The 205904-nt window shown below is 49.7% G+C and overlaps 62 protein-coding genes and 1 non-coding gene across 63 annotated transcripts; 26 read left to right on the top strand and 37 right to left on the bottom strand.

The window, feature by feature from the left end:
- Positions 1 to 21580: 21580 nt before the first annotated feature.
- On the top strand, positions 21581 to 22108 carry J4E79_007600 (uncharacterized protein; the record flags this gene model as incomplete). The annotated part of the gene is made up of 2 exons (XM_049356464.1): positions 21581 to 21661; positions 21788 to 22108. 2 exons carry the CDS (start codon positions 21581 to 21583, stop codon positions 22106 to 22108), a joined length of 402 nt encoding a protein of 133 aa, XP_049209351.1.
- Positions 22109 to 24007: 1899 nt separating this feature from the next.
- J4E79_007599 (uncharacterized protein) lies at positions 24008 to 25249 on the top strand (the record flags this gene model as incomplete). The annotated part of the gene is made up of 2 exons (XM_049356463.1): positions 24008 to 24172; positions 24221 to 25249. The coding sequence occupies 2 exons, from the start codon at positions 24008 to 24010 to the stop codon at positions 25247 to 25249; spliced, it is 1194 nt and encodes a 397-aa protein (XP_049209350.1).
- A 1058-nt stretch (positions 25250 to 26307) lies between these two features.
- On the bottom strand, positions 26308 to 26858 carry J4E79_007598 (uncharacterized protein; the record flags this gene model as incomplete). The annotated part of the gene is made up of 2 exons (XM_049356462.1): positions 26308 to 26372; positions 26417 to 26858. 2 exons carry the CDS (start codon positions 26856 to 26858, stop codon positions 26308 to 26310), a joined length of 507 nt encoding a protein of 168 aa, XP_049209349.1.
- Positions 26859 to 27330: 472 nt separating this feature from the next.
- On the bottom strand, positions 27331 to 28702 carry J4E79_007597 (uncharacterized protein; the record flags this gene model as incomplete). The annotated part of the gene is made up of 2 exons (XM_049356461.1): positions 27331 to 27452; positions 27709 to 28702. 2 exons carry the CDS (start codon positions 28700 to 28702, stop codon positions 27331 to 27333), a joined length of 1116 nt encoding a protein of 371 aa, XP_049209348.1.
- Positions 28703 to 29666: 964 nt separating this feature from the next.
- On the bottom strand, positions 29667 to 31205 carry J4E79_007596 (uncharacterized protein; the record flags this gene model as incomplete). The annotated part of the gene is made up of 2 exons (XM_049356460.1): positions 29667 to 30101; positions 30150 to 31205. The coding sequence occupies 2 exons, from the start codon at positions 31203 to 31205 to the stop codon at positions 29667 to 29669; spliced, it is 1491 nt and encodes a 496-aa protein (XP_049209347.1).
- Positions 31206 to 31861: 656 nt separating this feature from the next.
- J4E79_007595 (uncharacterized protein) lies at positions 31862 to 33133 on the bottom strand (the record flags this gene model as incomplete). The annotated part of the gene is made up of 2 exons (XM_049356459.1): positions 31862 to 32532; positions 32632 to 33133. 2 exons carry the CDS (start codon positions 33131 to 33133, stop codon positions 31862 to 31864), a joined length of 1173 nt encoding a protein of 390 aa, XP_049209346.1.
- Positions 33134 to 35230: 2097 nt separating this feature from the next.
- On the bottom strand, positions 35231 to 35838 carry J4E79_007594 (uncharacterized protein; the record flags this gene model as incomplete). Its single annotated transcript, XM_049356458.1, has 2 exons — positions 35231 to 35251; positions 35275 to 35838. 2 exons carry the CDS (start codon positions 35836 to 35838, stop codon positions 35231 to 35233), a joined length of 585 nt encoding a protein of 194 aa, XP_049209345.1.
- A 431-nt stretch (positions 35839 to 36269) lies between these two features.
- On the bottom strand, positions 36270 to 37382 carry J4E79_007593 (uncharacterized protein; the record flags this gene model as incomplete). The annotated part of the gene is made up of 2 exons (XM_049356457.1): positions 36270 to 36465; positions 36520 to 37382. The coding sequence occupies 2 exons, from the start codon at positions 37380 to 37382 to the stop codon at positions 36270 to 36272; spliced, it is 1059 nt and encodes a 352-aa protein (XP_049209344.1).
- Positions 37383 to 43227: 5845 nt separating this feature from the next.
- Positions 43228 to 43533, top strand: J4E79_007592 (uncharacterized protein; the record flags this gene model as incomplete). The annotated part of the gene is made up of 2 exons (XM_049356456.1): positions 43228 to 43285; positions 43334 to 43533. The coding sequence occupies 2 exons, from the start codon at positions 43228 to 43230 to the stop codon at positions 43531 to 43533; spliced, it is 258 nt and encodes an 85-aa protein (XP_049209343.1).
- Positions 43534 to 43760: 227 nt separating this feature from the next.
- On the bottom strand, positions 43761 to 44253 carry J4E79_007591 (uncharacterized protein; the record flags this gene model as incomplete). The annotated part of the gene is made up of 2 exons (XM_049356455.1): positions 43761 to 43994; positions 44056 to 44253. 2 exons carry the CDS (start codon positions 44251 to 44253, stop codon positions 43761 to 43763), a joined length of 432 nt encoding a protein of 143 aa, XP_049209342.1.
- A 324-nt stretch (positions 44254 to 44577) lies between these two features.
- Positions 44578 to 45927, top strand: J4E79_007590 (uncharacterized protein; the record flags this gene model as incomplete). The annotated part of the gene is made up of 2 exons (XM_049356454.1): positions 44578 to 44663; positions 44724 to 45927. 2 exons carry the CDS (start codon positions 44578 to 44580, stop codon positions 45925 to 45927), a joined length of 1290 nt encoding a protein of 429 aa, XP_049209341.1.
- Positions 45928 to 46286: 359 nt separating this feature from the next.
- On the bottom strand, positions 46287 to 48218 carry J4E79_007589 (uncharacterized protein; the record flags this gene model as incomplete). The annotated part of the gene is made up of 2 exons (XM_049356453.1): positions 46287 to 47524; positions 47579 to 48218. 2 exons carry the CDS (start codon positions 48216 to 48218, stop codon positions 46287 to 46289), a joined length of 1878 nt encoding a protein of 625 aa, XP_049209340.1.
- An 891-nt stretch (positions 48219 to 49109) lies between these two features.
- LSM7 (Sm-like protein lsm7) lies at positions 49110 to 49606 on the top strand (the record flags this gene model as incomplete). Its single annotated transcript, XM_049356452.1, has 3 exons — positions 49110 to 49305; positions 49358 to 49429; positions 49479 to 49606. 3 exons carry the CDS (start codon positions 49110 to 49112, stop codon positions 49604 to 49606), a joined length of 396 nt encoding a protein of 131 aa, XP_049209339.1.
- Positions 49607 to 50537: 931 nt separating this feature from the next.
- J4E79_007587 (uncharacterized protein) lies at positions 50538 to 51178 on the top strand (the record flags this gene model as incomplete). The annotated part of the gene is made up of 2 exons (XM_049356451.1): positions 50538 to 50627; positions 50759 to 51178. 2 exons carry the CDS (start codon positions 50538 to 50540, stop codon positions 51176 to 51178), a joined length of 510 nt encoding a protein of 169 aa, XP_049209338.1.
- Positions 51179 to 51825: 647 nt separating this feature from the next.
- J4E79_007586 (uncharacterized protein) lies at positions 51826 to 52341 on the bottom strand (the record flags this gene model as incomplete). The annotated part of the gene is made up of 3 exons (XM_049356450.1): positions 51826 to 52009; positions 52061 to 52140; positions 52228 to 52341. 3 exons carry the CDS (start codon positions 52339 to 52341, stop codon positions 51826 to 51828), a joined length of 378 nt encoding a protein of 125 aa, XP_049209337.1.
- A 1613-nt stretch (positions 52342 to 53954) lies between these two features.
- On the bottom strand, positions 53955 to 55209 carry J4E79_007585 (uncharacterized protein; the record flags this gene model as incomplete). Its single annotated transcript, XM_049356449.1, has 3 exons — positions 53955 to 54547; positions 54598 to 54810; positions 54858 to 55209. The coding sequence occupies 3 exons, from the start codon at positions 55207 to 55209 to the stop codon at positions 53955 to 53957; spliced, it is 1158 nt and encodes a 385-aa protein (XP_049209336.1).
- A 5316-nt stretch (positions 55210 to 60525) lies between these two features.
- Positions 60526 to 61086, bottom strand: J4E79_007584 (uncharacterized protein; the record flags this gene model as incomplete). Its single annotated transcript, XM_049356448.1, has 3 exons — positions 60526 to 60599; positions 60649 to 60811; positions 60865 to 61086. The coding sequence occupies 3 exons, from the start codon at positions 61084 to 61086 to the stop codon at positions 60526 to 60528; spliced, it is 459 nt and encodes a 152-aa protein (XP_049209335.1).
- A 1066-nt stretch (positions 61087 to 62152) lies between these two features.
- J4E79_007583 (uncharacterized protein) lies at positions 62153 to 63214 on the top strand (the record flags this gene model as incomplete). The annotated part of the gene is made up of 1 exon (XM_049356447.1): positions 62153 to 63214. The coding sequence occupies one exon, from the start codon at positions 62153 to 62155 to the stop codon at positions 63212 to 63214; it is 1062 nt and encodes a 353-aa protein (XP_049209334.1).
- Positions 63215 to 68084: 4870 nt separating this feature from the next.
- Positions 68085 to 70194, top strand: J4E79_007582 (uncharacterized protein; the record flags this gene model as incomplete). Its single annotated transcript, XM_049356446.1, has 5 exons — positions 68085 to 68441; positions 68491 to 68691; positions 68746 to 69145; positions 69284 to 69717; positions 69769 to 70194. 5 exons carry the CDS (start codon positions 68085 to 68087, stop codon positions 70192 to 70194), a joined length of 1818 nt encoding a protein of 605 aa, XP_049209333.1.
- Positions 70195 to 72720: 2526 nt separating this feature from the next.
- On the bottom strand, positions 72721 to 72990 carry J4E79_007581 (uncharacterized protein; the record flags this gene model as incomplete). The annotated part of the gene is made up of 2 exons (XM_049356445.1): positions 72721 to 72774; positions 72877 to 72990. The coding sequence occupies 2 exons, from the start codon at positions 72988 to 72990 to the stop codon at positions 72721 to 72723; spliced, it is 168 nt and encodes a 55-aa protein (XP_049209332.1).
- Positions 72991 to 73899: 909 nt separating this feature from the next.
- J4E79_007580 (uncharacterized protein) lies at positions 73900 to 74955 on the top strand (the record flags this gene model as incomplete). Its single annotated transcript, XM_049356444.1, has 5 exons — positions 73900 to 73937; positions 74037 to 74349; positions 74406 to 74469; positions 74527 to 74732; positions 74797 to 74955. The coding sequence occupies 5 exons, from the start codon at positions 73900 to 73902 to the stop codon at positions 74953 to 74955; spliced, it is 780 nt and encodes a 259-aa protein (XP_049209331.1).
- Positions 74956 to 75363: 408 nt separating this feature from the next.
- On the bottom strand, positions 75364 to 76112 carry J4E79_007579 (uncharacterized protein; the record flags this gene model as incomplete). Its single annotated transcript, XM_049356443.1, has 2 exons — positions 75364 to 75395; positions 75419 to 76112. 2 exons carry the CDS (start codon positions 76110 to 76112, stop codon positions 75364 to 75366), a joined length of 726 nt encoding a protein of 241 aa, XP_049209330.1.
- A 1982-nt stretch (positions 76113 to 78094) lies between these two features.
- On the bottom strand, positions 78095 to 80588 carry J4E79_007578 (uncharacterized protein; the record flags this gene model as incomplete). Its single annotated transcript, XM_049356442.1, has 3 exons — positions 78095 to 79362; positions 79411 to 79608; positions 79661 to 80588. 3 exons carry the CDS (start codon positions 80586 to 80588, stop codon positions 78095 to 78097), a joined length of 2394 nt encoding a protein of 797 aa, XP_049209329.1.
- A 3334-nt stretch (positions 80589 to 83922) lies between these two features.
- Positions 83923 to 85132, bottom strand: J4E79_007577 (uncharacterized protein; the record flags this gene model as incomplete). Its single annotated transcript, XM_049356441.1, has 4 exons — positions 83923 to 83981; positions 84034 to 84365; positions 84418 to 84837; positions 84957 to 85132. 4 exons carry the CDS (start codon positions 85130 to 85132, stop codon positions 83923 to 83925), a joined length of 987 nt encoding a protein of 328 aa, XP_049209328.1.
- A 444-nt stretch (positions 85133 to 85576) lies between these two features.
- On the bottom strand, positions 85577 to 87211 carry J4E79_007576 (uncharacterized protein; the record flags this gene model as incomplete). Its single annotated transcript, XM_049356440.1, has 2 exons — positions 85577 to 87126; positions 87202 to 87211. 2 exons carry the CDS (start codon positions 87209 to 87211, stop codon positions 85577 to 85579), a joined length of 1560 nt encoding a protein of 519 aa, XP_049209327.1.
- Positions 87212 to 88635: 1424 nt separating this feature from the next.
- On the bottom strand, positions 88636 to 89078 carry J4E79_007575 (uncharacterized protein; the record flags this gene model as incomplete). Its single annotated transcript, XM_049356439.1, is given in 2 exon segments — positions 88636 to 88738; positions 88756 to 89078. 2 exon segments carry the CDS (start codon positions 89076 to 89078, stop codon positions 88636 to 88638), a joined length of 426 nt encoding a protein of 141 aa, XP_049209326.1.
- Positions 89079 to 90131: 1053 nt separating this feature from the next.
- Positions 90132 to 90728, bottom strand: J4E79_007574 (uncharacterized protein; the record flags this gene model as incomplete). Its single annotated transcript, XM_049356438.1, has 2 exons — positions 90132 to 90381; positions 90499 to 90728. 2 exons carry the CDS (start codon positions 90726 to 90728, stop codon positions 90132 to 90134), a joined length of 480 nt encoding a protein of 159 aa, XP_049209325.1.
- A 1905-nt stretch (positions 90729 to 92633) lies between these two features.
- On the bottom strand, positions 92634 to 94563 carry J4E79_007573 (uncharacterized protein; the record flags this gene model as incomplete). The annotated part of the gene is made up of 2 exons (XM_049356437.1): positions 92634 to 93307; positions 93354 to 94563. 2 exons carry the CDS (start codon positions 94561 to 94563, stop codon positions 92634 to 92636), a joined length of 1884 nt encoding a protein of 627 aa, XP_049209324.1.
- A 501-nt stretch (positions 94564 to 95064) lies between these two features.
- Positions 95065 to 98113, top strand: YSH1 (endoribonuclease ysh1; the record flags this gene model as incomplete). Its single annotated transcript, XM_049356436.1, has 5 exons — positions 95065 to 95214; positions 95267 to 95364; positions 95623 to 96754; positions 96811 to 97492; positions 97551 to 98113. 5 exons carry the CDS (start codon positions 95065 to 95067, stop codon positions 98111 to 98113), a joined length of 2625 nt encoding a protein of 874 aa, XP_049209323.1.
- A 550-nt stretch (positions 98114 to 98663) lies between these two features.
- Positions 98664 to 101066, bottom strand: J4E79_007571 (uncharacterized protein; the record flags this gene model as incomplete). The annotated part of the gene is made up of 5 exons (XM_049356435.1): positions 98664 to 98863; positions 98914 to 99352; positions 99405 to 100337; positions 100384 to 100488; positions 100542 to 101066. The coding sequence occupies 5 exons, from the start codon at positions 101064 to 101066 to the stop codon at positions 98664 to 98666; spliced, it is 2202 nt and encodes a 733-aa protein (XP_049209322.1).
- A 1130-nt stretch (positions 101067 to 102196) lies between these two features.
- J4E79_007570 (uncharacterized protein) lies at positions 102197 to 102883 on the bottom strand (the record flags this gene model as incomplete). Its single annotated transcript, XM_049356434.1, has 2 exons — positions 102197 to 102823; positions 102878 to 102883. The coding sequence occupies 2 exons, from the start codon at positions 102881 to 102883 to the stop codon at positions 102197 to 102199; spliced, it is 633 nt and encodes a 210-aa protein (XP_049209321.1).
- Positions 102884 to 104121: 1238 nt separating this feature from the next.
- Positions 104122 to 105404, bottom strand: J4E79_007569 (uncharacterized protein; the record flags this gene model as incomplete). Its single annotated transcript, XM_049356433.1, has 2 exons — positions 104122 to 105159; positions 105303 to 105404. The coding sequence occupies 2 exons, from the start codon at positions 105402 to 105404 to the stop codon at positions 104122 to 104124; spliced, it is 1140 nt and encodes a 379-aa protein (XP_049209320.1).
- Positions 105405 to 105823: 419 nt separating this feature from the next.
- Positions 105824 to 106071, bottom strand: J4E79_007568 (uncharacterized protein; the record flags this gene model as incomplete). The annotated part of the gene is given in 2 exon segments (XM_049356432.1): positions 105824 to 105887; positions 105905 to 106071. 2 exon segments carry the CDS (start codon positions 106069 to 106071, stop codon positions 105824 to 105826), a joined length of 231 nt encoding a protein of 76 aa, XP_049209319.1.
- Positions 106072 to 106826: 755 nt separating this feature from the next.
- Positions 106827 to 108595, bottom strand: J4E79_007567 (uncharacterized protein; the record flags this gene model as incomplete). The annotated part of the gene is made up of 3 exons (XM_049356431.1): positions 106827 to 107248; positions 107301 to 108000; positions 108047 to 108595. The coding sequence occupies 3 exons, from the start codon at positions 108593 to 108595 to the stop codon at positions 106827 to 106829; spliced, it is 1671 nt and encodes a 556-aa protein (XP_049209318.1).
- A 1484-nt stretch (positions 108596 to 110079) lies between these two features.
- On the bottom strand, positions 110080 to 111006 carry J4E79_007566 (uncharacterized protein; the record flags this gene model as incomplete). Its single annotated transcript, XM_049356430.1, has 3 exons — positions 110080 to 110392; positions 110449 to 110678; positions 110734 to 111006. 3 exons carry the CDS (start codon positions 111004 to 111006, stop codon positions 110080 to 110082), a joined length of 816 nt encoding a protein of 271 aa, XP_049209317.1.
- Positions 111007 to 112263: 1257 nt separating this feature from the next.
- J4E79_007565 (uncharacterized protein) lies at positions 112264 to 112830 on the bottom strand (the record flags this gene model as incomplete). Its single annotated transcript, XM_049356429.1, has 1 exon — positions 112264 to 112830. One exon carries the CDS (start codon positions 112828 to 112830, stop codon positions 112264 to 112266), a length of 567 nt encoding a protein of 188 aa, XP_049209316.1.
- Positions 112831 to 115447: 2617 nt separating this feature from the next.
- Positions 115448 to 116556, top strand: J4E79_007564 (uncharacterized protein; the record flags this gene model as incomplete). Its single annotated transcript, XM_049356428.1, has 2 exons — positions 115448 to 115798; positions 115855 to 116556. 2 exons carry the CDS (start codon positions 115448 to 115450, stop codon positions 116554 to 116556), a joined length of 1053 nt encoding a protein of 350 aa, XP_049209315.1.
- Positions 116557 to 119044: 2488 nt separating this feature from the next.
- Positions 119045 to 120192, bottom strand: J4E79_007563 (uncharacterized protein; the record flags this gene model as incomplete). The annotated part of the gene is made up of 2 exons (XM_049356427.1): positions 119045 to 119100; positions 119130 to 120192. 2 exons carry the CDS (start codon positions 120190 to 120192, stop codon positions 119045 to 119047), a joined length of 1119 nt encoding a protein of 372 aa, XP_049209314.1.
- Positions 120193 to 124304: 4112 nt separating this feature from the next.
- Positions 124305 to 126158, top strand: J4E79_007562 (uncharacterized protein; the record flags this gene model as incomplete). Its single annotated transcript, XM_049356426.1, is given in 3 exon segments — positions 124305 to 125117; positions 125141 to 125156; positions 125173 to 126158. 3 exon segments carry the CDS (start codon positions 124305 to 124307, stop codon positions 126156 to 126158), a joined length of 1815 nt encoding a protein of 604 aa, XP_049209313.1.
- A 337-nt stretch (positions 126159 to 126495) lies between these two features.
- On the bottom strand, positions 126496 to 128855 carry J4E79_007561 (uncharacterized protein; the record flags this gene model as incomplete). The annotated part of the gene is made up of 3 exons (XM_049356425.1): positions 126496 to 127464; positions 127517 to 128291; positions 128341 to 128855. 3 exons carry the CDS (start codon positions 128853 to 128855, stop codon positions 126496 to 126498), a joined length of 2259 nt encoding a protein of 752 aa, XP_049209312.1.
- A 348-nt stretch (positions 128856 to 129203) lies between these two features.
- Positions 129204 to 133251, top strand: J4E79_007560 (uncharacterized protein; the record flags this gene model as incomplete). The annotated part of the gene is made up of 3 exons (XM_049356424.1): positions 129204 to 129447; positions 129581 to 131684; positions 131853 to 133251. 3 exons carry the CDS (start codon positions 129204 to 129206, stop codon positions 133249 to 133251), a joined length of 3747 nt encoding a protein of 1248 aa, XP_049209311.1.
- A 2102-nt stretch (positions 133252 to 135353) lies between these two features.
- Positions 135354 to 136487, bottom strand: J4E79_007559 (uncharacterized protein; the record flags this gene model as incomplete). Its single annotated transcript, XM_049356423.1, has 1 exon — positions 135354 to 136487. The coding sequence occupies one exon, from the start codon at positions 136485 to 136487 to the stop codon at positions 135354 to 135356; it is 1134 nt and encodes a 377-aa protein (XP_049209310.1).
- Positions 136488 to 137028: 541 nt separating this feature from the next.
- On the bottom strand, positions 137029 to 138258 carry J4E79_007558 (uncharacterized protein; the record flags this gene model as incomplete). The annotated part of the gene is made up of 1 exon (XM_049356422.1): positions 137029 to 138258. The coding sequence occupies one exon, from the start codon at positions 138256 to 138258 to the stop codon at positions 137029 to 137031; it is 1230 nt and encodes a 409-aa protein (XP_049209309.1).
- A 1620-nt stretch (positions 138259 to 139878) lies between these two features.
- Positions 139879 to 141519, top strand: J4E79_007557 (uncharacterized protein; the record flags this gene model as incomplete). Its single annotated transcript, XM_049356421.1, has 4 exons — positions 139879 to 139930; positions 139978 to 140048; positions 140095 to 140127; positions 140176 to 141519. The coding sequence occupies 4 exons, from the start codon at positions 139879 to 139881 to the stop codon at positions 141517 to 141519; spliced, it is 1500 nt and encodes a 499-aa protein (XP_049209308.1).
- Positions 141520 to 142148: 629 nt separating this feature from the next.
- On the top strand, positions 142149 to 143892 carry J4E79_007556 (uncharacterized protein; the record flags this gene model as incomplete). Its single annotated transcript, XM_049356420.1, has 2 exons — positions 142149 to 142191; positions 142247 to 143892. The coding sequence occupies 2 exons, from the start codon at positions 142149 to 142151 to the stop codon at positions 143890 to 143892; spliced, it is 1689 nt and encodes a 562-aa protein (XP_049209307.1).
- Positions 143893 to 144484: 592 nt separating this feature from the next.
- J4E79_007555 lies at positions 144485 to 144557 on the bottom strand. The gene has a single exon. It is a non-coding gene; the product is annotated as a tRNA-Thr (tRNA).
- A 1122-nt stretch (positions 144558 to 145679) lies between these two features.
- On the top strand, positions 145680 to 147233 carry J4E79_007554 (uncharacterized protein; the record flags this gene model as incomplete). Its single annotated transcript, XM_049356419.1, has 1 exon — positions 145680 to 147233. One exon carries the CDS (start codon positions 145680 to 145682, stop codon positions 147231 to 147233), a length of 1554 nt encoding a protein of 517 aa, XP_049209306.1.
- Positions 147234 to 147912: 679 nt separating this feature from the next.
- J4E79_007553 (uncharacterized protein) lies at positions 147913 to 149083 on the top strand (the record flags this gene model as incomplete). The annotated part of the gene is made up of 2 exons (XM_049356418.1): positions 147913 to 147952; positions 148203 to 149083. The coding sequence occupies 2 exons, from the start codon at positions 147913 to 147915 to the stop codon at positions 149081 to 149083; spliced, it is 921 nt and encodes a 306-aa protein (XP_049209305.1).
- A 982-nt stretch (positions 149084 to 150065) lies between these two features.
- Positions 150066 to 151137, top strand: J4E79_007552 (uncharacterized protein; the record flags this gene model as incomplete). The annotated part of the gene is made up of 4 exons (XM_049356417.1): positions 150066 to 150251; positions 150342 to 150568; positions 150653 to 150932; positions 150994 to 151137. The coding sequence occupies 4 exons, from the start codon at positions 150066 to 150068 to the stop codon at positions 151135 to 151137; spliced, it is 837 nt and encodes a 278-aa protein (XP_049209304.1).
- Positions 151138 to 151673: 536 nt separating this feature from the next.
- J4E79_007551 (uncharacterized protein) lies at positions 151674 to 153499 on the bottom strand (the record flags this gene model as incomplete). The annotated part of the gene is made up of 3 exons (XM_049356416.1): positions 151674 to 152267; positions 152323 to 152960; positions 153016 to 153499. 3 exons carry the CDS (start codon positions 153497 to 153499, stop codon positions 151674 to 151676), a joined length of 1716 nt encoding a protein of 571 aa, XP_049209303.1.
- Positions 153500 to 157109: 3610 nt separating this feature from the next.
- Positions 157110 to 158224, bottom strand: J4E79_007550 (uncharacterized protein; the record flags this gene model as incomplete). The annotated part of the gene is made up of 2 exons (XM_049356415.1): positions 157110 to 157747; positions 157798 to 158224. 2 exons carry the CDS (start codon positions 158222 to 158224, stop codon positions 157110 to 157112), a joined length of 1065 nt encoding a protein of 354 aa, XP_049209302.1.
- Positions 158225 to 159840: 1616 nt separating this feature from the next.
- J4E79_007549 (uncharacterized protein) lies at positions 159841 to 160535 on the top strand (the record flags this gene model as incomplete). The annotated part of the gene is made up of 2 exons (XM_049356414.1): positions 159841 to 159929; positions 159980 to 160535. 2 exons carry the CDS (start codon positions 159841 to 159843, stop codon positions 160533 to 160535), a joined length of 645 nt encoding a protein of 214 aa, XP_049209301.1.
- Positions 160536 to 161231: 696 nt separating this feature from the next.
- Positions 161232 to 164273, top strand: J4E79_007548 (uncharacterized protein; the record flags this gene model as incomplete). The annotated part of the gene is made up of 2 exons (XM_049356413.1): positions 161232 to 163987; positions 164042 to 164273. 2 exons carry the CDS (start codon positions 161232 to 161234, stop codon positions 164271 to 164273), a joined length of 2988 nt encoding a protein of 995 aa, XP_049209300.1.
- Positions 164274 to 164969: 696 nt separating this feature from the next.
- On the top strand, positions 164970 to 167006 carry J4E79_007547 (uncharacterized protein; the record flags this gene model as incomplete). The annotated part of the gene is made up of 1 exon (XM_049356412.1): positions 164970 to 167006. The coding sequence occupies one exon, from the start codon at positions 164970 to 164972 to the stop codon at positions 167004 to 167006; it is 2037 nt and encodes a 678-aa protein (XP_049209299.1).
- Positions 167007 to 167346: 340 nt separating this feature from the next.
- On the bottom strand, positions 167347 to 168535 carry J4E79_007546 (uncharacterized protein; the record flags this gene model as incomplete). The annotated part of the gene is made up of 3 exons (XM_049356411.1): positions 167347 to 167832; positions 167887 to 168385; positions 168474 to 168535. 3 exons carry the CDS (start codon positions 168533 to 168535, stop codon positions 167347 to 167349), a joined length of 1047 nt encoding a protein of 348 aa, XP_049209298.1.
- Positions 168536 to 169263: 728 nt separating this feature from the next.
- Positions 169264 to 172013, bottom strand: J4E79_007545 (uncharacterized protein; the record flags this gene model as incomplete). The annotated part of the gene is made up of 6 exons (XM_049356410.1): positions 169264 to 170759; positions 170805 to 171407; positions 171456 to 171624; positions 171674 to 171800; positions 171848 to 171931; positions 171985 to 172013. 6 exons carry the CDS (start codon positions 172011 to 172013, stop codon positions 169264 to 169266), a joined length of 2508 nt encoding a protein of 835 aa, XP_049209297.1.
- Positions 172014 to 172470: 457 nt separating this feature from the next.
- Positions 172471 to 173468, top strand: J4E79_007544 (uncharacterized protein; the record flags this gene model as incomplete). The annotated part of the gene is made up of 2 exons (XM_049356409.1): positions 172471 to 172797; positions 173046 to 173468. The coding sequence occupies 2 exons, from the start codon at positions 172471 to 172473 to the stop codon at positions 173466 to 173468; spliced, it is 750 nt and encodes a 249-aa protein (XP_049209296.1).
- Positions 173469 to 176195: 2727 nt separating this feature from the next.
- Positions 176196 to 179492, top strand: J4E79_007543 (uncharacterized protein; the record flags this gene model as incomplete). The annotated part of the gene is made up of 1 exon (XM_049356408.1): positions 176196 to 179492. The coding sequence occupies one exon, from the start codon at positions 176196 to 176198 to the stop codon at positions 179490 to 179492; it is 3297 nt and encodes a 1098-aa protein (XP_049209295.1).
- A 1810-nt stretch (positions 179493 to 181302) lies between these two features.
- Positions 181303 to 182831, top strand: J4E79_007542 (uncharacterized protein; the record flags this gene model as incomplete). The annotated part of the gene is made up of 4 exons (XM_049356407.1): positions 181303 to 181390; positions 181435 to 182034; positions 182094 to 182215; positions 182268 to 182831. 4 exons carry the CDS (start codon positions 181303 to 181305, stop codon positions 182829 to 182831), a joined length of 1374 nt encoding a protein of 457 aa, XP_049209294.1.
- A 526-nt stretch (positions 182832 to 183357) lies between these two features.
- On the top strand, positions 183358 to 184608 carry J4E79_007541 (uncharacterized protein; the record flags this gene model as incomplete). Its single annotated transcript, XM_049356406.1, has 2 exons — positions 183358 to 183593; positions 183648 to 184608. 2 exons carry the CDS (start codon positions 183358 to 183360, stop codon positions 184606 to 184608), a joined length of 1197 nt encoding a protein of 398 aa, XP_049209293.1.
- Positions 184609 to 192557: 7949 nt separating this feature from the next.
- J4E79_007540 (uncharacterized protein) lies at positions 192558 to 193847 on the bottom strand (the record flags this gene model as incomplete). Its single annotated transcript, XM_049356405.1, has 3 exons — positions 192558 to 192643; positions 192695 to 192967; positions 193019 to 193847. The coding sequence occupies 3 exons, from the start codon at positions 193845 to 193847 to the stop codon at positions 192558 to 192560; spliced, it is 1188 nt and encodes a 395-aa protein (XP_049209292.1).
- A 3723-nt stretch (positions 193848 to 197570) lies between these two features.
- Positions 197571 to 198678, bottom strand: MRP9 (37S ribosomal protein S9, mitochondrial; the record flags this gene model as incomplete). Its single annotated transcript, XM_049356404.1, has 2 exons — positions 197571 to 197662; positions 197859 to 198678. 2 exons carry the CDS (start codon positions 198676 to 198678, stop codon positions 197571 to 197573), a joined length of 912 nt encoding a protein of 303 aa, XP_049209291.1.
- Positions 198679 to 198998: 320 nt separating this feature from the next.
- Positions 198999 to 203840, top strand: J4E79_007538 (uncharacterized protein; the record flags this gene model as incomplete). Its single annotated transcript, XM_049356403.1, has 5 exons — positions 198999 to 199028; positions 199092 to 199281; positions 199458 to 200195; positions 200246 to 200520; positions 201954 to 203840. 5 exons carry the CDS (start codon positions 198999 to 199001, stop codon positions 203838 to 203840), a joined length of 3120 nt encoding a protein of 1039 aa, XP_049209290.1.
- Positions 203841 to 205904: the final 2064 nt, after the last annotated feature.

The following is a 205904-nucleotide window of genomic DNA, read 5'->3' as shown; positions in this document are numbered from 1 at the left end:
TTAGATTCTTCTAGATCTTCTAAATTACTATTATTAATAGTATTTAAAGTAGTATAAGATTTATAATCTTTACTAATACTAGAAGTAGAACTAATTATAGAGAATATACTAACTCTATCTTTATAATTATAGTAAAGTGTTAATATAGAGTAGAGTAATAAAACGCAGTTAGTAACTCTATATAGTAATCTTATTATAAGTATATTTTCTAAGTACTATATACTTACTATATATAACTATAGAATTTAATAAAACTCTCTTTTTCTAATATTTACTATAAATATAGTACTTTAATAATAATAATAACGTACTTATAAAAAGTAATAGTAATAAAGGCTTCTTTAGTATACTTAGAAATAGACTTAAAAGTAGTAATAAGTAAGCTATAGAGCTATAGAAATATTAAAATATTCTTAAAAGTTAACGTAGAAGCTTTCTAAGAAAAAGCTTTTAGTAGAGACTTTAGTAAAAAGAGTAAAAGTTAAAGTAAAAGTTAGAGTATAGTATAATATAGCCTTTCTTTTAGCTATAAAGCTAAGTAAGTAGAGGTACTATATAAGTAACCTTTAGGTCTAAAGAGTAATATTAAATTATAGTACTATACTACTATAAAATATAAAAAGATATTTACGTAGGTAAACTATAGTATAAAGAATAGTAGCTTATAGAAGAGTATAAAAAGCTTTATATATAGAGAATACTTCTCTTCTTCTTCTTTTTTTTTATTTTAAAGAACTTCTTATATCTCTAAGAGCTTCTTATATTTCTAAGAAATTTAAATCTCTAGCTAAATACTTAGCTAAATATCTAAGTATAACTTCTAAACTTAATACTAATACTAATATTACTTTAAAGATATTAAACGCTTTTCTCTCTATACTTACTACTTAAGTAAGTACTTTTAACTTTTTAGTACTTAGCTTAAGTAATAGTTACCTAGTACTACTAATAGGCTTAGTCTCTTATAAGGTTAGTATTACTAATACTAATATAACTTTTAATATTTTATACCTCTAAGTATAGATATATAAAGATAATCTTAAAAATATTATAGTAATATTTATAGACGTTATTTTACTAAAAGAATTTAACTTAAAAAATAAAGTACTATATACTTATCTTTATATAGACGTGCTTTTTATTATTAAGCTATTTTAAATAAATATACTATTTATGTACTATACTATAAGAAAGAAAAAAGATAAAGCTTTTACTTAGAAGAAATTTAAGTATTAAAAAAAAGTAGACGTAATCTATAATATAATAATAGTACTAGTGTAAGTAGTAGTAAAAAAGTAGATATAGTTAAAAAAACTTTATTTCTAGACTTTACTCTAGAAGTTAGAGATGCTTAGAATTATTAGAAAGATAAAAAATAAGCTATAAGTATAAGTATAGTAGTAATAGAGCTAGTAAGCTAAGAAATAGTAGTTATAAGCGCTCTAGAATAATCTAAGTATTATTATAAAGTTTAAACTATAGCTATAAGAGCTTAGAAGTTATTAGTATAGATAGAGAATAAGTAGGTAGGTAAGTAGGTAAGAGTAAATGTAGATAGTAAGTAGTAGTTACGTAATATAGCTAATATAGCTAAGCTTATAAATAATTACGCATAGAATATAAGTTACTAGTAATTATATAGTATTATATAAGTATTTTAGGTTAGTTTAGAGGCTTTGTGCTAGCGTAGCTAGACTTACTTAGTTTCTTTTTAGTATTATATAATTATATAAAGCTAGTGCTAGTACTAGTTAATAGTTTAGATAGCTATTAGTAAAGTATAATAAATATAAAGTAGTTAGCGCATTGTAATTACGTATAGTAACTATTATATTAGTAGTAAAAGTAGTGTAGTTATAAGTATTATAAGTTATAAATCTAGGCTTACGTTAGAGATTTTTAAGTTTACTATTAAGTCTAATATAGTAACGCGTTATTATGCAATTACGTAATTACGTAATTATATAATTATTTAATTTTAAAAAAAGTACGCTATAGGCTCTATCTCTTAGGTCTAGAGAGAGTCTATCTTTATAATAACCTTTAGATAATAGATTATTATTAGAGTTATATATAAAGTAATTATCTTTATTAAAAAATAAAGAGTAATTTTTCTTAGTTATTAAACTAAAACTTAATAAATTAACTTCTAATTATAGTATATAAAAAACATTAGTTAATTTAACTAGTTTATTAGTACTAGTAAATTTAACTAAGATATCGCCTATACTACTAGCTTTAATATTATTATTAGTATTACTCTACTTAATAGTAGTAATACTAGATTTAATATTAATAAAAAGTTCTTTAATATAGTAGGTATATATAGTAGCACTAGAATCTAAAATAAAGTCTATAGTATTATTACTATTATCTTTATTAACTATAGAAGAAGTTAAGATAGTTTCTTCTTTAGTAGTTTTGCTAATAGATTTATTCTTACTTAAATTAGAATATTTCTTAAAATAATTAGATTCTAGATATTTCTTTTTTTTATAAAAATTACAAGTCCTAATATTATTATTAGACTTATTATTATTTCTCTTAGTAGTAGACATAGACATTTCTATATCTTTATTATTACTACTTTTAATAGAATTTCTTTTATTATTATTATTATTACTAGTATTATTATTATTACTAGCAGAATAATTATAACTAAAAGAATTATTCTTATTATTAGAATTAGAATTAGAGTTTCTATTCTTAATAGAGTTAACTCTTCTACTTTTATCTAATAATTATAATATAATAGTATCTAAATCTATACTATTATAATTAATTCTAATAGTTTATGTAATTATAGCTACTATATATTTATAATCTTTATTAAGATTATTTAATAGTAGATCTTTAAGAAATTTATTAGATAAACTAGATTCTTTAGCTTCTAAGCTATTAGCTAAGCGTTTAAAATTATTAATATATAATTCTAAACTACCTTTATAAGAATTAATAGTAGTATTAATTAGTTTTTTACTAATTAAAAGTTTACTACTAAATTCTTTTACTTTATATAGATTCTTTAGCATTTACTATAATAAATAAGAATTACTAATATATCTAACTTATAATAAAGGTCTATCTTCTAGAGCTAATTTAATAAAGCTAGTAGCTTTAATAGCTTTATTATGTAATAGAACTCTAGTAGCTTTACTTAAACTAGATAAATTATATACTATTACTTCTAGATAGCCTTCTTTAGTTAAAAGAGCTTCTATTTTATTAGACTAAATATTATAATTACTAGATCTCTTTAATTTAAGAATTCTTAATATAGTATCTAATATTTTTTAGTTATTAATTAAATAATAATTAAATAACTAAAGATTTTATTACTTAAAAGTAATAAGATTATTAAACTACTTTAAAAAGTATTTAATATTAATAGATATAGAATAAAGACTATTTATATTTATTAATAATTATAGACTAGTTATTATTATTAATAATATAGCCTAGGTCTATACCTCTTTTTTCTATATTCTTTTAATAAAAAAAAAGAATTAGTATTATAAAAATACTAATTTATTCTTAGAGTAAAATTAATTACTTATTACTTAGAATAATTCTAGAATCTAAGATATAGAAAATAGTAATAAAGCTAAATTTCTAATAGTAACTAAAGTAAATCTTTATTACTATAGATCTTTAATAATAAAGATAAAGTTATTAAAGTAATTATAACTAAGATTACAGACTTTTATTTTTTAGATAATTAATAACTTAAAGAATTCTCTTTTTTTCTTTAAGAGAGATTACAAATACTAGTATATATAAAGTAGAACGCGTTTTTTAGGTATTTTTTTATATATATAATTTTAGTAAAATAGATTCTTTAAGCTTATTAAAGCCTTTAGCTAGTTTACTTTTAAAATAATATATATAAGTAACTAACTACTCTTTAAATAGAGAAAACGTATATAAAACTTTATTATCTTATATTTTTATAAGTAGAGTAAGTAAAGACTAATACTAGTAAAAGTCTTAGCTAATACTATTATTTTATTAATATTAATAAGAAGTACTCTAGTTTTTTTCTTATTAATTATTAATAATAATAACTAAAAGCTTTTTTTCTTATTATTATAAAATAATAATAAGTACTTTTCTTTTTATTATTAATTATAATAGAGGCTAATTAACTACTAAATAAAGATTATAAATCTTTAAATAGCTTAAAGCTAAAAAGGTACTATTATAATAATAGATAAAAAGTATAAGTTAAACTATATAGTTCTAAAATAGATATTTTATTTATTCTAAAGAATAACTCTTTTAGAATAATAAAAATCTTTTTCTTTTAAATATAATAATTACTTAGAATAAGTAATAGTATAAATAAAATATATTCTAACAAAGCTATAAGCGTCTAGCTAGGCTTAGAACTTGTAAAGAATAGATAAGTAATAAGAACTATTCTCTAATAATAGAATATAGCTTTGTTAAAACAAAGTAGTTAAATACTATAATAAATAGTATAACTAATAAAGATTATAATAAAGTAATTATAAAGTAGATAATAGGTAAAAAGTAATAATATTATTACTAGGTAAAGAATAACTATAAAGAATTACTATTTCTTTTATAGAAAATAGCTACTAGAATAATTACGTAAATATCTATCTATTTTTACCTAAAGATAAAGATTTATAATTAAATCTACTTAATTTCTAGATTTATAATCTAAGTTTACTAAATTCTTCTTATCTTCTAGATTTATAATCTAAACTAGTACTAATTATATAAGTCTATGCGTTATATTACATAGACTAATAATTAGTCTATTACTAGATCTTTTAGTAATTATAGAAAAAAAGATAAGAAAGATAAGAGTTATTATTTTATATAATAATTCTAATAATAGCTAGGCTAAGACAAATAAAGGTGTTTTAGAATCTTCTAGTATAGTAGATTAAAGCTAGCTACTAAAATCTTAATTACGTAAGTAATTAGATTTACTAGAAACTTTTCTAATTTATTAAGTAATAATAATAAGTGCAATCTTAATAAAGCTAAATAATAATAAAAAGATAATAATAACTAAGTTATTATAATCTTTACAACATTTAGTAGTATACTATATCTACTTAATATAGCCTTTCTCTAAATATAATATCTTTACTTTAGTCTAATAGTTATTTACTTAATACAAATAATAAAGAATTTCTTTTACTTATTTATTATATACTCTATATAGTATAGCTTAGAAAAGGCTATATTTTATTACTATTAGAGCTACTAGTAGTACTTTTAAACGCCTATTTTATACTTAGTAAAGCTATATATACTATATATTTATAAACTTTTATTTAGTATATAAAAAGCTTAGCTTTAACTTTATAAATAGTTTATAACACTTCTAAGAGAAGTTATTAGAAGTACTAATTATAATATTATTTATTATAAAGAGAGATATCTCTAAAAGAATATTATTATTAGTATTAGAATTAGTTAGAGTAATATGTTAGTATATAGAGTTCTTAGAAATATAAAGAGTTTTTTAAAATAGAAAGTTATTAGATAAAGAAAAAAAGTAAAAAAAGAGAAGTATTCTTTATATATAAAGTATTTTATAATCTTTTCTAAACTACTTCTCTTAATACTATAGTTTATCTATATAAATATTATTTTATATTTTATAAGAGTATAGTACTATAATTAAATATTACTCTAAACCTAACGTTTATTTATAACTTCTACCTATCTACTTCTATAGCTAAGAGAAAGGCGCTATACTTTAACTTCTACTCTTTCTACTAAGATTACTATCTAGATACTAAGAGCTTTCTCTTAGAAAGCTTTTATATTAACTTTTAAGAATTTTTTAATATTTCTATAGCGTTATAGCTTTTTATACTTATTACTACTTTTATATTTACTTCTAAATTTACTAAAAACGCCTTTATTACTATTATACTTTATAAGTATTAAAATAAAAGTTTTATATTATTTTATAGCTATATATAGTAGGTATAAGATATTAATAAAATATACTTATATTAACATTTCTATATAAAGTTACTAACTATATCTTATTACTTTACTTTATACTAAAACTCTACTATAATAAATAGTTTACTTAGAATAAAAAAAATAATAAATATACTAAAGCTACTATTTATTTTCTTTATAATTTTTTATCTTTAAATATAAACTTAGTACTTAAGTTTTCTTTTCTATTTAAAATAAAAAGTATTATTATACTCTTAATAAGAAGAATAGTTTTCTTTTAAATAGTACTTAACCTCTCTAGACCTAAGAGATAGAGCCTATAGTGTACTATTTCTAAGATTACGTAATTACGTAATTACGTAATAACGCGTTACTACGTTAGACTCTAAATTTAAACTTAAAAAATCTCTAACGTAAGCCTAGATTTATAACTTATAATACTTATAACTATACTACTAATATAATAATTACTACGCGCGTAATTATAATACACTAACTACTTTATATTTATAATATAATACTAATAGCTATCTAGATTATTAACTAGTAGTATTAAAGTATACTTTATATAACTACTAACGCTAAAAAGTAACCTAGTAAGCCTAATACTAGCACAAAGCCTCTAAACTAATCTAAGATACTTATATAATACTTATATAATTATCTATATAATTACTAGTAACCTATATTCTATACGTAATTATACCTAAGCCTAGCTATATTAGCTATATTTACTATTACCTACTTACCTATCTACCTATTCTATATCTATACTAATAAGTCTTTAGCTCTTTTATAGTAGGTATTTAAACTTTATAATAATACTTAGATTATTTCTAAAGTTATTTTTCTACTATCTTACTAGCTAGGCTATAGTAGTAACTTATCTTACTTTTAAGTCTATATCTAATACTTTACTTATATATAGTAGTACTACTTACTTTTAGCTAAAAGTCTTAGCGTTTCTTACTTTTTTTAGAAAGTTTCTCTTATAGAAGCTTAGTATATAGCCTTACTATTATAAGTTAGTAAGTAGTGTTTAAAGCTTTCTAAACTAATTAGTTATAATTACGTAAACTTTAAATAGATAGTTACTATAGTATATCTAGCTATAAATATCTACTATAGTTAAGACTATAAGCTTACTATTAATTAAGTTAATTATAGCTATTATAGTAGAATTCTTAGAATTTAAGCTCTGCGCTAGGCTTATATCTTTTACTATATTTAATACTACCTAGATATTTTATAGATTAACTAGTATAAAAAAAAAGCTATTTTAGAAAATCTTCTAATTCTTTACAAAGGCTTATAGCTATACCTACCTCTACTTAAAGGCTAGACACTACATACCTATATTATTAGACGTAATAATAGAGATAAGAGTAACTAATATATTAATAGACTATTATAATATTATTATTATTTTTATTATTATAGTTATAGTTATAGTTATTAAGCTTTTAAGAAGAGTTTTAAAAAGTAGATAAAGATATAAAATAGAGAAAAGAATAAGTTTATAAAAAGTAGATATAGACCTTTTATATAAATACTACGTATAGTAGCCTAGAGAGTAAACTATAGTATTAACCTCTGTAAAGATATTTACCTTAATACTAACTATAGTTATTTACTTACTTCTATAGCTAATAGAGAAGCTTCTACTTAATATTATACTACTTTCTAACTTCTAGCTCTTTTACTAATAAGAGCTGTCTATTATTACTATTAGTATCTACTTAGCTTTAAAAGCTTATCTAAACGTATATTTCTAGACTTTTAATAACTCTATAGCTTTATAGCTTACTTCTAGTACTTCTAAGTTTACTTCTAAGTATACTAGATAGTTTTTTATTACTATTACCTCTATAAGTATATTATTAATGTACTAGATCTATAGCAAATATTACTAAAAGAGTTTTATTAATACTTACTACTATCTTATAGTAAATATAAGATATTTAGAAAATATACTTATATTAAGATTACTATATAGAGTTACTAGACTACGTTTTATTACTCTACTCTACATTAACATTCTACTATAATTAAATAGTACTTAAACTATTCTTATAGTTACTTACTACTATAATTCTTATAGTAAAGGCTATTAAATACTAGATAATACATTACTTCTTAGAGAAGTTATAAGAAGTACTAATAATAAAATTATAAATAATAGAAAAAGATATCTAAGAAATATAGTATTATTAGTATTAAGTTTAGTTAAAGAAGTATTTTAGTATATAAAGTCTTTAGAAATATAAGAAGTTCTTTAAGCTAAAAAGATATTAAATAAAAAAGAGAGAGAAAATTTATATATAAAGCTTTTTAGAACTTTTCTAGACTACTCTTCTCTATACTATAAATTATCTATTTTAATATCTTTATATATTTTATAGTAGTACTATTATTAAATATTACTCTAGATCTAAAGTCTCTATATAACTAAACTTTTCTTTATTTACTTCTCTAGCTAAAAGAAGAACTATATTATACTATACTTTAAATTTTACTTTTTTTACTAAGATTATTATTTAATTACAAAGAGCTTTTTTTTAAAAAAGTATCTATATTAACTTTTAAGAATATTTTAATTCTTTTTTTTAATTTATAGGTTTACTTTACTTATTACTACTTTTAAATTTACTTCTAAGTCTACTAAAGATATATTTTTTACTATTACTTTTATAAGTATATTATTACTTTTTCTATCTATAGTAAATATTAAAAAGTAAGTTCTCTTAATACTTATAGCTATATATAGCCTCTCTAGGCCTAAGAGATAGAGCCTATAGCGTACTTTTTTAGAATTAAGTAATTATATAATTACGTAATTACGTAATAACGCGTTACTATATTAGACCTAATAGTAAACTTAAAAATCTCTAATATAAGCCTAGATTTACGCCTTATAATACTTATACCTATACTATCTCTACCTCTACTACTAATATAATAGTTACTACACGCGTAATTATAATAGACTAACTACTTTATATTTATTATATATTACTAATAGCTATCTAGACTATTAACTAGTACTAGTACTAGCTTTATATAATTGTATAATACTAAAAGAATACTTAGTAAGTCTACTACTAGTATAAAGCCTCTAAACTAGTAACTTATATTTTATATGTAATTACTTATAAGTCTAGCTATATTAGCTATATTACGTAACTACTACTTACTATTTATATTTACTCTTACTTACCTACTTACTTACCTATTCTTTATCTATACTAATAAGTCTTTAGCTCTTACTATAGCTTTCTATACTTTATAATAATACTTAGATTACTCTAGAGTACTTATAACTACTATTTCTTAGCTTACTAGTCTATTTACTACTATACTTATACTAGTAGCTTATCTTTTTTTTTCTAAATAATTCTAAGCGTCTTTAACTTCTAGAGTAAACTCTAGAGATAGAGTTTTTTATATTATATATACCTTTATACTACTATAGGTACTAGCACTATTATAGTATAAGTATATATACTATTTACTATTTTTTAACACTTAAATTTCTTTTAGGTAAAGGCCTTATCTTTTTTCTTTTTTATAGTATAGTATATAAATAGCGTATTTATCTAAAATAGCTTAATAATAAAAAGTATATCTATATAAAAATAATTATATAGTACTAGATTTTCTAGGTTAAACTCTACTAGAATAATAATATTATAAAAAGTTACTACTATATTACTTAAGTTACTATTATATATCTACACTCTAAGCTATAAGATATTAAAAGTTATATTAGTATTAGTAATACTAACCTTATAAGAGACTAAGTTTATTAGTAGTACTAAGTAACTATTACTTAGACTAGGCACTAAAGAGTTAGAAGTACCTACTTAAGTAGTAGGCATAAAGAGAAAAGTAGAGTTTAATATCTTTAAGGTAATATTAGTATTAGTATTAAGCTTAGAAGTTATATCTAGGTATTTAGCTAAGTATTTAGCCTAGGTATTTAAATACCTTAGAGATATAAAAAGTTCTTTAAGATAGAAAGTTATTAGATAAAAAAAGAAAAAGAAAAGAAGTATTTTCTATATATAAAGTTTATATAACTCTCTTTAGGCTACTATTCTCTATACTATAATTTAACTTTATTACTAACTATAGTTTACTTACGTAGCACTATAGTTTAACGCTACCTCTACTATAGTTTTCTATCTACTTTTATAGCTAATAGAAAGGCTCTTATTTAATATTATACTACACTCTACCTTCTATACTTTCTACTAAGACCTTTCTATTATTACTATTAGTATTTACTTTAAAAAGCTTATTTTTACGTTAATTTCTAGAATTAAGAATATTTTAATATTTCTATAGCTATACAGCCTCTAATAGCTTTATAGCTTACCTATTACTACTTCTAAGTCTACTTCTAAGTTTACTAGATAAGCTTATATTACTATTACCTCTTTATAAGTATATTATTACTATTATTTAAGTACTATATTTATAGTAAACGTTATAAAGAGAGTTTTATTAATTATTATAGCTATATATAGTAAGTATAAAGTATTTAGAAAATATATCTATATTAAGATTACTATATAGAGTTACTAACTACGTTTTGTTACCTTACTTTACATTAACACTTTACTATAATAGCTATATATAGTAAGTAGAAAGTAAAAGAAGAATATACTTATATTAAGATTACTATTTAAAGTTTCTAACTATATTTTATTATTTTATTCTTTATTTATACTCTATCTTAATAAATAACTAAAAGTATTAATAAACTTTTTTAAAGTTTTAACTAAATTATGTAAATATAAAATACTACTTTTAAAACTTAGTACTAGAAATTAATAAAGAAATTTAATATTTAAAAACTATAAGCTTTCTAGGTAGCTATATACTTAAAAAAGGTTTTTTAATCTTAGCTAGAATTAATCTAGATTTCTAACTTTTCTAGCTAAAAGCTTTCTTAATAGCTCTACTAGTTATAAGCTATTAAGAATATATAATTATATTATTATTCTCTCTACTATAGATAAATATTAGTATTAATAGAATAGTTACTTTACTAGTTTAAATTTTAGAAGCTTTAACTATACTAGAGATAGTAGTACTAAAAATCTAAGCTTTAGTATACTTAATACTTATACTCTTATAAGAGTTAAGTCTTTTAGAAAAAGAAAATTTATATACTAGTAATAGATCTTACTTTTTATTAACTAGCTTACTAAAGAATAAATAGTTTACTTATAAAAGAGCCTTCTTAGGTATAGTCTATTACTATTTTAGATATTATTAGTTAGTCTTAATTATAGTATATATTAGAATATTATATAAATTAATATAAACTTTATTAATATACAAAATCTTTTAAATTAATCTAGTAAGATCTACTAAATTTATATTAGAATAGTTTTAGTAGATTTAAAAGAAACTAGACTAATATCTTTTTATAGCTTTTAATATCTTTCTATAGTATTAACTTTTAAATCTACTAAACTAAAGTAATAGTGTAAAAACATTAACTATTAGATACTAATATTAATATATAGTTAATATTTAAAATAATATAATTAGATATATATTTCTTAGAAATTTAAATATAATAATATAAAAATAAAGATAAACTTATACTTTACTATTAAACTTTTATAGTTTATATATTTACTCTAGCTTCTATAAGTATTATATTTTACTTAAGATAATCTAATTTAAGTTCTTATTCTTAACAAAGTAGAGTTTTATACTTAAATAACTTAGAATAGAAAAATAAAAGCTAATTAATTAAGTCTATAAAATTTAATTAGCTATTTAAAATAATATAATTATAGAAATTAGTATTTTAGTATAGTAGCGTAAGCTACTAAAAAATATTAAAACTTTAGATAGTTTAGAGAGTTAGCGTTTTAAATAAGCTTACTATAGTAATCTAATATAATATATTATATTAACCTACTATATAGTAGCTATAACTATAAATAGAAGTAAGATTATACGTATATAGTATAAAGTATAATATATTAAAACTTTAGCTTAAAGTAAATAAAACGCGTATAGTATAAGATATAATATAATTACTTATATAAGTAGATATATAGCTAATAAGAGTCTACACTAGCTAGCTAGTAGTGTAGGCCTCTAGAATCTACGCCTAACCTAAGTTTTATAATAAATTTTAGCACTATCTATATATAGAGCTATTTCTAGATTTTATTACTATATTATATAGTAACTTTCTCTATTTCTTATAGTAGCTTATTTATCTTAGCTAAATTATTACATAGCTAGTAGAAATATATATAATAGTTCTAGGCCTAGAGCTCTATTAGTCTAACGTTAGGCTAATACCTTTATAATATATATTTACCTCTAATAGCTTCTTCTAAAGCTCTCTACTATAATAACTTTATTACTTTTATATACTTTAATTATCTAATTTTTATAAAACTATTATATATTATTATAGTTAATACTAAATACTACCTACTAGCGCAACTTAAGAAAGTAGCTCTAGTAACTATTATAGACTCTTTCTAGCGTTCTAATACTCTACTTTTTAGTTTCTTTATCTTTAGTAACTTCTTTATTATATAGAATACTAATTATAATAGCGCGTAGCGCTATAATACTCTAGAGTAAGTCTTAGCTTTATTAACTAATTTATATACTCTAATACTTTATTACTAGTAAAATACTACTACTACTCTTAACTACGCGTGCGTCTTGATTTATAGTAGTAGTAGTAGTAGTAGTAGTATTATAGGTAGAAATACCTAAATCTAGAATTCTAGATAGTTCTTCTATACTATAGAATATTTATATACTACTATCTCTATATTATAACTATTATAAGTATCTAATACTTCTCTCTCTACGTTTGTATAGTGTTCTAGCGCTCTTTTTAGATTACTAGATACTAATAACTTACTTTAAGAGTCTATCTAATATATATCTAGCTATTATATATTATATAGTAATATTAACGTAAATACTAATAGCTTATAGTTTATTAAAGAGTGTTCTCTTAAGCTCTCTAACTTAGAGTTTAGTAAGTCTACTACTATAATTACTTATTATAAAAAGAAGTTTATTATCTTTAGAGATAACTTCTATAATAGCTTTTATAATCTCTACTATCTATCTATAAGCGCTACTTATTAACTTTTCTACTAAACTTATATTAATAAAAACTCTAATCTTAAAAGTGTCTAAACTAGTCTATATTACTCTAAGTTCTATAATCTATTATTTATCTTAGAGCTTAAGCTATCTTAGTAACTATACTATAAGTAATAGCTTTCTAAGTTCTTTATTCTTCTCTATAATAATAATCTTATAGTCTTTAAGATCTAGAAAACTAATATTAATAGTTATACTACTTTTAAAAAAAGTTTAGTAAAGCTTACTAATTTAAAGAATATTAGTAATACTAATAAATATATTATATTTATTAGTAATATTATAGAGTAGTTACGCTCTATAACTTAAGATATTAATAATAAGTACTATTACGCTAACTTCTTTAGTAAGTATTATCTAAAGTACGCTAAGCTAGTAAAGTCTTTATAAAAGTATATATATAAGTCTTAGAATAATACTATAGTGTACTAAAGTAATCTATAGAATACTCTTACTAGTATTACTACTTATTACTAATAATAAGAAGCTACTAACTTTAAGATTATATAACTCTAAGAATAGTTATAGAATATATATAGTACTCTTTACTATAATAACTAGAACTTTTAGTAGATTATATATAAGCTTAAGTAGATAACTTTTAATAAGAAGATATATAAAGCTAAGTACTATAAGAAATTTAATATAGTTATCTTAATTAACTAGACTTTTACTTTCTCTAATACTTAGATCTAAGACTTTAAACTATAACTCTATAAGGCTTAGACTACGTAGAAGGCTAAGAAGATATCTTAAGCCTATATAAGTCTAACTCTACTAGACTACTCTAATTTAGATAATAATACTAGTAATAATAATAATTCTTTCTATAGTAGTTCTATAGATAGCTCTACTAATAGTTTTCTAAGCTATAGCTACTATAAATAGCTCTATAACACTACTAATTATAACTAAAGCTTTTATTATTACTACTCTAAAAAGTCTAAGTCTAATATCTTTTTAGGTATTAATACTAGTAAGTCTAACTATACTAAGTAGAAAATAGATATTATAGACTAGTTTAATAAGTATTAGTATAACTTTACTACTAAGACTTAGAAGCTAAGCTACTTATATTAAAAGACTAAGAATAAAGCCTTTAGTAATATTTAGAATAGTTTCTTTAATAATAATAGTAGCTTTATATATAGTAATAAAGTCTAGACTATTTTTAATACTATATATTATTTACTTAATACTATTATTACTATATAATAGTAGTATAAAAGCTCTAACTTCTATATAAAGTAAAGTAAGTTAATAAGTAAATTTATTATCTACTTTAATATTAGTATATCTATACTATAATAGTCTAATTACCTTAAGCTTTAGTTTATACGTAATTATCTTTCTATCTAGTAGAAAAATATAACTACTTTTAAAATTATTAAGTCTAATCTTATCTATTTAGATTTCTACTATACTTTCTATCTTTTTAAATAGTTTAACTCTTAGCGCTCTTCTACTACTACTTATAGTAGCAGTAACTAAAATAGTAGCTAAAGTAAATAAAATAAAAATACTAGTAGAGAATATAGTAGTAGAGGTAATATTAGTAATAGTAGTAGTAGTAGTAGTACCTCTAGCTTAGGCTTTTAGAGCTACTTTAAGATCTAAATTAAAATTTTATATTACTTAAATTACTACTATAACTATTATAAAAAGAACTATAGCTATAAGACTAAGAATAGCTATTACTTAGATTAAGCTTTTACTTCTTTTAGCTTAGAATAAAAGATTTAGAACGCTTTAGAGAAGACTATTACTAATAATAGTATTCTAGTTAGTAACCTAGTTTATTCTAAGTAGACTTCTAGTACTACTAAAAGTGTTAACACTATTAACTCTTAGAAAACGCTTAGTTTCTAGTAATAGTTACTTCTAGAGACTTCTATAGTATAAGAAAGCTTTAGTACTAGCTAGCTTTTTAATTTTAACTTCTACTTTATTAGTTAAAAATAGTAATAAAGATAAGAATTTATATTCTAGTATTCTTATTAATAATCTTTCTATACTTATCTATTTCTCTATAGAAAATAGTAATATTAATAATAACTCTAAACTAGACTCTACTCTTTAAGTAATTACTAATTACGTTAAGGCTTTAGAGTAATAGAGCCTAGTAAGATCTAGAATTACTATCTTAACTATTACTAATACTACTATATATAGTAATAAGTATTAGTTTTTTATAGATTAGTAATTAGTTTTTAAAGATTTAATTTTATCTAATTATACTACTCTATAATATATTAAAATTATAAGTAATACTAGCTATATCTTTTTTTTTCTTAACTCTTCTTATACTTATATATATAAATATAATTTTATTCTCTTATAGTAAACTACTACTCTTAAGTTAGCTAATAGTTCTACTATTACTAGCGTTACTTATATAGTTTAAGTAGTAGTAATATTTAGTTTATATACTAAGAATATTCTTATATATATTATAAAACTCTTAGATATTTAGATAATTCTAAGTATTCTATAGTTCTAAATCTATAAACTTACTATTAACTAAAAAGATATAACTCTAACCTTCTAGTTAGATTATTATTTTACTTACTATATTTATAATTACTACTTTTACTATATATAAAGTAGTTACTACTATAAATAACTTCTTTTATAGGTTCTAAACTCTTATTATAAGGTAGTCTACTATCTAAAAGCCTTTTCTTCTATTAATATTATCTATATCTCTAGCTAGATAGCTACTACTATAGTCTACTATAATTAAGATATTAGTATTATATTTTATAATAAAATCTACTAGCTTACTAAGATAAGTAATAGTAAGTAGAAGAATATATAGTATTTTTATACTACTAGCGCTAAGATACTTTCTAAAGACTATAAAAAGTTCTATAATAAGATAAAGAGACTTTATATATTAAAATAGAATATACTTAATTACCTTTCTAAGGTACTATACTTTCTTTACTATAGCTTTAATTTAAAAAAAGCTAATAAAATATCTAAGTACTATAATAATTTTAACTATAAAATTAAGCTTAAGTCTAATAAGTTAGATTAACTATCTTAACTATTCTTATAACGTCTAAAGTCTATATCTAGAGATAAAGTCTAAGTAGTTAAGCTATATATTAATAATATAGTTAAAAAAAGATATATTAAGTATAGTATATTTATATAAACTACTTTTCTATTAGTTATATATAAGCTAGAAAGTAGTATTTATATTTATATTAACTATTATAGTCTTAACGTTTATATAGTAAAGAGCTATAATACTCTTTTTTTAATTTATAATATACTTACTAAGCTATTAAGATCTAAGTACTTCTCTAAAATAGATATTATTACTACGTTTAATAAGATCTAAATAAAAGATAAATATAAGTACTTTTTTACTTTTATTACTCTTTATAAACTCTATTAATATACTATTATACTCTTTAGTATATATAATAGCTCTAAAACCTTCTAAGTATATATTAATAATATTTTTTATAAATATCTTAATAAGTTCTATATAGTATACCTAAATAATATTATTATCTTTAGTAAAATACTTTAGTAATATAAGAATTACCTTATATAAGTAGTTATATAGCTAGTATATACTAAATTATCTATAAATATTCTTAAGTCTAAATTTATAAAAACTAAAGTAAGGTTTCTAAAACTTATTATTACTACTAATAGTATTATAATAGACCTAGAGAAGGTTAGTGCTATCTAGAAGTAGAAGCTCTTTTAGTCTTTTAAGAATATATAAACTTTTCTTAGATTTATAAACTTCTATTAATACTTTATTTATAGGTTTTTTAATATTACTAAACTTTTAATAAATTTTATCTATAGTAACTCTAAGTAGTTTAAGATAAACTTAGAAGCTAAAAGATTTTTTACTATATTAAAAGTAGTCTTTTATAGTAATATTATCTTAGTCTACTTTAATTCTAATTTAAAGTATATCTTAGAAATAGATACTTTTAACTATATTTATATAGCTATTCTATTTTAAGTATAAACTAATAGCTCTATATACTCTATTATCTACTTATCTAAGAAAATAACGCTAATAGAGTATAACTATAAAATATATAATAAGAAACTTTTAGCTATTATTAAAGTATTTAAAAAATAGTATTCTAAGCTTATAAAAGTCTCTACTATAGTAGAGATACTTACTAACTATTAAGTACTTAAGTATTTCTATTTTAAATAAATATTTAACTACTACTAAGCTTAATAGGTATAGTTCTTAGAGAAGTTTAACTTTAATATTATATATAAGCTAGATAAATAGAGCACTAAATCTAATAGCTTTATCTATTTTATAAATAATCTACCTAATAAAGTTATAGATAACTAGGTTTAGTATTAGTACTAAACTATACTTAGTAATTACTACTAGTATAGAAGTAGCTACGCTACTATATAACTAGTAGGTTTATATATAAATAATAATCTATATAATCTACTTTCTATTTTTACTCTTTTATAAGAAATAGATAAAGACTTCTTACTATTAGCTACTACTCTATATATTAGGCTTACTAGATTCTTACTTAAGAGTAGTTATAACTTATATAATAATATTAAAAGAGCTAATACTTATCTACTAGAGAAGATTATCTTAAAGCTTTACGTTAGTAACTTTTATTTATAAAATATTAAGTTTACTCTTATAGCTAATAAATATTATATTCTCTATTACTTTATTACTAAAAGTATATAGATAGAGCTTATAGATCTTAAAGTTTCTAATAAAAATAAGCTCTTTATAGATAATAAGCGTTTTATAGTTTTCTTTAGTAAAAGACTTTAAATCTAAATTATATTTTAAATATATAATAGCCTCTCTAGAGACTATAGTAGATATACTACTACTTATTAATAAGTTATTTAGTAGTATTACTAGTAAGATATAACTAATACTATTACTTATTTTATAAATAGTTATTAAACTTATAAATACTCTAAAGTTAACTATACTATAAAGTATAGCTTACTATATTTATTACCTATACTAATATACTACTAAAATAATATCTATATTAACTTTATTACTTCTTTACTTAAGTTAGCTTAGTATAGATATACTTACTAATATATTATAGTTTTTATTAACTAGCTATCTAAGATAAAAAAGTTTATTACTATAAAGAACCTAAAGATTTTTATAGTTATTAATAAGTTTATAGAGTATATCTAGAAGAAGAAAAGCTACTCTAGATTAATTATATCTAATTATAGATACTAGTTTATCTTTTAGTTCTAAAACTAGTTATATAAGTAGGTAAGCACGTATTCTAAGTTATCTACTACTTACTACTTAGAGATAGATAGTTAGACTAAAAATATAAATACTAATCTTAAGTAATACTTATAGTTATATATTAATTACTTATAAAATAACTAAGTATAGTTACTACTATTAGTAGAGTTTAGAGCTAATTTAGTAATAAGCTTTATAATAGGCTTATTTCTATTTCTTACTATAAAGAGCTAGTAGCTAAGATCTAAGCTAGAGCCTATATGTATAATTTACTTTTACTATAATTACTCTACTATTATATAATAGTAGTATAACGCTAACACTCTTACTTTCTAAATTAATATAATTTATATTTTCTTATAATAGTAAATTCTATAAATATAAAATAAGATAAAGAAGTTTATAAATATAAACTAGTACTCTATACTCTAGTTTAGTATTAGTAACTAGATTATATTAAACGCACGCTATATCTATACTAAAAGACTAGTTAAGTTACTAGACTATAAGAATATAAGCTCTTATTAAATTATATATATTATTAATAATATAGCTTATAAATTAAACTTACCTCTATAGCTTAAAGCTATCTTCTTTATTTTCTATTTATAGCTACTTTAAGTTTATAAAGATAATACTCTACTAGATTAGCTTTATACTAGTAATATTATACTACCTAAAGTCTACTTTAATAATAATAGTATTACTAAGTTTATTATTTTCTAAGTTCTTAACTATTATATTTAATAGAATATAGTTAACTCTTATACTAGTAAGTATAGCTTATTATAATATAAAGTAGAATAAGTTAGTAATAATTAGTTAAAGGCGTAGTAAGTCTACTATAACTTAAGAGATTATAAAAAGTTAGTTTAGAACTTCTATAACTATAATTCTAGCTATCTAAAACTATATATTATATTTTATAACTATAATAATAATAAAGAGCTTACTATTACTTTACTCTAGCTACTAGACTTTATATACTTAAAAAGAACTAGCTAGTTATTTATAGACTTACTTAGCTATATTACTTCTAAAGCCTATTAAGTAAATTATAATATATATTTCTATCTAACTTTAGCCTTTATAGCTATTAGTAGCTCTAAGATAGCTTATAGCTACTTTACTTACTACTTATTAGCTTTAGCTAGAATAGCGTTTTTTATAGTACTTTAGTAGATATAAAAGATATCTATTATTATATATAATTATAGTAAAGTAGTAATAGTCTTACTATCTATAAGTATTATAGTTTTCTTATTAAGAAGTACTACTATTTTCTTTCTTTCTTATTTACGTCTAGATAGAACTTTAGACACTTTAGAGAGAAAATATATAATAGTTCTAAACTTAGAGCTTTATTAGTCTAATATTAGACTAACGCTTTTATAATATATATTTACTTCTAATAGCTTCTTCTAAAGCTCTTTACTATAATAACTTTATTATCTTTATATATCTTAATTATCTAATCTTTATAAAACTATTATATATAGATATTCTCTTTAGGTAGACTTTATCTAAGACTTTCTATTGCTACTTATTATATATAGACTAGACTAGACTAAAACCTATAATTACTTATAAATAACTTTATAGCTATCTATAATAAAAACTAATAGAATAACTATAGATATATATATCTCTATACTCTATCTTTATTTAGTTCTACTTAATTTATAAAGTTTACTTAGCTAAGCTACTAGTATTAATTAAATATAGTAGGCTTAGTATTACTTTTTATTACGCTATCTAAAAAAGCTATAGAAAAGCTTTTAAAATATCTTTAGATAATAGCGCTAATTATAGAATCTATAGTAGATTTAAAAGTACTATTTATACTATATATTAAGAGAACTATAAAGATATAGTTCTTACTAATCTAAATAATAGTATAACTACTATAAGTAGTATAGATTTTAACTAATTTTTAAAATAATCTATAGAACTAGCTTCTTAAAAGCTAATAACGCACTTAAGACGTATATACTTAGATAGTATATAATATCTATAAAGTTAAAGTTCTAAGTCTTCTAAGGTAAGATATATATCTTAAAAGTTTATTATTAGACTTATAAAACCTTTAGATAGTATTACTCTTAGCTTAATATATAGATAAGAAATATTAAAAAAATACTCTTTAAGCTTAAAAAGTAATATAGAAAGGCCTAAGAGCTTAGATAAAGTAGTTCTATATAATATATATCTTTTAAGACTATAGCTACTTATACTATCTACTATATAGATAGTTAATTAAGAAGTAAATCTTAATAGAAAATAGCGCTTTACTAATATTATATATATAGTAGTAATAGTAGACTATATTTATATTATAGAAGCTCTTCTAGACGCTAGAGCTTAAGTTAATATTAAAGATAGTTACTTTACCTAATATAGCTCTTAAAGCTACTATCTACTAGAGCTAAAAATAAGTTATTTACCTTCTCTTATAGAGTAGTATAGATACGTATTATAGTAAATCTTCTAATAACCTTAGAAGGCTTTTTATATAGTAGCTAAAGATATTATATATACGCTTATTATAGCTAGTAGTACTATTAATATTAGGTAAGATAAATAGCTACCTCTACTAATATAGAAGATATTCTACCTATAGACGCGCTACTAGAACTAACTAAGAACTAGATATTAGATAGAAGCTAGAGCAGATAAGCACGTTTAGAATTATTAGAACTAATAATACTAGTATTTACTTAAAAGAGAAGGTAGTATATTCTATATAGAGAGATTAGTTAAGTAAGCTATTAAATACTTACTCTAATAACGCTACCTGTCTAGAAATAGAACAACTTAATCTAGTAGGTATAAATAGAATCTACACGTGCTGTTATCTTTGTTACTTAGCTTAGCGCTAAGTCTCTGCTGCAAAACAGGCCGTGTAATTAGTTAATTCTTGTACTAATAATAACTAATGCTAAGTGCATTGCTAACTACTATTGTCGCAATATGTTGTTTGTATACAGGAGCTCCCGGCTTAGAAGTAAGTGCACTTGCACAGTACAATGTCATGTGATCTAGCCAACGTGGGAACAATGTGTATAAGTACGACGTGTTCCTTGTGATCCATGGATGTGAGTACACACTCTTTCCATCGACATCGAGTCATCACAGGTCGACCTGTTCATTCAGTCTAGCACACTTGTCTTCATAGCGAATTGCGTACTGTACAGCAATAAGCTATCCATCATGCGCTTCTTCGCCACTATCAGCGCCGGAACCCTCCTGTTCCAGAGCAGCACCATCATGGCCGCCACGGTCGACCTTCAGGTTAGGCTTGCATGGGCAATTGCGACCCTGTCCACGAAAGCGACTAGCTAACATATCTCGGTTTCCTCCAAGGCACGAGGCTGCTCCGCCTCTAACAGCGGTACACACTGCATCTCCTCCGACCAGTCTAACCAAGACAACGCTCGCGCCGCACTGAAAGACCTCATGGATCAATGCGGCAACGGCAACCTAGCAGGGAACGCCAAACGCGTCTCCAGCAGCGCGTACAACGGTGTTGTCGCTTACGCCTGCAATGGCTTCTGCCGCACTGGCTACATGCCCTGCCAGGACGCTGAGTGGAGCATCAACCGCGTCATCAACAACTGCAACTTTGGCAAGGGCATGGGATGGGACAGCCAGGAGACAAGGGGCACGTGGTATGGCATTGCGCATGATTGGGACAACCCGTGTGGCTATGGCTACACGGGTCGTGGTGCGACATACTAGTAGAGATGAGTTGTGAAAGACCGATATTTTTAGATCCATAGAAACCAGTAGTTGGATGACAAGGTTTCCCAGCCTCGATAGCAGCCTTGCGTCAATCAAGAAATTTGTGCACCACAAATGGCCAGCTCGTAAGATTAGGGATGACCGCGTGCAAGTTGCGACCCAGTGAGACGAGTACATAGGGTCGTACTGCAAGCACATTGCGGTCAATCTAGTCAATGTGGCTTGGGATTGCGTACACGCACTTTGCTAAATCAGGACCACGCGGATATTGTCGTCAGATGCATGGTGAACCTAACACTTCAGAGGATTCTCGACATCCTGATCGGCTTCATTGGCACTAGCCATAAACTCATCAGACTCACAGGCCAGTCTTGTGCGATTCCTTCGGCGTGGTAGACACTGAAGTAGCGGCGGGCCACTGACGACGCTTACGAGTTTGCTAGAAAAGATCAAGCGCATTATCGCTATCAGTATTACCCTCATTATCTTCCTCCTTTGTGGATTTAGCTACGTCTACCTCGTAGCTTGCGTACACATCGTGACTTACCCGCTTTGCCTCCGCGATCCGTTTCTCCCCAAGACTCCATTCGAGCTCGAGATAGGTAAACCTTTTTGCAGGATGTAAGGCAACTGCACATCGGGACGCTGGCATAATATCCGTAAGGGTTTAGTATTCTTCATGCTTGGTGCAGGTAGTATTAATAGCGCATGAATAGTAGTCAAAAACCTCCCCGGGGTGGTTTTCCGCGACTTTTCAGCGTGCTGGAGCTTCTCAAAGAGCATATCAACTTGTCGCTAACAAAAGCTCGGGTAATAGTCGAGAGGTCTGTTCTACATGTAGGCTTGCGAAAAGACCGGCATATCTGCAGTGAAACTATCCTTGAAACATGGGATGTCTCCCTCTTCGAAGGACAAGGAAGTCAGGACATCGCTTTGATTCAGTGTTGGGAAGCTCGCAAATCCATGGAAATTTGCGAGGCATGTCTATGATCACGTCGGTCCTTCGTACGATGGAATGATCGTCAATGTACTGCTTGGTGGCAGACTCTCAGACACCGATCTCAGACGTCGGAGTATTGAACTACTCGTTATGGGAAGACGATGGGGAAGACGATCTTCTGAAAGAGCACACTGGAATTGATACCTCGAAAGTACAGCCGCAACACAACCCCTTTGCAGGAGATACTCGACGAGCGTAAGCAGAAAACGTAGTCTATCTACTTCCATACCATAGATCTTAAGCTAGATAGCTTTGCTTTGTAGAGTGTTTATCTCCTCTAAGAAGAAAAACATATCCAATCTCAGAAACTAACTCATTAAGACCTTGTGACTAGTAAAGTCAACGTGGCTCTTGGTGCTTCAACAGGTGCGGCTCGAAGTGTCTGTTCATGCATCCGCGAAGGATCTAGTGCCAGACCAAGTGGGCCAACGATGGACGGGGCGGCACGGACGGATGCCTGTCTCCGGAAACGTCATGCCGGCAAATGTAACAAGCACGCAGGCAAATATAACAAGCACGCAGGCGATAAGCGTTTGGTAGGCGATGTTCCAAACGTATTGATCCAACACAGCGGGTGTGGGATTCGCGCTGTTGAACACTCCCGAAGTTCACTGGGTCGGACGAGCAAGAGACCGTGAAGAGAATGAGGATATCAGGCCCTTGTATCACAACGCAGCTAATCCAAGATCCAAACATCGCGGAGACGACTAAGCGCTGAGCGACCAGGCGGGAAAATGAGTCATGTGTACTTCGGCGCATGGCGCAATAGGAAGGCAAGAGCCGCACCGAACGACGGCTATCGTGCGAAAGGAACGAAGGATTGCAATAGAAGTCTGCCCCGCGCTTCTTTCTCTATCCTTTGACAAACATTGCAGAACGAACATTCGTCGCCAGACATGCCAACACCTGTACCAGATATCCTCGAGCGTGTTGCGGCCGCTGGCAGAGCTTACGAAGCCGAGCAAATCGGCTCGCGAGAAAGTCTCATCGAGCTTGGTCGAGACCTGGTTGCGGCGCTCGAGATACCCAGTGAATTCCTGCAGAGAAGTTTCTGGGCCGAGGTTCGTGACTGAACCTGCACTGTTACCAGCATACTGATGAATTTGCAGCCGGCATTGTCAGCGCACTGCAAGTTCGCTGTTGAAGTCAAACTCTTCCAGCATCTTAGAGATGCAGGCGATGCCGGAGTTAGTCCGGGCGACCTTGCTCAAAAGACGAGCGTTGACCCCATTCTATTGCAACGGATCATGCGTCACCTAATCGCTATGAAGATCGTTTCTTTCTCGAACGGTAGATTCCTCGGTACCCGTCTGAGCCATGAACTCGCAGCGGACAACTATCAGAAGAGCATTGACTTCTGCTACGACGTGTCACGACCGTCGTTCAATGGCTTCCCGGATTATCTTAAGAAGAGTGATTACAGGCTACCCACGTCGCCTACAGAAGGACCATTGCAAGATGCGCATGGAACAGATTTGCCTTTTTTCCCATGGCTGGTCGCAACGCCTCCTCATCTCGACGAGTTCGACAACTTCATGTCGGTGTATCGCGCAGGCAAGGCGAATTGGTTCGACCCCGGCTTCTATCCGGTCGCAGAACGTCTGATCAATGGCTTTGACTCCAGCTGCAGCGAGGCCCTTCTGGTAGATGTCGGTGGCGGTCGTGGTCACGATGTCCAGCAATTCGTGGCGCAGCACCAGTCTCATCCGGGCAAAGTCATTCTTCAGGATCGAGAGCCAGTCATCGCGGCTATCAAGGACAAGGAAGAGCTTCCTTTTGAGAGTCAGGTCCATGATTTCTATACGCCTCAGCCTATTCAGTCAGCCAGGGCGTACTCACTGCACTCGATTCTCCACGACTGGAATGACGAAGAAGGCGTCAAAATTCTCGAAAGCCTGAAGCCAGCGCTGAAACCCGGCTACTCACGGGTGCTGCTGAACGAAATTGTGCTTTCAGAAGAAAAGCCCACCATCGCCGCCACCTCTATGGATATGATGATGTTAGCACATCTTTCGGTACGCGAGAGAACAGAAGCGGAGTGGAGAGCGATAGTTGAAAAGGCTGGTCTGAAGTTCCTAGCCATCTACAATTACCCCGGGGTTGCTGAGAGTGTTATTGAAGCGGAACTTGGAGAATGAGACGCGGAGCGGCAAATGACAAAGTAAACGAGGTACCAGGTGTCATGTATGTAGGAAAGTAAGAATGAATAGAGTGCGCTTTTGACGCAGACTGCGGTCTGATCCTCATCGGGGCTGATCATTGAGATGAGGAAAGTGTTATGACGCGCAACGTGTATGTTGTGTGGTGATGGCAAGCGGGCAGTGGTTCAGGTCAGCTCATCGCCGGAAGGACCTCGGAGCAGCTAGCGCCGACGGAATGTTTGAACACGGCCCAGTTGGTTAGTTCGTCGCTCCCGTTTCTAGCACGTGTGCGCACCCTGATGAGCACATTGATATAGTACATTCGCATGATTTGAAGTTCCGATTCTGCCTCTATCTTGGTCCCTCTATGGATGCGCACTCCTAACCCGACCTTTGCGCTCTGTATGTTACCCAGGTACCTAGGTACAGAATCACACGCCTACTCACAAAAATAGGCCCCATCGCGGCCATGGTACATCAGCCATCCACCCATAGGCCCCCAGCAGTAAATAGTGCCGTCGGGCCGTTGAATGCCGTCCCCATATTGAGGGTCAACGGGAGGTGAACTCCAAACTGGGAACATGCCGTTGGCATGAGCGAACAGACGCTGGTCATGCTGTACTGCCGCTAGGCGCAGCCGCTCTCCCATGCTGCTGAAGCTTCCACTTACTGGACGCGGTCTCCGCGTCCCACGGGTACCATGAAACGGCTCACGACCCATGTGTCCCGATCTACTCCCAGCGTTCGTGGCAGCAGCGGTGTCATGTTGTCCAGTGCTTGTCATCACTGATTGTACAGCAGCGCGAGCCGTGTCAATGTCCATTTGATTGAGACGACGTAGTCCTCTCAGGCGGCGAATCATGGAGCGAGCTTGCGCAAGGCTATCGAACCGCTGCTCCGATAACCCATGGTCTTCGGTACGAGATTGGTTGTTGAGAGCCGCGTAGATCTCGTCGAGTTGTACATCTAGTGCAACGAGTTCTTCACTGTAGCCGTCGGTGGGCGAGGGCACTTGAGCATCGCGTGGAGGTAATGCCCCATGGCTGAGGATCGCTTCAGCTGAGTTTGCGCGAGAATGCCCAGGCGAGCGCATAATACTTCGAGGAGTCGGTGAGGACGGCTGTGGACTATAGGGACCAGGGATTGCAGGGTCTCGGGAAACACGATCTGTCCGAACCGTCTCTGCAAACCGCACGTTACGTGACGGTGAGTTGACGCCATGCGCTTGTCCCATGGTCAAAGTGTCGAAGTCGTCCGCCAGACGATCGATTGTCTCGCCTCCAGATCGACGCGCGGGAATGCTGCGAGCAGCTGTACCCCTATTCCTGATGGTGTTCAGATTCTCCATGGTACCCTGTAAAGCTTCGACGAAACTGGGAACTTGGCGTCGCTGACTACTCAGTAGAGACGCAACATGTTCCCGGACTTGATCGCGCTCGCTCGGCAATAGCTCTTCGTCCAGCCAGTCAATCGGAATTGGGTGTACGGCATTGATGTTACGATCGCCGTTCAACGGGATGTAATCGGCATTAGCTGCCCTGCTGACAGCCGCTGCAGTACGGTATTGGCCGTAAATGGTGTGAAGTGTGCGACTCCTAGAAGCCATGTTGTTGTTGTCGGAGAGGTTGGGCTTGTAGACCTGCAAGCAGCCTGAGAAGACAATCCGCCCTTGGGACTGGTGTGGAAGGTGGGTTTTGGATAGTTTGACGGCGAGCTGATAACACCGGCGTAACCCTTTGGCAGCTTGTAGATATCGTTCAAAGCTGTAAGTTATACCAGGGTTGAAGTAGGGGTAGACAAATCGCTGACAGCTGTAGATGAGGCGCTCTTATATAGCTATGGCCGAACGCGGTCGCATAGCCATCAGCAGATCGAGTAATGTCACAACTGAGAGCTTTCACCTCTCCTCAGTGGCTGCAGATGAAGGCAGTAGTAGGGAATTTAGTAGGGTTAGTGAAAAGATCGAACGTGTGTGAGCTGTCCAGTCTCTCAAGCGACCCGTTGCAGCCACCTTCACCATGGTCGCGACCCATCGGTCCCGACCTCTTTCGCATCCCTTCCATATTTAATGGGCGGATTCAGTCATCTTGTATCTCGTGTGTGTTGCGGGACCCATCGGTCCCGAATTTGTCAAGAACCGATTTTTTGTCGCCTTCGGTGACCCGATCGCAGAATCTGCCAGTCGACACCAGCCACTTCACTGTTGTTGTAGATTTTGGAAGTTAGTAACCCACTATTTTTGGAGTGATATAGCGAAAAGCCGATACAGGATTGATATTTTATCTCTATTTACTGTGCGTGCTACATACGTGTATGCCCTAGCGAGAATTGCTATTTCCAAACGCCCCTGAACTGACTCGGATCGAGGAACGGAAATGGCGGCAAATCCGACGATGACGAACTTGGCCGCCTGTGAGCATCCGGTGCACCTGCCTGCAGAAATTGATCATACAAACTTTGACCCATTTGACGGCGTCTGTTGTATGCCTCAGCGGCACGGTAGTTAGCAACCTGTTGAAGAACCTCTTGTTGCTGACGCAGAAGCTCCTCGGAGTCCCCGCAATCAAATTGCGAGAAACGATGGACCATCTGATCGAAATCTTCTTCCACTCGCGAAGGCTTTTGGCGCTCGGTCTCGCGCGTTTTTCCACTACTTTTTGCTTGCGTAGGGCCGTCCAGTCGCAATTGCTCTTGCTTGGCTGCATCGAGAACGCGCATAGCTTTCTCATGCCTTGTCCGCGCGATGGCAAGCGTTGCAAATCCGAATTTGCGAATCTTTTCGTCGTCTAGGCCTGAGTAGCGCTCTCCCCTGATGTGAACTTTGTCGAGGCATGCCCGCGCGCGGTCTATGCTTTCGATTACGCCTTCTCGATAGCGTGATTGGGTGATGACCTGGTTCAAAGTCCTCATCGACTCGGAAAGACTGTCGTCGATCTCTTGCAGTTCGCGCTTCAGTGAAACTACTTCCGAGGGAGAGGGAAAGCGGGCCGGCACCAAAGACTCAGGTTCCGATGGTGCAGTAGATATGCTCCGCTGTGTCGGGGAAGAACCGGTTGTCCGCGATGAAGTCTTTGTCGACGAATGAACCGTGGTTGGCGAAGAAACGGTTGATGCTTCTTCCGCATCCGCTTCTGACGTCTCCCACAGATCATCAGCGAGCTCCAGAGCATCCACTACAAGCGCGCGGGAGTCAGACAAGGCGCCCTTGCACTTGCGTTCGAGGACGCGCACCTTCTCGACTGCACTGCGAGCTTTCCGAATAGCGCCGTATAGATTGCGCCGCGCAGCTGAGCTGTTGACGGTCAAAGCAAGCGACTCGAGACTGGCAAGATGCTCTTCTTGAAGCGCCAGTTCGCGGCTTGCAGCGCTGTGCTCCACGACTAAAACGCGTGTCTTCTCGTCGAGCTTTGCGTCCTTGAGGAAGTCGGTGTGCCTGCTAGGCTTGCGCATCTTGCTGGAGCTGGATGATCGTGATTCACTGCCACTCTCAGACTGAAAGATCGAGCTTGGCGTACTGGCGGAAGGCGGTGGGTAGCCAGGAAGTACGGTGCTCTTCCATTTATCTATATTCCGGCTACGATCAAGGGCGCCTGACCTTGAGCCGCTCATGACATTGGTGTCAGCCTCCACGTGCATGCAGGAATGTTTGCCCCGTGACTCCTGATGCTCTCTTGCCGTGTGGTAAGTCCGATTGCTGGTCGTATCCGTGGTCGTTAGGTCCGCAGTGGTCGAGCGATCATGATCCATATCCTGTTGGACCGTCTCCAACAAACTCAGGGTTTCTTCTACCGCTTCAACAAATTCGACGTCTTTGTAGCTGTTACCAAAAAGCTCAGCGGTAATATGTTTGTGGACCGCAGCGCGTTCGCGAGAGTGCAGGTCACGCAGATACGCGGCCGGGACTGGGTGGACGACATTGAATTTGAGCCCGGTCTCTCTCACTGAGATGAACTCTGCGAATGGCGCATCTTCCACAGCTTTGATGCTTTTGTAGCGGCCTCCGATTGTATGGACGGTTCGAGGAGCCATCGTAATATTGTCTTGGGGAGATTGGATGTTAGGGTCTGGCGCGAAATGCTCGCTCGTTGATTGGCAGTAGAGCTATAGGAAGAAGCGCGCACTGTAGAGGTGTGCTGTATAGTGGTCTTTTGTAATGCTGCTGGATATGCGCGCGTATATATATATGCGAAAGGGGTGTCTAGGCACCAGCTCTCCCTTAGTTCTCGTCGTGTTTCTTGGCGCATGGTCAATTCTTCCAGTGCGTCATTGGGAGAAGAGGACCCGCTACGATGAACGATGAGAAGCCGTGCGCACTGCTATAGCAATTCTCGTGTGCCTAGCAAGCGCGCACAGACCCGAAACTTGGTGCCCCTGTTACAATCGAGAATGAGATGAGACATATAGTTTGTCGAGTTTAACCATGATGACCTTCGAAAAGGCGGCCGAGCGGATGAGACCAGGCTCCATCCGGTTCCTCTGCGGTACCGATTCGATCACTCCAATAACCTCCTTTCTTAATACAGGTCTTATCAATACTCAGGCGGGGCGTGAAGGCGCTTGAGGCCTTGACTGTATTTTCCATGTGCTCCCATTCATCATAGTCGTGGAAATCGCCGTTCATATAAAACTCTTCTAAGGACTCTGGGAGAAGGGTCCTTACGTCGAAGTCGACATCAATCTGTTCGTAATCCTCCTTTCGGTAATAGCCTTGTTCTAGCGGCTCGTCATGTTCAGGGTCTTCCTCTTTTGCCATGTCGGGGCGAAGCATGCGCCATTGACAGTGGAGTACACGGAGCTTCTGGAACTCTCGGAGAGAAACAATCGCTGGGCCATCCTCAGGAGGTTCACTCTGTCAACTCATATCAGTTCGGAACATTGACGGGGGTTGGTGACTTACATCCGTGTCCTCCTCGCTGAGCATGAGCTCTTCCAACGAGCGGCCGGCGTGTGTAGCAACTGCTCGGATGACTTTCTTTGGTTCGTACCAGCTCGAATCGGACACCAGAGCATCACCACCGTTGTACGTTAGCTTCTTTAGATGCCGAATGTTCGCGAGTATGGTTGCTAGGCCATCCACATCGAAGACAGAATGTCTGAAGAATAGCTCTTCCACGTTAGAGCACGGAGCAGCACCTGTGGGGAATAAAGTGCGTAGGACGTCCTCGCTAGGCGAACCACCCATTGCTTGCCCTACAAACGTCTTTACCGAAGGGATACTGAGATAAAAACACGCCCAATCAGGAGAGCTGCTTCCTTCGTCCAGAGCGTAACGCACGGCGACCGTCTTGAGATGTTGTAGGGGAAGCTTTGGTGCCATGACCGGGTTCTTGTATCCTAACGCGATCTGCCATAGAACAAGTTCCAGACAGTCCTCCATGCCGACTTCTGAATGTCTGATGGTCGTGAGATAAGGTAGATGGTGCAGAAGGATCGCGACAATGGCGTCCTCGAAGCCTGCGTGAATTCGATCTTCGATAGATCCAATCGTGTCGTACGGGCGAGGTGAAAAGTTGAAGGCATGAGAGTATCGTCTCAGCAGATTCGATTCATCTACGCCAAACCCCGGGTACAGATCTTGCAGCCCCCTTGCTGCCTCAATGAACAAGGCCTTGTCTTCTTCGGATGGCACAACGCCATGCTTTGGGTGGGAATTGCGCAAACTCTCGTTCGCATTCCAATTGTATTGCCGGCTTTCTGGAAGATTGAGTTCCCTGATGTACCACCCTAGTCGAGGGTTTGCTATTACGTCTCTCAAGGTCTCCCAAAGAAGCGTACGAGCATCGGTCGTGTCGATGACCTTCCATTTCGCAAGTAGTCGTGCATGCTGTCTCAACAAGGATTTGAGCAGTGTCGCATGGTCTCTGCAGGTAAGGGCGAAATTGAGAGTTGAGTCCGGGTCCAAGCTGTCAGCTATATTTAGCTTGAGCTCCGGTGGCAGCGTAATGAGAGCCATGCTGGTGTTGAGATGGGATGGCTCTCAAGGGACACGTCGCATGCCATGCTTTATATCGCAACGAGCAGAGCATCTGGGCGGATTGCTAGAGCTGTACAAGCCTAGCGCAAGGCTGCGACGGGATGCCTCGCTGCTTAGGAAGTGCTGTTGCCGGTGACATGCGTAGCCGGCCCGCCGTCCAGCGCGCATCGCTACACTGGGGGCCTGATGCCTGCCTGGAGCTCATGCGCATCTCAGTCGATGCACGAGGCTGCAGGTTCATTTACATACAGAATCTTTTATTGGGCGGTGGCAAATGAAGGGTGAACAAAGAAGATGGATGCGGCGGGGCGGAACAGCCCACCTGGGCAGGCGCGAGACTGGCGCGTCTTTCGGCGCGTTACGCGAACTTCATCTCTACCTACCACTGCGCATCACCAGCGAAAGGACCATCAATACATGCATTCAATGATCCTCCGATGCCCATCTTTTTATCTGGCTTCTCCCCTCGACCGCGAAAATCAACCGCCACTCACCCAGAATCAAAAGCGCACGCAATAAACGTATACTAACAAGACTACGGTTGGTATGCCTACTTGCTTTACAAACTCCAGGTCTAGACAGTTCAATAAGTCACTATTCAACATTCTGTAAAAGTGACATGCGTCGCAGTTATGCTACCCAGCCGTCTTCCGACATTTTCGCGCCTTCTCGTCGTCAACAGCGAATTTGGCAGCTATACCAGCTGCTCCACCAACGTCAGGCTTTGCCTCATTGCCGCACTCAGACCAGCAGGCCCACCTTGTCTGATCCACCTCTTCGTCGCCATAACCATCCTCATCCTCCACATCGTCCGAAATAGAAAGATGCAAATCTAACACCACGTCCCCCTCGCCGATGAGCACTATAAGGGCATCAGCCACGCTGATCATCTCGAGCATCTCCTCCCTCGCCGTTTCCGCCCCTTGCAAGAACTGGTTGGCGAATGCTGAGATCGCTCCAATACCGGGGTGGAGGCTTAGTATACCCTGATAGCGACTAGGTGGTCTGAGAGACGAGTCGTCGACCAAGGCGTCAAATTCAGCCTGGATACAGGTAGCGTATACCTTCAGGTTCAGAAGATCTGCTATGGAAGAAGACGTTCGCGATGTGTCAATCCACTCCATTCCAAGTGGAGCAGCATGCCTGCCAGGTTGGTAATTTTGGCGCTGCGCTGGGTTGCGACAGAAGCAGGCGTTGCTGCGGGTGGTCCAGGTGTTGGTGTCCGGTGTGAAAGTGACGTGTTTCTTCACTCGAGCCTTCGCGACTTTCGCTCGCGCTACATCCAACGACGAGAGCTTTCGCTTCACTGCAGATCTGAAGCTGACATGCGTCAGTACAGCCGGGTATTTCGTTTGCATCTGGGCATTACGTATCGCTTTCGAAGAGCTGTTGGTCGTCCACATACACCCTACGTCGCCTGGATGTTGTTTCTCCCAGGCATCTTCGTACTTTTGCGAGCAGTCCAGAAGCTCCACAAGCTCGACTAATTGAAAGCGCGCCAGGTGCCAACACTGTCTGACTAGAGCGAACTCATTGCGAACGCGCGCTTGCTGCCAAGGGCCGCCACATCTCTGGAATACCTTGCCGAGCGCATCGAGGAACTGGAGACACATTTCCACTTCGCAGACTGGGCAATATCCGCCGGTGATGATATCTGAAGGATGAAGTCCATGTCCGCACATGTTTGCAGGATTTCTGTTACGCGTCCGTGTGTTACCGCGCTTGAGCTTTTTGTTGTCTTCGTAAGTGCGTCGATATGCACGAAACTCGCAATACTCTGTGGCATTTCGAACAATACCAGGCAGCGAGCCTACTCCGTGCTCTTCCTGCCACTTAGTGAAGTGCTGCACATCTTCAGGCGAGAAGAGAATGGCTGCGGGAACGTACTCGGCTATGGAAGAGGGCATGGTGTGGAAGGTTGCGCTGGCGTGAATGAGTGAGTATTGGAGGATCGCAAAACATTGCCAGAAAGCCCGTGATCATTCTCGAGTTTGTTTCCGTCGACTGTTCTGGGAGTGAATGCGCAATAGCGAATGGCAAGTGGAAGATCCACTGAGAAGAAGGTGTTTGCACAGTGCGCAGTCATGGGTTCTTGGGTCATTGCGATGAATCATTCAAGAAGAGTCAGGGCACTAACAATGCATTGTAGGATGAATGCATCAGCTTCAGTTGAGAGCGCTACGTCTACGTCATACCCAACCGGTCGTTGTTCAGATCGATGCGCGTCACATCGTAATCATCCACATGTCCTCGCGTTACAGCTGGCTCAGGAAAACCTCCTGGGGCCCAGATGTTTTTTGATATACAACTGTGGCGTTCAATCTCTCGCGTCTGAGATCCCAACACTCTTGTCGTCTTCCTACCTACGCCCATTGCCTTCCGTCCTAGTCGCACCTCCTGCACATTCGTATGTATTCCAGATCTCATCACGACATTCCTCCGACATGACTTCTAAATGCGATGTCCAACCTCTAATCCCCATCCTACAAACCTCTTCCGCACCATCTCCTGGAAGATTCTCAATATCTCTCGTTGTATACGGTATAACATGCGTAACCTGATCTTTCTCATCAGTCTTCACGAGTAAGTAATCCGCAGTGCTCAGACTTTTCATAAACGTCTCGTTTGGCACCTCGTCTTTTCCATCGTGTATACGCGATATCTTATCCCCGATCTCGGGCCACCGAGGATGCAGTTCTGCAATACCCTCATGGTTGGACAAAGCGATGGCGTCGATGAGCTCGATATTCCAGGGGCAATCAAGCTTCCTGATGATCTTGAGCTGCCGAACGTTGTAGCGGTTGATGCGCATGTTCGAAGTGTTGAGTAGGGTGCTCGACGAGGTTGCTGCGTGTTTCCCCGGTACGTATGCTTTCGTGCTGCGGTGGAAACTTGCACGGGGTCGACTGATTTTGAAGTTTGTGTCGGACGCGAATTGGACACGCTTTGTCTTTGGAACTCTAGCCTTCGGTAAAGAGATGCGATGGTTTGTAGTCGCTCCAGGCAACATTTTTGGAGTGCCGGTGCGGCAGTCTGGATCTGCGATGTCGCCAGTCCTTACTTTCGCGGGATACCTCGACATAGCACGCGCAATGACCACGGCATTGCCTGCCGAGCATGTCTTCCGAGCCGCTTCAGCTTCTTCCGGGTGCTCTTGTTCCCAACGCTCTTCTTTCTCTACGTCGTCTCCGTACCGTATCACTAGCTGTGCGAGCTCAAGTCTTCTTTTGTGCCAGATATGGCAGTAGGCGTCTCGATTTTCAGTACTTTGACCTGTAAGTGGCCTCCAAGGGCCCCCTTTACTATCCCAATCTTTAGTGATGCGTCGAAGTAGATTCAGATAAGCTACGACTCTGCACACTGGGCAGTATTCGTCATCGCAGTCAGTGTCGGGGTGAAGCAAATGTCCACATCTAGCCCCAATGTGACGGCCAATCTTATCGAAGTTGCTAGCTTTTCCGGGAGAATTGTCAAAAGAGAGTGGTGGGTGGCACTCTGCGGCAGACAGTCGCTCTTCGATGTGACTATGGCTTGTATAATCGTCCTGAGTAGGGAAGGCGGACTGGGTTACTTGAAGTTTGTCTTGGAGTAAGCTTGCCAACATGGCATTTACTGCTGGCGATCCAGCCGTCATTGATAGTCACTGTTGTAATTGTGTATGTGTTGACGAACAATGTATGTGGTTATGGAATGGTTGTACACGAAAGTATTCTGGGAACAAAGATTCGCTTTTGAGTTGGCCGCGCTGTCAGCTGCGGGTGAGCGCTGTCGTTCACTGTGACTTTTGCCATCTGTGTACAGCCAACGCAACTGAGCCGGCAGAACGAGCCCTACGTTGAAACGATTGTGGCGCTGGGACTCCATTACAGCGTTGTCAGATCCGGTGAGCAGACGACTGACCTCGTACCCAAAGCTCTAGTCTTTTCACTGTAACATCGTATATTCCTCGAAGGTTCAATTATAATTGCATATTCGCATCTAAACCGCACATCTCAACAAAACAATCATCCCTCCACTTCATCAACCTAGCCATCTTCGGCAAGCCCACATTATTCTTAGGCACAGTCCGCTGTAAATCCAGTATCCACTCGTGAGCTTCTTGATCCTCCTTCATATCATTGACAAACTGGAAAGTCACAGACTTATCCCTCTGATCCTGATAAAGAACCAACACTTTCGCCCTCGTCCAGTCCCCTCCGGTAAGACTGGAAAACGCAACGCCGCCTTCAGTCAGATCCTTGTAGATTTTCAAAACCTCAAAACCAAGCGGATGGTCTCTTAGAAGTGTTTGGGAGCCGGGAAGAAGCGGTAGGCCTGCTCGCATTTGCGCGTGGAAGGAATTGTGTAGGACGTCGATTTCGTCTGCATTGCGGACGTGGAAGATGGCGTGGACTTTGAAGTTGAGAAGCTGTTCCAATTCGTTGCTCATTAAGCTGGTGTCTAGCCAGGCTCCAACATCTGGTGGGCAACTGTACTTCCCAGCTGAGTACGTGGGGCTTTTGCGCTTCCACTGATGTGTAGCCCGGCCAGGCTCAAAGTTGGTTTCTGGGCTGAAGCTCACGGATTTCTTTCGGCGATGCGGCTTGGACGTGGACTGGCTTCCTGCAAACATGGTATTGAGGTCAGGCATTTGCACGGCTGGCGCTGGAGAGAGTGAGAAATTATTTCACCCGATTCTCGAAAAGTGACGGCAATATATAACATCCCGTGACTTCAATACATGTGACATTGTGTATGTGAATGTACAACAAAGGTCAAAGCAATCTAACAGTGTTCTCGAACGTAGGATGATGATGGGAAGCTCAAGATAGCAATACTCGACGAAACACACGTCGACTCAATAGGCATCCAAGGTTTGTATCACTCCTCGTTCCGCATCTCTCAAAATCTAGGTAAGTGTCGCAAGTGCTGACCATGAGCCAAATCCATAACTCCAGCGCCTTGTATGCTCTTTCCTCCTCACCAGGCGTATCCTACAAGCATCTCCTGCATCACTGCATCGCTGCATCACTAGATTCCATCCCAGAATGTTGACATGTTGCTCTACACGGCAGCATAGCCTCCTCTGCTGCCGCCTCCTTGCACAGTCCCCATGACCTTCCTCGCGAAATCTTTCGCAATGTACGGGATGTCGCGGATCGTGTCTCCATGGGGCAGAAGGTCCCAGCCGCGCGCTCCGTACCTGTTATAGTTGAGCCATGACCCGAAGATGAGGTAGGCAGCGATCGCGAGGAAGAGACTGGGTACTTGTTAGAACACTGTAAAAATGTAGAGATAAGGTCATGCAACTCACATGATGAAGAACCAGCCAAAGAAGCCCCAGTGGGAGCCACCGTCCGGCGATGGCGCATCCGCACAAGCGTACTTGGTCCGCCATTGCAGTCGCAGTGTCTGGACTTTGTTGTCTTTCTGTTCCGTCTCCATGTCGTAGCCACAGAAGCGCAGACTGTTGTCGTTGTCCTCACACTTGCTCTTGCCGTTCTCTTCTCTCCTCCTCAGCTTTTCTTCTTTCTTGTCATCGCCCTCCTTCTTGTCATCCCCTTTGTCGCCTCCGTCATCTTCCTTGTCGTCATCCTGGTGCGGGCTCTTGTCCATCTCGTCACCCTCCAGTCCTGTCCTCTCTTTGTCGCAGACGAATTCGATGATCGCACGCTGGTTTATGCCATCCTTCTTGTCGTTGAACGGGAATCTGCCTCCGTTCAGCGTTGCCCTGACACCCTCTAATCCTGCATCATTGTTGCTCTTGGAGTTGCCGAGGTTCTCAAACTTGGCATCGATGTTTCTCCCGTTCTGCATCTGATATGTTCCGGCGATTTCGATGGGAGTAATGGTGGAGTTGTCATCACTGCTCAAATCGATGTTCTCTCTGATCCCACACACCCTGGTCCCGTGATGGCACTCGGTTGCCAGACTACCGCCTTTGTGCCATTTGAGGTTGCTGCAGATGTCGATGGTAAAGTTGTACTTCCACTCGAGCTCTTTGGCGATATCAGACTCCTTGTAATGAACCACGTGCGGGCCGCCAAGCTCTTTGAAGTTGAAGTGCTGGCCATCTGCGAGGATGTCTTTGCAGTCAAAGGCATAGGCTGTGTAGGGAAGGAGGGATGTGAGGGCGAGTATTGAGAGCAGTGGCGCTCGGGACCGCGATGGAGCCATGGTGGCGCTGGTAGGTGATGCGAGTGTCGTGGTGGATGAAAGGACGACGGCGGAGCTTCGGGGACGGATACGCCGTTACGGAGATGATGAGGATCAGGGAGGCAGCCGTGGGCTGTTGTGCGACTATCGCGACGTCGAGCGGGAAGGCACGAGGCGTTCGGTGGATGGATAACACGTGAAAGAGATCACTCCAGGGCTTGATCAGGGCAGCAATGTCGCGATGTCGCGTGAACCGACTCGGAGAGGAAAGATGGCGCGAATGACGCTGCACGACTCAAACGGCCGCTGCTTAGTCAGATCGGCGCATCAATTTCCGCCCACCAGATCGTCCATGATCAACCCTCACCTTCCCAGCCTCCCAGCACCTTTCAGAGCGACATCATCACCAGAGCTCGTGCGCCAAGGCAATCATGCGAATGCTGGGCTGCCGGGCATCTCTACTCCTTCAGCTCGGGGATGAGACGCCGGACTTATCACCGCCTCACATTTGGCAATGGAGGTACCTTCTGCAGCGTGGTATTGGCTCTTCATGCAATCCACATCGCTTAGCTCTCGACTGTCATTTTCGATAGCCAGGTCGTATGTACAGCACGGGTGGCTGTCAGTATCGTATCTTTCAACTTGACCTGAGCCGCCTTTTGGATACGGGCTGCAATACCTGGGCAGACCTAAAAATAGAACGTCGCGAGAAGTAGCTCGTAAGTATCTGGTACATTTTTCGAGCTAAGAGCTATCTAGTGTCTAGTCTACAGATCTATCCCCACACACCGTAACTCCAGAGGATGCAAGAATAGATATCGTGAGGATTCAGAACGTGTTTTACGAGAGTGGCCGAAGTACCTGCCCTGGAAATCTCTCGTATCGAGCCGCGCCCACACAATCGATAGCCAACGCGCTAGTACAAACGCCAACGGCCCGAAAGCAAAGGATGTGTGAAGGCGATCGGATCGCGAAGTGACAGTTACAGTGCAGGAGAAACCGAACGCCACCCATGCGAGCTGGTCCGAACGAGAAGAGCTTTGACAAGCCGTATGAACCCATTCCAAAGCGACCGTGATATGCGAAAAATGAGTGAAAGAAGAGGAAGATTGGCAAACGGCAAATAGAAACACAATGTCGAGCGAGAAATGAGTGTAGAATGCGCCATAGAAAGACTGACATAGAGAATCTAAAGAAGAAGAGGGTATTCCTGACGCCGAAAGTGCGATATTTTCATGCCATGCAATACCGGGGCGAGACTAGGAATCTTGAGACATTGGAAGAAGATTGGCACACAGTGAGCCATTGATCTGCAAAAGGGAATTCGTGTCTGTCAAATCGGTGAAGCCAAAAGATGCCGTCAATGCGATACAGTAGTGTAGCAAGGGCGAGGACATCTATTTGCCTTGGCCCGAGCCCCTGGGGTTGGCAGGCATCGGATACGGGAATGGAGCGTATGGGAGTTGGCCAGATCCGGAGTTGCTGCCGGCAGTTGAGGTACCTGATGGGGAGGATCCAGAGGAAGACATGGTGGTATTGGCTGTGGTAGTTCTGGTTTCAAGTGGTTCTGACTGAGATCGCTGTGGACGTTCGTGAAAGCTAGAAGAGGCTTGAGAACTTGGGGGCTGTGTACTCGAGGTATGTCCTGAGTGATAGCGTAAAGCTAAGGGACGACTTTGTCGAGCACTTGTGTCCGGAGTTGGTGTGCGTGAGGTAGGTGATCCTGTGATGATGATCGTAGGCGTTGAGGAGGGTTGTTCAGTCGTGGTTTGAGGAGTTTCCGTCGAGTCTTGGTTTGACGTAGAAGAGATGGTCGTTTGAGTTGCTTCTGTAGTAGTACAGGTACTGATAGACTTTGGGGAATTTGATGGACTGTGTGTGTCGGATGGGCGATTGCTCATATATCGGAAGAGAAGACAGTTGTGCTTATGCTTAACTCTGACAATTGATATGGTGTGCTTCTGACGTCGTTGCTGACCGAGTGTTGTCACGAATCTGGTGAGAGAGGCGAAAGAGTGTTGGTGGTACTGTTGATTGGAGTGGTGTTGTTGGTAATGAGACTTCAAGTTGAAGGTTTCCAGATCTTATATCTCCAATCCCTCTTCTCTGGCCCCGGGTTTTGAGCTTATGAAGGACCGGCTCTACGATCACCGAAGGTCGAAAATAGCAAGACTGGTGTCTAAACAGAGGAATTATCGAAGGTTTCGAGCCGATCCCGTGGTGCATAACCAGAATGTGGCTTGTTCCTACACGCTTCGGAGTCAAGCGTGTAGTTGCTCCAAGTAGGCTATCCAAGCGTCCGTAGTGTCGGTACTGCAAGCTCGGTATTGTGTCATAAGGTTGTATCCGACCAGTTGGAGAAGGTAGTGACACTGCGGCGGGACCGGTGAGTGGGTATCGAGCGTGCACGGAGGGACCCTTTTTAGACGTGTGGCGCCCGAATTATGTCCTTCTTGAGAAGTTGTGTAGACACCGGTAGCGACTGTGCAGCGGGAATACTGTAGGGCTGCTGTCGTCAGATGCTTATTTGAGCCGCAAGCACAACAACTGGCACGTGTATGTAGAGGAATGTTATGTGTGGTGAGATCAACCCACCTAATGGCATGCGTAAGAGGAAGTCTTTAATACAAAGTGTGACAGATCTGTATTGCGGTATAGCTTAATGGCGCATCGTTCTTCACTTCGCCGAAGATATACACGATCAAGTTTCCTTCTGGTGTCTTCTCGTATCGGGTGGCTCTCCAAGGAACCACCATGTCTTCACTCTGGTAAGCATTGCAAATAGTCAGGTACGGTAAAGAGCCGGCCGAAGGTTTAACGCGGGTCGTATTCGTGACTTGAGGCGCTCACGCGACTTTGCCGTTGCGCATTTGGCGGGACCCCGGTCAGCGACTACCACGCTCGGTATGGCCGATGGACTGTTTCGATTTGTGATGATCATTTTGGCGCATTTCAAAACTCGATTGGAAAAGTAGGTGGTTAGTCCAATAGAATCGATACCTGCGATGTTCGTGTTGAATGCGCCGACGAGTCAGAGGCACTAACGGTCGCTAATATTAGCTGGTAACACGAGGTGTAGTCACTACGGAAGGATGTTACTCAGCTCCCGCCAAGCGGGCACTCTAGGCCGCGCGCCCGCATCCTGCTGTGCAGAAATCTGTGACCCGATCTGTATGCATGAAGTCATCGCCGTCGCATGAAAGGATAGCTGCGAGGTGGTGATGCCCAATGAAGCGTGTGGGCGTGGTGTTCGGAGAGTTTGTCAGCGATAGGGTTGCGCTCGCTTGATGAGTTAGTGGATGACCTTTGGCAGGGGTGCCACTTTGTGGACTGTTCCTTCCTTCCAGAAGATTACCAAAGGCAGATGCAAGGCACGCCATTCAATGCGACCTTCCACGATGGCGGCCATCTGATCTCAGATATCGGGTTGCTACGGGTCTCGAGGATTTTGGACAGCGGTGAGGATGCCGTCATACAGCCACATATACCACAGAGCCCGCCTGTGAATCTGGTGCACTTCAAGGAACGCAGTCGGCACATGCAAATCGCACAAGCCATATGATGTTCCCATATTCATCCTAGCATGTCCATCGGTGACCAGAGCCGAGAGATCTGACCTCAAGTTGACCGACTTCAGCTGTTGCGCAGATGCGTCGGGCTCCGGGTTAGCCAAGAAGGGCCCTTAATTAGCCTTGACTGCAGCAAATCTCTCTTAATTACCGGACCTTGCGATTGCTTCAACTGAGTGCTTAACATATGCTTACACAATCGCGTTTCTCGGTAGGACAGGTTTGGTATTTGTGTTCACCGCGAAACATACCTCCCCTGCTTACACAATGCGTTCATGGCTAAGGTGATCGTCTGCGATAGTCATCGAAAGGTGGCGAGAAGCGATCGCGAATGGGTGAGTCACCGCTCGAAGACGTATGGCATACACAGCGCCGATATACAAGTGAATTGTACACACTACACCGCAGTATTGACCAGACAATGACTTGAACGTACGTCTTCATACTCACAATGTTTACATGTTGGCCGTTGGAATGACTACGACTGCGCTACATGCTGCTCCTCGACACGAGAATACCCGTTGGTTGTAAGAGCTTCCTCGCGCAGCTGAATTATTTCCCGATATTGACAATGAGCGGTGTGGAAGTTTCCAGACAACATTTAGAGACCACGCGTTCGTCATCTCTGATGGAAACAGGTATCGATATGAACGCGAACGCGAGTGTCGATAGGCAACTGCGAACACGGTCTTACCGGCGAGTTGCCGTTCGTGACACAGAAGTTATGGTAAAACTATTGTTTCGAGCGCGAGATACTGGCCTTAGTACGCAACAGTCGTAATCAGCACACTCGTGGTGCATGGGAGATAGATCATCGCGGAACAAGTAGTCGCTGGGCCGCCGATATAGTCGGCAAGGTTCGCCATTTCGGGCCATACCGTCCTTACGAATGGCGATGCGATAATACAAGCCGTGCCAAGGATGGTACTCGAGGCGCAAGAAGGTGTTCTCTTGAAATAAACATGAAGAGATTTTGTCTTGGGACCGAGAGAGATGTGGAGTAACGGCACAATGCTTCCAAGCCTACACGTGTAAGGTTCTGTATCGGGGTTCCGTCCTGCTTGACTGAGAAGGCAGACCATCCATGGGGCCAAACGCATTCCGTTAGCGATACGACAGACGATTCGGGAAGTTGCCTCAAACCAGTCTGCGATGGGAAGTCTGTCGAAAGGCTATTGCGAAGTCGTGAGATTGAAAACGGCGCACGCACGTGACGTAGTCTAGTTGGACTGTACTCTGCCCAGACGATCAGTAAACAGAATGCCATCTTCTCCTGGACACATTCCGCTTGCCCGCATTTCGCGAATCGAGGTGTCACGGCTAAGCCGCAGCTAGTCGGTGTGTGATGAAGTGTCAGCCTGGACGCACAGATGCTGGTCAGAGCTGTGGCATGACGAACACGATGACGGATGAACAAAAGCAATACTGCGCTTGGGGTAACATGCCGCTGTGAGTCAAGAGATCTGTGTAGAAACGGTGAGCATACCAGACGCCATAGGAGGTATTGATCGCGATGGTTGAGCGGTCTGGACGCGAGATTGCTGCATGCAGCAGTCACGCTAGCATCGCGTTCGCGTTGACGCCAGATCACATGCACGCGTCAATGACGTCAACCATGCTATTCAGTCACATCGCTTCTTTGTCCAAAGTGCATTGCGAAGTTCGGAGCGTTGCAGTAAAGTTTCGACTAGTACATCTAGATGCTCTTCCCGTGCCTATGTCGCCATACCTCTGCACACTAATCGGGAACCTGCATGTTAGATCTAAGATCGATCGCCTAGTGAGTGAAGTCTCCAGGAACTAGAGAGATGGCATTTGCTATTGACCATGATGTAGATGGCTGTGTGCCTGAAACTTCCCCATGTTCCGGTCCACTTGGTAGCCACACCTATGGACTGTTCGCCCTGGACTATGACGGATCGAGAGGAGTTCCTGAACGACCCCTTTAACTATGACCTCTTCACTTAACGCAAATGGCTAGTGAAAGCGACAGCGTGCCTGTAGCCTAGACTTCCCAGCCTGCGCGGCAGCGGGTAACGCAGTGAGACGAGGGATCTGCTAACCTCAGGCCTATCCAAGCATGCAGAACCCCGATCGTTGACGTAGCAAACACCATGACATGAAGGCGATCGTAAGATACCTCGCATTGCGTCCTTGGGGGGCATAGGACACACGCTACGTCGAGGCAGCTGGATGTGTATAAGAACACCTAGATTCGCCCTTTCATATTCATCATTCAACTCACCAACTCAGCCATCTTCACAACTTCCACAACACACTTCCAATCAACCATCAACATGTCTGCCAACCCTGGAAACGTCGTCGGAGGCCACAAGGCCAACCTCAACAACCCCAGTACGTTTTCCGCCTCAACTTCTTGAAGTCCAAGACTGACATATTCAGACACTTCCGACGAGTCCAAGCAGCACTCCAAGGAGGTGCTCCAGGACATTGAGAACGGTGGTGACGCCAACGCTGTTTCATCCTCCGGTGGTGACAAGAACCCCAACAACGTCGCTGGTGGCCTCAAGGCTACCCTGAATAACCCCAACACCTCGGACGAGGCCAAGCAGAGCGCTAAGGAGAGGCTCGGCCAGGAGTAAGCAGTTATGAAGTTATGAAAGAGGCCTTGGTGCCTATGGGCGGATCAAAGAGGAGGAAGGCATCAAGCCCAGACTCGCGATCCTGATCGTGTAGCTTTACCAATAAATGATACCATCCACACAATCCTGATCATCTGCATCTTGTCATGACGCCCTCTCATTTGCACACCTTTGCGTCCACTTGTGCACCGCTTCCAAATGTATTATCAATCCAGGGCCGACTCTGCCTACTCTTGCTCCTTCTTAAGCAGCCCCATGACAACCTCGACCACCCTCCTGAAACCCTCCATCTCTTCCTCGACTGTTCCTCCCATACCCGCACTCGCGAAGCTCGAAGAGTTGCCTACGTATACCGGCTTTCCCGTCTTGCGTGCGAGGACCTTGGATAACCGAGTCGCGAAGTCTAGCGTTCCGCCGTGTGTGTAGAGGGGGGTGCTGAGGGTTTCTGCAGGTTTGGCTCTCTGCGAATACGCGTTAGCACATGCACTTGTGAGAGTGGGCACAGTATATGAGACGACGTACATTCGGCATCGCGTATACGAAAGAACCGAGGGGTGCAGAGGACGCGGATTCGGGGGTCGCGGTCGTGAGGAAGAGCAGTAGGTTTGGGCCATTGTTGGTGAGCTGGAGGTGGATGTTCGTGTGTGGCGCTTTTGGGAGCGGGAATGAGACTTCTATAGGCGCGCGCGACGCGTTCGTTTCCGTGGTTGAAGCAGCCATTGCGGGTGTTGACAGGGAGTGTGGAGAGAGAAGGTGCGATGATGGCCGGAGGCAGGTGGGGCAACATCGCGAACCTCACCCGCGAGATTGTCCCCGCGACAAGGTCCCTGCGTGAGAGCAACTTCTATTGTGTCGCACACCACTACAAGTCACTGCCACATGCCCATATTTCGACTCGAATAGGGAATCCGAGTTCTCTCAAGTCTACTGGTAGCAAAGAACATCAACTCAGAAGATTATTCCGTGGTGGAACAGCATCGAAACAGAGAACAAGGCTATAAACTCGAGAAAGAGGGCAGTGCATTGTTTGTCTGATCCGGAAATATGGAAGCCGATATGCAAGAGCCCTACGACCCCTCCAACGACCCAGAGGAACAAAAGCTCATTATCTCAGTTCTAGACTCCTTCCGGTACACACCCACGTGCCGCACCAACACAAGCCAAAAGCAAAAGTACTGATATTGAAACAGATCATACCGCCGCCTCGCTCACTACAACGGAACCCACCTCCGCCGACGGGCCTTCTACTCCCTCCCACAAGCCCACTGGACACTGCTATCCCGGCCACCCTTCTCTATCCTATCAACACTCTCCCAGGTAGACGACTTAATCGACAGCAATGCCGAACTCGCTGAAGCCATCTTTGTAGCAGGCTTCAAAGCCTTCTTAGCACCCACCCTGGATAGTGAATGGGTCGCTTCGATCGTCCCCGAGAAGTACGCACACGACGAGTACAAGATCTTCAACATCGTCATGGACGAGCTAGGCGCAAAGACCAGCCAAGGCGACGCAGATAAAGCGCGAAGTTGCGTCAACCAGTTCTGGCGTGAATGGAGTCAGGAAGGGGCAGTGGAGAGAACCAAGTGCTTCGATCCTGTTGTAGCGGCGCTGGAGCAAGAGTTCACATCACGGACTACAACAGCCTCCGATCCAGATCGCGCGAATCTCAAAGTCTTGGTCCCGGGTGTGGGACTGGGCCGTTTGGTCTTCGATATCTGCAGTGCTGGGTTCAGCGTTGAGGGGAACGAGATCTCGTACCATATGCTCATGGCAAGCGCGTTGGTTCTGAATGAGACTAAGGGAGCTGGACAGTTCAAGATTGCTCCTTGGGCGCTGAATAGCTCGAATCATGTCTCTCGGGAAGATCAATTGAGAACGGTCACAGTGCCGGATGTACATCCAGCGACTGAGCTGGCGAAAGAGGGGGCTTCGAAAGTGCCGGCAAGTGAGCGAATGAGTATGTCAACGGGTGACTTTTGCGTCGTGTATGGCCGAGAGGATTACGCTGGCGAGTTCGATGCGGTAGCCACCGTTTTCTTCATTGACACTGCACCGAACATCATCCGGTACATCGAGGCTGTTCACAACTGTTTAAAGTCTGGTGGTCTATGGATCAACCTTGGTCCTCTGCTGTGGCACGCACCCCCGCGGAGAGACGAAAGTGAAGACGAGGCTGCGGAAGACGAAAGGAGAAGAGCCGATGTTGATGCAGGAATTGGCGACCCAGGTTCAGTGGAACTCACAAACGAGGAGGTGGTGGCACTGGTCGAACACTTTGGTTTTGTCATGGAGAAGCAAGAGCATGGGACGATTGAAACGGGGTATATATCCAACACCCGGAGTATGCTGCAGTCTACATATCGTCCTTCTTTCTGGATAGCAAGGAAGAAGTAATCAAACACTTGCACATGTATATCACAGAAAGCTCCCAGTACTGTTCCGCTAGAGCTTCTCATCATCACGATATCACAGATGTTGATGTCACGTGGGCAGAGAGAGCTTTAGTTGTAGTGATTGTATTGTAAATTGATCGTTCACGAGAAATGGCAAAGTAAAGTATCAAGAAGAGGAGAACCTGCTGCCTAAGCCTCGAAACCAAAGCAAGAGCGAATATGGTATCATGCAACAAATATACAAAGAAATGCAAACGAGAAACCAATTCGTACGGTCAGTTGGAAAAACTTCTGACATGTGTATAATGTGACAGAAGGTCAGAGACTGGCATGACAAGCCTACGAAGGTGGCAACAGAACTCAAGCGACCATGGTGGGACCTTTGCCTTCAGACCCACCCAGCCGAGCATTGGCATGTGCAAGGCTAGACTGTGCAGCTTCTTGGAGCTGCGTCTCTACATTCCTTTCCCGCTCCCGCTCGTGGGGGGTATTGCGGCCCGATGGTACCCTTGCATCGTGTGAACCATCGCGCTGCTGTGGGGGTGGTTGCGAATGCTGGTCTGACGGATGATGCACTTGCTGATGCTGCGGAGTGTGCTGACCGTTACCGTGCGGCATGTGTGATGGCGTAAGCCCATGATGCGAAGGACTCATCATTGCAGCGGGACTCGCCGTGCTCGCGCGGTCGCCACTCTCGTGGTCACTAGTCTCACTCTGGCCATTGCTGGTGGTGCCAGGGGGGTACGTGTATCCGCCACGCAACTCTCCTTCTTTGACCTCTTTCCACGAGCATTTGGCATGTTTCTTCGTACAACCGACACATGCTGTGAGGTTCTTCAGACAGTCCATGTGTAATCTCCGGCAGCGATCACACGGTGGTATTATGCGCTCACCCTTGGCCAACCCCTCCATCCTGTGTACCATCTCAACCTTGAAAGGGCCTCCATCGTCCTTTTCGGGTTGTTGACTGGCGCGTTGACTTGAAGCGGGGAGCAGGTTGGATGGAGTGTTTGGTATCGGCACGGGCGAATTCATCATGGAGTGCAGCTCAGACTCGTTGAGGGGCTGCGATGGTCTTGCAATGTGCTGCAGAGATCCCTGAGGGCCATCCGCGGGCTTGGGAACAGCCCTTGTGGGAATCGCTGCCGGGGTGGAGGGGTGGGAGTTGGTATGGCTGCCTACGGACGGCCTTCGCACATCAGCTGTGCTAGTGGGCGGCTGCGAGGACGAACTCCGGCCATTTGTTGTGTGGAACTTGGCTAGCAATTCATGCCGGGTGGATGATGAAGTGCCATGGCCGCGGCTATGACTGTGGCCGTGACCGTGGCCATTGGATTCATGATGTTGGCGCGCATTGACTGCGACAAAACCACCGCCGCTGCCAGGTGATGTCTGAGAAGCCTGAGTGTGCAGTTGGCCGTGCGCCTGGCCGTACCCTGAGCTCGGGGCGCTCGAGCTGCCACCATTCATAAGGGCGACATTCGAAGGGCTCGTGGGCCGGGGAATGGTAGGAGCTGGGCTCGCGGTCGCTCGGCGGTCGAGGATAGCCTGCTTGCGGCCCTTCAGTCTATGGTTGAGCTGCCGAGTGCGGGCAGCGACTGCGCGATGTTAGCCAATGTCGATGTTGGTTAGTGATAGTCGGTCAGACTCACCCTGATCAGCAAGTGAACATATCTGGCTCAGGTTCTTCTCCAGTATCTCCATTGTGCCCAGCTCCTTCTCCTCGTCTTCGATGATGGGCTGGGGTGGGATCATCTTCTGCGGAATGCCAGATGATATCAAGACGAAATCCTCCTCTGAGATCTGGACCCGACACTGCTTTGTGTAGAACTGGCAGACGCGCACGCCTTCGCTCATCTGATCCAGCTGGAACTGCTCCGGCTTGTTGCGCGCAAACTCGACCACGTCCAGCCAAGTCACAGTGGTCCCATCTTTTCCGTGACTCTTCAGCACGCGCGGTGGTCCGTCGAACAGCCGCTCGAATCGCTTGATCAGGATGGGTCCTAATGGTCTTGCGCCCAGGTTGCAGGCCATGCTCTCATGGCGATCGAGCACGCCCTGGTAGTCGCTGAGGACTGAGAGAATGTTGGGTAGGGTGTCATCATTCGTTATCAGCGGCAGGTCCTTCTCGAGGTGTCGTGCGAGGTAGTTGATCTGGAGGTGGTTGTGGGTCTTAGCGGCTTTGGGGACAGGCGCGGCCGCAGCCAGGTGCATCTCATGCGAAGGACTGCGTTTGCGCTTGAGGTCCGCGGGCAGCGGCGGCGCATGGTGTTGCGGTGGATGCGACGACATGGTGCGCTCAGCCGCAGCGTGCGAGTCGGCGGTGGCCATACCTTGGCTTGGGTGGGAGGGATACCAGGTTGGTGATTGCTGCGAGGGCGGAGTGGACGGATGGCAGAGATTCGAGGGTGGAGCGGAGTGCGCTAGGCGATGAACAGCTCACAGCTCAGCACACTGCAGGCGCTCGCGTCTAGTCGCGAAGGCCCGAATTACAGGACAAGATACATCACGCAGAGAGAATCGCAGCGAGAGATGCGAGGGCGCGGGTGGAAAGCCAAACGGCTGCTCGGTGGCTGAAGTGCTCCGAACGGAAGGCAGAGGGGCGGACAAGGGAAGGCACGCAGCGCACCGGAAATAAGAAAGAGCTTTGCAGCGTACGCCTCCCACCCAATCAATACGCGTCTGCAGCTAGCAGCGGCCCCGGCGCCGACCTGCAATGAATGCGCATCGCTGATGATTCAGATTCTGCCGACCCGACCACGACAGCCACTGAGCGCCCTGCCACGGGCGGACACTCACGACCGCCTATTTGCAGACGCCCGCAAGCCTGTGGCAGAAGTGTGTGAGGTGCCGTCTGAAGAAGAGGCCGGCACCGAGCACCCCGGGCTGGCGTCGTCGTCGTCTGGAGGGATGACGAAAAATGCCGCAGGCCCACGCGTCCTGGGTGAATCTAGCTGCTACGATGCAAGCGCCACAGCACGGCGGAGGTCTGGAAGCATGGCGGAAATCATGTTTCCACCCCTGCGTCGCCTGACACCAAAGCCACGCACGTGACCGGGATGTGGGGTGGGAGGAGCCTTTCCCGGAGCGGCACAGACCACCATCTCTTACTGGGCGCGGCTGCTGCACGTCACCACAAGCTTCAACATCCAAAACGCGTCTCTCCCTCTCCACGCTACTACCATGTCTGAGCGAGGCGCATTCCGGGGTCGAGGCGGAGGTCGGGGCGGCGACCGCGGGGGACGCGGTGGCGGTCGTGGCGGTGCACAAGCGGGCGGTGCGGGCGGACAGACTGAGCGCCCGAAGAAAGAGAACATTCTTGACCTGAGCAAGTACATGGACAAGCAGATCACCGTCAAGTTCAGTGGCGGACGTGAAGGTATGTAGGGCAAGAAAACTAGGAAGGAGCGCTGCAAGCTAACCTCTTGCAGTCATTGGCACGCTCAAAGGCTACGACCAGCTCATGAACCTTGTCCTGGATGAGGTCAAAGAAGCCCTGACTGGTATGTCTCTGATCTTCGTGCTCACACCGACCTATCTGACTTGACCCAGACGAGGACGGCAACATCCGGTATCGCAAGCTTGGTCTGATTGTCGCGCGCGGCACTCTTCTGGTCGTCATCTCGCCCGTCGACGGAAGCGAAGAAATCCCGAACCCGTTCATACAGGAGGAGGAATGAGCAAGAGATGAACAATGAGAATTCTCCAGACCTGGGGCGAATTGCTCTAGGCAGAGCAGCGGCGAGGATCAGGGCCCAGGGACGTTGGACGGGCTTTGATACCCAGTACGATACCCACGAGGCAGATGCAAAGCGCAACTACGACACAAAATTATCGTCGATACTATCACAGCTTGTCAGAGCTTGCATGCTCTTGAAGCCAGCGGCCAAGCAATACACAAAAGTTATGAAGTCTGGTCAAAATCATCACTTGGATTTCTGAGTTCAATCATCTGCTTCAACAGCGCAGCTGCAACAGTCATGCTAGGTCATTATCAGCGGGCTCACTACAGAAGACTGACTTTGGCGTACTTGCGGCTGACACTACCAAGCAGATTATGTCAATCGTCGCCATAGGCGTTGGCTGCATAGTTTCTATCGCCAACAGCTAATGTGTTCTTGTCGCAAACCCCTCTAAATCTGATTCATTACGCGATTCTTACTGCAGCCAAGAGTTTGTTTTGATTCCATCAACGTCATGGTGCTAAATGCGTGTCGGTCGATCTCAACGTCGGAATGTTCGGAATGCTGTTCCGACACTGTTCCTTTCACTCAACACAACCCCCTCACCACGTTCGACCTTTACTCATCGGCGATCACAAAGCAAAGTCTGATCGAATCGCAGGACACCGGACCAAATTGCCGACGTCAGGTACCCGCTCTTCTCAGCAGAGCCCATCACCACATATGGCTGAACTAGCGCAAGTCGGCATGACGTCGAGTTGATGTCAAAGGTGGTGACGCTATCATATGGGATTATAGAAAGCCCATGGTGAAAGTTTACTTCACATAGCACACGACACCCCTCTTCCTACTCAACAACCTTCACATTTATCCATCCACTACATTACATTTCAAATCTCGCGATTTACAACAAATACACATTGCAAACATGAGCCAGAACCAGAACCCCGATGCTGTCAGCGACGGTCGCCAGTTTGCTGGACACGTCGCGCCCAGTGAGCCCCTCATGAAAGGTGGTGTAAGTACATGCAGAACTTTCTCGATTTCGTCACAGATTCCTGCTTGATCGTCTTCTTAACTCATTGGAGCCTCCGTCAACACTACCAAGCCCCAAACATATCATCGTCGACCCCAACTAACAAACCCCAGCACCAACCCGGAAAGCTCGTCGGCAACGACGCCGTCCCCGAGTTCAACGCACAAACGCTCCCCGCCGGCACCGCACCAGCATCCAAGACCTTCCAGCCCAACCCCGACCTAAACAACCAGAAGATGTACCACCAAGCCTCCGACACCCTCCAAGGCGCCACGTCAGGTGACGTTCACACTGGTCTCGGCCAGCCAGTCCAAGGCCAAACATCGCAAGAACTCCACGATGGTTCCAGCAAGGGCCAGGGCCTGGCCGGCCTGGCTAGCGGCGTCAAGGACCAGACAACTGGTGGTGATATCAGGGAACTGAAGGATGACCCTGCACATGCTCATCAGAGGAATCTTGATGATGTGCCTACTGGTCAGAGGGGTAACGTTGGTGGACCTCCTGCTGAGGAGAGGGAGCCTTCGTCTGCTTAGGTATATTTCTTCACGAAGGATGATTGTATGAGTGTGTCACTTGTAGCATGACTGTATCGATCAGTATTGACGAAGGATAAAAGTTGCCTTGGTTGCTACAGTAGCCCGAGGCTAGACATAAGTAATGAAATAACCGACTAAGGATAATACATGACCGTCAACTCCCCTTATGTTGTGATCGAGGGTTTGTCGTATTCACCAAACACAGGCTTCATATCCCATGAGGGAATGCAGTCGAACCCGTCAACACCGTACCACATAGCTCGGGAGTCTTTTGGAAAAACCCCTGAAGCAGTTCAAGCGTGGCGGTTTCACTCCCTGGATACTGTTACCAGACCATTCCGTCGAACAAAGTCATCGATGAACATACCTTGTGGGCTAACTACGCCAATTGCACCTGAAAGGTGCTCTATATTGTCTGTGACTGTCGACTCATACGGATACTCGCCATCTGCAACATGTGAGTAAAGTCTTCGAGAACGCTTTCATAGATCGAGGCTTACAGGGAATGGTGAAGAACGGTAGACCCGCAAGAACAGGTATATGGCTTGGCTTGTAACCAAAACCTTGCTTCTTGCTCGCGCCTACTTCGAGTGATCTCCTGCGCTGGATTAGCTTTTTTTCAGCCTCCTCCGTCACCTACTCGCTTACTTATGATATTCATGTCGGTACATAGGGTCAGTATCCCCACTCGGGAGAATGAGTATCTTGCCCAGACTCTGTCCATCGGATGGTTGTGGTAGTATTGCACTACACATCCAGTCTCTCAAGTTGTTTCGTTCCTTGATGGCTTGCTCATATTGCTCCACCGTGAGGTCCTTGCCAAGTGACCTGACCGAACGATTAGCTCAAGTTTACCTCATCTCCAACATGACGACATACCATTTGTACTTGATATAAGGGTCGGCGAATGCCTTCTTGTGGAACTCCTTCTCGTAGTCTCGCACGAATGTTTGGCAATTCTGGTAGCAGTCATATAGCTGGATATGGGCAACCGTCTGCTATCAACGTCAGCAAGTGTTCGAGAAGATAGAAGTGGAGATACTCACGGTATCTAGATAATTCTTCAGTGAAGTCCCACCAGCCATGCTTTGCCGCCTGAACAGGCCATCTATATCGAGCTTCTTTCGCTTGACCTGTAGGAAATCTTCTAAGTGACGCATGAAACGCCCTGTATGGGATAGATACTTGTTGTGGCATCCAGAGAAGATATCAGTGGGGTACAATAACTCAATGTTGGCCGCGCGCGTTTTCTTGGTGATCTCGCGAGCACACAATGTTCGAGACATCGTGGTAGCCATCTGGATGCTGCGCGTGAAGAAGCCGACAGTATCAAGTTCTCTGTTTGTGCGTCAGTCTCATTTGCAGGTGGGAATAAACTCTTTATGCTTACTTTGACACTGGCACAATACCCTCCGTCGATATGCCACCTAAGGATAGGCGAAGTCCAAACAAGCCGTGATCGGCTGCAGGGCCTACTATACTTCCAAACGCTGCGGACTCGTTAGTTCTGTCGAGGTTCTGAAGGATGGAATGAGCTTACTGTCAGTCCCTATTGAGGCATCTATCCAGTTGTACGCCGACGCTGCTGTGGCGCTGCCAGTGCTACTGCCACTAGGTTCTTGATACCCATCGCCCCTAGGACTAAACGGTGCAGAGTAGTCAATCCAATCTCGGGCGTTTTCTCCAGAGGCAAAATGCACTGTTTTCGTTTTGTCCACGATCACTGCCCCTGCCTCCAAGAGCTTTTCAACGCACGTGGCGTTGCATTCTTTTTCGGGATACAAGGCCTGGTAGGCGCGGCTGCCAGCGCTTGTTCGCACCCCCTTCAGATCGATGTTGTCTTTGATGGCTATTCTCATACCAGATAGAGGTTTGGTTTCGGAGGGCTTGTCATAATAGCAGCGACTGGGGACTGGAATCGCAGCTGTTCCAGGGACGCCAAATCTATGAACAGGTTATTAGCAGAGCCAAGTGTGGAAGAGTCCGCATCATGTTATAGCAAGAAAGTACGCACGTATGCTCTCTATGCTCATCAGGCACTACCGAAAACTGGAAAGCTCCGTTCGTGTCGTCAAACAGGCGCCATGCCTGACGAATGCCAACGTTGGAGGCAAAGTATGGTCCACCGCGGAAGCTAACCAGGTCTCTATTTGAGTTCACCACCACGGTGTGGACGCTTTGGTTCTTCCACTCTTTCGGTATGATCATGGTCAAACTGTCCAGGTAAGATTTGGTGTTTGCGGAAACCAAGAAGTAGACGTGCTGTAGGAAATGCTTGTTGAACACATCGTCTGTTTTGAGCCACGACTTAACGGTCGAACGCAGATTGCGAGGCGAAGCGTCCATCGCGTTCTTAAGAACAAATAATGTGATTGGAACAAGTCCGTCGTTAAGATCAGGCGCGCTGCCAAAGATACACTCGCGGGAATCCGGAGGTATTGACGTTAAGCGTGATGGAATGTAGTACGGAATCGCTCCGACGCGAGTCAGCGTTGCAGTAGGAGTGGCAGACATGATGACGATCGAGGGCTCTTATGTGAGTGACGAGTATGCAGAGGTGTATTCAAGAAGTTATCAAGGCATCAGGAGAAGTCTAAGGAAGGTATGAGTCTTTCGTTTGTACGACATCCGCTGTTGGTCAATGCATCTCGGGCACGCACGTTCACCTGCCTATGTGAAGAATCTAGGAGCTTTGTTTGACCTTGCAAACGGGAAAATGTTTGAGCAAGATGGTGCGGTAAGCGTCTTATTATGATGCTACATAAACATTAAATTATCTCCTGCTACCCTGGGGACCAGACAAGATGCACCCATCAGCACACTCAGGATCCGTGCTGTTGTACGCAATCTGTCCTACACTGCCACCTGGCTCAATGCTAGGATCACGCGGGCTCTGGAACATGCGTCCAGTCTCGGGTGAAAGTAGCGTTTCGATGATATCGCCGAAGGGATTGCGGATATGGGCAATGGGCTGGCCCTTGGTGACTGGCTCATCGACCTGTACAAGCCTCTCAACAAAGCCTCCGTACTGCGACCAGGTGTCGTGGAAAGTGGTGATCATGTATGTGTTGCTGAGATCCGGCTCCACGGTCTCGTTTGTGCCCGTCATCTTAAGGTCGACCATGACGCGGTTCACGTAGTCGACTACGCGGTCGATGAGGCTGTTGTTCCAGACCTTGGCTTGTCCCATTTCCACCGTGAGCGAGGGGATGCCGTAATCGACAAAGGTTGTCTCGATGGAGCCTGGCTCACCAGGGTCGATCTTCAGGGTATCGGGTTGGAGGAGTTTGGCGAGGCGCTCGACGTAGGGGAGGCGAAAGTCGGAGTAGCACCATAGCGAGGTCTCTCCGCCGGAGCTGGGTGTGTCTAAACCATGTTAGCTGAGATTTGATGAGTGTTGGACGTAACGAGCTTACGCAGGTCAATGCCAACGTCGACATTTGACGTGTTGGCCCAGATTTGGTTCCAGATGTTGTACGCCAAGATATCAGGACCACTGCCTCCTTCCATGGCGGAGACGCCCGGGAAGATGCGGTTGACGTTTGTGAGAGAACCACTGGCTCCAGACGTGAAATAGTTTCGCTGGTTGAGGTAGATTCCCATAGGGTTGACTGTCGGAATACCAATGACTGCGTACACTTTAGCAATGATCTACATGAAGGTTCATCGTACATACCTGTGCCATTGAGCGTCGCGACTTGGTCTTGGAGCTGCTCAAACATGCGCTGAACCACGCGAACTGGGTTCAACTCGTCGCCGTGGATTGAAGCTGAAAGCGACAGCTTCTTGCCCGTATGAAGACTCTCCGGGGTTCCGCGCGCAACCATGATGGGGATATGCACGGGATGTCCGCCATTGAGCTCGCCAGCTCGCATGTAGTACTTGGACACGGTTTGCGGCGGCACATCAGCGAGGTCGAGACCGCTGATGACCGGGACGCCGTTCACGACATCGCCCGTGAAGTTTACAGCAGAAACGCTGCCGGCGAGGACTGCCGTGGCTGCGGCTACGCGAGAGATGAGCTGCATGGTCGCGTTAGTTGGCTGAGGCTACGCAGGTACAATTGCCATGCCCGACTCACCAGCTCTGCTTTATAGTGCTGACTTCTCGCGATAAGAGACCAGCCATGGTAGTTCCACGGTCCATACTAGCTCCGCTCTTTGCGCAAAGAGGAAGGTCCACATGGGTTTTGTCCACTCGAGTGACGATGCCCAGAGGCGAGTGCATGCCAATGCTCGGCGCGCCTGTCAGGCCGAACCCAAGTTCGCGGATTGCGGTGGAATCTTCGTGGATTATGGCCGGTGCCTGGCGATCATCATTTTTTCGGATACATGCGGATGGTCGCAAGTTGAGAACACAATGGCTCTGAAAGCAGAGTCGTGTTCGTAGGTTTCGAGCTGAAGTTGTGGAATCCATAGCTCACGCGAGTCATGTAGCGCCGGTATCGATAAGCTCACTGTCAGCACTGGACATTACGGTGACCGTCAGACCCTCAAGCTTTTCACCAATTTCGGCGTATCGGAAGTATTCATTTCATAGCTAGCAAACCTCATCTGTATAGCCGTCGCGATAATTAGTATATATAGCTACTACTTAAGAGCACGTCTTGCAGTCATTCTGTTATCATCTGCCTACTACCTAGAAGCAGCCCTGGAGGTCTTGTAATTTCTGTTATCGTGTTGCTAGTTGCTTGGAAGAATGTCTTGCTATCGTACATTGGTAGAGCACTAGAGAATGGTTACGGTAGGTGCTCAAAAGGAATCGAATACAAAACTTAAGGGGCTGCGCAAAGGTTGCCGATGCCTACCTAGAGAGCAACAGGACTGTGTTTGTTGAACAAGTTACCTTAACCTATGTTGAATTTCTGTACGTCTGATAGTGCTATGTTAAATAAGCCTCCAAAAGTTCCTGGAGCACAGAAAAAGGTCCGCGAATTCAACTAAGAAATACCACAATGACTTGTCTCTAGCCCTTCACATTTGGTTCTTGAATCTGTCAAGAAGATCCCTTAGCTCCTTTATCCAAGAGAAGAAAACAAGAAGGATAGCTAGGGCTAATGCCGCCCATTGGTCCAGCTGATCAAGTGTGGCACTTGAGCGCGGCATGATTTTGTAGGTACCAAGCTCGTTACTGATGAGCCACAGTATGCCAAGTGCACCGGCGATGATAAGCCGCTGATGTCTGATCTCTAATGGAGATTTGACCAGCATCCATAGAGTTGTACCGAACAGCACTACGAATAGATTGACACCAGCTGCAAGGCTATATTTCCGATGCTCTGGGGTCAGACTGGCGATAGGATGGTTGTTCGAGCTGCAGAATGGCACCGCGTTAGCCTTCTAATCATAATTACATATCCAATGTTGGTTGTTAACTGACCTAGTAGATGGTGGTGATGATTGATTGGCGATTGGCAAGACGTGATGTACGAAGATAGAAGCCGTTAGAAGCCCAATTGTCAGCACTCTAGTGAAGCCTTCTGTGACCGTTACAAAAAGATGCATAATACACAAGTCGGCTCCTGCTTCAAGGACCGTTAAGCCGGCGTCCACTTCGGCAAGGTTTCGGCTTCGCGGGACCACACGGACGATTGTGTTGATAGCCGCAAAGATAACATAGATGGTTGAAGTGATGATATCCGGTCGATATATGAGCCGCCAGATCCAGTGATTGAACGGAGCCTCTGGAGAATCAGGTCTCATGACCACCGACAAAGCTGTCAGCCACCATGCCAGATAAGCCCCAATTCCAAAAAAAGACGAGACTTCGCTATGTGCCTCTGCATAGGACGGACGGAGGCCGTAAAGCTCAAGACAGAGGATGCTGGTGTAGGTCACCGTGGCGTAAGTGAGCAGGACTGCAGCAGAGATCCTTTCAGACTTCAGATCCGCCATAGTCAATTTGGTGCGGTGCGCGGAGGAGACGCGGAGTCTGATGTGATTCTCGAGAAGTAAAGCGAACGGAAAGATTAGATAGCAGGTGGAAATAGTTTATTCAAGGAACAATTGTTGACCTTGTAACCGCGAGACGATTAGAGAGGCCTGGCTCGTTCAACTAGAAGGAAAACCACGGGCTAGGCGCGGCACGCATAACCTTAATATAGTGCCATGCAAGCGAGAGACGATCAGAAGGACCTGGCATCTTCTATGGATGGGATAAAAGCTTGAACTGGCCGCAGCACAGGTAAGACTAATGCGGTGCCATGTAAGCAAGGTAAAATTAGAGATACAGTCCCCCCCCTGGTTCGGGTGCCTGGTGTTGTTCGAATTTTCTCTTGTAAAAGACCACCTTGAGGTCCGTACACCCCATAGACGCTAGGCTCCCGAACCAGGGGGGGACTGTAACGTTGTGGTTGGTGTGCCAATCGCCGCCCGATATAGGCGCCACAACCTATTGTGTACTACATTGCTAATTTATCGAGTGAAAAGGGCAGGGTATAGCCCTCTATTGTGTATTATACTGCGTCACTACTACTGCGTTGTGGGATCTGCTCCGGCATCGACTCCATTCATCCATCAGGAATAGGCGCCACAACTGAGCCTAGGCCTCAGCTTCAACGCACCTCGACAGCCACATCCTCAGCTGAGACTGAAGGAACTACCACAACAATGGCAGCCACGCGTTGATAGCATCGACCCCACCATTACGCTCGCCATATTTCATCCCAATGCTCCTGTCTTGCCCTGAAGTCTTGTATCTCTTGGGCTGAAAAGCCACAGCGTTCAATCTCTTTTTCTATCATGGGCTCTCTTAACCTTTTCGAGCGGAAATAGAACAGGGAGGCCACTGACGAGATCGCGCGATTGATGATGTTACGCTTCGCTTTGGGACGTGGAGGGAGGTCTGTTGGGAAAGGAATGAAATAGTAAGCGGGATTTATGTTGTTTGCCATGTCTAGTGGAGTGGGTTGAAGCATTCGCTAGGAGAAGTGTCAAAGGTAGAGCAATTTGAGCCGTAGAGAGGGGGCTGTTGCATCTAGAAGCAGCAAGGCTCTTGCAATGGCGGCTGGAAGTGCCATCGACAATCCACTTCCTCTTTCCCTTTATCTTGACAGATTCACGCTGGGCATTCCCAACTACACTTTTGGAAGGCTTGTTTGGCAGCGCAGCAATTTCGAGAAGCCCAAATACAGCAATCTGCTCTCTGTGTACGTACTCGCAGGTCGCTTTCATGCATTGCCGACCATAAAAACAGGTGGTGCTGTAGGTTGGCATTATAACAGGGATATGATGGCTGTGGTCGTAAACAGGACTATCATGGGTTAGCTCTTGTTACATGGAATGTTCAGCTTGATGTCAGACTTACCGAGTGTGTGACTTCTTCTCTTTGACAGCCGGACGTTTAGCAGGCGGTGCGAGAGCTGTGTCTTCGGCTGAGCGTGGTGTCTAGCGATTGCGCACACGAACAAAGTTGATTCACTCCGCCCTTTTCATTCAGACGTAGCAAACGTTGGTGCCTAGCACTGTGGGTCAGCACGTGAACTCATCGTACTAGCCTCTCCTCTCTGCGTATATAAATCCCCGCATTTCCCCTTCTTCTCCTCACTACAACTTCTGGGGCTTCTCTACCGCTTGCGTTCAACCACGCAAGAGAGGTCTCGTTATTCTCAGCCCTCCTGCCTCCCATCTATGCGCTATTCGATGCGCCCCCTCCGTCCAGTAAGTCGGCATTGTCGCTACTGAGGTCCCGTTGGATTTCGCTCCTCAAAACGTGTGCTGCAAACGAATGTGGGCAATGCGATCGCAAGGTCGACGCACGTTGGAGAAGAACGTGTGCTGCGGGTAACTGCGGGCAAAGCGACCGAGAGGTCGACGCACGTTAGCTAGAGTCACATGTGCTGCGACTTGCAGGTAATACGAACTAAGAAGTTCGACACATGTAGCTCGAAACAAAGACATATGCTGCAGGCGACTGCGGGAAAAGCGATCGAAAGGTCGACGCGTGTCAAAACAAGAACGTGTGCTACAAATGACTGTGGGCAAATCGATCGAGAGATCGACGCACGATCAACAGAGCTATATGTGCTGCAGGGCACTGCAGGTAATGCGAACGGAGAAGCTCGACGCACATAGCTCTGTATGAGGCATGTGCCGCATGTAAATGTGGGCAATGCGGACCGAAAGGTCCGACGCATGTCGATGGTATGTGCTACAGGCAACTGTAGGCAAAGCGGATCGTAAGATTCGACGCATACCGTAAAACCAGACATGTGCTGCAAAAGACTGCAGCAAAGCGGATCGCAAGATCCGACGCATGTTGAAGAACAAACCGTGTGCCGCAGCGGAACTGTGGGTAGAGCGAATTGGAATGTTCGACGCACGGGGGAAGCCGTGGGCCACAAGTTTTAGTTGCGGTAAAGATGGATATGCTTCATCGCACGGCGAGGGATATGCAGCATGCGGGAGTTGGCTGCCAGCATTTCGCTCATATGGTAGACGAAAGCTGATACCATTTCCTTTCTTTATACTGCACGAATGCGTGTCGATCCGCAGTCTCTGAAGACATCTTTTTCGTTGAGTCTTGGCTCTTGCAGCCAGTCTTGAAGAAGGGGATACATGAAGTATGGAGACAAGGACGGGAGGTGTACAGTGATGCAAGAGAATTCATATCGCGCCGTTCAACCTCAGCCGTTGAGACTTGCCATCGCATAGTTTATCCACCGATGAACTCTTCCCTTCTTGCGTCTATCCTGACCCTCTTTCAACTCTTCCTCATGCTTGATATCATCCTTCTTCTTTTCAACTTTGCGCTGTTCCTCCAGTTTCACTTGCTTTTCCACTGTTAGGAGTCAGTGTGAAACTCTGGATCCAGGTCAGAAGGAGTGTCTACACTCTGCTTTGCTGTATATGTTGGCTCCAACTCCTGCACTATCCATGATGACGACTCTGGCAAGCTGCGTTGACGACCGTGAAGAGGTGACGTGTTTTTGAACAAGGACTGTAGATCAACGACGGCTTGCTGTCGTGGATGCGGTGTAGCTTTAAGTGTATGCAGTGGTGATCGAAGGATTCGCTTCGATGCAGATTCGCTTCGATGCAGGTGACGAGGCTGAGCACTGCCTGCACAGTAAGACATGGCACGAACTAGCCGTAATCAGCAACGACAATGCGGAGACACATGCGCCGCTACATAATGAGCCACGAAGGTCAGCATAATCAAGCGATACTTCATAGTCATATTATGATCGGTACTTCTATGTTAGACGACAATCCTAGAGTTCATTGCCTGTGGTATCCACATCATCATGCTCATCGCAAGCCATCGCACAATGCGAAATGGCCACAATGTGTCTTCTACTGCATGAACTTCTCAACATCGGAGAAAGTTAAGCGCCCATTCGAAACCTATTTCTTGGAGGCGACTTTGGCGAGGTCGGCAAGGGCCTCGCGGCGCTTGAACTTGGCATCCTGGATTACGCCTGCGTGTGTCAGTATCATTCGAGTGTAGAGAGAATGAGCTCCACTCACTGGCATCGGCATCGCTACTGAAGTTGCCAGACCATGTGATGAAGGTCTTGCCCTCGTGTGCGCCGGAGGTGACGGGGTATACGCGGATGGTGGACACGACGGAGGAGTAAGAGAGCTCGGGCTTGGAAGTGATGACGGAGTATGTGATGAAGTGGTCGATGGACTGCAATTACGAGTCAGTGGCTGCTGGTGTTGTTTGCACAATGCAGCACTTACCGAGTGCTCCTCCTGCTTGACCTCAAGCTCGGCGCCGTCCTTGAAGGTCCACTTGACGATGTCGGTCTCCTCTGAAGTGCCCTTGACGAACTCGCTCTTGTCGAGCTTGGACCAGAACTTGCTGAAGTCCTGGAGCTTGATCAGGTGCCAGACATCGCTGAAAGACGCGTCGATGACGGCCGACTCGCTGACCGAGGTGGAGGTGGGGATGGATCCAGACATGTTGGTTTGGGTGGTACAATTGGGGTCTTCTTAATTGGTTATGGGGTTTACGGGTGATACAATGAAGATTGGTCGTCAGGGTCGTGGGCAGAAGAGAAGTTTGGTGGGGCGCGCAGTTTGTTGCAGACTAATGGCGTCATAGCGAGCTGCACTTCGGAAAGCTGCAGCTACCCCTCCTCCGCATCGCGACTGCTCGACATCGCCACTAGGCGCCCCCATCCTCATGTATCGTGACATCTGGGTGCATTCTTCGTCTTCAGTACCCTGGTTTAAGAGATACACAGGACAGTAGCCCTTCGCTTGGCCCCCTACCACACATCCGACAAACGTATGTCTACCTACCTGGGTAAGAAATACGAGACCTTGGGCGGCTTCAATCCTGTAGACCACGCAAAGTATCTCTCTCAGATCGCGCTGGATACTGCAATATAGTACAATACTTGTCGACGTTTCGTGGTTTCACGCTTTGTATACGGTGGTCTTGTCACCACTCGCGACACTCGCTACAACCTTGAGCCTCCCGCTCATGTCCATTCGAAATCTTTCCAACACCTTCTCTTTTTGCTTTTGCATGCGGGCAGGTGATACCTCCGTCGGCGTCCATGTCCTATCCCATAAGCCCAGCGTACACCACCGTGCAATGCCTGTGGCCAATCACAATCTTGCCGCCACAGCCACCGCCACATCGGAGGAAATCAAGCCCCGACCTGCCACCCGTCTGAACGCGCAACACCTGTTTGCCTGCTCACCACCCGGCTAAGCGATACTCCAGGCACGCGGCCTGGATGCCTATCGTCGATGGTCCCTCTGGTAACTTCTGTGAGCTTCTCTAGCATTCCCAAAATGACGTGCCATTGGTCTCTGCTCGCAAATGGCGCGATCGGTAACCCGAGAGGCTGCCCATATGGGTGGCAAGTAAGTCAGAGGAGGGGTGCACATACGTACGTTCGCACGTGCGACCTGATGCCTGGAGCCTCTTGCTTTGTATAAGACGCCCAAAAAGGTAGGCTATGATGGTCAATCCAAACACCGCACTTCCTTCTACTTTTCGACACAAGTCATCATCATGCCATCAGTCACATACATGAACAACTCGGCTCCCTTCTGGGACTTCGTCGCTGGCCTCGAGCAGCAAGGCTCGCAACACCCATTCTTTGCACAGAACCGTAACGACGACGGCGGGAACGATCGCGAGATGCCACCCCAAGATGCCCAGGATCCCTTTGCACCGTTCAGATGGGGTCACTTCTTTGGTGGCGAAAGGGGAATGCCTCACCGTGGTGGGCCTCCTCATGGTCGCCCCGAAGATCGTCATGAGAGAGCTACCGGCGAGCCGAACCAAGAACGCAATGAACAACCAGAAGCCGAAAAGGATGCTACTATAAACGCCGAGTACGATAACGGTGAAGGCCCATCGGGCAACTCTGGGTCTGACAACGACGCTTACAACGGTGGCCGACCACATGGTCGCTGGGGTGGAGGACGTCGAGGACGCTGTGGCCAGGGCGGCCCTGGAGGCTCTGGCCCACACCATCACTCTCATCCCTACGGAGGCCCACCTCGTCATGGACCACACCATCGCGGCCACCGCGGAGGTTGGGGGCCATGGGCACGCGGAGGACCCTTCGGAGGCATGGGAGGCGGACCTTTCGGTGCCGGTGATAACGCCTGGAACTCCTTCGACCCCTCCACTCTTGCCGCCCAGCTGTTCAACCAGTTCACTGACAGCCACCCTTCCAATACCGCCAACGCTACCAAGCCCACCGAAGCCGACGACTACACACCCGATGCCGACATCTTTGACACCGAGTCTGCCTACGTCGTTCACGTCTCGCTTCCCGGCGCCAAGAAGGAAGATGTTGGTGTAAACTGGGATGCTGAGAAGAGCGAGCTCAGCATCGCTGGTGTGATATACCGCCCTGGTGACGAAGAGTTCTTGAAGACACTGGCCCTAAACGAGCGTAAGGTTGGAGCTTTCGAGAGGAAGATTCGTCTTGGGACGAGGGCCAACCCTGCCAGTGTTGACGCCGACGGTATCACGGCGAAGCTGGAGGATGGTGTGCTCAGAGTCGAGGTGCCGAAGCTAGACTCTGGGTACGTTGAGATCCGCAAAGTGGATATTGAGTAGGGCGGACGCTGTTATGATTGCAGAGAGGCAGACAGATGACGGGGCTATGGTTTGTCATGGGTAGTTCTCTTTCGGATGCTTGGATTATTAGTATTGCTTTGTAATGAAATGTTTATATCATCACGTCTCATGGGTCTTTGCTCAGTTCCCTGCGCTCTTTCTCCTTCCACGTGCTTGAGCCAGGTCATGGCAAACTATGTAGCTCAGTGAAAGATAAATGACTTCCCCCACTAGCCTCTTTCGGCTTCACCAGCCCGGTGAGCGCAATGTCAGTGAAAGGGTCGGTTCAAAACCAGCGCTCACCTCCGATAAATGGGCCCACTATCCAGGCCCAAGTTTGCGTCACATCAAACACGTCTCGTTACCTTTGACGCTCAACTCTGACCTACACCGCACCAGGAAGTTCAATCATAGCACTTCTCCAAAGACATGGCTTCCACTATCGAGACCACCACACCTACAAATCAACCCCGTCGCTTCCCGACAGTCGAAGACGAGACTCCCACCGGTGAAGTCAGTCAAATAGCAACGACCATGTCGACCTCTGGTTCTTCTGTGGCTACCGAAGGAACCGCCACCTCTTCTACTGTAGCAGCTGTCGAACCACCACCTCATGACATTGCCGACGTCGTTCTCTCATCGCTATCAGAGCACACAAAGCCTCAGCCCATGGACTCCGCTACCGAGAGCGCGGACGGAATAAAGTCTCACTCCAGCTCTGCTAAGCGCAACACTCATCTGCCTGAACCAATTTGCATTCAATCTGGACGAGGCTACATGTATTTCCCACGTGCATCGCTATCAGAGCACACGAAGCCTGAGCCCATGGACATCGTTACCGAAAGCGCAGACGGCGAAAAGTCTCACTCCGGCTCTGCTAAACGCGACACTCATCCGCCTCCACCAATTTGCATTCGATCTGGACACTTGCAATACTACACCTCTTTCCCACGTACATCGCCAGAGCAAGTCTCCTCGATCTTCCCAACTGAGCTTCCGCCACGTCCTCCACAGAAACAGTCCTTCTTGAAGCGGCTTCAAGGTTCATCTGCGCGCCCTGCTCAGACTGACAAACAAGTGTCCCACGACCACACTTATCGGACGCCCGACATCGAGATGGCTGCACCTGGTGAGGTTTCGCACGCTTACGATGCGGGCCGGTCTCGAAGCCTCATGTTCTGGCTCCTGATTATGCTTGGTATCTGTTTGAGCAGTATTATTGGGATTGTCATTCACTGGGCTGTGACTCGTGAGGAGTAGACGACTTGAGGCAGAAAGCGGCTGAGAGGGATGTGTGAATGAAGCACTGCGGTTGGGGAAGCGGAAGTTCTGAAGACAGATGGGGATACTTACGGTCGTATGGCAAAGCCTTCCGAGAGTCTAGTATCGTATGAACATGGATGTCTTGCGAGCGCTCAGGTTTTGGAGGCCACTGGTGCCTTGTGCCTTGTGCGCAGCTGGCGACGTTGCGCGCAAGTATGCACCTCACACAATAAGGAGATTGAATACTCTGGAGCGTACAGTACTACACAAGCTCGCATGTCTTTCATTGTTATCCGTGTTCTAAACTCCTGACGCATATGTTGTAGTTGGACTAGCTGAGACGTCAATGATATCATCTTTGTATACATCCCATGTGCAATTTTCCCAGGCATGGCTGCGGAAAAAACGAGCTTGTCGTAGCCCAGCCTCCCCCAACCTCCCGACCTCCAGGCATCCATGTCCAATTTCACAACACGACGTCTCTTTACTGATCGACCTTGCATGCATCTGTTGAGGCCAGACGTTCGCGCTATGCATGGGCGGCGCCTACCGCTTTGACTGACGCTCTATGTTGCTAAGGGAACAGCGGCCGTTGTCGCGATCTAATGCTAGGTATTCACAAAAGCAGGCTTCATTCCTATACGTCAAATATTTCATGCCTTAGCGAAGAGACGCATAAGGTTTGCGGAAGTTGTAAGTTGTACCTGACAGCTGCACAGCATCGACGACTCCGCAATTGTACCTTTCTGTCGGTGTCTCACATCTATCCGACCAACATGCACAGCACGTTTCTGAGGCGATAGTAGTGACACGGCGTTCGGAAGTTAACGTGGCTAGCAGCACCAACCACTTGATTCACAGCATGTGTTTTGCACGCACGCGAGGTTGTACATCACCGCCATCGTTAATCTCGTTTCGATCATAAGCTACTACGTTCACACACAGAAGACTCGCTGTCTACACAGGTTACACAGTGGCGGATGTAGGCGTTGAGGCGTTATGCATTCGTAATCCATGTAGACGCGCGGTTGTCTGGGTACCCTGTTGCTAATCTTGATGGAAGGACTAGGTATCTTGTCGCCACAGGGACTCCGCGGGATGATCATGATGCAGGAACGGATGGAAGCTATCCTAGAGCCGGGCGCTCGGTCAGCGAGCAGGGAGAAACATACTTTGCTAGTGTTGAGTATTCCCGAGGTTGGTCTGGAGCTACAACAATCTCTATCATGATGAGTTGTCCCTCCCAGAGTGACATCTTTGCTAGAGAAATTTACGGTACGCGGTATTTCAGAAGACCTTGCACCGAAAGCAATGTATGAGCCTAGGCCATGTCGCAATTTTGCGAGCATCCTTTCAGGAACCAGCTTGTTTTGTACTTCCATTGGTATGTGGGCAGTGGTCGGGAGACATGATGGCTGGGCCGTAGCTAACTTGCACAATCCGAATTGCCGGGTAATTTAATGAAGGACGTCATACAGCTTCTGCGAGCCATATAGGTCGGAAGATTGATTCCATGTCGAGGATCATTTTGATTGAGATAGCCGACAAGATTAAACGACTCTGTGCAGACATGGGCCTTGTTTATCCGGCTTGATGGAGAAGCCTGCTCTCGAGACCTCCGCGGCACCCTAGGACGAACTCCGTGACCGGGTTTAACCACGGTTTACGGCATGCAGCCACAAGTGGGGGTTCGGTAGTCCGGGCGTCCCAGTTAGAGGCGGAAGGTCGACACCAGATTTGTTCTTCGGTGCAAATATAGCTCTCTGAACATTGCGCATGCCTTGAAAACGATCGGACGTCGGTCCGCGGGCGATGTATACCAAGGTTCTAGTTGAGCCTCAGAGCACATGTAGTCGTCGCTTGCTACCCATAACGTAATAACACTACTGGCGAACAGACGTAGTTGGCAGACAGGAAATTTGTTTGAGCCAAGCTCGTCTCTGACCGACACTCGGTGAGCATTGCTGTAAGGCTGACTTCTCACCTGAGGAAATGCCACGAAGGATTGCGAGCTGAACGTCAGTCGCTGCACTATGCAGGTAAGCAGACGCACCTCATTCCTTCAATATTGTGGCGTTCTTTGCTGTCAGTGATCAAACCACCAACGCGGAAAGTACTGCACCAAATCTGACACTGGGCCGTAAGCCGTTCGCTTCTGTCAAAACCTTCGTGTTGGTACCGGCAACATGCAGATAGTGGACGATGCACAGGGCTGGCAAGGATGACGTGGGAACGACTCTGTGGTATCTTCGCATCCATGGAGGACACTAGCTTTACCACTGCTGAGCAGTGGTATTATGTTCCTACGCAGATGCCGCGATCTTGAAGAGTGCATGGGCGTATGGTCTTCATCCGGCGATGTTGCCTTCCCTCGGACCACATATGGAAGGATGCATCCGCTTCAGCCGTGTATCCAGAGTGGCAACACTGAGACATCGCGATATCATTCGAGACATGAAGACATCGCCGACACTATGGCGCCTGTGGCTATCCAAAACTGCCGGTGCAGCTGTGGTGCATGTCAATAGTCTAATTGCGGTCCTGAACGTCATGAAAACGGTACGGCACGTTTTGAAGGAGGCGATTACAACCGATTTGGGGCGCCTAACTAAGCGCAAAGTACACATCCCTCCAGGAAAACGTGTTCTCAGTGGCCAGTTTTGCGATGTGGTGATGTTGTGGTCGGTCCATGAGGTCCGGCCCCCCTCACGAACTCCGACACAGCATGGCAGGCTAGTCCGTGCACAGCGTAGCGTTAGCGGCAATTAGTTCAGATCGTCTCGACATGTTGGCTCGCTTGCGCTTCTGGGATCGTTCTTCCTCTCGCTTCACGACTATCAAGCTTTACAAGCACCGGAGACGGCTCTCAACCCCACGGTTAGCTCGGGCGATTGTTCTGCACACTACCCATAGCGGCATCCGCTCCCTGTATCTACATGTCAATCGATGCCTCGCATGCCCCACTTTCTGCGCGACCCAAGGCACATCACCGCTTGCTGCTGCATCACAGCCTGCTGAGGCTGCCGCCGCCATGTACGACTCAGCACTTGCTGCAGCTCTACCAAATATCCAGGCCGCTCTCTTAGTCCATCTGCCGCCGAGGCTCGGTAGGTCTAGCTGCATTCAGTCGTGTAACACGAGCTATGCCGACATTTGAGACGAAAGCGACCACTTAAAATTCTCCGTTCATCTACTTAGGGCTGAAATGTAGCCGTCTCTTATGCTCACAGCTCTGGGCAGGCCCTCATACTAAGCCCACGCCCTTACCGTTCATGGGCCGTAGACCGCGCTCATGGCGATCTTGGACGCTTCTTGCGGCAACAGTCTCTACATGGAGTGATCATACCATTGACTAGTGGTGGGAACTCTCCACTGCTGGCATCGGTAGTCTTTCGGCCGATCAATCGGTCCACTAGAGAGGCAGGGCAATGTTGCCATGCTGGGGATATAATCTATCGTACCACCCTTTGTTAATCAAACCAGCCAGCCTTCGCTTTTCGTTTACAGCTTGATCTGCGCCTATCTGCACTCGTTGGTCCCGTGCGTAAAGGGTCTGGCAGCTGTCGTTTACATCTACGTTCTTTCATTCCTCCTTCCATCATCCACAATGGGTGTTTCAATCTTCAGATTGGCCACCGCCCTAGGGCTTTTCCTTCCGTCAGTGACTTCGTTCGCTGTGCCATCCGTCGAGCACCTCACACCTAGGCTACCTGAAGTCCCATGGAAGAAGAGTGGTCTTTGGAGCGGGCGCGAAAGACGAGACGGCTACAAGACCAATTGTAACCATGGCCCACAGTCGAGAGGGTGCTGGAATGGCGACTTCAGCATCGACACAGATATGGACCTTCATTGGCCAAACACTGGAAAGACTGTCAAGTATCATTTGACCATCTCGAACGCCACTGGAGCCCCGGATGGGTTTGAGAGGCCAATCCTACTGATCAATGGTCAAACGCCAGGACCTGTAAGTGGAACACTTTGAGTCATCTCTTTTCCCTGCTAATATATTACAGACCATCTTAGCGGACTGGGGCGATGATCTTGAGATCACCGTAACTAACAACCTCCAAAGCAACGGTACTGGGCTGCACTGGCATGGTCTCAGGCAACTTGGTTCAAACGAGCAAGACGGAGTGAACGGTATCACCGAATGCCCAATCGCGCCTGGTGACTCCAAGGTCTACAAGTTCAAGGCCACGCAGTACGGCACAACCGTAAGTTAATTTCCGTTGCGCATTACATGAGTGGAACTTGGCTGACTGTTATAGTGGTATCATTCGCATTACTCTGTACAGTACGGCGATGGCCTCGTGGGCCCTTTGGTCATCCGAGGACCAGCAACAGCGAACTACGACATTGACCTTGGTGCGCTTCCAATGACAGATTGGTTCCACGCGACCACTTTCACAGTGAATGCTGCAGCTGTCCACGCCAACGGTCCTCCTGTTGCGGACAATGTTCTCATCAACGGTACGATGACATCAGCCGCCGGAGGAAGTTACGCAGAGACAATTCTTACCCCAGGAAAGGCGCATTTGCTGCGCCTAGTCAACACCGGCATCAACAACTACCTCCATGTCGGTCTCGATGGGCATAAGTTCAAGGTCATTTCTGCCGATTTTACACCCATTGAACCATTCGAGACCGACAACCTCGTTCTCTCGGTCGGTAAGTTGACCCGAATCATCTCATATCTGTCCGTTCGTGGCGATGCTCACAACGTCTGTTCGTGCAACACGCCCCCACCCACGAGAATGCGCCCACGATAACTATCGTTGGGGAACGTTTCACTGACATGGTCACCAGGTCAACGTTATGAGGTCATTATCAACGCAACCGAGCCTATTGGCAATTACTGGTGGCGAGTAGGTACTGGTGGTCGCTGTGATGGCCCCAACGCGAATGCGGCAAACATCAGGAGCATTTTCCGATATGCCGGCGCTCCAACTATGCAGCCCAACTCGACCGGCAATGTTCTACCGGTGGGCTGCTACGACGAGGCTAATATCGTTCCGTACGCCAAGACGACCGTTCCCCAGGAGATGCCCGAATCTTTGACATTCGGCTTCAACGACAATTACACTAGCGATGTGACGCAAAACCAAGGGCTGGTGCAGTGGCTTGTCAACGGCAACCCTATGGCAATTGACCTCGATCGACCCACCCTACAGCACGTGCTGGACGGCAACGTCACGTACGGTAACAACCGACACGTGTTTGAAGTCGATGAGAAGCACAAGGTAAGTCTCCTTCGTTTAACGCGTTGTTATCGCGACTAACGAATTTTGTAGTGGCAGTACTGGGTCATCCAGCAGGACACCACCAACAACACTGCGCCACCACTGCCTCATCCTATCCATCTCCACGGCCACGACTTCTACGTTCTGGATCAACAAGAGAACGCAGTCTGGAATGGCGACATCTCCCGCCTCAAGACCAACAACCCCATCCGCCGTGACACAGCCAACCTCCCCGCCAGAGGCTACCTTGTTCTCGCCTTCGAGTCCGATAATCCCGGAGCGTGGCTTATGCACTGCCACATCCCCTTCCATGTGGCTGCCGGTCTTGGTGTACAATTCCTTGAGCGCTCGTCCGAGATCGAGGCCAAGGATGGTTTCGCAGAGATGAAGAGAACATGCAAGAACTGGCAAACATACCACAGGGAATTCCACCCCAACGGCATCCTATTCCCTGGAGACTCTGGGCTACGGAGGTAGTCTTCCATCGATTGCTACGACGCGTTTTCCATTCACTGTATCCTTTCTTATTCTTCATTTACTTAAAACACGACATTCCGTTGTGTATGCCTGGGCAAGACGGCGTTTCGTTTTCGCATCATAGATATGCGCTGCCTATCCGCGAAACCTTACCTATGGTAATAATGATAATTCTGAAAAGACCAACAAGTTCCATCAAGCTCCTCTTCGCCACCTTGAGACCAATGACATGTGCGAGCCAACTAATACAACTCCAGGTCGTCATGTCCACGGCCCTGCATTCCTAGGGAGGAACGCGTCAGGTACCCGAAGTCCCTTATCGCATCCCCAGCCTCCTCCCCTCGGAGATCAGCAACCGACCACCTCATTTTCCATGTCCGGAGCAACTATCCCGAGGTTGCGATGCAAATCCGATGTTCCGCCCGCTACCCGTTGCTTTTCCTTGGTACAGCCTCGGCCTCTGGGGCGGTACCGCGTGCATGACACAGAACGTGGTACAATAGTCAGCACCTAATAACGCGCAGCATTAGTTCAGGTCGCGATGTGTTGGACCCGGGCTCCCGGGAAAAGGAAGGCCAAAATCATAAGCTAGGTGCGATGGGCGAGAGTTGGCGGCATTGCGCGGTTTTGTACTAGAGGGCCGGGGGGCTGGGGGTGTTGTTGTTTTCTCCAACCTCTTCGTGGAGAGAGTTTGGGAGGGGAAATGTACCTGACGTCTTTTCTCGGGGTGGTGCGTGTTCTCGCATTGGTGAAGTCGTTGCGTTGGGAGAACTACAGTTGATGACGAGAGAATTAAGCACTTCCAAATGAACAGTGCGTTTTTCTTTGTTGATTTGTTACATCAATACCTATGCGCTGATGCAGAAAAGGTAACGAACGGATACGCAGTATACATTTTCCAATACAGCATGGCGCAGGATGTCGGGCATCACCAAGTATTCGCGCGATGAGCACTGGATTGCAAGAGAAGCACATAAGTGAAAGCTTTGTCTCTTAGTCGTCAAAGCGCCTGCCGTCTACATACCCTCCGACAAGGAAAAAACTGAACAGGTCCGCAGATTGCATCACGATAGAAACGTGCAAAGTAGCTCACTCCCTAATACTAAAGAGTTGACCGGGTGACGTGATTTGGTACGCACGTCTTCAAGCAACGACTATCCGCTTCCTTCCGGTTTCCTTGTACGAACTCGCCTTCTGCCGTCATTTCTTCTTGCAACCCCCCGATAGATTCATCGTCAGGCAACCTCTCTGACCTTCGAAGATATGTATCTTTTCGACGAGCCTGCCGCTGGGTCCAACGAACCAGCTACAGTTGACTTTGTCGACAGTAGAAAAAGTGGCCTGGCCATTGCCCTGGTTTCTGAGACCCGCAAGGACAAATACAGGAAACCCATGTCCCCATGTCCTCACTTTCAACTCCAGAATGCCAACAAGGTCGTTGCGAGTGAGCAATAAGATCCAGTGTTTGCTTCGATATCGCAAGAGCTGCTCTAACGACTCAACATTAGTGTCTGGATCGTTGTTGAAAGTAACCTTGATGTCCATTGGATGATTGACGAGGAGTCGCAAGAGTGGTATCAGGTCGGTGGTTTCAAATTCGTCGTAACTTCCTTGTCCAACACCGAGATGTAGATCTGTCTTGAGCAGGAACTTATCGTGACGATCGACGTCGACCTTCGTGGTAATGAGAAACGTCTCGATGTAGTGACATGCTTCGTCGATGTTCACGATGTGCTGGGATAACAGCAATGGCCGAAATTCGCTCCGAATCTGTGCGCACATGTTTGCAAACTGGATAAGTGGCATATGACCCCTGCTGACTGGATGTGGTGTACCTGCTAGGTAGCCGTAGATTATGTTCCGTATTTCTAAAGAAGTTCAGCAAACTACCAACAGTGTCACTCATCAGTCTACGATATCTTACCACCTGGAAGTTTCAGCAATGGCGAGATGTCCTTCGATAGATGTACGGTAGCGACATGTTGCGCATTGTCGGAGGATTGATCTTGTTGGCAATTCGTCATGGTAAATGCTGATAATGTGCCTATTAACAGCGGCTCTGACCACAGTTTATAGCGTTGGTGTTTGTACAAGGGAAGTATCTGGAAAGTAGAACTCATCATGAGACCTTTCTTCTTCTTCTTTGCGCAAACAACAATTGTGTCGCTGCCCACTTAGCCATGGATTAGGACATAGCCCTTCGTGTTGATTTACCGATGCGGCAATGTGGCAGAGATACAGTCTGTCGAGCGAAGGACGATGGATGTTTGTGATATCGGTAATCGTCAGGGCAGTTGAGAAATACTATATCAGTCAAGTAACACATATTTGATTGCCTCCTGGGGCCACGGAGAGCCCAACGTTTCCGGAGTCTCTTTGTTAGGTATGCAGCAACTGACCCGTGCTTCGCTCGGTTTTCGTTCATATAAAAGCGACAGAGAAGACTGTAAGACTTTTGTGATGCCATGATATTCTCCATATGTACACAGCGCGTCTCCTCGCTCGTTTGGATTCCGATACCAATGCCTAGAACTCGGAGATCATGTCGCCCCTCCGCTTGCCGCGCATGTCCCACTTGCCCTGGAAATATTATGTCAGCATGCGTCCGTCTGGCTTTACATATACGCAGCGTCTCGAGAGCCGCTTCATCCACCACCCAAATGCGTGCTTGTCCAAACTCACCTCGGTCATGTATCCTGCCGTACCCAGCATAGCGGGCACCATGACGACGTAGGCGAATGTGAGCCAAGCTGTGCGCTTCGTCCAGCGGAAGTACTTGTGGCGGTTGACGGTCATGTCTGTTCCTCGTCAGTACCGCGTATTACGCATCACCCTCCTCCATTGCCCATATCACGACTCTTGCGCCTTTGAGGCCATTCTTTCTTTTCAACACGCCGGTTCTCGGGGTACCATAGAGGTCTTCAGGATGCGGGGTCGGTGGTGAACGTACTGGCCCATTTGATAATGGCGGGATCCGCGTGGATCACTGCGTACAGTTAGCGATTGCGCCCTCAATGGTCCTCCTGGCGATAATACGCACTGCCGTGGTTGTGGCCCGCCATGCGGCGGAAAGTTGGCTGCATGTTTGCGGACTCTTGCGCGTGTCGATGAGTTGCGCGGTTGGTGAGCTTGCGGTTGACGAGGTGCGCGCGATGAGGTCGGCGGAGGTGCGGCAAGTGCCGCCAGGTCTTGGCGCTTCAGCGTGGCATCATGAGAAGTCACCACGCAACAACATGCTATATGAAATGTTCTCTCGAGATATGGATTAAGCTTTGCGTGCTGTCGGAGTAGTTTCATGTTCTCCAAAGTCGCCGTATCTTACGCTCAGGTCTCTGCAACGGCATGTTCTATCCACGCGACAACCCTTGACAAGATCTCAACCGACTCGCCCCGTCTTACACACCATCAGTAACTACAAAACTACTACATACAGTAATCCTCGATGCCTCGTTCCTGCTTCTCATCGATGCTGCGGAGAGTCGGCCAAACCGACACTAGATACATGGATGCCCGAGTGCCCGAGCCCTGGAGCGGGCAGCCAACCACCGATTAGGGCGCTGAACGCCGAAGCTTGTGACGGCATCAGATAAATTCGTCTGGCAACCTCGGTGATATTCAAAGCTCCATCTCGTCGTTACTTCTACTACTCAAAATCTGCTGTCCTCGCACATACCGAATTCCACATCGCTAAGGACCGTCGCAAACATGTCAAACCAGCAGGGAGCAAAGATCACCGTTCATTGGTAAGTTACCAAGTCTGTCACATGCCTGTCATTCCCGCGCGGTCCCACCCACAGCATTGCGCCATCGCCATCAGCAACCACGACTAATCAGCCAAATAGGTTGAACAAATCCCGTGGCCAGCGCGTGGTCTGGCTACTCGAAGAGCTTGGCCTTGAGTACGACATCGCGGTGCACAAGCGCGATGAGAACAAGCGCGCGGGTCCCGAGCTAAAGGCCATCCACCCTTTGGGAAAGTCACCATGTGTTACCATCAGGCCTGCGAACTCCGAGAAGGACATCGTCATCGCTGAGAGCGAGACGATTATGGAGTACATTTGCGACCATTTTGGCAAGGAGTTGGTGCCCAAGCGGTACCCTGAGGGGCAGGAGGGTGTGCTTGGCGCTGAGACTGAGGAGTGGATGAGGTACAAGGTGAGATCGATTTGGAGATCGACTATCAACTGGCCAAACAGCTAACATGTATCCAGTTCCTGATGGACTACACCGAGGGTAGTCTCTTCACCATCCTGATCCTTGCGCTAGTCACCGGAAGTAGGTGTATTCATGCTAATATGTCAACGCCATTTCACTAACGGTGGCACTACCTAGACATAAAAAATGCCCCCGTCCCCTTCTTCCTCAAGCCCATCACCAACGGCGTCGCCGGCAAGATCGATTCCGGCTTCGTCGACCCAGAGCTGAAGACCCACTTCGACTTCCTCGAAGACTATCTCGTCAACTCTCCTAGCAAAGGCGAGTTCTTCTGCAGCGACAAGCTCACCGCTGCGGATATCATGATCCATTTTGGACTTGAAGTAAGTTCTGGCTGTACGAAGTGCATGTGAGACATATACTGACTTCGTACCCCTACCTCTGCAGGGCGCGACGCAGAGACTGCCGTTGAGCGAGACTAGTTACCCCAAGTTGTACGAGTACATGAGGAGGCTGCAGAAGAGGGATGGGTATGTGAGTGCTGCGAAGAGGGTGGAGGAGGCGAGTGGAGAGAAATACGTTCCGTTTAGTGACGCGAAGTTGTAGATGATACTGGCGCGGTGCAAGACATCTGAATTTGACGTCGTAATCATCACAGTACTGCAAGGTCAATCTGGCTACCTGGCACGAGGAGGTCGAGTCTATAATCTATAACAAAATAATCTAGCGAGCGTCTATATACAAAAGAAAGCGCGATCTAACCCCAAACGCCATCGTCTACTCGCAAACGAACGATCACCTTCACCTATCCCTTATGAGATCCTACCTCCGATCTCACTTCACACCAAACCACCAACCTCGCAATTCACCCACCCCTAGTACCCACCCGTAGACATCGGATACCCACTCGTAGCACTAGGATAACCACTCACCGTCGACGAAGCCTCACCACCCCCAGCAGCCTTATAAGGAATCCCACACTTCTTCGCGCAACTCTCCACAATAGCCGTAAAATCACTCGTCAACTGCGGCCTCAACCCCGCAATCTGTTCCGGCGTCAAAAACTCACTGTAACCCGCACTCGCCTCAAGCACCTCATCCGGAGTACCAGAGAAGAAACCTCTCGCAGCTTCCACACGCCCAGGGTCATTGACATCGAAGCCCGCGACAAAGACAGCGGGCTCGCACTCTGGGTTGAATTGCCAGTGGATGAGGCCCCTGGGGAAGAGCATGCCCGTGTAGTTGGACAGCGTAGTCTCGATTTGCTTGTAAGGTCCGCGGACGGGCGGTGCACCGCCCACCACATTTCCGAAACCGCTGTCGTTTTCGAGGAGGAGGGCGCCGATTAATGTTCCCTGAGTCACGGTGAGGAACTCGTTGGAGCGGGGGTGCCAGTGCGGCGTGTTGAGGCCACAGGGATTCACGAAACCCACGGCAGCTGCGAGACCCGTGGAGCCTAGTGCCGGGAAGTTGTTGATGGTAGACAGGAAGATGGAGCCGGCGGTGGGGGGTGTTACGGTGTTGTTGATGAATTGGAAGGTGTCGTTTGCGGCGTTGGGGGGGTTGGGGAAGAGGATGGCTTCGCGGGCGGTTTCGGATTGGGCGAGGAGGAGGGCGTTGCGTTGGGTGGTTAGTTCGGCGGCGGTGAGGGCGTTGACGGTGTTGGGGTTTATGGCTCGTTTGGAGTGGTAAGGGGGCCCGGGGGCGATTGGGTTGGCTACTGCGAGGGTAGCCAGGAGGGTGGTGATGAGGATGGAGTGCATATTGCTGGTTGTATTGTTATGAATGAGGTTGATAGAGAAGATGAGAGTCTGGTGAGGACCTTCTGGCAGGATGCTGGGCTTCCTTATATGCCTTTCAGAAACCTTCTTGGCCGGCAACCTTCCTTCTCGTTCTCACTTCAGCTTGTTGTCAAGGCGTTGTGTACGCCCGGTCTATTCCAGCCACGTCTGATCATACACACTCTAAATCCAACAATTTCAATCCGTGTGACACTAGAAATAATTCCGGATGCAGCGATCATCACCACTTATTGGACGTGCTTGTTCTCATGGCTATGAACTTCACATCAGCAGATTGACTATGAATGCCTAAACGTGTGCAAAATAGACGAGATATGATGTAGGTGGTGGTGGTGATGGTACGAGGACGGACGCCTACATGACTGTGAGAATCAATAAGCATTGGATGCCTTGGTGAGCTTGAGTCCAAGGCCACCGCGGGAGCTTGTTCTCACTAATGACTTCTAGAGCTTTGATCTTGATTGTTCAAGATGAAGAGTTTACTGCGTAGTTCACCCATCAATTTCGAGTACACCGATGGAGAGCTCCTAGGACTACGCTGTCGCCGTAAAGCACTCGGCTTTTGTCACCCCAAGTTGGTTGTGCTCACGATAAAATTACCATTGTCCAAAACTCGTAAACATGACTCTTCTCTTGCGCACTTTTCGAGTGCACACGCGTTTGTGGACAAGAGATGGCGTTATCATGACATTTTCTCGGTGAAGAGCTTGCTCCTGACTACAATTTTGTTAGTGCCCAATGCGGTGAAGCAACTCTTCAGAACACGCAGCCCATATTGAAGTGGATGACAGACCGGGCTCAAGTTTCAAACCAATAGAAGCGTTACACGTGACCTCCAATACGAAAGGGTGTTGTTGAGTGAGCAGATGCCAACACTGTCGTCGGCACCTTCCGCTCGAGCACCAATATCACACGTCTTCTCATGGGTATGAGTCAGTCCGAGATTGAGATGAGTACTGTACTCGTGACCAAGTTCGTCTCCACGAAGCCCAAAATCACTGTAAGCAAGCCGTATGTCTTGGCCGTGACCTTAAGCTTACGCCACTTCGCCCTAAACCGTTCACTTACGTATCAAAGCCACCTGTCGAAGCCTCCTTCGGGCAATATCCTCCAATTGCAAGTGCTGATTCCTGTGGCGGTGTTGGAGTCTCGCTTTCGCAATGACTGTGCGCAGTCGCGGTCTGGGCGTTAGAGCTTGTTTTCGATTATTAACTCAGCATAGACCGGATTGCTTATGCTACTCGGCCGATATATGTGTCGCTTTACGTCACCAAGCGGCTCGTGTGGGGATGCAGTGGTGTTGTGTGTGAGCTGCCGTGCGTGAGAATCGAAACATTATGACTAGTTAGATAACCTGTGTATGTTTGGTAAGCAAAATGACTGTCCCATAACCCCATTTGAACGAATCAACAGAGTCGATGATTGTGAGCTATAGTGAGAATGATGAGAAAGTCCGGATGTATCTTGTGTTTAGTATCCAAGCTGCAGAACAGCGTATGCGTCTTGGGGGTCTAGGCAGAGGGACTTGACAACCTATTCCCACGCTATCTAAGAAAAAACCTGAACAGGTCTGCAGCCTACATTTACATAGAAGCATACAAAACAGATAACCTAGCGTTGATGTAGGCTCCAAACCTATAGAGTTTTCCTTGTATGAGGTGTTCCCATAATGTCGGCGCAAGTTCGCTAGTTCAAAATTGACGCTAGTGGGGCAAAAAAATAAGTCAAAAACATACAACAGCTGGGATTCGCGTCTGGTCACCCACGATGCTACTAGCCAGCCGGTAACAAGCTTGAGTATCGCTGAGCGAACGGGAAGCGCTATTGACTTGTTCCTATGGTCGTATGTGGAAGAATTGGTTGGAAAATATCGATATATTGACAAGTCGACTGCGCATTTGCGAGAGAATCTGCGTCAGCCCTGGGCCGATCGACCCACTATACTAGCGACCACCTAGGAACTTCCTCGAAGAATTGCGTGGCCGTTGTTTGGTAAAAGCTTCAAGCCTCACCGCGCACAAGATGACTTGCATCCTCTTTCCCTCGGTGTCGCCCTTAACAGGTTCGACGCGGATGCGCCAGTGCGCGCGTCTGACTGTCCATTGTTCGTCTTTGTCGTCGTGGAAGGATGGGCCTCCATCATCAGCCCAAAACCATTTGTCATTGTGGTTTATGCTGCGAATGCCGTCGTGGTGGTATTCGTCGACTGCGAGCTCCGCTGGCGATCCGTCGACTTCGAGAGCGGTGTCTCGATCGAGCCGTACACGCACGCGACGTTCGCTGACGCCTGAATTGGCCGGGCTGACAGGCTGGGCGGCGACTCCGGCACCGGATTGTAACAACATCAGTCCTAACGGTTGTGTAGCAGGTAAACCCATCTTGGAAGCTATGACGGAGAAGAGGGAGGTCATTCGTGCGAGAGTGGAATCATGGAACGTTGCACGAAGTTCAATTCCATAGTCGCCAGATTCAGCCTCGAAAGTGTCGATATTGTTCCTTGGAAGATATAGCGTTGTTGCCTCCGTTGACGCAACTTCAACGACGAGGATGTTGCTTTGCGCATGGTCGTCCGTATATGGTCGAGCGTACGACACATATCCCGCCTTCAAAACCGCACTGCTGCTTGCCGTTGATGAGGCGGGGCTTGCAACACTGTTGACGAGTAGAGGGTTTGGTGGGACGATTCTTGACTGCGCACCAGATGCGGTTTCAGAACCCGACTCACTTCCTGAACCCGACTCGCCGAGGTCTTTATCAGGAGTGAAGGAGATACCCGATTGTCGAATGTCTTCAATACGGATCAGGATCTCAGACTCTTGCCGTTTTAGGTTATAAGATATGTCGCAGGGTATGAGCTTTTGCTCTAGGCCCTTGAGATGGAAGTATCGCGCATCCCTCAGTAGGCGAGAGCGATGTGCATCGTTTCGAATCTCGACATTGTAGCCTTGCAGTAATTGTATCAGCTCGCGAAAGACCTCGCCGTCTCTACTCGGCACTGAAGGAGGCTTGATAGACGGCGGTCGAAGCAAGGCATCGCGGTCCAGTCCCGGGAATGCCTCATTTGGCGTCGAGAAGAAATGCGCAAAGCCTAGAGAGAAATAGTTCGGGCTGTCTCCGGGGGCAGAGAAGAGATCGCGTTGGATCTGGAACGGTGTTCCTCCGATGCGCACGAAGATGTCGGTGCTGAACAGCTGTTTGGTGAGACGAGGCACTGCTATTGTTAGCATCTGTTCCTTTCACGACATCTGGCTGAGCTTACGCGAGTAGAACTGCGCATCTGCATACAGCTTGACGAAATGTTCGCCATCTCTCGGTGTGATGTGGTAGCCCTGGAGGTGGAGCGCGATATCGCGAAACGTATCCGGGTCGCGGTCGATGTACAGCGTCCTCACGTCACCAGCACGACCGCCATTATCATGCAGTTGCTGGCCGAAGAAATGCGAAAAGTGTGAGGGTGCTCTAATAGTCTTAGTTGCTGTTCCGTTTTGATCTCTTCAGCGTATACTCACCATCTGACGAAATCGACGCTCCTGATAGTCTAAACAGCTCCGACCCAATCTGTATTGGGAACACCTTGCCGGCAGGAAGGATGTCGAGTGCGCCGGGCGACCCAGGCACTCTACGTGGTGTCGAGACATCGATGACCCTTCCCTGTGGCCCCGTACCTTTACTTTGCTCCTTCCGTCGCTCTGTATTTGTGTTCTCCCGTGACACTTGTCGGGGTGTGGCTTCGGAGGTAGCAGCGGTGCGCGTCATGGTCGGCGTTTGGGCGTCAGCCGGGGCTGTGACGGCTAGCGAAGCAGCTGAGGCGTCGGATGGTTGTCGCGACACGTTCTGGCGCTTCGGGGGGTTCTCCGCTGCGGCACTATCTTGCTGTGCGGCTGAAGGAGATTCTGTGTCGGCCTTCCTCTTCGTACCTGCTTGAACAGTCGGTCGTTGTTGCTGTTGTGCTGGAGCTGGTGGCAGCGGCGGCGACAGTTGGTTCTGGCTTTGCGCGACATTTGGCGCTGGAGTGACGCTCTGGCTCTGTGAGAATGGCTGGTACGGCGCTTCGCCTGCCGAGACAGGAAGCGGGATGTTGAAGTTGTTTATGGCATCTGCCTGGCTTGGGTATTCTTGAACAAGCTCTCCCTGCGGCTCGTACTGGTCGGTGAAGTCGGTGAAGTCGAGCGCGTCCCAGCCTGTAGGCACAGAGGAGCCAAAGCCCAAGCCTGCGAAGTGACCTGCCATCACTGGGTGCTGTGCCGCAGTGTAGTCGTGATACCCCGCGGTGAAGTCATGGCTATGCGCCTGGCTCGCGGCCTCGGTCGTGTTTGCGTCGTGCTCGGCATGATAGGCACCGTAGAAGTGCTGCGGGTGCTGTTGCGGAGCTCCACCTGCTTGGTCATAGGTTTGAAATGCAAAATCGCGAGATGATGCGCCCGGGCGGTCGGACATTGGCTAGCTACACCGGAAATCCTTCGCATTAAGCGACGAAGAACCTCAATGCAGAAGCAAGTTGCGACTTGCACAGAAGGAGGAATGCCAGCCCTGCGTTGCTGATGAGAAGCTGACCAACAGCTCTGTCATGGGTAGCTTGCGGCTTCGTTACTCGATGCGGTTGGCGGCACCCGGGAAGGCTCTGGAGGAACTCGAAAGAACGTGGGGGATAGCGAAGCCTTGCAGCAACGTCGCTGAGTTAGCGAAATGGCCCAGCTGGACAGTGTCCAGTATATAAGAAGACATTGCGAGCTACTGATGATGAGGCTGAGAGTGCCCAGGAAAGGCTGACATACTGTAGCTGTGCAGGTGCAGGTGGAAGCTGGCAGTCGCGAAGCGACGCGGCTTCACCGACAGCAAGCGGGGCTGACGTGAGAAGCCCCCAGGTGCCCATCACACCAACATCGCCCCGTTACGCTCACTGAGCGTCTTCAAACCTGCATCCTATAGGGAGACATATCGCTCAATGGTCTTTCGCTGCAAATGCCGTGACAGCAAGTCGGCTCCCGGATCCATTGTTCGATATCAGAACATCACTCTCAAGCTCGGTGAGAACCTCCCGGGCCCACCAAGTCGCCCGTGATTTTCGTATCTGGATGCCATGTATACCTCTAAAGTCGCACCAACATCGCCCCGTTGCGCCCACTGAGCGGTATGCAAACCAGGACCTCAGATACCTGAGACACGTCCTGAATCCAGGCGGCTATTCCAACGACGTGTCAATTCCCAAATGCCTCGAAAACAAATGTTCCACGTATCAACGCACCGAGTTCGCAGCCCGTGGCATACCTAGGTATCGTCACGTCTGGGCGGATACAAAACGTACTTCTTCAACATCGCGACTTGTACCACACCTTTGGTTCTAGACCACAATATAGCAGTTGTAGATCTAACATCTTCGAGTAATACGATGCCGCCCAAGTGCCGGCCCCGTGGCACTAGTGAAGGCATTAGCACGTTGTGAGGTACATCTGACACCGTCATGACGTTAAGTCATGTAGTCCAGTAGCTCTTAAGACCGTCGAATTCCCCTGCCTGCCTATCTTGCACTACTTCTCTTCCCTCGATTCTCCCCAAAAGTCGACAATATGATACAGAGCACTTCGAGAGAAATTTCTCCGCGTGTTTGCAGTCCGAGATGCAACATTTCCGCCAACAACACTAGCACGATACGACGTAGTGTGGACACCGTCTAGACATCCATCTTCAAAAGCTCTCTTCAGACCCGCGACTATCTTCTCATTCTCTTGCATGTGCACTATTTTACAGATCGACACGTCTAGAACAATACACGAAGAGATTCAGAGCGAGGTCGATCACAATTGAGAGTTCATTACATCTGCATAGATGTGTTGATCGAGTCTAAACTACACCAGAGGCCTCTCCTTCAGCCACAACACACCGCTGTAACCGTACTAAGGAGTGCAGTGCACTCATAGACGACCCTTGCTCCAAGTGCGCCGGTGTGAATCTCAAGGGCGTACGCCATTGAAGCCGGTGCATCCATGGTCAGCCAAGTACTTCCTCTGTACCTTTCCAATCTCCCAGTGTTCAGGCACCTCGATGTCCTTCACCGCAGCCACCGTCTGAGCGACAAAGAAGAGATGATTTGGTAGTTGGGGATACGATCCATCCTTGGGAAACGCGAAGTGTACGGTGCGTTCTGATAGTCCCGTCCCTTTGGACAGTGACCGAAGCCCCCGGAAGTCACGCCAAAGAGATGGGAACACGAGGTGAACCCGTGTCATGCCGGGAAGAAGCTGTATCGCAGGATGACGACGGTGATAATCATATAACTTGTTACTTCGGCGGCTGTGCCGTGAATCCGCGGATTGGCCGCTTCGCTCGAGACGGTCCGGACTTCATCGATGAGCAAGACAGGACAGTCCACTTGTGGTCGGCCCACGGGATCACTGGCTCCAAGGCTCCAGTCGCAGAAATGTGTCGGATCTGTGACCAATGGCTAGTCAACCCCGCCGAGGCCATCTCTCACGCAGTCACGCATCTAGATACGGTGCAAACCATGATCATGATGCACGGATACTGTGGAGTAAAGATGGGACGCGATCTGATACCAAAACTATGCCCCTTCTGTGCTCATAACGAGTCTCTTCCAGCCCACGAACGCATCGCGACATTCACCCGCGAGGGCCACCCAAAGCATATCCGCGGCCACCTCAAATCTGTTGGCGACTCGCTCGTCACCTGCCCATGCTTTCCGTTGACTTGTACGAAAGAGGAGGAAATGGACGATCTCCAACTTGGAGCTCATCTCCAGATCACCCATGGATGTCTGATACCAGCCCGCATTAAGCGTCGTTCAGACGCCGTCACCCCAGGAACGGCCGGGTCGCAGCGGGTAACTAAGAAGGTCAGCAAGGGTACGAAATGAGCTGTAGAACAACTCAGTGGAAGCAGAGAAGGTGTCAACGGAGGGTCATATCTCGTGGACATCAATTGTTGTGGGATTTAAGGCCATGTTATCGATCTTACCACATGTAAAATGCTTCCAATATCAGTCACATAGCTAGAGACATAATCTATATTCATCATTTGTTTGTTATGTCTCCCCGTTGCATTATTGGAAAGGTTGCTCTATTTTATCAACTTGCTTCCCTGGTCGTCCTGGCACTCATAGACATATGTCGCGTCTCCTAGAAATAGCTTTTTGTCTTTTTTGTCTTCGCAATCGACGTTGTTAATGTTTAATATCCTAGTAGATAGGTTAGGTCTAACTAGGTTTATTTAGGTACTGTGTCTAGTCTTGCATAATGGCCTAGAGTTCTCAGCAAATCGTAAGTATGTAACTTAACATTTACGTAGGCTCTAGATTGTCTAGTTCTTCTCTTGAATAAGGTGCTGCCGTCTTGTTTGTACGGCTATAATGTTTTAATTGTACGACTTACTCCGGGACCTCAGATCTCCTATAGGACATGAAGTCCTCGATGATAAGATTATCATCAGCATTGTCAAATGCCCTGTTTCTAATGCCGTTCGATCTCACTTGAATGCAATGCTTGGACATTATGAGTTGGGTCTATTGTGCAGTATGTTTCCTACTCGATCGTACTGTTACATAAAATCGCCGTCTAAGCGAAGCAAGATCTAACTTGAATGACTGCAAATAAACGCAAAACACATAGAAGAAATGTGATATCGAACAAACCCATGCCAGCCATTATGCAAGAAAAGACAGACTTTTTGTGTGACAAGTCCACCTCGAGACCCGCTGTCCTGGCTGTCTTGGTATCATCTCCTCCGTCACTCTCTCCGCATCGCACAAGACGAAAACTTAGTTAGTCTTAGCAATTTCTACGCCCCCTGTAGCACCAAGTGCCTTCTTAATGTCGCCTACTGGGTGTTAGAAAGAGCTTTAGGGAGTTCGGGGATGTTTGGAACTTACCGTAGATGGCGAACTGACCGGCGGTCAGGGTACCGACCATGAAAAGACGAGCACCGATACCACCGAAAGAGCCACGGAGACCGAGCTCCTTGGCGATCTTGATCAAACGGGAGGTGGTTCCCTCTCCGGGAAGACCCTTGGTCTTGTTAATCCTGGAGAGCATGGTGTCGGCGGGCTGGGAGATGATGGCGGCGGCGAAACCGGCAATGATACCAGAGCCCAAGTTGTAGACGGTCTGCATGCCGTTGGAGGTTTGGCTCTTGTCGACGACGGAGTAGACGGCCTCGTTGACCTTCTCGAAGACGGCGAACTTGGCCATGGTGTAGGGGACCCTGATGGATGATTAGCCAAAAATCAACTCCCAACCAGAGGAATTGTACATACTGCTTGAACAGGATGGGTCCGAAACCAGAGTAGAAGGCACCGACACCCTCGGTCTTCAGGATCTTGGAGAATCCACCAACGAGACCGTTGGCGAAGGTTGGGTCACCGACGAGACGGATACGGGTAGCCTCGAGAGGGCAGAGGGCGACATCGGCGAAGAACTCAGCGACAGCGGCAGAGGCGAGGTAGACGGCAGTGCGGTTGTTGGCGGCAGTCTCGTAGCCGACAAGGTTGATGGACTGCTGCTTGAAGAACTCGTAACCTCCGAACTTGAAGGCACCCTGGAGGAAGTAACCGGCAGCGGTAGGACCGAAACCGGTCCAGACAGCGCCCATACCCTCATTGGCGATGGTCTTGCGGAAGCCACCGATCAGACCGGTGTTGTAGGTGGCGGGGTCAAGTTGTATCCTGGTCTTGACGCTGTTGCACATGTCAGCTTGGCATTCTGTCGTCATTTTCGATACCTGTCAACTGTCGCAAAGCGTGTGCGATGCAGCCATTGGCATCATCCCGAGCCATTGGGGGGCGACACAACGTACACATCGACGGGTGTGAGGGCTCCGTGGGTGACGGAGCAGCAGACGGCACCGGCGAAAGCGAATCGCGAGTACAGGGCCAGGCCAGTGGGCGCGGTAGGGTCAGCGGCCGCAAGCTTAGCCTTTGCGGCATCGACCTTGCTGGAGCCGGTGGCGGTGGGGGGAGGAGAGGTGGCCATTTCGCTGGTATGGATGGTAGAAGCGAAGGAAGTGGAGTGGAGAGGTTTGGTGGTGGTGAAGATGGACAGGCGGAGATTAGAAAGCCGCGATAGTTGATGAGAAGTTTTGTGCTTGGCGCTGGACCCGTTCTTTCCCGACTGCAATCCGGATATCCGCCCTGCAGCACACCCTCCATTCACATTACCGCGCCTTAGTGCGTGCCACCGGTGTCAATTAATCCCGCACCCGAATTCCGATGCGCAGGGCAGGTTGGTGCTATAGCAGTACTAACATTGCGCATTATTCTACATCGCTCAAGCCAGGCACCGCTGGCGTTCAGCCTTACCAGACGCAAAATTTGACATACATGAAGCGACGTACTGAGATCGATCGGAATCAGAAACCTCAACAACCGGAAATAAGGGCGTTATCTCCGCCAGCATCGCCAACTTCCTTTCGCCCTCTTACTCCTCCTCTTGGATCTCGTTGCTGCTATTCGGACTTTCCTCGCGATTGATCAGGCGTGTCAGTTCAGCCAGATCGTCGCGTTTCGCCGTTACAGCTTCCAGCAATTCACGCATGGGTTGCCCTATCAACCCAAGCTGCTCGAGCATCTGCTTCGCTGCACGACGTGTGTCCGTCACGCCCTTTAGTGTCTCCTCGATTACCGTCGCCGTAACGGGGTCGTTGAGGCGCGCCGTCATAACCTTTTTCCTCTCATCCTTATCGAGACCCTTCAGATCAGCACCAGCGAGCTTCACCATTCGGAACAAAACCGTGTCGTGAACTGTTTTCATGTCTTGCGCATTGTTTACAGTCACTTCCAGCTTAGTCTCCAGATGCGGAAAGTGCTCTGCGAACTCATGGTTGAGATTGCCATAGTCGTCTGCTTGGGCGCACTTGTCCAATATCTCCTCCAACGACGGAGTGTAGACACCCGGATGAGTTTCTCTGGAGGCTCGTGGCTGTGCTGATCGAAGTACAGCCAGATCCAGCAGCTCGTCGATCTCGGCTTTTCTCAATTCGTTCCGCGCGCACTGGATCTTGGCCATTAGTCCTTGTCGCGCTCTTTCTGCCAGCTTCCTGTTATAGGCTCTCCATTTCGTCTCGCATCGTTTTACTTCCTCCCTGTTATCATCTTCCTCTGCATTCTTTTTGTTCCTTTGGTACGCACGTCTCTTCTTCTCACGGTCGAATCGGTGCTCCAGTTGTTCTTGTCCGCTCAACACCTTGCAAGCAAGGTATATGCCATCGTCCTTATTGGCAAGCTCAAACTCCTTCTGCCGGATATGCGCTAACATAACGATGAGCATATTAAACGGATCCTGAGTCTTGAAACCTTGGGTTTCTGGCCGGTATGCGTGGATGGCTTTCAGTAATTGACGTTGAGAAGGTTCCAGGATGCCATTCTGTCCAGTCTCATTGTCCTGGTTGCTATTTCTGTTGTCACTGACAATCGCCAAAATCTTGTCGACAACCTTCACTCTTTCCCTGAGAGCAGCAACAAAAGCCTGGCGCTCGGTCGAGTCCCTATTACGCTCATCGGCAATGCGCTTGTTCCATGTGAGTATTACGTCTAACATCTGTTCTTCTGACTCCTCGGTTCCCAATTGTTGTGGCTCCGAACGCAACGGAGCAAGTAAGTCGTCGAATACTTCGTCACTTGGTTCGTCTGCGTTTCTGATTCGCTCCAGGATTGAGGTATCCATGCCTGGCTCATCAGCTCTTAACGCCGCTGCCACATCCCGGTACTGCTTTCCGTCCGCCACTTCTTCATCGATGTCAAGACGTGTCAGGCTTGACCTATGTTCTTCCCGGCATAGGTCGTCGAGCATGGCTTTGACATCCTCGAGATTGACGTCCGACGCCGCATATTCCTCATCGTATCGAGTTGACGAGGGTACTGTTCCGCTTTTTTCGAAAGTAAAGCGCTCATCAAAATCTTCCTGTTCGCAGTCATCGGCGTTGTTCGGATTGGCCTGACGCAACCGTTCGCGCATCCGCGCTAGGGCTTCTGACCCACGTAAACTCCTCGCACTGATTTGTGGTACATCAGTACCATACATTAAAGCATCGTAAGCTGACTGACGTTCTAACATTTTATTGGGGATAGTACTGGTGCAGGTCTTGCTCGCACAAGATCATGGTTCTGGAATACATATGAATACTCCAGTCGTCACTGCCTTCACAATCAATGCTACACGATGAGCGTGGGATGCGAAATTCATACCTGCGCGGCGATTTCTACGTATCGAAATAATCACAGCACGACTTCTTCCTGCTCGTTCTATCTATGCTAATCACATGGCTGAGATGCGTCGAATGGGCCAATCCACGCCAGTGTGATTTTCGACACAACCATGGATCGCTCATATCTACACTAAATAGTACATCACGTCCACGGTTCACCGAATATATCAGAGTATATAAACAGAGGCCGCCGTGACTATTTCAAAATTCCACATTCAACTCTTCACAAAACTCTTTCACACACAAGTCTTTCACAAAAGTCACAAGGCCCTTCCAAAAGCACTCTTCACACAACGCTTTTCATCCACCACCACCCGAAACCAGCCAAGGTTCCAGTCATGCTGCTCTCACAGCTCGTCAACGCGCACTTGAGTACCATCAAGCCAAAATCTCAAGAACCAAAACACGCCGAAGACTACGAGCTCGACGTCATGCCATCTGAGCCGCATTCTTCGCCGTCTCCGTTCCCGTCAGCCCATCCTTCAAGGGCTTCTTCGCAGACATCATCGCGGACATCATCACGAACTTCTTCACGGACATCGTCACGAACTTCATCGCGGACATCGTCTTCAAAATCTTCACTGTATTCGGTATCAACATATTCAACCATGTCGACTACGTCCCTCGACACCGCGTCCTCTGACGCACCAACATCAGAGTCGCAACAATCAGGCTTCTCTTCACGCGCAAACAGCCCAGAGATCGACATGACGGAATGGGAAGATATCGACCTCACAGACCGCTCCACCTTGGGACGCGCTTCACACTCCAAGCTGTTGTTGAGGGTGATTCAATACCTGCGATCACGTACTGCGCCGCGTATGCCCGCGACGCCGGTGCTGCGACCCGCGCATGATGAGGAGGCTATGGCTGAGGTTCCGGATTGGCATTTGGAGGGATAGGATTGGTTTGTCTGTCTTTAGAGCAAGACTTGGCCGACTCAACGAGATGGAAGCGCAGTCACAAAGACCGCCAACGGTAATTGTGTTTGGATTGTGTCAGCACTTCGACTGGACTAGATACCCTAGACCACAGATTTTTTCTCGCTTGCGAGAGAACTCGTTCTTATACAACAATGAAGATTCACCATCCCTTTCGCCTTGCTTCTGTGAATGCAAATATGAGGCAAAAGTGATATTTATACTAAGCTATATGTAGCGGACCTGCCGCTTACAGTTCCAGCCGTACAGTAATGATTGACAGTATCTTCATGCACACGTCTGCATATGAAGGTACGGAATTCGTACACTTGGGGAGTCCAACAACAAAACAACTATACCGATAGGGAAGAAAAGAAACCCAGGGGGGCCGCCCCACTGATGCACTTCATGCTGCACTCTAGCCAAGCTTGTCCTTCGCCTGATCCGCCATCGAATCTATGAATCTTTCGTACTCTGCCCATAAGTCCTCAGCGGCTGTGTTGAACTTCTCTGTGGCCAGTTTTGCATGTGCCTTGTGCTTTGCACGATAGGCCACCAAAGCTTCAGCTGTGGCCTCATTGTTAATCTGGAGAACAGCGTTGAGTTCCTTTGATTGCTCGTTGTAATGGCCGCTGTCGACGCGAAAGCCCCATTCCTCGTTCTTTTTTGGTGTGTTGGGAGGAAAGATCCGGGTACCAGGTGCTGGGGGATCCGCTAGGGCAGCCTTGATTAACTTTTCGGGTCCATCTTTGAGTGCCTTTGCCAACTGTTTCCATTCATTGACGGCCTTGGACATTGTGATCGTGTGCGTAAGAGGTCTTTGTACAGAGATAGATAGTAGTTAAGGCTTGGAATTGAAGATGCTTGCGAATGAGAGGCTGAATGTGTGATACTCGGCATCTTGTGAGAAGCCATCGTTCTTATACTATCATTTCGATGACTGTAGTTCTTCTTGCCAGTGAGTACGTACTCGTCACGGAGGTTGCTTTGAGTCTTGCATGCTCATGAGTGTGAGTTGCCATGAATACGGGGAAGTCAACACGGAAGATGACCCAAGACTTGAGGTAGACCTGAGACCTTGGAGTCAGGTCGTATCCAGTCGCACTATCATGATGTTCTGAGTGGTGTATATATGTCTATGCGCACGAGAAGAAGCAGTCACGACGAGTCGGCCCGAAAACGTGTGTTGGATAAGTGTTGTAGCTGAAAGAACTGACGGCTCATGCGCGGGCCTTTGCTCTAGCTTGCGCGTACAAATACACGTTATGACTAGAGTTCCTGTCGTTGTTGGAGTATCCAGCCTCTATGCGATCATGAGCTTCCAAGCTGTGTGGTCATCACGAGGAAATTGGGGTCACCAACCTTGGACACGTTCAACTCTGAGGATTGCGATCTCTCTCATTTGATGAGGAGTACCTTTGCGTATGTGGTGGCTATGTAATTCGGGAATCATGAGTGGTTCAAAACTGAACGTTGACGCAGTTTACACTTTGACTGGAAACTGAGCGTGCAATATGCGCACGGATAGGTATTCAATGATGTGATGCCGGTACACGGATTATTCTAGACGTACGAAACGTAGTAGCTCAGTCTCAGCCTTTCGCTTCATCGGTTATCGTCAGTCACACCATCCGTTGTAATGTCATAGCACATTCCTTACAGAGACGAAAGGTTTTATCACACGTTCTGAAGAGAGAGCAAAGATTATTGAAGTGATTCTTATATACCATGTGAGCACTGGGTGATTCAATTTCAGTATTAGCTCCTAACATCATTTGTAGGACCCCTTATCATGCCTTCTTCCCCTACAATGCTGCATATCGTGATCGACCAGTGCTATTTGCATCGCTTAGTCCTCCAGATCAAAAAGCCAAAAATCCCTAATCTCAGCCTCCACATTCTCAGACCCTTCCGCACCTCGACTATCCTCTACTATCGTAGCAAACAACTCCTTGTTCGCCTGCTTCAATGCCTCAAACTCTTCTGGAGGCACCCACCCATCAAGCCCCACGTTTAGCATACCTGCGAGGAACTTCTTGGCCTTGTAATCCCGCTCAAACTTTTTGAAGCTTTCAAAATGTACGGCGCACTCTTCAGGGCTGGGTAGAGGATAAGGACAGTCTCCTTCGAAACCTAGCTCCTTCCATCGCCGTGCTGTCTGTATTAATTCTATTCGAAAGGCAGCAGCGCCATGTACCCAGGTGCGATGACCATACATAAAAGGCCGAAAGTAGGCCTCGTCTATTTCCAGAGGCGCTAACACTGCGGGTGGAAGGAGCGAGCGAACCAGTAAACTGAAGGCTTTGGTGCGCCTCTCGCTCTCGGGCTCGAATTTGTCTTCATCGGAAGGATCGGGGATTTTGCGGGCAAAATCAGGTGTCTCGTGCATGTACCAGAATGCTGGCTTTATGCTCGATGACTGCCAGTCGATTATCGCTGTAAGCATAGTCGGGTCTTCCTCTGAAACGAATATATTTCTCATGTTCAAGTCGGGGTGAAATAGGGTGGGCTGTGCCATCATACTTATGGAAGGATCCTGAATCATCTTCTGTATCACTGCGCGACAGTATTCCAACAAGGCTTTGTGGTCTTCAACGGACCCATGATAGTGTGGTCGCTTCGAGCCAACCGTATCTGGCGGAAGTCTCGAAATCCCTGCGTCGATTAGACCATCGCAATACGCGGATTGATCGGGCCCTATATATCTCATGAGTCTTTTGGTAACTTGCTTACATGAACCGTAACTTACAAGGTCCTTGATTTCGGTTGACGGCGTGGTAGTGCCTCGGCTCTGTGGGCTCACAATCCCAATACATGGTTTCGCAATTAGGACCGATACAGAAATTTGGTTCCAGGGGTATCGCAGAGTCTTTGATATGTGGAGTGTTGGCTAGGTAGAGACTGCCATATGCAGGAAATTCAAGATTGGCAGCCTCTTTCAGTTTTTGGTAAATGGGTTTCATGACCATGGCTCGCTGAACCTCTGTCATGTCTGGCCATTTCAAAGCCAAGCAGACGCCTGGTGCGTGTTCCATGATGATGTATTCGCTTCCAATAGTGTTGGAAGCGTCATCGCTCCAGTCCAGTATTTTGGGAATAGGGATACTGGTTTTGGTTTGCACTAATTGCAGGTAAGGTCAGCCAATCTCATTGTCATGCTTCTTCTGTTGCTATCTGTTGTGAAGGAACGTACGATACTTTATAGTCGCGACCTCTGAACCCGTTGTATACCTCGACGGGCCTGCCTGAGAAAATGGCAGTCTTGCAACGAGGCATTTCGCATTATCAGTGTGGAATATGAAGACGCGATTGTTTCCGCCTTCCTTCTTCTCATATGAGGTGATTGATCTGGCACCTGGACATAGTGCTACAACTCTACGACACAGAGCGTCGAAGTGGAATTGTATAATGCGCGACTTTCGCTCCAGTTCGTCATGACGGAGCCATCGTCCACTCGTATAATTGTAAGGGTCAGGGCCTACGTTCAAGTAAACATCGGCGCCGTGCAACGGATGTCAAACATGCGGACTCCGCCTACCTTCACTGAAAGTGTGCATTGTTCTTGTGGGACTGAGTAATTTTGTAGAAATGGAAAATGATCGCCGCGATACAAGGCGAATGCCCGTATTGAGAGGCGATTCAAGCAGATGTAGAGGTCTTGCGGTCAGTAGTACGAACGTGCGATGCGCTCGAGCAGTGGACATTGCACGCGAGGATGCCTGTCTCATGATATGGTTGATAGCGTAGTGGGGAAAGCTTGGGTCATTGAGCAGTTCTGCCAATGCTTTGTGATTCATCGTTGATGGCGCGCCACGCTGTACATGTTGGTGTAACGGTGCCCACTCACGGAGAGTGCTCTCTTGTGGGCGGTGCATCTAGCCTAGGAAGGAGCAGGCAGCAGCCCCGGAGTGGTCCCAGCGAATCACTGTTACGAGCGCGCTTGGCGCCAGTCAAATCATCAATCCTCGTTGGCATGATACAACAAAGAAAATCCGTGAGCGCCATATGATGAATCTAGTATTCTTGCTAATGGCCGTGGTAGTAGATTTCGAAGATCATCGGCCATGTTGACTACCACCAAGGTCAACAACGATATGGTTACGTGCCACACTTTGAGACATGAAGCGAAACGATGATACACAACAAGTGCTCTTAATATTGGTATTGGGGATCTGTCAGCTACATGCTTTGGCGCAAGCCAGCCCAAAGGATCCGACGGTTCATCATCCGTCACTGAAAGTTTTACCCCAGCCCTTGGGGATATAATGCAAATAATGTGTCACAAGTTCTGCCCCTTCACTTGACATCCTTCCGTTTAACGCCAACGCTGATAATGCAAATAATATAGAGCCTAAGCTCTTAGACCTGGGCCAGGTACAGCAGGCGCTGACTTGTTGACCTCCGGCTTAGTATCCTTTTCTGTGTTCTTGAGACGCGCCAGGATGACTGTGAGCGTCTTCTTCTCTCTTCCGTCGTTGTCCAGCACATGAATCAGATCACGGAGCTGGATACCGGCGCCTGTTTCGGTCTGCTCAATGGTGTCGCCGAACTTGCGCTTCTTGCCCATGAGAGCCTTTTCGGGCGCTTGGACCGCAGGTGTAGCGGCGCCACTGCCACCTGTTGCTGCAGCCGGTCGTGGTGTAGAGGCACCCGATGCTGGTCCACCACCTCCGCCCGTCATCCACGAGTATTTCTTCTTCTTGCCACCAAGCGCCATACTGGCGGTCTCGTTGGCTTTGCCAAACACGACAACGTCTGACTGACTTTGCTTCTTGGCAAATGCCAAAGCCTTCTTTGTCACAGGTTCCGGCATGGGTATTGGTGCAGCTGGCGCATCTGCTGAGGAAGCCGAGGCGCCTGCTTGACGCTTTGCGCGCTTGCGAAGGCGCTCCTGCTCCCACTTGTAGTCATCATTTACACGCTTCGTAAGCGCAATGGCAACGTGGTTGACGTTTTGGTATGTTCGCTGAGGAGTCGGGGGTGCTTCGCTTGGAGGCGTTGGTAATCGTCCCGCATTGGGGACGCCTAAGTCGATTAGCAATAGATTGGAAAATATTCAAAACAAACATACCCTTGCTGGCTGTCGCTGTAGGGCTGACAGCACTGTCTGTTGCCTCCCACGGCGTCTTCAAGATGTTGACTGGCGGAGCCATCTTCTCTGATGCGCCCTCATCCACCACAGCAAGATCAAGCATCTGTGGGGGAATGATGCCATGAGAAGTATTTTGACGACCTTGGCATAAAGCAAAAGAATCCTCAACTATGGTCCGGACACGCTCCTCGGCAGCCAGCGATATCAGCGTCAGAATCTCCACAAGTGGAGCGTTCTGGTTCAGTAGACTGGCAGCCTCCAAGCCTACGATTTGTTCGCCGTTGGCACCAGCTGCTGTGGTACGTGCGATCTCTTGCTGTCCCTTGTCTGGGATCTTGTCAAACAAGCCATCAACGTTGATCTGGATACCGTGTTCATAGCCACGTTTCGCGATGCGATGTCTTAGGACACTTGCGGACAGGAACGGGTCATTCAGCGGCTGCTGGGCTGACTCGTTCAGGATCCTGGCGGCTTGCTCGTGCTTCCTGATGAACTCGGCTTCATGCTGCTCCTTGGTCATTTCTTGGCTAAGTGCGCCGGTCCCTTGGAATGCGCCGTGACCCGACTGCTGGCTCCAGTTATTGAAGCTAGCATGTGGTGATGCTGTGGAGCCCGATGCTTGCGAGTTGAAGCTCCTGTAGTTGTGCAGCAGGTTGTCCTCCTCGGCGCGCAGATCGATACCAGATCCTGTGAGCACATCGCTAATGTTGTTGACGTCCAGGTCGCGCGCATTTGCCTTTTCTAATTCCGAACTATCGCCAGTCTTGCTATAAGGGACCTTGGGTGGCGGCATAGAGCCCTGGGGCGCTGGCGGCTGTCCATTCGGGTGCTGATACGGCTGGGGCTGGTGGAAGGGCGGAGGCTGCATCGCGGCGGGCGAGGTGGGCAGCGAGTGGTAGCCAGGCGTCTGAGGGGAAGCGGTATACGGCGAGGGAGGGTATTGGGGCGCGCCAGGCATGCCAAAAGGCGACTGGTACGGCGCAGGCGATGGCGGGTTTGGCGACAGGCGCTGTCGCTTATTCGGAGGGATGCCGCTGCCCATGGTCGGAGACAGGGCGGTCGGCGACTGCTGGTAATTCTGCGGTGAGAAGGCGCGCGGCTGTTGCTGGTGGCCGAGATTCTGTGTTTGCACGGGCGGCGGGGGCTGCTGGCCCGGCGGCGGATACTGGTAGTTGTTCGGGTAGGCCATGGTGGGCAGCTCGTCCCTTTCGGGGAGTCGCGCTGGCAGAGGGTTTCTATCGGCGCGTCATCCGGCGGCAGTATGTTCGGGGCTCGATAGCGCTTGCGATGGGACGTGTTCGGTGGGCAGGCGCGGTCGGTGGAGTTGGCAGGCGCGTCGGGGTTGGTGATGCGCGGTTGGTAGAGCGGACGATGAATCTGGGAATGACGAGCACGGACAAAGTCTTGGCAGTCGCGCGCCAGACAAAGAGAGCCGCAACGGTCAACCAACTGCCACTCCGCTCTCACTCGACGCTGCCACGACTTCTCTCTCACCCTTGGGCGTTTCCATTGAGGCGTTGAATATCCCTGCGACACCAATTCACGATTAATGAGCTAGGTCCAGGCGCGGTTCATAGATATCTTACGCGTTCTTCTTCGGCTACCACCTGGGCATCCACCAACCCCGTAGCCTCACCTCCGTCGCCCGTATACCACCTAGTAACACATCCACATCGCAACCCACACAACTATGGCGTCGAAGAGAAAGGCGACGGCGATGGCGCCCGAGGATGAAGACCCAATAGATCCCTCCGACGAGCTCATGTTCCTGTGCTTAGGAGGCGGTAATGAGGTCGGCCGCTCGTGTCACATCATCCAGTACAAGGGCAAGACCGTCATGGTGCGCATTCAGGACTCGCATATTCTACGGCAACCATACTAACGAGGGACAGCTTGATGCCGGTATGCATCCCGCACACGAAGGCTTGTCCGCCATGCCATTCTACGATGATTTCGATCTTAGCACCGTAGACGTGCTACTAATTTCACAGTATGTATACGCGCGTCTTGCTTGCCATGGTAGTTGGGGTTCGGCGCATCACTGGAGTCGGACCATGAGCGCGCAAAGGGCACTCGCAATACAGCGACTTGTATATCACTATGAATGGAATATAATTTGCTTCCTCCCGCTCGACTTCGATGATGTGCCCCTCCCTGGTTCCCACCAATGTATCTACAACTTTGGGCGCTTCTTCCGGGCTCACCCTGAGTCCTCCAGTCGTCCTCCAGCATGCTGACATCAGGCTAGTTTCCACGTCGACCATGCTGCCTCTCTACCCTATGTACTTGCGAAGACCAACTTCAAGGGCCGCGTATTCATGACACATCCGACCAAGGCCATCTACAAATGGCTCATCCAAGACTCTGTCCGTGTCGGTAATATGTCGAGCAATTCCGAGACCAAGATCCAAATGTACACCGAGGCGGACCATCTCAACACCTATCCTATGATTGAGTCAATCGACTTTTACACCACCCACACCGTATCCGGTGTGCGGATAACACCTTACCCAGCTGGTCACGTACTTGGAGCGGCCATGTTCCTTATGGAGATTGCAGGCCTAAAGATACTCTTCACTGGCGACTACTCGCGAGAAGACGACCGACATTTGGTATCAGCATCGGTACCTCCGGGCGTAAAGATCGATGTGCTCATCACCGAGTCGACATTCGGTATCTCGATGCACACGCCACGTGTCGAGCGAGAGGCACAGCTCATGAAGGCCATTACCGATGTTCTCAACCGCGGTGGCCGAGCCCTCCTCCCAGTCTTCGCCCTGGGTAGAGCCCAGGAACTTCTTCTCATTCTCGACGAATATTGGAGCAAGCACCCAGAAGTTCAGAAGATACCCATATACTACAACTCAAGCTTAGCTCGTAAGTGTATGCAGGTCTACCAAACGTATGTCTCCGCCATGAACGACAATATCAAACGTCTCTTCGCCGAGCGCATGGCCGAAGCCGAAGCTGCAGGAGATACTGGCCGTCGTGGAGCTTGGGATTTCAAGTTTGTCCGTTCACTCAAGAGTCTGGAGCGTTTCGACGATCTAGGTGGATGCGTCATGCTTGCCTCGCCGGGTATGATGCAATCCGGCACATCGCGCGAGCTGCTTGAGCGATGGGCGCCCGACCCAAGGAACGGTGTCATCATCACCGGTTACTCTGTCGAAGGCACCATGGCAAAACAAATCGTTCACGAACCGGACCAGATCCCAGCAATCATGTCCCGCGCTAGTAACGCAGCACGCCGGCCAGGTCAGAGGGAGAATGAACAAGCCATGATTCCCCGACGGTGCACAGTCCAGGAGTACAGTTTCGCGGCGCACGTTGATGGAAAAGAGAACATGGAGTTTGTGCAAGAAGTCGCTGCTCCTGTCGTTGTAAGTCTTGCTCATTTCACGTTGACGCTGAAAACCACGTACTAACTAAATCTCAGATTCTTGTTCACGGCGAAAAGGGTAATATGACACGCCTGAAGTCTAAACTACTTTCCTTCAACGCCCAGAAAGCCGTCCCCACGAAGATTTACTCGCCCGCCAACTGCGAGGAACTCCGCATTCCTTTCAAGACCGACAAGATTGCCAAGGTGGTTGGAAAATTGGCCTCTATTGCTCCGCCTTTACCTCGTTCCATGTCATCCAATGATGAAGGTGAAACTGCTGAAGACCAAGAAGGGGAGAAGGTGGATATGATCAGCGGAGTTCTCATCCAGAACGACTTCAAGATTTCTCTCATGGCGCCCGAGGATCTCAAGGAATATGCCGGTCTAACCACAACGACCATTATGTGCCGTCAGCACCTTACCCTATCAGCTGCTGGCATCGATCTCATACGATGGGCGCTCGAAGGAACCTTTGGCGCTATCAAAGAGAGCAATCTCACGGATGCTGCCGTTGACGGCAAGATGAACGGCAACGGCACAAGTCACAAGGAAGAAGCAGACGAAGAAGTCAGCCGAACAGAGACCAAGTTCACAATAATGGACTGCGTAAACGTCCTGATCAAAAACGGAGGAAGAGTAGAAGTAGAATGGGAAGGCAACGTAATCAACGACGGTATCGCCGACGCCGTCCTCGCCGTCCTCTTCACAGTCGAGTCCTCACCAGCAGCTGTCCGACGTAAGTCTTCCCTCCCCTCCCAGCCCCAATCAACCCTCATACTAACACCACCCTCCAGAATCCTCAAAACAGCACTCCCACAGCCACGCGCCCCAACCAGAAGCCGAAGACGACATAACCACCACAAAACTAACCCACCGCTTCAAAAAGCCACACCCCCACCGCACCACCGACCCCTCCACACGCCTCGCCCGCCTCTTCCTCTTCCTCGAAGCCCAATTCGGCGAAGAAGCCGTCCGCCCCATCACCCTCCCCCGCAACAGCACCACAACCGCCACCACAAACGGGACTCCCGCCGCCGCCGCCGCCGCCGCCCACCCAGATTCCATGGACACCTCCACCTCCACCCCCGACTCCTCCACGGAGCCTGTCTCCAACATCACCGCGTTCCCCCCTCCCATCGCGCCAGACGACCAGTTGAGCGCGGAGGACAAGACGGAGTTGAAGCGACTGCATAATCTGGGTATACCTGTTCCGGGGGTGGAGATCAAGTTTGACAAGTTTGTGGCCAAGGTCTGGTTGGAGGATTTGGAGGTCGAGTGCGCGAATAATGCGTTGAGGGCGAGGGTTAAGGCTGTGGTTGAGAGGGGTGTGGAGACGGTTAGTGGGTTGTGGCGTTGAGGTGAGGACAGGACAGGACATGAGCTTCATGGAGCGGAAGGATAGGAAAGAATGGTGGCTGAGTGGGAGGGAATTTCGAATTTGTGTTTCTGGGCCTAAGCCTGCTCTTTCTTGACATCTTCTTCATGCATTTCTTTCCAAGAGGTAGTGTGCGTTGTGTAGAGGAATTCATTCGAAGCAGAATATTGCAATCTTCACTGACACTCATATTTTCATCTTTACGTCTATCGAAAATGCACCAATTGAAACAATGATAAAGATTTTGCTATTTCAAACGTTTGAAGAGGGGGTATGCTTATATAACATCATCAATCGCCCTGGACCAGATCGTCAGGAGAAAAAAATGGTCCACAAAAAAGACAGATAAAAGAGGACGCGCGCAGAAGAGACAGTCGCAATCATGGTCCTCGTCTACCCATACATCGTGCCCAGTATCCCGGTAGTAAAATGTCCAAAAGTATGTTTGCTCTCCCGCAGATTAACAACTTTTTCGAAAAAAACAGTCGTGCGTAGTTTGCTCGGTATTATCAAGATGCGAATTGTCATGTTTTTATCTGAAGCGAGCAGTGCAGCGGCCCATGACCTCGCCCTGGCAGACAAGCTCGGCGTTGAATTCGGATCCGTCGAGTGTGAGGTAAATGTCAAAGTAGACGCGGTAGAAAGTACCTTGAGGGGTATCCATGCGTTCGAAGTCCTTTTCGAGGTTCTTCCGTGAGAGGTCAGAAGTGAGGGTGACGACTTCCTTGATACCTAGTTCGCTGTTAGTACATACATTTCGTTCAGATATATTTTTCACTTACGAGGATCTTTGGTGTACTCCGGGCAAACATCGTCGTCGCATGCGTAGAGTATATCCTCATACATGAGCGTCGCACCAGGCGCGACCTGTCTGAAGAACGAGACCTTGACTGGCTCGCCAATCTTGACTCTTTGGCCCTTTTGCACGAAAATCTGGCGCGTGTACTTGCAGCGATCTTTGCCGTCGAGAGACGGAACACGGTACTGCTCGGGATGGTGGCCCTCCTTGAATGGCTGGAGAGTGGCCATGAGGTAATGTCTACGCGCAACACGGTGTGTGACAATTCGCTCTGTGATACCGGCTGTAACGGCTCCTTTGACGATGGCGGCGACGGAGTCCATGGGACGGACGACCTTTGACTGAAATTGGGGCGGGACGTGGAGTTTGATTTGTTGGAAGAGATATTCGGAGGCACCGAAACCACCGACCACCAAGACGTTCTACTATAATCAGCACTGAGAGTGACTTGTTTCGACATCTGTGACTGCTTACCTGCAATGACCTGTTCTGTGCCTGAATAGCAATAATCTGGTTCCTGACAAGCTCGAGAATGCGGTTAACCACAGGCTCAAAGCACTGTAGAATCTCCTCGTTGGTGAAGGTCATGTACCCCTCCTCAATGCCAGCCTCAGGGAATTCAGCCTCAATACCGACGTCGACAGCCCACTTTTGACCATTGTTTCGGAAATCGGCTTTTATCCTGTTCTCGAAGTCCATGATGCATTTGGCGTACACTTTACCGGCTGTCTTGGAGCCATCTGGGAGTTTCATTTTCCTAATCTTGGCTCGCAGGATGTTGCTGAAGTTGCGGTTGAGAGCGGTGGAACCACACGAGTCTCCGGATCCAGCTGTGCACTCGGCGACGGAGAAGGGCTGCTCTTCTTCGACTTCGTAGGCGATCAAATCGACGGTACCACCACCGCAATCGACGATGAGGACGGCGTCGTGTATCTTGAGGTTGAGCAGACCGGTCTTTGAGCAGAACATGGCGGCGGCTTCGGGTTCGGTGATGAGGGTCAGTCTGTTGTCGTTTTCGTCCCGCAAGAAACCAGCCTGAATGGCAGCCGCACGCGTTGCAGCCTTTCCAGCGTCGTTCCAGATGGCGGGTACTGTCAGGTAGTATCTGATGTTGCGCTCCTCGCGATTGAACACCTCACCAAGTGTCTTCTGCAGCTGGTTCCGCATCGCCTGGCGCAGGTGGAAGAGGTAATCGGCGGCGACATCGATCTCAGACTTGCCCGGGGGTAGCGGCGGGAGGTTGATGGGGTCGATGTATGTGTTTCCGGACAGCATGAGCTGCAGCTTGAACCACTCGACCTTTTGCACACCAGGCTTGGGGTAGCCCGTGGGGGCCAGAGCATCGGCGATGTCAGGGCCCCATCCGACTACCTTCTGGTACTGGTCGTAGTAGAGGACGGTAGGAATCTGGGAAGGGTTAACGGGTGCATGTGGGAGTGTCGGTCTAGCGCACCTTCTGCTTTGTCTGGTTACCCGCGCCCGGCCATTCGGTGATGATGTCTTCCTTGGCCTCGGTGTTGGTCGCAAAGGCGAATGCGACGCCGGAGAAGGTGGTGCCCTGTGTGGCATGATTAGCTGCTGCTGCGTCCGGTGGTGTCTGAGGCTACTCACAAAGTCGATGCCCACAATGAGCTGGGCCTTGGAGCGACCTTCGCCCGCTACCTCTGCCATGCCCGAGGGCCTGTTGTATGTTGTGGGGGGACCATGAGGGGCAGGAGCGCCCGGCGGTGGAGCGCCGTAGCCCTGGCCGTACTGTCCAGCTCCCGGCGGGCCCTGGGGAGGATAGCCAGGCGGGCCAGCCTGCGGCGGGTAGCCCATGGGGGTCTGCTGGGGCGGGTAGCCAGGCGCGCCCGTGTTGATGGGCGGCAGAGGGCTCGCGGGCCGGCCGTGCTGTTGTTGCGGCGCACCGAGGCCGCCGGGCGGGGCATAGGTGTACGAGGGCGGGCGGCCCAGGGGGTTCTGCTGGTTCATGGGGAGCGAGGTGCTGCTGGAATTCGAAGCCTGGGGCGATAGCGACGTCGGTCGTTGCGCTCCCGTGGGGGCGGGATTGCCTTGGGGCGTGGGCGAGGGATTGTGAGAGGAACTCTTGCGTTTCGAACCCACTAGGTTCTTGAAACGGGCGTTCATGGAACTCATGAGAGAGGAGGGAGGAGGGAGGTCAGGCGGGAGGGGTGCGGTGCAGGATATCTGGGAGCGGTGCTGCGGCTGACAGCAAGCTGGGCGCGGTCCAAACGGCGCAAGCTGCAAGGCTGTGTGAAGGAAAGCCCGCCAACGCGGTGCGGCGCAGTCCCGGAATTGGCTGGGGCAGCTGGAGGACAGGCAAAGTATCCTCGAGCTTGACACGGCAGATGCAGCGCGCGCACACCCAACACTTCAAGTCCCTGGCCACGGCGCTTGCTGGCGAAATTGACGCGGCGGGGTGAATTGTACACAAAGAGCGGGTCTCTCTCCGCCGGTCAGCATCCTGGGCATCCTACGCCACATACTAAGGATATCGCTCACAACCAGCCACGTCGAGCCGCTGTCAAACACGCCTGTTCTGTCCAGTTCCCAGCGGTACCCCAGCGACATGCAACGACTATTCCCGGCCGAACACCACGTGCTGAGCAGGGCCGAATCTGGAGAGGACAAGATAGTTCCCTCAAGCAGTTGACTCTGGCGGCCTGACCAATCCATCATTGATGCATCCGTCTTACAAGCCCGAGCTGGGTGGGTCCGCTGCTCACTGCTCACCTCAGCACTCTAGATGCCTGAGGTTGCACGTTGCGGATGCCTTGCCCTATGCGAGCAATGGGTTCGAATTGCAAAGGTACAAGCTTGACATCTCTGTGCAGTTTGCGAGTTCGTCCTATCTTCGCGTTTCTTTGTTCCGATGCCCATCGATGCCATGCTACGGACCCACTAAACTCTCCACACCAGGGTCCGTAAGGCTGGTGTCTAAACTTGGAACCGGGCCTGTTCGGTCACGGTATGCTAGCGTCGAATTGTGCAGCACGTTAACCAGTAGATCTTGACTTCCATGCGTATGTTTGAGACTCGATCAGAATTTCCAATGGCAATGTCTTGATGCTATGCGAAGTATGTGCTAAAATGATTTCAAAATGCGACCATCCAACGTTCCAATATACCCAGTGTATCCCATGTGTCCAACGTATCCAATGTATCCGATGTATCCGACGTAAACGCCAACAAGTATCCCACCGCCCTATCCAAAAGCCGTGTAGAATGCTCGCCTGTGTACCATAAATCACAATGCTGTATCCCAATCATCCCACCAGCCCACTCCCAAACGCCAACCAAGCCAGCACCCCCGACACAACCAACAACATTATCGCAACAACAAACATCGCAACAATATTCTCAACCGAATACCTCACATCATCCGGCCTGACCACATCCACACCAACCTGGCTCTCCTCGTCTTCCTCGCGACCCCCGTGCTGGCCGCGCGGTACATACTGCACGAGCGTGTCGCGATACGACTGTCGGACTGCGATTGCGTATGGTGGTGGTGCGTCGGCTGGATAGAAAGCATCGTTGGTCTGGTGAGATATTTCCGTCGACTGCGTGTACGCGTGGGAGACGAGGTGGGCGAGGGGGACGTCGTCGGCGTCTGGGGTGTGGGGTGGTGAGTCTGTGTATGGTTGGTAGGGTGGACTGCGTTGTGACTGCCGTTGGTGGGTCGGTGAAGCGGTTTGACGCGTCGAGGGTGCTGTTTCTGTTGGTGTTTGGGGGTCGTCGCGGTAGGGCTCTTCGTCTGCGTAGGGAGGAGGCGTTGCGGACAGCGGTTTTATGGTTGCGGACGAGTCTGAGGAGCTGGGTGATGTTTGGTGGGTAGGCGATGTTCTCCGGTCTCGTGCCGGAGAGTCGCGGTATGGTTCTGTAGTAGTGTTCTGCGCAATGGTTAGCTGACGTGACTCGAAAAGCGAAGATAAGCTGATGCATACCTCCATGATGAGCTTCCAAAGCCAGGTACAATGCGTTCTCTCTCAAATAAACCTCCAACACTGCCAAAGGAGCGTCCAATTCCCTCAAGCACTGCCTAAGGAGCTGCTGTAAGCTATGTCACCAAGATGCTGTTGAGCGCGATCAGTAGAGGCTGCGGCACGTTACACAGCACAGGAGGTTAGCAGTCGCGTAGTCACAGGCACATATCAAAGTTGGAGAGCACAAGGCAGCTGCGATAGGCGTCCAAGGCCTTCCGCAGCAGCGGCGCAGTAGTCCATGGCTGCCCCCATCGGATGGCTGGGGGGTAGCTGTCGGCCATGGATCCGCCCACTCGGACACATCCATGCGCTGTGACGATTGTGGCTATAGCGGGGGACGAGTGGGTTTAGCGCTGAGGCGCCATTCCTGGCTACGCCGCTGCCGGGCCGGCAAGGCAGACATTATGACATCGGCATCCCGTTGGCCCCCATCGATCATCGCGATGAAATACATACCAACATCCTACATGCTGAACAAGTCCTCTGCATAGCAGATTCCATCCAGTTCTCCAATATCTCAACAAGTTTTGCAGCTAACATCAGTGCTTCCCAAGTTCCGAAGAGGAAGGACCATCGCACCGCCACAGTTCCGAAACTCTGACCCGCGACGCGACATTGCCTGACATTTCAGGAACGCGTTTCAGGATGAAAATAGGAAGAGCGGACGAGACTAGAAGCGCTCGCATAATGAACCAGTTCATCTAGAGGTGACAAATGTCGCGCCTCATCTGCATTGTCGGCAAGGGGGGACGCGAGCCTGCTGCAGCGCACCTTGAAGCTTCAGCGTGCACGCGCTGTGTACATCACCAAAACATCGACGCAAATACACCAAAGACATAGTAAGCATTCTTTCATTAAACTGATCACTTCTCTAATGGCACGTCCAATCTTACTTCCCAAAATCTCCGAACGCAATGTTTCCTTCAATACCTCTGCGTCTCCGCACTGTTCATAGCAGTAAACGTTCAGATCCTCTGTCGATCTACCCACGGTATTCTTCCTCACCGCCAGAACTTCATACCAAAATTTACAGTCATTGACTCGTCAAAGGGTTGCGTATCTCTGGATTCAGTTTCTTATTTACTTCCCTGAAGTTTTTCTGGTGGCATTCTTCCTACCTCATCCTACAGTCCCCTTCTCACGTGTGGTTCACGTTGAATTGACTGGATGCGAATATAAGACCGGTCGCAGACAGACACGACTTACTACGCTCTTCTAGTTCTACTCCGACCCCGTTGCGGAAGTTCGTCATCGGATTCGCTCTCACTCGGGCAGTCATCGTTCTCGGTCCCGGCGCCATCTTGAGGCGAGGTCTGGTTCGCGACCCTCAACACCCTTCCGCTACTCGAATTATTCCTGGAGGAGTTCTCCGGTGAGGTGCCGTTGGTAAGCGAAGGGGCGCCCGTAAAGTCTCCGTCGAAGTCTGCGAACTGCGATTGATCGATCGATCCGGTGTCGTTCTCTGGATGTGGTTCTTCGTAGAGTCCTTCGTAGAAAGCCATGTCGTCATCTGCAAGGTTTCCCTCTGAAGTCTCGTCGCTGTCTTGTGTGTAATACCAGTCGGTCGGAGCGCTCGCCGGGACAGAGCCTTCTGATGATAGCGATACTGCTGCATTACGCACTCTCAGTGGCCCCTGACGTACGTAGTACGGGAAAGACTGATTAGTTTCTTCATCTTCTTCGTCATCAGCGTCTGCCGAGCTGTTGTCATCGACGTGGGGCGTATTGGTAGCCCACCAACGCTCAACCCCAAGGTCTGCGGAACCGCCGTTCGAAACCGAGGACGAGGGGAAAAGAGGTTCAGCTGGCCCTGCCTCTTCAAACGACCCCTCATCGAGAGAGAACCGTCTAACGGCCGGTACTGCCTCTGTTGCGTCGTCTGAAACTTCATTTAATCCGCCATCGCCAACACATTTCCGCTCATTCCCACAATCCCCAAGCTCACCATCCTCGGACGAGCAAAGCGAAAAACGAGATTTCGCCGGAACAGCCTCTTCGACTGACCATTCATCCAGGAAGAAACGCCGAGCTGCTCGGAATGCTTCTGATATACCATCAGAAACATCATCTGTTCTATCGACGTGATATTCCGGGTAATCTGGCCATGACGATGTTGATGAGACTGAGACGTCGTCTGGGATATCAACATCAGTCCGGTAGCACAGTGATGCTGAAGCTGCGAGCTGTGCGCGGAAGTTCGTGTCCTCGTTAGCGAAGGAACCTTCGCTTGATGATAGCGACGACTGTGGAGAAGAATCTATAGTAGTGCGATTCGTGACACGCAAACGCGGACGGCATCCATCCTCTACCATATCGGCGTATGAACGATACTGCGGACTGCCTACCTGAGGCAGCGCGTAGCATTCAACATGGGAGTATGTCATACCTTTGACGTTCGCACCTTCCCATTGCTGTGATTTGGTGTGAGCAAAGTCCGGGGGTACTGAATGTGAATGGCGTCCAGGTCCCCCGTTTCCATATCCGACATCTTGCAAGAAATACTCATCTGCCTCACCACCAGGGTGATAACAAAGCATATCATCTTGTTGATCCCGCGACTGCGGGCGCGGACGATTCCGATACCTCACAGCGTTGGAACGTTGGAGATATACTGCAGCCGGAGGAGGCGGTCGCGGCATATTCAGCTTTTCCGTTTTAGGCCAGTAAGCGAGTACACAAAAAGGCTCTTCGTCGCTAATAGAATCACCAATCGATGATGGCGACCGCGAAGGCGACCTAGAACGCAGTCTAACAACCCCCACAGCGCTCTTGATGAGATTGGACACACTGGAGACGACTTCCTTGACCTGGGGCACACAAGCCTGGCGATCATCTCGCCTATGCTCCTGTACAGTGGTCTCACGCACCATAGCCATACTTTCCATCAAGCGTCGCGGTTGCTCTTGCTCAGCAGAGTTCTTCGGAGCCGTCATATCCAAGCTGAGTCTTTCCCGGAACCTGGAGGAGCCGGCTGGACGGTTAGCATACCGGGGTGGTGCTGAGGAAGGGTAGACACGTACGAAGTTTTGTTGGGTTTCCGGGACTTTGGGGTTTTCGGAAGGTGTGGTGGTGGTGAGGGTTTCGGTTGGTCGTCTGGTCGGTTTGGTCTTGCGCATCTTCAAGAATGCTAGGATCTGAGTCGCGCCGAAAGTCATGCTGGTAAATGCGTATGTGTGATAGACTTCGAGATTATCGTTGAGTATGTGATGGCACCGTAAATCCCGAATCGGTATCTCAGTGTCTTTCCAATATGTCTTAGCTTAACAGTTCACTAAGCTTCAGACTTTCACGGTGGTGTTTGCTTTGGGACTATTCGGGAATAGTTCAGGTCACTGTTTTATACAGGGCATTGCTTCTAGCGATGTCTGCGAACATCTCCGATTTACTTCTTGTGCAAGAACGCGGATGGCCAAGATGAGTCATGCCACGCTGACATTGTGAGTATAGAGCGGGTGGATATCTGATGTTGAGCGGTTCGATTCGGTGAGAGTGGTCGGTTTCATATCAATGGGAATTTGTGGTGTCAAGTGAAGACACAGCATATCGATTGTAGTGAAAGTCAGATGAGCACTTGGTGGCTGTAATTATGTCGGTGTATTGATCATATTCTACTGAAGGTTATCTGACGTTTCGTAGTCCCCGTGCAATGTGAGTCTTGACCCTGCTACAAATTGAGAGCTAACCCATTGTACATCATTCTGCCGCGACTTCGTGATCGCATAGCTATTATACAACAAGGATATCCAGTTCATGCTCATGAAGTGATGTGCAGAACATAAACAGAGTCGTGGCCAATTTATGAATGTTTCAAGACTCGGGTATATTGCGTGAAAAGATCAATACCTTCAATGACGCGTCCGAACCCGTCATGTAGGATAGTTGGGGTATCATGGACTTCGTGACTGGAAGCTTACGCGGTGAGGTTCTCAAGGTTATCAGCCTTACTGAGTCGCCTGACGCCCTCCGCCTTCCTGTCTTCCGCAAGAAGAGATGCAAATTTACTAGCCTTTCTGATCTGGGGTCCTTTCCAGTAGAAGACGTAGATTGGTGCCACAACCAAACAGGACAGGCATGCCAGTAGGGTAGTGGCGTACTCGGACTTCTGGGGGCTTGACGATGCAAGGTTGTTGTACATGGGTGTGGCGTACATGGCGGAGATACCAGCGAGGAAATCACGAGCGAACGCGTTTCCTCCGGTGGCCGAAGCCGAGTATGGTCCGTAGGCGGCGATCATGTAATCGACGGAGGAGTAGTAGATGGCGAAGTTTGCCAGTCCGACGAGGAAGGAGAAGATCATCGGTGCGATCCAATGCGTTTGCGGTGGTCCCATACCTGTGTCACCATTAGCTGAAGTTCAATTGATGGTGTTCAGAAATCAACTTACAAGTCCAGGCAAATCCGAACAGCCCGATAGGCTCGAACAGCGCAAGCAGAAGAAGCGGCTTTAATCGTCGCTCTGGTGTCATCCAGTCGGGGCCGTTCTTCTTGCGCAGGTGATCATCGCGCCAGAACCAGGGCCAGTACAGGAAGTAGGTGAAGAAGTACGCAGCGTTGATAGGAATGAAAGCCCATGCGACTTGAAGTGTGCCGAAACCGAAGTTGTTCGGGAATGTGACGTTGAATGCTTCCAGGAACGTGAAGATCAGAGCGTCGGAGAAACCGGAGAGTAGCGACAGGCACAAGACGATTGGTTCCCGAACGAACATCTCAAACGGACGGAGCCAGATCTTCCCGGCTTCCTTGAGCGAAATTCGTGGCGATTTGAGTTCATTCGGTCCGTAGATGTTGGGATCTTCGCCAGTCTTGCGACGTCTCTTGGCCTCGCGATCGATGAGAATGGTAGCTCGGCTCTCAGGCATGAAGAAGTGTACCGCTTGCACAGCAACGCCGAAGATCAACTGGATCCAAAAGTTCCATTGCCAAGAAAGGTATTTTTCGATAGGGCCGCCAATGACACCACCGATAGAGGTTCCGATCGTAGACGACAAGACGATAAAGCACAGCGGCCAGTGCTGCGTCTCCGGCTCGTACATGTCCGCGATGAGACCAAGAGTCACACTGCCTCCTGCTGTGGAGAGACCACCCTGACACTCATCAGCATTGGAAGTACTAAGTACGGAGGAGACTTACAAGAGCTCTGCAGACTATAATGGTGGCGAAGTTCGGTGCGACGGAGCATGGAATTTCCCAGATGTTGATAAGAAACATGCTGAGCTGCAGAATTGGCCATCTACCAAACTCCTCACTCCATGGCGCCCATAGCTCGCAGCCAAAGGAATAGAAGACCAAATAGATCATCTGTCCAACGCGCGCTGCCTGTGCGCTAATCCCGAAGTGCTCGGAGATGGGGTTGACGGCGCTAGGATAGACCGACGTGTTGAAGTTCATGGAGATTTGGATTCCAGCAATGGAAGCCAGATACATGGCCTTCTTCCACTTGGGCCATGAGTATGCGAGCTTATCCCAGCACTCCCATTCTCTCAGCTCGCGCTTCCCGTCTGCACGGATCATCGACGGGTGGTGGTTTCCTTGAGGGTCGACAGGGACATCGACATGCCACTTCTCCTCCTCGCTAGTCTCGGCTGGGATGCTTGGGCGTCGCGAGGTATCATCCTTCTCAGAAATTGGGCCTGACCCAGCTCGGGCGGGCGAAGGGTGCCTGGACTCGCGTTCCGTCATCGTAAGGTGGGCTGGACGAAGAAGCTGGAGATGAGAGTCGGGGTGCGGGTTGGGGTATTAAGGCCCTCTTGAACCCAACAAAAGTCCACATTTGGCATCCACCTCCAGAATGACGTCTGAGGAGAAAGCCCGTTGCGAAGAACGACTCTCCACTCAGAGAGGGGCCTGTCACAATGGGATCCATTGTTGCGAACCCATTTCGTACAAAATCGGCCTAAAATTTGACGTTGAGATCGGGGTGATAGATGCCATCGACGACATCGACGACCTGGGCGATGAAGTGTGTCTCAGGGTGGGCCTAGCCTGGCCATGTCGGGGTGCTCTTTGGCGGTTGTGTCTTGTGGACCCAACTATGTGACGGTAAGCTTCGTCCATGCAGCGAAAAACTAGTAGATATGTGCTTAATCCACTTCTTGCCGACGTGCGCTCACCTCCCGACAGGCCAAACGTCCGTAGATCTGCATGCGGCTCAAGCAAAGAATGGGCCAAGTGGGTCGAAAACCCACAAGTTCTCAAGCAGCTAAGGTGGTCACCCGATAATGCTTGACTTATTTGGCTTCCTTGTGTCCGTTACAAACACAGGTACGCTCGCAAGAGAGTTGCCTCGCTCTAATCGCGTTGCGACGTTGACGAAATCTTTCAGACTGTCGCGTCTGAGTGGGTCAGTGGCACCTCAGGCCGGCAGCAAGAAAGAGCCTTTATCGGCTCCAGCCGCGGTATGTAAGAATGCGGTCTGGCAATTGATCATCATGCCGTAGTCGTCCGATTGGGGTATAGATGGCAAGAGGCTCTGCGGGCAACGGATGCAGGTGCAGGGTGAAAACTTTTAGCTCGGTTGCATGACATCATGGTGCATGAACGCGAGATCCGCCGCGGCAGCAACACCAGAGCCAATCCTCACGATGCTTTCAGGTCGGTCTCGACCGGACGTTGCACATACTCCTTGGAGTAATCTACCCGGGCTCTTTTGTGCACAGTGTTGTGAGTCGTGTTGCACGTTTTCCCCACCCGCATATCTCCACCGCTTGACCTATACGCATCCACTGTTCTACGCACGTGTTCCCCGCTGACGTTGATTGGTAAGAGGGTGCATGCTAGCCATCTTAGGCCTCTTCGAGTCTCGTCGTAGAAGTTGAGAAAACTTGAAGTCGCAAAGTAAGAATGTTTATCAAGTGGTAGACAGAGCCTGAAGATAACAAGGCCAATTCGAGCATGCTCATTCACCAAATAGTCCGAAGAAAGTTTATACGAGCAATCAATATTCGTCTCTATTATTTTCTACCAATTTCTCAAAGCAAAAGCGCCAATGACCGCAGATCCAAGTGCAAAGCCCAGCTCAGATCAATGCTAGCCATGCAAATAACGTGGTATCACATAAACTGAAATAATGCCATTCTTGCATACAACCTCCAACCGTCCATCTTCACAACGATAGATGAACTCCCCATAATCACACCAGAAAAAGAAGTTTCGAATCATGCACCTTACAAGGCAGCGACAGCAGCAAGGACAGCAGCCGCCGCAGCCCCAATGAAGCTCTGGGCGCTGAAACCAGCGGCCGCAGTGTTGGCAGTCTGCTGGGCGGGAGCACCGCTGGCAGTACCGCTAGCATCGCCACCTGCAGCGCCACCGGATGTGCCATCAGTGCCAGAGTTTGCGCCACCGCCAGCTGAAGGCGAGGTAGGTGTGTTTCCAGATGCGCCACCAGAGCCAGCAGCCTGGCCGGGGGAGAGGTTCTCAGTAGCCTGAGCGGCGAGGGCGACGAAGGCTTCCATTGTCTTGTTGCCGGATGCGGGACTGTTGGGCATAGTGTTAGTGTATTGATGTGGGTTATACAAGAGAGTGTGGCTTACGCGTTGATGGCGCCGACCATACCAGCCTGGCAATGCTTTCCCTGGGAGCAGTAGAACCAGACGGGCTTCTCGTCTGCAACGCGGATGGTGTAGGTGAGGACTTGGCTTGTGGCGGTCAGGGAGGCGTTGGTGGGCATGAAGCCGGAGAAGAAGGCGTCGGTCTTGTTGGACATGATGTTTTGGATGGGGGTGCATGGGTTGTCGAAGGTGGATTGGACGACGGAGTGGTTCTGTTGGAGTATTGTTAGTTGGAGAGATAGAAGTAGGGAGTGTGATAGCACGTACCTTGGGGTGGAATTGGAACTGGACAAGATCTCCGGGCTGTGCCTTGATGTTGGAGGGAGAGAAGGTCAGGCTTCCGTTGGGTCCTCCGACTTGGACTACGTGCGTCATGACCATTCCTGCCATGGCGGCCGGTGTGGAAGTCGAGACGCTACCGAGTACTGCTGAGGAGAGAGTTGGCTCAGTAGCAGAGCCCATGGACATGGACATGGAAGACTCCTGTGCGCACGCGAGGCCGAAGATGGCGGAGACGATGGTTGCTCTTGAGAAGTACATGTTGACTAGTGTATGTGGTGTTCGTTTGCGTAAGGGCGAAATTGGTATTAAGTATGCGATTCGTATTGCGATGCTCGTCTCGTCAAGAGAGTGGATGGGCGACTAGCGCTTTGGGTCGTGAAAAGTAGCAAGCTGGACTAGCCAGTTGTATATTAAAGATTGTGAAGAGGTAAGTAAAGAAAGATAGATGCAAAGGAAAATGCAACACAAAGTGACAAGAAACGTGGGATGCAGAGATGAAGAAAAGAGAGCCTGAGGTGACGGCTATAGGGCCATCTTAAGGCATGAAAGATTTGCATGCGTGGCTAGGGCGGTTACTAGCTATTCCGATACATGGGGTTGGTGTTGCGACACGTTAGAGGCGAGAACTGCTTCAGCCTCCTGGTTCGGCTGAGGACCCTGTAAATGAGGCTTAAAACGGGTATATTTGTCTGTAGCTAGCAGCGCGAACATCGTCGCTGTGAGATGACTGCAACATTTGAAAAGCACGCAAGAGATAGTCGACGATAACGCAGTGCAGTGCGGTGCAAAGCAAAAAACGTATGCTTTTTCTAGTGTCGCGTTGACGATATCGCAATATTGGTGTTCGTCGAGATGCAGCTAGGTGTTGAGGGTGCGACGCGCTCCACGTTCCGGGTGTGTTTGAGCCGAACCCCATGATGCTTCAGACCACGCGCGGCAACGGCAATCTCAAGGCCGATCAAGCCAGGCAACCGGAAGATCTGTTTGCGAGATTGTGCATTACATGTCGGTCAGGCTGTGCAGTAGGAGTAGCAGTCACCGACAAGATCTTGGAAGCCAGGCGTCATGTGGTCATGTTTCAAACATGCCAGGCCGACGTGTCCTTCATTTGTTCATAGGTGTTTTCGGCCTGACTTCTGAAGAGTAGTTCGTTCTGAAAACGACAGATGAGTACATGTCCATGTTTCGGCCTTTTGACATCTCCACCTCTTACTGCCACGAGCCTTGGCCGTGGGCCGAACACCCGTCTTCGCTCGCAATGACTTGTGGTGTTCCAAAAATACCCTTACAGTTCTGTCATCCAAGGATAGGCTGCGAGGAGCGCGTGTATGGTGCGGCGCAGTCCACAAGACCAGCGCTATAGTCTGTGTGAAGCTCCCCGTTGGTTGTCGCCTGGAGCTACATGCTAACCCCATATCCAAATAAGCCTGCATATATCCAGATAATAGCTAGTTGTCCTTCTCATCTCGTCGCTGGTTTGCGCTGGATCGTCGTGTCTTCGTGTGTACAGCACTCTCAGAAGTCGAGCACAAGTTGGGGTGCCAGCTTCTCCAGATCTTCCACCTGGAGGAAACCATCGATGCTACCGCCATCCTTTGCCGCTGCCTTCATCTCGTCCTGGCTTCTGAGGAAAGCTTCCGTGACAAAGATGTCAATGTACTTGCCCACCAGCTTCATCGCACCTGTTTGTATTTGTATGTTCGGGTCTTCGAAGTTCTCTAGAAGTAGGCGTGCGAGGAGCGCTCGGGAAATAGCGGGTTCGTCGAGGGCGGCGGCTGCTGGCAGTGGATTGGCAGTGGGTGCATCGTCCATGATGTCGTCAAAGTCGGAGATGTTAAGATCCTCCGCTAGCTCTTCGTCCTGATCGTCGTCGGATAGATCGATTACTTCAGCGGCTGGTGTGAAGGCCGTCTTCGAGGGCCCCGCGTTGCTCTTCTTTGCGGCACCTGTCGCGCGGGATGCCGCCGCTGGGGCGCGTTTCGTCGCGGTGGATGCTTGGGAAGGCGCACCCACGGGTCTTGGTGGGTTAAAAGACGGGCCTTTCCGGCGCGCGGCATTCGCTGTCGCGTTTTTAGGTGGCATTGCGAGCTTAGATGGAGTCTGAGTTGAGGTGCGGGTGATCAGTGGAGGTCACGAAATGTGGAGTGAGGCAGCGCTTGATGTTGGTGATGGTGCCCGCGCGATCCACAACACGCTGCGCGCTTTCACGTGTACGTCATAAAATACAACAACGACATTCTGATACCGAGGTCGGTAGCATTTGTTCGCTTCCATGACCCCAAAAGGCTTCTAAATTCATCCTCAGGCCATAAATCAAGGCGCCCCATCTCATATGTGGCCATTCGTTCGGTATCGCGCATCGTCCTCGGTGCTGCACAGCCTCTGGAATGGGCGCCTTATGTTGGTTCATCACATCTCCCAATTTTCCGCTATGCTACACCGCCACGGGTATGTACACTGTCACAACCGTATTCGTTCCGGAGACTGTCTCTGATTGCCAAGCCAAACTACATCAACCGACCGTTGAGCAGGTGTAAGAAACAACGTTATACGATGACGGAGAACACAGACCATCCTTCCTTCGTTTACGCGCCACAAGCCCACCTCAAAAGCTTGACATTTCATCGCAAGCCAGGAGACGGGCCGCACGGTGGCGCCGTTCATTTCGTATTGTTAATTACGGTTACTTGTGTAGTGTCCGCATTGGATCGAACCCTCACTATGGGGTATGTAGACTAATGAAGTCGGTGTAATCGTGACTTGGTAATGGCGCGAGGAGGCGGTTTCAGTGAGACAAAGAGAGAGGCCAGCCGTTGGACTAGTTATTTAGTCGGGAGGCTGAGAGCCAATTGTGGGGAAATGAGATCGAGGTGGTACTATGCGACCGGTAGGGTACGTCGTTACACGGCGTTGGCAGCAGACATTTCGAAAGGGTCTTGACGTGCAGAGCGCCTGACACATAGTACATATATGGAGCTGTGCCACGAACAAAGAGGATTTTTTAAAGCCAGGGGGTTTCTGCGCACTGCGTTCCGATTGGTGCTGGTTCACCGTGGATTGGGAGAGTCATTTCGGGAGAAGTCGAGGCGCAGTGAACATGGTACAGTAGGAGTCAAGTTGGGCGGTTGGCTATCTCCCAACTCCTTACGCAGACGTGGCAGAGAAGGAGCAATAGCTTGAGTCGTTATCGAGGTACGGTCCATTGAATATAAGTGGAGATTGCTAGGTCCCGTCGCTTTGGGGTCGAGACTGGGACAAACAAGAACTAGTACCTGCATCAGCTGTTTATCTCCCGCTCCTTTGCACACAAATTATTTGGGTACCCATGATGCGTGGAAGTGATTGAAGGATGAATGCCGGTGGCTGTCTCAGTGATTGGGTTGTGACGCGTGCAGTGTCGTGCCTTTCTGCATCTGGAAGGCATATGCACATCAGTGACCATGTCGGCGTTGGTGTCTGGTGTGGTTTTGCTCGGCAGCGCGCCGAACTGCGGAGATGGAATGTGGCCACGACATGTGCCAGTGACCGCCGATGCTGTGCGAGCAAGGCGGCTCCAGGTAGAGTAGCGGATGCTGCTTCTTCCCGCCCGCGTACCTCCTGACGAAAGAGTGCAGGCAGACCAGAGACATGGCACGAGAGGCGCGGCCGTCGAACAGAGGTCGAGACTCCGGAGCGAGCTCCAAGAAGAGCGGCTCCAGGCTAGGCTGCGTTTGGCGGGGTAGGAGGAGTGGCCGGCGACGGGGTTAGTGCGCGGGCTAGGAGCCAGCGTCAAACCTCGATTGAGTGGACCAGAGTGGTGTTGCGTTGTCGCTGAGATTGAGGCCAACGTCCTGGACCAGGGGGGACGGGGTTGCCCTTTCCCTTGTGGGCGATGCTATTTTCAACTGGCAGTCGCAGCGAGGGTGAGGAAAGCGCGGTCGGCACAGCTGGCAGGTGCGGGTGGTGGCGCGCCTGGAGCAGCAAACATGGCTTTCCTGAGAGCTGAGGGCTCGCTGGAGTCGCCGACACTTGACGCATCGCCAGATAAGGATGCAGCGCACAGCCGTCTTCAGCCAGGCCTCATGTCAGATACCCAGTCCGATCGTGTGCAGGCGCCCAAAACTGCATGGCGGGCGGCTGGCCCGTGTGCAGGTGATGCTGCAACTTGAGGCCGCACCCCTGTCGCTCTACCCGAGATGCTTGAGGCTTGGTGCTGCTTGGTGCTCAAGTGCACTGGCATGCGGCGACTATGGGAATATATCATACAGTGGTTCGCCGTGCTCTGCCCAGGGCCCATCTCCTGCATCTCTCCGACCAGCGCCTTCCTTTTGCAACTGCGGGGTGTTTGCTCAGTCGTCATCCATTCCTCAACCCTGGACTGCTACCGCCCATCACTTGCATCCTGCCGCACCATCTTCCACCACACCGTCAATCGATACACGGACTCCCCACGGACTCTCTCCCAGTTTCCGTTTCCTCCAGGCCGCTGATAACCAAACGCCACCGCGTCTCATTCCGGACCTCGTCTCACACTGCAAGATAGAGAAGCGCGCCGGGATCTGCGCTCTTGCATGTGCACCAACGCCTTTATCCATATCTAGGCAAATCCCATACCAGACAGATAACCCTGGTCGTTACTCTTATATCCTCAATTCCCCATCGTTTTCTCTCCCCCGGTATGCCCCATTCAGTTAACAACTCTACCTCGACCCAAGCCAAGATGTCACGTCCATCGTCCACCTCGACCTACTCCGGCAACAATGCATTTCCCCAACAGGCAGGCACCACCCTCCTCTCGCCGGAGAAAGCCAATGGACAGCTCTCACCCGCGCACTCACAGTTCTCTTTTGCATCGTCGCCCCAGTCGGTCCAGGACATCGAGCACGACTCCCGGAACCGCGCTCCGAGTGCCGCCGCGGATGAAGTAGGTCCCCTGCGGCCCATGACTTCGCGCTCGCGTGCACAGTTCTACGAGGATCAATTCTCCTACAAGGACGGCATGGCCTCGTCGGCTCGCGACCGTGTGACCAAGGATGCCCCCATTGTAGCCGAGCTGCGGACAAACGTTATCGTAAGTTGTTATTCTGCCGAGCTCCACTCTTTTGGCAAATCACTAACCTGGCGTAGATCAAAGACGAATACACCCTGGTCACCGACCTCTCGCACCACCTCTCGACGCGCTATCAGAGGCCAGAAGCCTCCATCATGATAACGGTCAACCACTCAGCGTGTCTGCTCCTCGGGGGTTCATTTGAACCCACCTACATGCTCACCATTAACGCTCTGCCTGTGCAACTGCAACCCACGACCAACAAACGCAATGCCGCCCTGATTCAGACGTTCATGGCTGAGTCAATCGGCGTTGCGCCGGAGCGTGGCGTAGTCAAATTCGTACCCATCCCCGAAGAGAGCCTTGCCATGAACGGCATGACTATCCTCGGCGAAATTGAGCGCTTGGAGCGACAGCAAGCCGAGGAGACTGGTAGCAACATCAAGCGTGCCATGACCAAGAGCTCGCGCAGATCTGGTGTCTTCAAAGCAAAGAGTACCATGCAGCTGTCTCGTGGTCTATCCAAGGCTGACCATGGCGCAAGACCAGTCGTCACCACTGAGGTCTCTCACGACGCATCCCGCGATTCCGGAGTAGCTGTCAACGAGAAGATCGACGACAGCAGAATCGTCAACAAGAAGTCTGAACCCATACTCTCAAAGTTCGGCAAGAGGTCCGCGTCTGCCGCGCACCCAGCGCCGCCTCCTATTCCTGCCGACAGGCCTATGACTTCAGGAATGACCAAACGCAAGAGCTTCATGAGCGTCTTCCGCAAATGATCATCTACGAGCATCCGCTACATCGACAGCATTATCTAGCAGTCATTCCCTAATCAGCAAACGAAGACCTAGCATTCACCACATCGATTTTCAACGGCGTTTCACAAGGCACATGGAATCACTCTCTAGAATGAGGCGGCAACACAGACTCACCTGCTGTACGCCACCATCACGGCATCTGTCAGATTCTGCATACGGCGCTACACATGGGCATGGTCGAGTCGCCGAGTGCGACAAAATTGCATTACCAGGCGTTTGGGTTGCAACACATCACATGCTGTTCATACGAATATACCCTTTTGCATTTCCTTTGTCGCAAAGCTCCAGTGAGCATTTGGGCTACATAGAATCATTAATGACACATCACTGCCTCAGTACATCGAAACGTCTTCTCAATTTCCTACACATGCTGCTGATCTGCACTTCGCCGAGGAAGCACCTGCGCTTCACTCACCGCAATGGTGCCGTCTCCCGTGCCGTGAGCGCAATCATAGACCCACGAGCCTGGATGCACGCTCGACTACGCCATTGAGATCTTCATTCAATCCAGATCCTCACAGATCTTTGCCATTTTAGAATTGTCTCGGGTACGCAAGCCCCCATCTCAGATCGACAAACTTGCCGGGCGGTCACTAACAGAGAGAAGGGCCGGACGTTCACCTGCCGCGTGGCTAGACCAGAGACTACCAGACCGCCCGTGCTTGTCGAACGAAATCCAAGCCGGCGACGACTTCACGCACTCGGTTCAAACCTCAGTCTTACGGCGTAGCCCGATGTCCGTTTCCGCACTTCAACGCACCCATGTCTCAGCCCAGCGTCAGCAAACAAAGCCCACGTAGAAGCCCATTAATGCTGCCAGCCTATCAATCAGATATGTATGCCTCCATCAGCCAGATAAGCGAACACCACCAGCGCCCATCGCTGTCACCGACTAAGCATGACTGACCCGAAAACACTGGACATGCGCAAAACATTCACGTTAGCCGCCTGCCGCCCATTCTGCATTCTGCATTTTACTTTTTTCAGCTCTCCACGATTTACTAGCAAGTGGATCTAGATGCGCCACAGCAATCGCTGGTGTCGGAGAGATGTAGCGTGGCGACTAGCGCGGTGCGGGAAGACTAACGTGTAGCTTCGGGCGGATAGAATGGTTATGGCCTTGTCACGATTGTTTCTTCAGCTGGGGGGAAATGTGGCGCTGGTCCAGCCCTACGATGTCGGTAGAAGGTTTTGCTTTCGTAGGGCTAAGAGCGGTAGTCTGATATTCCATGGGGGTGGTGGAGTGGAGATGGTGGTGTTGTGCCACGTCTTCATGGACTGGACTGGACCAGTTTCCATGCGAGGGCTATGGCGTGTATGCGAGACTGATTGTGCATGTCTGGAAAAGAAGGGTCTGACCGGTTGAAACTCGTGCGGAGATACGCTATGGTAGACATGGACATGGGAACCAAGAAGCGAGAAAGTCTGCGGACAGTAAGCATGATGCTGGATACGAAGTTTGCTATCTGGCGCCTTGACAAGTGAAGATCCTCGCAAGGTTTTGGGCGATCAGTGATCAGCAAACTGCGCAACTCTGCGCATCGCATTGGTATCTCGCCCAACACCCACGTTGATCCTAGATCCGCATGTATTCGTCGTCTTTATTTTCATTTACTTGCAACATCGTCCTTGTTGGCTAAGGACATGGATGTAGAGTTTCTTAATTTGAAAGATGATTTACCCGCATCCTGCACGAATGGAATTGTTGACTTTACAGCCAATCAGCATCCCGGCGCCTTCTTTGAGTCTCCCCTCCATCGACGTCGGAAGTTTGCGCTGCTGTAGCTTGGCATCGCATGCATTGTGCACATCACCCAAGCGAGAGCTTGATTGAAGTTGGAGCATGCGCGACGGAATGATGCAGATAAGACGAAAGGGATCAGCAGTGAATTGCGTAGGCCAAGAGCACACTGGTGTGTATACGATAGTTCATCAAGGTCGCGGAACGGCCGTAGAGTTCGCCGGGAAATTATTGGAACGGCGTAGTGAGCTGCGCACGATGGATCCAAGATTCATGCCCGGGTTCGTGACCCGAGGACGATCTTACTTCGGAGTTTGGGGTGTGACGTCATAGGTCGTGGTGAAGCTTGTACGAGCTATCTTTGTTGCTTTTGATCGTCAACCACGATTACGAGGTGGAGTCTAATAACCGCGAGCCTTTGGAGATGAGATCCGGAGGTGAGGGGAGGTACTGCGAGGATGGAGATGCCGAAGTGGTGAGAACCTCGGGAAGGTTGAAACTACGGCATTTGGTCAGTTTGCAAAGGTCTTCATAGTAACAGTCTCATTTTCGCATCCGTCTATCGAGTTGTGAGTTCATTTCCATCCTCTATTAACACATCTCCATCAGTCCACCCACGACCACCTCCCGGAAAACCCCCCAACAAGCTCATTCGTAAACTCCGGAATAGTCCCCAGCAGCAAACTCCCCCTCCTCTCACAATCCTCATCAACCGCCCGCTTCATCCCACACAAAGCCCCATGCGCCAACTTCATCCCCTTCGCCTGCAGTAACTCCACAACCGCCGCCTTACTCTCCTCCATCCGCATCTTAGCCACCGCCTCCAACTTCTTCAGTAAGAAATTCTTGGTCTTGTAGCGCTCACGGGCCGTCGCGCCTTGCATGAGGCGGCGGTATAGTACGAGCCATCTGTGCAACGGTAGCCAGGGCTCTAGGTTGTTGGAGGTGTTGTCGATGGCGGAGATGAGGGTGCTGACTTCTTTTTGCCAGTCTGAGGGGCTGGAGTGGTACCAGCGGTATTTCACTTTGAGGAGACGGATTGAGCGTGCGTATTCTGTGGAGAAGTGGGCGAGGATGTCGGTTTCTGGTGTGGGGATGGGAATGGGGCAGCGGATTAGATCGGCTTTGCAGATTTCGGGGTTGAAGGGGTCGACGGCGTATGTGAAGGGTTCGCCGGGAGTGGGGGTGGTGTGAGTGTCTTCTTCGGCTGCGCCGTTGTGTGTTTTGTTCCAGGCGTCGACTTCTTTCAGCATCTCTGCCCATCTTTCGTCGGAGGGGTCATTCAGATCATCGAAGGGGAAATCTGGGAAGTCCGATGGGAGAAGCTCGCTGAAGTCAATGTCAAAATCCTCGAGCTCTAGAGAGTCGGCATCGTCTGCGTACTCCTCGGGCTGTGCGGTCTGCTCGTCATCCGCGAAACCTGTAGCCGTCAAGGAGTCGCTGTGAGCTGATCCGTCCGAAGCATGAAGACTTTCGGGTTGTTGTTCGTTTAGCTCCGCTGAGACCGAATTGGCTTCCGAATCAGCTTCTACGCCCATGTTCGTCCACTGGCTCTCCGGGGAAGGAGTGCTTACCTCCAGGCCCTCCAGTTGCATAGCTGTTAGCATGTCTGCCATGATAACATCTTCACCGGCTTGTCGCTCCTCTAGGGAAGGGACAGGCAGCTCGTCTTCTGAATAGAGGCCTGCAGATACACAGTCAGATTGTATGGACGTGGGGGCTTCAAGAGGCGTAGTATCGACGGGCCCGTGCATCATCGCAGGCGCTGCGTTTCCGACTTCATTTTCCTCGTTCTTGTTTCTTCCGTGACAGCACGGGTGAGTCTGGTCTGTTGCATAATTATTGGGAATGGACATCTTGTACAGTTGTGCGTCTTGGGATGTCGTTCGGCTGTGTTGTACGGTTTCTCTCTGCTGTTCATTACAGCCCATCACAGGCAGATTCTGGTGTAACTGGTGTGAGGTCTACATAGTGAAGGGAGTGTGAATCGATAGAGTTTCATAGTGCAAAAACGCTGCTAAATAAGGGCGCATGGCGATGACGATAGTTAATCACACCAGAAATACAGTGCCGTGTGTTGATAGATGCTGCAGCTTCGCCGCGAAGCTTCATGGAAAGTCGAAATAGTGGATTAGGTCTGCAGTCATGACTTTGACTAGATTATAGATATGCTTCGCCAGCCTCCTTGTTTCTCTCTCTCTTCCTGTGCCCGCTCCGTAATCCAGATGTCATCTCCGAGATCCTCGCGCCCGTATGTCGCAGCTGATACCAGTATGTAGCCATACTTGTCTTGGGGACGTAATATTAGCGGTGATCTGCAGCCCCTCAAAACCCATATCTCATCGTCTTTTTTAGAGTCATGGGAGCAAGCACCGCCAAAGCCGTTGTAAGATGTATACAAGTGCTCGTCGTGAATCGTTCTTCTTGAATCTTTAATTAATCCGTCAATTAAGACACCATCAACTTGCAAGGCCTGCGAAGTTCCACGAGCCGTTTCAACAGTGCGAACCGAAGCATTTGCTTCGGTATTCTTCAGTACATGGGAGTGGGTGTATGACTTATTCGGAGTGCAAGGGGATTCCTTGCACGTCCAATCAACCACCCACGATGGCAGACTGTTGGTATGATGTGTCTGAGAAGCTGCGGCGTGCCACAGAATGTCTAAATTATTCTCTGTCTCTATGATCCTGGTAGTTGTATGGATCATAACTTGATCGATGGAATGAGAATAGTTCGGTTCAATGCGGTAGGCTGGATCGATCAGACCGATGTAGGCAAATACTTTGTCTCTGGGATCTGAAGTATGGCGATTGCGGGAATGCGACAGGAGTTCCTTCAAGTCCTGGTTCTGACGCGAGTGGGCTTTACAATCTATTGTGAATATCGCTTCAGTCATGCCTACTCTTAAATCACCTTGCCTGGTGTCCACAATGAGTCGATTCGGGTTGCGTCGTTCCGGAAAACCAGAAAACCAGCTCCTCGGGGGGCCCGACATGAGACCGATTGCCTGGTGAATTCTGAAATTGAAGGTGGAGTAAATTGCTCTCCACACTGGAAGAACAGTTCGCCAGGATGCAAAGACTCCACTATACATGAAGTACACGTTTGCTGCGACAACGAATTCTTGGAGGACCCAGGCTCTCGTAAACCAAGGAGCTCCAATGATCTCATAGGAAGCAAACCACCCTTCTATCAAGTCCACGCTCCATGTATTTTCGATAACATGGTCTGCGATCAAGCGTTGGTGATCGTCATCAACTATATCGGCGCGTTGCTTGTCATCCAGGTCATCATGAGAGTCACTGGTCACAGTCCTGCGTTCCCCTTTGGGAATCTCATCGAACCCACGGGGGCGAACGTCTCTCGCGACCTTTATAGACCAATTCATTCCTTTCGGGTCGGCCTTCTCAGTCGACAGACAGACAAGGACTTGTTCTGCGTACTCGTAGATTTCGCGCATGAACCGAACCTGGTGTGATCTCTCGTTGATGTCGTACTGATTTATCGAGATTTGATCGATCCACAATAGACACTCCCTTGCGCCGTATGTAGCTTTCCAGAAGTTACGGACTTCCTTCAGAGCATGTGCCAGATTTGCGAACACATTGAAAGACATATCGTTGAGGACGATAGATTCAGTATTCTTTGCAGAGCCAGCGCAGTAGGATGGAGCCGTATACAGTCCTTTCAGATCGAGCAAAGGCCTACACGGGAGTAGTGTGCATTCGATGACATCGTCTTCGGTGCCAGGCCAGAGTTTGACAAGGCGGATCTCTTGCTGCGCAACATCCAGTTCTGAGTACAGGCTACTCGCAGGAACCGCGTCATTTTGGGGTGTGCAAAAGATGTCGTGGCCAGGCTGGAGCCCGTCGGACAGTGAAGCTGATGTCGGCTCTTCCGCCATAAGCCAGTACCGTTTGATGCTTGAGCTAGTCTGGAGCGGTGGGTGGAGAATGGAGGAGATTGCGACGACGCCTCGCCCGCCTAAGTGGGAGCCACCGTTCACCCCACATCCCCGCTTCCTTCGCTGCTTCCTCCCACGCCAACTTCCACGTGCAAACTCCCAGCGAACCACGACTGCGTGCGACACACCATTCGACTTCTAGCTCTCTAACAAGTCACGACAGGGCTTACGGCAGAATGTCACAGATGATGCGAGACGGGATGATTCGCGTCGCCTCAAAATCGCGGCAGGGCTTGAGTCCTTGGGCTTCAATCCCAAACACGTTCTGTCGCACCGTCGATGACGTCCCCGAACTTTTGGAATCGATTCAGTTTGCGTTTGGAGGATAGGGATATCTGCGTAAAAGCTGTGCGGGATCGCTATGAAGACTGTGAAGTGGAAGAGTTTAGGGAACAGGGTTATTGCAGCTACACCCTTCTGGTCACGCCACCAAAAGTCGCTTTTGCGAGGGAAATCATCCGGCATCAGGCTACCGCTGAGGTGAAATGTGAGGATGAGCCTGCTCTCATCGTCCAGCTTCGGCCGCCTCAGCACGCCCTCGACCTCAACATTGTACGCGCTGCTAGCACAGCGCACCCAGCACTAGCCCCCACCATCGAGGATCTCGATTTATCACTACCCAGAGGCATACGCGCATATGAGATGAGGAAGGTTGATGGCACGCCGCTGAGCCGATTACAGCAGCATGGACACTCACTCGATGACAGCGCAGGAAAGCGACTAGAGCGCCTCATCGCAAGTTTCGCGGATCTTATCGCGCACAGCTGGCACTCACCACAGAAAGTACACTATATCGCCCGAACGGTACGGGCAGATTCACCCATGGATGAGCGTCCATCGATGCTCGCGCAGTGCTGCGGCAAGGTCGGCTCAACGATCATGTCTAGACTTGAGCGGCTGGCTAGTGAACTACCGGATGCATATCTACGCAAAAGAGCGCGAGAGACCATGCGCGCGATACAGCGAATGGAGGACTACCCAGTAGTACTCAATCATGGAGACCTAATCCCATCCAACATCCTGGTTGACCAGAACACCTGGCAGATTACAGGCCTGGTAGATTGGGCGGAGGCGGAGTACTTACCCTTCGGGACCTGCCTGTACGGACTCGAGCATCTCCTTGGAAACATGACAATATCTCTCCCTGGATCTGCGCTCACGTGGACCTACCTTAACGGTGCGACGCAACTTCGTGAGCTGTTTTGGTCGCGCTTGATCGACGCCGTACCGGAGCTGGAAGCTCGAATGGGCGACATGAGAGTGATGAGAGATGTGGGTGTGCTGCTTTGGCATGGCATCGCTTGGGATGATGGTGCTATCGATCGCGTCGTCAATGATTTGGATGATGTGGAAGAGTTGGTTAAACTTTGCGCGTTTCTGACCGTAGGATGAGAGCTGCCCCGCGTAGCACCAACGGCGAGCGCATGAGGTATCAGTGTCTTTCCTTTCCGTCTCGTCGTTCATTTCATTTGTTTTCGTTTGCGATGTGTCATGCTGAAATTCCGTTCTTGCTGTTGATCGCGGTGCGTCGCGCCTTCCTTTCAAACAGCGGATGTCACTTCCCACACATAGTGCACCTTCTACATACATGTAGGCAACATCATAAGTTTGTTTGGACTCATCACTTCGCTCTCCATTCTCGGCTGCGCCGCTATCGTCGTCTGCACCTCGCGGACGCAAGAAGAGCGTCGCCAGTAATCACGTTCTCATCTTCACCACCCTAATCCGGCACAGCGCTGTACCATTTCGGCGACGTGATAGTTAGGAACTGGTGAGGAGAATTTGAAATCAACTGAGCGGTGAAGGTCTGACGAACCAGGACAAACATTGAACATCATGGTGTCCACTCGGCGAGGCACTGCAAACGCAGAGCCAGACACGGCTGGCATTGGACGGCCCAGACCGCTCCGACAGGCGAGCGACACCATACATATCATTGTTCCCAGCGTCAAAAAGGTCGTGAAAGCTCCGGACGATCGAAGAGTGCCAGACACTCCTCCCAGAATGGCGCTCTCCGGCAACATTAGTGAGCATGATCTCAGTCTCACATCCCCGAGTACCGGCGAATCTCCAGTGGTACTCACCATCACGACGCCGAAGAAACGACAAGGCTCAACTGATCCCACCGATCGAACAGTCTCCTCCGCCCTGCGAAGGCTCGCACCTAAGCCTTTCGCAAACATGAGCGGCAGCAGCCACAACCCCATCATCGTCAACGAGGATCCATCACCTCCACGGCGAGCAACGCGAGCCCCGAAGCGCAGACAGAAACACAAAAAGCTGTCAGAGCCGCATCAGTTCATCGGCAACGGATATAGAGAACTGTACAGCTACGGTGTCTCCAGACCGGCATTGGCAGCCATGCCTGCGAACGGCAGCACATTTACCGGGCACCAGAGTCATGATATCTATCGCATGATGAGCGCAAAGATCACTGCCGCGCCTGAGGTTAGCCCAAACGCAGCATGGGGTCGACACACGCTCAATGTACCTTTTGAAGTACAGTATCCACTCTCCGCGCCGGTTCTTGCGCAACACGCGCCACAACACCAACCATCATATGCGCAGCACTATCATGTCCAAGTTCCTTCTAACACATACGTTCTGCCAATGGTCCCCTCTCAGAACGAGAACTCACTCCGTAGGAGAGCTGTCCATCATATCCAAGAGTACTCACGACCTTCGCCACAGAAGAGGAAGCTCGCTGATGCTGAGGTTGCTGAGGCTGACGACGATGAAGCCGGAGAACATCAGCGGCATGCTCGACCGCAATCGAGTCGTCCAACTACTCGACCAAATGCTACACCTTTATCCAGGGTACGCAACATTGACCAACATAGGAATCACACGCCAACGGTACATCGAGACCCAGATCCCAACCTCCTCGTCAGTCACCTCATTGAGCACACCTCACTTATCACATCCTTGCTACAAGCCTATCCTCACTCCACAGACAAGAAAGGTCTACAAAACGATATATCGATGATGGTTCAGATCCAGAATCAGTATATGAGTGCTTGGATGGAGGCTGAATCACAGAGCTCGCGCAAGAGAACGAAGAATAATGGTGACGGTGCTGTCAGTCTGGCGACCCACCCACAGCCTACCATCACTCCTGCGATGAAGGCTCAGAATGAGAATGACCATACAGTGCGTCAGGCTCTTTCTGCTGATGCCGACATGTGGCAAGATGGTACAGGGCATGGTGTTGCGGACGCGTTCGCGGTCGCACCTCAATCGTTGCCGGTGGCGAGCACCTCTAATGAAAGGATAGCCGATCCCACGAGTATACTTCCGAGTGCAACGACGTCTCGTCATCCCATCCAGGGCAAAGCGGGCGCAGACAACGCTGTCGTCAAAACCCCACCACAGTCGATCTCGGACCCGGGAGCAACGTCAACGAGGCACAAGGGTATTCTCATCACACCTATTCGCCGCGGTGCACCCCAGACACTTGAACAGATGTCGAAGGCGACCGATGACAACCCAAGGGCTATGACCTACATGAGTCACCCGTTCACTCCTTCCAAAGTCCAGAGAACTCCCACCAAACTACCTCCCCGCTCTGCCAGTTCTCCAGTCACACCAACTACCAAGGATGACGCTTCGTCTCAACACCGAAATGGCGAGCCTTCTTCTTCCCGCAGCAAGCGCAGCGCCCCTATACGACCTATCCCCAGCTCCGAGCACGGCAAACTCCAGGTCCTGGGTACCAAGAACGCTTCAAGCAGCTTCCACAGTGAGAGCTCGAGCGACTTTGGTACCCGAAGGCCGGTGTTTCGTTTCGAACGACGCGTTGCTGTCGATGGTGGAGAAGTAGAGACAGGAAATGTCCCGGCACAGACTGTGGAGGAGTAAGGGTGATGGGTTAATGTGGATGCTGGTGCTATACAGCGAGAGAACGCACATGTATGTTCGATGTATGGAGGACAGCATTCCCTTCTATGGTTACCATGGGCAAGTGGCGAATGGAAGGCTGGCTGGGCGTTCAAGGTGCGATTTCAAATATCAGGCCTGGTCCTAGGACCACTCAAGAACGGGATAACTCATGTTTCATGATCCATATTCTATCTGGGTATCAAGTTACTTTTCCCTTTTTCCATTCGTCTGCCGTGAAAGAACATGCCATTTTCGGTCCATCCCATACAAGTAACAATACTCAAAATAAATGCCATCAACGTATGCCTGACCGCACTTAATTTCCCTTATTCCCCCTCTTACCACCCCTCTTCTTCCTCTCAACATGCCCCTGCATCGTCCTCTTAACATCCCCCAAACTACGTTTATTCTTAAACCTCGCCTTACCCAGCGTCATAAGGAAATTCTTCTTCCTTGCCTTCTCCTTGTTCGTCGTACTCTTGCCCTCTTCCACCTTCTTGGCCTGGTGCTTCGCCGCCTTGGAAGTGTGGTTCGTTTCGCGGTCAGCCCTGGCGAGAGCAATCTTCTCTTCCTTGGTGTTCTTCTTGCCGATTTTGGCGGCGAGCTCGATGGTCTCGGCGGTGATGGCTTCGTCGGCGTGGCGGGCGGCGAGGAGCTGGGCGCGCTTGGAGGAGCCGGCGAGGGTGGAGGTTATGGTGCTGGAGGCGCGGAGGGCTTGGAGTTGTTTGAGGTCGGCGGGGGTGAGGATGGTGGTTGTGAGGAGTTTGGAGAGGGACTTGGTTTCTGGTTCGGCGCTCTTGGAGTTCTCCTTGTCGTCTGTTGATGGGCCGGGGGTGGCGCTGTCGAGCTTGGCTTTCTTTGCGGGGCGTTCCTTCTTGTCCTTTTCGTCTTCGGAGTCGCTGATTTGGATGTCTTCGCCGTCGCTTTCGACGTTGATCCAGCCGCCTGAGTCGTCGCTGTCGCCTTCACTCTCCACGTCCCACTTCTTCCAGTCGTCTTCGCCGTCGAGGTCCACGTCGCCGTTGTCTGCGTCAGGGTCCAGACCAGCTTCTATGAGCTTCTTCCGGCGCTCCTCTTCCTTCCATTTCTCGAGCAACTCGATGCCCTCAACCTCTCCAATAGCTTCTTCACCATAGCGACGCTCTTTGATAGTACCAGCGCGGATACCCATTGTCGCGTCCTTGCCACGATCGCGTTTCTTGAGGAGGTCGGCGCCGACTTCGCGGTAGAGGGAGAGGAGACCTTTGGCGGCCATCATTGTACCCTTGTCTTTCGATTTACGGTACTAATAAGCGTTAGTATAGAGTATGGCATCGGGTTCTAAGGAGCAAACTCACCATGACCAAATCTTGGAGCAGAGTATCTGTCATGGCCAATGGCTGACGTGCGCAAATCTCACGAATGGAATTCAGACCTGCTGCCGCGACCTCAGAGGCTGAGGCTTCTGACACGAACTCGTTCGCGATCTTCTGCACAAGCGGCTCAAGCACGTCTGGCGGTACATACGAATGTGTCGCTTGCGCTAAGCACGCCAAGTAAGTGGTGACTGAGGCTTGCCGAGGAGTGAGATGCTTCAGGAAGTATGAGTATAGCGGAAGGACTGTGAGCTGATGTAATCCAACGAGGCGAGTGACTAGCTGCAGTGCCAGTAGCCTTGTCTCGAGGGCAAGCTTGTTCTTGGTGTTCTGGATGTGCTTCGAGAAGACGGTTTCGGCGAAGCCTTGAGGGTCGTGGAGAAGGTGTAGCGCACTGAAGTTGAGGGGGTGGGGTGCGTTCTTCTTCTTGGCCTTCTTCTTGAGACTGACAGCTGCGGATTTGATGTCGCGCGCCTTCTTCTTGCTCTTCTTGTTGATGCCGGCAGCATGCTTCAGCTTTCCAATGTCCACATCGTTGTCGTCATCGCTGCTCTCTTCTGCGGCGGCTTCTCGCTCCTGGTCACCACCGAGGAAGAACCTGAGGCCGCCCGAGATGGTCTTCTCGTTGTCGCTGAGTGCTGCTAGTCGCATGACCTCGACGGCGCGCGTATCTGTCCATATCTGTCGTTTCCACAGCTCTCTGGTAATCTTGACGGCCCAGAGACCCTTCGGCGAGGAGGTGTCGGATTCTAGGAGACTTGGAACGGTTAGTCGGGAACACCAGACATTGTGAAGATACTGCGTACTTGTAAAGTGCCGTTTGCATAGACTTGTTGAGCTTGTGGTTCACAGTCTTCGCGTTGGACGAACGTAGATCTGAGATAATCTTGGTGTAGAGCAGTTGTCGCAGACTCTTGCTGTTCGTCGCTACAAGGAGTGGGAACAGGGTGTTGAGAAGTTTGACTGAGTCTATGACTTCTTTCCGCTTGAGCAAGCAGTATGCGCCGACGATCTTGTCCCTCAGGTCGTACTCAAGCACCTCATGGTGGGTGAGCAGAAGCTCGAGATCCCTGGGGAACTCTGACGCGACATCGGGATAGAGGTCCGAAGTGTGCGAGACGAACTCAATGAGATCCTTCAGCGCAACCAGACCGCTGTCCGAGGTGCTCGGGTCGGCAAGGAACAGGTCGAGGAGGGTTCGGTATTGCTGGTACTGCTGCTCGAAGTCGTCTCGGTACGATTGGGGGTCTCGCTTCAGCTTGAATCGGAGTGCCGCATGGTCCGACTCGAGCTTCTCTAGGGCGCCGACTTTGCGCTTCATGTTGTATATACGTGTCGTGACTGTATCAGTTATCGAGAGCGTCGTCTGTATGCGCCTTCGAGGACTTTGCGACATGAAATTTTAGTGGGGCGCATCCCACCAATTGGCCAGGGCGGACCGACACTAGGCCGAGAAGCTCTGGCCTCTTCGCGCGTAAATCTTTCTCACGAGCCTCGACAACTTGCGCCCGCAACTCTTCCGCCGCGCTGCCTGACACCGGCGCGCCCTACACTCTGCAAGCCCGAGCATTACTTTCGATTGTCGCGACTTAATTTTGAACTTTTCCCACACGCGCTCAAGACCTCGACGCGACGAGAGTAACTGGGCCAGCGCCCACCGCCGCCCGTCATGACGAGCTTCTCCTCCATGTCCCTGTACGCCTTGACGGTGAAGCAGCCGACAGCCACTCAGGACGCCATCTCCGGCGACTTTCTCGGAAACGGAAAGCAGCAAATCCTCACAGCGAGCGGCTCACGGCTAGCTATCCTGGAGGTCTCGCGGCGGCAGAAGGGCTTCCAAGAGCTCTACTCGCAGGATGTCTTTGGCATCATTCGCCGCATCGCCAAGTTCAGGATCGCGGGCGGAACCAAAGGTATGTCAGTCCTACTTCCCCGCTACAAGCAGTATAGTGATTTTCAAAGCACACGACACCTCCGAGCTCCCAGCTCACTGAGCCCGCGGTGGAATGGATTGCAATTAACAAGAACCTCTGCTGACTCTGTCAGACCATATCGTCATAACCACCGATTCAGGACGGTTAGTCACGTATGAGTACATGCCAGATGAGCACACCTTCAAGACGGTCCACTTCGAGACGTTCGGCAAGTCTGGAATACGACGCGTCGTGCCGGGCGAGTATCTGGCAGCCGACCCGAAAGGGCGCGCTATCATGATCGCCTCGACGGAGAAGAACAAGCTTGTCTACATTCTCACCCGCAGTGGCCAGACGGACATCGCCATCTCCTCACCGCTAGAGGCACACAAGCCACAGACGCTAGTGTACTGCCTCATCGGGCTTGATGTCGGATACGACAACCCCATGTTCGCTACTCTCGAGGTGGACTACTCCAACTCCGAGACCGATCCTACCGGCGAAGCGTACGACGAGATCAAGAAGGAGCTGGTATACTACGAGCTGGACCTTGGTCTGAACCACATCGTCCGGAAATGGTCAGAGCCAGTTGATCGGACCGCCAATACCCTCTTCCGGGTCCCTGGTGGTCCAAATGCTCCAAGCGGTGTTCTGTGCTGTGGAGAAGACAGCATCACTTACCGCCGTATCTTCAACAACAAATCGAGCGTCCACCGACTGGCCATTCCACGTCGTGAGGGAGCTACCGAAGACCCCAACCGTAAGCGCATGATCGTTGCTGGTACCCTGTACTCTCTGAAGGGCGGCGATTTCTTCTACCTCCTACAAACAGAGGATGGCGACGTCTTCAAGCTTACCGTGGAAGCAACAAATGGCACAGTCGACAAGATCAAGATCAAGTACTTTGATACTATCCCTGTCGTCACCAGCATCTGTATTCTGAGGGCAGGTTTCGTGTATGCTGCCTGCGAATCTGGGGACCGCATCCTGTACGAGCTCGAGTCGTTGGGAGACGAGACAGAGGACCCCGTGTTCGAGAGCGACCAGTTCCCTGTCGATCCGGAGACTGCTTTCGCGCCTCCTTTCTTCAAGCCTCGAGCCCTGGTCAACCTCACGGCGGTAGAGTCGATGGCCAGTCTGAATCCGATCATGGGTATGGAGGTTGCCAACCCTGCCCTCGAAGACGCGCCACAGGTTTACACGATCAATGGTACAGGAGGCCGAAGTTCGTTCCGCACCACCAGGAATGCTCTGGAGGTTCTGGACCTCATCGAGTCGCCTTTGCCGCAAAACGCGTCAGATGTCTGGACTACAAAGCTCACCAGCGAAGACGAGACCGACACCCTCATTGTGATGTGCCTTCACAGCAGAACATTAGTTCTGAAAATCGGCGATGATGTCGAGGAAGCCTCTAACACTGGCTTCCTCCCAGATACAAACACGCTTGGTGTGCAACAATTTGGTGAGGACTGCATCATCCAGATCCATCCCAAGGGTATCCGCCACATTCAGGGTATTCAATTTCCCAACGAAGATGCGAGCGCGACACATGCAAGTTTGACTGATTGGCAACCTCCAGCCCATCGTACCATTGTAGCCTGCGCCACAAACAACCGACAGGTTGCCATCGCGCTGAGTTCAGGCCAGATCTTGTACTTTGAGTGCGACTCCGATGGTTCACTTGCTATGGCTGAGGAGGAGATTGCCCTGGACAGCACCATCAACTGCCTGGCGATGCCCGATGTCCCAGAGGGTAGCGTGCGAGCTTTCTTCTTGGCTGTTGGCTGCAGCGACCAGACCGTCCGGATATTCAATCTGAGTCCTGACATGGAAGGCAATATCCTACGAAGCATCTCTGTTCAAGCTCTTACATCACCGCCGAGCGACCTGACCATCAACCTCATGACAGACAAGTCGCCCCGTGGATACAGCCAGTTCTTGCACATTGGTCTGCGAAGCGGTGTATACATTCGATCAGTACTGGATGAGATGACTGGAGACATCGGTGACACCCGGAGGCGCTTCCTTGGCCCCGAGCCTATCAAGTTTGCGAAGGTGACTGTTGCCGGCGAACCTGCTATCCTCGCAATGACCTCAAGGCCATGGCTAGGCTACACCCATCCCCGGACCGGCGTATTGCAGCTGACACCCTTGAACTACATCCCTTTCAAGTCCGCTTGGAACTTTGATGGTTCTCAATTCAAGGGAATCATCTGTGTCAGCGCTAATGAGTTACGGTAAGCACCCCCTATTTCTTTCGCTCCAACTGCAATGATGAAAATATGTTTCCTACCGTCGAATCAAGATGAGGCTGAAACAAAATTTCCAATTGTTCCTACTGAAAGCAGTTATCAACTCATTTTTGTCATAACAACAAAACAAATGTACAGTTGCTAACGAAATAGAATCTTTACCTTCAACGACTTGACGGACAACACGACCTACGAGAACATCCCACTCAAGTACACCCCCAGGAAGATGGTCGGATGGCACGACCAGGGTGTCTTCTACGTGATCGAGAGCGATAACAATACTATCAGCGCCGATAGACGCCAGCAGCTGATAGCACACGCTGGTGTAAAGAAGGAAGAGACCGACGGCACCAACGGCCCCATGAAGATTGAGGAAGCCGATGGCGATGCTGTAAACGGCACAACCGATGGCGACGAACTTCCCGCGATCGACTTTGGATACCCAAGGGCTCAAGGCAGCTGGGCCTCTTGCATCCAAGTGGTCGACCCTGTGAGCGAGAAGACCGTCACCCACACAGTGGAGCTCAACGGCAACCAGTCACTTGTCAGTGCTGCTCTGGTCTTCTTTGAGAGCCGCGGTGACGAGGCATTCCTAGCTGTCGGTACTGCTAAAGACTTGAGCTTCAATCCCTTCAAATACACATCTGCTTCTATACAGGTATACAAGATTAACCCCACTGGTCGCGAGTTGGAGTTCTTCCACGAGACCGAGGTCAGCGATCCACCTCTAGCGCTACTGGCCTTCAAGGGAAAGCTTATCGCTGGTGTTGGTCGTCACCTGTGTCTTTACGACTGTGGTATGAAGTCGGTCCTCCGTAAAGCTCAGGCTCCGAACTGCGTAGCGACACGTATTACCGATCTCAAGACCCAAGGCAGTCGACTTGTCGTTTCCGACCAGGCGCAATCCGTCACCTACGTTGTACACAAGGACCAAGTCCACCCCAACCGTCTCATTCCTTTTGTGGATGACACCATCGCCCGTCACACTTCCGCATCAGAAATGCTGGACTACGACACTACAGTCGGTGGTGACAAGTTCGGCAATATCTGGCTTGTGCGCTGCCCCCAGAAGGTTTCCGAGTCTTCAGACGAATCGCCCGACGGCTCCGACCTACTAGTAGACAAAGGCTACCTGGGCGGTACACCGAACCGTCTTGACCTCATCGCACACTACTTCACAAACGACATTCCTGTCTCGATACAAAAGACGGTTCTCCTGTCTGGTGGTGAGCGCATCATCTTCTGGGCCGGTCTCCAAGGCACTCTTGGTGCACTCATTCCCTTCAACTCCCGCCGACAACACAAGATGTTCCAGCAACTGGAGCTTCAACTTCGGTCGGACGATAAGCCGTTGTCTGGTCGGGATCATCTCGCCTTCCGCAGCTACTTTGCGCCGGTCAAGAGCGTGATTGATGGTGATCTCATCGAGCGCTTCTTAGTACTGTCACGCGACAAGCGGGAGAGTATTGCTGGGCAGATGACGGGCGCCGAATGGACTCCCAGCATGATTGATGAAGCGATCTGGAACATGCGGGGTCTCTATGCCTTCTAGTAGAAGCATGTTTTGTGCACATTACGGCGTTTGGAAATACGGGCCATGAAAAGCGGTTGGTACTTCTAACCCGCGCTTCTAGCGTCTTTGATGAATGGGGAGCAGTAATTGTATTTGTACATAGGAACGTAGGTCACAATAGACCCAAATGATACCCGAGAGTCCTCTTCAGCTGTGTTCGAAAATGAGATAAGTCTAAACCGGTGTTGCTTCCTACTGTGTCACTGTCAGCTACCGGTTTACCTCCATCTTCCTTTCTCAAAACCCGATACCCCCAACCACAAGTCCCCCTATCATGACAGCCACCGAAATCGCCATCAACCCCCCACTTCGTACCCGCTGCGCAACGCTCTTGGCCTCCTCCCCACCCAACCTATACCCATTCGACCCCGCAATCTCAACGTTAAAGTCCCACTCCGTATACCCCGTATTCGTCGCTCCTTTCTCCTCCACCCCCTCGCCCCACAGTGCACATTTTATTATCGTCCGGCTGGCTGCGTCTCTGCAGTTCGAGCCGAGGTGGATGGAAGGTGAGCGCTCGAAGTAGAGGTTGAAGCCGTTGCAGGTTTGGGGGTGGGGGGATGGTGGTGGGGATGGTGTAGGTGTTGGTGATGGTGTTGGAAGAGCAAACGAAGAGAGAATGGAAGTGGAGGATCCTGCGAAAACCTCCCTCTGTCCATCACTCCCATCACTCCCCCATCCATCGCACCTCCTCGCACATTCCCCCGCATCATACGCCCGCAATTCGTAATGTCCCAGATACGTTACTCCGACATACGAAGCGTTTGCGTCGCGGAAAGAAAGCGTGTAGCGCGATGGTGTGAGGGCGGAGAGAGCGGGTTGCCGGATTTGGGGCCAGGTGGAGAAGGAATAGGGGGTGTATTCGACTGGGGGGAGGGGACCGTAGGAGGGGGGGAGGGGGGAGCAGGTGAGGTTGGTGGGTGAAGAGATGGGTGGAAAGGTGGGTGGGAAGGGGAGGAGGGGTGTAGTTGAGGTTGAGGGTGATGGAGGTGGTGCGTATTGAGATATGGATATAGACATGGTCGTTGGAAAGGATATGCTGGTTGTGGTTGCGAAGGATATATTCGTGAGGTTCGATTTCGGGTGTTCTGTCAGCCAGGGGGCGGATGTTGCTGCTGTTATGCTGAGGGAACTGGAAGGGATTGCGTACGCCATCTTTTTTTTGTTTATGTGAGATGCGGTGTCTGAAGAGTGTTCAATCTGGGTTTTTTTGCGCGAGGAAATGGTTTTTTTCGTACTCCACTGTTGCGGACGTTGTGTGGTAGCGATTTGGGATTCGCACCACTGAGGCGGCTTGTGATACGAAGCCACCTCGCTACCTGTAGAAATCGGATACAGCGATGAGGTTTCGTATTTGAGTTGTGTGATTGGTTTGGAATGTACGTCGTCTCTAGGATAGCTTACATAGTCACCCGTCCTCATACGACTACCGCTAGTGCGATATCATACTCACCAGCATATTGCCTCAAGCTCCAAACGACGCCCACCTTATCCGCCTCAGCCTCAGCCTTTAATCTCTCCCATCACCGACACCCTACTATAAACCGTTACATCGTCTCTAAACGCTTTCTGATCTATCCACAAATTCGTTAGCCCACTCTATTTGGCAGCAATGCCAACTCAGGAGAACTAACCTTTCAAACACCGTTCCACAACCCCAATCCACAAATCCCTCCCTTTCACCCTCGCCTCCTCCTCTCCCCACTGCCCGATCTCCCTCAAGAACGCCTCTTTCTCCCTCATCGTCATCCTATCTTTCATCTCACTTAGCGTCTCGGTGCTTGTCCGCGTCGTCACAATGACAGCACCTGATTTGGGCAAACGCGCATACATCTGCGTTTCTGTACGCACGAGCAGTTCAGTTGGCTGCAGATCAGCTATGTGGCCAGCGAAAAAGTCCATGGGGCGAGGGATGTGGAGGGTTGATGCTAGAGTGGCGCGGAGGGGCCGGGTTTGGATGAAGGTTTGCGTGTGGGATAGGGGGCCGGTGGAGGAGTAGGGGGAGAGGGTTGGGAGGGTGAGTTTGAGGATGGATTGGAGGTCTGTGAGATGTTTGTTAGCTTGAGTTCCACAACTATCTTTCAAGGGAGGAGGGCAAAGAAATACATACCAGACCAAGGCACCATACCCGGTTTCCCTATCCCCTCCCCACCCACCACCATATCAACCGTCTTCCCCATATACGGACTTACAACATACCCGCTCGGAAACAGCGTCGTAGCAGCCTGTAAATACCAATTCAACGTACTCTCACTCCGCCCCCAAACCATGAAATCCTCCGCACACAACCTAGCAACTACTTCCAACGGATGACATTCCAACCCATGCTCTATTTCGAAATCCTCTCTTGTGAGCTCATTCAGCACGTGCTTCCTGCGCGTCTTCGTCAGAAAACGGAATTGGTGCGGATACATGTCCACGAGGAAAGACGTGACTTCCTGTAGTAGTTCGCGACATGCTCGTTCGCCCTCGGGGGTGACGTGGATGCAGGAGGAGCGGTTGCGCAAGAGGAGGTGGGTGCGCGCGGCGTGGTATTCGATGTATTGGGGGGAGATGGTGAGCCAGTTGCTGCGGGGTGTGGGTGTGAGACCTAGATGGGAGGCAGTAAGGGTGTTGGAATGGAGGGACGTGGATTCGATGGGCCGGTTTGTAAGGGGTATGTCTGGGAAGTAGTCTCCTGTTCCGCAGTCGTCGGCGTCGAAGGCGGGCATGCGCGAGATGCGGCGTTCTTCGGCTAGGTAGGCTCGCGTTTGCGGGTTTGTGAAGGAGCTTAGGTCTGAGATGTCTGAGATGTCTTGGAGGTTGACTGTTGTTGTAGCGGTGGAGAGGTTTCGGGGGGAGAACGCGGTGCTGTGTGCTATAGTCTCTGTTGGCGCTGATAACGAGTCGTGGGTGAAGACGGTCATGCGCCGCTTCCTTAGGGTTTCAGCACTTGTTCCATGCTCGTTGTGTTTGCTGTGAATCGGCGCCGTATTATGGCCGTCTTCTTGAGTTTCGTTCCTGATCACGATGAACCTCTCTGGGGCGGGGCCGAGGGCGCCTTTGTAGAACCAGAGACGTACTGCGGCGGTGCCTATGAAGAAGAAGTAGCAGCAGATGCCGACTACGAGAACAAGAAGGACGTATAGAGGTATCGGTCCGGGCTGCTGCAGGTGTAGTGGGCCTGCTGCCATGTCGAGCAGCTGGATGTATACGAGGGTAGTCTGTCTGTACATGACGGTGGTCTCACTGTAGACTTTAGGCGGCGAAATTGTGTACAAGTTCAGATCGCCATCGTCGAGGTTGCAGGTGCGGTGACATGTTGTCAAGTCTTCAGTATTGTGACAGTGTGAATGATGTTACATATGACTTACCCAGCATTCAAATAGAATGTTCCGATGTCGTGGTGCATTCGTTTGCCGACACCAGCCACGCTGATGAGATGGGCAAGAACGAACAACAATCTCCCTTTCCGATCACCGATGTCGGTGTCAGCATGTGCCATATGGAGTAGGGATACACGTGAAAGAGAACAAGATTGAGGGGAAAGCTGGAGACAAAACAAAAAGTTGGGTATCGTGTTGCTTGGCTATGTAAAGTAAACGATCAAGGATACGCCGTACTCCAGTATGTCCCTTCGTGTGCCGAAATTGACCCATTGGCATGCCTTCGCGTAAAATAAACAGTATCAAAGAAGCATTAGCCACATCATCCCAAGCGCTCCAAATGAGCTCCTTCATGATCCACAGTCTTTCATAAACTAGAAACGTCCAACTCTTACTCAATCTTAGGCAAAGCATCAATCTTCGCATACAGCTCCTGCGCATCCTCAAATATGTACCAGATATCTTTCGGTACACCCTTGAACGCCTTCTCGAATCGCTCCGGGTCGTTCTTCCTGCCCTCGTCCATCTCCGCTACGCCCGTGACTTTCCTGATGTAAATGGCGCCGATCCAGTTCTTGCCGAACTTCCGGTAGGCTTCACCATAAGATTCAGGGTCTGTTTGCGTTGAATCGCCGATGAGGATGAACTTGCGTTTGGGGAACCATCCGTGCACCTTCTCGATGCGATCAACCTTGTAGGCCTCAGTGCCCTGAGTCAAGTTTGCGAGGAAGCCAGCAAGATTCATCCAGCTAGCATCACGCAGGATCATGGTGCCGTTGGGGTAGTATTGCTCGCGGAATTTGCGCAGGAATGGGTAGAGGTTGTATGGTGACGCTGAGAGATACCAGAAGGGCGGGTTGTCGAGTTTTTGTACAATGTGCCTGTACAGTTCTGGCATACCCTTGATGGGCTCTGGCTCTTCGGCGAAGGTGGTGGTCAGGATACCGACGGGTGACGAAGTTAGCGTCTTCTTGATCGTGTCGTCAACGTCGGAAAGGATGGCCCAGCCCTTGGGTTTCGCGAAAGTGATGTTGAACGGCGTTGCATCGGCGTTGACGGCCTTGAATTTGTTGACTTGGCCTTCCTTGTAGTCGTTTCCTGGGATAGCCAAGACATCGGAGCTGATGCCGTCACGTCCGCTGGGACCCAGTCTGGTGTTGATGCCCAGAAGGTCAATTTGGACGGCATGTGCGGGGAGAATCTGGTCTGCAAATGGCTGGAGCCTCTGTGCGACAGTTGCCCTGGCTTGCTCGTCGTCCGCTAGACCGATCTTCTCGCTGACCCATGCGACGATCTTGGAGAGATCCTTGCCACTGTTCTTGACGAAATAGGCAGCGACAAACTCGGCATTCCACCTTCCTAGGCGATTCTGGTATGCCGTAGTATCCAGGATCCACACATAGTCGGTCTCTGGATTGACGTTGTTGTAGAAAGGGTTCTTGCGACCAAAATATGATGAAAGGTTGTCCTTGAGAGAGAAGCTGAATCGGCTGGTGAGTTTCGGCATGTCTGCTTCAAATGCGGCGAAGCCTGAGTTTTCTCTGGTGATGCGGTCTTGTTCGGTTTCTTCGGTGCGCATTCGAGCACGGCCAGCCATGGCGGAAGCGGATTCGGGAGCCATTTTGTATGATGGTACTGTTAGACAAAGGCGCGGGTGCCTGGTGGGTTGGTGAGGTCAGGAGGTGGGTGTATCGCACGGGACAAAGGGAGGCGAGGGCCATGGTCGAGGTCATATACTTTGTGCCTGGCACTTGACCAGGACTTGACGAGTGGCTGTTGCGGTGTCTCAGGAATGGGCCCAGTGTGCATGAGGGATGACGTTTAGCCAAGCCATGGCTCCGCATCCTGTAGGAATGATCGCTTGCCGAGCGCGCCGATCCTTGAACTTTGTCGGCGTATCGCCTCGAGTTAGGAGTGACAACTCAGCAGCTGAGCGAGATGATGAATCGCAAGCTGTTTGTGACTTCACAGTAAACGTTGCCTTCTACCTGGACCTCTTCTCGAAATTGCGCCCTTAGGGTAAAGGTAGTCATTTGTATTACGAGTCTTCCAGAATGGGTACTGTTGTACCTGGGGTATGCTCCAAAGTACAAATGGACCCAAACGAGCTTCTTCGTCTTTCAGCTGGTGTTGCAAGTGCAGGTAGCCACACTGCAGGCGGAGAATAATGCGAGGGTCTAGCAAGACGCCAACGCCAGACAAAGCTAAGCACTTCGCGACACTTCTGAGGTAGTCGCAGCCTCCAACACTAACAGCGGAGTAGTGCAGTCGCAGCAGGCTGCTGCAAATGGGTGCGTCTCGTCGTGCCAATGCTAGCGGAGTGACGTAACCAAGGTCAAGCTATCTTGGGTCAGTTCACAGGTGTGAGTCTTGATATCTGCAGGTACGCGTGACGGTCAATACCCTTGCGCTCAGATGGGGTATCGCTGACAGTGTCGGTTGATGAGAGCCATGCTTGGCTGTGCCAGACTTTGTCGAGGACGAGGTGGAATCGGGTGCTACTGAAGAGTCATGCTGCGACGTGAGGTTGACGTATCTTGCAGCATACAGTCGCGTCGGAACGGCTATATCGGTACTGCGCTCAAACTCGTCACCGTCATACCTCGCTCGGCGACAAAGGAAATTATTGTCATCGCTGCCCTGGTTTGGTTCTGTGTTCTACCGCCTTTGGCCTCCTCATCTTGGTGTCGCCCGTCGAATAGGCGCGACATGGTATCACGCGGCGGTGCCACAGGCTAGGGACCCGGTCATGTGCTACTGTGTCGACGTATTCTGCGATGGCCCCAAGGTGGATGAACGGAAAGGGTCCGATTAACGCAGACTACGGGCCAGTGGGGTCTGCAGGTAAAGGCCGATGGCAGGTCTTGGCACAGCCTACGCCATCCAGGACGCGTAGATGTGCCGAAGGAGAGGAGCAGATTTGAGAGCAGCACAGAGATGGGTGCAGCGTCGCCACACGTTATACGCGGCTGTTTACGTCGGCCGTCGTGCTTCGCGAGTCTGTCATGGCTTGGCGACAAGAGGCGCAGCCCTACCTAGGTAACCGTCCGTCCGCGCGAGGAAGGCGCGTTGGAGGCCTCGATCAACACCTCGATAGTACCGCATCTGCCTCCCTTACGCTTACGCCCCCGCCTCGCGACTCTGGCCTCTTTGCGCTCCTGTGCTTTCTTTTTGCACAGCTGCCCTCAAATACCCTTGCGACCGTTTTACGTGGCGGAACGGCCCCGCTACCAAGGCAGATATGGACCTCAAGAAGCGCCTCAAGTTGGGCAGTTTGATGCGCAAACGATCCTGTGCGTCGCATCTCCTTCGTTTACTTATTTCACCCTAACACTGACAGCGCACGCAGCCCAGGATGTCAATATCGACACAAACGCCGATACGCCCGAGGCCAATGCTACCAAGGGAGTGGTAGGTCATACCGCTTCGTCGCATCCACCAAGCTGACAGCGAGTAGATGCTCTTCTGCGAGTCTGGTGCCGCCAACTCGGTATGTTCGGTACCCCATGACATCCACACGCCATACTAACATGCCCAGGGTGAAGAGGTCCTCCACTTGCCTACCATCGTCGAGTCCGCCGTCGCAAGCCCCAGCGCAGCCGCAGCCGCCGCAAGACAGATCCGCATCTTCCTCTCCAAAGAGAACTTCAACCGCCCTCATGTCCAATACAATTCTGTCATGCTCATTAGGATCCTGGCCGACAACCCAGGACCCTCCTTCACCAAGAACCTCGACAAGCAATTCGCCGATACAGTCAAACACCTACTTCGCCATGGGCAAGACCCGAGTGTCGCGCAAATCGTCAAGGAGACGCTGGATTCAATGGAGCGCGAGAAGGCATACGACACCAACCTGAACACGCTCTTCGCCATGTACAGGAAGGAGAAGGGCCTCATGGCAGCCGCGGCAAAGCAGTTTGGCCCCCGAAAGCTCAATGCGCCAGGCTGGTCGGGGTCACAGAACATCCACGGCGGCTTCGGTTCAGGCGGACACAAGTCGTCTTCCAAGTCGTTGCCGCCACCCGTGGAGCTCGCGGGGCGCATCGAGGAAGCGCGTACATCGGCCAAGCTACTCCTCCAGCTCGTACAGTCTACACCAGCGAATGAACTGCTCGGCAACGACTTGGTCAAGGAGTTCGCTGAGCGCTGCACGGCCGCCCAGCGCAGTATACATGGTTACATCGCCTGCGACAATCCGGCGCCTGACGATGACACTATGCTCACTCTCATCGAAACCAACGAGCAGCTGTCCCTCGCTGCCTCCAAGCACCAGCGCGCCATCCTTCAAGCTCGTAAATTCATGGGTGCCTCACCTTCCCCACCAGTACAGAACGGTGCCTACGCGCCACCACCCAACGGCACCAGTAGTCCAGCTGGTGTGCCTGCGCAGTCTCCCGGGCTGGCAAATCTCCCATCGCACAACGACGCGCCTTCGCTGGCCCCTATGGATTTCGGAACGACACAACCCAGCGCATCGGCTACCAACCACGGCAATGACAACAGCTCTCTTCCCCCGTCACTGCAAGCTGCACCAGGCCGCACACAATCGAGCGCGCAAGAAGAGAACCCCTTCGCTGACCACTACACGACAACCTACACACCTCCAGCGTCGTACCAAAACTCTACGTCGACGAACAATTACGGTGGCTCACCAGACCCTTACCATCCAGGCTTCCAGTCTACTCCATCATATCTGGGCCGGCAAGAGAGCTCTGCCAATAATTTGACCATGCACGGTGCGCAACCGACGATTCAAGAAGAGGATGACCACATGCGCCCGCGGGCCGAACGACCTCGGACTCCCGATCTCAACGTGCCTCAGCAACAGGCCCCTGACGTTTCGCCCGTCGCAGAGCGTAATACCGTCACGTACAGATACTAGGGAACCATGGGTCGTCTCGCGGACTAGACGCGGACGTGAGATGTGGGGTAGCGTTTGGCAGGACCGATTTCACTCTTGGATCCCACGGGTAATCCCGGTGCTTTGAAATCGATAGTCACAAGATCGATAATCACAAAGTGCACGCTCTTTTTCTTGCGCAGAGTTTTGCAACTCGTAGTTTACAGGGCGGTTTGGAGCGCGACAGTTAGGACGAGATACCATAGTTGACTTTCATCTGGATTTAGAGTTTAATGCTATCTACCTTGCCTGCCCCGCACTTGCAAGCGCACCCCCACGGCCATGCAGTGACCTCGTGCGTCTCACGCGTCGCTCTCGTGCAGCGATCACGCAATCCATCGATTCCACACTGCGCCTGAATCCTGAATCGTCACCATGATACGGCACTTTCACCCATGCACCAGCTTGGTCAGCGACGGCTCGCAACCGACCCCTCCAATCTGGAAGGCGAGACCCGACGTCCCCCACTGCGGTCCCTGTTCCGCCGCTTCTAGCGCCGAAGAAAATAAGAAGCCGTCATGTTGAAGACATACACTATTGACAGCCCCATCCGCCCTTCCCTTCGCCCTTGCCGGTCTTGACTTCCTCATGGCCTTCTGCTGCAACAGTCCATGGCTCGTTCGCTTCCGAAATGCGTCGACACGTTGATCATTGGTACGCCCTGGGAATAACACGCGCTCCGAGGCGACATGCTGATTACAAATTCCAGGCAATGGGCCGTCCGCGCTCATCCTCTCGTACATCCTACACGGCCATATCCCCTACTACATTGGCGGCCATCATGACGCGATTCTCGACGCGAAACTGCAGAAATCGCCCAACCTGCTGCATCTGACGCCAGACCTCTACGCGCATTTCCTGTCCTCGTTGCGCTACTCGACCCAAGCGCTGCCCGTCAACACGCTACTCGATACCCTCGTTCGCCCGAATGCCGATACCGAGTTGAATCCTACGTCCTGCATTGAGTGGCGATACGAGCCCGACAAGGCGATACCCCATGTCGCGATTGGAGACACGGCGCATGCAGGCGGACAGTGGGCGGAGAACCCGGTCTCTGCGAGCGCGGACATTGGGACGCTGAGCTATGCGGAACAGCTGAGCCTCCCGGGCTATTCGTACGCGGATCACTTGGCTAAGAGCGGAAGGGAGGATGAAGCCGAATTCGTGCGACCATCGAGGGTGGAGGTTGCTGACTATCTGAGGACATACCCGGAAGCTGTGGGTATCGCCGATAGCATCTACACTGGGTTGAAGGTGGAACATGTACATCGAACGGTTCGCGGGTTCTCCATTGGCAGTCTAGGGATCCGGTGCAAGCATCTTGTGCTTGCCTCTGGTATCTTCACGGTCAACATCCCGCCGCCTCAGTACCTCGCGCCCGTTGCGCAGATGGAGTCGCCAGAGGCGCCTCTGCTTGTCATTGGATCCGGATTCTCCGCTGCCGATGTCATCATATCAGCGCCTCCAACTCGCAGGATCATTCACATCTACCAGTGGGCTCCCGAGAAGAGGCCGTCTCCACTACGAGGCTGCCACCACACCGCATACCCGGAGTATGCGACGGTCTATCGGCAAATGAAGCTTGCAGCAGTCGCATCGAAGAAGAAGACCGCAAAGTCCCCTTCTGTGCGACGGAAATCAAATCCATTCCAACAGCGCGACTGGTCCCTCTACGAAGGCCTGACCAACGCCGAAGTCATGCGCGCATCCACCTCTGGGAAAACAGCAACCGTCACCCTCCGCCTCCCATCAGGAGAAACCATAACACGCGAAGTAGGCGGCCTAGCCTACGTCGTCGGCCGCCGCGGAACCCTAGACTTCCTCTCCCCCAACCTCATTGCCGAGATCCTCAACACACCCGAGCACACTACTCCTCCCGACACGCCTTCCATCCACCTAATCTCCGGCCGCACCCTCCGCGCAAAAGCCGAAGCCACGTCCCTCGAAGTCGCCCGCGACGTCTTCATCATCGGCAGTTTAACCGGCGACTCCCTAATCCGGCACGCAATCGGCGGCTGCGTCTTCGCTGCTGGCCGCATTCTAGGCGCTATACCGACATCGTACTCTCCGTACAGTTCCCCCTCGCCTACGTCTTCGACACCGCGGTCTGTGTCGCCGGTGTCGACGTCTGATACTGAGGTTGCGGCTGAAGATGGACTTGTCGGTGATGGACTTGCTGGGTTGAGGAAGGAAAGGAGTGGCAGGCGCACGCCTGGTGAGGCGACGAATGGGCATGCGGATTTGCATGTTGATCGCAGGAAGCTGGTTAGGGCGGTGGAGACGGCGCAGGTGGAGAATAGGTATTGGGTTGATTCGGGGTGGTGGGCTGGGGGGTTGGGGCCGGGGAGGCGGTGATCGTGGAGATGGATGAGAGAGTTGCTGGCGTTGGGGGGAGTTTGTACATACCCATTTTCATGCGAATATATATCTACCTTTACACATCTCGGGCCTCTATGCACATATACGCTCTGTAGCTCAAGACAATGCGTGGTCAAGAAAGAACTGTTCTGAGGGGAATCACCGTACTAGCTGTTCTCTACAACATCTGAAGCTCCAGTGGCTTGTCGGCACACAGCAAATGTATGGAGCTTTAGCACTGAGAAGCTTTGACATATTAAACATACTTGTTGAGGTGTGTACAGCAACAAGTAGCCACTACACAAGCTCTTCAAGATATTCCCATCCTGGGGTTATCACAAACTAGAACGTGGAAGCTTGTTCGTTGTAGAGTCTCTAAGTTAATCTCTGTTTAACGCCGACAAAAAGCAGGAGTAAGCGGTTCAACGCCTTTTAACCCACTCGTACGGCGTTCTTAGTAAGGAGACGGAATCGTGCCTCGAGAGAGTTCGTACATAAGTGCTGCAGGTCGAGTGCCCCCCAAAAAAAGATGCGAGAAGATGGCTGAACAAGAATTCCAAACCTCAAACAAAAAAGAGACCGTGAACTATGCCCACTACCCGAATCGAACGAGTGATCTTCGCATTACAAGTGCGACGCCTTACCGCTTGCTGGATGTATGTTAGATGATGTTGGTGGTGGAGGTGTTGTATGGAGATGAACTTACGCCAAGCGGGCAATTACTGGTAATTGATGGCAAAAAGTGGCAACTGTAGATTTATGTACTTATGAAATGCAAGAGCATCCAAAAGATTCGTTTAGTGGGCAGAGCGAGAAAACGCAAAGCCCCGCAGTGGCTGCGGGGCTGGATTAAATTCGCTTGGGCACCTACAAACTTCAGCACAGCGGTAACGTTGCTTAGTGGGGCCTGCTCTGTACTAGCTCCTGTTGGGTCGGTTTCACTTTGTCACTGATGGTAAGGGTGTTATGATATTATTAAGACACTGGAAAGAAGTGAAGCGATTAGTCTATCAATTTTGCTATCTAGATAGGCTCTTGCGGTGTTTGAGGCCAATTCTGTGTAGCTGAGGTTACTGAATTGCGACGACCGGAACCACTGGCATATTCAAAGTCTCTTGGACTGGAGAACCTCTGAAGGAATGCATGATGCTTGAGTAGAGTGTTGACGGAATTGGGAGCTGTTATTTCATCATATGCATCCCAATCATCACTGACTAGGATATGCTCGGGCTTAACTACACAACAGATGTTTCGAAAATATAACGGAAAACTTGAGATACGGTTGCCAAAAGTTTGCAATCCCATTCCCAACTTTGGAATCGTTGTCGTGCGCCCTCGATTGTGTTGAATGACACCTGCAGCAGCAAATGTGACTCGGCGCGCAAAGTTGGCAAGGGGGTTCAGCGCATCCATGGATGGTCTGGAGATTCGATGTGTAGCCTCAACAATATTAGGCGGCAGCATTCACCACAACCATCCTGTGGTAAACGGGAGAGTAATCGCAACTATGCTGATTCACCAACTACCCCGTGGGTTATTAGTGTTCCGTGGCAAAGGCCGATCATTCAAGGTTAGCCTCACCTTTGTCCCGTAGTTCGAGCGTAAGCTCCGACCACCGCTACATCATCGCCGCTGTAAAGGCAACACGTAGACCAAGACTTTCACCCTACACCATATTTCCACACTACAGTCCTTTCCGATATAAACCTCTGTCGCAGAATCTGGCATCCGATCACACACAACTCAAAACCTCAATCCAGAATCAGACCAGCTGAACACCTAGGATGGCGGACAGCGGCGTGGACATCGCATCCCTCACAGCCGACCAGCAAGCCGCGCTCCAGCAATACACCGCCGTTACCGACCAAGCAACATCCGACGCGATACCAATTCTCCAACGCGCGCAATGGAATGTCAACATAGCAGTAACCCGCTTCTTCGACGGCGAACCGACCGAAGACCCAGTCGCTGCCGCCGCCGCACAATTACCACCACCCCAAGACATCCGCCGACAAGAGACACTGTTGAATGGTTTTGCTTCACCGCGATCTTCAACAGGTAGTGGGAGGAGAGTCAGGATAGAGCCTGCGCCAAGGGTGGTCCCGCAGCCAGAAAGCCAAGTCACCACACAAGTTCCGCTGGTGCTTGCGATATTCTTTGCGCCATTCTCGCTCGTGTACTCGTTATTCGCAAAGTCTTTCCGACTATTAGGCTGGCTATTCCCCTTCCTACCCCGCGCATGGGGGAGGGTGACGGCTAGCAACATCAACACACCCGCCTCTCAACGCAGCGCAAGCGGACGCCGACCTTTGAACCCACGAGATACCGCGGCGCGATTCATCCGCGAGTTTGAGGAGGAATATGGCAGCCACAACCTCCCGTTCTTTGAGAGCGGTTACGCACAAGCCTTCGATCTGGCTAAGAAGAACCTTCAGTTCTTGATGGTCGTGCTAGTCAGTCCCGAGCACGATGAGACGTCTTCCTTTATAAAGGACACACTGCTAGCACCAGAAGTCGTGGAGTTTGTACGAAACCCCGAGAACAACATCATACTTTGGGCGGGCAATGTGCAAGATTCGGAGGCATACCAGGTTTCTGCCGCGCTATCGTGCACAAAGTTCCCTTTTACCGGCCTGATCGTACACACACCTCAAGTGTCATCGACAGCCATGGGAATCGCGGCGCGCGTAGCCGGCCCTACAACCCCGCAGCAGTACATCGCAAAGCTAAGACAGGCGATGCAGCAACACACAGAGCCGCTGAATCGCGTACGCAGTCAGCGCGCTGAACAGCAAGCAACAAGGAATATCCGAGAACAACAGAACAGCGCATATGAACGCTCACTTGCAGCGGACCGAGAGAAGGCGCGCAAGAAGAAGGAGGAAGCGGAGCGGAAAGCCCGAGAAGAAAAGGAAGCACTTGAGCGAGAACAAGCCATTGAACGATACGCACAAAACCTTGCCCAATGGCGCAAATGGCGTGCCGCATCTATTCGCTCTGAGCCCAGTCCCGATGAAAAGGACATCGTACGCATCAGTCTTCGCATGCCTAATGCCGAACGTGTGGTCCGCAAATTCGCCGCGGATGCTCACATCGAGGAACTCTACGCGTTCGTTGAATGCTACGATATCCGGCAGTCTGAAGAAAGCTCACAGGAGAAAGTCGAAGAGCCGAAGGACTTCGAGCATGAGTACAAGTTCCAACTGGTCAGCCCTATGCCGCGCGAGGTGTACGAGCTCAAGACTGGTGGCACGATCAAGGAGCGCATTGGACGAAGTGGTAATTTGATCGTTGAGCGGACGGATCTTGAGGATGAAGAAGACGAGGAGGAGGAGTAATCGCATGAATATAGTCATTGCGCTGGCGTTACGCATTTCTGCTCGACTTAGCGTGGGACGTGGTGGACATCCACTGAGGTTTTTGATATGATAGATACGTTGGTTACGAATGTGAAGATGTATGTACGGCCAATCACGTACATCTCTACCATATGCAGTGCTATTTTTGTCCTTTTGAGCCCGATTGCCTCATAAGTAATTGCAAGACGATGAACACAGCCACAACTGTGCTTCGAGTGCTTGTATCGGGTAGGCTACGGCTGTCTCGGGTGCACGGGCCATATCTTAGTGCCGCTCCCGGTTTCGTCGACGGGTGACGCATCACAAGCGTAGATCGTCCAATCTGCCCATCGCGTTCCTCCAGACAAGCCTCCGATATGATCGCATCAACAACATAACATGGACAGAGCGAAGACTCGCAAGCCTCATAAGAAGTCGCGAAACGGCTGCTTACCGTGCAAAGGCCGACATGTCAAAGTGCGCCTTCCCATTCGAGTTACGAATTCTACTTGCGACTAACAAACTTCGAAGTGCGATGAACAGAGGCCCAACTGCGCAAACTGCGTGAAGCAAGGCACGGTGTGTGAATACAGACCCTCCACCAACCGCGAGAGTCGTGAGGCGTCCCATGTATCGCCTTTGCCGGTCGGAACACCAGCTTTTACGCCGTCATCCACAGATGGTCATGCCAATGCTCTTGATCAGCAACCATTACCAGAGTTTGGAACCATCGATCTCAATGGCGCATCTAGCCGGCCTGATCTGACGCTGAATATACCGCAACTACGGTTGCTCCAGTACGTCCTTCCAATTCGATCTTGACGCTCTGAGAGTGTCTCACTCTACCTCCAAGACCGGTCATAACTTTCGGTCACTAGAACATATTCACTGCTTACGGAAAATATCAAGAAGTTTGAACTGACTCCGTGCGCAGTCACTATACTAATGTCACCGCCAAAACCCTCGCAGCGAATAATACTGAGGCTGAGGATGTGTGCTCGACCTTTCTGATACAGACAGCTTTCGATCATCCCTACCTCCTTCAGGCAGCTCTTGCTCTCAGCGCGCTACATCTGAGCCGAACTTCAGCTCCAGAAGAGGCTCCGCAATACTCGTACCAGGCCGAGAAGTACCATGACGCAGCTCTACTTAGTTTCCAAACATCGGTTCGCGACATCGATCATTCGAACTTCAAAGCGGTTCTTCTGTTTGCCGGAGTCCTATTCCCACACGCATGTGTAGCTTCAGTTGCAGCTCACTCGGATATGGAGCACGCGTTCGACAGCGTGCTTTCTAATCTGGTTTTGACCCGGAGGATACGGCCCATGGTGACTGGCTTTTACACGGAAATGAAGGCGAGCGAGTTGGGCCGCATGATTCCGGACGACGTCAAAGATATTGATTGGATGACAGAAGAACAACCACCCAATACTGAACTTGTGCAACTGCGTAAGTTCTCGGAGGTCGTCCATCATGTCTATCCTCCCGATATCGTGGATGCATATGGCTTTGCCTGCCATATCCTCGAACTGGTCTTCCAGGTCGCGGAAAAGTCTGATAAGCCGCCTTCCGACGCGTTGCTGAAGATTTGGATCCACCTCATCTCAAATCGCTATATCGAGCTTCTATCGGAGAAGCAGCCGGGATCTCTAATCATCTTTGCACATTACGCGGTCATGATGCACAGAGCGGCAGCGAGTTATTGGTATCTGGAGGGGCTCGCAGAGCAGATACTCAAGATCGCGGATCACATGGTCCCTAGCGAGTGGAAGCAGTGGCTTCAGTGGCCCAAGGAGCAGATACGAGGTGGCTCTGTTCCGCCGACACCATATTCTGGACATGCGACATGAAGCCTTGGAACTTTTCTTGGCATTCGACATTTTTATCATTGTGCGCCGAGCTGTGTACGCTCCCGACCTGCTGCAAAAGGCGAGATGTTCCTCCATGGAACAAATCCTCCGACGCAGGCTATGCTGCCCGTTGCGGAGACGCGGAGGTTGCAAACATGCTTGATTACCGCCAGCTTGCGCACAACTATTGCATCGAAACAACATCCCTACGCCAAATCAGTATTGATTATTCCTTCCACCAGACTGCTTTGGGATATGCTTGCGAAGAATGTGTGGCTGGCTTGACGAAGTCTTGTGTCGTAAGTGGAATCAGGCTAGGCTCGAGTATCCGCATGTTGACTGATCAGGTAGACTACCTTTACAGGACTTGGCTGGTCAGCGTAGAACACGACCATTCGAAGCGATGATAGTTATCAGGGGGAGGCTGTGCGAAACGTGCGAAGCAGCCGACTTATCTACTTGCACGCACCACGTCAAGATTTACGACGTATTCTGGAAGCGACATTGAAGACTTCCTCCTGCTACCCCGTGTTTGACACCACTGTACGCGAGGAACTAATGTAGGATGTTCGAGGAAAGAACAAAAAGAGTGGAGCTCAGTATTCTGGCAACAATGCGATTGGAGTGTCGTATCTGGATGCGCTAGTCGTATGCACAGACCCTTCTCCTTCTCTATCCGGGATGTGTACGCATCCCAACTGAAGGCGGGAACGTTGCTCGGACAATCTATGTACGGGTCCAGGGAATCTAGATACGGGATACGCTAGGTAGGCTGTGCCCCGCGGCTTCTCATTATTACTTCTATACATAAAGACGTTGCTATACTCTTCTCCATCAGCCAGCCTCAGTCCACATACCAACAGTCCAACAGTGTACTACCACAGACACTTCTCAATCTCTCGAATACATTGCCACAACTTTTCAATCTGATTCCGTGGTACCACAAAGGCTCTTGCCTCAAACCCCCTTCCTCCCACCCAAGATGTCGACACCGGGACCAGTAGACGACTCAAACGCGATACCAGAGTACGTACTCTGGCCGTACACACCTACCATCGCAGCCGGTGCCATCACCGCCGTGATCATGTTCATACTGTTCTTCATCCACACATACCGCCTTGTCAAGAACAGAACATGGTTCTGCATACCCTTCGTCATCGGAGCTCTGGTATGTATCCAATCCCCCCTTCCAACCCTCCAGTTTCTGGTTACAAAAGCTGCTTAGCCCAAGAAAACACATTGCTAACACCCACTCCAGTGCGAAGCCATAGGCTACTCCGCCCGAGCCGCAGCCCACAACGACACCGAGAACAAAACCCCCTACATCATCCAATCCACACTCATCCTCCTCGCACCCATCCTCTTCGCCGCTTCCATCTACATGATCCTCGGTCGTCTCATTCGCCGTACAGACTCTGCTGAGTACTCGTTGATCAGAGTGAACTGGTTGACCAAGCTCTTCGTTGGCGGTGATATTCTCTGCTTGTACGTCTCCACAAAACAAAACAAAACAACACAACACAACACAACTCCCAAGAAGCCATCCATCATGCTAACACGGTATCCCAGTATGATCCAAGGCGGTGGCGCCGGCATGCTCGTATCCGCCTCCGACGCCTCTGGCTTCAAACGCGGCGAAAACATCATCCTCGGCGGCCTCATTCTCCAAATCCTCATCTTCGGCTTCTTCGTCGTCGTAGCGGGTATCTGGCACGTTAGACTCCAAAAGGGACCTACAGCTGCATCGGCAGATATTCCGTGGACGAAGTTGATTTGGTTCTTGTATGCGGCTAGTGTGTGCATTACTATTCGTAACCTTTGTAGGGTTATTGAGTATGCGATGGGCAAGGTATGTTTTGTCCTATCTTTTCGATTGCTGGTTGAGTGACACTGCTAATGGATGGAACTAGGATGGTTATCTGCTGTCTCACGAGTGGCCGATATATGTATACGATTTTTTGCCTATGATGATTACGCTTATTGTGTGTGTTTGGTGGTACGACCCCAACATTAAGCCGGCTCGCAAGGGAGATATCGAGTTCGCTCGTCGGTAGATAGGCTTGGAATTTGTTCTTGTTAACGGCAGCGTATTACAGCTTGAGGTTGGGAGGGCATGGTTCTACCAGGTTTATCAATTCGACGATGAGAGCGGGACCTTTATTACTGGCAAGCCGCATGTTGTTTTCTTTGTGTAGCGTTCATGTTGATGCTTTGGAGTTTCGTAGGAAAGAGCGCTTAGCGACATGGGTTCATGGGGAATCCCTTTGGATTTAAGTATAGATACCTAGCATAGCACATACAGGCCTTGTTTGTCTGACTCTACAACCAGTCCATAGCTCATATTATTGACTCTGTATTAAGTACGTATCTCTCTGAGATCGTTATTTCACCTCATGCACGGAAAGGTTGAACAGGTCTGCAGCCTACATAAAGACAAAAACATGTAAAGTAGGCGACCCAACGTCAAGGTAGGCTTCATGTTGTTCACTTTCGCTTTTATTATGGACTTGAAACCACACATGTCCCACGTCTACTTCTGAACCTCCCTCTCCCTCTTTCCCCCTCTCTAAACTAAAGCTCTCAAACCAGACTACTCCTGTCTCTCCCTGGCATCATCAATCGCCTTATCCCAATTGTAAAACTTCATATAAATCCCCTCGGATATCGTAATGCAGGCCGAACCCACCGCACACCCCGTCCAAAGCCCCACCAACTTCATATCCTGCTTGAAACAAAGGAAAAGCGCCAACGGCACCGCAATAACATAGTACACAAAGAGATTGCACCAGCCGCCGATATTCTGTTTTCCCAGTCCACGGAGTAAAGCGTTTACGAGCGCGGTCGTGGAATCCGCGAATTGGAACGCAGCGAGTAGGGGCAGTACGGTGGCGACTATGCTGACGACTTCCGGGTCGCTGGTGAAGGCTTTGGGGAGGACGTTTCGACAGGCGGTTAGGAAGGCGAAGTCGATGAGGCCGATGGCGAGGAAGGTTAGGATGTACGTTTTTGTGGCGGTGCGGGCGGCGGAGAGGGAGCCGGCGCCGATTAAGTTGCCCAGGCGGGTGGAGACGGCTACGCCGACGGAGAAGGGGACGTGGTAGATGGCTACTGCTAGTGTCATGACGATTGACTGTGCTGCTAAGTGAGCTGTGGAAAGATAGCTTGTGGAGAAGGTAAGAATGTCCTACTAGAGGATTAGCATGTGCTCCATGTCCGAGCATGCAGTGCGTGAAACTTACGAAAGCTAGCCACTCGGTCTCAACCATGACGATACCTGGAATCGCGAGTTTTGCCATTGGCCCCCAATGGGTGAACGCATCCTTCGTGAAGCCGCCCCAGCATTCCAGCGAAGACGGGTTAACGAAGTATACGTAAATCCAAAGCAGCAGCGGTAGGAGGTTGTTGGAGACGACAGTCGCGAGAGCGGCACCCGTGAGATCCCAATCCAGAACGAAGACGAAAATATAGTTCAAAGCTATATTGATAGGCGTCGCAATGAGCAAGACAAAGAGCGAAGCGTTGAACAGGCCTTGGGCTTGCGTGAATCGCTTGCCAGCCTCGAAGATGGCGTATCCTGGTGCTCCAGCGAGGAGTAACGAGAGGTAGTATCCAGCGAGATGCGCAATCGCCTTCTCGGGAACCAGGGCGGCCAAAATCCAACCTGAACATAGCCAGATAGCTCCGATGGGGATGGACACAGCTAACATGAAGAGGATCATGCGTTGGAGGTGGAGACCTACCATGGTCTTCTTTCCAGAGCCGTAGGCTTGCGCGCAGAGAGTGTCTAGTGATGTGGCCAGTCCTTCGTAGATTGCTAGTCCGGTGATGTTGGCTGTCATTGTGGCTAGCGAAACCGCACCAAGCTCATCCGTTCCGACTATACACAATAAGAATCAGCTTGTGTCCAATGACTTTTGCGATGTCAAACGTACTATGCCCTACGACAAATATCGTCACCAAACTGAATGAGTACTGCAGCAAGTATGTCCCCATCAACGGAACGCTGTACTTCAGCAGCAACTTGGCTTCCTGTCCCGCCGTGGTCCCCAGCTCTTCTGTCGTCCCATCTCCGCCCAGCAGACTCTCAATCTCAGAGGGATCCGGAATTGCGCCATATTGATTCTGCTTCGCCGCGTTTTCGTGCGCCCTGAGTAAGCCGACGCGCTCAGCCGTGCTCGTCGAGAACCTGCGCGCCTCGGGAGCGTCCATTGTGTTATAGGTAACGCCGCCACCAGATGTAAAAGGGAACGGAACAAAACCCAGCGCTAAAGACGAGATGTCATAGTCGTTCTCCAAGTGCGTGACCTCGATGTGCTGGACTTTGTCCTGGTGTTTCGCTCTCACAGTCGTCGGCTCGGGCAGCCAAAGTGGGGCTAGGAGCTGGGCCTCTGCCGTCAATGGCGCATCTCGGCGCATGGCGATATCGGGCAGCTTGCAGCGAAGCAGTAAAGCGTCGGACGACTAACGAGGGGCGGGCATAGTCCTGCCTGTGCCGTGTGGAGTTTGCGTGCGACAGGTGCCCGGATGCGGGAATGTTTGTCCAGAGTCTGCAGCTTTTCACGAGGTAAATGTGGTGCAAGATGGGCACTGTCGTGGGCTCATTTCCCGCGCTGGGCTGGCACCAGGGTCTCCGCTGCTCTCGTTGCCATGTTTACTGCGAGCTGTGCCTGCACCGACCATTCGCAACGGCGGGCCGCGAGACATAGTCTGGTAAGAGCGAGGCGTTGGGGTGCGTGGCGATGATCGTACCATCGTAACGCGCTTCGGAAGGAATCCCATTGGCGCGCACTGGTTCGTGATTCAATCATCTCCGAACCTCCCGGTTCGCGCTACTGTCGAGCACGTATGCTGGATTACCTCACCGAGCATTTCCATTCAAGCGCAAACTGTACTGAAGACGGGGAGGACGATTCGACTAGATGCTGTCTATCGCAGCGGGAGCATGCGCGAGGCGAGAATTGCGAAGTTTGGCTGATCTGCGTGTAGCTTTTCATCATCTCAGAAGAGAACTATCCTCAGTCAGCATAATGTCGACTATTCTTTCCTCGATAAATGATGTCAACAGCTCTGATTGTTTCCTACGTCACATACATCGGAGCTGCACTATCGTCGTGCAGATGCGTTGTCGAGCATGAAATGGAGCTCAAGGTCTCATACTGCGTTAACAAGAACGAAGAAAGAGACTTGATGTACCTGTGCTACAGACGAAGAATGGACGTCAGTGTAACGTCGCCATGACGGCTAAGGCCTGATACAAGGCAGAGCGAGCCACAACCATGTTAGTCTCGACACGGGTGAGCGACCATGCCCAGGAAAGCCGTCTTGCACTCTACACCCAACTTGACAAGTATCAAGAAAATCGACTCGAGTTCAGGCTCCCATATTCGTACCCGCTGCTTTCATTAACATCTACCACATCTTCCGCATTCTCTCCGCTGTGTCGTTGGCGCGTTACGTATCTGCGGGTTTCCATACTGCGTTTCATGTAATCTGATAATCGGATCTGATCAAGAGTCTACCGCGAGTTCAATCACGTCCTACCTTGCTAGTATTATATGTCAGGGGTGCCTCCTCCTACCCTTGCAAGGAGGCAGGTTATCTGGTATACCTTTTAGGAGATCCCAAATCTGATACATAAGATTGTTGTGCATACATATGATACGAAGCCAAACCCGGATTTCAGCGAAATAGAAACACTGCAACCATATCTGCGTAGCGCCAAGCACGTACATTTGATACACCTCGAGCGGTTGCTTCCTTGTATACATGCTGTCATTGCATATTCTTTTGTGAGAATGCTTCAAGTTGAGCGTGGGCCGGCCCGTCTCACAAACGAAGTACGAAGTGTTCAACAATGATTGCTAACACATGACCTCGAGAGACATCGCCCCAGTGTCTTCAATCTACCAATGTACGCCAAGAACATCTACAGAACAGCAAGTCAAATATACCAATTATCAGTCACCGTCTGACATCACATCACATCACATCACCCTTTGAGTCCCAAGAGATCACCCGCCGACATTCATGTAACCATCGTGACAACCGTGAAATGTAACGCTATTGCGCTCACATTCTCCCGGTGGCACACACACACACCACACATCTTACATCACCCAAGCACCCATCCTCATCTTTATATCCATCCCACCCTTATTCCCAGCACCGCTTACCCCATCCTTCTCCGAGCGATCCGAGAATCTCCTCGCCACAGCCCTAACCCAACAGAATCCCATCATCGAATTTCGTGTGTAGCCCAAAAACCCGCATGTGCCAAAACGCGTAGGTACACCCCCAATATTCACGACTCAGAAAACCTTCCGCAGCACCCACCCCACGACCTCGCGCAAAGCAAGTAACCCGGCGGGGCGCAACCAAAAAACCACGCCAGGCCGGCCAAGGATTAGGCCATCTGGCACTTGCTCATCTTGCGCTCGGCGGCATTCATGGCGGAAAGCAGGGAAGACATTACGTCAGGGACGGTTTTCGCCCAGTCCGCCGAGAGGAACAAGCGCGGGGTGGGGTGGCGCGCTCGCAGACGAATCGCGTGAGAAGAAAACGCGAGGAGTCGACTAAGCGGTTGTACGTAAGAGGTAAGCCGTCCTTTGTGCTATGTATGCCGTGCCGCTCACGACTCGCATCATCGTGCGATCTGCCCGCCTATTTCATTCCGCACTGCGTTCCGCGCTGTACTCCTGGGGTGGAGGAAGGATGCACCTGCTCAATCGGATGAGTGTTCCCTGGCGAATCGATGAGGGTATATCCCAATCCTTTTCCACCTCAACGGAAGTACCGGCAAAGCGCAAACTTCTTCCACTGCACTCATGGCGTGACTATCTCTCATGCATCTGCATATCGAAGGTTTCTTCCATGGGAGGTTTTCTACTGGTTCGTTGCTAGAAACGAACTTCCTTGGATCTGGAATAGGTTTAGATGTATCCCGGGGTAATACATGATACTACAACGCATCCAGCATAACGTGCAAACAAACGCCTAGGTAGGAGTAGGCCAGCTGCAAATCCATCTATCAATAAAAACCGCCCGCCCCCACGAACCTACGAAAACAACGAGGAACGGGAGCAAAGTGGGCCGAGCGCGCGTCTGCATCGTGCATCGGGCGTAGGCGGCGCAAAAAGGTAAAAGGAAAAAGCGGTTGACAGGACCCTGTTACTGTACATACATGCAATACTTCCGGAGTCCCGTACCGTACAAACCTTCACGCGCGCGTTGAGCTGCAATGCATAAGTGTAAATGTGGAGTTGAGCACTTAGGCCCACCGCCGCACCGCGTGGGAGGAGACGAGACAAAAGGGAAAAAAGGAACATTGATGTTGATCAGAGCTGATCGGAGCCGTGCACGCGCGACGACGACCTGTGCAATTAGAGCGGTAAAGGAGAAGGACAACGCGACGACGCAATGCGACGCGTGTTCTGGGCGAGGATAGACGTCGTGTTTGATGGCCATTGGGGAGTGGGTGATTCTTTCTTTTCGTGGCTGGGATGCGCAGAGTGAGGCTCAGCGAGTGACGGTGCAGGCAATGCAGGTTGTGATGATCGCTGGCTGCTGGGGTGCACGTGGGTGGCTGTGGCCGGCTCCGAAGACCGCACGTCGCTCACTGTTGAATGATGGAGCGCGTGCTGCCGACGCATAACGATCTTCAATTCAGACATTGTTGAATCGCGTGTGTATTGTGAACTCGTGAATTATTATTACGGAGTAATAGGAGTACACCTGTGATCGCACAGACACGAGACGGAGCTCAAACGTGACAAGACTGAAGATGTGAAGAATTTGAAGAATTTCATTATGTGATGACGTGAAAGTGAAACCGTTGACGATGTCAGATGTAGTCTATGAGACATTCCAGCCCAAAACGTGAAGGGAAAAAGCCAAGCCTGGCTTGTAAACATGGAACCGATCAGAGGGTTCTTACATGGAGTAACGCCGAGAAATGCAATGGACAATATGTACAGACCGAATGCATCGAATATCGACAATGTGAAGTGAACGCTAATGCAGAGAGAAATCAATCAGGCCTCGCGAGGATCGCGGCAATGGCGTCACAAGGAGCGCAAGGCTGGGGTTTGCGTTGCGGAGCTTCGGCAACTTGAGGCGGACATACGCACTCGTCCTCAGCGGAGCTGGAATCGGAGACGGAGATCTGACGTGCTTGCGTCAGGCCCGGGGCGTTCATTGGGACGAAGAAAGATTCGCGGCGATCGTACTGCGGGGTGCAAGAGCCGTCTTCATTTTCTAGGAAAACCGATGCCCGTCTCGAGAAATGGCCTCTGGACGGTGCGTCGTCGCACGAGGGGTATGCAGTGCCCCAGAAGGGCAGCTTTGGAGGCGTGCCTTGGCCGTTGTATGGTACGTAGATGGATCCACCACGCGGCCTCAGGAAAGGGCTTGGGTCGTCAAAGTCCTCGAATGGACTCTCGCTGGCACTCTTGTCCGACTCCTCTTTTGTGGCCTCGAGATGCGACCTTTGTAGTGCGATCTCGAGTTCTTCGGGCGAGAAAGGTTGCGAGGGGTTGCGAGTGCGGTCTGAGCCAGTAGCGGGTCTCGAAGGCTGTTGGAGCTGGACGGAGCTGGAGCGGCGAGCGCCTTGTGATTGTTTCCGGCGGGCGTCGCGAGGGTCTTCGGTTGGATTACGGGAGAGGCCCACTGGGCATGTTAGTAACGCAACGGTTATATGCAAACATAGTCAAACACACCATTGAGCACATCTCCTTCGTCGTCAGACGCCTCCTTGATGTTTGCCGGCCTGTCGTCACCGGCGATGCTCGCTCCGATGCCGCTGTCTACCCACTCTTCAGCATCGTAGTCGGAAGAGCAACTTCCTCTCCGACTTCGGTGCATACTACGGCTGCGGCTTCTTCTCCTAAAGCTGCTCCTGCGGCTCGGTAGCCTGCTACCCATGGGTGAGTACAGTGAGGCGTTGCTGTGGCGGCGCCATGCAGTCGAAAAGCTGAAAGCCTCGAGCTTTTTCTTGTGTTCGGGGTCGACGGCGCGACGGTACTTGAGGGGAGGCATCTTCTCTCCAGGCTTGTAGAAATCCGACTCGGGCTCCTCTGGTTTTGCATTCTTGTGTGAGCCAGCAGTGAGGACGCGCTTTAAGCGAGTGCGGAGATGGCCAGGCATTGTGGGCGAAGAATAACAGAGCGGGTGGGTGGTGGCCGGTACGGAGCTGCGGGGGTGATTGAGTGGTAGAGGAGATTAAGGTGGTAGAGTGTGGGTGTTGTGTGAATGCTGAGAGTGCAAAAGCGTTGTTGAAGAACAAGCGCAGAGGCACTCGGAAGGATGGTCCGGTATGATGTCGGCAGCAGGGTGAGGCTGATTAGGGAGTGGGTCGGAGCACAGACGCTGGTGCTATCCTTGCCCTGGTCGGGTGCTGGGCAAAAGATGGAGTATCCGAAACTGCGGTGGGACGCTCCAGAGGTCGGGCGCTGAGCACTGGGGAAGAGGGAGGGTTGGATGATATGGCGACAGCTGCAGCGGATGAAACGCGCTGCAAGGCTAGAAGAAAACGCGGAGAAGCGCCCTGCACTCAATACGGCGGTGTTGGGCGTAGGCTTGGGGGTGACGGAGGCTCGCTACGACGCTGAGCCGAGTCGCGAAGGGGGGGTCAACTGCTCCCACTGCGCGACACTATTGCTGCATGCATCCATGCCTGGCGGTAGAAGTTTTCTAGAATGGAAGCAGGCGCGAAAAGCGCAACAGACGGCGGCGTGAAGCGACTGGGCTGCGGTCGGCCGAGCACCAGCTAGCGACAGCCCAGTGCAGCAAAAGGTGGGCCAGACTGCGCGTGGGTGAGCGCTAGGCTGATGGAGGGTGAACTGCCGTTGGGAGTCGCATCCATGGCTTGCCACTATCGTTAATTCGCGCACCCAGGCCTCATTGAAGGCTCATTCGCTGACTGTCGGATAGTGGCACGCAGGTGCGGAAGGTGGTTGGTATTGGGATGGTGCGTTGAGGTGCACGCCGAGCCTCAGAGCAGCCTATTCGAGGCTGTTCGGATACGCCTGGACTCATGCAAACTTCTAAGTTCTGTCAAGATCTGACGTCCCACCACAGACCGGGCCCCTTCAGATTCAGTTGCCGCGTGCCTGCATTCGGCCTACCTCAATACGTCTTGGTCAGGTGCTCGGAAATTGCGCAACTGTGTGGGGTAGATTCGTGTGGGACGCATCGGTGAAGTCATCTCTATATTTGTATGCCACACCGCAACGCGAGATTGTCGAATATGAGGATGTGATACGCCAACTCGTTCACTCTACCATCTATCAAGCAGCACTGCCTTCAAGGTTACTCATCGCCTGGGCATTCAAGTCAGGATGTTTGCCGAGGATCCGCCGACGGCCCTCCGACCTCGAATCGAGTGATCGTATACCAGGATGACGCTGCCCCGCATGTCAAACAACTTGCTTTGGCTCCGTGTGCACCTTCACCTGCACCAGCGACAGCTCGAACCGCTGCAATGGGCATGAGGCGCGTCTGTTTGTGGCTGGAACGCGGTAGCTAGCCATGCCATTGGAAGGTGGGGGTCTAGCTCCTGCCGCCAACCCCTCTGCATGACCTCATCGGCGTCGAGCTAGGTAGCTACAACAAACGCCAGCACGCCGTGCACCTCACGAGCTGTGCCCTGCTTTCTGCTACTCTAGTCTCGCGCTTGAGCTGATCCTTGACTACAACTAGAGCCTTCCAAGCTCATCCTTCCGCTGCATTGCATCCTAGCTACCTAGGCAAACAGCAACACCATGGAGAAGATCAAGAGCGTCCTTCACGGACACAAGAAGGATGACACGGTTGCCCACGATGCGCCTACATCCTCTTCTACTGCTGAGGGGTATGTGCTTACATCGCCTTGATTGCAGCCCGAACTAATATCAATCCCAGCCAGGAACACCCAATCTACGACAGCCAAACATCCGAGCGCAAGGCACGGAATGACACTCCGGGAGAGCCAATGTACAACATAAAGACAACTAGTGGCGCTCCATACACAGACTTGGCTCACGGAAGCGGCTCAGCAGGCCTTCACGGAAGTGGTGCACATGGAACACCCATACATGTTGGTACCGATGGCCCTATTGGGACGACGGCAGCTGCGACCGGAGCTCATGACCCAATCCGGACGCAAGATTACTCCAACACCTCGCAGCCTCTCCAAAGCGGAACCGCGACTGCTGGAGGAGCTCAGCGTCCCGATGCCTACCCCCATGGCCACACTGCAGACCCGAGCGTCGCGAGCATCAAGAGCGGCGTTATTGGATTTGGTCCGGGAGCCAACCAGGGACATGCTGCCTTGTCGACACACAATCCCACTCAGGAGTATCTTGGTCAAGACCAAGTAGTTGGAGGCGGAGATCATGGAACTGCCGGCATGACCAGGGGAGCGGGAATGACCGAAGGAACAGGCGTCAACCCAGGCCAGACATATCCTCGTACGTAGATCTAATCTACTATGCAATGCGCAAGACCTGACCAGAATGCAGAATCCAGTTCCATCGGTGGTGATTCAATAGGCGCTAATCCTGCCTATGCGAGGGAAACCCAACCATATGAGAACACTTTGCGACAGGAGAGCTACACCGCCGATACTGATCGATCCTTCCCTCTCGCGGGCGGTGTCATCTCAAAACCTCATCAAGATCCCACATCCACCCAATACCCGACTGAGCACACCTCCCCTCTCCAAAACAAAGGCATCAGCGAACTCGACTCTGGCACAACAGAGAGGGGGGTCGGTGTTCATGACAGCCCCCCTCAAGATAGTTACGGGAGGGAAGGGCTGGCTGGAGCAGCCGCCGCCGCTACTGCCATTGGCGCTTCTCAGGCACACTCGCAGCCAGAGAGGCAGCCAGAGGCACAGGGTGCTCGGAATCGAGGCCTCCATACTCGCCAGCTTTCATATAGACATGTTGCACCGGGTGACACCACGGGAACTCCTCAGACAGGCGATATTTCGAGCCATCCAACGTCTAGTCACCATCCCGAAGCTTTGGCAGCTGCTACTGCGGCGGCCACCACTGCAGCCGCCTCGAATTCTTCCGCTCTTCCTGCATCTACTCACGGGAATGAGCACAGAACCCGGGATGTCAACGCGGCAGAAGCTCTTCAGCCTATCGCTGGAGCTCCGATGACTGGAATGTCGAGCACTGGTGAGCGCCCAGTAAACCCCCGACTTGAGTCACATAGGCACATTCCTGGCGAATACATTGCTACACCTAGCGATGAGAAGACATTCCTCAATTACGCCCCCGTTATTCAATCCTCATCCACAGACACAAGCGCACCGATTGCGGCCGCGGAGCCTACGTCTACATTGGACCCATCTCACGTTCAGCATTCGAGTGTTGACCCCACATCTACAAACGAACCTCATGAGCTGAGACACACTGGAACACTTGGAGAGCCTCAGCCAAAGTCCGCAGATGACCACCACTACGCTCGCGATGCTGCCATTGCTGGAGGACTTGGTGCTGGCGTAGCGGGCTTGGGTGCGCATGCAGCTTCGAAGACTCACGACACCCAAGACGCTGCTGGCAGCCAGCCCTTGTACGAAGAGTCTAGCCCGTACAGTAGCAAGATGCTTGACCCTCGTGTTCTAGGCGCTTCGAAGCCAGAAGAGCAGAGATTCGATGAGCAGAGGTTCGATCCATCGGCCAAAACTGAGACGGCTCCTACCAGTGGTTCAGCTATCTCTGGCCCTCCTGTCTCGCACAACCCGTCCGAGACCACAGACTCACAGCACAATTACGGCCGTGATGCTGCAGTAGTGGGCACAGGTGCTGTAGGAGCCGCTGGAATGCACCACATCCTTCACCAGAACGATAATCCTAGCACTACTAACTCTGCGATTCCCGAAAATTCATCTTACCCTTCTGCCACGGGGTCGAATGTTGCTGCTCCTCAGCCAACCTCAAACTTCTCTAAGCCGCTCACCACTGCGAGTACCTCTGCCTCTCAGCCTGTTGCGAATGATCATTTCTACGGTGCCACAGGAGCCCCCGCACCAATTTCAGATACGAGTGCACAACAACCATCAAGTGGTCTAGGTCAAACATCTAGCGCCAGCGCGGTTCCTGAGAGACATCCAGAGCACCACTATGGTCGCGATGCTGGCCTCGCCGGAGCTGGCGCTGCTGCTGCCGGTGGTCTCTATGCTGCAAACCGTGACAACACCGACAGCGGACCAGCTTCCAGCACTATCGGACCTCATTCGAGCAACGCTGCCAACATCGTGGACCCTAGGGTTCAGCCAGAGCCAAGCAAACAGATACACCACAACGTCGGACCAACAGCTGAGGACCCTGCTTCGCGCACGATCGGCCCGCACAGTAGCAACATTGCCAATATCGTCGACCCAAGAGTTAAGCCTGATCCATCCAAGCAAAAGGAGCATACCACAGTTGGACCGCATCAGTCAGACACGTTGAATCGCCTGGACCCCAAGGTTGACGAGAAGGCTGGCCAGCAGAGTGAGCATCATTATGGCCGGGATGCTGCTTTGGTTGGAGGTGCAGGCGCCGCCGGTTACGGTGCATACCAAGCCGGCAATGCGTATGGCGATCACAAGACGACACAGCCTGAAGCATACGAAGCTGGCACTGCTGGAACTGCTGGCACTGCGTACGGTAACCAGAGCATGAAACAGCGAGCACAAGACGCTATCAACGCGTACGGCGACCACAAGATGACTCAGCCTGCCGCTTCCATGCCAGACCAGAGATACGATCCCACGGCTGCCGGGGCACGAGCGACCAACCCAGTTTCTCCAACAAGTCAATACAACTATAACGACCCCACTACCCAAAGCAATGTCAACCGCACTGATCCCAACGACCACATCAACAGGAATGTCGCGCTTGGAGGAGCAGGTCTTGCAGCTGCCGGGTTGGGAGCAGGAGCTTACGCTGGATCCAAACATGACAACACTACTCAGCTTCCACTTCGACAGAAGCAAGACATTGCGTCTTCCGGTCAGGCTGCGTACCCAACGCAAGGTATGGCACAGTCTTCATATCCTGTGCACGAGACTAGCACAAGCGCATCGTACCCAACCTCAGGTACCATCGCGCCTTCCGGTCAAACCGCGTATCCAACGCAAGGTATGGCACATTCTTCGTATCCCATGCACGAGACTAGCACAGGCGCATCGTACCCAACCTCAGGTACCATCGCACCACACAACACGCATACCCAGGAAATGTCATCTCAACCCTGGGGACCTGGGGCAGTTCCGGTGAATGACAGTCACGATAAGCGCAACGCGGCTCTTATGGGTGGCGCCGCAGGTGCAGCGGGCCTAGGTGGTGCAGCTTACATCAACTCTCAGAACCAAGACGAACGCGAGGCGGAAGAGCGTCTGAAAAAGATTGCCCATGATCGCGAGAAGGAGCAGCATAGACTTGACAAGGAAGAGCACAAGCACGACAAAGAAGTGCACAAGCACGACAAGGCCGTCGCAGCACACGAGAAAGACGAGCATCGTCTGGCCAAGGAACACGAGAAAGAGCAAGCGCGTCTGGTCAAGGAGCAACATCACCGTGAGAAGGAGCTTGAGAAAGAGAACGAAGGCGAGGAGAAGAAGAAGCACGGCCTTCTTGGATTCTTGCACCGTGACAAGTCCAAGAAAGAAAAGTCGACTGCCAGTCCTGAATCTTCACCGCGCCAGTCTCGCGATTACAGCCCTAGACACTCCAGAGACTATGGCGATGATCAACCCGACTCACCGCGCTGGAAGGGCAAGCACCTGCTTCACAAGGACCCACCGAAAGGTCACCCTGCCCGTGAGGCTATGGAGCACCAGCAGATGACCGAGTCGACTGGTTCGGTAGGAAAGAGGGAGCACATGGGTGTTGATGGTCCGATTGGCAACCCAACCATGATCTCAGGCGATCGGTAAGCTCATTCTTTTCGTTCCAACAACTTTGACCAATTCTAACGTACACACAGCGAAACTCAGCATGGCGTCCACGGTGCGCATCCCGTCTCGGATCTAGACCGCGACAACACGGTCACTGAGCCACACACTGGTCTGCCCATGAACACCGGGCGCTTCGGCACCGGTGCTGGCGGAACAGACGGTAACCCTGCCATTCATGGGCTCCACGAACATTCTGGTCCGGCACCGGGTCAGAGCACAACGGATTGGGAGGCTATTAGGAAGGGCAACACACCATACTGATTTCTTGACGGAATGATGGATTATGATGATCAACGTATACGAATAATGATTTCACGGGATGCACGTATAGCTGCGATGGCTGGCTGAATACGATCTAATTGAATGTTCTTATCTTAGTATTCTAATTGAGCAATACTTGAAGTTAGGCACATTAGCGCATGGTCGTGAATCGCAGAACCCGGTCTTTACCCCAGACGCCGTGAGCCTGGTCTACTACCTTGATCTTCACCCCACGAACACGAACAACAACCGCGGCACCGGCTGAATACTGCATAACAATTTCTATACAACCAGCTTTAAATCTTGTGTAACGTTGCGACGGAGAAATTCTCTCCGTGATGATCTCACAGATCGCGGGGAAGAAGTGGGGCTCCTCATATCGAACCTGGCTCGGAAAGGCGCCGTCACCGTCGTCGGTTGATTCGCGATGCCAGATACGAATGCTCCATGCTTTTTGCAGAAATACTCCGCGGTGCGAGAGCGACTGATGGCACGGGCTAGCAGTATGCACGGCGCACGTCACGAATGTAAATCTGGAGAAGAACGAAGGTGACGAGGATCCTCGCATTCGGATCATGGGATGCGCGGTAAACTTAATCGTAAAGAGGAGGACAGACTATGTAAAGGAAGGGGATCGCTACGGGCGAAAGGTATGGTATTGTTTGAGATTGTTACTACAGATTCCATCTGCCCATCATGAAGCTCTATAGCTCACTCGCTTTCATCCCTCTGTTCCAACTGGGTTTCGCACTCCTCGATGTCGACGCTATTGTGGATAAGCACTACGGCAACGACGCAGCATGGTACCGTGACCGCATTCCTCTTTTCGAGTCGAGCGACCAGGACATCACTGATGTATACTACTACCGCTGGTCCATCTTCCGTGCTCACCAACGCGATCTCGGTGCCTACGGCTACATTTCCACTGAATTCCTCGACGACGTCGGCTGGCAGACTAAACCCTTTGCAAGTCTAAACGATGCAACAGGCTTCCATCTGCTGGAAGGACGATGGTGTCGCGACCGCCGCTTCAAAGAAGACTACGCGACCTTCATGTACAGCGCCGACAGCAACAGTCGCCAATTCTCCGAGAGCATGGCCGCAGCAGTCTGGGCAGGCTACCTCGTCGACGGCGTAAAGGAAGACGCCATCAAGCGCCTTTCCGATATGACGCGCGTATACGACGCCTGGGACGATTCCTTCGACACGTCAAAGGGGCTCTACTACGTCGAACCCATCCGCGACGCAACCGAATACACAATCTCATCCATCGACTCATCAGGCGGCTACGACGGTTTCTTCGGCGGCGACTCCTTTCGGCCCAGCATAAACAGCTACCAATATGCCAACGCGCTTGCTATCGCCAACATGGCATCCCTAGCCGGGTCTATGAACAGCACCGTTGATACATACAACAGCCGCGCCGAAGCTTTGAAAAACCGCGTCCAGGAAGCTCTCTGGAACAGCACCTTCTCCCACTTCATCGACCGCTACCAAGTCGACAACGAAAACGTAACCTACTGGGACCCCATCCGCGGCCGCGAACTCGTCGGCATGGTCCCCTGGACCCACGATCTACCCGACGATAACGCAGACTACGCGCAAGCCTGGGCTCACATCCTCGACGCCGATAAACTACGCGGAGAAGCCGGCCTAAGGACTGTAGAACCCAGTTACGAGTACTACATGCGGCAGTACCGGTACGAAGGGCCCAACCCAGAATGCCAATGGAACGGCCCAGTGTGGCCGTTTCAAATGACACAAGTCCTGTCCGGTCTCGCCAACTTCCTCGATCACTACGAAAAGGGCAAGGAAACGGGTATCATCAACAGCGATGACTACACAAACCTCCTCCGTCAATACGCACAGCTCCACCGAAACCCCTCTACGAACATCTTAGATCTAGAAGAAGACTACTACCCCGACACCGGCCTGCCCATCGTAGGACTCAAGCGGTCACATCACTACTTCCACTCTGGTTTCAACGACCTCGTCCTCTCCGGTCTCGTTGGCATACGACCTCGCTCCGACGACGTACTAGAAGTAGCCCCCTTGGCATCAGCCGCCCAATTGACGTATTTCCGCGCCGAACGCATCATGTACCACGGCCGCGAAATCGCCGTGCAATGGGATAAAGACGGTAGTCACTACGGCGGCAATAGCACGGGTCTAACCGTCGAAGTCGACGGGAAGGTCGTTGCGTCAAGTCCCAGTCTCAGCCGTGTTACCGTTGAGTTGGAGAGGAAGGACCCACCGGCTATCACCAGGAAAATCGCTCAGTCTATCCAACTCAACTCTACAACACCTTACCCCCGCGCGTCAGCCTCCGTCGGTAACTCCAGCCAGTCAGCCACCTACCCCGCGATCGACGGCCGGATCTGGTTCTACACCGAGCCAGATGCTAAAAACGGCTGGGATTCCCCCCTTGGCAACGGAACGTCCATCTGGTTCCAGATCGACTTTGGCAAATCCGTTACTACGAGTAGTGCTGAGCTGGCGTTCTTTGCGAATGAGGAACAAGGGTTTGCGGAGCCGGAGAGCTATAAGATTCAGGTGCCTGGTGGTGGAAATGGTACGGAGTGGACGGATGCGGAGGATGCGGTGTATGGGGATGTTGTTGCGAATGGGATTACGGAGGCGGAGTGGAAGGAGGTTGAGGGACAGAGGGTTAGGGTTGTTTTCACGCCTAAGACGGGGATGAAGGTTAGGATTGCGGAGTTCAAGGTATACTAGTTGTAGGCTTTACTACTTTGACGACGCGACGACCAGTAGCGTCTCGTAAGAGGTCAACGTAGAATCCATAGAATACCTATTGTCTTGATTTATTCATTTGTTCATTCATTTAGCAGCATCAAAGCTGAGGGTATCTATCTCCGGCTGTTGAAAGGCCAGATTCTACTTTTTTGTCTTACGCCAGAAACACCTCCATGATGCCTCGACGAAGCCTATACCTAGCTGCGCACATCGATGTGCAGTCGCTAGGTACGGGCAAGCACGAACCTGCTCGCGATGGCATGCCCTCGTAGATTGTTGAAATACACGAGCTTCAGCGCTCACTCAGTGTGAAGAGCGCTTAGCTGCTGTAAGTTTGCTTGGGCTGGGGGTATGAAGGGCCCAGCTCCTGGATGCTGAGCTTGGCAAGCCATTGACCCATGTCGATGGCCTTGTCGAGCGGCTTGCCCTGGACGATACCAGCGACGAAACCACCAGCGAACGCGTCACCGGCACCGTTGGTGTCGTTGATCTGCTCCTCCTTGATGGCGTGTACGGAGAACTCCTTGACGTCAGCGTCACCGCCCTCCTTTGCGGTCACGGCAATGGTTGGGTCGGTGCCTTGGGTGAAGACAACAGTCCTGGGTCGCTTGCTGTTCTGCTTGGGTGTGTTGGCAAGCTTCTTAGCAATTTCCTTGACGTCCTTGGTCTCCCAGCCCTGTGCCTCGGCGAATGCGGCGGCCTCGGTCTCGTTGCCGATGACGATATCGACGTAAGGGAGGACCTCGTTGAGAGGGTCCTTGAAGAATTGCGAGATGAAGGGTGCGGAAAGGTTGAGGATGAATTGCTAGAAAGCTGTTAGCACACTAATCTTTTCTCAACACACCCATGGTCTTCATACCTTGTCCTTGGCAGCAGCGTGCTCAGCCAGTGCCTTGACGGCTGGTACGCAGACGGTCAAGTGGAAGCCACCAACGTAGTAGACCTTGGCGTTCTCGACCTGCTTCCAGATGCGCTCCTCCTTCAAGTGGTCGATCTTGTAGTTGTTGGCAGCGGCAAGATCGGTGCACATGGAGCGGTTGTGGCCGGTGATGACAACACCGCAGCGACCAGTGGGAGTCTTCTCATCGTAGAGGTACTCGGTCTTGACGCCAGCATCGGCAGAGATCTTCTCGAGAGTCTCGCCGTACTTGTCCTTGCCGATGCAACCAACGTATACGACCGACTTGGGCTCGAGGATGTAAGCCGCACCACGGGCAGTGTTCTGGGCGGCACCACCAGCGATCAGGACGGCGTTGTAGTTCTGGAGAAGGTCCTCGTACAGGCCCATGTGCTTCTCGGGGTCGGCGAGGATCGCATCGTTGGCCTTCAAGCCATACTTGTCGAGGAGAGCCTGGTCACTGCTAGCTGTTAGCAAAAGCTCACTCTGGTGCTCTTCCGCAATTGCTGCAAAGCATTGCGACTCTAGCTAAAGGCCGATAGACTTACCCGACACCCTGGATGTCCAGAAGCGGGTTCTCGAGGCAGAATAGTTCGTAGTTTCCAGGCATTGTGTTTGTTGTGTGTGTAATAAAAGACGTTGGTGTCGTAATGGAGTGAAAGTGCTGAATGTGGGGCAGGGTTTCGGACAGCGAGGGGCAGCAAGCTCCGCGCTAACAATTGCACCGACACGTAAAGTCCCGAATCGAGCAAGGTAAGTGCAGCCGGGTGGAGCATCTTGCCGTGCATACGACGGAAGGCATCCTGGAGGGATATGGCTTGAAGTCACAGCAACTATAAGGCCTGTGGTCATACGCAAAACTCCTTGTTAATCTATAAAGTAAAGTAGATCTTCCAGACCAGGCATGACACGTTGAGACTAGACTCATCTCCGACCCAGAAGCTCAAAGCCTTTGGTCATCTGGAAGATAATTCGTTTCTCGAGCCAGACCATAGCCTGGCTGGTCTGCAGGACCAACCCATGCAATAACGCAATAATTTCAGTCTGTAAAGCAAATCGCCCCATTGAACTACCTTCCCTTGATCTTCGATGGTGCTCTGGACAAGTCATGGCACGCAAGCGAAGCATGATGGGAGCACACATGCCGTATGCGGAAGAGCACCCACACTCACTTGGTTGGAGGGTTCGCTCATAACTCATCCAACGGAGCTCTTCAACTCCGACACGACAGTCTTGTAGTAACCAGGTTGGTAGTCTGGCGAACCGTATGTCTAGCGACGGTAACGACTGATGATAAGACAGCATTGAGCAGCCTGCTACGGCTGCGCTGGCATTAGATCAGCCGCCTTGGCCGTTGGGAGGAGTACGCCCCCAGGAGCTCTCGGCATTGCCCCGGTAGGAGCTGAACAGAAGCGGGCTCGCCATGTTTGCTCCATTCGCGTATCCATACTGGTGGTTGTTGTTCAAGTCGCTGCCATATGGCGATCCCCAGTTCGAGGGGCTGCTGACGTGATTTCCCCATGCAGCGCCACTGCCGATACCACTGGGAGCTCTAGTAGCAGTAGGAGTACCAGTCTCGACGCTTAGAAGCGAGTTTGCTGAATCCCCTCGCACATGACCAGACATCCGGGGTTTATCGTTCATCGAAGGTCGACGGAGATCGTTGCCAAGGCCGTTGGTGTTTAGCATAGAGGGAGAAGCCGGGCCTGGCGTGCGATTCCAGATGGAGTTGGAGTTCCACTGACCATCTGGCACAGAAGGTAGGTTTGGTGGCTGACGGATGGAAGACGTAGAACCCGACCTACCCATCGGCGTGGAGAGCATTGCAGGCATGGGAGCAGGGGACAAAGGCTTGTAGTTCCTAACCGAGTTGACCAAGTCGTTGATCGACAATGCTCCTGGCACAAACGTGTTGTCGTTGACAACGGCCGTGTCATCGAATGTCTGCTCTGGTGGCGTAGGTGGGATATTCTCGTCTTCTTCAACTAAAGGGTCCAGTCCGGTCTCGTCGCCTACTAGGTCGTCCACCATGTTGCGCATCGCATTGTCCTTAGCAAGCGTAGTGGATGCAGATTCGGAAGCTGCCGCAACGGAGTGTGACTTCTGGTCGTCTGGAATAGGCGCCTCTGTGTGTTTGAACAGAGGTATATCAGTGGCCTGGACTGAAAGAACAGGAGATCCATCAGGCCGGGTCGTTGGGCTCGCCAGAAGCTCCGATGGTAATCCTTCTTCTCGGTAGATAAATCGCGGGCCCGCCAAGTCTAGTGGTGCATCGTCAATCTGCGTGAGGAGCAGACCGTCGATCAGCAAGTCCTTCACTCGCATAAGCATCTCGACGTTGGGGTGGTTGCGCTCCAGCTCAGTCCACTTCTGCTTCATTACATCCCCCTTATACCAGAGCTTCATGGTATCCGGGGAGATGAGCGGCTCAAAACCAATCGTATCGGTATCCTCCTCCAACATGTAGTCTTCTTGGGGGAGTTGGTCGACGGGAAAGCTCGAGGCCAGAAGAGACAAGGTAGCAGCGTAGGCTTTCCAGAGTTCTTGGACGTCGACAGGATTCAAGGTATCGGCGATATTGGCGTTGAGTACCTTCCAGTACCGCGTGAACCAGGTGCTGTATAGACGAAGTCCTGGGAGAATGCGGCGTGCCACAGCTGTAATCTTGTCGGATAGATGGGCCGCGCGGTCGCCGTTCTGGTGCGTCACATCGTTGCCCTCGGAAAGGCGGTCCAACTCCGGCTGCAAGACTTGTAGTAGGATGAAGAATGTCTTGACGTTCAGACGAAGGTAGTAGAAATAGGTGCGCATAATATTCGGGGGTGGGTTTTCGCCTGTTACGATTAGCCAAGTTAGCGTGTGAAGGGTGGACAACTTACTCTGCAACTGCACTGTCGCAAAATATTCCGCTGACATGTTGATGAGAATGATCTTGGTCAGAATGGAGTCCAACGGGCGCTCCTTGAGCTCGATAGCCAAGTGGCTGAGCACCTCGCCCTCCAACTCATCATGCGCCGCGAATTCCTCGCCCTTGTAGAGCTTGCTGTGCAGTCTGATGAACCAAGCAATCAAAGCCCGACCGGTGTTACCGTCGGCTGACTTGTGGTTGTTGATGAGCTGCCCATTGTCCCATGCAGTTATGACGCGCTTGAACTCGGTTGCGAGGTTGGCCTTGGCCGACGGGTAGGGCTCTTTGCTTGCTAGCGAGCGGTAGAGGTGGTATACGCAGCGGAAGTGATCGCCGTCCTCGCGGGCGATTACTGCGAGTTGATTCGGCGCATGTCCGGAATCTGGGTATATCTCTGCGGCCAGGTCGTAGTAGCCTTTGGCTGGGCCCCAATTGCGGTCCTTATTCTTCTCGACGAGTTCGGTTTCGCGGTAGCGGGAAAGGTCGCCGAGCTGGATGAGCGTCTGGTGGCAAGAGATGAGGACCTGCGTTTTCAGGTTCGCGGCGATGCGCTGGCGCGGGGAGGACTTGGAGGCTGCTCTCTTATCAGCAAAGTCGCGGGGCGCACACCGGGCGTGCTTACTATCATCCTTCCATTTCTGGGCGATTTTGCGCAGCTCTGGGATGCCGTCGAACTGAGTGTCGAGGTTCAGTATGTATTGGCGGTAGAAGCGCTGGCTGGCCTTGATAAACTGCAGATAGGTCTTTTGGAACTTGCGGATCTCGACAACATGGTCCTTGGATCGCTTGAGCTGCCGGGTGTTAGCGATGCCTCTCGTGCTCTCTCGCGTGGTGACGCACCAGCTTATGTTCCTGCCTGAATTTGGTGTTGACCTTCAGATGCGCATTCCACAGCGTCGTCTGGAGTTCGCGGGCGGATGCGTATTCGAAGTTGGAGAAGATAAGGGCCTCGCAGGCGGCGCGGTACCTGTCGGACATTAGTTGTCGCCGGTATGAAGTGGCAACGATGCCTACTCTTGCAGTACCGCAGCTAATTCGGCGCACGAAGAGCCGCCATCAGCGCGCTTGTACAGGTCCTTCTCGATCGCCTTCGCCCGTCTATACTTTTATTAGCACCCGGCCGACATGACCGGAATGACGCAATGACGCACCTGTCGAGTTGTTCGGTGTTGGCGGCCATGCCTTCTATGTGCAGGAGCCGGCGACGTTCATATGTGACCCCACGGTCGGCGGGCAGGTCAGACGAAGGCACGGAGCAGGCGGCGGACGTTGTGGCTGGCGTGCTCCATTTATGGTGAGGGGGTATGCCCTGCGTAAAGGACAGAAGCGAGCGGGAGGGTCTCGGAGGCAAACAGCGCCCAAGACGCGGAGCTATGGCGTCAGAGTCGGAGGCGATGGCCGTGGTGAGAGGTGCGAGAAAGTGAGGTTGGTGGATGAGTCGCGAGAACTAGCGGGCGCAGCAGTCTCGGAGCTAAGGTACCACGTCCCGGCCTGGCTGGCTACCAACCCTCTCTCTTTCACCGCACAGCCAACGCCCAAGTGAAACAGCCCTGCGAGACGGCACTCTCCCCGGTAAAAGGTACTGCCCCTTTCATCTACGCCTCGTCACAGTCACAATCAGCCCCAATCAACATACAATGGGGATCAAGCGCTCACACCGCGATTCCTCGTCACCAGACAGCACACCCTACTCGCGTGAGACATCGGCCGACGTCAAGATTGTCCACTTAGATACCGAATCTGCCGTCTCTGACGAACCCATCATCATGAAGTGCTCACTGCCTCCGCACGAACCGCTTGCGTTCAATTCCATTGAAGACCACGATGTGCACTACCAGCAAGTTCACATGAACCGATGCAGCGAATGCCACAAGAACTTTCCGGATCAGCACTTTCTACATCTGCATATTGCAGAATATCACGATCCTATCAATGCTGCAAAGCGGGACCAGGGAGAGAAAACGGTAGGTCATTTCCTCACGTTGTTTGTCACGTGTTTGCTCCTTCCCTTTCCGGATCTCCCGAGTGGTTCCTTCCTCTTGACAAGATCGCCTATCCATTTGGAGTGAGACTGGTGAGGTATGCGGAGTACGAGCGCCTCCACAAGGACACTGTAGCTGATAGCTCGCAGTATGCATGTCTTTTACCAGACTGCGATCGCATGTGCAGCACGCCACAGAAGCGCCGCCTCCACTGCATTGATAAGCACCAGTTCCCTCGCGAGTACGACTTCATCGTTATAAAAGACGGTATCGATCGCCGAAGCAGCATGCTAATACCCTCTCACCGACGAAGAAGCTCGACAATGAGTTCGACGAATGGCGCTGCTGGTTCTCCAAGGAGGCGGAGAGGTGAGTCCAGCGCAAGCACTGGTGACACTATGGAGATGGATCACGAAGAAGCTCAGGAAGAAGGAGAAACGCGTCGCTACCCCACCAGACTTCGCGGGCGTGGAGGATTCGGAGGCCGCGGACTTGCACGAGAAGACGCAGCAGGTATCACTGCCTCAAAGACAGCCACTACTGCTCAGCCGGCCGATTCCATGGACAGTCTGGCTTCTAGCATGTCTGCACTGAAGTTTGTTCCTCACAGTGTCCGGGTAGCGCGCACAAAGGGTAGAGGAGGAGGTGCCTGAAGATACAGCCTTCTAACGAAAGAGAAGAGTTCGGCTGATACTTTTGTCTTTCTTCTACATTCCTGTGATCGTTCTTTCTGTTGCATGTCTTGTCAAGTCATGTTGCCTTGCGTTCCTTCCACAGATGTCGGTCGCCACGTGGTAGTGGTTACAACAACATCTCACTTGGCGCCATCCTCATTACAACACCACTGGTCTTCCTCGGCGATCCTGTATTGCTATCGATCGAGATAGCAAGGTATGTATACGACTTCAAGAGAATCACACTACAGGCTAACATCGCCGCTGGCCGGGTCTCCTTCTTCCGTAATGCGCCTATCGACACAGCAATGGTGTACATTGTTTGGTTGCACTACGCATTGCGAATCCTCCTAATCATTTTCGATCGTCTGAAGTCACTCGGGCTGGTGAGAGTGGGACCCGCAATCGTCTGTTGCCATGTTTTCCTGATACGCGTGATCCTCACCCGACCACAACAACCGCCCCACCACCGCTTGCGCGCAATCGTCATATGCGTCCGAACCCTCTCCAGACTCATAGCCATTATGAAGCCGTCTACTGTCGCTTGCTGTGCAATCGCAAACGGATACCTGCGCCGAATAAAACAGCCATCTTGTGACGCTGCCAATCGCACTCGCCCGGAGCATCAAGTCGAATTCCCAAGCACCGCCATTGTACAAACGCCAGACAAGCAAACAACGGAGGCGCAAGCTCAGCCAGCGTTGAATCATGTACAATCCCTCGTCACATCGACCGCGAACGAGAGATGCGACACAGTCGCAGTCGGCGTCAGGACCATCGCTTTGGATAAGATTAGTACAGCACCTAGTAAGTCCCGGTCGGATGCAGAGTAGATGCTAGGTCTATTATACAAAAGCTGACACACAATTTCGATAGGACATCTCCGCAAGCCGGGCGTTTGGAGGCCAATGTTAACGAGCGAACGCACTGGCAGTACTGTTCTGGCGGCTTTGCAACCCAACGCAGACAGAGGCGCGGTGGCTACGGGAGCAAACGCTGCACAAAAACCATGTGCTGGCGGATTCGGCTTGCCTGCAAGCGACACTGTCACAAAGGCGTGGAAAGGGACAACCGACTACGAGTACCAGATTTCCACCACCTTCTGCTTCCCTGCCATGAGTGCATCCGCCCCGCGATCTCTTCCTCCGACGCCACACCCTGAAGACGCCAGTGATACAGCATCCCCGACCTCAGATACAACCTTGTTCGAAGACGCACCTGTATGCACATCCAGTCAGCTAGGATGCGATGAAGACATCAGTGCGTACATAGCTTGTAACGACGCCTCGATGGAAGGAGTGTCAATCACCTGGACTCCCCAAATGGCAGAGCACAAAATCGATCCTGTCGCTAAACGCCCTCTTCGGCATCGTCGATACGTCTCTTCTCAATCAAGCTTCGACGTTACTGAAACGCGTCAAATCCCGCTTCGGTCAAGATCAAGAAAAAACGATGGACTGCTGTTGTTCAAGGCAAATTCTTCAAAGGAAACCACAGATAACGCCCCTAAAATAAGACACCGTCGGAAGGTCTCTCTGAACCTTCCAGTCAACACACACGCAAACCAGGCCAGCGCCACCCAGCCATATGGAAAGCCCGGTGTCAAAAGTTGTACAAAGCGAACGTCTGGCATTGATACCGCTTACTATACCACGAGCGTAGACGTGTTGACTCCAGAAGAACGGGATCTAGAGTACAAGCACCGGCATACATTCATAGGAACTGGCTCGCTAGACGACTTCCTAGAAACACTGGAAACTACACCAAAGCATACGGCTACCAAAGATGCGATTACTCGGGCATTCGTACAATTGGCAGCATCAGAGCAGCTCTACGCTCGACAATGTTCTGCTGGTCAGGGGTGGGATCTAGTTATGCGAACAACACTGAGCCTCATGGACGTTACTAGCGTCGATTACATTGTCCAGTCGCAAGTCAAGCTGGGCTCCATTACGCTTCGGCAATTCCTGGATTTGATACCTTTCGATGAAGTCGATGAGGTGGGGGCACTACGTATCGTAGAAGCGTTCTCTATTGCTAGCCATCTGGATGCGACGGCATGTATAGGCGCAGGAAGTAAGGCACGAGCTTTCCGGAAGTGGATGGTCGACCAAAAGAGGGTGGACGCAGATTGTTGAGGACAACAGCGATGAAGTACGCGCGCTTCCCCCTACTATACCCAGTCAATTTTCCTAGCATCAATACCCCAATGTCACCGACGTATGTTCCTATGTACGCTCCTGTACTATTGCTTTTCGGAGAGTTTATGATTAGAACAGTGAAGCAGACACAGTTCCTTGATTCATTGAGTGTCTCTCCTTCCCATCTGGGCAGATTCTCAAGGCGCGTGTCCTCCCTACACCCACCCCGGCCTTGGCGCCGACGCTTCTTGGCCTTCTTTTCGACATCGTCTCTTGACCTTCTTTCATGAATTGATCTTACGCCCTCTTCGCACTCTCAAAACGCCACTCAGATCGCTCTTTCCCACTCATTCCAGAACCTCACGGCTTCCCCAGCGCGCTAAGGCAGGTCTCCTCCCAGTCCGAACTTTCACTGAAGGTCCGTGCTCCGCCTTACCACCCCCACTCGATACAGTCTCCAACCGCTTGCACTGCACTCTCTACTCACACGCGATACACCGGAGGTAATCGATCCGTTCGCCACATAATTGTTACATACTCACGCGAATCACCGATAGCTACTACGATGTCGAGCCGCCCATTACCGTCGTCAAGCGTTTTGCTAGGAGAAGTCAAGGCCACTGTCTTACGCAAGTACAAGAAGAGCGCGTCGGTCTTTCTAGAGAACGCCGCTCTTGATATGATGCGTACCGAACATCCCGGTGACATCCAGCGCTACGCCGGATTCTACAACATGGTCTACCTCTTCCTCGACCCCTCTCACTGCCAAGAGCCAAATCGACCGTTTTCGAACCCCCTTCTTGCCCAGGATTCGACGACTCGATTCATCTGGAATAAGAAGGAGTATGACTGCGCCGATTGCCTTGTGGATAACGACGATGATCACCCTGCATCAATTGATACTGCCGAACTGCGATCTATTCAAGGGCCCATCGCCGCACCCACCACCAGCACTACAGAACAGGTGGCCGCTATCTCGAAGAAGACGCAGAAGAAGACGTCTGCCTTATATTCTGGAGAAAACATCAAGACGCGGCTTCGACGTGTATACAATGAGCGCAAAGAGGCAAAGAAGTTGGTCAGCTGGCTGGAGCTGAAGGCTACAGTCGAGACGGCTGCAACGCTCAACGTTCCCGCTCATGTTTCTACTACCCAGTGGCACTTCTGGAACGCCGTCTTCTTAGACGTTCTCCCGTCGTTATCAGCGCCCGAGCGCGCTGCTCGCCTCCTGGCCTTGGAGAGTCGCGACATCACTGATGAAGATCCCGAACCATGGTCTGATATCTGGCAGACATACCAGTACGTTCAACTCATCGGCGAGATCGAGACGACGGGTTGGGACCAGATACTATCCGACTTGACCGAGAACTACCAAGACTTCTCCGAGAAAATGCTAGATCTCGACTTGGCCACGCGTATGGCTCTGGGTCTGCCGGTCGCACTGCCGCCAGTCCGCGAGGAAAACACCTCGGTGCTGGCCGAGTCCACTGCTTCGAAGCCATCGACTCCTCACACTCCGGTACTCGAAACTAGTGCTCGTCGTCCCAAGCTTCTCCCAAAATCTCAGACTACACGGAAGAACTTTGAGTTGGCTTACTTGGCTGAGAAGGCTACTATAGCTCCTGAGGTCGCTGCACCACCGGCTCTTATTCCAGAGCAGGCTAGTACCAACATCTTTGGGCTTCCTGCATCGGTGCCAGGGAGGCCTTTTCCACCACCCGGCGGCTTCACGTTTAGTAATCCGGTTTCGAGGATTGCCAGTGCCCATCCTACTTCCGTGCCACCACAGTCCGCTCCAAATGCACAGCTCCCCGATACACCGAGGTTCAACTTTGGCTTCGCTAAGAGCACCTTTGACGCACCAAATCCTGCGTGCGCTCCGAAGTTCAATGAAGGCGCTGGCTTCGGAAGAGATTTCACACATCAGACGCCCAACTCGTCTTCGGCTGAGCAAATCACACAGCTCGTTGCACCAATTGTCGAAAAGACAAAGTCTCTCTCCGTTGTTTTCGGTGCCCCAATCGTTAATCCGGACTCATTATTACCAGCGGAACAGAACCTTTTCACCCACCTTAACGAGCCGACTGCTGATTTGAACATTGGCGATGAAAATGGAGATAAATATAAGTGTGAGATTCCACCAGCTATCAAAGCGACGCCTATGGGTCGAAGTCACGAGCCTGTTTTGGACATAATCGTCGAAGAGCCTGTCGAGCAGACTTCCCGAGAGCCCGAGGGAGGCGATATGGAGCGAAACTTCGAAGACGATCACGAAGACGACGAGCGCCTTAGCAGATCAGTGGCCTCTACATGTTGGCTGACAACGGAAGATGACTTCAAGCATATCAGAGACGGGATGTCTGTCTTTCGTGAATGGAAGTCACCAGCCTACACCGTTGGGCAGTTTGTAATCGACTACGTTATCACGCGAAGCCTAGATCTCCCGGCAGAAGACTTGTGTCCTTGGATCACTGAGATTTTGAACAGTCTGCCTTGCGACCACAGATCTTTTGTCCAGACTCTAGATGACAATGGGGTCGAAGCAGCTGCAAGCTTTGAGGAAGCATTAGAATTCTTCGAGCCGCATCTAGTAGCTCTGTCGACAGCGGCGCATACAGAGGGCGTCTCTGCTACATTTGGTCTGTCTGTGGGATACCTCGGAGACGCCGAAGCTACCACAAGTGTAAAAAGCGAGCCGATCATGACAGTCGTTGCTGAACGTCAAGCCATGTACGAGGATGACGAAAGTTACAACTACATCAACGGCTACGAATACCTGGCCCAGTTCGACTGCGACGACCACGTTTCACAAGCTGATAGTTGCGCGGATATCGACCGGCCAGATGTTCTCGACGAACTTATGCCAGAGATCGGGGGCAAGTCGCCATTTTTGGAATACGAAGCCGGCCTTGTGAAGAGCGATTCCGCGTCCACTGTCACACTTACTCCCTCGTTAACGCACTCGCCTTTCTCTGAAGCCGAGCTTGCGATCGATACCGAGATGGCGGAAGGGTACATGCTCGATGGGTACGGCCGCCCGCTCGAGCTGACCGGCATGCCTGAAGATGACAAGAAGTTCTTCGACGCGGTACATACGAAGATTGTCGCAGAGACCGATCAGTATGAGTTCGATTGGGCTGAGGTTGATCGTCTTCTTGGCCCTCAAGATGAGGGTGACGACGACGATGACTACGTTGTACCTACGATCGATGATGACGGGAAGCTCATCAAGCTTACATTAGACATAAACCCCCAACAAGAGGATTGGGCCCAAGGTGTTCTGTCGCAGGTCTTCCCAGACTTCGAGCAGGCTGAGGCTAAGCTTCCTAATGTCGCGCCGCAACTTAGGGTGGAAGTTGATCAGACGTCCTTCTCAGCCATGTTCGACTCCGGATATATGTCGGAATCGCTCGGTATCCCGGGGAACACTTCGTTCGAGTCAGCAAAATTGCCAGCAATGCAACTAGTTGACACTTTGATGCCCAATACCAAGTCTATCCTCGCCGACTACGATACGGTCCTACACGAGCTGTATCCACAGGCTGCAGCAGTTGGCACTGAGGCGGAAGGCAGACAGGATGACTACCGTCTACTTAGTCCCGCCGTACACGAGGTAGCTTTCAAAGCCGTGTCTACCAAGGATCCAGGACCACAGGATGGCATCGGAACTAGCAATTCTGCTTATGGTAACTTACCCACGGCTCAGCCGCTGACGTTCAACCGGCATCACCCAGTCTATGACCTCTCGCGCTCTGACTTGGCGGTATATAACTGGCTCAAGTCTCAACCAAATAATAGCCTGGCAAACGTCAGCGCGAACGAGCCGGGCGAGCCCGCACCGTTTGAAGCGATCAAACTTTGACGGTATTCCCGCAATCAGAGAGCAAGAAGAGTACATGATAAGCGGGATCATGGAACAGTAAGTTCGAGCTTCCAAGAAGGCCTCGTGGACCCGACCACAAAATCTAGAGAAAGCGACGAGACTTTGGAACATGACGAGCTCCGCGAGCACCCACACCTTGGCCGGTTTGAGGCGTGGAATATCCACATCGGCCTAGGCATGAAGGTTTACTCTGGTAGACTTCCATAGTCGGTTCATCGCTATATCCTTCGGTTTCTTCACCAATACGACAACGATCGTCCCATTCCGGCCAGACATCGATACCGACAGTCACTTCTGAGCTCAAGCCAGACCGTCAAACTCCTGACGGTTTGCCCGCCTTCGCCAAAAAGCCAAGGTAGAGAGCAAACGCCGCTCTGTTGGGTTAAAGATCCGCAGATGAGAAGACCACAGCGTCTGTCTGCGCCAGAGAGCGAGCAGACACAAAGTGACATCCACTTTCCTGAGCCAGAGAGCTCGGGCAAAAAGCAAAGATCGTTCATTCGGGTCAAAGGCTCGGTAGCTGAAAATATCGATCTGTCTGTCTTCACCAAAGAGTGAGTAGACACGCAACAAAACCCTCTCGGACCAAAGGTCCAGGTATGAAGGAGCAAGGTGCACAGCCATTGCAATTGCGAGGGGACTTGCCGCTCAGAGAGGCGACATGGTGAAGAGGAGTACGGCGGTCACAAAGATGGCCGTCTCGTCGAGGTTTCTGCATCCATGGAGAAGGACAGCGTGGTATTTCCGGCGACGATTCGAGGAGATTTGAGGGTTGGTATGCGCATGAAGGACCACGGTAGAATCCGTGTCAATGGTGTTGGAGGATGTTTTGAATTTCGCCGACGACATTTCGTTAGCACACGCGCGCTCAATGTGCGCGCCGGAAGGTACGAGGATGTAGGAAACCTAATCGGGTCGCGAAACACCAGATCGGTGACTTGTAGAGCGGTGTGAGATGACAGGTAATCTGACCGTTGGTGAGGGCTTCCCCGCAGTCCACTACGCTACTTTAGATCACGCAATGCTTTGAGCTGTCATCTCGACGATGCAAATCCTTGATTTCGAAAGAAATGCATCTTCCCTCGTATGCGGGTATGGCCGTTTCGGATACGCGGCTACACCAAGGCCCTAGCAACACGCATCCCACCCGATCATCCGGACAGCGCAACTCCAATGACGAGTGGAGAAAAGCATCTGATCTTCCCCGCATCATCCTGGACGCAGGAACCGATGCCACTGCCTTGATCTAAGTGCAGCCACCCGGACGTCGCGGAAGACTTGCTGCTGTGGTGACGGCCTAAGTCCTCGGCGCCCAAGACATTTCCAAGCGCCGCCAATGCCATCTTCAAACTTGGCGACTTGCATTACGCACACCAGCCCCCTATGTACAACGACAACCGGGACCTGCGCGCAATCAATGATAGGGGAGGGCCTGAAGGGCCAGACTAGATGGCCAAGCCAATCGTGAGTTTCGTAGTCATTTTAACGAGTCTAAACGATCCAACCCTAGCCTCGTACCAACACCGAAGGATGACTACCAAGCGTTGCACTGTCGCCCAGCTACTGCTGCGGCTCAACGCCGTTACTTGGCTGACGGCCGAAGGGGTTTCATAACATCACGACTCGCCATCCTAGAATGTTCGTTCTCTCGTTTTCCCTCGCTTCCTCCACACCAACCTCAGGCTCCGCTTCACGTCGCTCGCTGTGTAGTGCCTCAGGCGCACTCGTTAATCCACGCATGCCGAATACCCAACACCTGTCTTTCCTGTGATACCCCGGAGCTTCCGCCATGAGACCTTCGAACCTTGTTTTTGCAGCAGTCGGCCTGCTTTCCTCATTCGCCACTGCGCAGCTGGAGTTCAATGTTGACGATCCAGGTGCGCTCACTGCAACTGTTTTCGGACCCCACTAACGTAAATAGCCTCTATTAAGGATGCGACAAAAGTTGTTGCGGCGGGCTTAAGAGAATGGTACACTGGTGATAAGCCCGGCGATGTACCTGGAAACTTGCCAGACCCATACTACTGGTGGCTATGCGGAGCCATGATGAACTCGTTCATCGACTACTGGTACTACACCGGCGACGACACATACAACAAGATTGTACAGCAAGCGATGGTCCACCAAATCGGTATCCCAAGAGCCTTTATGCCAGAGAACCAGACAAAAACACTAGGGAATGACGATCAGGCGTTCTGGGGAATGGCTGCCATGTCAGCGGCGGAAAACAAGCTTCCAGATGTCGAAGGAGAAATGTCGTGGCTGTCACTCGCCATCGCCGTATTCAACACACAGGTACCGCGTTGGAATCCCGAAACATGCGGCGGTGGACTCAACTGGCAAATTTTCCGATTTAACCCCGGATTCGACTACAAGAACACAATCTCCAACGGATGCTTTTTCAACATCGCAGCAAGGCTGGCAAAATACACAGGCAACGAGACGTATGTTGAGTGGGCCGAGAAGGCATGGGATTGGCAGTACAGCGTTGGTCTCATCAGCACAGATTACCATTTCTTTGGTAAGGATGCTCCTGAATATGTATCAGATGATATACGTGCTAACATGTACCTTTCCTAGATGGTACCAGCGAGAGACAAAACTGCACGGAAAAGAACCACATCCAATGGACCTACAACGCTGGAATCCACATGGCGGGTGCCGCAGCCTTGTGGAACATGTCAGAAGCGAAGGGTGATACGGTAAGACTCCTTGAACCTGATCCAACTCCACCCTCATTCTAACGCAACAAAGGAACGAGCAGGCAGATGGCGAGAGCGCCTAGGCGGTGTTATCAACGGTACCGACATCTTTTTCCAACAGCAAGGAGCCCCAGACGTCATGATCGAAATGGCCTGCGAACGAAACGGACTATGCGACCACGATCAACGATCCTTTAAAGCCTACCTCGCCCGCTGGATGGGCTGGTCGATGCTGGCCGCTCCCTGGACCCGCGACCGCATCATGCCGAAACTCCGTGCCTCTGCCGTGGCAGCTGCGCAACAATGTGGCCCCGGAAAAGGTGGCTGTGGTCTTAGGTGGTGGCAAGGTGGAAACGACAAAGAGGTCGGCGTTGGAGAGCAAATGTCTGCATTAGAGGTCATGCAGAATTTGCTTGTTGATCAAGTTTCTGGTCCGGTCGGACTTGATAATGGTGGAATCAGTGAGAACGATCCTACTGCAGGAAGTGATGTGGGACCTGTGCGTGTTGAGCATGACTCTATCACGACAGGGGACAAGGCTGGCGCTGCGATTCTTACTCTCATGGTATTCGCGGTGTTCTTTGGTGGAGGTGCCTGGCTGATTATGAGCGAATAGTTTTATTTCTTAATTCAAAGCATTTTCTACTTCATTGTATTGCGCGAACTGGGGCATTGAAACTGAATGTGCACTCAACGCTTCATCACCGACTATCACCGACGAGAATCCGGAGTGGAGTGGTTCTACGCTTGCCAGCGACGCGTGATTTTGACTCAAGAAAGCTGTTTGACCCCAAACCTGCAGCACCACACGCGTGTATATTATGATCTGCAGGCATTTGTAATGCCGTGTCTGCAATGTGTATACACTGTAACCTATGAGAGGGCGTCTCATGACATAAGCATGCAGATCATGCCCTTGATGAGGTAGAATAGCGACTTCCCAACTCGGCATTAGCGCGTGTATACCTAGGTAGCAGCTGCATCACCTCACGCCAGCTATCCAGCATTTGTAAGCTCTCCGGCTATACCTCCGACATCACAACGACGATATAAGGCTACTACCAGAGCTGCCGGTCTCGAACGATCATTCAATATTTGCCTGGTCTCACAATTGCGATCGTGGATAGTAGCCAATAGCAAACATGACGTCAGCTAAACCCTTCAGCACCGTACCAGCAGGCGCGCAACAACAGCCCACACCCTTCGAGCTGCATGTTGAGGAACAGAAGTTGCAGGACTTCAAGACTCTGCTCAAGCTGAGTCCGGTCGCGAAAGAGACGTATGAGAACAAGCAGAATGCGGGAAGCCACGGCCAGTTTGGGATCAGCCGGCAATGGATCATTGATGCGAAGAAGGAATGGATGGAGAAGTTTGACTGGTACGAAGGCGCGACAAAGATTTGAAAAGGAATGGTTGCATTGACACGTTACAGGCGCAAGGAAGAAGACCGCATCAACTCTCTCCCCAACTTCAAGGCCACCATCAATGACGATGGCGGTAGCAGCTACGACGTCCATTTCGCCGCATTGTTCTCCAACAAGCCAGACGCTATCCCAATCGCTTTCTTCCACGGATGGCCTGGCTCATTCTTGGAGTTCCTACCCCTCATGGAAGTTTTGAGCAAGAAGTACACGCCAGATACCCTCCCTTACCACATCATCGTACCGTCTCTCCCCGGCTTCGCTCTGTCGTCCGACCCACCACTGGATCAAGACTGGAAGGTCGCAGACACATCCCGCATCATGCATAAGCTACTTCTCTCTCTCGGATTTGGCGCATCAGGATACCTCGTCCAGGGCGGTGATATCGGCGCTTGGATCGCGCGAGAGCTGGCGTCTACATACGCTGAGTGCAAAGGCATGCATCTCAACTTCATGCACGCAGTCGACATCAAATCCTACTCTTCACCTGAGGACGAGCTCAGTGCAGCGGAGAAGAAAGGTCTGGAGAGGATGAACGAGTTCATGGAAGTAGGCAAGGCCTATGCAGTTGAACACGGCACCAAGCCTTCCACCATTGGTCTCGTACTGTCCAGTTCCCCTATGGCGCAACTGGCGTGGATCGGTGAGAAGTTCATGGCGTGGACTGATCCGTCCACCACGCCTTCCGTCAACACAATCTTGTCTGATATTACCCTATACTGGCTTACTGGCTGCTACCCGACGTCAATCTACACGTACCGAGAGGGCAAGAAAGTCAAATATGTGGACAAGCCGTCGGGATACAGCTACTTCCCGTATGAGCTTTCGCCCGTTCCGAAGGCCTGGGCGGCGAGGACAGCGAATCTGGCGTTTTTCAGGGCGCACGAGAAGGGCGGTCATTTTGCGGCATTGGAGAGGCCCGAGACGCTGTGGGCAGATGTCGAGGAGTGGGTCAAGATTGCTTGGAAATGAGTTGGTCGTGGCGGTGAAGTCAATGATTGTCATGAAAGATGGGAAAAATGATGTGCAAGCGGTTCAACGGGTTTAGCCTGAGATTGTGTCAAACTTAGTAGCATTGACGATAAGCTGATGATTGCGATTGTTCGTGTCGCTCGTTCACAGTTGCCACGGTAGAGTTCGGCCAATTTGCAGAGCAGCTAACATGGCACCTTGTATAGTCTCGACGTCGCTGCCTCACTCTTCAAAGTTCATGCGGGGATCATGATGTCTCTAGCCGTCGAGTTTGGGACCGAGTAAGGATTTGTCGAGAGACCCCGTAAGCAGCTAGCGTCGAGGCTGTGTCGCTCCGCCGATGACGCATGTCATACCAATAACACGACCGTGCCAACAACCACGCTGCATGCCTAATCCTCGCTCGCAACATGAAACGTGCCACATAGCGGGCGGTGCCAAGTAAGCAAACAGCAGCAGTAACAGTTGAATAAGATCGCGACACCTATAACTCCTCCCATTGCTCACAAAGCCTCCGTTTCCTACGCTCGCTCGCTCGCTCGTTTCGTTGTTTCCTTCTGCCGGTTCTCCTCACCACTCGTTCCTCCGGGAGACCGGCTAACACGGCATCGACGCCCATCACCAACAATCGCGATCATGGCCCCTTTCCAATTCGGAGATTTGGGCACAATATGCAACTATGCGAAAGTTAAATACGAAGAGCGGGCTGAGACGAAGAGGCGCCGCAGCAGCTACAGACGCTCGTCCAGCGACCCCACCATGAACGCTACTATACGCAAACCCCACGGCAAACTACACAAACCGCCCAAAATACAGTCGCTACATGAAAGAAAAGAGCGCCCGCGCAATAAGTTGCAGAAATCTAGACCGCAGAGTGTTGTTGGGGTGGTTCGGCCGACTGTTAATTTCTTCGCGCTGGAATACGATCCTTATCCGTATAATACGCAGCCGAGTCAGTTTTTGGGCGTCTACTCGAGTATCGATACTGTCACGGCGACTGCTTTTCGACATGGCGCGTATACGTTTTCAAGAGAAGGGTTGCTGGATGGAAGCGAGTACCTGAGTCCGACGGGTCGCATCAAGATTGTCTCGCACGCTATACAGAGTGTGGGTGTTACGGCTGCGGTGCCGGGGGATAGGGCCAGCAAGAAGTTCGACGATGGGGTTATGAGGCTGGATATTCCGCATCCGCTCAGTCAGCCGGCGCCGCGGTTCGATAGCCAGCAGGATCTCGACACGCAAAACGGAAGCAAGGATGCGGTCTTCCTGGCGCTTCACGAAGGGCCGCAGAGTGCGTACTGCATTGGGATGTATACGAGCAAGAGTTTGGCTTGGGGTGCCTGTTTGAAAGATAAGGCGTGGCTTGAGTGGTCAGACCCGCTGACTGAGGAAGAGAGGACGGTCGAGGAGAATGACATGCCGCGGATCTCTGCTAGGCTTGCGGGAAGCGGACGACATGCGTGGTTTGTCAAGCCTTTTGAGGTTGACGGGAGGTGAAGCGGACGACCGAAAATACGACATCACTCATGCTCAGCACTATGCGACGTGCCAGCCGCATACTCGCTACGTTACCTCAGCACGCCCGAAGAGCATCGATAGGCGAGCAGATGTGCAGCCTTCCGACATCACGCCCATCGATCACAAAACACGGCGGAAGGCACTAATACATGTCCGAAGCCGCAAATATCGGCGACATACATTATCCCGATGTTTTGGACGGCCATGTGCTACGTATGCTGGCGTCCGCAAAATATCGACGCGATGATGAAGGTCATCATCATGTACATATTTAGTCGAGGACATCCAAAGTACCTTTGATACAAAGCATGGTACCGATACGTATCAGACAGCAGCAGCTCGGCAAACATAACTCGGCTTTTGTTAGGTTTTGGTGAAACCGGTGTTCACTGGGTAGATAAAGGAGAACGTTTTTAGAATGTACAATAGATCCCTTTTATAGACTATAGCACATTGCTGCCTCGGTAGCTTTTCTCGTCTTCGCTCACTTATGGCTTCCCATGACAATGTTCAGTCTCTCCAGAGGAACATGGGTACGGAGTGTCTGTCTTTTGGTGAACCCTGTGGAAATCATACTACTGTTACAGCGGCAATCTGGAAATGACGACCTCATCTCGCCGCCGACATACTTTCTGTTCCATGATCTTTTTAGAATTGCCCCGCCACAGGTCATACGTTTCAGGTTTTAGATTTTTGGTAAAGGAAGTGGTGGTAATGGAAGATGTGAGAAGAGTAGAGAGTCGATTTATAGACGACGTGGATCGAGAGACCGGTGCATGAATCGGAAGTTTTGCATTTCCAGGCAGGACAGGAAACCATACGAGGTTGGTGTCCATCCTTTTGGTCAGAAGAGCAACACAGACACTTTCGAGAGGCGGGGTAGCCTTTGGGAACCCGAGATGGAGGAGACATTAGGTTCGAGTAGTTTACTTTTAGACGAAGAGGAGATGCCGCTCGACATTAAAGCGTTTGGTGTTCTGTTTTGGACGGAAGAAGACAGGCACGCACATTCAATCTTTGATGACTCGTTTTTGTGATAAAAGAAGCGGGTAGAGGTGTCGTCTCTTCATCTTGCCGTGGATGTATTTATACAGCGCATCGTGCCGAGACATAGTTGCGGCGTATAGGATTTTGGAAGAGAGAGGAGAGTCGACGCGACATTTCACTTTCATTTGGAGATTTTGGTCGAAAAAAAAGAGGAAAGCCACATGCCACATTTTGTTTGATGTTTTCATATCAGAGTGTGGAAAGGTGTCTCGCTCGCTTCTCGCAGAAAGTGAGTTTATATACCATTCTGCGCTAATGATGAAATTGACGATCTCGACATGCAAGACGACAGAGCGGCAAAGCTGCACATGAAGTTCTTGTTGCAGTGTTTTTCAGGCGAGCAGGCGCGACATGGGATATTTTTGGTTGGGTTTTGATCGGAATAAGAGGGCGGACACATGGTTCTTTGGGGTCATGTTTTAGATACAGGGGTAGAGGAAGATGTCCTCGGTCTTACGATCAAGAATGTTTTCATATACCATTTGCGATCATCGTATTCTATCCATGCGGATTTTGGGTAGACGGAAATGTGAACGCGTTCCAAGTTGACACTCCCACTTTGGAAATCCTTTTTAAGCGGCTGACAGTCGGAGGATTCGTTCGTGGCGTCGTTGTTTTAGAGAAGGATTGGAATGTGAGATAGCAGTCAGAAGCAAAACAGATCCTTCTCAGCCCATGTGCACTTCTTTGTCTGATTTAGAGAAAATCCGCCGACATAGGTCAGCTCGAACGCTCGTTTTGGAAGAAGGCAAAAGCCACATACAAAAGCTCGGAGATGGTTTCGGGAAGGCGGCAAAACACACATGCGAGCTGTCTTAGCTACTTTTAGAAGAGTAAATTTCCAGATATGCTGGTGAAAGAGAGAAGAAGAAGCGTTTCAGGCGAGCTTATATAGCTGTCTCCAGGCCCAGCCTCTTCGCGAAACGTGATCATGTGGACGTGGCAACTTGGTGTGCTCACATAATAATATCCAGAACAGCTTTTGGAAAGCTTACAAAGCCAAGGAAAAGAGGGGCGTAACCTCCAATCCATGGGTTTTGCGACAGCCCCTCTTCATGAGCTGCATGTCTTTTAGTTTTGATCGCTATGCGCTGTGTCGTGTGCGCAACACGCTGGAGGACATTAAAACAAATGGGACATTGTTTGTACAGCCACTTCCGTCATGTTACGTTTCTCGCAGGACTTTTGGTGTGTCGACACTCCGCATGAGTCAAACATGCGATGTTTTAAGAGAAAAAGAAAAGAGCGCACACATATGATCCTTCCCATGGAATTGAGAGGAAAAGACAGCAGCACATGTTGCTTCGTGTATTGAATTTTAAAGAGTAGGCTTTGGAATGTAGTGTAAGACAGTACAAGGGAAAAGAAGTATAGAAGCTTTATAAAGCCGTCGTTGGCTCAGATGAGTGGGACGAAGGCGAGCGAGGAAGGACATTTCGTCTACCCATGCTGGTTTTTGGAGGGGAGCGATCTTCTCATGCAACTCCAAGTTTGTAGTTTTGGTTGAGCCGACTTTGGAGTGTGGGTTGGAAGACAAAAGAGGTGTCAGAATCGCAAGACTTTATACACATGCTCGCTGGTAGCTTAGAACTAACTCATATCCAGACACAGTGCAACAACATGTGCGAAGACATTGTGGTACTCTCGATACCTGGGCGATTAATGACAAGTCTCGCTGCACACATGCCTGTAGCTTTTGCTGCCTTTTCTGGCGCCGCCAATTCTAGACACACGCTTTTGGGACGTTCTCCGAGTTCTGCTGATCATGGCAGGGACAGCAAATATTTTGATTTTGAGAAAGCTACTCCACAGGCAGCTTCATGTGACAAATCATCTCTAATTTTGGGAGACAGCGCAGAGGCAGCATGGTCCGAGTATGCGCTACTTTTGGTAAACAACATGAGGACAATGTTGTGGTAAGGGAAAAGGATAAGAAGTAACAGTTGAAGTGTTTATATACACATCGGATATGCTATTGGCGGCCAAAGGTACAGCTGGGTTCACAGTTTTGTTTGTAGTTAATGAAGGCACAGCAACTGGGAAAGACATGCCGTCATATAGTCAGAGTTTTGATCGAAGCCGGCAACAACATGATGTGTTCGGATCCTGATTTTGAAGTGATTGAGTGGCCAACAAGTCGAATTCCGGTTCTCATGGGTAGGATCATTGCATCTTTTTGGTAGCTTAGAGGATGGCAGAACAAACATGCTGACGAAGCTATCGTCTTTTTGAGGCGGCGAGCAGAACACACATGTTTGCTCCAGTGAGAGTTTTGGAGAACAGAAGTAGTGCCTAAATGGTAGATGAGAGAATAGAGAAAGGGTTGGAAGAGTGGTATTTATGCTAATCGCTGGACGTAGTAGGGTGTGCTTGGCACGCTTTTGACGCAGGTCGATGATCTTGTTCGAATACATGGAATTGTTTTGGTAGCTTTTTGTTGGTGCTCAGTTGCGAAAACTCGCGCTACATTGACATTATCGAGAGCATGTACTTTGAGAGCTCTTTTGAAGCCCTCCAATGCTCTTGTGATGGAGTGTTTTGATGATAGCACCAACGAAAAAGCAAAGGGTCTTTGAGTGTGATGATGTGAAAATCGTGTTACTCGAAAAGAATACATCACACATCGGAAACATAACATTGGCCATCGTTTTCTTTTACACATACATCATGTCGTCAAAATACACCATTGGCTCATGTTGCTGACACGATCAGTGTGACTGAGTGTGCCGACAGCGTCTCGTATTGCTGACTGAACGAGAGTTTTGTGGATACCGCAATGTGGCGACGCGGGTACAACATGCGACTTCCCGAACGCACGCCTAATCCACCTGCAGAACCGGGTACGACACCAACGAGGTCCTGTGCCTGGTGGCTGCCACGCCAATATGTCAGAGCTTATAGTTTCCGAACCTGGATCGCCAGAGGCGCATGTCAATCTGTAGGTGGGCGCCGATCGCCTATTGATATCGCGGCCCGTGCGACGTATACGAGATATGACTATGGTGTTGTTGTCGCTCAACAACCCGCGATCGACATGTCGTGGTCGTTTGTAATATGGCAGGGTGGTCAGACGGACAGCGGAGGGTAGAACAGTGTCGGCTGAGCGAAGCGGCCGTCGTTTCTGCAGCGATCATGCGCAGCAAAGCAGGAGTGCGGTATGGTTACCAGCCCATGGGGTCTGTACAAGGTAGCATATTCTGATGGGTAATTGCATTGACAGCTCGCGATGGTGCAGGGTTCCACACCCCCTTGCGTAGCCATGTGTTCGAGAAGCCGGAAAGATCGCATTTTCTGAGTTTCCCCTGGCGCTATCGTGATGGGATCACGAGTCAGATGGGCGCATGTGTATCTCGACAGAGTGTGGTCTTCCAATGATCCCACCCTTGCATCACGCTTGATAGGCAGCCTCATGCGCTCGATCGACCAGGGTGTGTCCGTGTTGAGCAAGCAGAAAGTATGCCGCTTGGGGCTTGCGGAGAGTTGTGCAGCCGAATGCAATGAAGCTGTATCGCGAGATGCAAAAGGTGGCTGCAGGATCGAAGGCGTCCACACTCGCTGCTTCTTCGGCGTTCATGTACAATTGAGGAGCTGATGTGCTCCCAGGGCCAGGGAGACGAGCCGGTCGTCTCCCGCTATCAGGGTCCTCGGCTGCGCAATCATTGGCGGTTGATCTGGTTGCTGGATCTCGAGGCGTCCCGGTGGCTAAAAGACGCGAGAGTGATGACTTCAGCCCATCACAAAAGCAGGTGCGTACCCTGGGCGCAAGGCACGCTCTGTGTTAGGGCATATCAATATTACCAGGGCAAATTATTGAATAATGATGGAAGCGGGGCAGTGCGACGGCAGCGCTTCACGCGATAATAGCCACCGCGTCCTCTGCAAGGCTTGGTCCCAATTGCGAACGGACCTGTTTGAAGATGAAAATATGAAACTGCGAGTGTCAATTACTCAAGCGGGGTAGCTGCAAATATTGAGATGCTGCACCTATATCCCGATCTCGTAAGATCGCCGTCAGTGTTCAATAGCCGGCATGCGCCATGATGTGCTGCAAGGTCTTAATGTCCTTGTGATAAGATGTGATCACCTAGAGGCGCTTGTTAGCGATGATTGTGGCGCCTGCGTCGATCCGGTTTTCTGTTCCCGTAGCTCCAGCTGGAGGTCAGATCTTGCTTTTGACACGGCCCAAGCCTCAAAATATGCGTGAGGCGCTAACACTGCGTCGCCAAGTCGCCGTGCATGATCGCCTTCCCTTTATCGGCTCAAGGCGTCGAATGATGAGTAAGTGCAGCGGATGCCTTCGCATTTGTCAACATGCGAGGCTGCAATGGCGCCTGTGGGTCGAGTTGGGATGCGTAAAGTGAGGCGAGAAGGAACGGATACCCTTGCGGACCAGGGAAGGTACGACCAGAACTTGGAAGAGCGACTCCACCATATAGAATCCTTCAGAACAGCGCTTCAGTTTACCTCGGGAACAAGGATGTCTGCAATGAAGCCATGTAATTCTAGTACAAATTCTATACTACAGTTGCTGCCCAACCACGTCGTTGCATCGGACCCGGGAACCCGACCGTTGATGACAGTTGTCGTTCCCGCCCTACCACCTCAGGCTCGGAGAACTGCCTCGTTGCCGCCCAATGCGGAGACGAGGTGTTGTTCTCTGGTCGAGACTTCGAGTGTCTTCGTTGCGAATTCACCGGAAGCTGCGAGGGCGCAAGGACGATCCGGTGGTATCCACATGCATTCGTGCCGGCTCTATCGATTGTCCTTCCACCTCATTAACCCATGCGTCATAATACACTCCGTAAGATATCCTCAGCGCCCGCGCCGGATGATCTGTTCCAGCATCAAAACCCAATAGCAAAAGCAGTCAAGTACAGATGCTCGTAGATGCACGTATCCATGTCGTCAACATGAACCATGCGTGCCATTGCGTTCGTACCATAACCCTTCCCCACTTTTCCCCAATGCGAACACAAAAGACGAACAAGAGAATGGCCTGAGAAGAGGCTGAAAAAGAAAAGTGAAGACGTGACTCAAAGCCATAATGCTCGACGACTGCGAAAAACCATGGATGCAAATGTTGGACAGAAGGAAAAACCGATGCAGATTGACTTCCGCAAGAAGCGGTCGATGTTCCTCGGCGTCCCAATGGCTGTGGAAGGAAAACCAATACGAGACACCCTGAGAACAGTATATGTACAAAAAGAAGCAAGTGAAGTCGTCTCGAATGCGCTGGATGAGCGCGTAGTGCGGGTATAAGCGTGCGCATGGACGGTCTGTAGCAAGCCTCTCGAGATGAGGGTCAATGCGCTGACAGGATGGCGCTCGGGAGCGGCACTGCGATCAGCCACGAGGAAGATCGTCGCGACTAGAACTTGCTAAGATCATCGCCGTCGCGCTGTGGAGGTGGGTCGTTGTACAGATGGACCAGCGCCGACTTCTTCGAGGAGGTCCATGCAGGAAGTCAACACTGCGCAACGTTAGTATTGTGATCAGGCAATGAAGGCAATGTGGTACTGACTCGCTACGATTTCCTCTTCCCATACTCCCATTTGGTAGTCAACGAGGCCGTGCTTCTCCATGCTGTCGCAGTTCTTGACAAGTTGAGTGCCCATCTTCTCGAGGAATTCCCAATCGATGAGTGATTTGGGAGGCTGCGGTCGCTGGCCCGTGGTGGTCATCTCCTGCGTCATGGTCTTCTGCTTCTGCAGCGTGGAGAGCCAGCAGGTGTTGAACTCTTCCCACAGCTGCAGGCGCTGTTGGTAGTAGGTTTCGTCGTCGCGTACTAGGCCTGCTGCGGTCAATTCAGTTCCTCGTTCGATAATGCGCACACCGGGGAACTTACCCAAAGTCTCGGCCCAGTGCAACAGCCAGTCGGACATTCTGAGGAGCAGTGTGCCGGCTTCGGCGAGGCGGCCGTCACGGACATGCTCAAACGTCTTCTTCAGCTCGTTCTGGTAGTTTCGATAGAAGTCGTCGTACTCGTTGCCGCTATTGGCCTGGGGCTCGCTGTAGTTGCCCTGGGAATAGCCGCCCTGGGAAGGCGCCTGATGGGGGTCTGTCATGCCAGCGGCAGTGAAGGCGGGCGCAAGGGCTTCTCGTCCGACCTGAGCTTGGGGAGCGGAATAGCCTAATGAGGGATACTGGGAAGGAACGTTTTGCGCCGCGATGGCAGAGGCAGGTGCGCTCGTGGGCCCGCTCTCATAGTATTGGGGTTGTGCCACGCCAAAGCCGGTGCTCAGGACCTGTATAGCCGAGTCCCTGTTCTGCTGGTACTGTTCCACAGGCTCATACTGCGAAGAAGGCTGCGCCGCGGCCTGGGCGCCCGGCACGCTGTACATGATGTTCTGGCCGTAGGGCGAGTACTGCTGGGGCGCACGCTGGGCCTGTTGTTGCTGCTCGGCGGCATAGTCCTGGGCGCCATAGGCTACGGCAGAGGGCTGAATCGACGAGCCAAACTGTGCACCTTCACCGTAAGCGTAACCGTAACCCTGAGAGCTGGCGCGACTTCCGGAAGAGGGGACGGATGTGGGTGGGGCAGGTGCTGTCAAGGGCGGCTGCCTGAAGCGATCGGGTGCGCTTACCACTGGATACGATGCCTGTGGTGGAAGGAGCGTGCCTTGCTGGCTTGCGTAACCTGAGGGAGTATGCCGTGGCCGGCGGTCATTGTCCATCCCAACCAGCCCGCCTTTATACTGCAGACTGAAGGGGGGTTCGAGAGCCCGGTACCCCGAGGGCGAGACTGGCGGCGTCGCGTAATTGGCCAGCTTGCAGACTTGCGGGATGTAGGTGGTGGAGGGCCGGCGCAAGAGGTGGAGAGGCGAAGGCGCAGGTGTAGTCGACGTATGCGCGGACTGATGGAAGAGATGCGGTTTGGGGCGGGGTGCGTGAGAGGACCAGAAAGAGTTGATGGGTGATGCGGGCCAATGGTGGTAGATGTATGACGTCCGAAATTGGAAGACGAGATGCTCCCAGGTCCAGATGGTTTGGATATAAACACGGCCCTGACGCGTCGACGAGCGACCAATGCAGCCCAATGATGCAGGAAAAGAAGCTCGCGCAAGAGCCTCGGCCAGCCACCAGGATATCCTCGCTCCGCCTGCAGGAAGATGACTGCAATGCAATGCTCAGACGTCCGGGATTGGTCCTCCCGATGCGGTAATGTTGGAGAAAATGTGTGCGCCGTGTGGATCAGCTAAACACGTAGCCACTAGGTGACAGCGAAATTGTCCGGTAGATGCAGGCGTGGAGAACCCTGTGTGGGATGGGCTGGTGGTGAGGCGACGCTTATGCGTGAGATGTTTGAAGGGTAGTCCTTGCAAACAGATCAGTGTTCCAACGAGTCGGACGGAGTAGTGGCCGGCCTAGGAGATGGTCTCAAACAATCTAACGTCTGCGTTGCGGTAGCTCAACGGCCTAAACGTACGCTGGCGTTCTTCACGATGCAGTGTCTTGGGGCGCACTGGGCGAGCGGGAGTACATGCAGAGACGAATGAAGCGTTCGGTCCGAGACAGGACTGAAAGTGCGACGGATGCTAAGATTGTAATCGGATCGGTTGCACTGGACCGACGGACAGAACTGAAAGGCTCAATTATAAGAGGCGAGGGGAGCAATGGCGTCCGTGTGAGTTCGACGTCAGTTCACGGCTGGCGCAGATGCTCACAGGGATGCAAGTGGGGGAGGGTGGTGTGGTCGCCGATGGTAGCCAGGCTGGAGGAGGGCAGAAAGAGACGTGGGCGGGAAGTGATGCAGTCGCGCTACATTGGGAGAGCATCGGGCAGTGTGGGAAGCAAAAAGGAAGTAGTTCGCAAGCCACGCCGGCGAACAGACTGTAAATACTTGGACCAGGGTGTTGAAGCTAGAGGAGAAAACAATGGTGGGTACCTGAGAAGTGGGTGTGGCTGCAGGTCGGGCGAGCGAGGGCTGACGAGTAAGACGACTCTACCAGCTCTGGATGACAGCGACCATGCGAAGTCTCCGATTTCCGATATGGCCAGGGCGGGGCTAGCAGTACCCTGTCTGCCATGGTTACGGATCGCCCATGGTGGATCTGCAGGCGTCTGGGCAGCCACACTGCAGGGCAGCATCGCGTTTGCTATGCGTGACCACTCGATGCCGGCGATACGAGGGCGCTGTCAGCGCCAGCACGACGACAAAAACCACCAACTCCATCGTGGCTTCCTTCTTCTTGCTCTTCGGCGCAACCAGATGGCGATTCCCGCCCCGCGGCTCCACAGCGGCCAAATGTCGCAGCTGGCTGCTGGCCCAGGAACTGCTCCTCTCACCCAGCTGGGCTTGGCGGCAGACAGTGACCACGCGCCACATGGCATTTGTCCGCCAGTACGCGTGAAGAGCTGTAGGACAAAGGGGCCCGACGCACTGTGGGAAGACTAACCTTCAGGAGCGCGTTTCCGCCATGTTTCATGCCGCAGGCGTCCTTCGGCTCTTGAGGCGCCCTCTCCTGCTGCCAAATCACCAAACGGATGTCGAACTTGGATAGCCTCACGGCCGGCAGTGTCTCGTGTAGGTAGGTGCTGACAGGTGGGAGTGAGAAGGTTTAGGGGCTATCTCGGGCTCCAAACTCGATCCGTCCTTTCATCTCTGCAGCGCTGCAAGTTCCCGTCCACGCGCAGGGATCTCTCGCCTGTGGTCGATCTTGCCTTGGGCCACTTCACCCATCAGCCTCACTCGTCGATCCTGATCCTGCGAATGGGGACCTTCCCTTTCGAACTCGTGGACTGACGCACACTCACTCAAGCCGCGGCCTCGCGACCTCGCCATGCCTTCTCCACGCTGCGACTCCTCGAATCTTACATGTGCGGTACGGTGGGGCTCTAGCGCCATCTCGGTCGCTCCTGCCGGCAAACCTCACTGGTTCTTGCCGCGAACCTTCCGTCATTTTTTCAACACGGCACGCTGCAAACGCTACCCACCGCCGTTTATTCAGGCTAAGAGCACGCCTTGCGCTGTCACTGACACCTCAATTGCATGCTCTGGCGCGCCATACGCCGCGCGCGCGACTGTCCGGAACATTGCGCTATGAATGCCTGTTCACGTGCTCACGGAAGACTGCAATCTTCTGGAAGCTTTGCAGAGGCGCACAGCATGGCTCTGCAGGACGCAGCCATCGCGTCACGAAACCAATGTCGTTCAACTTGCCCGCTTTGGTGCGATCACTGTCCAGACGAGTGCGTCATTCGGTACGGATGGCGATCATCAGGTGGCCCTGGCTTTCGCATCAACCTCCACCACCGCGCTTCGTGAAATGATCAAGGACCACGGCGAACATGCTTCGAGAAGGTTTCACTTCGTTCGACAAACGTCTGACTCGCACTCAGCTTCGACCACCTGGCAAAGTCTCGGGCGAATGCCGTGCTCGACCGTTTACGCGTCGTGCGGGACACGCGACAAGGAGTCAAACAGGGAGCTTCCATCTCCAACGAAGATCCAAACGGCAGCCCATCTTCTAGTGCCAAAGTCTTCTCATGCCTCCTGCCACCTAACGTTTGTCCGCGACATGATCCGGAACGACCGAAAAGCAAGTGCAAGCGGATATAGCACAGACGTCGTGGTTCAAATATCATTGGCCGCCCTATGACCATGTCCAAAATAGAACATCGTGAAACGAGTCAGGGACGATCACCGCAACTCTGCGCCCGCGATCAGCCGGTCATATGTTGACTCTTGTCGCATGTGCCACCGGCAATAATAATTGGCCTGAGCATCTTGCTGTTGCAAAACTCACAATGCACATTTGCCTATCTAGGGTCTTGGTCGAAAAGCAGTCATGAATGCGAATGCGAGTTTAGCGCAAACAGAAACACATCAGGAAGGCATAAGTTATCGCATCAGTATTGAGTGCATTGCGTGCTGGTGGTGGCGCAGCCATTCATGCGATGTACATTTGCTTCCTCTTAGCAAAGTGGTCTTCAACAGCTGTCAGGAACGGACCGAGAAAGCAATAACAGACAGTAGTGAAGCAAGGTTGAACCTGCATACTTGCTCGACATGAGACTGAACCAGGGAAGAAGCATAGTCAGCAGGGCAGAGCGGCACAAGGTTCAAGGCCTTGTGTTTCTGGACACACTTGATCTAAAAGCATGACCCTGTCCGGGCAATGCCGCACCAGATGAGGATCGTGTGAGCACATGGCCGTTTGGGTTGCGACATTGACAATCAGGCGAAGAATTGGTCATCTCCACGTGTCGTATGTACAGCACCCTGTTCCATGCAAACAGCGACAAGGTACCGAGAGTAACATTAACACTTGCTTGGACATACACGACGAAATCGAAGCACATTCAACAGACGGCGTCTTGACATGTCTCATCTTACACTTGGCCAGGCTGACACTGCACACGACTAGCGATAAAAGGATAGTATACACACAAGCAGCTCATCGCTTGACCCAGGTGGGCATCTTTCGCGCCTTGACGTGACCTGGCTTCTTCCTTTCCACCTTCCTTGGGTCGCGCGTTATGGTTCCAGCTAAGGAGCAGTCAGCAATTGGATCCGGAATGCGCAGGCGAGACATGTTTGGGATCATCCAGGGGTGTTGACTGCGTTTTGAGGCGTAGACGTGGGCATGTGTCAGCCGCGAGGGCTGCATAGACAATGCTCATGGAACGACAGAACAAGCAATGCTGGATTGCAAAAGGCACGGATAAAGAAAACATCGACTCACCTCGTCGCAGCGCAGGCTTCAGCGCGGGTTCATGGACCAGCAATGACTTCGCTACAGCTAGAGTCATTGCTTCCGCCTGGCCAGTCAGGCCACCACCCTGCACCAGAGCAAAGACGTTGTACTTGTCAAGACGCTGAGTAGCCTTGAGGGCCCAGACAGCGCTCTCGCGGTGATGCAGCCGCCCGAAGAACTCTGAGAGGGACTTGCCGTTGACGAGCACTTCACCCTCGCCTTCTACCAGCCAAGCCACAGCAGACGACGTTTTTCTCCGCCCAACGCCCTTGGCACGCCCAAGCTCATCAATCACGCCAGGCTTCGGAACAATGTCACCGGGCTGGTTGGGCTTCTTGTACCGCAGCATCGCCTGCACAACCTCGTCGGGCATGAGCGCGGGGTGAATGCAGTTGAGTCTCCGCAGTATTTGCAGCATCCTGTGATAACGCGCCGTCTTTACCGGCTCGTTGGTCATGATGCGATACTGCTCGATCGTCTTCCAGGCCACCTTGGGTGCCTCTGCGGGCGGTATAACAGGCAATGTAGCGACTTTTCGAAGGAGAGCGGACAGGGAGAGGAAGTCGTCGGTGAAGGTGGGCTTTGCGCTGAAGTAGGACGGCGATGCTGGGACGACGCGCAGTGTTCGTAGCGAGTCCTTCTTTTCGCCCTTCTTGCCGCTGCCTTTTGTCGTCGCTTCCAAGTCGATTTCGGGGGCCGCTGTGAATGGTTCCCGTATCTCTTCCTCTGTAACCTCTGCACGTCGCACGGCTGTCGTCGAGATGCATCTCCGTACTGTGGGTTGGAAGCTCCGTTGAGCATATCGCATCGTGCGTTCGCACTGGGGCCGCGGTCGACTCCCCAGGGCATCGGCTGCCCTCCAAAGACTCCTTGAAAACTCCCTACTTGCCATTGCGCCTGTGGTCGACAGCGAATGCACCGTGGTAGCGCTGTCAAAGAAATGCCACCTGCCACAACTGACGACGATGGATGCACGAGCCACCTGCAGAGGCTTAGCGGCTAGACTGAAATTACGTGGACTGTGCACGCAAAGTTCCTACAGCCCCTCCCTCAACCCAACCAGCTTTTTCTTCACAACTCCTGTCTTCCACACACTGATTGTTAAGCTCAACCACGAACTCTACAATCATGTCTTTCGGAAAGCTCTACAGCTACTCGGTACGTCGTCGCACACAGGCACGCGAAGTCGCACCGCAATGAGTCCTAACAGCAAGCCAACAGGGTAACCCGCGTACCACCTCTCTCCTGGCCGTCGCGAAGGAGAATGGCCTCGACATCGAGTTCGTCGACACTGAGCCAGCCAAGGGTGTCTCTGAGGACTACCTGAAGCTCAACAAGCTCGGCAAGGTTCCTACCTTCGAGGGCGCTGACGGCTTTGTCCTCTCCGAGTGCATCGCCATCGCTGTCTACCGTAAGTGCTACCCCGCGCGTTCGCTCCTTCTCCCTGCATAATATGATGTCGAATGTTATCATTCAGTTATCCCTGTCTGAAAACTATTGTTGAAAACTTACTATTCTGATTTGCCTCTACCATATCTACTCCGTCTGTCCAAATTTTGGTGGTGACTCAGAGCTGACGGATTCCAGTTGCCTCGCAAAACGAGAAGACCAGCCTTCTCGGCAAGACCAAGCAGGACTACGCCACCATCCTGCGATGGATGTCCTTTGCCAACACTGAGGTCCTCTCCCCCCTCGGTGGCTGGTTCCGCCCCATCCTCGGCCGCGACCCTTACAACAAGAAGAGCGTCGACGAGTCCCAGAAGGCCGCCCTCAAGGCCGTCCACGTCATTGAGGAGCACCTCCTTACACACACCTACCTCGTTGGTGAGCGTCTGACTCTTGCCGACATCTTCGCCGCCAGCATCCTTGCCCGCGGCTTCCAGTACTTCTTCGACAAGCAATGGCGCGACTCCAACCCCAACACCACCCGTTGGTACGAGACCGTCTACAACCAGACCAGCTACTCCGCTGTCGCCCCCAAGCTCGAGTTCATCTCCGAGGCGTTGAAGAACGTCGCACCCAAGAAGGAGGGTGGTGAGAAGAAGAAGGAGCAGCCCAAGGCCGCCCCTAAGCCCAAGAAGGAGGAGGCTGAGGAGGAGGAGGAGGCACCAGCTGCCCCCAAGCCCAAGCACCCTCTCGAGGCTCTGCCCAAGGCCACATTCGTCCTTGACGACTGGAAGCGCAAGTACTCCAACGAGGAGACCCGTGAGGTTGCCCTCCCCTGGTTCTGGGAGAACGTCAACTTCGAGGAGTACTCCATCTACAAGGTTGACTACAAGTACAACGATGAGTTGACCCTCACCTTCATGACCGCCAACCTGATCGGTAAGTCAAATCACCTGCAACTTATATAGTCACATTGCTAATCCCTCCAGGTGGTTTCTTCACCCGTCTCGAGGCCAGCCGCAAGTACCTCTTCGGCTGCTGCTCCGTATACGGACAGTCCAACGACTCCATCGTCACCGGTGCGTTCATCGTCCGTGGCCAGGATGCTCTCCCCGCCTTCGATGTCGCCCCCGATGTCGAGAGCTACGAGTTCACCAAGCTCGACCCCACCAAGGAGGAGGACAAGGAGTTTGTCAACGACCAGTGGTCGTGGGACAAGCCCATCACCGTCAACGGAAAGTCCTACGAGTGGGCTGACGGAAAGGTGTTCAAGTAAACGCTTCGCCTTCTTTTTGAAGTGTTTGCTTTGATTTATGATGCGGATGATTAACGAACTGGCATGGGTATGGATAGGATGACGGATGAGGATTCATGAGATCACGCTGGGCAGCCCTGGTGGATCAGTGATACTGCCATAGCCGTTAGAGGCTCAAAATGCTGCACAAGAAGTTCATGATACCCAACACATAATATTGTCTCGATACTGTGACGTCTGTTCCAAGGTTGTACTTTTGCTCTGCTGGTCTCGTCATGTGCATGTGATAGATCTCAAGCGCTTCCAAGGTTGTATGCGACTGCGTTCCTTATCGCGCACTCAACAGATAACGAAGAGTTTGTCTTCCCTGACACTACGTTGCCTAGCAGGTGTCAGGTGTTCTCAACCCCAGATCTGGGCTCGAACTGGGGTGGGGCCAACAAAGTCGTGGCTTGTCGAGCCGAGCCTATCATTGGTTGTAAGAGACAAGGAAATAGCCCTAGCCAACCGCCGAAGCCGTCCAACGAAGGCTGGAAAGAACGGCGGCGTGGGCAAGCGCATGAGGCACATGCATGTCTTTGATCCTCGAGTCCTCACCTCGATCTCCATCTTGTCAACTTCTACAACACTGAACCGCGCCGAGATTGCGGCCCCGCGACGGAACTATCACGGTGACATTCGCGCGCACGGCCAAACACAGCCATCATCACAAGGCACGCCTGAGCTGAGCGCGGGCGTATTTGTCGTCATTCGCACTTTGATTTGCGACAATCGGTACCTTTTTCGCACAACGGAGGAAGAGCTGGAATCGGAACATCAGGATTAGCGCGACAAGAACCGCGCAATCATTGTGCACATAATTCCGGCTTCCTGCGTTATCAGTTGGTGGATCGTGCTCCGGACGACGGAACGGCGGCCATCGGTTCACGCAAGTGTAACGTGCAACGGTAACAGAACAAACTGGTGATCTGGCTTTGCGCTACGGAAACGCGACGCAAGGATTGAGCACAAGAGTGGTTTCCGGCTTTAAAGGTGGGAGGTGCGAAGAAGAGGGAGAACGTCCTCGTTGAGTCTTGACGCAAACAGAAGATTCTAAGGAAAGAGAAAGTGTGTTTTGGGACAAAGAGCAAGCAAAACCGGATTGTGCTTGTGCATCTGAAAACAGCTTGGGGAAGAGAGGCTAAGAAAATTTATCAGTCGAACTGGAAGAGGAAGACAAGAGGAACACCAAGGGAATGAAAGAAGATAGCGCGAGGGTGGTGAGGAGATCATCTGGAAATTCGGGGGAACCTGCGATTCAGGTCATCTGTCTGGTAGGTCATTCTGTGCTGGTTGTGTTTGTCGATGTGGCTAGAGGCATTCTCATATATGCATCAGATGTCGCCAATCGTGCAGGTCGACAAGCAGATGTGCCGTCTCGCAGTAGAGGCTAACACGAACAGGGCTCTGGAGGTGGACCAAGCGAAGACAATGTCACGGGCTTCCTCGTTCGATCAACAGCAACAAACTGGGCTAAGAACTCCGTCATAGCTGTGGATGCAGGCTCCCACCTTGCATCGATTACCCGCATACTTGGTCAGGATTTCCCGCTTGTCTCCGACCCGGATCCAGCATTATCGACCCCACATAACGGTAATGGAAATGGGAATAGCAGTGAGGCGCATATAGAGTCGCCGTCGCCGGGCACTGGGCATGTCTCGCTCTCCGACGAAGATTCTGGGCCTGAGACACCGGATTCTGAGCAGGATGTACCCGTCACAATTACTACGCTGAAAACTGGCGCATTCGCGGGGTTACCTTTCCCACATCTAAGTGCCAGGGCAAATGCGCTACATGTTGTGAGAGAGCACATTTCGACTTATCTCATCACCCATCCACATCTCGACCATGTCTCGGGCTTCGTCATCAATACAGCAGCTTTTCACAATACATCTCGACCAAAGCGGTTAGCAGCACTACCATTTACCGTCAACGCGATCAAAAACCACATCTTCAATAACATCATCTGGCCTAACCTTACGGACGAAGATGGAGGCGTGGGACTAGTAACTTTCCAACGGCTTGCAGAAGGCGGTAACATTGCTCTGGGTGAAGGAAGCTCAAGAGGCTACATCGAAGTGTGTGACGGCTTAGGAGTCAAGGGCTTCAAAGTAAGTCATGGCCACTGCATGCAGGGGCCTGGCCATGTACACCGCGGATCGAACGCCAACCTACTGGAGACCTCAGATCGGCAAAATGCAAACCCTTCTCAATCGTATGGTCAATCAGACGGACTTGAAGGTCGTTCACAAAGCTTCTCCATGACTACACAAAGCACACCCGGCACTCCAGGTTTTAGCGGAAGCACAGAAGCCGGCCGACGAGCCAGCGGTGTCACAGTTCCTCAACCCCAGCAACCGCAATCGCAAGATCACTGTGTGATCGATTCAACCGCCTACTTCATCCGCGCCGAGTCTACCCTTACAACTCCGAAACGCGAGATCCTCATCTTCGGTGACGTTGAACCAGACTCCCTCTCACTTTCCCCACGTACACATCAGATCTGGACGGAAGCAGCTCCGAAAATCGCGGCTGGCACGCTAAAAGGCATCTTCATAGAAGTCTCATATACGAACGCGCAAGCCGACGCCGTACTTTTCGGACACTTAGCACCCCGCCATCTACTCGAAGAGCTCAGCTCCCTCGCGACCATGGTAAAAGACAGCAAAAAGCAGCACGAGCGCGACAAAGAAGAGCTCCGCTCACAGAAAAAAAAGAAGCGGAAGAGAGCCAGTGCAAGCAATAACCTCCAGCTTGAAAGCCTGACGTCCGTCGAGGGCGGTAGGAAAGTCAAGATGGGCGGCTACCTAGGTGGAGTAGGCAAAGGGATAGATTCCCCAATCTCGACAACAAACCACTCGCAAACCGACGATGAGACAATGAGCGACTTCCCGCTTTCGAGGGGTGACACGGGGACGAACACGCCTGTTCCTTTTCCACCGCCACTGCAACATCATCAGTCTATGCAGCGGCAACAGGATCAACCACAGGATCAACATAACGGGACCCCCGGGCCAACTCCATCTCATCCTTCCGCACCAGCAGCGTTCGGTCTGTCATCCGTCTCCGCTGAACATAACCGCGCTATGCTTTCTGCGGCATTCGATTCTCCGCTCAAAGGCGTCAAAGTCGTTATCATCCATGTCAAGGATTCCTTCATGGATGGGCCGCTGGTTGGCGATCAGATTCTGAGGGAGCTGAGGGAAGGGGAGGAAGCGCTGCAAGACCAAGGGAAGGGCTTGGGGTGTCAATTTGAAGTTAGCGCTGCGGGAGAGAGTTATTGGTTCTAATGGGCATTTGAGTAGGGTTTGGTCAGATTGGATTCAAGATGATCGGGCTAGAGAGGGGTGTGGTTTGGCGTTTTGGGAATGAGCTTCGGCTTTGTTCTGGGTGATTCTTGGTTACTTGAGAGTTACGATACATTTATGTGTTTGGGCGGCTACTCTGAGTATTTGGGGGAAAGCGCGTTGGGGTTTGGGGATATATGTAGCATCATGAGTTTTGATATACCACTGCCTTTGTTAACAACGCAGCCATCGCATGAGCTGCTGTCTCCGTTTAAACCTCATCCACAACGTACCCAAGCTAGTCCAGCACCAACACTTCCCACATTCTTCACCACTACATCACCTCCCAAACACAGGTTCCCTCCGCCTCGTCTGCCGTCGTATCCACCACTCCATCCCATCAACAAGCGCCCTGTTCCCTATCAGAAGCGCACCCTGTCCACATCGTTAGCTTCGTACTCAATCCTACCCCTAACTCCAATAACATACCGGTATTCCGACAAACCACCACCCCGCAATCCACATCGCCGTATCCACGGTATAAAACGCGCCCACACACCCGCCAGCCCATAAATTCACCGTCGCACAGCTCATCAGTGTGCGTGTTAGGGGCGCGAAGCGGTGCCGTGCTCGGGGGCGGTGCCAGAGGAAGAGCATGAGGGTGTGGAGGAGGATGTTTGACTGTGGTAGGTAGATTAGTACGTCGCTTCCGTAGTAGGTAACCTTGGAAGGTGGAGAAGGGGGGAAAGAGACGGGGGCAGGTAGGTAAATAGCATGAGCGAGGGAGTTATCGTATTCAACGTACAGGTATGAATACACTAGTAATGTAAATAACATTGAGGTCGTGGATGTTGAGCCCGCCAATGGCCATGAGTGCGCTGCATGCGTAGGCCATCACCGTGCCGGTGGCGATCCAGTATGGAATTGGATTCCAGTTGTCACATGCTATGTGTGCTGTCCGGGTCCGTTGTAGCGTCAGTCCTGAGTCTGTGTCTGTCTCCATGGCGAACTCGTTATACACTGGATGGTGTGGAGAGGACGTGAGGGCATGCGCGGCGGTGCGAGGTGCGAGTTGCGAGGTGAAGGTAGATACATGGCGAAAGACGCCAGTGTCCAACCACATAATGTATCAGCTATTACACCGTTACTAGTTGATGTAAAGGGTCTTGACTACTTGTGGTCGTTGTTCGTCCCTGAACCGGTTTGACGATGGGCTCCCGGAGGGTACCATGGTACTTGCCTGGATTGCCGAATGAGCGATACGCCTTCTCTCGGTATATGCGCGGGTTTGATCGCGTTCCCCGCATTCGAAATCTATGTTGCATTTCGTGACTCGTTCTTTCTAATTCAGTAAAATAGAAAGCGTGCTCACTGCACATGTCGTATCCATCGCCAATGAATCCCTCATCGTCATCACCAACACCACCACCACAATTGCCACCCCTATCAATAACGAGGCTATCGAAAATGTATATCGATAAAATAAGCGATCTCGAGGATGCGATCCTGCTATCCCGTCTTCCAGACGAAGAGAGCGCACGCGATGCATCACCACCCGCACAACCACCACAGCCCCAGCAGCCGCGCTGCGGCGGGCTCACCACCACAAGAAGATTTGCAGTGCTCGCAGCCATTGCGTTCTACATCGGAGCTGCTGTAGGAAGCTATTATGTCGATGATATGGAAGAAGCCTTCCTCTTGCTGGTGTGGATTATCATGCTACCTGTAAGCTCAGTCCTCCACAGTTGTTTTCACCTCCATTCAAGATTTTTCTTGTTCTGAACTAACCCACATGTACCGATAGATGACCATCGTCTGTCTTTTCGGAGGCTTTATCCTGACGCATGAGAACGTCCCCAAGGATACCTCGCTGCTCGCGCGCTGTGTAATACACTTCTTGACCGGGGGTACCTACATCGCGAGCTGTGTCTGGATATACATGGCGCGAAAGAGAAGTCCTGAAGAGGAAAAAGGTAGCTTTGGGGCGGATATAGCCGGATACTGGTTCTTCATCTTGCCGGTAAGTAATCGTTCTCCATACGTGTGGTGGCGTAGAGAAAGCAACTT

The sequence above is a fragment of the Alternaria viburni genome (assembly GCF_023758015.1).
Source record: "Alternaria viburni strain BMP 2772 chromosome Unknown scaffold_16, whole genome shotgun sequence".
In the NCBI taxonomy this organism is placed as follows: domain Eukaryota; kingdom Fungi; phylum Ascomycota; class Dothideomycetes; order Pleosporales; family Pleosporaceae; genus Alternaria; species Alternaria viburni.
Note: the sequence above shows the minus strand (reverse complement) of the source record. Positions and strands in the feature narration are given on the sequence as shown.